Here is a 261,649-nt window from a genome sequence, read left to right on the forward strand (position 1 = left end):
TATCCGCACGGGAAAAAGAAAAGCAACGGGCGGGGAGTGGACGACTGCCGCGGGAAAGAAGAGAACGAGAGAGACAAGCGTATACACGCGAATGCAACCCAGGCGCTGGAGACTGTGAGTGGTTGAGGAGGTTAGGCTTTGACATGGGTCGAGATGGAGGGTTGGGGAATGAGTGGACGTTGAGTGGTCGGCGCGGCTGATAGGTTGACAGGGGATGAGTGGGAGGTGGTTTCCCCATGTCGACGGTAACGGGGTCCCCTGTTGAGTGGTCCTTCTGCTAGGCGCTGGGGCAATGAATTTTTTTTTTTTTTAACCATGTACTTTACTTACTGTACTGTGGTATGTATAGTACTTTCCTTATTCTTGTTTTCTTCGTAGGTACGTACCACCACCAATACTGCAGCTGTCCTTGGGTTTTTCTCTTCCTGGTGGGTATTTTGTTCCTCAACCGTCTTCTCTCCACCGTCCAGAGATGAGAGGGTACTGGCGTCAACCTTAGAAATGAAGTCCATCTTGACAGACAATTCTTTCCAAAAGATGATGTAGAAGAATGAAATGATCTTTTCTCCCGCTCTAGAACCTCTCCCGCCGACGAACCAAGATTCACTACTGCAAAACATCAGATCTCAGTCCACATTGATCATCATGATCCTCATCAAGCATCCACCACCCGCCCATCGTCTCTGTATGATCCACCATCCATACCATATTTACCCAGCAGAACACAATCTGCCTCCACCACAAGACCGCCCTCCAACCAGAAAGATGATCTGCTGGGTGCCACCCACACCATGCAGCAAAAAGCAAGACCTCTTTGCGTTGGCGCCGGCGGTTAGACACCTGGTCTGGCTCGGCTCGCTTCCCGTGGCTCGACAGAAATAGGTAATACGCAAGGCCCAACCAGCAGCGCGGCTAGACGGGAGGAAAATGCTACCATACTATCATACCTTATGGTGCCTCGAGTGCGGTACGTACTCAAGTACCTACCCACACCCAGGGAGGAACGCAAGGAAAGAGCCTTGGTGTGGGTGGGTCTAAGACAAGAGAGGGCGGGGAGAAGCGTCTGCAGCAGCCAATGAGAACCATCCTTCTCAGGGTCCCCTCCAAGCCCGGGCGGTTAACCGTGCAACTTTCAACCTGGCCTTTTCCCCACACAACCCAAAGCGATATCCATCCGTCGAACCTCTTTCTCTCTCTTTCTCTGTCTCTTTTGCCCTGCTTGAGCTGTCGCACCGACAGGGCTCACTCAGGTCCTCGTCTCTGCCGCGCCCGCCCGGGATCTCATTGGACTCTTTGCCGAGAGGGGGAGCATTGTTCCCGCTTCACGTCTTGTGATTGGCCTTTCCTCCTGCTCCTCTCCTCTCACAAAAATAAAAGAAGCGAGAATGAGGGAGGGTAGGCAATATATCGCGAGCCGGCATTCATTTGTCCGTCCGTGACCCTGTTCTGTTCTCGGCAGAAAAGGGAAAGCAAGGCAGTGATGGGGTGGAGCCCAGAAAACATTGCGAAACATTGTTTCCTTGAGAGAAACCTGCCATGCATCCAATGCAGCAGCAGGCCATCCTCTCTTATCTTGCTCTATCTCTCTGAAAAAGAAGCGAGAGAGAGAGCCACAGGATTCCCTCCCCAGGGGAATCATTGGTTCGTCTCAAGGGCGTCGTGGCACGGCACGGCATGTTCCTTTTCCACTCGGTGCCGCCTCCTCTCGTTCCAGCCAAGAGAGAGGAAATGTACATTGTATTACCACACACCATGCAGCAGAAAGTGGCAACACCACGCAGGCCGCCTTAACGGGCCAGCGTTTAGCTGAAAATGATCAATTAATTCCCCGACCGGCTCGGCCACTCTCGTCAATCCATTTCCCCCTCCCCTCCTTCTTCTACCCCCCCAGTAGGAGAGGTGAGATTGGTCAGAGGCATTGGCGGTTCCTCCGGCATTCGAGATGGTGGAGGGGAAGACAGGCGACGACGGATAACTCTCACAAAGATCTGACAGGTATGACTACCCGGCCTCGTTAGGTTGAACATGAGCACGGGCAGTTCGTGGTCCGGATAGGTTGGGTGGGACGCTGAACCGCCGGCGAACGAAGGGTCGGTACCCACAGTCTCGTTTCTTTCTTTGTTTTCCCTCTTCTTTTCTTCCTCCCCTCCCTTCAAGGTCTTCACAATGAAACGAAGCACACGCACTGCCGCCACGAAATCTCGGCACTTCTCCGGTCTTGAACGGTACAGTCTCCCTTGTCCTTCATTAAATTGGCGAGGCTCCCCCCCCCCCCCCTTCACTTATTAATGTACCATGCTACTGTCATGACAACGTAATATTAGATCCCGTCATGCAGACGCCCGAACTTAGGTTGGCCTGTCCAGCTGGACGGATAGTTGGGATGGATGGGTGGAGGGTATTCTACCATGGCATACCATTAATAGACATTCACACACCATAGAGAGCACACCACACCTAGCGCCCAAGGTTTGATAGCGAGTGACGCGTGTCCTGCTATGTTTGTGAGCAGCAGTGGGCGCCAACATCGATCGAGACATGTGGGTGAGTCACTGTCAAGTACATACCACCACCTTGTTTGCCGAGCCAGGCACATACCCGCCCCTACCTCAAAAGAAGTCCATCTGACTGGTCATGGGGAATATCTCTTTTCAGCTTGTCCAAGAACATAAGTACCGTTGAGGTGGGAAGTGGGAGGTGTCCCTGCCGTCGTGATCTTCGAGAGGGAGGGTGGCGTGTAAGGTATCGTAATGTGTGTGTGTGTGTGTGTGTGCGTAGAGGCGTGAGGAAAATAAGTGTTGGCGCCTAGGTTGGCTATCACCACATCCAATGGCTCCAACACACCATGGGAAATACGGCATCAAGTCATACTTACATATCCGCCACCCCCCTCTCCTCCCTTCTTTCCGGTAAATGATCTCCTGGATCATGTCATATGAGGAATACCGAAACAAGGCAGACGACACCCATCTCCTCTCCCCTCCAGGACTTGGAGCAGGGCATGATGAGCCCTGGGGCGAATACTAACTTGCACCTGGTACAGAACCAGGGCAATGGGCTGTGTTGATGGTGGACCTGCCCAATGGAATGTCTTCAGTCAGGTGGACGTCTTCTGGATCGTGTTGTCTTGTGCTTGTTTGTGTCAAAGAGATGGTGTGTGTGAGAGAGTGAGAGAGTGAGAGAGTGAGAGAGAACAGACCCACGCAGAGATAGGGTGTACAAGATGACCTGGCCGGGACGTCGATGATGGTGTGTGGGATACAACACAGCACAGCGCCAAACACCGTTTCCTCAAGCCCAATAAAGCAGCCCACCCACCTATCCATTTCCGTATGACATGCTTATTACCAAGTCCTCCTCGGAAAAGGACACCCCTTCCCCCCCCCCCCCTCAGCCCTCTGAATCCTCTTCCGCTTCTTCAGAGAGTCTTTCTCCCTCCCTCCTCTTCTCTGACTAAGGAAGGGGTTGGGAACACATCATGGCATGCATAAGTGACACTGCTCCCTCCCGTTCCCGGGCGTGTTCTGAGATGGATGGAGCGGGCCGCAGACGAAGGCCATGTTCTTCCTGTTCTTCCTCTATCGGGAAGATCAAAGATGATGCGGTATGCAGTGACTTGCATGAAGACTGATTTGTGGCCAACACACAAGGTAAAATAATCCCTTCCAAATGCCGCGACAACATGTCAGCAAGAGTTTAACAACCCAAGGCCGTGCGTTTGAATACTCAAGTGCACATGGCACTTCAGATAACTGGCAATTCCCTCACATGTGCCAGAAAGATGTACGAGGGCAGACAACGCTACATCAGTGCTTTCAGAAGAGGTATAAGCATAACTCCAAAGACGGGAGGCTAGGACATAATCACCATAAGGATACTCCCATCCAGCCAAAGCCCGGCCCAGCCCCGTCAGACCAGATGCCCACAAGAGACCGGGGGATCATCACAATACAAATTGTAGCTCACAACGGCAAGCTCCCTCTCGGAGAAGGACATAAATTGGCCAGATCTGATCCTTCATGCCGCATGTTGCTGGGTGATGAGAAGAAGTACGTGATGTTGGATCAAAGGCCATGAATAACGATCTCATCACAGGACTGAGTACTGAAATTCTGTAGAGCATAGTGTGGAAGAGTAAAAAGGGAGACGGATCCGAGGAGATAACCACCACTTCGGAAGGGGGAAGAAAAAAAGGATGTATATTCACCACATGCTTGCTTGCTGACCTGCCTGCTTTTTTATGGTTTAACCAACCCCCCAAAGATTTGCCTTGCGGTTTGTGCCCCTTTCCCACCCGCTCTAGAGTTGACTACCGGACCACGCTTATTGACCCCCGACCCAAAGGTTCCCTCGCCTCTTATCAAGATGGCTCTGACCAATTCACCTGATCCATAACCTGCCCTGCCGCGGGCGAGGCGTACTGGATCCTCAAACGCAGACGTAGAGGCTAGAGAGATGCATTTATATTAGTAAACAAACAAACTTATTCCCGAACGTAAAGCAAGAGAGACGAGGCATTTGTGCGTGTGACTTACCCCCTTCGCCCCCTGGATCCTCATGGCCTGCGTGGCCTCGGTCCCTGGCGCCAGGTCCGCGCTCGAGATGCTGTTGAGCTGCAGCTTCTGACTTTTTGGCACGGCGGCCTGCAGCCCGACATTTGACAGCGGGCCACCAGAGGCATTCCGGAAACGCGCCAGCGCCTGCACGATGCCCTCTGCATTGCGCTGCGTGGCAATCGTCACGACTAGACCATTGTTGTTGTAGCAAGGGAAGCCTGCCGGTGCAGCCGCGCCCGCTGCCTGTGGTGCGGGAGAGGAGGAGCCCATCTGCCCGAGGAGGTCCAGGTCAGAGGTTGGTCGTGCGGCTGCTGCTGCTGCTGCCTGTGGAGGTGGAGTGGCTTGAGCCCCGCCCGGCCCAAAGAGATCCATGATGGCGGACACGTTGGATTGTGGTGTCGGTGTTGCCGAGTTGGACGCGGGCGCGGGGGACGATGTCCCGCCCAGAATATCGGCGAGGAGATCTGCGTTGTTGGTTGAGCTTCCATTCGCAGGAGAAGGCGCTGGGCCGCTGTCACCCATGAGGTCCATGAGCAGGTCTTGTTCTGTCTGCTTGATCCGCTTGGACTCCCTTTTCGCCTTCTTGGTCCCCTGGCTCGCTGCACCGAGCACGCGATTCTCCTCCTTGATGACAGGGACCGGCATCTTCTCTAGCACACCACGGCGGATCTCGTCAAAGTGGAAGAGATTCCCGTACTCCACGGCACGCTGTTGCACCTCGACGTCCAGGCTCGTCTGGTGGTGCTGAAGGATCGCCTGAACTCTTTGGATCTGTGGACCATCGGAGAATCTTGTCGTCAACTTGATCAGCGCCGTGACAATGTACTCGGTGGTCACTTGGGTGGCATAGTTGCTGTTCAGGATGGTCTCGAACAGATCCACGACCTCGTTCTCCTTGACTTCCTTGACCAGCTCTTCCTCCTCGTACTGCCCGCCCCTGAGCAGCACGTCACCATACTCGCCGATGCACCACGCGCCTGCTTGTGTCAAGCTCTCTTGTGTGATGTCCTTCTTCAAGTTGGTGTACAGTTTCTGCACGGCATATGTCTGCAGATCAGGGCTGGTAGCGATCAGGCGGATGACCGAGGACAGGATGGGCTCCTTGATGTAGTTGCCCGCCAGCGTCAGGACTCTCAGCATCGTATCCACGTGCCACCGCTTGTTTGGAGCATACTTGTCGGCCGCGATGCCGATTTGTGTCGTCAGCGTGGGCTTGAACTCGTTGTCGGCAACTTCCAGGAAGGCGAGCAGTTCCCTAATCAGAACGCGCACGTTGCTCTCGTTGATGAGCGTAAAGCTGAGGTCCAGCGCTCTCCTCCTTATGCTGATATCGGGGTCTCGCAGACATTCGAGGATGGTGTTCCGGTGCCTCTGCACGGCATTAGGCTCGATGGCAACCACCTTGATCAGCGTGTTGAGCGCCACATATCGGATATTGTTGTCCCTGTTTGTCAAGAATTTCCCAAGAATGTTGACACCCAGCACCCGCAGGCCCGAGTCCGCCTCTATATCGAGGATGGTCCGCACCGCCTCGTACAGGATCGAGTTGCCCACGTTCTTGGACGAGTCCGTGTTGGTGGCGACTTGCGCAAGGATATCGTTGATCTGCTCGCTGACCTCGGAGTCTCCCCTCGCCAACACCCTCAGCAGATGGAGGATCTTGACCTGTAGGAACGGGTCTGTGATGCCCATGACATCATGCTCGGGGGCGTAGCCCGAAGATGCCAGCCCCTTGAGCGTCCTGACGAGTATCGGCACGAACTGCCTGAACTTCTCCACGATGCCTTCCTCGCCGCCCTCCTCCTCGTCCGCCTCGCACAGGCTGATGACCAGCGTCAGCCCGCAGAGCAGGACGCCGTGGTTCCGGTCCTGCAGCAGGGCTGTGGCCCTCTCGATGAAGTGCTCCTGGAGGTCGGGCACTTTTCGACATATCCGCATGGCGCACAAGGCGGCCTTGCGCCGGATGTAGGGATTGGCAGTCGACACTAGCTTCTCGATCTCGGAGAACAGGTCGCGGGACATCTCGATGGAGGCAATGTTGCCAAGGGTGCAGAGGGCGAGGCCCACGACGTACTGGTTGGAGTGGCCGAGATCACTGTGACGAGCGAGTTGTGGTGTTGTCAGCGGAGGGTCGAGCCAGCTGTGGAAACAGAGAGAGAGGGGGGGGGGGGAGGTAGGAAGAGGAAAAAGAAGAAGGGGGGAGGGGTTGTGTCCAACATACTTTTGCAGCGAGTTCGTGACCAGCGTCAGGACCTCCTGGTTCTCATCCAGCAGCAAGCTCGTGGCCAGGTGACCCAGGCGTTTATCGGCGAAGCGTGGAGAGGCAAGGAGCTTGAGACACTCGATCTGGCCGAAATGTGTTCTCTCGCCGAGGGTGAAGAGGTAGAGGAGTTTCGCGACATTGTTCCGTCTGTAGTCAAAAGCCATAACCGCGCCGGATCAGCCCTTCTGTCTTAGAGAAAGGAGGGGGAACAACGAAACGCACCTGACATTGTGATCGTGGCTCTCCTCCCGAAAGCTGGCTCGTATGCTCGCACTCTCCTTCTGAATCACGGCGCGCTCGTCTGCGATGGTCTTTGCGGCGCGCACGTTGCGGATGAACTGCTTGACTGAGGTGTGACCCGACATGGTCAGCTTCCAATGTTCTTCCGCCATCCTTTCAACGTCTGGCTTTTTGTGTGGTCTGCCGGTCACTCTAAGACGCAGCTCACGTCTCGTCCGTCGTGATAATAGAAGAGCTGGTAAAGTTGCTTACGGGAAGTCATTGTTGCAAGTTCAAAAAGAGAGGACGGTAGCAGCGTGGTCTAAGGGTCCCGGGGGGGGGGGGGGGGGTTGGCCTCTTCCGTGCTACCAGCTTGTCAACTAGGGCAATGCGTGCACAACGCGGAAGCCGGCTGGCTGGCTTGATTGGCCTTGGCTTTCCTCTGGTTTTGCAGCCCCCCAAAAAAGCTAAAAGGATCTCGGCGGGCAGACGCGGCGGAAAGAAGAGCAGGTCGATCTTGTCTCTCTTGTCTGGGTTGGCACCTCGATTTGTCTCTGAATTTGGAGCAGGTTGAAATGGTCCCGCGGCACGGATCAGCCTAGAAGATGCCCCAGGCCTGCATGATAGAGAGCGCCAAGTGGCATGCTGCAGAGGGGTCCACTTTTTACAGGGGAGGAAAACGCTTAGATAAGCCTCACCTCCTTTTCCTTCCTCTTCAACAGTTCCAAGTATACTTAAAGCCTGAATACTAAGTACACAGTACAAAGCGATTTTGAAGACTCATACACCTTATTTTCATAGCAATCACACATATGCATCGTTGAAGTATTCAATTTTTTCTCTCTCTCTCGTCAATTCACACTCAAGCATGAAGAATTTTGTCGACATGCTGGCATCAGCATAGACTAAACACGGTACAGTTGGCGTAGCACAGTTGAATTTCCTTATCCTCATCGGTGTCTTGTCTCTAGTATAAACAAGCATATCTGCATCGCCAATGAGGTCAATCAACGGCAGGAACCGTTACAGTAAGTGATCAGTTCCGCAGTAGAGGCATGTCCTCGTCTGTTTCTCCTGCTTCCGCTTCTTGCGCATCGTCTCTAGCCTTTCGCGCCAGCCTCACGCTCCAGAACAGTGTCGGATAGAAAAAAATGCTTCACCACTGCCGTCAGCAAAAGATGTACTCCCACTGCCAAACGCAAAAATGGGAGAAGGGAGCAACTAACAACAAGACCACGGACGAAACCAATGTAAAGACGATCTTCCTCGTCCTGCTCCCAGCTGGAGGATCTCTCCAATAGTCCCACTCCGGCGTGTAAAACACCGCATCCAGAAATACCCAGAGCCAAGTCGCAGAGGCGAGCACGCTCTTGGCAAGCTCGAGCCGCGCCGCCACCCTGGGCGCCGGGTTCGCATAGCCGCGCTGGACTACCAAGATGAACACGATGAGGGCGGTGAACATGGCGAGGCCGAGATCTTTGAGCGACAGGTATAGATCGTCCGACGAGTAGGGGTTGTAGGCTGTCGCCAGCGCGTGGGCCCCGAAGAAGACGAATGCAGGGCCGGCGAGGATGGCCTGGAAAAGCCAGGCGGCGCGCAGGGTGGGTGGGCCGAGACGGCGGAGGTCGTTGGTGTCTGCCATGATGAGTGAAGATTGGTGTTATATGCTTTTTCTTTTCTTCTTCTTTTCTTTCGAGAAGACTAGATGATTAGTGGAGACATGAAGCTTGGTTCCAACACCTGGAGCCTGATGGTATTATATATGTATACTTTATCTTTCAAACTCCAAAATTGTGAAGTGACAGCTGTCCAAAGCGGCCCATATAAGTTGGCTGCCTGCTGTGACTCCTGCGGGCGCATTTCTCATGCCTTGGCGCTGACAGTGTCACTGCATGGAACACAGAGGCTTGCTTATACAACTCGGACTCATTGATGATTTCTCTTGGGATAAATACGGCGAGACTATCGTACATATTTGCGAACCTCACAAGTCCGAAGAAGTGAAACTTGTTAAACCCCCTCAACACCACAACCAATCAGTAGACTCTATGCCTGCTAAGGCTTGTGATGCTTTCTGCTCTGATGTCCTTGGTACTTTTATGCCCCAGGTCTGTTGATTAAGTAAGTACTTATCAAGTGATAGGGAAGTTCAAAATATTGTACACATTCTTGATGTGGCCTCTTGACAAGAGGCCACGTTACGGTCTTCCCTAGGATGCCACTACTCACCTGACCCAGGCACCCAGACTTGACTCATATCATGGCGGATTCGTTATTGTCATAGATTTGCAAAACTTTCCATGTACAGGAGAAAAGTGGGTTGGTTCTTGATAATAGAAATTATCGAACACCTGTTCCATTGTATGCTGTATTACATGGGTAAGATACATCCATCATGCATGTGGGACTGATACACCATACTCATCCGTTATTATCATTATATGAATTGTTGAATCATCCATTTGGGTAGTATAGCTTTTAACTTGTGTTTACTTCTTCCTATGGTTTGTTCTCTGTCACTGTTTCTCAGAACGAGTGTCCGAGTTGATGTTGAAACTAATATTCACTGTGCATCGTCTTCAAAGCTTATGCTGATTATGACCCTTCCTTGGTTGACCAAATATAGTATTCATTTTTCTTTTTGTTGCCTATAGAAAGAATTCGCAACCCAGATGTGTATCATTGAGAATTGATCCCACAGGGTATTGACCATCTCACCATAGAAGAGTTGATTACATAGCTTCCATTCGTCCCCAGCTGGGTATGTCAATCGTTTTCCTTAGAAGCTTTCCAGGGTTATATCTACATAATTTAAGAAGCATAATATAATACACCATATTTGCAAGCCCTTCCACCCATTCACACAACCGACCAGTCACATCCTAAGCAACATCTGGCCGATGCAGAGGGTGCGCCTCGGTATTCAGCACCCACGTATCCAGATCCACCAGGTCCCACTCCGAGAACACAAGATAAAAGTACTTTAGCGTCTCAGCCAGCCAGAAGCTTTCCATTGAGTCAATATGATCTGGCCCACTCATGCCCGTGACATCCTTGACGCCCGCGGCCGCGATCCCAGACCTCGTCATACCCTCGACGGCCTCGAACATGCGCCATGCCGTGTCAGCCCACTTGTTGTCGCCAGTGAGCCTGTACATGAGGAAGACGGACTCGATGGCCTCCGGGCGCAGGATGTACCTCTTGTCTACCATCTCCACGAACCCGGGCGGCAGGCCTTTGGCCCCGAGCAACTTGTCCATCTCTGGGCCCTTTGGGTCCCAGGCCAGCTTGTCCAGGTTGTCGCCCGCAAAGTGGTCGCGCACCTGGGCGCGCCAAGCCCGCTCGTCCCAGGCGCAGTTCTCGCCCGTCTGGCTCTCTTCTACGCCACCACACGGCGCGAACCGGAAGAGTTCCGGCATCAGACCCGTGGGCAGCGAGGCATACGCCCACACGCAGCCGTCCGTCAGCTGGGCGGCGAGGTCGAGATCGGCGGGCCTGTCGAAGACCTTGGCAGCCAACCCAACCATGCCGCCCGCGAAGCAGGTGAGGTGCTGACCTTTGCTGATGTACTTCTCCTGGAGGACGCCCCAGTTGGTCCGTTTGACCTCGACGTCGCCCGAGATGACAATGGGCCTGTCGTCCGGGTTGTACACCCGCCTGAAGAGCTTCGCCTTGGCCGCCTCGATGAAGCCCTCGTACATCCTGCGCGGCTGCTCGAGAGCTCCGCCCAGTAGGAGGTACTGCTTGGGGAAGTACTCGTACAGCGAGTCGGCCATGCCACCGATCGTGAAGAAGTTGTCGCCCGTAAGGTCCGGCACGGCCTGGTCCTTCTTCATGCCGATTGTGACGGGCCACAAGCCCGGCAGCTTGGTGTTGAACTGCTCCGCCTCCAGCAGGTCTGTGATGCGCTGCACGGCGTCGTAGTACCGAGCGTCCCCCGTCAGCTGCGACAGCTTGGTAAACTCCATGGTCAGCGATCCCAGCTCCGATACGAGCACGTCCCTGGTGTGCATCTGCTCGTGCCCCGTCATGTAGTATTTCCAGTCCCAGCGCGCGATGGGCATGTGGTTCCGCGTGTCGAATGCACACAGCAGTAGCTCGGCGACCTCGACGGCCTTGCGCAATAGGCCCTCGCGCCTCTTCCCGCTCAGCTCGTACGCGCTCAGGTAACCTCCCAGATACCGGATGGTCGTCTCAAAGACGTTGATCCGGTCTGCCTTGGTCTTGGAAAAGTCCACCGTCTCCGCTGCCTGCGCCGCCTCCTCAAACTCATCATCCAGCCCCATAATCAAGAGGCTGTCGAGCGTATCCACCAGCGTCGCGGCCCAGCCGCCAAAGGGATTCTTGGGCCGTCCCGTGAGCGGTGTCACCTCATCTGACAGCCATGCGTACTTCTTATACCCGCCCCAGCTGTGCACGAAGCTCTCCTTCACCGCGGCCTGCCGCTTGAGGCGCACCTCCTTGGCGGCCTCGGACTCGGACGGCGCCGGCGCCTGGATCTTGGGTATCTTGCCTCCACTCCACTTCTTCTTAACCTGAGGCACCGGTTGCGGGTTCTCGACTGGGAAACGCCTCGGCAGACTCCACCAGTGGTCTGCGCCTATTTGTCCTCCATTTTCTGCTGGCCCGTTCTTGAATATGTCTTCAACATCTGCGGCGTCGTGGTGCCCCGTGGCCGGCCGGGGTTTGGGTGCGGTCTGCTGTATTGGGGGTTCGGAGGCGGATCCGACGTCGTCGCGGAACAGATAGTACATGAAGAGCAGCCATATGGTCACGAGAAAGATGAGAGGGCGCCATCGACGAAGAGAGCGCATCTTGGGAGAACTGGCGGCGAGAAGGGAAAAGAGCGAAAGACACACGAGGTGCTAGGCGTCGGGACTGAAGGTGGGGAGCAAAGCTTTGAAGAGCTACGGTGCTCACATCGCTCGTAACAAGGAGGAGGAAGGGAGCGGGGAAAGGAGGTCGGCTGTCAAAGTTTTGTCGACCTCAAGTGACGTGGAGGAAGAGCAAGAGACACAGGACGGACAGTGTTCGAGGAGGAAGCTCCACCTAATAATAAGCTTATGTTGACATTGGGAACGAGGAACTGGGAGACAGAAGACAGTATGAATGCAAAAGGAGAAGGGGAAGAAGGATTGGATCCAGCTTATAGCACCCAAGGGTATAAATGTCTTAACAAATGATGATGTACAACTCCTATGTACTACAACAGGGCGCTCAAAAGTTCATTCCTGGTCAGAAATAGTACTGGCAAGTAGGGTATAAAACAAACGGGCTCGGCGCGTTTAATTGAGTTCGGATTTGATAGCGGAAGACTTACGGGAGGAAACCCCCACTAAGGGAAAAGGGATGAGGACAGGACGGGGCCGAAGCAACCACCTCCCGGCGCTTTCCACCACGTTGTTTCTAATGGGTTCGTCCCTTGTGCAAAAGTAGCGTTCGTGAGCTTGGCTGATCTCGTACCCCTCACTTCCAAGGGTTTGCTTACAATAACCACGAAATCCTGGCCCCACAGCACAAGGAAAGATGGGCAGGAGGTGAGTTCAAAGACATAGAAGGATTGGGAAATAATTTTTGATTGGGGAAATAATTGTTGCCTTAAAGAGAGATGCAACAGGCGAAATAGAGGTAAGGAGTTGAAGATAAACACCAAATCCAGCCGATACTTGCGGATCTAGAATGTGACCTGAGCATAAAATGAACACGTCTCCCCCCGCACTCTCCACCACGCAGTAATGCTACCTACTATAAGAATACCACTATTTATAATATCGGCTTGTACTCGCACATACGCACACAGGTCTACCACGATCTCGCCCCGTAGGGCTGAAGATCAGAAGATGTGCCCAGAGTGTGCTTGGCTAGGGGATGCAGATGGCGACGCTAGAGAGCACTGCCACACTCGGGGACATGTACCGTTGCCTGTGCAAAACCGCCCTCCTTGCAGGTATGACGTTGGTCGTCATGTAGACAATCTTACTCTGTATGAATAGGAGATCCAGGTCTGTGTACTTTGAGTCTCGGGTCCATATTCGGTTGGCATGATGGCCGAGGTGCTTCGTGGTGGCAGACGACAAGAGCATGAGCTTCTCATGATGAACATGACAGCGCACGCCCAACAAAGCCAGCACCGTGAGGATAGATTGCTGTGGTGGACTCCGTCACTCGGTTTGGCATGTGATCATAATCTTGCATTCGGCACCAGCAAAATGTTGCTCTGCGGTCAGGTCTGGCAGCGACACCCGTCGTCGGCAATTAAATTGTGCGAGCAGATGGAACAAAGCCTACAGACCCCATTTCACACTGGACTCATTCGTCATTGGTCTCATAAAACCCTCTCCACAGCAAAGAAAGCGAGACAGCAGTGGCCTGCCTGAGGAATGGGCAGGCAGCAACCATGCAAAAGCAACGCAAGCCATATAAACATGCGCAGGAAAAAAATTATGAGTCCATTCTTTTATCATGATTTAAGGCATCGTGGTTGTGGTATAGGGCTGTGGTACTAAGTAGTACTGAACCTTTACTTCTGCATCATGAGCTGGACGAACTCGTTGTCTGGTGACACGTATCAGTTAGCAAACGAGTCTGACAGGTGGTCCCGATGTCGGATTTACGCGAAAGGTCGCAAGACATACAATCAATCCGACCATCACCGTCCTGGTCAGCCTCACGGATCATCTCATCAACCTCGTCGTCGGTCAACTTCTCGCCAATGGAAGTCATGACATGGCGCAGCTCCGCAGCGGAAATGAAGCCGTTGTTGTCACGGTCGAAGACCTAGTCTCATTGTCAGTTCCCGTCCTCGTCATTTCGTTCTCTCTATCATCCTTCTGGTTTTCTCGTTTTGTGGACGTGACGAACCTTGAAGGCCTCACGGATTTCCTCCTCAGAGTCGGTGTCCTTCATCTTGCGCGCCATCATGGTAAGGAACTCTGCAGTCACGCGTCATGTCAGTAAACAGGTTCATTGCTTTGAGAACTGGCGAAATGCTTTAGGTTCTGACGTACCAGGAAAGTCGATGGTGCCGTTGTTGTCGGCGTCGACCTCGTTAATCATGTCTTGCAGCTCAGACTCGGACGGGTTCTGGCCCAGCGATCGCATGACTGTGCCGAGCTCCTTGGTGGTGATTTGACCTGAACAGTCATCTCTTAGCATTCTTCTTTCGGTAAATCCGACTAGTATGGTGTATTGGATCGCGCAGGTATCCTGGTGCGTAGTATTGGTCGCGCTGTCGTTGGGGTGGGATACGAGGTGCAGCATGGGCGGGAGCGAGCGACCTACCATCGCCATCCTTATCCTGTAATTTGGGGCAAGCTCTGTCAGCGAACGCGTCCAGAGAATAGGACAGAGGAGACTTCGAAATGATGTACTTACAAAGAGGGAGAAGGCCTCCTTGAACTCGGAGACTTGTTCCTCAGTCAGGGAATCAGCCTATAACAGAGCGAGGTTTATGGTCAGCTTAATGCGGTCCTTGAGAGCTCTCGTAAAGGTGTTGATCGCGTGTGCCCCTCAAAGAGCCTGGGTCTGTGGCCAGGCAACGCGGGGTCGGAGAAAAAGGGGTCTGGCCCAGGCTCCTTGACAGGTTCCACGCCCAAGGAGAAGGGTTTGACGAACCATAGTTGTTGTGGATGTGGAGTGAGACTTATGAAGGGAGTGGAAATTCTGTCCCGGAGATTTCGTCGTCGTTGGCGAGAGAAACGCTGGTGGGCAGGTGAGGGTTACAGAGAGGGAAGCTTTCTGGTGGTGCAGGATTAAGATCCAGCTCTGGAGTTTGGGAAGGAAACGAGAGAGCGGGAAGAGGCCCCATCTAAAAGGGGCGGGCGACTTGGCGGGCGGGAGCCATGAGTGGGGTAGCGCCAACGGTGAAGAGGACCAGCCAGACACCCAAAAGGCCTTGATGTCACCCACTGACTGGACAGCATTTAACCACTGTAGGAACACGAGTCCCCTAGCCCGCAGGCTTCAGTAAGCCTGGCTGCTGGCTACTGGCTGGGCTTAGGCTTAGGCCCGGCTGCCTCAGACCACCACCAGCAGCTCCAGGACTTCAGGACCCAAGGATGGTCGTGTTGGGAGGTCTCCCAAGCGACGTTTTGCAAGTCCTTTCAGCTACTGTGCCTCTCCCTCTGCCCTTCCCCTCCAATCTACGTTCGTGCTGCCTTCTGACCATTGAGCTCGAGTCTGCATCCGGTCCTTTTATTTGGTCATGTATCAGTATGGTACCCTACCAAGTTATTATGGCTCTATTTCACCACCACCCCGGCTGATCATAAAGTACACGTAAACATCCTCAACATATCTCGAAGACCTGCATAGAACTTGACCATGTAGCTCTGCCTTGTACATAGTAGCTGCTGTACAATGTAGTTTGTCCGAGGTCTTCATAACTCTGTAAGATCCATCCACCTCAGAAACAACTCAAGAAAAGGCTGCGCACAGTATTGTACAAGTTACATAGACCAGGCTGCCTCAGTAAGTAGCTTTTTTTTTGTTTGGGGGGGGGGCGGCTTAGTTACCCCCCCCCCCCCCCAAAGGTATTCCCAAGCAGCGACGTCAGAGACAATGGTCCAGGTGGGATTTAGGGCCTGGCTTCTTTTTAGACCAGCCTAGCCTGACCCGGTTGGTTGGTTAGCTTGCAGCAGGCTGAACATGCTTCCATCTTCCCCTAATTGCAGGTACTCGAGGCTGTAGCTCCAATTGCCCTTCTCAGCCTTCTCAGCCACTATTCGAGCCCCGATTCGTCAGTCTAAATCCAGGACAAGAACATCAACCATCATCCCAAGCTTTCTTACATTACCACCACCACCACATCACCTCACCACCCACCCAACTAGACTACCTTGAACCTCACAAGGCCCCTGATGCGCCTGCATAACCTACCACCACAACAACAATTGGCCATGTGATGTGACATACCCAGGCGACATCCCAGCCATCATCATCGACGCAACCCTGACCAAGCATAGTCCAACCACGAGCTGCCCAGAGGCCACATCCATACTGAGAAGCACTTCTCCCTCCCCCCCTCCCCCCAGGCGTCCGCCATGTGGCGAGACAGGACCAACCTGTAAGCTTCCCTGTCGTCACTTTACTTGTCGCTGTTCAGAGAGAAGCTTCTCCCTTCTGATTCTAACCACTCCCACCCGAACCACAGCTACCTCTCCTACCGGCAGTCCTACGCCCACCATCCAACGCACCGCAACAAATATGGCGGCTCCTCCTCCGTTTCCGGCAGCACAATTGAGCGCTTTGGCGCAGCGACGGGGTCCTCGGTGCTCTTCTCCGCCGACGACGACCGGCGCGGCCTTCTCTCCGCCGGGTCCGCCGACTACCATGACGACGGCGACGCCGTGATCGAGATGGACCTGCTCCCGCCACGCTGGGCCGACATCACCGACGAGGTGACCGAGATCCTGGCCGACGTCGCCAAGAAATCCCAGAAGCTCGAGCGCCTCCACCAGCAGCACGTGCTGCCGGGCTTCGACGACGATGCCGCCAAGCGCGCCGAGGAGCGGGACATTGAGAAACTCACCCAGGACATCACCAAGGGGTTTCATGACTGCCACAGGTGCATCCAACGGATCGAGGCCATGGTGCGCGAGCAGCAGGCTGCCGGAACAATGACGAGGGCCGAGGAGGTCATGGCCAAGAACATCCGCGTCAGTCTCGCCGCCAGGGTCCAGGAGGCGAGCGCTGGGTTCAGGAAGAAGCAGAGCACTTATCTAAAGAGTGTGTTCTTCCAGCTGCTGTCTATCCCCTTCATCTTTCCGGCCCCCCCCCCCCCTCTTCCCTCCTACCTCTGCGTTCCCGTGTAGGTGAATTAATATGGGGGCCTCTACTAACAAAGAGACTTTGAAAAAGAGCTCCGCGGCCTCCAGAACCCAGCCCTTCCCTCGCCCAACCCAGAGCGCTCCTCCACCCCCCTCGGTGGCAGCTCCTACAACACAGACATCACCCTGCTCGAGTCCGAGACCGACAAGTCCTTTTCGCAGTCCACCCTGCAGTCCTCCCTCCGCCAGAAGCAGCTCCACAAGAACGACGCAGCCATCATCCAGCGCGAGCGCGAGATCGAGGAGATTGCGCAGGGCATCATCGACCTATCTGACCTATTTCGGGACCTGCAGACCATGGTCATCGACCAGGGCACCATGCTGGATCGCATCGACTACAACGTGGAGCGTATGGCCACCGACGTCAAGGAGGCCGACCGGGAGCTCAAGGTCGCGAGCGGGTACCAGAAGAAGACGACCAAGAGGAAGATTATATTCCTGCTGTTCCTGATCGTGGTGGGCATGTTCATACTGCTCTTAGTAAAGCCGAAACACGGGATCGGCGGTAGCAGCGGCGGAGGAGGAGGAGGAGGAGGAGATGCTGGAGGGGACGGTGGAGGTGGTGGCGGTGGTGGCGGTGGGAGCCCGGGCGAGGTGAACATGGAAGATGGTATTGTCATGATGAGAGCTGGCGCTCAGGGTGGAGGGTTGGGCGAGATACTGGGAGGCGAGTTGCAGGATGATACGAGAAGACGGAGGGATCGTTTAAGGCCTAGGCTAGTCAGGACAGCAGGGTGACGGGCAGTCCAAAGGCAGCAAATAGGATTGTCTTCTTACGTACAATACCATTCAACATATGAACAGATCATATGAAGATATAAAAATCACCGATCTTGCACTCTGAAAGAAATCTACTTGTATGCGCTATATATATTTGTATATTTATAGCCAAAACACAATTCAATGTAGAGCGGATATGTCATTCCCCCAGGCTATGCAAATAATTCAAACCCATTTCGACTCAACAACAATATCATATAGCAGCACTTATCTACCTTCGTTGATCCTCTCCATTTTCTTCTGCAGGCTGCCCATTTCATCTCCGAACTCCTCAAGCTCAATCCTCCTCTCCAGATCCAAAAGACTCGGCACAATCTCCCCATTTCCCCAGGCCGCATCGCAAAGGTTCTTCGCCTCCGCAAGACTTAATCGCGTTTTTCTTCTCAGCTGCGCTATTCTCGGGTTGCCCTGCGGCCACTCATAATCCCCTCTGCCTCCGCCTCTGTACAGATCCAGGAGCCTGATCGTTGCCTGTTTCTGCACCGTCGGCGCGAGCGTGAACAGCCCTCGGTCGCGTAACATGGCGAGCAGTCTGATGCCACGCGCAAAGTGGAACTTGGCTGGGTGCAGAGCGTCGTGCTCTTTCGAAAGAAACGACGACGACGATGACACCGGTACTGGCGTGGTGAGCAGCGACACCGCGGTGGCCTCTGCTTCGGCCTCGTACCGCGTGTACATGAATCCCCACCTCACGATGGAGTTCTGCAGTTTTTTATCGAAGATCTGGCGGAGGGGGTGTTTATCGTGACGTATAGGAAGGTCGCGCGGGAGTCTCTGGAAGTACGGATACGAGGAATCAGACTGCAGGAGTGCCGGGACATCGGCCACATGTGAGGTCCACATAGGCTGGTCCGATCTGGCATGGTCGGCGAAGATGCGGAGGATGTCTAGAGACAAGCGCTCGAGGTCGACGAGGCGGTGCTCGCGGCCCAGGCGGTAAAGGATGGTCTGCCAGACCTCCACGGCGGGTGGAAAGCGACTGGCTGCTAGCTGGCGGCACAGAGAGATTTGCAGGTCGATGTGCTCTCTTGATTCCCCGGGTGTGACGTGGGGTGAGAGGTTTTGTAGGATGAAGCTGGAGAGGATATGGCTGGTGATTGGTGCCAGGCCGACTTTGTGCGCTGACATCTCCTGGAGGACCTGGAGCGTCATGGGGCCGTTGCCCTGACGGACGCAAGACTCCAGCACACGATCGCTTGCGGTTGCGACTATGCCGGATAGTACGGCTGATCTTGTCCTGAGGACAAGACGGTACGTCTTCCAGTCATCTGCTCGGACACAGCTCGCTAGCAGCTCCTCTTGTGCAGACTCATCATCAAAGAGATCTGGATGGATGTCTGACTGGAGTAGTTCCAACAGCGACTCGTTGTCGCCAACTGCGGCGTACTGTCTAATAGCTCTTACATAATTTGTGCGCGGGAGACTGATCTTGAGCTGTTCCAACTGCTCAATCCGATGAAGGACGCCCTGCGCATTACCCTCCCGCAGTGCAATGGATTGTAACGACAGCGGGCCGATGCCCTTCATGCCCATAGTGTAGATGACATTGATGGCAAAATCAAGTCCTACCCAAGAGCTTGCGAACCACTTTGCTCCCAGTCTGTCGTTGTATGGCTTCTCTTGAATGCCAAATGTCTCGCCATGGACTCGATTGATCAGGTAGCTCAAATTTTGGCCGGTGATGGGTATTTCTGAAGGCGAATCTGTAGGGCGGACCGAGGTCTCGGACTCGTCAGAGACCAGTCCCGCCACCGTCTTCTCGTCTTCCCGGAGTGAGGTGTTGGGATAGTAAGCACTCATGAAGCGTAAGAAGGGTCGAGATGTCAGAGATAGGGGTGTGTCGTTGAAATTACACAGCAGTATACGCCACTGCATGGCGAGGTTTGCGTGCCCTTTGGTGTACAGATACGGAATGAGAAGGTCGTAGAGCTTGCGGTAGGCGCTGTAAGTGTACAGAAGCTTAAGTGAATTCTGGACACGACGGTCCGGATTGGTGATGAATTTTCTTATCAGGTCGACAAAGTCGGCTTCATCAGGCCCGAAAGAGGACATCAAGGTGATGTGCCATCGCAGGAGCACGCTCCTGCGTGCGTTTTCAACCATGTAGGAAATGACCGTGGTGTACAGACGCGGCCACTGGACGTGGTGTGCCTCACGCATCCACTCGGCATAGTCGACAACATCCCGCAGGAAGGCCTCGCTGGATAGAGCTGCGTCGAGAATCATGCTCCAAAATGCCTGTGCCAGCGGCCCATGCACCTGGTACAGCCTTCGTCTGTTGAAGATTGACTGCCACAACATGATCACGCCGTCGCGGCCCATCCGCCGGTGGACAAACTGAAGGAGACAGCTCCATAGTTGGATGTCCTGCTCATGTTCGGGCTGATTCACAAGTCTCATGCCCTGGCTGTCAGAGACGTTGATGTCGGATTCCTGGACGAGCCTGTCGTGGTCCACAGACAGCGACTGCCATTTTCCGTACAGTTTTGACCCTGGAGGTGGGTAGCTGGTGAATACCAAGTCCGTCTTGGCAAGCTTTCGATGCCTCGACAAGGCCTGCGAAATCCCCTGCTTGAGACCTTCGGAAAAAGAGATGTCCTCGGCATCAAGCTCACCCAACGTCACTTCCTCGGCGGCCGCCCTGGCCCGTCGTCGTGGTGGTAGTACCGAGGACGCGAGAGTGAAGGAGGAAGCATATCGTACTGTGTCGAAGTATGGCGAAATCCCACCATGATGAAGCGTCTTTCGGGGCCAGTTCCAATCAGAAAGCCTCGAAATGCCTTGTTGCGATTGTGCGATGCTAAGCAGCACTCGTCGCATAACTTTTCTCGTGATTAGACGTGTTGTTGCCACCAAAGATGGAACATTTCAACGCCAATCTTATCGCCTTCTGGTATCCATAGGTATCCTTCTCATAACCAATGAGGCTATGAAGACAAATGGATGGTTGTGAGTGGCGGATTGAATTGTAATTGTAATAGCAAAAGTCGCTCGTGTTTAATAATTTATTCAGTAGAGGCTTTCTTCAGTGGGGATTAGAGACTCCATCTGATAGTTCGAAAAAGTGGCTGACTAAGCTTGGCAGCCCATCCGCCCTATCAGGGCCCAGCAGACAACCTTTACGCAGGCAGCTCGGCTTGAGTTCCATCTTCCGCATCGAACCATCAACTCCAATCCTTCAGCAACGACGTCAACAGAACGCTCTCCCCTCAATCCCACAACAATCATATTCAAAATGGCGTATGTGTCACTCTCCCTCCCCAGGCCGATACTCCCGATCCCAAGGGAGGTTCCAACGCTCTCAATTGGCGCTCCCGACCCATCCCGATGCGGCGGCATATCATGATGATGAGGAGCCGGGACTGACTTGTGCTCACAATGTAGAGGCTTCGTCAACGCCGAGAACAAGGTGCCTCAGCACCAGCGCACCTACCAGGCTGCTTACAGAGGCCACACCCGCATCTGGCGCATTGTAAGCTCACCGAAATCCACCCCGAACCGACAACGAGAAGGATGAAGCAGAGGGCTGTGCAGACCCTTTACATGAACTGCGCCGTAGCAAGAGAGAGATATATATAGGGGCACGAAACTTCGTTGCCATTGAAAGAGCCATCGCTGATTGAAATCGTCGAATAGCACCCCAGAAGCACCGTCCTGTACGTGCCTTTCGTCATCACTATGTGGGGAACCACTGCTGGTAAGTTATCACCTGCTGCTCCTTATACTGAGGCCGAGGGGAGACAAGAACTGATAACAATCTCGAATGTAGCCACGATGTACGCGATGGGTCGCAAGGTTCTGGGCTATAACACTTGGTTTGGCAGCTCTTAAGTCTTGAGGATGTCGAGGAGATTACAAAAGGAGAGTCGGGGTGAATGCGCATGTAGAGAAGGATAGACGAGCAAAGCAATCAATGGAGGGGATCACCGCGCGAAGCGCTTTGATACTTTCATGGTTCAAAGTGCAGGTTCTAATTCATTACGCCCATTCTGACTTACTCAGTCGCTCCCCTGGTCACATCCGTATAAGCTTTCCCCCGGCCGAAATGCCAGTTGTTCAACTGTATCGCTCTTGTCTGCCAAATGGCTATTTTGTTTGTACCATGAAATATGGTTGTCTAAAGTACAAGGTGGTTCAAATCCCCGCCTTTTGTAGAGAACGGTGTGATATGACTTTTTGGATGTGTGCGAAGATGCGTAGAGGGCCTCTCCGCCGTGTTAAAAAAACAGATGCCATCAGATGAGGCTGCCAAAAGAATCCTCCTGGACACGCAAGGCATGACCAATGATGCTCTGACTAGACGAGTTCAGATACCCCAACGAGTGCTGAGACATGGGCGAGGGGGAAGACAGCGACGTAGACAACGACTAGTAGCCTGTCGCACCAGGCGCCTTCTCGTCCTTGCGGAGGCTCATCAGCAGCTCACGGAAGCGCTCCTTGCCCGAGCCTGCAGCACCACCCTTGGCGCCCTTGCCGCTGACGTCCACAATTTTGGCGATGCGCTCCCAAGAGGTGCCGCCCGAGGTGGTGTCCTCGCGCGAAGCCAGGAATGCCTCAGCATCCTTGCGGGTGGCCGCGATCGACTTCTCTTTTTTGTTGTTATAGTTCTCATAGAAATCGTCGATGTTGCGCTGTGCCTCAGCAACAGTCTCCTCCCGCTGTCGCGCGAACTGCTCTGCCCGCTTGGCATTGCCCTCGTCACGCTTCGCCCTCCATTCCTTGATCACCTCAGGTTCCTGCTCTTCCTCCACGTAGGCTGAGTATCCAGAGTTGTAGTTCACGGAAGGGCCACTGCTTGTGATGGCGCCGCCAGATGTCTGTGAAGAGGAAGAAAAGCGTTAGATACAATAACGACCCGGGAACGTAGTGTGCTCGATGGTGTCAGGAGTCGTTGCCATTTTGATTGTTGGATTTGTGGGGGGTGGGGGGGGGGGGAATCGTCATCGGTTGATTGGCACAAGCTCTGGGCGTGATCGGGTAGAGCAGGAAGTAACGCACCTCGTTGGGGCCCGAGATGTCAGGAAAGGCCGTCTCGAACTCTGTTGTCTGTCCACCGCCCAGCAGGTCATCATCGCCTGTCTCGAATGCAGCGCTGTCCTCTGCAGTCGCGAACTTGTCCGCATCGTCACCAAGGATGGCCTTCTCTCGCGCAAGGAAGTCGTCGGCAGAAGGGTCGCCCGAGGTGTTCTGGATGTCTGTCTGGGCTGCGAAGCGAGTAGAGTATCAGTAAGAGCAGAATTGTGGTGCAAATCAGGGGAACTGGGTCGCGTCGGGCTGGCATGAGCTTACCTCCCGAATCGAAGTCCTCGAGGGACGGAAAACGGTCAGCCATGTTGTTGTGATTGCTTTTGAAAGAAGAGAATTGGTGTTTCTGGACTGAGGATGCAATGTGTGTAGATATGTGACAAGTTGTGGGAGGAATCTTTGGTGAGCAAGGCAAGTCGTCGTTGAAGGCAGTCTGGTTAGATGGGGAGTTGTTAACAATCGATGTACTGTCTGTACAGTGGCTGCATGTGCCCATAGGTCAGGGTGGTCTGGGTGCTGGGTGCTTAGCTTCCCTGAGCTACTGGCCTTTCCTTTTGGAGCCTAGCTTGGTTGGACGCAGTGAACCCACTTGCAATAAAGTTGTTTGTTGACTGGTTCTCAAGACAAGAACCATTTCGAACCTTCTTCTTTCTCCTCTCTCCCTCATCACCAAAATTGATTCAGCAGTAGGAGGGACTGCATTGTTATCAACCTCAAGAATTGGGGTTTAGGCTAGAGCTCTCCTTTCTGAGGTGATATCTGTCAAGTCGTCCTGAAACTGTTGGCATTCTTAGACGGAACGGCAAACGCCCGGAGAACTCACTCCAATCTGTAACCCAGCCGCTGGCCCGTCCTCTTTGAAGCTATCACCAGATTCCCAGAACGCGTCCTGCTTCGGCGCCTTTGAACTGTCACCGGAAGCTCCATTGAAGCCCAAACTCTGGTCTGGCCAACTCTACCAGCTCACTGTCCCGAATAGGCCGCCCGCCATCCCCGACGTCGTACACCTAGACGCGGCGATCATCACTTGGATATTCCACCAGCGAGAGGGAAACTGTGACTTGAGGTCTCCTAAACATGGCTTACAACGACGATGCAGTTTTGGCTCGCTTGTCTGCCTTGAACGAGAGTCATGACAGCATTGCCACGGCCGCACAATGGATTATGTTTCACAGGTACGAGAGTTCCGATCCACAGGTCTTCAATTTCTTCCTTTCTGGTTAGCATGCTGCTGGTGGACGTCTGACTCATTCTTTTTTGCAGACGGCATGCAGATAGGACTGTGGAGATATGGTTCCAGAAGTTAAAGGAGTCGCCCAGCACTCGGCGATTGAATCTGATATATCTGAGCAACGGTACGTCTCTGAACTCGGACCTTGCCTTAGGCTTAGGTGGATGGAAATGGCGCCATCTAATATGCGATATGTTTTATAGAGGTTGTTCAGCAATCCAAAGCTCGTCACAAGAACGACTTCCCTTTGGCGTTTTCTCCTATAGTTGCGGAGGCAGTTGCCGTGGCGTACAAGGGAGCCACTCCAGATGTACAGAACAAAGTTCGCCGTGTCGTCGAGGTCTGGAGGGATCGGTCTGTCTTTGAAAGTGCGATTCAGGGCGCTATCGAGGCTCGAATCGACGGTATGTTCACACCTGAGGGCTGCCGCTCTACAATATGCCACTGACATACCATGCAGATCTGGACAAAGCTAGGGGCACGGTCAAGAGCGGAGTCGCGAGCGCTACCATTGGTGGTGGTGGCCCATCCGTGCCGTCTGAGCTGACACCACTGCTCACGCCGGCCTCGGCTGTATCCAAGCTGGCCCTATCCATCAAGGCGAAGACGAGCGCGGCCGAGCAGGAGTATGCTAAGAATACTGACCCTAATCAACCCACGCCTTCAGCGCCGGTCTATGCGGCCCGGCTCAACGGCCTGTTGAAGACTCTCGCCTCTGCTGAGGGGGCGGTCGCAGAGTGCGTCAAGGCCCGGAAGGAGCTGGTCGGAGCTCTTGAGAAACTTCTCGACACGAACAAGACGAGCTTGGACGCCGAAGAGAAGGAACTCGCCCAGCTCACCGAGAGAAAGTCTGATATCGAACAGAAGAAGCAAGATGTCGAAATGGCCATCATGCGCGGTCTAGCCGATCAGGATTCGGGTACCCAAGGCCCCAAGTCTGGCAGTCCTGTGCCGGAGCCTGACAGACCCGAGGTTGAGGCCTTGACACCTCCGCCTGTGTCTGACGAGCCCGATTTTTATGAGCCAGAACCCGCCGCTTCCGAGTTCGAGCCCGTCCCGGCACAGCCCGCCTTTCCTCAAGCACAACCTACGGGGCTCGAGGCTCTTTCTCACCTGGCATCTCAGTACTCTGCTGTTCCCGTCTCCGTGAATGGGCAGAATAAGAGGCGAAAGATCGATGGTGAAGAGATTCCCGATCTCGGCGATGAGATGGACCCCAACATCGACGAGATGATACGCCAGTGATAGGTGCAAGAAGGAAATACGGGGCAATGAGACAGCACAAAAACCTGTCAACTTTCAGGCAGGCGAAGGGCATTCCACAGGACCGATCGTGACCACGTTGGACCGATTTTCGATTATCGACAGCTTCAATAATAATAGTCTGGACTCTCTCAATACCGTTACAAAGGCTTCCCTACAATATTATTTCTTCGGGTTGGGCATGATTGCCTGTATCATTACTGCTGCTCATTATGTTTCTGTGGCTGCCCGGTAGAGGATAGCTGGTTTTTTTCGACCTGGATCTCAATAGGGATGTATGCTCTGGGACTAGAACAAGCCTACCTCGGCCAGACGCCAAGGATACCTGGACTCTTGTGATGCCCACGTACTGCGTCCACGCTACATCTGCAATGCCTTCTTTGCCTCGGTAGATGAGGGCAACCGGGTCAAAACGATAATATCTCGAGATGAAGTAATTCGTGCGAGTCGCTCAAATCAAATGCCTCCCTTCTCAGGTGTCAAGACAACTGCTTACCCCATGAAAAGATTGTATTCTCTGACGAGATTTGCCTTGGAGCAAACTCACGATCTCGAACATATACCCTCGTCCTTTTGGGACTTCCCCTGTGGCCTAGTATTGAAGATGCGATCAGCGGGAACGAGTGTCACTGTTGGTGGAGCTAGCCCCTGGGCCCTTGCACTGAGGCGCTAGCGGCTGAAAACAGACCCACCACCTTCAATGACGAACTTCGGCCTTCAAGTCTTGATGGCGGCGTCAATTCTCCGACTTCATCTTGCTGCGCTTACTTATGGACCACACGCCTTTCCTCAACAATCGGTGACCATGAGCTGCCAGATATTTATGTCTATTAACAGATAGTTATCCTATCTTCCCCTGTCTTAGCCATTTCATCATAATGGTTTCGGGGGCAGCCGCGCGCCGTGCTTACGGCGCGCTCCAGCTGCTCCCACCGCGCAGTCTCAGCTCTTCTGGCTCTACCCTAGGCGTCGCTTCGGGTAGACCTCAAATACCAGAGCTTCTAAATACTACTAGCACTTTCTCGTCGTTGAGGATCCTTTCGACTCGGCCGCTCGTTGGTGCGACACCCTCACGTCCTTTCTCTTCGTTTCGGAACGTCCCAGATCCCCATCAACCAACATCCACCGGTATTATTGCGGAAGTATTCACGAAAGCATTCCAGTCGACGACAAGAAGACGTGGGATAATACAATATGGCACAACTCGGCCGCTCTCAACGACTACGGTCTTACGGCAGGAAGCACAACGGCCGACAAAAGAGCCTGTAGTGAAGGAGGCGAACGAAGCTGCGAAGGAGCAGAACAAGGAAAACACCGAGCAAGCACCGGAGCAGAATGATGACACTCACGAGCATGGCTTTAAGCAGACCGAACGCGCCAAGCAGGCCGCACAGGTCAACATGAGTGCACGGCTATCGAAGGAGGGCAAGAGCTCCAACCAGGGCGGGTGGGCCGAGATTGTGCGTCTTGTCAAGATTGCTAGGCCTGAGGTCAAGTGGTTGAGCATATCGTTCGTCTTCTTGCTCCTCTCGTCCGCAGTCACCATGTCGATTCCCTTCTCGGTCGGGCGCATTCTGGACATTGCTACCTCCAGCAAGGATGAGACCACGTTGTTCGGCCTGACTCTGAACCAATTCTTCATGGGATTCGCAGCGTTCATGACCCTAGGCGCCTGTGCGAATTTTGGACGTGTCGTGTTGCTGCGGATCGTTGGTGAAAGGGTTGTCGCCAGACTGAGATCACAGCTGTACCGCAGGACTTACGTGCAGGATGCCGAGTTCTTTGACGCCAACAGGGTGGGCGACCTCATCTCACGCTTGAGCTCCGACACGGTCATTGTCGGCAAGAGCATCACGCAGAATATCTCTGACGGCCTCAGAGCTATTGTCAGCGGTGCGACTGGGTTTGCGGCCATGGCTTGGTTGAGCCCCAAGTTGACATCTGTGATACTGTTGATGTTCCCACCGATCGCCATTGGAGCCTTTTTCTACGGCCGCTTCATCCGTAACATCAGTCGACAGATCCAGAAGAATCTAGGCACCCTCACCAAGATCGCCGAGGAACGCCTGGGCAACATCAAGACCAGTCAGGCATTTGCCGGCGAGATACAGGAAATCAATCGTTACAATAAGCAAGTCCGGAGGATCTTCAACTTAGGACGAAAAGAGTCAATCATCGCGGCCACTTTCTTCGGATCGACCGGCTGGGCTGGGAACATGACCATCCTCGCGCTGCTCATCGTGGGTGGCAACCTGGTGCGCTCCGGAGTAATGACCATGGGCGATCTGACGAGCTTCATGATGTACACCGTCTTTGCCGGATCGAGTCTCTTTGGTGTGTCTGGATTCTACTCTGAACTCATGAAGGGAGTCGGCGCTGCGTCCCGCTTGTTTGAACTACAAGACAGACACCCTACCATCCCCGCTACTGTCGGCAAGAAGGTCATCTCCGCCCAGGGTCCAATTCGCTTCAATGGCATCAGCTTCGCCTATCCTACACGACCGGCTGTATCTATCTTTCGCAACATCGACTTCGAAATTCCATCCGGCAGCAACGTGTGCATTGTGGGCCCATCAGGCGGTGGCAAGTCGACTGTGGCCTCCCTGCTTTTGCGCTTCTATAATCCTACAACGGGCAGTATCACCATAAATGGTGTAGACATCAAGGACATGAATGTCAAGTCGCTGCGGCGCCGCATCGGCATGGTTGCGCAAGAGCCTGTACTCTTCTCAGGCACGGTCGCCGAGAACATTGCCTACGGCAGGCCAGACGCCTCCCGAACCGAGATCATCATGGCGGCCAGGAAGGCCAACTGTGGCTTCATCAGCGACTTTCCCGAGGGTCTCGAGACGCAAGTCGGTGCTCGTGGCGCTCAACTGTCGGGTGGCCAGAAGCAGCGCATTGCTATTGCTCGAGCGCTCCTGAAAGATCCGGACATTCTTATCCTGGATGAGGCGACAAGCGCCCTGGATGCCGAATCCGAGACCCTCGTGAACTCTGCGCTGGCCAAGCTGCTCGAGGGCCGCAGCACGACCATCTCGATCGCACACCGTCTGTCTACCATCAAACGGTCAGACCGCATTATCGTGCTCTCGAGCGAGGGCACTGTGGCGGAGACTGGCAGTTACACCGAGCTGAGCGCCAACCCTGAGAGCGCCTTCAGCAGGCTGATGGAATGGCAGATGAGCGGTGGTGAGATCCCTGCCGATCAGCGCCAGGCGAGAAATTCACCGCACGTCACCGAGACAGAGGAGATTGAGGACGACCTGGCGGAAGACGAGGTAGAGGACGAGGCGGAACAGGTTCATGAAAAGGTGGGGGAGAGGAAGGAGTAATATGTTGTGGCCGGTCAAAAGGACAGGGGCATAGACAGCTTGCGTGCTATCGAAACAAAAGCGACTTGGGTATCTTGTATGATACGTCTCGGTGAATACGGACTGGTCGGCCTACTTGGTATGAGGTCCAACTTGACTCTTGAAGCTTTACCGCCCGTTCAGACTGGCTTGCCTTGGGACGTTGCGCGATGTTTACACGTGATGTTCGGGTGATTACACGCCCCTTAGCGAGTCCTCTGGAGATCCTTTTTTTTCTTACATATATAAACAAAATAGTAAACAATATCGCCGCTCAAATGTTTTTATAAAGTAGAAAAGAAAAACACACAGGAAGAAAGCAAAGGAAAGAAAATTCATTAGGATCTTCTTCTCCTCTCCACTATCATGACAGCAGCTCGAATGTTCTGCATAAGTCTAGTACAAGCATGCTTTCCCATGAAAGTGTACTTCATTACCGCAACACAAGCCAACCTTGACAAAAAGGCACATCAACGCCACATTTCCGCACAACAATATGTAGTTCCACAAGCTTGCGACAGATGGTATCCTGTGTCTACTCAAAAAGGGCGCGAGTACGACCTGTGCACGTTCGCCCGTCTAAGCAATAGGGTACCTTGAATACCACTATATACATCCTCGTAATACGGGCTTAAGGCCTGCAACCATCTGCCCGAACCCCGTCGCTCCGGAAACTTCTCTTCCTCTCCCCTATTCTTAATTACCTTACTTATGCAGCAACTCCACTGTACGGCTCGAATAAAATAGCCCATTCTGTCGAAGTCCGACTATACGGCCTGGATAAAGCATGCCAACCTCAGTCACAGACATACGGTACATGCGGGCCCAGCATCGAGGACTTCCGTATGTCGCCCTAAGATGCAACTGACTCATTGAAGAACAGATAAACAAGAGGAGGAAGAAAGCGGGGCAAGAAAGAAAAACAAAAGGCTGCCTGTTTTGCAGAAAGCACGCCTGCTACAGTCCATACTTCTCATACGCCGAAGAGTCACCATTTTACCTGTAACATGCAGCTGACAGGCGGGAGCGGGATAGGACGGCATAGCGTGCATGTACTGTTGTAGTTGCAGTAGCCTATAACTACTCTATTGGCAGACACGAATACCAAAAAAAACATGCTGATCGACAACGTTACAGCGGCAAGGTTGGATGAATGAGCATCAAAGAAAGAATGGGGAAAAAAGATGAAAAAGGATGAATATGCTGGCACTTGCATTTAGAAGGGGATCATTTCGAGAATGACACGGGACAGCTGCTACGGATTTCGCCCCAATTCCGGATGTCCTGGGTTGCATATATATAATATCGTACTCTGTGAAATCGTGTATTTATAAGAAATGATTACCTCGATTGTCTTCTTTCTCTTTTTCTTATGGAGAAGAACGGTGAAAGATCATCATTATCATAGTCACCATCATTTGTTCTCGTGAAGGAATATCGAATAGTTGTTGTTCACCATGGCTATTCTGAGTGTCATGAGGCCTCATCTGGGCAGCTTATTCGTGATGGCCTTTGTCGCTGTAAGTTAATTCTCAACCTCCTTGTTGACTCACCCTGGTGGTTCAGACGAAGTTATCAGAAGCCATCTTGCAATAGACTAACACACCATTCACCCATCCTCAAAAGATCATCGGCTACCTCGCCTACTCGGTTCTATACAACATCTTCTTCCACCCACTACGATCATTCCCAGGCCCCTTGCTCATGCGCACGAGCCGTCTGCCCTATTGCTTCCACCTCCTCTCGGGACGTCTTCCCTTTAGGGTTCTCGAACTGCACAAGACATATGGTAGCGTGGTGCGCATCGCCCCTGACGAGCTCGTCTTCGCGGACGCGCGTGCCTGGCGGGACATCATGGGCCATCGCGCGGCAGGGGAACCCGAGATGGAAAAGGCCAAGATCTTTTACCGGGGGAGGGCAAACGCGCCAACGACTCTACTCAACGCCGACAGGGACGACCACGGGAAGCTGAGGAGGCTGCTGGCGCATGGGTTCAGCGAGCGGAGCATGCGGGAGCAGCAGCCCATCATCATGCGGTATGTCGACCTTTTGATCAGGCGGCTTCATGAGAACTCCCAGGGCGGGACCAACAAGCTGGACATGGTCAAGTGTGAGTAGTTTGCTATGATGCATCTCTTTCTCTCTCTCTCTCTCTCTCTCTCTCTCTGTGTGTGTGTGTGTGTGTGTGTGTGTATGTATGTGCCTGACATACTTGTGTGCCGTAGGGTACAACTACACCACGTTCGATGTCATCGGCGACCTGACCTTTGGCGAGCCCTTCGGCTGTCTTGAGAACTCCGACTACCACCCCTGGGTCTCTATGATCTTCGCAGGCATTAAGTTCGGCGCCTACGGGCTGACGTCCAGGTCCCTCCCCTGGGTCCAGCGCCTCGTGATGGCGCTCGTACCCCGCGGCCTGGCCAAGAAGCGCGAAGAACACCTCAAGCTCACCAAGGAGAAGCTTCTCAAGCGCATGAACATGGGTGCCTCACGACCCGACCTGATCGAGGGCCTACTGCGAAAGCACCAGGACGTGGGGGAGAAGGGGAAGAATGATCATCATCATGACGACAATGACGACGACGACATCGTCATGGACGTCCACAGGCTACAATTGTCGTGTAGCGGGCTGATCGTTGCCGGATCAGAGACCACGGCCACGCTACTTTCGGGCGTCACGTACCTGCTCGGTCGGAACCCGGACAAGCTGGCCAGGCTGACGGCCGAGGTGCGATCCGCGTTCCAGAGGGAGGATGAGATCGATTTTGCGTCGGCGAGCAGGCTGAATTACCTCCTGGCCTGTCTCGACGAGGGGCTGCGCATCTATTCTCCCACGCCGCTGGGCTTGCCTCGCTCGGTGCCCAAGGGGGGTTGGACCATTGCCGGGCATTATGTCGCCGAGGATGTAAGTGACTACCCAGGTTGACATGACACTGCAAGCCACACGTGGATGTCCTTTGCTAATCATGAGTTGCCTCGTCCTCATCCTCCTCTTGCAGACGATTGTGTCTCAGTACCACTATGCCCTGTACCACAATGAGGAGTTCTTCACGGCACCTGAGGAGTTCCACCCAGAGCGCTGGCTTGGGGACCCGAGGTTTGCCACTGACAATCGTGATATATTCCAGCCTTTCCACGTTGGACCGAGGAACTGTGTGGGCAGAAAGTAAGCCGTGATATTGTTTCGCTCCGCTCCCCTTCGAATTGCATTTCCGTGTAGCAAAACTGACCATCTTCTTCCCAATGCAGTCTGGCATATGTTGAGATGCGCGTCATCCTCGCCCGCACGCTGTGGAATTTCGACCTGAAGCTTGCCGAGGACAGCCAAAACTGGATCCGCGAGCAAAAGATTTATCTGCTGTGGGAGAAACAGGCTCTGAACGTGTACCTGGTGCCGAGGAAATTTGAGCAATCATAAACGGCTTTGTACTGTGGCAAACCAAGGCCATTCTTCTTCATCAATTAGTAGTGTATGTTTGGGACGAACATACCATAGCATGTTTGCGCTGGGCTGCCTTGTACTTTGTCCACTAGTGAATTTTTATTGAATAAAGGGAACTGGGTTTCTTCCTCTTCCTGTTGTTGCCCTAATAGGACTTTAGAGGGCGAACAGGTACCTGTAGGAGAGTGAAACGCCATCTGCTGCTCCACACTGAGTTGAGTGAGGACTAATTAAGGTTCTGAATACTTGCAGCAGTTGCAGCCCAGCAGTAAAGGCGATCTCGGCAGTGCTTGCCTCTGATGCTGCAGCTGAATAGTGGGGCTCAAGTTCCGGGGTCGGCATGGTGGCCCGCTAGTCAAAAAAGAAAAACAACGTGCCAACTAGACCCCTCCAGCCCCTCCAAACTCGAAAAAAAAAAAAAAAAAAAGATTAAAAAAGGAAGGAAAGAAGAATGGCAGCCTCTCCTTATAGAAACATTTCTTATGTGAACCAAGATTTTTATTGAGAAGGCTGTATGATTTTGCTGGTGGCTATGCTCTGTTATATCTGCCAAAGAGTCACATGAATCGACGTGAAGTGAGGTCACAGTGGCTCAAGACATAACGAGATTCGAAAGGATACTCGGGTGACTCTATTCAATTAGTCCCTCCTAATTTTTTCTCTTCCCACCCCTCCCCTTCTCTCTCTTTCGTTTCCCTCCTGGACCCCTTCTCCATTATCCTTGCACCGCTCGACTGGATGGTGATTTTGCTCCACCCAATTGACTCACGTCAACGTCGTCGAATTTCCAAGGTTCGCAACCAGTCCTTCATTCCTGCGAGCCATTTCCAACCCATATTCGCTCAATCGACCACCGTTCCTCAAAAAAGGACTCCAGGCGGTCCCGGGTGGTTTTTAAATCTGTATCATCGTCCTGTCGTTTCTTGAAGAGAAGGAACTATCTGTCATCAATACACAGGCACTCAATGGGAGAGGCCGTCATGATGAAGTCTGTCGTGAGGAATAATTGCCCAAATGGCTGGGTGGTTCAGAAGTTTGGTGGCACCAGCGTGGGCAAATGGCCGGAAAAGGTACGGTTGCAGTGTGTGGTCGATTTATGCTATCCTCGTGCTTGGTCCTTGTTTGCAACCCTCTCAATCTTGATAGCAAGTAAGCTGATGATCATCATTCTGTCCGCAGATAGCAGAGGACATCGTCAGGTATGTCGCCCACCGTGCTGGTGCGGTCTGCTGTTCAGCCCCAGGCGTGCTGACTGACTCATGATGGGGCAGGGCGAGTATGAGTGACAACAAGGTCGCTATCGTCTGCTCAGCACGAAGCTCGGGGAAGAAGGTCACGGGCACCACAAGTCGGTGAGTGTGTGGTCCATTACCAATCTGAACCTGGTGCTATTGATGAGCCTGGCCAAGGCCCATCGTTATGGACATCCTCGGCTGACAGATCACTCACTTGCGGCGCTAAAACTGAAGACTCCTCGAGGTCTTCAGGAGATTACGGAATATAGACGCTGCGACTGGCGAACATGCCATGCAGACTGAGTTGACGGAGCAGGCCAACAGCATCATACAAGACATCTGCAACGACCACATCGCTGCCGCAGAGTCATCTGTCCGAGATCCTGAGCTCAGGGAGTCACTAAAGCAGGATATCCAAAATGAGTGCCAGGAGCTCGTCGAGTACATTCAGGCCTCAAAACGCTTCAAGCTCGAGATCAACTCAAGATCCAAAGACCGTGTCGTCAGTTTTGGTGAGAGGTTGAGCTGCAGATTTATGGCATATGTCTTAAGAGACAGGGTGCGTGTCCCCTTCTTGCACGTGCCCCTCGAGGAAGATGAGGCGATGTAGCTAACCTCGGAATGCAGAATGTGGAGGCAGAATACGTCGACCTTGCCGATGCGCTGCACACGGACGGCGCAGTGCGCCTCGACACCTTCTTCTACCGTGATGCAGCAGCCATCTTCAAAGCCAAGGTCGCCGCCTGCGAGGACCGCGTCCCCGTCATCACTGGCTTCTTCGGTAACGTCCCTGGCAGCCTGATGGACGGCGATGTCGGGCGGGGCTACACCGACCTGTGCGCCGCGCTCGTCGCGGTGGGCCTCAGCGCGGACGAGCTGCAGATCTGGAAGGAGGTCGACGGTATTTTCACGGCTGACCCCACCAAGGTGCCCACGGCGCGGCTGTTGGCGTCCATCACGCCGTCCGAGGCCGCCGAGCTGACCTTCTACGGGTCCGAGGTCATCCACCATCTCACGATGGACCAGGTGATCAAGGCGACCCCGCCGATCCCGGTGCGCATCAAGAACGTCAAGAATCCACGCGGCGCCGGCACCATCGTCGTCCCAGACCCAGTGCTGGCGCCCGGTCACGAGCTGAAGCGCTCGAGGCCGAGCGAGATCAACCTGGCAAGAAAGACGCCCAAACGGCCCACGGCTGTCACCATCAAGGACAAGATCTCAGTCATCAACGTGCACTCCAACAAGAGGTCCATCGCGCACGGGTTCGTGGCGCGCGTGTTTATGATCCTGGACAAGTACAAGATCTCGGTCGACCTCATCTCCACGAGTGAGGTGCACGTGTCGATGGCGATTCACCTGCAGAGCTCCGAGACCGAGGGTTTCGAACTGGCCACCAAGGAGCTGGCCGAGTGCGGCGATGTTAGTGTGCTGCACGGCATGGCTATCCTGAGCCTGGTCGGCGCGGACATGAAGAACATGATCGGTGTGGCCGGCAAAATGTTCACAACGCTCGGCGGGCACAATGTCAACATTGAGATGATTTCACAGGGTACGTCTGTCCAAGTCTTTTTTCCTTGTCCTTTCTTCTTGTTTTCTTGTCTCACTCTAACAATACCCTGTGGCTATAGGAGCAAGCGAGATCAATATCTCGTGCGTCATTGACGCCCGTGATGCGACGAGGGCCATGAATGTACTTCATACGAGCCTCTTCACATTTTTAGAATGAAGCAGAGATAGATGCACCTCTCTGGGTTACCTTCTGGCATAGAGGATGATAGGTAGAAGAAAAAAAAAGGAGAGAAAGGAAAAGGAAAATGATTTGAAAAGATGATGCATAGCTATAGCATACAGTACTTAGAAGGTTGGGCATCTTTCTACTTAGATATGCAAAGAACCAAAGCTCTAGACAGACGGGCACCGGGTCATGTATACTTGCCAGACTGCTTTGCAGTTATGTTTGTCGTCTTTTTGTCTTGTTGCTGTTGTGGCGACCAACAACTTTACTTGCCTGGACGGGGACCCCCGGGTGTAAATACGGCCACGGAAGCCGCAAGTCACCCCACATCGGAGCGACCCCAGTGTAACAATACCCAGTGCACCGAAATTAATCTTCACATGCTAACCCAACCTTTACCGTATCTCAACCATCAACTTTCTGCCACCAGCGACCTTCAACACCGTTCACCAAGAACCACGGCAGCGTCACCACCGCGCACGGCCTCTACTGGCTGCGAAACCCACACCCTCCCTCAAAACGACACACGACTTCTGTTTGCAAATTCGACAACACCCCTCCGCCACCCCCTCCACCCCTTTTTCCTTTCCAGCCAACCCAGCACCAACACCCAAAAGATGGGCCGCGCCGAAGTAGGCAGCACAAAATGGGTCTCGAACCAACAAAAATCCAAAGGCCTCGGCCGCCTACGCTGGTACTGCCAAGTCTGCGAGCGCCAGATGCGCGACGAGAACGGCTTCAAGATGCACGTACAGAGCGAGTCGCACGTGCGGCAGATGCTCGTCGTGGGCGAGGACCCCAAAAAGGCCATCAACGAGTTCAGCACACAGTTCAACCGCGACTTCCTGCAGCAGCTGCGCACGTCGCACGGCACAAAGGCGGTGCACATCAACCACTTTTACCAAGAGTACATCGCCAACAAGGAGCACGTGCACATGAACGCCACGAGGTGGCCCAGCCTGACCGAGTATGCCAAGTACCTCGGGCGGGAGGGCATCTGCCGCGTCGAGGAGACGGACAAGGGCTTGCACATTGCGTGGGTCGACAATAGCCCCGAGGCGCTGAAGCGGGCTGAGGCGATCCGGAAGAAGGAGATGATGGACAAGGGGGATGAGGAGCGGGAGTTGCGGATGATTCGGGAGCAGCAGAAGCGCGCTGAGAGGGCCGCGGAGGAGAGGAGGAAGGGGAAGGGGGCGCCGGATGTGGTGGAGGAGGAGGAGGAGGGAGAAGGCGACGGGGGAGAGGAGGAGGAGAAGAAGAAGAAGAAGAAGAAGAAGAAGGGGTTCAGGCTTGAGGATGGCGAGAAGATCAAGCTGTCATTCGGCGTAAAGCCAGCTGAGAAAAAGGCCGATACACCACCAGAGTCCAAACCCGGCACGCCAGCAGCAGAAGTAGCAGCAGATGATGATGATGACACCACCAACAAAAAGGACATAGCAGAGCCAGCAAAGCCCGCAGAGCCATCGAAGCCGGGGGGGGGTTTCTCCCTGGGCGCGAAGCCTCAGCCGAAGAATGTCTTTGCCCAGGCCAAGAAGAATGCTCTGTCGGGCGGCGCCAAGAAGTCGTTCAAGATCGAGCAGCCCAAGAAGATGAGCGAAGCAGAGAGGATCATGCGGGAGGAGATGGAGAGGAAACGGGCGCGGGAACCTGCGGGAGGTGGTGGGTTGGCTGGGAGAGGAACGAACAAGAGGCCTCGTTTTGGCTAGACAAGACTTGCGATATTTGTGCAGCAATGATACCCTTTAGACGCAAGAGCCTTCTGTTTTGACTTCATGACGTTCAGCCTGGACACGTATCTCTGTAGTAAGATGTATATCTAATTTCCGTCTGTAGTAGTGGAGAAAGGCTACTTCTTGGAGGGTTTCCAGCTATAGAAGCATATATACACAATGGTTTGATCAACTCAAAGAACAGACTTGGAAACCCAGCCGTCAACTCCAGTCACATCGGCGGCACCCAGAGGCCTGGACCGTGTCTTTCTTTCTCTTCTTTTCTTTGCAACGGGGATAGCTCCTGTGCTGCGTTTCTGTATGGCTTACTGGTCTGGTATTTGGTTTGGTCAATTTTTTTTTTAAAAAAAAATTCGTGCAGTCCTCGGCTACTCATTTCAATGCTATATTGCACCCCCATCACAGCAACCGTTTTGCATGAACCATGCTGCTGTTGTCTACCCCTTGTTGGTTTTGAGTAGGCTCGCAAGTCCGACCGCTGCCTCTTCTGCCTTTTCAGGTCTGCTTTAGAATGCGCTCGAGAGCGGCACTTCATATGGCACGACGCCGCGCTTCCCTCTCTTGCGCCATTGATCTATTCATCATGAAGAGCCAGCCGCCCTGCCCTTCATTTTCAGTTGCAGCAAGACTCTTCTCTCCACAAGTGGTGGATCCCCAGATTCAATCTCCCAGCATCGTCAGGCCTTCAATAGCATCAAGTCGCCCCTTGTCCTTGTCCTTAAAAAGGTAACAGTAACGCTACCTCCACTGCGCTCTGGCAACCCTGCGTGACCTTTTTTTTTTTTAAGTTATCCACTGCCTGTGCCTCTGCACCTTGGCCAGAAATTTGCAGCTCCACGTTGATGTTTCTGATCGAAACCTGTATTTTTGAACCATCTCGGTCCACAGTATCAATGTCTGGAATGTCATTCGCCCAGTCACCATCAAGGATATGTGCAAGCTCCGCAAGACGTTCGAGTCGTGTCGTAGGCAGTGGGCGTTATGCCTCTTGAGATTCAGAAGCCCCACCTCTCAGCTCAACCATCAGATCGGAGTCGCTACGTGCCTTTAATCATCATTGCCCGCACTCCCATCACGTCTGTATCACTGTCAGCTTCATGTGCACCCCTCTTGACCTGCACCATCTAAACACCTTGTACAAGGACGGTCCCTGTACAGACAGGCAGCCAAGCATCCAAGCGCGGCTGCGTGCAGAAACCCAGAGAATAGACCTATAATGTGCGGTGTAGACTCACGGTATATACCGGATATTATACTCCTCCAGCAGGTTCGTGACGACATCAGGAGGCAAGGTGCCCATGACCTTGGTGGCGTAGGTGCCTTTGATGTACTTGTCGATGCGCTGCCACTTGGCTACCCAGGAGCGGGCGGGGTCGGCAAGAGCGATGAGGCCCTCGTAGACGGACGATGTGCATAGCTCGATGGCCTCCTCGTTGCCGGCGAGGTGCAGGTACTCTTCGCAGTTGGGACATCCGTTGCGCTTGAACTCCTGATGAGGTGGGATCAAGCGTTAGCGAAAAGAACAGCAGCAAGCGTTACATAGAATAGGGAGGAAGATCGTCTTCAGTAGGGTTTAGGAACGTGCTTGATGAAAGGAAGAGGTGGAGGACGCACTGTTTTTGGTAGGACGATGGAGCAGACCATGCAGGCACGTTTGCCTCTGCGCTGCGTCTCGGAGCTGAACTTGTCCATCGTGGAGCGAGTAAGAGTAGGGTTTGATAGATGCGATCGTAGGAATATGATGTCGTTGACGTGAATTGTTATTATTGTTATTGGCGGTGAAGCTGCCTTTTCAGTTTTGCTTGGGGAAGACTAAGCACGTCGTTGTAAGATGCTCTTTGTCGTGGGAGACAAGGCGGCTTGCTTTCCCTTGGATACTTAAAATGTTTAAGGTAGAGAGTTGAGGTTGAGGTAGAGCTGCAGGAGAGCGATCATTACAGGGAGCATGTGGAGGCTGCACCGGCAGGCACATGTAGTGCAGGGATGGCCCTGCTAGAAGACTCGACCCTGAGTCTGCAGTTATTTTCCCAGTGACTATCGATTCAGTCCTCAACGACGAGTCCCAATAACTCACTTCCTGTTGAAAAGCACCAATATGGCCGACACAATGGATATCGACACGGCTGTAGATGAGGCTATAACCAAGGCGAAGAAAACGAAATCAAAAAGTTCCACTAAGTCTCACGATATATACAGCACCACCATCAAGACCCCACCTCACGCCTATGCCCATTTGGAACTCATCACCACCGCTACGCAGGAACTGGTATTAGACGAGCTGATGCTCCGCCAGTTCCTCACATCCGCGCTGAGGCAGTTTCTAGGCCTTACTGGAATGGGCATACCCATCGACATCCTCAAAGTTGCTGGGCGAGAGTGTTGGGTGCGCATGCCTCGACAAGATTTGGGAGCCTTTTCTAGTGCCTTAACGGCGTGGACCGGATCGGGACCAGTCTCTGGCATCAGAATCTGCGCAGCAGGAGACTGGCTGGGCGCGCTCGTGGGAAGACATGACCAGCAGAAGATATGGGGGGGACCATGATTTTACTCTTTCCGACATCGCCCTCGCGCATAAATGACCATTGAAATTACCATCCTGGATCTGTTGTTGTCACCCGGCCTTGCCATGACCACCGAAACCAGCCGGACCTTTTTGGATGCCATGGTGCTTGTTTGAGAAAGCAACTGAACATCGCATCCCGCCTGCTTGTGTGGACCGAAGCTCGCCTTCCACCGTTTCCCACGCAAAATCAAAACGCCGCGGTCAGAGAGCCTATGAACCAACTCCGCGGGTATGCTTCCATAAACTGTATCTATATGCAGGAGTCACGCTGAAATGGTCCAGAGTCCTTCGAACCCTACATCACAGAAGACATGATCGAATTGTTGGCGTATGCCTAAGATCAGGTCAGCAATGGTTTTGGGGTAGAAAAGAGGAGGAGAGGGGCGTCGGAAATCTTACCATTGGTCGAATGTTAGGATGAGGAACAGCGTCAAACTTGTGGAAATCCAACTTGTACGTAGATCCGATATTGATGTAAGCACCTTTGTTCTCCGTCATGTCGCAGTACTTGGGCGCGGAGAAGACTATAGCGCGGTGTTAGCAAGTCGACCCTGCAATGACTTCAACCACACTAGCTTACCTGTGATGCACTTTCCATCGTGCTCCTCCTCGTAACCTTCCATGCGAACCTCGTGACTCCGGATGATAGCTTCCAGGCCGTTCTTCTCACAGAAGCGCTTGGTGACATCGGGACCGAACTGCATGCCGACGCCACGCTTGCTTGGGCCACGGCCGGGCTCGGTCTGAGGGTCTGTCCAGAGCATCTCCATCATCAACCCAGCCTGGCCCGGCTGCCTCTGCTTGTGTCGGTCCAGTTTGCGGATGTCGTCCAGGGTGACATTGTCGTCAGAGAACAGACCTCCATGGAGGACAAAGTACTTCTGACCTATCAGCGTTGCCAGAGGCAGTGCCGAGAAGCTTTCCGAGAAGAGCTTGAAGATACTGAATAAAACCCGAGTCAGTATAGTCAGCATGACCGCAATCTTATACAAGGCAGTGATTCTGCTTACCGCTCGTTGTACTTGGCTTTGCACTCTCCTTCAAACCCATAGACCTTGTTCATGTCGTCTGTCTCGTGGTTTCCACGATTCAGGAAGAAGTTCTTGGGCCGCAGCCATTTGTTGGCGTATAGCAATAGAGCAATCTCGGTGGACCATGAGCCTCGGTCAACGAAGTCACCATTGAAGAGATACCAGTGCTTGTCGTCCGGCTTTCCATTCAACCTGAAGAGCTCCATAAGATCGAAGTATTGGCCTGAACTCACGTGGTCAGTCTCCTTTCGGAGCCGGATGGGGGGGGAGGGGGGGGGGGTTAACGCACCGTGAGTATCGCCACAGACAGTGAGCTTGACATCCTCGGGGATCTCAACCTCCACCATTGTTGGCTCATCGTAGACAAGCTTCTTGACAGCCATGATGATCTGATAAACGTATTTCCTATGTATCTTCTTGCCGTTCTTGAACCTCTCTGTCATGTCCTCGATGAACTCCTGCGTCATCTCCTTGTCGAGCTTGACGCCGTCGTATTCCGGCTCGACAGCGATTGAATCAACATCCAGGCCTTCCGCAGCAGAGGGTGCGTCGGTGACCTCGATAGCGGCGAAGAAGTCGAGTTGGCGCACGATCTTCTGGCACTCGACGAGCTTGAGCTTCGCATCCTTGTTGCCCGGGTCGATCTTAGTGCAGGTCTTGAAATCTTGAAGAGCATCTTTCGGTCGCAAGATGGCGGCATGGGCGACAGCGCGGCGGTAGTAAGCCTATGCAGATTTCTACCGTCAGCCACAAAACTCCTCCTCTACCAACCCTACTTGGGATTGGGGAAAACACCCACCTTGACGAAGCCTGGATTCAACTCGATCGCCTTGGTGGCATCTGAAATAGCGTAGCCGAACGCTTCTGTCTTCAGGTAGGCCTAGGAACAAGTGCGACACGGTCAGTCACGCGACCAAGTATGAGCTGTGGCCGGGCCTCGGGTTTCATACCTGTGCCCGGTTTGCGAAGTATGTGGGTTCTGTGTCGTTCAATTTGATCGCCTGAGAGTAGAAATCTATGGCCGTTTGCCAGTCATGCTTCTTGAAAGCCTCGTTACCCTGGTTCTTGAGGTCAACAGCCTTGACCTTGTCCTCCTCTGAGGGAGCCATTACAACCACGTCGCGGCAGCGCTTAGCAAAGAAGGTGGAGGTGGCGAGCAAAGACAAGCTGTTGGGGATGCTTCAAAAGGAAAAAAATAACGAAAGAAAGTGAGGGAACCGGAATTGTGCAGCCTCAATGATATTGCTCCGGACTGTAACTTCCGTACGAACAGGCTGCCAAGTTAGAGACTGTAGGACCAAGTCAGATTTCCTGTTGTAAGGTTGTCCTGTCGGCGCGCATTCGAAAGGTTTCCATGCAAGGCGAAATAGCTAGTGCCGCTGTGCTACTAACCCCTCGACGATCTTATCGCTACTATCAACGTGCAGGGGTCTACCCCACGATGCGCTACTACTAATTGGGCAGTATTTGTGGCCTGTGCTGATCTGACACCTCGCCCCTTGACATCTTCTCCTTCTCCCAGGCTTCCTCTTCCAACTTTATCAAGCCAACAACAGCACAACCACAGACGCGAAATCATGACGGATACCAGCCAGACATCTTCTGCGCTTGTGCGCAAAAGAGATGCCGAGATGGCTCTCATGCCCCCGCCACCGCCCACGAAGAAGATAAAGCGACCCAAGAAAGTCATCGACGAAGAGACATACACCGATGCGCTCTCCAAGATCATAGCGCGTGATTTTTTCCCGGGCCTGCTGGAAAGCGAGACACAGCAAGAGTACCTCGACGCTCTTGAATCCAAGGACAAGTTGTGGATCAATAGCGCCGGTCGGCGGCTCAAGCAGGTTATGACTCCCGGCCGACAGCGTAGGCTCAAACGGCCGATACAGACACCGACGCAGTCTGTTGGACAGACGCCGGTGGGCTATACAGGCGATACACCCATGACCAGCATATCCACTGCACCTTCTACAACCGTAAAGCGGCCGGAGGTTGATACCAACATGAGCCTTGGGGCGTTTCAGGCAAAGTACACAAGCGAAGACAACGAGAGTTTTTACAAGCTTCTGGACAAGCAGAACCAGAAGAGGGCGGGGAAGTACGGATGGCTATGGAGAGGCAACAAGCTTCCCTCCAAGCAAGAGTTGAAACAGATGGAGGTCAAGGCGAAACTTGCTGCGAGCGGTGTGAGCCTGGTGGATGACGGATTTGAGAGGACCAGACTTGCAATCGAGGACAAGGACGACAGACCCGCCATGCCAGATACGTGGAAGGCGGCTCCAATGAATGCGCTCATGTTCGCCCCTGATGGTGTCGATGATGTTGTGGCAGAGACTGTAGCCTCGCGGGCTCAGGCAGCCTCGCGAGCACCACCAAAAATGATTGTGTATGAGAACACGAGGGTGCCTGGTCCAGCTACCGCGCATGAACCTTCACGGCCGCCGTCTCCGACTTTGTCGGCTGTCAGAGATGCGATTGCGGGACGACCTAGGCCAGGAGATCGAGATTCGACTTTTGCTGGTGGGAACGAGACGCCGCGAGTGAACGGGTATGCCTTCGTGGATGACGAAGAGGAAGAGCCAGTAGCGAGCGTGCCAGCCATCGATCTCGGTCCTGGAGATGCCACACCAAACCCATTCAAAATCCAAGATCAGAGAAAACGAGAGGGTCTCCACCACCGCATGGTCGATCGCATAGCACAGTCGAAACGAACGTCAGCGAAGATGGGTCTGGTGGGCAAGGTTGAGCAGACACCAGTCCCAAAGTTTCCAAATAGCCCACGAGTTTCTGGAGAACTGACTCCTGCTGCTCAGCGGCTTTGGAGCAAGATCGGCGGTTCTAAGAAAGCCTCGGACAAGACACCGTTTTCAGACACCGTGACGCCGAAGAACAGAGGGTCGGGACTAAAGAACATGACGAAGTGACAAAGACATCAACATCGACATTGCAGTTTCTACAAGCGATACATACGATACCCATAGAGTGATCAACAATGTCTATCAAGGAAGACATCACTACTGGAAAACGATACAACGCAGCATCTTCGTTTGTGAACTAGATGCTCAAGTCAACTGCACATAAAAGGCTGACGGACTGCTAGATTGAATGTCTTTCCACGGCCATCCAGCAATTCACATACTGACCGCCCCCCAGCATAGGTAATTCCCGCAACCACCGCATATGGCATCGGTGATCTCCCCTGTCCCTTGAGCTGGTCAAGTCTGTGCATGAGCGATGTATGTACCGTGGGCTGCGAGCCCCTTGATCCGAGTTTCGACGTCGGTTCAGTCAGTCATCACACCTTATTCGCCAATTCGTTAATTCCACGAAGAGGAAAGGACGACAGTTCATATGCACTACATTTTACATTTTACCCACAGAGAATATGGGTAAACTGAAAGACTAAACATCTGAGCTGACATTACCCTGCTGGCTGATTCAGCGGGGAAGAAGAAAGAAAGCACACATACACAATTCGAGATGGCAGATGGCATGGGTGCCGGCATATTAGACAAAGGCAGTAGACGGAAAATTATCGCAACATACTACAGCTTCTTGGGAAGACTTTGAGCTGGGATGGGGACAAAAAGATTACAATAAAAATAATAATTCCGGAACCAAGCCTGGATGATCTGTTTTGGCCCACCCAACCTTCCGTTTATATACATCCTCAGGTACAATAGGGCATCCCCGTCGAAGGATCCCTGATAGTGGTAGTCTTTGCCTGCCGTGGCCCATATTTAGGGCTGCAGGGATTATTACATCCATGATGCAAGGTCCAACAATTTCGGGGCCGCATCTTTCTCAATAGCAACTCAACACCTTTCTTTTCTTTTCTTATGACTTTGGAACACTTATGCAACCAAAAATGAGAGCTTCATACTGTCTTCAATAGCGTGAGGGAATTCACTTCAGAGGATGGGGCTTGTCGACTTCGCCATCGACCTGGCAGCAGTGCTCGGCGCATCCCGCTCAGTGGCCTCAAGGCACGTCGCCCTGAGGCGAGGTCAGCTTGATCGCTATGGGCGGACGTCGAGTGTCGCTGCCGCCTGGAGGTCGAGGCAGAAGGGCCATGAGACTGTCGAGACGGAGCCGAAGACAGCTCGTCGCGATGAAGCTGGCGCCGATTCAGCGGCCCAGAGCGCGGAGCAGGAGCCGGATACGCCCGGAAAGGCGCCCGACGATGCGGCAACCAACATCCTGAGGGAGGGGGTCCCGAGAGCATCGGCTGGCGAGTTCGAGGCTCCCACCGCAGCAAGCAGTCCGAGGGCGCAGGACAATTCGGCCACTACTCGGTTCTCAACGCCGCAAGATGCCAAGGAGCCGGCGAGCCGGCAAATTTCTACGGCATTCCCGACGCCGCAAAATCTCGATCCTGTAAGAGAGGAGACGACGCAAACGAAGGGCAGTGCTGCACAGCCTTCAGATGCCGTCAAAAAAGAGGCTGAGGAGGTTGAGAAATCCATACCGGAGGGCATAAACTTGGACCTCTTTCGGACAAGCCGTGGAAGCAGGCTGAGTCCATTGTGGAAGGGGGATAAGAAGAACCGTCTTGAGAAGCCCAAAATGACTGAAGGCTTTGACCTGAGTGCATTCCGCACTGGCCATGCGTCGAGCATTCTGGAGCAGCTGAATGGGAAAGCAATGCAGGATGGCCCGCCTCCTCCGAGAACCGCAGCAAATGATACAGAGTCCGCTGCTACGGAGGCTCAGTCGGCAGCAATGTATGAGAGTCATCGGGAGACGGAGGAAGTAGAGGTTGCCACGTATACAACTCCAGATCCTACGGCCGATGAAAACAGCGTCAGGCCCACTAGCGATGCAGAGAAGTCAGTCTCGAAAGAAGACGCCTCTGAGATGGGACAGCTCCTGGGCGCCGCAGCAGCAGCGACGCCCAACTATGAGTTGAGGGAGTCTAGAGTGCCATCATCTCGCCTTGGGCGAATATGGAACTATGGAGGTCTGGCAGCAGGCATGTTTGCTGGAGCCATCGGTGAGAGCTTCAGCAGGGTCACCGGCGGAGGAAGCGAGGGCTCCCTCATGCTCAGCCCGGCAAATATGGAGAGACTGGTCGCCAAGCTGTCCAAGATGAGAGGCGCTGCACTCAAGCTCGGTCAGATGATGAGCTTCCAGGACTCCAAGATGCTGCCGGCCCCTATCCAGGAGGTCCTGCAAAGAGTGCAGGATCGAGCAGACTACATGCCAGCCTGGCAACGGGACCGGGTCCTGGCGACCAACCTTGGTACAGAATGGCGACATCTCTTCGATGATTTCGAGGAGAAGCCTATCGCCGCTGCGTCCATTGGACAGGTCCACCGAGCCACACTGCGATCGAACGGCGCCAAGGTGGCAGTGAAAATACAGTTCCCTGGAGTCGCCGACTCCATCAACTCCGACCTGGACAACTTGGGCATACTACTGACAGCCACGAAGCTGTTGCCCAAGGGTCTTTATCTCAACAAGACAATCGACAACGCCCGGACTGAACTCGCTTGGGAATGCGACTACGAGCGAGAAGCACAATGCGCCCAGAGATACCGCGACTTGCTTGCCGCCGAGGACGACGTCTTTCTCGTCCCAAGAATCCACCCCGAGGCGTCTGGCAGACAAGTGCTGACCATGGAGTTCATGGATGGCGTGGGTGTCACCCGGATCAAATCGTTCACGCAAGAGCAGCGCGACTGGATCGGGACACAGATCCTCCGTCTCTGCCTCCGCGAGATCATCGAGTTCCACTTCATGCAGACAGACCCCAACTGGACCAATTTCCTCTTCAACTTTGAGCGGGACCGCCTCGTGCTGCTTGATTTCGGCGCCTCGCGCGAGTACCCCGAGCAATTTATAACATTATATGTGCAGCTCCTCGCCGCAGCCTCGCGTTCGGACCGCGAGACCGTCAAGGACCTCTCTGAGAAGCTGGGCTACCTGACCGGCCATGAGAGCAAGACCATGTTAAACGCACACATTGCCAGCGTGCTGACACTTGCTGAACCGTTTCTGGAGTCCGCGCCCGAGGTCTACGATTTCCGAGACCAGACCATCACGGAAAGGGTGAAGGCACAGATTCCCGTCATGATACGGGAGAGGCTCGCGCCGCCACCAGAGGAGACATACAGCTTGCATCGAAAGCTGAGCGGTGCGTTCTTGCTCTGCGCCAGGCTGGGTAGTCGGGTCAGGTGTCGAGAGATGTTCGAGAAGAGCGTGGCCAAGAGCGGCATTATGGAGCGAAAAGTGTAGTGAAGGTTATTCCTGCATATCGGAGAGCCTCGCAGGTCTCCACAAGGGATACGTCTCTTCAATGTGACATTAGATAGAAAATTTGTGTATAGAGCGCAACACATAGAAAGATCCCACTCACAGCCGTCCACTGTAAGTCGTGGGATAGAATCTGAACTGAGATCCTATTGATATCGCTAAGGATTTTGATTATGCTTGTGATCCATGTCATGTAGATGCCGTGTGCTGTCATACCTCCTCAAACCCCCTTCTTGTCAAAGGCAGCTCTTTCTTCTCCTTCGCTGCAACCTTCTTCCGCTTCTTCTCAATAGCCTTCTCCCGCTGCTTCTCGCTCATGCCTGTGAACTGGTTGACCAGCAACTGCTTCTTCTGCTCTGATTTCTTCAGGTAGAAGGGCTTGGCCTTCTTGCCCTCCTTCACCAACTCCTTCTCCCGCCGTCTGTGCTCCTCCACCACCGCCCTCTCCTTGTCCTTCCTATCCCTCGCTTTCTTTCTACTCTCCATCGACATCAGCGTGCGCTGCAATTTCTCCTTTTCGCCCGGGTTCTTGGCCTTCTTGACTGCTGTCTTTAACTGCCGCATCTCGTCGTCCCGATACTCGTCCAGGAAGGCATAAGCCTTCCGGGCCCGGTCCTCATCAGCCCTGCTGTTACTGTATGAGGACGAGCGGCTGGTGATGAGAGGATCGAAACGGGGATCCCGGGCCTCGAGTTTCTTGACGGGAATGATCTCGCGCTTGCGGCTGACCTGTCGTTTGCTGGTCATCTCCATGGGCGCGTGCTTGCTGCTTCGGGCCGGGGGCTTGTCCCTCTTTGAAGGCACATCCTTTGGTTTGCTAGAGAGGTTGTTGTCTTCACCGTCTGAGTTGTCCTTCGCTTGAGCGGCTTTCTTGTTGCGGCGCCCTGATTGAGGCAACATTGCTTGTGCTTTGGCCAAGGCCCCGAAGGACACTTTGGATGCGTCGACAGAGACGTCCTCCTCTTCCTCCTCCTCGCTGGACGGTCCATCATGGTCGTCCTAGAACACTGTTAGACAATGAAAGGACCTCAGAGTCAAATTTGATACCACTCACAGGCTCCTCAGAGTCAATTTCGCTTACTGAGCCCGATTCTGAACCAATCTGATCCTCGTCGACGTCCTCTTCACTTGGTGCACTGCTGCCCGCCTCGTCCTCGAAGTCATCCAGCTCTGGCTCAGGCTCAGCTCTAGCCCTCACTCGCCTGTCCAGTCCGAGGGACGGTAGTTTTCTCTTTCGCGAATCCATAGTTGTCCTAAAAAGGGGAAAATTAAAAATCCGAACTAAGGAGAAGGGGAGAGACAGAGAGACATACACATGCAGTGCTCACGGTCGATGCGAAGTGTGTTTTGAGTGTGAATGCTCTCAAATTTCGGACCGGGGTGAGTGCGACGGGCAAGGGTAGGCATGTCTCGCTACTTCTGTCTCAGTCTAGCGGCGGCAGTGAAAAAAGTATCGTTACTCATGACTCAGCAGGTGCATTATCGATAAGAACCCTGAAAATGCAAAATCCGCCTGCTTCAAACTTTCCAATGGTGGATCTTTCCTTTCACTTACACATAGTAAACAGCTTTCATCTTATAAGTAACTTGCTTCGAGCGCCTGATTTGGAGTTTCATTTTCGCCAACATCCACCCGGCCTGGAAAAGTTTCGAGGTATCGTTCTCATTCTCATGCCTTGTTCCAAGCGGGCTGCACCACGTTTGTCTCCTCCTTCGATCATGCCACCGAGTTCTTCCCCATTGACTGACGACTGGTCTAGGCGTCTACTTTGTATGAACGCAACACATTCATTTGGTATGGGTGGGAGACTCATAACCATTTGTTCATTTCGTTTCAACAAGGTGGCATCAATACCACGTCTACCTGTTGCAAACAGTAGATCATTCTCATCAAGTCAAACGCCGTTAGGCCTCTCTAAGGAGCCTCCGACGTGGTCACCTCGAAAGTCATCAAACCGTGACCAACGCCAAACACCCCCCCATTTGGGACAGCCGGCTTCCAAAGAACTTCTCCGACTTCGTTCTTCTTCAGATATCTACAAGGTCCACAAATTGACCGCGCCAGACACTCAGCCCAGCATGACCAGGACGAGGCCACGGAGGAGACAGTCCCAGAAGGCTGCAGGACCTGCAGGAGACTCTGCGTCCACGGGAACTCCTGGGTGCGCTCCTCCGACCTCCTCAGGTCAAGATCAGCAAAACAATGCGTTGTTTCCCACGCAACATGATGGCGATCAGCGAGCACGAGCCACCCATCAGTATCCCCCAGATTTGAACGCCAACAAGGGTCTTCATACATTCAATAGCGGAACGGGTTACCATACACCTCAGACAATGGATGGGCTGAACCCGTTCAGCATGGCTCTTGCCCAACCGAACTTGTTCAGTGGGCTGCAACCACTTCCGATGCCTAACATGGTACCCAACATGATGCCCTACATGATGATGGACCCAAGCTTTGGCATGTACCAGCAAGGCGGCTCTCCGAACGCCCCTCCACAAAACAACCCCTACCTGCCGGCAAACCTTCAAAGCTTCTACGTGGGCCATCCATCAGCACAAGCACAACACGCAAGACCATCCATTCCTCCTACGCCTCCTCAAGACAACGGAATGTCCACCCCTACCCAAAGCATAGCCAAGGAAGTGTCTATACCCTCCCGCACCAAGACCGATCGCGATCAGGACCGTATGCCTATAACTGCGCCCAGTGCAGCATCCGGCGGCGTGCCGAACCCCACAGATGCTTACATGATGCGTGCATCCTTTCTGTCTAAGAGGCGCACCCATCCGGGCCCCCTTCTCGTCGTCATCGACCTCAACGGCACGCTCCTGCATCGGCCCAACAAGAGGAATTCGTCCAATTTCAACGCGCGGCATCACGCGCGCCATTTCATCAAGTACTGCGTCGACACCTTCTGGGTCGTCATCTGGTCGTCCGCCCGGCCCGACAATGTCAAACGCATGGTGAACGGCCTCCTGTCCCCCTCAGCGTTGCAGCAAGTCATCGCGGTTTGGGGCCGCGACAAGTTCGGCCTCACAGCGCACGACTACAAGGTCCGCACCCAGTGCTACAAGCGGTTGACGTCCCTTTGGGATGACCCTATGGTACAGAGCTCGTACCCGAGCACGCGGAAAGGCTTCGAGAATGGCTGTTGGGATCAAGGGAACACGGTGCTGATCGACGACTCGGCCGAGAAGGCGCGCAGCGAGCCACACAACGCGATCACCCTCCCCGAGTTCACGGGCGACATGGCCGAGGAGGGAGACATCCTCCCCAAAGTGCACGACTATCTCAACGAGTTGTGCTACCAGGAGGATGTGAGCACGTATATGCGGGCAAACCCGTTCAAGATGGCGTAGAAGCGAGTGCAGCAGCGTGCGCCCCCCACCTCCTCCAAACACTCTTCATCTAGCCAGGTGATTCCTTATGAAGGCCCAAAGCGTGGTTGTAGATAAATTCGTTATGGTATCTGCCTTGGGGATGATGTCTATCTTCAGCAGATCATGGGCAAGTCGAACAACTCGGAAGCCAAGACGCTAGTTGAGCAATGCGGCACCAGAATTCGGGATACATCACTGAACTAGGCAAGGAACGAGGGGTTCTGCGAAGTTCTTCGCCGACATATAGGGGAAAGATTTGGGTGTCATCCTGGTGAGGAGTACAAGGCGTTGGCGGGTTGTTTTGATACCCACTGAAAGAATTGTGAGATGGCGTTATAACATACACACACTGGAAGTCACTGATTGGCATGTCACATAAAAAGGGGGACAAAAAATTTGGTATCCCTCAGGCTATTGCTTCTACTTATCTCGGCTGCAAGACAAGGAGGACCGCTGGACGAAAGCTCTAGCCCCCCGTGACGAATGAAGCAAAGAGTAGATTTATCCCGCGTTCGCAGTCACGACACGACCAACGACGTGGAACTCTTTCCTTTTCACCAAAACATGCCCTGGCATCAAGTCGTGAGAAAACGATTCGCTTATTTGAAGACCTTGCCGGAGGCGTGCTTGTACTCCTTGCCGTCCACGACGACGGGCTTGTCCCACGTCCACTGAGCCTCGACGTAGGCCTTGTGCTCAGGGTTGGTGGGGTCGAGCTTCTCGAACTCGTAGCTCTCGTAGTCGGGAGCGACATCGAACACGGGCTTGAAGTCATCACCACGGATGACGAAGGCGCCCTCGATGACGGAGGCGTTGTTCTCGCCGTACACGGAGGCACAGCCGAAGAGGTACTTGCGGGAACCCTCCAGACGGTTGTTGAAGCCACCGATCAGGTTGTTGGACATGAAAGTCAGGGTGAGCTCGTCGTTGTACTTGTAGCTGCACTTCCAGATGGAGTAGTCGGTAAAAGGAACGTTCTCCCAGAACCACTTCAGGGAGTCGGCCTCATCGTGGTTGGAGTAGTAGCGCTTCCACTCGTCAAGAGCAAAGGAAGACCTGGGCAGAGCCTCGAGAGGGTGCTTGGGCTTGGGGGCCTCAGCAGGCTCCTCCTCGGCAGCGGGCTTGGGAGCCGCCTTGGGGGTCTCCTTCTTGGGCTGCTCGGGCTTCTTAGGGGCAACGTTGGTGAGCTTGGGGGTATCAAGGAGCTCGAACTTGGGGGCCACGGCGGAGTAGATGGCCTGGTTGTAGACAGTCGAGTACCACCGAGAGACGTTGGGGTGCTCCTGACGCCACTGCTTGTCAAAGAAGAACTCGAAGCCACGGGCAATGATGCCGGTAGCGAACAGGTCGGCCAGGGTGATACGCTCGCCAACCAGGAAGGTGTTGTGCTGGAGGTGCTCCTCAACAGTGGCAAGAGCCTTCGCGGCGGACTTGGAGGCGTCGTCGACGTTCTTCTTGTTGTAGGGGTCTCGTCCGAGAAGAGGACGGTACCACTTGCCCAGGGCGGGGAGGACCTCGGTCTGTTGCATTGAGTGTCAGCTTGGTTAGGCTTGCCGGAATGACTGTCCTGCGGGGACGTACGTTGAAGTAGCTCATCCACTTCAGGATGGAGGCGTAATCCTGCTTGGTCTTGCCCAGGAGGGTGGTCTTCTCATTTTGGGACTGCAACCCAAGTCAGCAAATTTGCATTCTTGAGAAGGATAAAACCTTGATAAGGGTGGGCGGTGTGCGGTATGTCGAGTGCGCAGATGCACCAGACCGGGTGAAGACGTACAGTGACTATCTCGGAGTCAGCCAGGTCCTCTCAGCAAGCCTTGGGACAAATAGATGTGCGAGTGCCATTGCGATCAGAAGTGTACATTTTCAACAAAAAGATTGATTCAGTCAGGGATAACATGTATTCTTTTGAAAAAGAAGATACTCATCACGTTGCAGTGCAGTTGTGCGCGAGGTGGCGAAAGGAGCAGCCGGGAAAACCTACTGTAGATGGCGATAGCCATGCACTCGTACAGAGTGTAACCATCCTGGCCCTCGAAGGTAGGGACCTTGCCCAGCTTGTTGAGCTTGAGGTATTCGGGAGTGGGCTTCTCGGTGTTAACCTCAACGATCTCGAGGTCGAGATCGTTGGCCTTCGCAACGGCGCGGATGGCCGTGGAGCGGGGGTTTTGCTTTTCGAGGGCAGCGGCGGGGTCAGCTTTTCATGTCCTCCTACCAGTTGCAGGTTGGTGGAATGTCATTATCTTACCTCGTAGGTGTACAGCTTGCCGAAAGCCATCTTTTCGTTGGTTTTCTTAATGACAAGGTGAGGGTGTGTGGTGGAGGAAGGTGAGTCAAAAGAGGGAGAAGAGGTGGAAGTTTGGGTTTCGTGTGCCTGAACAAAAAAATTGTCCCACCATCACCCCGCAGCTGTCCGTTGAATTCTGCCACTGGTGGAAGCTGCTGTTAGCGCAATGCCGCTGGCGCAGCCCTTGAGAACTAACAGTGGGCCGCATGGGAGACTGATTGGTTGGCGCGGCACCAACCATTTTCTGCGAATCTTGACCTGACTTCACCTCGAGACGTCGACCAGCCGTGCAAAAGATCCGGGCCACCGGCGCAGCTACTACACGTCCGTCATGAGGAGGTAGCAGGCGGCAAATATGGCATCATTACGACCGACTTTGGCCCACCTCAGAGGTCGGTGCCAGAATTCGGCCCCGCAATGGCAACAGCTGCGACACATGATGCAAAGCCTGCAAATCCGTCCTGAGACTCGACACGCAAGGCCGCTCTCGACAACTGCCTCCCGATGCGTTGACGCGGTATCGAGGGACGACTTTGCCGCAGAGAGCCTGAATACAGACCTCGATCCAGAGAGCATGGAGAGGGTGAGGCAGATGATTATGCAAACGCGTATGGACCTCGCTGGGGAAGCGACAGAGAGCGAACAATTACAAACCCGCGACCGACCGGGGCAGTCGCAAGAGCATCGACCAAGAGGGCGGCAGCAGCAGGAGCAGCAGCGCCGCCCTGGGGCTGGTCAATACGGGAAGGGAGATGGCAAAAGAGGCGCCGGAGGTCCAGAAGCGGCAGAGTTGAACAACATCATGTCCGCAGCACACGCTCGGCCTATGCCAGTATCCCCATCCTACTTCTCACGGCAGCCCGAGTTCAACGACAGCTACCTCCAGCTGCAGAAGCTGATGCGAAGATACGCGCATCTGCCAACCGTGCCCTCAGACCAACAAGAGAAGGTGGCCTTCAGGACGCTGAGGGACTACCGGTTGTCCGTTGGTGAAGATATCAAGGCGTCTGAGTACGCAAGGTGCATGACGCTAGTCAAGAGGCTGAACAAGATTCACCCCAAGCTCCAGACGCCGACGTTGAAGGAGGCCACGGGCAAGTTTAAGCGCGACATCAACCCGCACAGCCACAAAGCGAAGGAGATCCCCATCGACCGATTTGGCAGGGCGGTAGGCGTGGGCAAGAGGAAGTCGTCAACAGCTCGCGCCTGGGTTGTCGAGGGAACTGGGGAGGTCCTCGTAAATGGCAAGTCGCTTGCCGATGCCTTTGGACGCATCCACGACCGCGAGAGCGCGGTGTGGGCGCTCAAGGCTACAGCCAGGACGGACAAGTACAACGTGTGGGCGCTCGTCGACGGTGGAGGCACCACTGGTCAGGCAGAGGCCCTGGCTATGGCTGTCGGCAGGGCGCTCATGGCCCATGAACCGGCTCTCAAGCCGGCTCTTCGACGAGGTGAGCACTCATTCTATCAAGTCTGTTCTGGTATCGCGCTAACAAGCTATAAAGCTGGTGTCATCACTCGTGACCCGAGGGGGGTAGAGAGGAAGAAACACGGTCATGTCAAGGCCAGGAAGAAGCCTGCTTGGGTCAAGCGTTAAAGCTGTGATTGTCAACGGATGCCTTTCCACCCTATCATGGCACGATCATGCATTGCAAACTCATCTCCCAACATCAGGGGCGTTGGCTTTGGCGTCAAAGCGTTCGCCAAGGACTAGCATATGCGTTGCACCGGCAGTAGGATACGCTTCGAGGGAGACAAACTTGGAGTGAGCAGCGACGGCGGGGAGCTCTCCCTCAAGATACACAATCGTACGCACCTATCTGTATCATTTCATGTACAAAATACCATGAGCATTGAACACCGAGGTGTTTACTTTACATTCTCGCCCGTTCCCTTCTTCGGTACGTTCCAAGATGATAGGCGCAGACGTGCATAAACGTTATGATACTCTAGACGGGGGTTAGGTGTCAAAACTCTTCACAATCGTCTTTGCTGTTGCAGCTTTGCTGTCGCAACGGAGCCTTTTCGAAAACTCTTAACATGGCTCGGACCTAGCTTGAGACGGACATCACGGCAGACGGCGTCATACCCATCTGATGCTCACTAGTCATGATAGATCAAGTAGGCAAGAGCTCATGTGTGGCAATAAGATGAGAACACGGGCAACAGCAACACACCACTTTGTCCCGTTCAGAGTCGCCCTACATAAAGTCCGTTATATGATGACGTGCTCCGACGTCACCCCTTTCAGTGTTGAGTCCTCTGAGGCGGGTACATGAGTAGGGCGAACGAGCAACCGTGGCTATCCAGGTAGCATCAGAAGAAGCTCGCGTGCGCAATGGTCATTGCAGAGTTACATTATGTGCGAGAATACAGTAGGGTTGGTGATCATGGAAAGACTAGCAGGGCAGTCCGCTGTAGGAGCCACGTTTCTGGAAAAGTTTAGGCACCAAATTGTTTCAAGACGTAAAGTGATGTCTCCTCTTCCCGCTATGACCATTGTTGCTGCCCAGCCCAGAATAGATATATGTCATGTGGGCATCAACTGGACAAGACTCGGAAGCATGGAACACCTGATCACCTGGTGGCTTGCAGCCGCCAGGCGCCATCCCCGACATAAGCAATCGGTTTTGGTCAGCCTCAGCCTCGCCACTAGACGTACTGTATGTAGAATACCAAACTTGCTCAAACATGTGTTTTCGACATTCATTCTGCCCAGACGAGTGCCAGTCGCGAATGTCTGCTGCGGTGCTTGTGCGGTCTATGCGTGATTAGGGGAGGGCCTAGCTCTGTTTCGAATTGGGTGCCCCGAAAGAAAAGATAGTGCTTGGTCATAATGCCTAGTGGCCTGATTCGACCGCGCGCGGACGAGCGGCCGGAGGCTACTCCATTCTCAAAACAAAGCATTGTCAACTGTCCTGAAGAGCGACACCTACTATAGTACACGCTTTCTCTTCCTCCTCTACCCCTCTTCCCATCCGTCTCTCTTCCCGTCTCTTCTTCTTCTCCCAGGTGCGCTATTTCTAGTCATGGCGTAAAGGGTTACGAGTTGTACTAGTGCAGTTCTGGTAACCCGTGTTGTGTTCCGTAACGAGGGTTTAGGCGTCGTGACAGGGCTACAATATAATTGGAATTAGATGGCCTCCCCGAATTCTTGGAACGACTTGGGCTGGTTACAGAGGGTGATTGTGTGGACCATATTATCTCCAGATATGTATCTCTGGAATCAAGCTGGCTGTCGGTGTCCGCCTCACCCAAGGAGACGTGCGACTGGTCGCCTCGTCCACGGGCTGAAGGGGGTCGTCAGCAATGCAGGGGCGCAAGGTAAGTCGCTGCTGGTAAATTGCCCGGGATGACCGGTGTTGCAGAACCCACCGTTATCCAAGCAGGCATGGGCCACTCCATCTTGGCTCGTACCATCGTACTGGGAATCGTGTATGCCGCATGTATCTCTACTGCTATAACGGTATGTTAGGAAACTTGACTTGAAAAAGAATCAATGGGTGATAGGCCCTGGGTCGCTAGTGACAGGCTTGTCCGTAGTGTTGGACAGAGCACTTTAGTGCTAATAACAGGGGAGTCACAGTGGAGCTGCATTACCCGGATTAGGCCCTCCAGAAGTTCAAGACCTTCAATTGAGCGACGCTATTGGGCCAATTTCAAATCAATTAGACCCAACTTACTCGTCCTAAGAAAAAGTTCTTCTCTGCCTCTCCCGCTCTTTCCCATTATTGTACTACTACTATCACCACCTAGTATGTACCACCACCCCTCTTCTTCCAGACTCTCTTTTTTCCCCCTTCCCATTCTTCCCTCTCCCCCCTGTCAGCCTCGTACTCTCTCAACCCACCTGCCGATCCGTCGGCTTCTTTCAAGACCAAGCAGACCAGCCGAGATACCAGGCTAGCCAGATCTGCGATTATCTCGACGCCAAGTTCCGAGACCGACTCGAGCTTGCCGCACGCTGGGACCGCAGCACTGTCACATTGCATTTGCATCTGCTGCATTTTGCATTGCGTTTGGCCTCACCGCCAATACCATCGACTGGTATAGGACGGCTGCCGTGTTGCAGTAGCCGCCCCGCCTCGTCATGCTGTCGGGAGCAATGTTCAGGTCGGCTCTTGCACATCGTGATCCGATCCATCGTGTTCAATGAGGATCAGTTCCCACACGGACAAGGCGTTTGGTCTGGGTGGTGGATCTCATCGCGTATCCACAAGGCCCAGAGGGTACCGTAGGTGGTGCGTGCTTCGGTCCACCAAGTCTACCTCGTGGCTCGAGCCTCGAGCTCCCCAGAGAGCCACTCTCACGAGCCAACCGTCGCAACATCAAGCAAGCTGAGCAATTTCAGAAAGCGACCCACCTAGTCTCACCCTCCCTCCTCCCATTCTTTCTCTTTTTCCTCTTCTTCTCCTCTGTAGTCATGGCCAAGCATTGCGCAGAACGTGACCTCCTCGCTAAGGCGATCGCGTGGAGACTGCAGGCATAGGCACCCTCCTCTCCCCCTTACTGGTCAGTCTGAGCAACCGTTGCTCCTCCCTGCAGCTACTACGTTGTATGTCATACTACATAGTATGTACTAGTAAGAGCATCGGGCGGTGGGGGAGCGGGCAATCTCGACATGTCAACACACCAACACCACCAACTTCTAGGCACACAGGCACACCACCTCTAAAATATGCGAGTCAGACTGCTGAAAGAAGGAAGATCCACGCCCCCGAGGTATTTATACGCCGCCCCCCTGCTCGGCAATCGAGAAAATCTTCCATCCGTGATAGGCCCGTTTAACTACAAAAAAAGGGGGGAGGGGATTTCCTGTCGAGGACCCCTGGCGAGCTGGTGTCAGTGCCTCCAGGCAGATTGGATCCGCTCTCCACAGACCAACAGGACCCGCCGCCTCACCAGGCTTTCAACGACATCTCTTCATGTGCAGATCTTTCTTGTGGTGCAGTTGGGCCGCATGATTCAAGGTTCCCCCGGTGCGAACTCACTTTCGCTATCGGCAGCGACTGCTTCTTAGTGCGTTAGGCTACCTGGAAGACGCTCATACCCCAGCCCGCTGCTCGTGTGCATTTCGCGCTATCGCAGGTATCGCCTGATTTTGCGTTAAGTCGCTTACACTGGAGCTCGCTCGCAGATGCTACGAACAAAATTTTCAACGGTCAGACACGGCTCAAATACCTCTTATACCGATCGAGACAAGCGGTTGGGCATCGACGGCACACACAGCAAGCTTCACCTCCATACTACGTAGCAGTAGCTCCATGTTTCCTGTTGATGCTTGCAGGCCAGGGGTTCCTCTGTGTCTCTGTGTGTGCGTGTGTCTCGCAAGGGGACGCACCAGAAGACCTAACACACATGAACACACACTTACCTTAGGATTGAAGTTGGCACTGGTGTTTCCAGTCGCGCTGCATGCTCTCAGATGGTGGCTCATCAGGCATGCATTCATGGATGACCAGGACGCACCAGCAGTGTCCAGGAAACACAACCTTCCATTTACCCCCCCCTTTTCAAGTCTCCTCCTGAGCGGTAGTTGGACATGGAACCTGCACGAGAATTCGTCCGTATTTATGCCCGGACCTGCCAACCACCCGTTGCTACCACTGACACCAAAATGCTACCCTGCATGGGAAGCAAGGTTCGAAATCTCGCTACTGACTGGTCAACGGTACGGAGATGGGTCTCGACCTGGCATTGCCTGGAAAGCTTCGAGAAGTTGTAGGACGTCAGAAGCTCCTCGCTACCCTGTCAGCTTGAAACCTGGCGCCCTACTCGTGCAGAGAGCCTGCATGTGCAAACATCAGACGTGCATAAGACCCCCAAAGTGGTTGGCGCTCGACTCGAGACAATAGAACGCACTGACTACAACATACAACATCTGGTCACCTCACGCCCACTGGGCTTAAGGTTTACCCCTGCGACATGATGCTGGTCCTTTTAGACTGGTCTGGAGGAGAAATGTGCCGCTCTCACTTTTTCGCTTGCAGGTCATATCCGATCCAGTCTCAGATCCCTGCCTACGTGCCGTCCATCTTCAGGGCCAACCAACACCAATGCAACTGACGATGAATGCTCTCAGCATACTCTAATTCACATTTTGGTCATTGTCCGTCGTCTTCTTCTTCTTCCTTCCTTCCTCTTTTTCTTTCTCCCTCAATCCTAGTCGTGAACGTCTCACCTGCTGCCTATTCTGGATGCGCCTTCTGCCAAGGCCAGTTCATGTTAATGGTGGCAGACCCCGTGGTCCCCCGCCCACCCCCGGTCATCCTTCTCAGTTTTGAGGGAACAGGACCCCAGGTGGCCAGTGTACTGTCGCTACCAGCACGCTGCAGAGAAGCTATGTAAATCTCATCAACGGAAAATAAGCCACCAGGATCGAAACATCCGATCAATGGGCTAACATCGTCCACTGCAACCTGGAGGCCATGCCTCCGGGATCCAGGTCGTAGGAGCAGCAAGAGAGGGTTGCTTTTTCCAGATTTTGATAGATTTGATTAACCAGCATGACCCAGCAGTGCGTATTCGAAGAATAGCCCGAAGATCTCACTACCCTGTCCCACCCTCGCAACCAGCTGGCGTTCGGGATGTCATGCAGCCTTGGACTGGGAAGATGTTCCTGTGGCGTGATGTGCGAATTACCGACATTGGTGCTATTTTGCCTCGTCTTCTCGATAGACTTCCGGCGTGTTCAATAGCCACCGCCAGGTCAATCTCTCTCGGCAGCCTCACTGGCGGACCACGGAATACCCGACGACGGCCATTCGAAGTACGAGACCTGAGACGTCATCCTCGCAAAGGCGACCCGGATTTGTAAATTAATAAAACTTTCAGGAGATGCGCATGAACTCTCCAGGGCTCGCGTATATGGCACATCGACGACAGGTCGATATAGACTAGCCCGCCGTTCTCGTACTGTCCAGTACGTACCCCACGGGCCCTTGAGTCGGTTCAGGTACGTCTTATTTTTCATTCGCAATCAGTGGTGACTCCATCCCTCCACTTCCATCCCATGTGGGAGTAACATACAGTACAGGACTGTGTACACCAAATGTGTACTGGTGGAAGAGGTGAGTTGGGGCGAGGAGGTGAGGTGGGTTTCTGGAGCCTACTATGTACCTTTCAGTTGTACCGTGGTACCATTTAGCTGAGACCGGAAAGCGTCAGCCACGGGCCATGTCACTAGGTACAACCCTTGCCTGCATGCAGCAAAGGGTGACTGCCCAACTAGCAAGCAGTACATATGACGAAAACGGAAGCTGCTGTATGCCTAGGCACCCCAAGTACAGATACAGGCTCGACTTCCTTCTCAGTCAGGAACCCAGACACAAACACAAGACGTGGTCACAGTCACAGACTGTCAACTTGTTCAACTTGTTCAACTTATCCTTCACCTCTCATAATTCGAAATCGAACGTGATCATCCACCTTTCCGTCGTCGAATCAATAGCACTCCAGCCAGGTCCGCTTGATTATCAGTCGTCAACTTTTCCCAAGGGCTTACGCCACAAAAACAGATACGCACCAGCTGACACAGTACCTCGAGTCTGACTCTCTGGGCATCTCCTCAAGCCTCACTGCCATCATCTACTTTGTAAAAACAAAAAAAAAAAAAAAAAAGGTTTCCCCTTCGTCAATTATCCACTTCACTCGCACCAATCAGGTTTTCGACACGACTAAAGAGGTTGTGGTCCAAACTACCAGTGTCTTGGTCAAAAATTGAGACCCCCTGACGGCCAAGCTTCGCCGAGGACTTTACATCAAGACTACGTGCGTGCCTGGGCTGGCGTCCATGTATTCAGGTTAGTTGCACCGAGAAATAGAGTATGTACGCTTCCGACCTGCACATGGATCGCCCGCCGACGAGCAGAACCAGAGACGCCCCCTTTCCTTGTACACATCCTGCAGACCTTGATTTCTCACTACATACCGACTTGCTGAACTGGCAAGGCTTATATATTCTGCTACTAATATTTCTGTGCCACTCAGCCACCGCTCTCCTCTTCTAGGACCTACCTGCCTAGCCTGGTCCTTTCATTTTTCCCCTTCTTTTTTTCTGTGGACCCCCCTCCCCCCTCCTCCATCCCGCTCAGCCGAGAAACACTACAACAAAAGTACTTTGGTACGTGCCTCTGGACAGACTACCCAACCTTGGGCTCCTCGATCTTGTGGGTACTGTGCAGTACCTGTACCTCCTGCAGCAGCTCTACCATTTGGAAGGGGGACCGCAAGCTTCAAAATACAACCCTACCTTCTGGGTTGACCATCCCTACCTCACCTCACTCCAACCCACAGGCGCCCAATCTTTCCTCTCACGCCCCCTCGTGTGACCTCAATCACCACAGCTCTTCTCGATCTTACAATTGCTTCTGTTCAGAAGAGGCGGCCGGCGGCCGGCGATCCAGGGTTCTGTCTGTGATCACCATCGCCCTGTCAATATTTGCGCCTCGTTGGGCAGCAGCTTGGGATCTGCATGATTTTAAGACGACTCGAGGTGTCTTGTATGTGCCTGATCTAGTTTGAGGCGTATACAAAAATTGGGTATTCAAAAGCTACCAGCATTGGAGAAACTCTTCGCCAGGACTGCTTGCTGTCCTTGGTTATAAAACCCGGTCCATCCGCACCTCCCTGAAGCCGGCCAGTCCCTGCCAGGGATTTCCTCTTTCGACCCCGTTCAGGGCCGCACCAGACTCGTTGCCCATCCTCTCCACTGCTGCGACAGCTCAAGCCGCACGGGGGACAAGGCACGAGCAGACACGAGTGAGGAGAAGAGAGAGGACGTCGCGGCGCATCAAGCAGGTGAATCGGACGCCATAGTCATCTGGACTTGCGACTCTCTCTGTCTGTGATACCTTAGTGCGGTGTTCACTGCCCACGAGATACTCGAAAGCCACGGCTTGTCATGCGAGGAGTTGGATGCGTGGCCCGCCGGGATACTCCTAGTTGACCAGCGCCTGCCCTTCGTCAGGTCACCTCGAGGGTTCACGCAATTCGCTCAGTGTTTTTCTGCCGGCACGACAGCTTGTGGGAGCCTCCCACGAACTTCGCGACCTCTAGTTGTGTGCCTGTCGGGACGAGGCATGATCTCTGCTCTTCTAGCGCAAACCGCGCCCATTGCTTAAAGCCATACTAAGTCTCGAAAATAAACCCCTCCAGCTCACCCGCAGTCCGTTTTCGAGTCTTTTTTCCTTTTTTCCCCTCCTCCTCCCCCCCGCCTCTACAACGCGAGACACGACTGCCATACGAACGGCACCACGGCCCCAAACCGGACGGTCCTGTACTGCCTCAAAAATTCTGTCCCGCAATCGTCGACAAACTGTACGACAGAGGCTTAGCGAGAAAGCACCTGTCCCGCATCCGGCGCGGAGGAAGCTCCTAGCAAGCGAAAAGATACACCGCAAGCTCATCCGGTGTTCAACGCCAGATCAGGAACCTTCCCTCGTCTGCACCACCTTCGAACGTTGCGCCGCGTCTCTACCCTCGTCGCGGCGCGATTCTTGATCACCGACGCATCGCAAGACATATTAGACCCCAGAAGCGTGTACCCCAGGACGACAATCGCGCATCCGAGACGCGTCGCAGACTGGCCCTTGTGTGTATTCGCCAGCTCCGTTGCCGGCGCAGCTACGGGTGGGCTCGCCAAACAAGGCGCCGGGAACCAACGCGCTCCCTTGGGGCATGGACGACAACACTCGCCGTAGGAGGCAGAATGAAACGCCTCTCCAGCACAACACCAATAGATATCACCAGACAGTGCAGAACCCGACGCAGCAGCAGGCACACCGCACTATGACTGGCTCCTCCTCCGACAGATATCGGCCTGCCCCCATCAACACTTCACCTCCAGCCGCGGGGCGGGCGGGCTTGAGCGGGAGCTCGGCTGGTTATGGCACCTACTACCAAGAACCCTCGGCCACAAACTTCCCAACAGCAACCGGGATGCAGCAGAACACGATGGGCTACCACCAGTCTGCAACTGGTTACGGACAAGATGCCCGGCAGACGCAGAGCTTTGCCGGTTCGTACAACCCGAACCTGATGTACAATGTACCTCAGGCGGGTGCACAGAGTGCCGTTTATGATACGACGGGCAGCCAATTCGACCTACGGCAGCCCGCAGCTCAGCAGATTATGCCAACGGATGTTACAAACACCTACTTCTCCGGCGAGCCAACGAACGCCACTGCTGCTTCGGCTCTGCAGCAGCAGCAGCCCTCTAGCGCACAAACGACAGCTGTATATCAATCGGGCTCAGCTGACACTAGGAATACCCTGATGAACTATCCGAGCAACATCACCGGCATGGGAACCATGGCGACCCAGGCGACGACAACCGCGCCTGACGTGAGCATGGAGGAGTCCGGAGACTACCAAGCAGGTGCTGATCTCAACCAGGCTTATTCGCAATACCAGGACGCCCTGAAGGAGATATTCTCCAACATCAAGAAAGGAGCTCTGCAGACGGCTGGTGAATCTCTCTCCAACGTGTCAGAGTGGCTCCTGTCTCATGTACACGAACTCGGTATGTCTTGCTCCTGTTGTCTGTTCTCTCTCGATGAATGAACATTTACTTGATTTCTTTCTTCTCTTGTAATTGCTTGGTTCTTTTCCCTTTTTGAAGACGATATCGACTGACCTTGCTATCGTGACCGGGTAGGACTTACTTCTGATGACCAGAGTCTGCACTCGGACAGGATCAAGCTCTGGAATGACTTTAACCATGCCTGGCTCGCCATGTTTCAAGCACAAAAAGATCTCATGGAGTCTGGCATGCAGCTGAGTAGAAATCAGAGCTTGGTTACGGATGAGAATCTTCAAAAGATGGGAGACGAACTCGTCAGACTCTGCGACAACATCGAAAGGCACGGTCTCGTTGATTACCAGTATGGTGTATGGGAGACACAAATTATTGATAGTACGCCCACCTCGCCCCTACGGAAGCTTTAGTGACATACATGCTAACATGATCTCTCCGCCGCAAAAAGTTCTTGAAGAGTGCAAAGAGCTCTACAAGTCCGAAGATACCGCCGCAGCGTCCAGCTCTAGTCGGTAAAATCAATCCTGTGCTCGCCAATCATGAGCTGCGCCAGTACATGAAGTTGCGCTCATATTACTATGCGTTGTTTGTTCGAAAGACAGAAAAGAAAGAAAAAAACACATCGCGCGAACTCAATTTTGATCGTTCTATCTTATTTTCTTTCTCGACTGAAGATGGTTCTGGGAACTGAACGCCTCGGACCGGCTCCACGAGCTCTTGCAGAACTCTTCAAGAATTGATCGTCTGTCCAAGAATTTAACGACGGGCGATCCGGTATGGGGCATTAGGGAGGTCTTAGTGGGCGGGAGGACATGCTTTTCGGAAGGCGCATGGCACTGTGGATGGTCGAAGGGTACTACGGCACAATACATATTGTGACGATGGATTTGTGCAGGGCATCAGATCCCCCGGCAACGAGGAGTTTTGGAGAACCCTCTTTTCCCCCCAAAAGGCGACATTAACAGATCCCTCTTCCTCCCACATCGCGCATAGAATGTCGAGGCCCTCACGGGCACAGTGTGGTTGCTTATTTTTTATTTTATTTCTTTGCTTTTTGCTTAGTGTACGAAAATTGTTTCTTCTCTTGTCTCTCTCTGTCTCTTTCTTCCGATTATTGTTGTAACGTCATTCTTCACGGGAGGGGGGGGGGGTAAAAAAATCACGGGGCTGGCGGGGCGGAAAAACTGAGTGAACTCGGGCGGCGGTAGTTTGATATTGTTTCCTTCTGTTTTCTTTCTTCCCTTCTACCAAGGTTGAGCTGCGCTTTCCCATGTCGATCTATTGCTGACGGCTGGAGGTGGCATTGTCTTTCACCATTGTCCATAGTTCCGATCTTGTTGTTGTTTCTCTCCTCTGCCAGGGTCATTATAGAGACTCTGGGTTGCGTTCTTTTGTTTTCTTCTTCTTCTGGCTGTCTGTTTCATATTTATGATACCAGACGGAAGCGGCTACTGGGCTGGGTCAAGAATTATGGATATGGCTTTAGAGGGCGGTTCCTATTTGGTGTTCCGCAAAATTCCCATCGTCGGTATTGTGAGAGGTGATTGGAGGGGAAGGAGAAGGACGGGCGGGAGGGATGTGTCTACGCGTGTTACGTATCCGGCCATAGACTAGGAACGCCGATCAGCATGAAGGCAAGAGCAGAACAAATTTCAAGAACGAAAGCCGCAGCGCAGACACACACACCCACACCCAGAGAGAGAGCACACGTGTTCCTTCATCGTGCGAAACCTATCTCAATTGCCCGCTCGCGATGGCGCACACTCACAGCTCGAGAAGAAGGCAGTGGGGCCCGTCACGGGTTGAATACGAGGAGGCATCGATGCCCAATCTCACGTCGGCGCGCCTGTGCGTGATGAAGGCGGCCACACAGTAACTTGGGCCAGGGATCCAGCCCCGGGTAGATAGGCTCATGAAGAAGATGGACAGATGAGGCGGGCGATGTGGCACACGTCAGCCGGGCGCCAAACCGCAGCTCTGGGAATGAGGCGGCGCCAAGCGGGGGAGGAGCAGAGATCTGCGAGGAGGCAGGTGTGCAGGGCAAATGATGTGTGTGTGTGTGTGTGTGTGTGTGTGTACACACAACAGAGAAAAATGCGGAAACGAGAGACAAGAGACAGACGAGGAGGAAGAGGATGACCTGGTTTTTTTTTTGGGGGGGGGGGGGAAAGCAAGACAAAATGTTGTGTGTGTTGGCTGAGATGTGCTTTGCCGAGATGAGACATGATCAGCTCTGATACTAAAACAATGTCCTACAATATTGACAGGGAAGAGGTCTACCGGGTCTTTGGGTCGCAAGGAAGCTGGCGGATGGGGAAGGGAGCGAGGGATGGAAGGGGGGAGGGGACAGTTTTAGAGGTAAAGAAGTAGATGGCTGATCAGTAGTCTTTGTCTTGCTCTGCACTAGGTCTATATACCCATTTGGCTCAGTATGCCACCTCACTTTCTGGCAGTGTGAATTGAAATAAAGTGGGAAGGGAAAGGTTGAAATATCTGCCGTCCCCAACTTGAAGTGCGGAAATGATTTCCATTCCAGCAAAGTCCATGTCAGGGAGGACGACTGGGATATCTTGTCGACGGTAACTATGTCGTGCGTCTGGCTCCTGCTGTTCTTGGACAGCGGGAGCTAACGCAAGTCTGATTAGATCTGTGGAAAGGGCGAGTTCCTTCCGAAGTGGACTAATAGTGGACTAACAACTGAGACGGTTGTTCTTTTCCATTCTTCTGTTTTGCCTAACAACATGTCCTGGTCTCGTGTGTCTGTCTTCCTCTTCCGTTCAGCAGGGAATGCTCACATGCCATCTGCAAGCCCCGTCCTCAAAGCCAGCAGCAGTACCCTGTCGATCAGCAGAGGATTCTGTTTGAGCCCAGGATCTGCAAGGAAAGGGGGAAAAAAGATCGGCTGGGCCGGACAAGACATCGACTTCCCAGCCATTACAACCAACCATGACCACGAGGCGCTGGGAGGACCTGGCCTGTCATCTCGTCAGCTCCCGACCCGATCCCAGCCGAGCCTCCAGCGCCGGTGGACAAAGTTTCGGCATTCAAATGATTGGATATCAAATCTTCTGCTGGGCGGCTGGACCCGCGTAAGAGAAGGGGGGAAGGGGCATGAGGGGAGCCAGTCAGAGAGAAGTGCGAAACGACCAAAGTGCAAATTCTCGCAGCATGCAAGTCGATCTCGGATGGATTCGTCCCTGCTGACCCTTTCATTTGTCCGGTATGGCGTACAGCCTCAAGGTCAAGGACCCTTGGGCTCCTGCAAAGACAAGTCCCCTTTTCGTCCTTCTTTTCCTTTTCTTTGGACGGGGTCAGGTGGGCGATGAAGAGAGATCCTATTAGCAGACAGGGGTGGGGGTTAAGTGTACATGTAGGAGTGATGAAGCGCCTGTCATTATTTCTTCAAGGTATGGTGTGGGTATGGCGCACGACACACATCGGATTTCATGCCAGATCTGACTGCACGCGTGTGGCTGACCGATCATCCGGTCAGCTTTTGAAAGTCAGGTCAGTCCAATCCGGATTTTGCCAGTGTGACCCCCCCCCCCCTCCCGGTTTAGACACCAACGCTGTCCAAGTTTTCCAAGCGGAAGAAAAACAAACCATCTTACAGACACACGAGAGCGAGGGGGAAGGAGAGGGAGCACGAGACCCACGCCATCGAATGATTCTTCCCTGGAACCAGCTGCGCATTTTCTTCTCAAGGCCCAGGGTCCTAGAGAAGCACAAATCCCCGGGCCAGAAGCGGTGTGCTTTCTGACATATCACAAAATTCTACCAGATTCGTCGACCGGTGAGGCCCAGATCGTCAAACCCCCTGTGCACCGCCCAGGACAACAAGCGAGCCCGCCCTTGCCGCTGCTGCCCAAGTGGGCTCCACTGGACCACCCTCGAACCAGCACGTCCCCCTTCCCCTCCTTCTTCCAAGAAATATTCCAACCTTTCCACAAGACCTAGATCAGATCTGTCAAGCCATTGGAAATGGAGTCAAGCCTCTCTGACAGGCCCTAGGTGGGAATTTCCGACCCGAGACCCTGGAAGCGAAGCAAGGGGGGTCTGAGGGAGTTGATACCCCCTCTGCGGAGGGCTAACGTCTCTCGGATGTACTCTTGGTCTCTTGTGGTACTGAGGGGTAACTGACGCCTCGACCAATTTCTCGGACTGCTGTTGGGGGATTTCCGATGATGACTTTCACACAAAGGACCACTGCTTGCTGTGGCCCAGGACTTGTCCAAGGCCCCTTCCTTTCTCCTCCCGATAGGGCGAGACGGTCTTTCACACCAGCTCCTCATCATCAGCACAGCCTGCCGTCAGGGTGCGACAGGTTGCTTCAGTTTACCTGCCTGACCGCCTCTCAACTCGTTGAGAAGCTGAGGTAGTGGCAAACCCACCGCCCGACCTGGGATATCCGTAGAGGCCCTTGGGTCCCAGGCAAGGCTTTCTGTGTCAACAAGGGCAGAAGAGCACACTGGATCAAACCCCTCAGACAAGCTCATCCCAACTTTACTATACCCTGCGAGAGGCCATGCAGTCAGATCATGCGGGACGGCTCGCTGGTGGAGCAGCAAAATGCCAAGGGGGTTTGGCCTAAGCAGAAGAAGCAGGCCCTACGCTACAGTGGCCGGACCCAGGAGCGCGCCCACTCCCATACTCTATTTCCTTCTTTTCAGCCCCGAAGCTCCTCGATATTGGGGCTTGATAGAAGGCCACCGAAGAAGATGTGGAAAAGAAAAGAAAATTCAATATTCGGCTCTCATCATCAAGGCCGCTAGCACGAGATCATGACCTCCAAGTTTTTCCAATATTGAGGGCTTTATTGGTATACACAGCCACCCAAGACGCACCCAGCACCAAGATGGTACAAGGTCGACACACAAACCTGCCACACCGGCCCCCCACGAGGCCCCCCCCCCCGGCTCGCTCTTGTCACGGTACTTCCAGTGGATCTGCAGGTCTTCAGCTGACCATCTTCGTTTCCTGCTCAAAGTACCGGTACGGTAGCATCTTTCTCCCTCCTTTTCACGAGCCCCTACCCCAGGCGACGCCTCGCCATGCACGATCCCGTGAGGGACATACACTGCAGCTCGCTTAGCAGTGCCCTGCATGACGCCGTTATTGATACCCGACGACCTCATCCCTTCCCTCTTGAGATGGGCCGGCCCGCGGGAAGGAAGGGGCAGGATGTGACCCAGATCTACATTCAGAGAGCCCCCTCCCGGTCCCAGCAGGCTTGCTAACCTGACCTGCCTTGGCCCTAGCCTGGCAAAATGTGGGTGTGGGTGAAGCTCGCAGAAGCGGCGCCGGACCATGATAGCCTTGGCCTCGGCGATCTCTCGTGCGTGCGAATTCAGGGCTCTCTGGAATTTGAATGGCAGACAGGGGCCCTGTCGCCTTCCGCCTCCCCTCCTGTGGTGTCTTGATTTGCAATGTTACATCTCAGCGCGCGATGACCCAGGGCAACCTGCCGTTTCCCTCACTGCTCCTGGTCACATCAGGGTCTGCTGCACGCAAGACTCTGGTGTGCATTCGGGCTTCTTCCTATTCTTGGAATATTCACGAAGATCCTTTGAGGTCAAGAGTGTACATCACGGGCCGAGTCGAATTGTTCGCAGCCTCACTTTTCTCGAGTGCGCGCTTGTCATGTAAAGAAGGAAAAAGAAGGGGGAGGGGGGGGTTGCCTCGAGGCGTCACACGGAATGAAAAGGATGTGTCGTCGTTCCGGCTCAGCCGGACGTCCCATTTTGCACGCGTCTGCGCCTCAAGCGAGGCAGGGGGCCAACTGTATGCTCCTCGTGAAAACAGGTGGTGCAGTTGATCATGTCACTGTGCGTGGTTATGAATAGTCACCTTACGGCACAATCCTCCCCGAAAGAAAAAAAGTTCAGTATTCCACATTCACATCAAGGCCCCCCCCCCCCTTCAGCAACAGACTTCACAGCCAGTGTTGTTTTTCGGCCCCTGACAAAGGTTCTTCGTGCTCCTCTCTTGAAGCGGCGCCGTATCATCGAGCTCCAACGCGAGGTCATAACTGATTTACCGTAATCTAGCAAGCTGTAAAGCGTCAAGCATCATAACGCAAGCATCATAACGCGGTAGGACGATGTGTGTTGAAGGCTCTGTCATCGCATGAACACATTATCCAGGTTCTCGTACTCTGTGGAAGAGACAAGTGTCACGAATTCTGCAGTGGAGTCGTTTGATGGTCATAGCACACAACAGAGTGGATGAAAGCAGCAGCTTGGCCTGAGCGCCCTCCAGGACCTGAGCAAGACTCGTCTGCATCTTGCTCATGACAACGCCGACTTTTGTGGAGGGGCCGCGTCAAAATGCTGTCCTAGTGTGTCTTTTGGTCATCGAATCCTGATCCTTGGGTGTCTGTTGAGAAGTCTCTCTACACCCATTGCATACTTGCAGACTTGTGAATTTGCACAATTTTTCCTTCTCCATCAAGTACTATTTCACACACAATGCTTCACCACATCCCCACCAGCGTCATCGCTTGGGGTCCAGCTCCGAAACATAATCATCAGACAGCGCACCAACGACATTTTTGTCTTCTGGATAGGACACAGATTCATGTGCTCGCACGGCTGCCAGTGCGAAGAAGGATAACAGCAAGGCTCAAGCGCACCCTGTAAGAACCCATGCCCCACGTTGTGCCTCGGGCGACAAAACCTTAGATGCAAACAGATCACCAGCTCTGGATAGAAACCAGGCCATCATCACCCAACCCCTTGCGCTAGGTATAGCAGGGCCTGTTCGGATGGGGGGCTGGGTCCTGGCATGTTCGTTACCGACTGCATCATACACACACTTTGCAGCGTCATAAAGGGTTATTCCCATGATCTTAGGGCTTCAAGTCGACCCTGAGGAGTAAATGCTGGGTGGGGCCTTTCTTGTCTCATTTGTTTTCCTTCGCTGGGCGTCTTCCTTTGAGCCTTTTTTTCTCTTTTTTTTTTTCCCCCTTTCGAAAAACACTTGGAATTCGAGGGTCATGAGGGACTTGTGCGATTGTGATGGCCTTGGGCACGGCCTCTGAAGGTCCACAGATGGGGCTCTTTCTTATTCTTCTTCTTTTTCTTGCCCCGGCACAGGGGGATGAGAGAAGTTCCATACAAAGTTTGTTGACGACGCGACACATACCAAGTTACGATACGATCATGTTTCCTACAGCACACCCTACTGCGTCACTTCGACAATATGTACGTTTTGGGGAAGGCAGAGAGAGAAAGAATGATATAGGCGGACCATTTGTCTTGTCGTCTTCGGTCACTCGTCTAATCTGCTCTCACTGGTAGGCACCGCCAAACGTGCCCTCGTGGTGTACCGAGGGGGGAGGGGACTTCTCTCACTACGGCCTACCACGTGAGAATGGCAAAATTGCTCTCAAGACATTTATATCGCTCTCTCCATCTCTCCCTATTTACCTCCCAATGTATATTTCACAAAGTCGGCGCAGTTGGTGGCGAGGACGCTGGAGCAAACCCGTCGCTCACAAGGCATTTGTGACGCCTACCTCCATACCCTGCGTGTCGCTCTTCTCAGCTGCCAGCGCCGACTGGGCTTATCGTTCTATGTTCACTGGCTCCTTGTTCACGGGTGATGGTGTCAGTATACGTGTAGTGATTAGCAGTACTAGAGACATCTCTTCCCCCCTCTTCCCCCTTTCCGTGTCACTAAGGCCGACGACGCGCGTACAATGGATGTCAACCTGCGGATGGTTGAAGGTGCCTTGATGTCTAGGAATCTCTCGTCCAGGTTTTAGTACTACTGGGTGGCATTGGCGAGGAGATTCCCTCGAGGCGTGTGTATGTGGAGACCTGCAGCAGCATATGGAGTGCTACCGCACTGATCAAGGAAGGCTACAGTGTTCGAGCTGTTTGTTTTCCCGCTTCTTGTCTGATTTCCCTCTTCATATTATCGTTGTTTGCAGTCTTTCTGGGCATCTGCAGCTCCTGTGTCCGATAGCATGCAGATGTCGTTCACACTCGTACCGGGACACGTCCTATGTATTTGTTCTCTAAGAAGGAGGATCGCATCAGGTCAGAGTCAATTACTGTTTGATAAATAGAATGTTCGTCATGACGGAGCACCGCAATAACAGCTTTGAGTCCCTGGCCAGCCTTGTTAATGGAGGAAACAAAATATGGCTTGTCACGATTACGCCGAACCAACATCCGTAGGTCGGGGAGGCCCCCCCCCCCCCGCGGGGGTAAGAAGAATACGAAGAAAGGAAGAAAAGGGCACATAATTTCATGAGCGCTGAGAAAGCGCCGCGTAGGTGTTGAAATGTCTTTTGAATGCTTCCTACACCCTATGATCCTCCCAAAACGCCTTGCCAAGAAAAAGAAAACCATGAAAATGACATCGTCATATGCAACGTTTCCCGAGAGATGCTTCGTCCCCAAAGAGTCCATGCCAGAAAAGGAGCTCGATAAGACCACTGTGAGGACAGCATCTAGTCGTCAACACGGTCTCTCAAGACCTTCTGAGGTGGTCGGACTGGCCCTGGAGCCTGCGTCCCTGGCTTGATTGGGTTGCCTACATGGCGTTGTCTGCACTGGGCTCTCGAGACCATACAAGACTGTTCGTTTGGGAAAGACTGAGGGAGCCGGTCCCAACCCTAGCACGCGCAGTCCCTCTGGACAACGTGCCATGCCAGGGAGTCGTAACAAGCTAAAAACTCGTTGTGAATATATAAGCATCATCGTCGCAACGGGCACGACACCTAGAATTGGTCTGTGATCCCAACAAGATACAATTGTTAGCACGTAGAGACCCCTTATATAAAGAGGGACAGAACCCTCCAAGCTGCGCCAAGACGTGAAATAGGAGTAGCACGTACCCAGTGTCATGCTCATGCTGATATCGGTATCCTCGACCATCTTCTTGAACTCATCGAAGGAGATCTTGCCGTCCTTGTCGAGGTCAGCCTCCATGATAGTCTTGTCGACAATCTGCTGCAGCTGCTGGTCCTTGAGGTTGGAGCCGACCATCATCTTGAGGACGATAAATAGCTCGCCATTGGAGATGAAGCCGTCGCGGTCGATGTCATAGACCTTGAAGAGGAACTCGAGCTTTTGGTCCTTGTTGCCCTTGGAGCTAAAGGCGGAAAGACCCGACACGAACTCCTGGAAGTCAACGTTGCCACCGCCATCCTCGTCGAAGATGGCGATCATGCTGCCGTTGCGAGGCTGGTCAGTTGACATGGCTCTTCCAGTAAACGTGTGTATGGAAAGGGGGGGGGGAGGCGTGTTTCCTCTTCATCACTCTCTTTTCAGAGGAACTGTGTCCTAGCATGTTGGGATTGTAACATACCGGGTGGCCAGAGGGTTGGAGCTGATCTGAGGCAGGCTGAGGAATTCCTCGCGCTCGATGGTACCGGAGTTGTCCTGTATATATAACCCGTCAATCCCATATACTCTTTTCTCAACAACTGAAAGGACAACACTCGTGTCGGCCCACATGGGGCAGAACCGGTAAGGGTACGAACCTTGTCGAGCTTCATGAACCGTTTGCGCAGACGATCGACCTCATCGCGATTGACTATACGCCCATCCTCCCTCGTCAGCAGACCATTGCGCCTCTGTCCTCTAAATCTTATTTCTCATGCTCGCCCGGTGCGCCCGCGCTTGTACGTACAGTTGGAGCCCTCGACCAAGCTGTTCATGACAGAACTAGGAGCGTTTCCCATCTTGAATATACTGGGCGCGGTAGTGTGTATCGTGTATCGTTTCTCGGAGGAGGCTTCTCTCGGGAGAGGAGAGGGTCAGCTTGGCCCAGCGAACAGCAGCGGAAGCTGTCTAGTGGTGGAGGTGGGCGGCGGTAGGCAGCACCGTCAGCAGGACCCAAGGATGGGAGGTCTGGTTCCGAGAGAGATAGAAAGATGTTGAAGATCTTTTTGCTCGTCCTTTCGACAACTGGTCGTCGATAGTCTTGAGAGAGAGAGCGGAACTGAGGTCAGGTAGGGAACGGATGTGAATGCGAACGTGCACCGCTGGTGACTGGTGTTAACTTGTTCAGGAGCGCTGTTGCGGCTCGGCTCGTTTCTTGTGCTCAAGGAGGGACAGCAACTTGTTATCACGCCTTATCAGAAGAGCTGGGGAAAGGGGGAGGGGGAGGTTATACGCTAGGCCAATAATGTGCAACGAGCAGGCCCAGGTAAGCTTGCTTATTAAGTCTGGAAGTGGAAAAAGTCCTGGTTGTACATTCCAATTCCCAGAGTACCTTTTTTCTTTCTTTCTTGATTCTGAGAAATGATAATGTGCATCAAATATATGTCTGATTACGTCTTCATGCAGGATTGTCCTGAGAGAAAAAGGCTTGAAGCCAATACCTCCCCACTACTCTCCATACTTGGAAGTGGACTTGGCATGCTGAGGATATCTGGATTCTGCCTGGCCGATGAGATTTGTACAGGATTCCAGCAGGAGTCGAAGATTAGGATAAGCCTTTAGTATAGTAGGAATGAAAGTTTGGTCATCCTGAAGAAAGTTTGGTTTGGGAAGCTTCAAGATAAGCAAAGATCAACCCCCGGATCCTTTAGCACCTGCGCAGGCCAAGATACCTTACGCAGATCCTCGAACAATCTACTACTTTGCACTGGCACTGTCCTGGGCTTTCGGGAGGGAATAATAAGTTGTACATAATGACCATTCAGCACACAGTTTCTATGATACAATGAAGACAGAAAGAAGAAGAAAATGACAATAAATGCAAGGCAACTACTTAAGCACACACAGAGAGTGGAATGAGGTGCATCCATCTCCAGCATTGCGATTCCAACTGCCACACATAGCCAGCCATTTTGGTCTGCAAGTAAAATTGACCACTGCAACCCAGGAAAGCGCTAGACTCGAAGTTGCCCGTGCCGTCGTGGTGATCAGCTTACCTAAGTCACTTGTTAGGGGATTGCCCCAGTGCCCACACACCCACTGTGCCGTATTCGAGAGACGCCGCCGTTCGCGTCCGTTATTTTACATTTCAGCGGTAGCCAACGAAAACCAGAACCCCGCCCCCCCTGTAAACAACCCCCTAAAACCAGGCCGCAAGCACCCCAAACCAGGCCGAGGGTTGCCAGGCTAGCGTGGGAGCGTCAGCAGTCGCCCGTCAGTGCCAAAACAACAGAGCGAAAAACTCTGCCAGGTGCAACCCGCGCGGGCCCTTCACTCCAGGGTAACGGACAAACAGTCGCAGCATTCGACCATCCAAAACACCACCAAGAGGTCGGAATCGCATCAAAAAAAGTCGAGAACCCGGATTCGCATGGTTGATTCCATGAGATAGGCTTTTTTTTGTGCGGTTTTCCGCCACCGTTGGGCCTTTTTTCCCGCATCTCTTCATCCCCCCCTCTCGTCTCGCGCTTGCAGCCCCCTTCTCCCAACAGAACCCCGCCCCGCCTGTTTTGCAGTGGCTCTCCACTGCAATTCACTCAACGTGTCATCATGGCCACCCGAAAGGTCCGCGTCAAGAAACTCAACCCCAAACAGCCTCTCGACGTCCTTACCGAGGATGAAATCGATGCGACCGAGTATCACTCTCTGGTGCAGGAGCTTTCGATTGCCACAGGTGTCGAACAAGGCGAGGAGAATGTACGTACCTAAGTCACGTGTATTTCACGTGATCACCCCCTGAAAGTCTGCACTTACCTCATCACTCTTACCTGCTTTATCCCTCTTTTGGACAGCCCTGTAGCCCTGCAGCCTTGTCTTACTGGCGCGGTATCATATTAACATCCCTTCGCAGGAATATCATCTGCAACAACTCCTCAGAACTACTGGATCAAAAGCAGACAATGAGATCCCGGTTCCTCCACCGCAGGAGAGCGACATCAACTATGACGAGTTGTACAGTCGCCGGTATCAGGATCCCGTTACGTACATTCGTTCTTCACAAACTGTCGAAGAATGTATCGGTTGCATGTACGATATGACCGAGGAGGATGACGAGTTTCTCAAAGTGTACAATGCAAAGCGGCCTCCCGCTCAGCAACTCTCCGAAGATGACTTCGAGGGCGTTATGGAGGTTTTTGAGGAGACGGCGTCGTTCTCCACGCCGTTCGCCGCCGTCGACAAGTCGATTGCGCCATACAGCGAAATGGTTCCCGGTCTCAACAACCTTGACGCCGCCAAGGTGATGCCCCATGCCAAGGAGCTGTATGAGTATTGGAAGCAGCGCAGACAGGCTCGCGGCAATGGTCCCCTGAACCCAACGCTGAAGTTCGAGACCCATCAAGATAGTGACGACATGGATCCCTACGTTTGCTTCAGGCGCAGAGAAGTTCGCCAGACTCGCAAGACCCGAGCTCGAGATGTGCAGAGCGCCGACAAGCTCAAGCGGCTGCGCAGAGAGCTAGAGGATGGCCGTCAACTCATCCTGCAGTCGTATGAGAGGGAGCTCAACAAGCGAGATCTGCTCCAGTACGATAGAGCGGTGTACGAGACGCGAGAGAATCTGAAGCAGCTCAAGGTTCGCCTGGGCATCAAGACTAACGAGAATGATCTGTGGCCTCTCAAGGTAAGCAGTATTGAGCAAGAAGAGAAAGCCTGGTGTATCATAGTGTCTCCCCCACTAATCATGGTGTGTCCATCCAGGAGGAGCAACAGGTCAGTAAAAGGAAGGCCCCCGAGGCGTCGTCCGCACAGAGAGCGGCGGCCGCTGGTGGTGCCGTGCGCCTCGGACAGCCACGTCCATCGAGCCAGGCTTTTGAGATGGATCTAGCACCTCTAGCGGCAGAGAAGGCGCAGCATGATGAGGAGCTCAGGAGAGACATCATACTCAAGATCCAGAACCATCACAACTGGAACAGAAACCACGTGGATCTTACCAAGGGTCCCTTGCCTCCAGTTCGGAGCCCATCACACCAGTCATCCTTTAGGACAGCACAGGCCCAGTATCTGTTGACGCCACCGACTAGCAGCGCGTCCCACGAGGACTTGGAAGAGCCAACGCCGATGGATCTCGACGAACCCACACCGTCAGCAGTCTTCCAGTTCCAGGGCGCTTTAATAGACGAAAACGATCCTCCCAAAGTTGCGTTTCGTCGCCGTTATGGACGCTTGAATCGGTTGTGGATCGACAGGCGGACCGTGGCGAAAAAGATCTCGAAAGATGACCATTACCCGCTTGGCCAGGCATCCGACCAGTGGAAGTATGATCAGGATGACAGCGAAGATGAGCAGCCCATCTATGAGGTCGATCAGTTTGATACTCGCAGTATCAGATTCCGGGCCACCATACCCTTGACGTTTGGTGACACCAGGCGGCAGCAGCAGAGGCCACAGGCACTGCTTCATGCCCAGCTCGAGGCGCAAGCTGCCGCACAGGCTGCAGCTAGTGGCAGCGGGCCGCAGCAGCAGGGTGCGGCTAGACCGGTGACAGCTACACAGTGACAGGAGAGCTAGTCATATCGGTAGCTGGAGTATCGACATGTCTTGTAGTCTGTTTTTCACAGACTTTGTATTACCTCCCCTCCCCCCCCCCCTTTTTTTTTTTATTAAAACGGAAGAGCGTTGGCGTTGGTGTGGACTTTGAACGGTATGGACTGGGACAACGGCGGATGACTGTAAAACGAAAGTGTACAAAGTAGACATCAACAACTGGACATAGATGCGGGGTTGCGTTAAGAGTGATGGGAACTCCGCAAGCAGACAAGCTGCGGAAACTTGGAATGGGCGGAGTGAGGCTTACCAGGTACCAGGTAGCAGAATGGTATACGAGACCCCCTTGTGGTGGTCTGGCTCATGATGACAATACTGTCCTCTCCTTCGTTTTCCCAAGGAGATTCGTGACTGCGGATCTTCTTCGATACGGTCTTGTTGGGTTGGAAGCCTGTGTCCTCTAGAGCGGTCAGTCTCGTGGTCTCGGAGTCCGGGGCCTCGGCGGTGGACTTACCTCGATCCCTCGTGGCGCTGTTGCTGCTGTGCTGCGCGGCGCAGTATTCTTGCACATAGAGGAGCTTGCATCATCTCAGCCCATCAGAATGGTTTTCCCTTCAAGTCTGTACCAAAGGATGTCGAGCCTCGTCGCCAGATGGCCAAGACTCTGGCCCCTCAGAGAGAGCGCTTGAGTGCATCATCTCGAAGGCCGAGACATTCAGCTTGACTCCGAAGAGCGACGCGCTGTCCACAAGGGCCTGGCGAAACAAGTCTGAAATGCAGGCACCCCCGCTTTCAGAGAAAGCGAGGACATTCCGACACAAAGATCTCAAAAAGGTTTGAGACAAGGGAAAGAAAAAAGGAAAAGGAGTTAGAGGAATATTTTGTGGATATGGACAAGAGAAAGGATTGTGGTCAGAGAGGAGGGTAGTGATGACAAGGTACAAGGGGATTGATTAATAGACAGATGACGGATGGGGGTTTTGTGGGGCTCACATCGAATTTCGAGTTGGGTGGATTAGGTCCGTGACTTATGTAAGCTGGATGGGGCTAGGCCACCAGTCCTTCACTGACTTAGCCTTGGCGACTTGGGTGAGTGAAGAGAAAAGAGTAACTGAAATACTATTGCTACACCCTGAGAATAGATTCCGTGTAGGGCCAAAAAAAAAAAAAAAAACAACCCAAAACCCGAGTATCTAATAAGAAGGATGGTATCTGCCTCAGAATGGATGAGGACAGGGAGGAGATAAGCACACCTTGCACAATCTGGAGTTCAGCTGCCTTTCTTTCTCTGACACACGGCTCAAATGTCACTGTGCTGGACCCTTGAATGAGGGCTACAGATCTACAGAGTACTTACTATGTCTTAGCAGGCATTATCGATAAGCACAGTAACCCCTCCCCCACTTCGGGTAGAGGCTCCTCAAGTCAATAGAGATTCCTGACCTCATCTACACTTCTGCACACTGCGCGCTGGCCCTATGAAGTCTATATTAACAACAATCCAACTACAATTTTTTCTTCTTCCCTTGATACCTGCCAGGGTCACATTTTCATTGTGAGACCAAATCGTCTCATCTGGCTGGGAGCTCTAGCCCTTTAGTGTTTTGTAGCAAAAAGGAAAGAAGAAGAAAAAGCAAAGGCTTTCCAGGCTCACCATCATCGCCGCCAGAAACGGCTCTCGATTCGGGCTCATCTTCCGACGTTCTCTTCTCCCCCCGTCCAGACCTAGACACCACCCGCACAGCCATCAAATATGTCAGCCTTGACCAACCATCCTCCCAAGAAACGACGGCTCCTCGCCCTAGGCTGCGAGGGCTCCGCCAACAAGCTCGGCATAGGCATAATCTCACACCCAGCCCCCGACACCTCATCCTTCACTCCCCATCCCACCACCAACAACAAAAGAGACCACCCAAGAGACAAAGCCCAGCAGGATGGCGCACAGGTCCTCTCCAACGTACGACACACCTACAACAGCCCGCCCGGCACGGGCTTTCTCCCCAAGGACACGGCGGCGCACCACCGGGCGCACTTTTGCGACGTTGCCCTCGAGGCCCTCCGCGTGGCTGGAGTGCGCAACCCGCGCGACGAGATCGACTGCATCGCCTACACCAAGGGCCCCGGGATGGGCGGCCCGCTGACGTCGGTCGCGGTGGCGGCGCGCACCCTGGCGCTTCTGTGGGGCAAGGTGGACAACGACGATGACGACGACGACGACGCTGCTAACGCCCTCGTCGGAGTCAACCACTGCGTGGGCCACATCGAGATGGGCCGGTCCATCACGGGCGCGCACAACCCAGTCGTACTGTATGTTTCTGGCGGCAACAGCCAGGTCATCGCGTACGCCGAGCAGCGGTACCGCATCTTTGGCGAGACCCTGGACATCGCCGTCGGCAACTGCCTCGACCGCTTCGCGCGCACCATCATGATCCCCAACGACCCGGCGCCCGGGTACAACATTGAGCAGCTCGCCAAGAAGGCGTCCGGGCGGGTGCTGCACGACCTGCCGTACGCGGTGAAGGGGATGGACTGCTCGTTCAGCGGGATCCTGGCGCGCGCCGACGACCTTGCCGCGCAGATGGTCGCGGGGAAGAAGGTCGTCACGGCCGACGGGGACGAGGTCGACATCACCAAGGAGGACCTCTGCTTCAGCCTGCAGGAGACAGTCTACGCGATGCTGGTGGAGATCACGGAGCGGGCCATGGCCCATGTGAGGAGCGACCAGGTGTTGATCGTCGGAGGTGTAGGCTCCAACGTGAGGTTGCAGGAGATGATGGGTGCGATGGCGAGGGACCGGGGCGGGAGTGTGTTTGCGACTGATGAGAGGTTCTGCATTGACAACGGCATCATGATTGCGCATGCTGGGCTGTTGGCCTATGAGAGTGGATTCAGGACCCCCCTGAAGGACAGCACCGTCACGCAGCGATTCCGAACGGACGAGGTTCACGTAAAGTGGAGAGATTGAGAGCCCTTTTGTGTACAGAAACAATTCTACCATGACAGACCAAAGTGGTACCCGCAAGACTTGCTGCTTCTAAGGAATCTAACCAGGCCTCTTAGGCGACATATAACCTTCCTCGAAAAAAAAAAAAAAAAAAAAAATCTCCCTCAAGATAGGGAAGAACTTGTGATAGTAGTCAAGGCGATCATCAGGATGAAAAGTCATGTATTAACTGTGGTTCATGCAAATTTCTTCCATCATGAAAACACAGATCGACATCCGAGATGGATATGAACCATTGAAACTTTCCTCCCTTTTCGTAAGCCAGAGAGGTAGTTAGACAAATCCCAGGCCTGTTCCAGTGAGCCACCATGACAATTCCGGTCTGCCTAACGTCCATTTCTTCCCAACTCCGTCCAATGAAAAAACAATGGGGCCTATCGCTCCGAATCTGGGATCTTGAGAAGGCTCAAGACTGGTTCGGGACCGGTTTATACATGATCGTGGTGACATACTGCTCGAACAGGTCAGTCTTTGTGATGAGAGTTTGGTCCTGGATGCGTGCAACGGATGGGATGGCCTACCTTGTCCCTATACCTCGTAGTCGCCGACACTGCGAGCGTGCCATTCTTGATGCTGCTTGTAGCCAAGTGGTTGAGCGTGGTGTGGTTTGGCATGTTCAGGACACTGTTATCATCCTTCATCAACGTGGCAGAGTTCAGGATCGGCTTCGCAAGGAAGCCCGGCAGGCTAGGCGGCGTGTCCAGCTTCTCGATGGCTGCAGCAGCGGCCTGTGCCACGGGAGAGTCCTCGGGCTCGTCGTAGTCGAGAAGATACTGTGGGTATATCCGCGAGAAGGCTTCGGCCGGCGGCAATTGCTTGTCCTTCCGCGCCTGCTCCACCGCAGCCGGCTCCTCCACCGCCTTCTCCTTCTCCTCCGCTGGCGTCTCCGGCTGGGGCGTGGCGGCGGCGATTGCTGCTGCTGCTGCGTCTGCCGCTGCTTGTCGGCGAGCTGCGACCACGTCTTCCGGGCTGACCTCAATGTAGTTGACCAGGTTGTTGCCAAAGTCTACCGTTGTGGGCAGGTCGGGCGAGGTCTGCATGTTGTTGTCCACCAGGAAGCGAATGTGATGCGTGCCAGGCAAGACCTGGATCGTCGTGGCGAAGACACCATCTTGTCCCTCCCTACATGAGCCTGCGTGAGCATGTCTTCCAATAAGCACTGGTGATGATATTGGGACAACGGCTGAGCCAGGCCAGGTTTTTGTGCCAAGTTGTGTTTCTGAAAAACACTGCGCGACCACAACCGCCCCCACCGGCCACCAAGGAGAAAACTTACACTGGATGGAGCCTCTGCTTTCGGTTCCAATGAAATATGGTACCAGTCACGTAGACCCTCTCGCCTCCGCGCCGCCACTCGAGCCGTGTAGCCACGGTCGGCCTGGTCTTGTCCACACGCAGCTCCTCGGCATCTTCCTCGTCTATGGTGGTGGTGCTCAGGGTCGAGGACTTTCTTCCTATGTTCCCATCACTGTCCAGATCGACGGCATCCACAGGCTCGCCGATGTCCGCAGGCGCGATGATCGGCGATCCGGGTGTATGTACCTCCTCCTCGATCGGCAGCGGCATCCTTGGGGGCCGCGATATGAAAGACATGTTGGACATGCTCCCATGGCTCTGGAGGCCGACCTCGCTCGAGTCGAAGGGTGACAGCGGCGACGTCTGGCCGGCGGGGGCGGTTGCTGGTATGGTGCCTCCTGCGGCGGTCGCGTGGGTCGAGTTGGGAACATCGACAGGCTTTGTCGGCTCGACCTCGGGCTCTGGCTCTGGCTCTGGCACGGATCCCTCCCTCGAGGGCACGGGCACGGGCACGGGGGGCGTGGGCTGCTTCTGTTCTGGCGGTCTGGGAGGTGCCGCAGCGCCGCCCAGGGCAGACTTGGTCGAGCCGACGGGCGAGGCGGCTAGAGAGGTGATGGGGAGGGCCTGGGAGTTCTTGATATCTGTGGAGCCATGGGCCTGGGCGAGGGAGGCCTGGGCCGGCGCGGCAGCCCTATGGTTATGCACGCCGATGGGGGCTCGTGTACTCGTGGTGTTGTTCTTCTGGTGCGAGGGCGAGGAGGAGGAGGACGATGACGAAGTTTGGTGTCTCGGGAACTGGTGGTGCTCGCGGCCTGAGCCCGAGCGTGAGCCCGGAGTCGAACCCCCACTCTCCTTAGTTGGTTGGTTGCCCATCTCGGTCGAGGGGGGACGAGGGAGGCGGCAGGGGGCCGGTCGAGAATAAGAAAAGACAAACGGCGATAACAGGCGGGAGCTGGATCAGGTGACGAGATTTAGCTCATGTCTCGACGGGTCAGCTGAGGCAGGTCGTGCTCTGTCCGACAGGGGGTGGGGGCCACGATCAGCGCCCAAGGCTCGAGAGGTCGTCAATTCGGCTGTGGTGGATGATGGATGAGTTGTTGGGATCTGTACTGGCAGCCCTGGTCGGCCCACAGCTGATTTGACGAGGAGCACTTGTTATTGCAGCGACCAAAAGGGACCCGTACCATGGTATGCAAGCTGCCCCTCAGCCCGACAACTCCCAAGGTACGACGGTTTGCTTGGGACCCCCACGTATGATGGAAGGTCGGCTCCAAGCAGGGCAAGGTTACTGACGGCGTCTAAAATATGGGGTTTTGACAGGTCAGTGGGGTGGTGGATGCAAGAAATGTACCAGGTAAGAAAGTATGAATTGAGTTGATCAGGCTGAGAGAGGCCATACAGATTGAAGGGGGAAGGTGGTTAAGAGACGAGATTTGGTAGCCGACGGAAGAATTAATGATTACACCCTTGGTCAGAGATTCCGATCTCCACAAGATAGCCTAGAAAATGCGGTAACTATAGTACGCGCTTGGAACTCAGATATACAAAGAGCACACCAGATCAGGGATGCACTGATTTGAAAACGCTGATACTAGGTTGGTTTCGAACTTCGAGGTGTCTCGAGGTGAATTCCTCAAAGATGGTGGGCGAAACTGTATTGGATCGAGCTGAGTTTGACTCTCGAAACGCCGTCTCTGGCCCTGAAGGAGGGGCTATAGAGACCTGGGCACCTACCTGTGAGTGGCCCAAGCTCTGTCCAAACCCCCCACCAATTGCCTGGATTATGTAAGAGGCAGGTGGAGTAGGGGTCCTCCACGGGATTCCCCTGCGACGTCATTCGACTGGGCTTCGATTGGATCGACAGGGATTGTAAGCTGTACAACTCATAAATTACATGAGCTTGCCTTCGTCTCGTTTTACAATAACAACACCACCAACACCGCCAGCAACAGATTCACGATGGCGGTGTGGCTGGACCTGGCCACTGCGTCTCTGTTCTTCGTCTTCTACAGTTTACAATGGATATTTTTCTCTACCTTCAGCGCCGCGCTCTACAGCCTGCGACTCGTGGCATGGCCATTCGGCGTCCTTTTGCATGCCCTGCTCTTTGTCTTTGCTCCTGTGATATATACCGTTCGGTGAGAGCAGCCCTATGAAGGAATCGGAGGGGGAACGCTGGCCAGATGTGCTTGCGGCGGTTGTGACTGAGTGTCTGACACATTTATACTTTCCCAAGATTTCTTCTCTCACCGATTTTTGTAATCACGCGTAACTTTCCCAGATTAGAGGTGAGATCAATCAATCATCATCACCATCATCGTCGTCGTCCAGAATTCCATTGTTTTTTCCTGCTGTGGGAACTCGCTGCTAACATCTCAACTAGCCTCTGTACATATACGTATGTTGACCTGAGGAATGAGCCCGCAAGCCTCCAACCGCCACACCTGACACTAGACCCTTTTATGCTCACTATCCATTCTCGGCCACAGTTCGGCTCTGCCGCCTTCATAGGCATCGCCGTCGGCGTTTTCTTCAGGCTCACTACCTACTCGACCTTCACACTCCTCGGGCTCGACAACGACGATGAGACCAGCAGGAAGTCGCGCTCGCGCTTCTACTCCGCGGGACCCTCGGCGCAGAGCACTCAGCTCTCCCTTTCCGAAAAGTCTCACAATTCTCAGCCCGTCACGCCCGTAAGCGAGCGGAAGGATTTCGACGCTCTCCTGGCCGGCATAAGCTCCGAGCCCGAGTCGGATCAACTGATTGCCGCTTTGCAGAGCGCAGGAGGAGGAGGAGGGTGGCGGGACAGCCCCAACACAAAGCGAAAGCGGAGATCGGCTTCGGGTCTGGGCGGCGGGGGCTCGGGTCTGGCACGGTTCAGCACGATCTTGGAGGAGGAGGATGATTCACTTTGAAGGCTCCGAGTAGTTTGATGGCCTTGGTGGTACTCTGTGTCCCTGCACCCCTCTGGAATGCAACCAGTTCCTGCCACAGAGTCCTCGTTGGTCAGAACAGAAAGAAAGAGAGGAAAAACCATCAACGCAGCCATGTCTTGTCCGATCTTGCCATCACGTCTTCTTCGCATCGGGTCTCTTAATAAGTACACACCCTATCTCCCCACCCCATAGACCCAGACCATGGCCGACACAAAAGTCGCCAGTACCGACGCAATGGCCGCGAGCCACGGCATGAGCGTGCCTACCATGGCCATGCTCGTCAGTGTAGCAAAGAGACCCCCTGCAGGCGTGAAGCCGCCATACATGAAAGACTGGAAAGCAGCCGCAGCGGATCCTTGTTCAGAAAGAAAGAAAAACAAATTAGCAGCATGTCAAGGGCAAGATGCCGCTGAGGTAGCCTAGGGGAGACCTTACCTGCAATGATCCCGACAGGGCCGAAGCCGAGGCACATGATGATTGTGCAGGTCAACGTGAATGTGACAGCCCAAGCTATAACGACGGCAAGAATATCTGATGGAAATTCTTAGCTTTACTTCGTCTTCTTTCTCTCCCTCGGCCCCGAGCTTGGAACTCTGTTTTGACGCCTCTTCTCACTTGGACGGCAAGGTTACTACTCAAGACTTACGTGGTTGGGACAGCCAGGCCGTGAAGTTGGCCCAGTACTCTGCGAGCGGCTGGCCGGCGTCGGGCACGCTGCAGCAGCTGTGGAATATGTCTGCTATGCCGCGGGCGAGCATGGGCGAGGGGTCGGCGAACAGCAGGGCGATGGACGGCATGGTCTCAGGTTGGTAAGTACTTAGAGGTAGGAAGGAAAGAAAGAAAGAAGGAAAGTGCTGGGTGATGTAAATCTGGATTTGATGATTGGAAAAGGGTGATGAGGGCTTGTTCAATGTTCAATGTTGCTAGCTGGCAGCGGTCCGTTCGTTGGGATTCTAAATAGTTAACAGATAGTCGGAACTTCTCAAGAGTTTGGACTGAGTATGGTGAAGAAGTGTTCAGTCACCCTGGACATTCCAGTTGGCTTAACTAAAGAAAGTTTTCCAGCACCTCAATTTTCCGGGGGGGTTGGAAGACTATGGCTCATTTATGAAGGCGAGAAGAAAGTCCAGCCTCTTCTGATCATTTAAAAAATGGACAACCGCCCTCGTCCGCGCTGACCGGTTCGGCAACCTGCAGCTGCGCCTCTTCGTTGTCAAAGGCTGAGACGTGGGACTCACCTGCAGCACGGCTCACATGTCGGCCAATGGGCAGAAGAACTGACCTGCCAACCGTCACAACTGTGAGGAACCAGCGGTTCCAGATTTAATGAATGCATGTTGGCCCGGGCTCTTGCTGTGCGCACCAGGCTGGTGGCGAGTCGGAAATAGCAGAATGTAGGGGTTGTTGGAATGTGGTGCGCAGTCGTCTTATGAATGAGCAGTAATCCCATGCGGATAATGTGCATTGCAGGCTGCCTTATAAATACTCATGGGAAACAGCAGAGATGACTGCTGACTGACGCAGGCCTTGACTACAAGCTTGGCTTGGTTCTCTTTGATGGTTGCAGTCCCTCTCATCAACAAAAACAGATGAGAGCCTTGAACGACATCACTGCTTGTCACGAGCAGAGCCTTATGTAAACATACTTGTCAACAATGCTGATATAATGAAGTGCAGAATGGAATATTTGTCCAGAGCCTTACAACTTAACTATGCTCTCATTGATACTTAGCCAACTTCTCCAAGCACATGTGTATTTAGACAGACCAGACCTACTTCAAGCCTTCTCGTCTACTATGATTTGACATACCCTTACTAATCATACGCAGTGCTTTGTAACAACGCTCTAATTCTGTGAGTATTAGAGCTGAAATTGGCTTTCTTTCAATAGATTTCCCCCATCAACACCAAATATGCCTGTAGTGCTGTTGCACTTGGTTAAAGATACACGCTGTCTGGTAAGCCAAGTTGAATAACTCCCTTGCCACCGTAAAATTCTCAATCATTAATTCTACTCTCTTTGTCTGGCATCCTGTGTTTAATGTTACTAGATTCGTCCTATTCTTGACATTTATTTCTACGCATTCATGTCAAAGCAATATTTGAACCAGGTATATACGTAAGCACTGAAGTAGCCCAGGTAAGATTGGATATTACACACATAATATACAAGAAGGACCAGTGTGAAAACTTAGTAATTGATAATCTCGTAGCTTTGGATGCATCAGAATAGCTTCCTGCTCTTATCCCTCTCCTCTTACCCTTCCAAGGTTCTAGCCTGCCTGCCCGTCCATCAGTATGACCAGCCGGAATAACAAGAAAACAAAGCCAAGCTGTCTCTACCGGACGAGCACAAACAGCCTAACTCCAAACGCAGACGCTGGTACTAATCCTCTTGGTGAGTGCATTCTCTTCCCCCTTTTCTAAAATCCATAAAACGCCTGTGGATGCTCTATCTGTGGTGAACTTTCCCCATTTTGCCGAATATGCCCAGGTGGAAGCCCTCTCAAGCCTGGGTTTGACACATGAGCTCTGTTCGCGAGGGCAGAACCTCATGTGCCATTGCTCGGCTCGTCATACATGGAGCCGTGGTCAGCATTACTCAAATGCTGTTCTTGAATGTATGAATCCTGAAGATGATCAGGACCGGCATCATCGTAAGAAAGGTTATGGCTGATTTCAAAGAAGCCAGGTTGACGCGACGGGATGCTCAGGTAAGGGCTTTCGTCGTAACTGTACGCAATGGGGTTGCGACGTGATTGCCATCCGGTGTCGTACCGGACCCGCTCCTGGCTGTCATGTCGGAGTTGTAAAGAAGGTGGAGGTGGCAGTGGTGGTGTCCAGTAGTAGCTATGACCGCGATGACCGTGATCCTACCTACGGTCTCTATGGTCGCGCTCTCCCCGTTCCGCCACTCGTGACCCAACTGGCGACCGACTTCGTGTTCGGCGCGAGTCTCCTCGGTCTCGACGTCGATGGTCTTGCTCGTATCTATCCGAACGTTCCGGCGCGTAACTGGGAATATACGTGTCGGTATCATTCCTTCCACCGCGAGCATAACCATCTACATCGCTCCTCCCACCACCAACACCAGTACCACCACCCACAGCTCTATTGCTGCGAGGAGGGCGGTCTCTCTCTCTGTGCCCACTCCCATAATTCTCAATGGGTGGGGGTGGCCGTGGAGGCAGTCCATGAGGTGCTCTAGACCAGGCTGGCATTCTCTCGCCAGGAAACGGCCCATTTCTTTGCGATGACTGGGGGTATCGACCGCCATTCATGCCGTTGCGTCCTCCGAATCCGTCGCCGCTGTTGAACGCAGCATCCGGACCACCGGTTCCGTGTTGAGGTCCGCGCCCCACGGTGCCACCTTTAGGAGCAGGAGGTAGCGCGGCCTTCCTGTCGTGGAACTTTCTGCGGTCGAGTTCGTGGCTTTCCTCCATGGTGGGCAGATCGCCTGGCTTAGCAGGGAGCGGAGCAGTATGAAGGTAAGGATGCTCGAGCGCATCGATCGCATTGACGCGCTTCTTCCAATCAAGACGAAGCAGCTGCTTGAGAAGAGACACAGCCCCTGCCCCATATCTAGCATCTGGGTTAGTCGCGCCCCCATCTGGTAATGGTGCATTCTGGCCGGATCACTACTCACTTGCCAAAGCGATGGTTCAGGTCGCCGGGCCGCGGTCTCGGTTTGATGCCTTCTGCGCCTGGAAGTTGCCTCCAGCCAGGCATATTCTCGTCCGTGGGAGTTCCGCACAGATCGAAGATGATCTCTAGTTGGTGGCCGTCGCTCTCACCAGCCAAGATCGGTTTGCCCCAGAGCATCTCTCCGAAAACGCAACTATTGAACCGTGGTGAGCAGTAGATCACAGTAAATTCTTAGGGTTGGAGTCACATACCCAACGCCCCACATGTCGATAGCAGTGGTATACTTCTTGAGGTGAAGAAGCAGCTCAGGAGGTCTGTACCAGCGCGTGACCACGAGACTAGTGTAGTCGCGTCTGCCGTCGCCACCTCCGCAGCCCTTCTTGGGTGGCGGCTCATCATACAGCCTCGCCAGACCAAAGTCTGCAATCTGGAGAATACCCTTGTTGCTGATGAGAAGATTGGCCGCTTTCATATCTCGGTGTAGAATCTTGTTCTCGTGGAGGTACTTGAGACCCTCGAGAAGTTGCTGCAGGTAGCACTTGATCTGTGGTTCGGTAAATCTAATGGTGGGGTTGTCGAGAAGACCCGAGAGGTCGTGGTCCATGTACGGCGTGGCCATGTAGATGATAGGCTTCTTACGCTTGTCGGCTAAAAGACACACTGTCAGTACATCACTGCCGTGCCTTCTGAGGAGGAGGACCTGAACCCACTGCTCCTTGGTGGATGCTCCACCGCCATGTCTTCCATCTTGAGGACGTTCTTATGCGACAGCAGCTTGAGGAGCTTGATCTCTCGCAGGGCCGTGATGGGGAACTGAACCATTGCACGTCAGTGGCGGCGCACCCCCAGCGCAAGAATGCGCCCATGATTGCTCTCGTAGTGGTTCTTCCTCGTCGAACTTACCCCATCTTTTTCGTTGTGCATGATGATTTTCTTCAACGCGACAACGGCACCCGTTTTCTTGGACCTGGCGCGGTGGACCTCACCAAACGTTCCCTCGCCCAGCTTTCCCAGGAGCTCGTAGTCGCCGATGCGAGAGCATCCCGAAAAACTGTTTTTGGGGCGCTGGTGCTGGACGGCGAAGGCGTACGGCGAGGCGGTCGCGCCGGCACCGAAGGATGATGCGCTCATCGTGGTGGGCGAGGCCGCTTCGGGGTCTTCGTTGCTGAGTTCAGTGTCTCGTAGCCGTGTCGTGCGCCAGCCAGTGTTGGGAGGACGGTGGTGGGGTGGCGATGGTAAGGTGAGAGTTCAGGTTGAGGCTTCAGCTTTTCGGTACCCAAAGTCTTGTGTTTGGATTTAAGAGGTCTTGGAAGCCAGGGAGGGTAAACCATGTGAGGGACAAGGCAGCGTTTGGACTATGCCTCTAATTATTTAGTTTTGAACCTTCTCTTGCCGTATTCTGTGCTTGGAAGGAAAGATTACAAGAAACGGCGACCATAAACAAGGAAAGAGAAAAAAGTGATTGTTGAAATTGGAGCGTTTAGATGGTTGGAAAGTTCCCCTCTGGTGCGCGCCGTCACTTGCTTGCTGGTAGTTTTGGAGTGGATGGCAGGGGTCAGAAGTACTTGGTACCATCCAATCCGTGGTAGGGGTCGGTGCACAGACCAACACCCCGGCATAGGCACTGCAGCGGCAGCACACACAGTGGAGCTTTTGCATCAAGAGCCTCCACTCCCGACTTCATGACATACATTCAATTCTCCCGAGGTCGACAAACAAGCCGAACCAAAGCCCCCTCCAAGACTCCCAACTCCCGAGCGCGACACCCCTCACCACCACCAGAACCGTCATCGCAATACAACATGGCTCCTCAACCTCCCAAGGGCCTTCCTTCTACCTTCAGGCCAAACGTCCCGCCTTCCTACCGCTTCCTCGCGACAGGCCTGGGCGCGACCATGTGGTTTTTCGTATGTCGTCGCCCTTGCCCATCCCCCTTCCCCCTCCAATTGGCTCGAAAGACTTGCCCTTGCTGACTCTCTCTGTGTTTTTCTCTACCACAGGTCATGTACCGCATGAAGAAGGACGGTCCGTAGCTACCTATCCCGAATGATGATCAGCGACCAGCCCGACCATAATACTGAAGCTGCCTACTGACGCATCTTGATATATAGGAGCGGTGTTATTCGGCCAGAAGCACCCTTGGGACCACTAGACGATCATCTTCGAGGAAGGGAACAAGATGAAAACATGATTTATACATATGGTCATTAGAACCTGGGCGTTACGGTTATACTGCTCGTTTTCGGAGCACACCCTTGAATGGGTCAGGCGAAGTCGCAGGATTAGAGAAATTGAGAGTACTTGTCAAAATCTGGAAACCATCTATCTAAATCTATGAGGAAAGGGGAGCCTATTGAGGACGCAGTCTTGTGTGAAATGACAATCATGAGCTAGGCTTCTGGAAAAGATAATGGCCGACCCCCCAGATGTCACCGCCCTCGAATGCGAACAGCTCAGAGCAAGCCATGTAAAAGATCTGCCACCTGTTGTACCACGTGGTGGCGTTCTCCTCACCATACGTCTCGACGAGGTGTGGCCACAGCTTCTTCTTGTTCTTGATCATCGTCGAGAGCCAATCCTTCACATCAAGTCAGCGCGCGATGTTGCATCGTATTTGTCTTCCAACGCTTGGAATGGCAGCTCACCTCGCAGGTCTTGGAATAGTGTATCCCGTTTACCCACCACTGTTTCTCAATCTTGAGGTCCTTCTGGTGGTATAGCAGCAAGTCCAGAGATGGCATCGTGCCCCCAGTGAAGAAGTGCGTGGTCATCCAGCCTTCCTCGTAGTCGTACGGGGTATCCTTGTGGCAGAAGATGTGCAGGAAGAGCTTTCCGCCCGGCTTCAGCGCCCTGGCTACTTTTGCCATGAGCTTTTCATGGTTCTTCATGTGCTCGAACATCTGGTGGGTCTGTCAACACTAGCCTGCGTGGAGATATGTAAAAACGGAGGGAGCGGCCAGAGAATCATCTTGAACCCACCTCGATGGAAACAACTCGGTCAAAGCTCTCAGGCTCGAATTCATAATCCACCACGTTCCCCGTGATGACCTTCAGATTCTTCAAGCCCTTCTCCTCCGCTCTAGCATCAATAAACTGCTTCTGCGTCTTGGAGTTTGAGAACGCAGTGACCTTGGAGTTGGGCAACATCTCAGCGAAGAAGAGGGCGCCTGAGCCCCAGCCGCATCTGTAAATTCGTATTGATAAGTTTTGCTCGTCAGAAACCTCGCCTTCTCTCTCCTACATATGATAATTACGGAGCAGAAACAGAGAGAAGAAAAGAAATGGGGAGGGTAACAGGGAAAAGAAGTGACCCACTGACCAAAAAAAAAAAAAAAAAGGGAAGAAAAAAAAAAAAGAGAATAAATAAGACACTCACCCCAGATCCAGTATATCCATCCCATCCCGCAACTCCCCACGTTCCACATAAGCACTCAACATAGCAACCTCGGCCTCACCCAAAGTTTCGCTTCCCTTAGGGTACAGACAAGCCGAGTACTTGACGCGCGGGCCCAGCGTCTGCAGGTACACACCCGTGCCGACCTCGTAGTGCTGCTGGTTAGCAGTAGCCGTCTCGACAGCGATGGGCCGTGCGCGCGAGGTCTCGATGTAGTCCATCTTGCGCTGCAGGGCCGCGGCCGCGGTGTCGGAGCGGATTTCGTCCAGGCGCTGGCGGAGTTGACGGCGAATGCCCGCGCGGATCACAGCGTGGGGGAGATAGCCGCTGTCGAGGACGGAGTCGAGGAGGGCGTCTGAATGGGGGGTTCGGTTCAGTCACCACGTATGGCTCAATTTACGTTGAGGGCCATGAATGAGTTTCGGTGGAGACGTGTGTCTTTGCCATTTGTATGTGATGGTAGACATGCAACAATATGTGCACACACAAAAGAGATACAAGAAAGAGGCATAAGAGAGACTGAGAGAGAGAGAGAGAGAGACTCACCGTAATTCATTTTGACTTGCTTGTGTGGTGTTGTATTCTCAATATTCTCATAGGAAGTCAATTGAAATGAGATGTCTTCCCTCTCTCTTGCCTATTCAAATTAATAGAGCAAGTGCCCACAGCCAATGAAGTCTCAAATTAGACACTGAAACCTTGGAGACAAAAAAGAGACAATGCAGTTATCTTTTTGTGAGACGTTCAATTGTGAGAATCGGAAAGGTCACTTCGATTAGTGGTGGTTGAAAGAGTTGAGGTTAATGATTGAGCGCACCAGCGTTCGTGGCCAGAGTCATGCGGTCATAGTGCAGTCACGGGAGGGTCTAAGCCGTGAAACACATTCAGGGTGCAACTTCCCACCAGACCATGCCTCAAACTGGGGTAGCATAAAACATGGGATGAGGCTCAACCAATTTTGCAGCTTTGAACGATGATCAAAATAGAGACGAGGGTCTTCCACATACAACTTTTGGACAGTACTACAGTTTGATTTATTCGCAAGTGCTGGGGGGAGGGGGTAAAAAAAGGAGGAAAAATAAGAAGGGGTGGTATGCTCCATGCTTATCTTCCCTACGCTGTACCATGGCAGATATACATTTTTACACATAAATATATTGAGCATGCAGGACAGAATCTACTATGCATTTCCTCAGCTGTACGACAGTTCGTCCCATCATCATCAACCTCGGCACTCCCGACAAGTTCATGTGGCAGAGGCTCGACGAACCTACATCAGCCCCTGCATCTCCTCTCTGATGACCTTGTACTGTTTTCTCTGCTTCCTCTTCCCAGTCGCCGCCTGTCTGAGCTTACCAAACACCCTCGCCAGCTTCTGGAATACATGCTGTTCGCCCGTCCACGCGGCGACCAGATACACCAGGCCCAGCATGACAAGAAACAGCTTGAAATCCCAACTGATCTTGGTCAGCTGCATTCCCTTGGCCAGCCAGCGCGCGGGCCCCATCACCATGTACAGCGTGATCACCAGTGTCACACCAATCGTTACCAGAAACGGCCAGTTCTTCCGCACGCCGACACGGAACGGTGGGCCGGCATTTAGCACCACTCCAGACAAGATATACTCGAAGCAGCTGACCAGGAACAGCGCTGTGTTCTCCGAGTTCTTGATGTTCGATTTGTCATGGTTCACCTTGGGTGGGATGAACCATGGCTGCTTCCGGACCACCACAAACGACACGGCTTGAATTAGGATGCAGATGCACATCTGGCCGATGAGAGGCGTCAAGACCTTGCGGGAGACCAGGTCCGCGGTAGGTCTCTTGCGGCAGAGCTCGGGCAACGGCCCTGCCCAGGACATGAACACCGCGATGGGAAGAATCAGCGCGAGGTCGATGAAGAGGAACTGGAAGTCCCCAAGATTGGAGGCGGAGGCGTAGAGGAAGGACACAGAACAGAACTGAATCGCCGAGTAGAGACTCATGTACTTGAAACAGCTGAAGCTGGTGACCAGAGCTGCACGGCCTTCGCGGATGACGGCAGGTACGCAAGTGATATCGAAGACCCGGCTTGTGAACGGGGCTGCTACCGAGGCTTCAGCCTCGGAAAGCGAGATACCCACATCTGCCGCCTTCAGCGCGCCGCAGTCATTGGCGCCGTCGCCGCAGAAGCCAGCACAGTAGTCGATGCTCTGGAGCTTCTCGACGAGCTCATGCTTCTCGTCAGGTGACATACGTGCGTATATCTTGCCTGCGACGAGCATCCTATGCAGCACCTCAACGGGCGCGAAGTCAACCACCCAGCGAAAAACATCACCGCTGACGGCGATAGAGTAGTTGCGTAGGTTGGATATGTTGTAGGGGAGCGATGCGTCTCCGTCCACCGGTGCTGGTAGTGGCACCAGTGTCTTCTCGTCCAACTGGTAGGCAGGGTCATCAATGCTCTCCCACTGCAGCTTTGCTTCGGGATCCCTCGAATGTCCCTCTGCGAAGCGAGGCACGAAGCAGTGCGCAGTCTTGTTAATCATGTTGCACTCCCTGGCAACGCTGATGGCTGTGAGGATGTTGTCCCCCGTCACCATCACAGCGCCGATATTGGACTGCAGAAGCTCATCTAGCACCGCCGCCGTGCTCGGTTTCAACTTGTTCTCGAAGATGATGAAACCGACAAAGTCAAGTTCTGACTCGACGTCTGCTCGCGTCATCTTTTGCGCCTTGACCCAGGTCAGCTTCTTTATATGCTTTGTGGCACACCCGATCACGCGATAGCCCTTGTGGGTATAGTAAGCCAGCTGCTCGTCGTAGTCTGACGGGAAGCTTTCCGCTCGGCAGATGTCTCGCATGCACTCGGGCGCTCCCTTAACATAGATGTCGCCGCTCGGCTGGCCAAACGTACGAACGATGACACTCATCCTCCGGAGCTGGGAGACGAACTCAAACAACTTCAGCACGCCCAGCTCGAGGGGCACCAGTTCGCCAGCCCTGTTGGTGCTGGTCAGCTCATGGGCCATCTCTGGTGGCGGCCTGGCAATTGATGGCGAGAGGCCTAGATTCTCCTCATCGTCGTCACCACCGGAGCTCTGCTGGCCTTCTTCGTATGTCCAACGAGTAAAGTCAAACATCTTGACGTCCAACGGGTCTCCCACAAGCTCATCGTCGATAGATCGTAGGGAGTGGCATGTTGCCATTGTGTATAGAGCTGCTTTCTGCACATCGTAAGACGGAGCAGAGGTCTCGTGGGCGGCAGAATCTGCCTTGGGTACCATTGTTGCTGGATCGGTGAGGACGTCGTCGAATCGATTCGCAGCGCGATTCACTACCCTTACGCCCAGAATATCCAGGCCGTCCTCGGTGAGCGTCCCAGTCTTGTCAAAGCACATGATGTCCAGCTTGCCGCCCACATTGACTCTCTGCGGGCTGATGCAGAATATTTGCTTCGCCTTCAACCGGCTCAACGCGAAGTTGGTGCCGATTGTCAGTGTAGCAGGCAAGGCGGGTGGCACGACGATGGTGATCAAGTCCAGCGCCCGAACAATTATGAGGTGCCAGGCCAACCCCAAGCGTATGAAGTTGACAAATGATGCCGTAAAGCCCACTAGGGCCACACACCCCATCACTGCTATGTAGCGAAATGAGTCCCGGTAGAATTTGAACCCCGAAGGCTTGGGAAAGAGCATGGATCGGACCAGAGCTCCCTTGGTGGTGTCGAAGCCTGTCCTGACGACCATGGCCAGTGCCACTGCCTCCTCGTCCCGGTCGTCCTGTGGTTTCCTGGCGCGGATGATCTTGGTACCACAGAACAGGAAATGCCGCGCGATCTCCGGCATGACCTGCGATGCGGACAAGTTCATGTCTCGCAGGGTGTCGTCTGTGGCCGGGACTTTCGAAACAGGCACCGATTCTCCTGTCAGCATACTTTCGTTGACGATGCAGTCTCCGCTGAGCAAAATGCTGTCGCTCGGGAACTGGGACAGATTCGGATCGGTCACTTCGTAAATGTCGCCTGGCACCAGCTCCCCTGAGCTGATGTAGCTCCAGAACCCATCTCTCAGCACCCGCACGTCACATTCGAAGCGAGAGATCTCCCTGAGGCGTTTCATCGTTGAGCGGGTCTCGACGAGAGTGGCCGCGATGCTAACCACGGACATGACGAAGATGGCAACGGCATAGTAGTAATACGAGTCCATCGACCACAGCACCAGACTTGCGATCTGGAACACGTAGAAGGGGTGGAACACCTCGTCGACGAGGAGTCGGAAGACGGACTTTTGCTCGATGTCGATGAGGTTCGACCCAAACACCAGCTCGCGGTTGCTCTTCTCCTCACTGTCCACGCCCTCTTTGACGGCCAGCACGTCAGTCCACAGGGGATCCTTCCAACCGTGGCTCACTCTGAACTTGTCCCGGAGCGGGTCGTAGTAGAACCGCACATAACGGTAGTTGATTACCCTCAGCTCGTCCAAGATCGGATCGTCGTCATACTCCAAGGTATACGCGCTCGACGAAAGTTTCTTCCCGGAGCTCCCAAAAACAGTGGAGAGCGCCCGCCCGTAGGGCTTGGAATCAACGTCCAGTATGGCCATCTCATTCCACTGGTTCTCGATGACCACCCATGACGCCTCTCTGAGCGGTGCTTTCTTTCCAGTCAGCCAGACATGCCATCTTGGCAACCACCGGAACAGCAGCCAAGCCAGCCCAAAAGATGTTGCACACATGAACGTGTACGCCGCCAGCCCGACGTTGCTGGTCCGAAAGCCAGCGATGACAATCATCAGGTCCTCATTTGGCATGTACACCTTTTGTGAGAAGCGTCCGCCGCCATACGCACTCGTCTCCGTCATGTTGCTCTCCCGCCGTATCAGCCGCGAGTGGACTGAGTGGTGAGAGTGCGCCGAGGAGCGCCTGCGCGCGAAGGAGTCGTCATCCTGTGACGGCCTGTCGCTGGAACCCGGGCTCTCCTGTGGGAGAAGCACACCCGTGACCGCCTCCTCCTCGTCGTCTTCTTCGTCGCCTATGTCTACTGCAAAGGGAATCTCGTCCAGGTCTTCGATCGAAACAATTCCCTCCTCGGCCAGCAGCGCCTCTCTGTCTAGGTCGTCAGGGTCGTCTGGGTAGAAAGCGAAGCTGGTGGTGGAGTCTGCGCGGCTCCGGCGTCGGTGGAAGGCTGATATACTCGTGGGCAGGGACTCGGCGACAGGTCCAGAATAAAGCTGGTATCATGTGTTGTCAGTTAACCAAGTGATGCGCCCGGTTCTTGCGGAGGTTCGGGGTAGTTCTTGGAGGGGCACTGGAGGGGCACTTTCTTACCTCGTCCTGTGCCATCTCCACGTCCTCAAAGATGCTCGAGCTGCTCTGGTTCAGGCTGACCCTCCTGTACAGACCAGGCGAGGGCGCAGCACTGTGGTAGCCATCGGCGGCAGCATCTTGACGGCCCTCTACCCTGCCTCTGTTCCTGCTCATGCTCCTATTGCTTGTTCTTCTTCCTCCTCGACGCCTGCGATCCAGGTCGGCGCTTTCTGGGTCGTCCATGGCTGGCTGGCTGGCTGGCTGGCTGGTTGCCTCCTATGGCCTGGACGCAAGAGAGAGGGGCTTGAATCTTTGCATTTGTCCTGCTGCTGGAGCTGGAGTGGTGTGTCGTCTGACCACGAGCAGCGAGCAACGGCAGGAGACCTTGGATCACTTAAAACTTTCAGGTCTAAGATAAAGGATGGTCGCCCGCCCGTCATAGGCGATAGGGCGATCTACAGTGGGTACGCGCTAGAGAACCACGGTGTATTGCGTACTACGTACAGCGCATGATACAGGTCATCCAGAGTGTCAGTCATGCTAGGGTGCCCGGCTAGGCCTACTACAAACTGCAGTGAGTAGGTAAGTACTGTAGTACCAGATTCGTCACCTCCGACCAACCATAGTATCTTGTATTCCACCGGCACATACAATACTACTCAGAGAATTGTACCCGTGATGTTTTCAAGGGCATGAGAACCACAATGCCAACGTCTCACCGCAATCAGTTGGTATAAGGATTCATGCAGACGAAGGTCATCCCCTTTGTCTTTTACGGGATCCAATAGCCAAGTATGAAACATAAAGAAATGGATGTATGAAGGTTTAATAAACGTGGGAGGCCGGAGCTGAGCCTCAAAGCGTTGCATATTCCTACAGCCTGATGGTGAACCTGCAAGGCTCGCACATGGTCAGCCATGGAACGTCTTGCTGGAGAGTCTCCCTTGGAGAAGGAAGATGGCCCAGTCGAGATACACACCCTCTGCCAAAAGTGCAAGGTGAGATACATGGCTGACTGCATGTCACAAGGTAATGTATAACCAAAACCTTCGAGCTGCTCCTCCAATCGAAGGAGTGCATTTTGGAAAGCCTCGATGGGGGCCAAAGCCCATTTCTTCAGTGTTCTACAAGTATAGAGAAGCGCATATATAATGCAAGCCTGGTTCTCTCCGTGCCCCTTGTGCTCGCTGACCCACGAACGAATCCAGAGCATGAATGCACTTACCGTCCACGCAAGGCTGCCATGATGAAACCAAGCGCAGCCATCACGCCGCCGCTGCTGCTGGCGATCCCATACGGGATAGCCGCCACGACGATCATACACACGCCCACCCATCAATTCGAACAAGACTTCTTCCCAGACCCGCTGTGGAACAACGTGCTCCAGTCTGCGGTTGGTTCACGACAACTGCTCAGAGGCCTACCAGACGTACCGCAGAGGGTGGGTCAACATGACGGCCTCGGACGGCGATAACAACGTGCTGGTCCATCCTCTGATGCAGTGCGTGCTGAACGCCATGGGCGAGTACAACAATCTGGAGATGGCGGCCGCCTCGGTCGCCCTGGGCCTGCTGCCCACCATCCAGCAGAGCCTGGGCAGCACCACTGTTGGTGGCCGCAGGTACACCGTCTGTGGCAAACATGCGGTCGGGCGACTTCATCGCGACAGTGGCCAAGTTTGCTGGTCGCTTAACAACCGCGGCAGCAACAGGAGCAGCAGGAGGAGGCGTGTCTGTGGTTGCTGGAGCATCCGAGGTCAGGGTCGTCCTGAACCTCCGGCGGTCCTTGTGGCCTCTGGTCAGCCTGGTCGAGTACGCCATCATCTCCTGTGCAGTAGCCAACGTGGGCCATCTAGCGTACCAGCTCAGCGTGCACGCCGTGCTCGTCTGGTCGCCGACGTCTCTTATCCCGGTGCCCCTGTGGACATTTCTCGGGGTCGTCATACATATGGCCGGCATGCTGGCTATGGTTCTACTGATCAGGCAACAGCAGAAGCACTCAGCAAGAGGGGGTGGACGACACCATCCTGAAGCAAGGGCGACATCCTTCTACAAGACCTTCGGCGTGACAGAGTTCGTGCCATGCGCTATGCAGGAGATAGGGCCAATCACTGCGGCGCTGGGTCTGCTATTTTATCTGGTGACATGGCTTCTTGAACTGGGCACGACTGGGCATGTTTTGTTCGGCACTCTGATGCTTTCTAGTCTGCTGTTCTACAGCGTGGACGATGCTGCGGTCATCATCGCGCGGTATGTTGCCAGTACTATTGCATGTAGGATCATAATACGCTTTGAGCTGTCAGGAATGAGACAGGCTGTGAACAAGGAGAAGGACAGAGACCATGAAACGAACATTTGAAAGGCCATAGCAGTGCTTCAGAATGTCAAACGTCTGAGTATTATAGCACATGCCAGAGACCTTCCTTCAGCTGAAGTGAGGGTAGTGACATACACCTCACCCCCTGCCCCTTCCATTGTAGTTGGATGCTATTGTGTGCCGGGTATATACTTCTCATATAGTAATCAGTCACGACAGCTGCGAAATCTTGACCAGAACAACGACATGAGACTCCGATTGGAATCCTGGGAGACAACTGCACACATGGTCCCTCCGCCATGATGTCGCATATCTGACTCCGCATGTCCAAATGCAATCGAAAAAACGACAGTGAATTTAAGTATATGAGATGTTTGGTTCGAGAACCCTCCTTTGAGAAAACCTCTGCAGATGGCTTACCTGATCCCAACGTATCATGAGAACTTTCGCTGTGATTGTCTCAGAAATAAGGTGAAGAGGGCGTTCTTTCCCTCCTCAATTCTACTAAGGCTCGTAACTATCATGAGCGCGTGGGCAGCTCTGGTTAGTTGGTTGTGCTGCAAGCAGCAAATCATATGTAGCCATAGAACGGACAATTCAATACGCCCTCTTTCCTGCATGTAAGTGAACGTGCTGTTTATCTAGTATGGCATGCCCCTTCTAATACAAAGTCGCATCTCGTCTCGTCTTCCACCGCCTTTGCTCATGCTGAATGTAGTTGGGTAATTAATTACTTATCAACTGCCAGTCGAAATAACGCACGCTTAGTCAAACTCCCAAAAAGAAAATCCTCATATCCATATATCGTCTTTTTGAATTTTCCTTGCTTGCTCTCTTTCCTTTTCTCTTCCTATCTCTTTCCCTCCCCCCACACTATGCCATGCAAATAAAATCCAGAGAGGATCAAACGGATGTATGGACGTATGTATGAGCGTATGAATGACGAAACGGTGAATGGTCCACGCTCCCCGTCAAGTCAAACCAGCCCAGCCGCCCCCCCAACATCCACAACATACACACATACACGTACAAGACAGGCAATCATACATGGCTTCATTTACCCATTCCGCCCTCTACCAGCACCACCAGCAGCACCAGCAGTAGCATTATCAGTTTCAGTGACTCTCGCTCCGGAGATGCTGATACCTCATCACACCATCCCTCCGCCTCCCATTCGTCACATCGCGCAAGGGACTCCCCACAAGCCTGGTCATGTCGCTGCCGTCGGCAGTCTTTTTAAACGGCGACAGCAGAAACGACCGTGGGGACTGCTGAGGGAACGTGGAGGTGGACAGCCTCAACCCAGGTCGCGCACTCTATGCGCTGGCCTCGATGGGTTCGGGCATCTCGTCTACTTCCTCGAGGGCACCGTTTTCGTACCCGTCCTGGGAACCATACTCCAGTTTCTCCTGCTGAGCGATGGCCTGGGCCGAGACGATCTCCGCAAGACGCTTGAGGCGGGGAGTTTGTAGCCCTGTCAAGAAGAATGTCAGCTACGACTGTTTCACATCGCGAAGTGATTAGGGACGAGTATTGATTCGCAGCTTTGCTTACATGAAGGCGTGTAGGTCTCGAGCGCGGTAATCACTCGGGGCTCAGCGATCTCGTATGGGCCGCTGTCGTCCATATCGACAGCCTGCAGGAGCAAGACGTCGCTCTTCTCAGTGACTCGTGATGCCACAGCCTTCATGATCTCTCCGTTGATCGGCTGCTCGTAGTCGGCAACGAGGTATTGGTTCAGAAGCTTCTGAATTTGGTTGGGGGAGAGCCTATGCGTGCCTTTATTAGTACGTCTGAGGGAAGAGAGAAATTTCATAAAGGGATAACATACATCCAGCAGATATCCTGGATGATCTCGATATCGTTGAGGGTGGCCTTCTTGAGCTGCAAAAGTTTCGTAGCTTGCTGCACGGGGTTGTTAGCACTATTCTCACACACACACATAGTCGCAAGGTAGTCGCATTTGCCGACGACTTACCATCAAGTGTTCGAGCTGCAAGGTGCCCTCGGGCATATCGTGGCTCTTGCACCACTCCTCAATACGGGTGATGTTGTAGTTGATCTGCAGACCTCGCTTCCAGGACAGGAAGTTGCGGCGCATGAGCAGGTCATTGAAGGCCGTCACACCCACCAGGCGCAGCAGCTCGGTGATGGTCTGGGTGATGATCGAGTCCTCCAGGTAGTAGGCCTTCATGGCGCGGAAGACGTTGTTCAGCAGGCTGAGCAGGTTGTCCATGCTGTAGGCTGGCTGCGAGTTCGTCTGCAGGAGCTTGCCGAGGAATCTGTTATTCTCATTCGTGACGAAGCCAGGCAGCGACTGCGACTCGATAATGGCAGGGATGATCATCTTGTTGAGCTTCTTCTTGAGCACCTTCATCCACGTGTGGTAGATGTTAAACTCCAGGCTCTCGAGGTCGTGCTTGACAATCTCCAGCAGCCGATCGTACTCGTAGTTGTCGGTCTTCTGTGCCTCGTACCAGTCCTCAGCGAGGAATACGAAAGAAAGCATCTCGTGTACGTTAGAGAGCCAGAAGGCACCTGGGTTGATAGCCTCTTCGCCGTCGTGCGCCATGACCTCCTGCTGGATGGACTGCATGACGTTGGCGAGGAAGCGCTCTGACTCCTTGACGAAGCCGTTGTTCCACATCTCGGATGTGACAAGGTTGATGAGGTAGGAGGGGAAGAGAACCTCCTTGTCGGAGGGCGGCGGGTTCGTGTTGGGAGAAGGAATCTTCAGGTTGCGGATCAGGCCCATGGTGACCTCCTCGTTCAGGCCCTCTTCGTCTGCCAGCAGGGCCTCGAGCTCCATCTCGATGCTATCAATGCCCTGCAGGGTAGAGCCGGACATGACGGCCTGGCGACCAGTGACAGCCATCGAGACAGGACGAGGGTTGTAGGCACCGCTGAAGCGGTCGACCTCCCGGATCTCGGCTCCAGCGCTGCGCCTCTTTGAAGGCTTCTTGGATGAGACAAGGTTGATAAGGCCGTTGGCCACTGGCTGGATACCGTTGCCGTTGATCTCGCCGTTGATGGGTGCCTGGCGCCTGGCCAGCTCGAGGGCGTCCTGGAGCTCGACCAACTGCTGGCGCAGGTTGTTTTTCTCGTTCTCGTGACGGGTAGACTCTGTCTTCAGGACCTCGAGCTCGGTGCTCGAAGCCCGCAGGGTTTCCCGCAGCTGCTTCTCCTCGTCCTGCATCCGCTTGACGTTGGCGGCGGACTCCTCGAAGCGTGCCTGCAGGTCCTTCATCTCCTCCTCGAGGACCTGAAGGCGTGCCGCCGAGATACCAGCCTGGTTGGCCTCGGCCTGGAGATCCTTGGTCCTGGCCTCCAGTGCGTTGTGCCGGGCCTGCCATGACTTGATCTGACCCTGGTAGTTCTCGACCTGGCTCTTGAGCTCCTTGTTCTGGGTCTTCATAGTACCGAGAGACTGGGTAAGCTCGACGACCTTGTTCTCGAGCTTGTACGAGATCTGCTTGAGATCGCGAGCCTCGGTACGCAGCGTCTTGTACTCCTTGCGTGCCACCCGACCGCGCCACAAGGACTGGATGAGGATGACCTTCCTGCGATATTGTCTCCAGGACCGGAGAGATCTTCTCGAGCGCCACACGCGCTGGATGAGCACTACCGCATTGCCAACACGCGTCTCCATGATCTCCTTTCTGCGCAGGTAACCCTTGATGGCGGCCTGCGCAAGGACGAGGTCGGCCCGGATGCGGAGGAACTTCTTCCTCTCCTTTTGGCCACGCCACACACGCTGGATGGTGGTGGCGGCCTTGGTGGTCCGCAGCTCCTGAGCTTGCCTCCTAGCTGCATAAGCTCTGGCAGCGGCCTGGACGCGAACAATGGCCTCGCGGGCGTCGAGATACCTGCGCCGATAGTATTTGGCCCTCAGGTTCTTCTGGATCATGATCGCACAGTCGTTGAGTCTGGTTGTGCGGAGGTTCTCAAGGAAGGCGAGCATGCCAGCGCGGAAGAAGATCTTGGTCAGACCGAGCTGGTACTTGTCTTGGCCTCCTCCCGTGCTCTCGCCGAGAGCCTTGGCCAAGATGGCACTGGCCATCTGTCGGATCTCCGACGTCCACTGCTTGGACGGTACCAGCATGTAGTACCGCAGTGCAAACTCCTCGTATGTCCACCTCGTAGGATAACCAGCACAGCTGATCCTGACAGTCTCCAAGACACCACAAGCTCGAAGCTGGCTCAGAACCATGGGGCCCTCAAACTTCCACGCCTCCTTGGCCTCGTTAGGCTTGATACACCTGATGTAGTGCACATCTGTGTTGTTGATGGTGCTCATCAGCTCGATCAGCGAAGACCGGAAGATGCCACCGAGGGTAGGCTTGCGATTAACAGCCACGCCAATCTTCCGACCTGCAGCAGGCTTGACAGAGCTCGAAGTCGCTGACGCAACATCCTTCTCGCGGACTGACGCGGCAGCATCAAGCACCGATACCAAGAAGCTGTTCTTGCTTGCTCTGAGGACGGCCATATGCTCATCCGGTACAGTGTCACGGTTCTTTTCTATGAAACCTTCCGACTCGTACGTCACGTCGACAGCATAATGGCACACGGTAAAGGCGGACTTGCCAAAGCGAGGCTTCTTGAAGAATTTGCTCTTGTCGCCCGTGGCAAAGTTGCTGTGCAGCTTCGTGACGAATTGATCGTCCGAGCCCATGGGGAGCCTGGACTCCTCGTCAAGCAGCGTCAGGATACCCATCTTGCCCTCGATGAGGTCAATGCAGGGTTGGTTGTCTGAGAAGTCGATGAAAGTCCAGTCGATCTTTTCCCGGAGGTACTCCTCCTGCTCCAGCTTGAACACGTGCTGGTTGAACTCTTGCTGCAGCTTCTCATTGGCGTAGTTGATACAGAACTGCTCGAACGAGTTCTTGGCGAAATGTTCAAAACCGTAAATATCGAGCACACCGATAAAAGACTTGACCTGGCTCAGCACCTCGTCGGTAGCGAGACTGCGGTTGATGATCTCGACCAGCCAGTCGAACAAGCTAGAGTAGATATATTTGGCGACGGAATCCCGGACGACAATAGCCTGGGCCTGGGAAAGGTTGGAAATAATCTTCTCACCCCTAGTGATCAGTTGCTTCTTGACAATCCACTTGGCAAATTCGGTCGCGTCGATTCCGAGGATGGCGCAAGCCCTCTCCAGAGAGGGTTCAGAAGGAGCCAGCACACTGTCGTTGCGCGAGGCACCGATCTTGACGTTGCCTAGATGCAAAAGACCAGCCAGCATCTTCAGGATCTCGGTCTGGGTCGCGTCGTTCACGCCGACCGTCGTCAGGGAATCCATGGTCGCCTTGAACTCGGCCTTGTCGTCGACGCCGTCAATGGTCGGCGCATTGCCCTGGTTGAGGTACTCGAATTGCTCCACCGGCAGAAGGCCAAGCTCGGACTTCTGTGCCTCGGGCATGCCCGCAAGCATCTGGTAGAAAATGTGGTAATTCCGCTCCTTCAGGGGTTGGAAGACCAATCTTGACCGCTCCAGCAGGTATGTCCTGATCTTTGCGCCAATGATGTTGGTCTCCGTGTCGAACATGATCTCGATATACTTTCCAAACCGGGACGAGTTGTCGTTTCGGGTCGTCTTGGCGTTACCGAATGCCTCCATGATAGGGTTGGTGGCCAGGATCTGCTCTTCTGTCTCGCTCATGGCCTCGGCGCCCTTCTTGGACTTGGCGCCGGGGTTGTCTGGTGATTCACGGGTTGCGAAATACCTCATGATGTACTTAGCACTGACGGTCTTTCCCGCACCGGATTCTCCAGACACCACAATGGTCTGGTTCTTGCTGTCCCGGATCATGTCTGCAAAGGCCTCCTCGGCAATCGCGAAGAGATGCGGTGCCTGTGTTGCCCTTTGTTTCCCAGCGTATACCTGGACCATGCCGGGGACATAGAGAGAGTCGACACGGGCGAAGGGGTTGGTAGCTATTAGCACGATGCCGGAGTATGTGTAGATCTCTTTCTGGACGTAGCGAAGCCGGATAGCTTGGAGGACTGGAGGGAGAGATTATGGGTTAGAATGATCAGGTCTGCTGCCATCAAGGGGGATGGTTTTGGTAGATGGATGCGTACCTGCCGGCTCGTTCAGATGAGAGAGGTTGGTCAAGTCATCGCTGGCCTCGAGCATGGTCGGATTCATCAAAGGAGGCAGCGATTCGTCATTACCGCTTTCGAGGGCCGCCAGCGTGAGCTTCACCTCTTTAACCTGCTCAGGGTGTCAGAAAAGGTCATTGCCAGCCTGTGGACGCCGCCTGCGTGCTCTTCCCTGCTGGGAGGGGGGGGGGGGTTGTAGATCCGTACCTCGCCATTTTCCAGCTGAAAGGTCAAAACCACCTTGTCGCCATCGACCTGTTTCTTTGTGACCTCGGAAGCAACCCAGCCCTCCGTGGCATCGGGCTGCCACGCTCTTGTGCCAACATCGTAATTCGAGGACATGTTCCACGATCTGAAAGAAGCCCTCGTCGGCTAAGGGGAACGAAGAAGGGGCGTGGTCTGTCGTTGATCGATTGGGAATATGTAGGGCCGGAAATTCGGCGGAGGAGGAAGGAGGGCAGTCTGTGAGAAGACACTACCGGTAGCAAGGTTGGCGGATGGCGTTGAGAAAAAGAGACATTCGTGATGGAAATTACCAAAAGTCTTTTGAAAGGAGATTTATGTTCAGAGGGTATCAAGGATTAGGCAAGAACCAAAAATACAGTCAACACACCACCCGTTGCGTGGTCTCTGGACCGAGAAACCAGCTTTGGGGTAGGGGATGATGGACGGAAGGTGGTGAGTTGGATCTTTGGACCCGTGCCAGCCTCCGTTTGTGTAGGTGTGTGACAAAGGAAGAGTCGACACGTGAAGTTGAAGAACAACAGGTCACTCGTTGTGGTTGAGGCAGAAGGAAGAAAAGAGGTTATGCAATGCCGTGTGCCGTGTCGTGTCGTTGTCGTGTCGTCGGTCGAGGGACGAGACGGGACGGGAAACGCTGCGGTGTGCTTGCTAGGTTAAGGTTGGGGTGTGTGCAGATAGGTGCATCAAAGCTGCGACAGGATAGTCTCCGAGCGCTAGCCTAAGACCAGGGACAAAAAAAAAAAAGTTGCTGTGCTGTCCCAGGGCCCAGGAAGGTGGTGAGGTGAGGTGAGTTGTGTTGAGGGTGTGTGCCACGCCTCGCTTCGTCTCGCTTCCCACGTTCATGCGGGCGGTCTGCAGCGTCCCTCAGCTTCTGGGGATGGATCTGTAGGCTGATAGGGGGTGGATCGTGCAGTGCGTGCTCACTGACCGCTCCACGCTTTGCCCGCTAGAGTGGGGCGTGGAGCCCCCTGCTTGGCTTTCACTTGTCCAATGCGACCCGTGGAACCCCCAGTGCCGTCAGGTTTAGTATGGAGCTTGGGCCAGCGAGGTGACTTGTTCAAGCCCCTCCCCCCATCGACACAGCTTGTCCAGTTAAGACCCTTTTCTTTTCTCTTCTGTTTTTCTGTGAAGGGGTCTCGCGTAGTTGGTAGCGAGATCGGATGAGCGACAATTGGCTTGGGTTTGAACAGGAATGGGACTTTTGATATGTCTCAGTTAAAATCAATCAACTTTTTCCCTTTAACGTTTGCTCGCGTTGCAGCAAAAGCAGGTCTGCCACATGGATGTAGGCTCGAGCTAAAACAATCTATAGTATATGCAGGGGCCGGGTAGCTCAACGCCTGATTTCAACCGCGCTAAGACACCCAAATATGGCCCCTAATGGGTGGTCCAGCAGCTACCATAGTACTGATGGTGCTGGCCTTGACGGCGGTGGTGGCTGAACAACTAACGGGACCAACGGCTACGAGGCCTCATCAGTCAGCCGTACTTAAAAAAAGGTATCTCATCGTTTCTGACATGAGTTCCTTATAACTCCATCGAAGTGCGCCATCTGTCGAGGAAGCCAGGGATCTATTACATTCCTACACAAGCTCCCGCTTCCCTCTTAACATTCACAACCTGGAGGCAACTGGCCTGATCATCCTTTGTCGAGGATGAGGTGCTACACAAGTACTTACTAAAAAGTACTCAACTCTTTTCGAGGCCCCTGACGATCTGTTCTCCCATGGAGTAGGGCTAGACCCCTTCCTCGTCCGCCGATCAAGTTCCCTAGGTTGGTGCCACGGAAAATCAAGACAACGAGAACAATCTTGTTCATCTACACACGGTCTCCTCAGAACTTCCATGTCTATTACTTCTTAACATTGGCATGGTCACCACGTCCCTGCAAGAGAATTCTCTCAATGCGCCTAGGTCTTGCATGAACACCCTCAATCTCCGAATGACGTGAGGCGCACACACCCTCAAGACATGACCGTTGCAAATGCCGTTCATCAAAGATCCACACGGGCCGGCCGGGTTCCTTTCATGTACACCACCAACTCGGGTGGCCTGTCTGTCTGCCTTTCCGTTTCTCTTGCACTACGTGGCGTTATTGTTGTTCTTGTTGTCGTCGAGACAGTCACATATTTTAATAGATATGCTGGGATGAAAGGCTCTGTGGTATAATGTGCCTAAGCGTCCTGAGGCGTGAGATCCGCGCTACGATTACCGGGGCGTAAGGGCTTAGGCTACCCGTCCACCTCCTTTGCACGTTGCAGTGCTAAACACATGGTGAGCCAGGGGAGGCGACCCGCGGGTCTGAGCCCCCACAGAACCATGGTCTCTCTAGAGGTTTTCCTACTGCCCCTTGACTCAAGAAAAGAGACATGATGGTACTCTGGACAACACCTCGAGATCTTTCGAGTTCATAACCTATCCTGTGTGACCACCCCTGTGATGTACGATAAGCGAGTGCCTGTGAGGAGAGAGAAGTCACATATCCAAGAAGAGAAAGAGGAACTGCATTTTGAGACTTTCTTCTCCTTCATATTCTTCGTTTTGTCCTTGTGAATCTGTAAAGACTCGTCTGAAGTGAGAGTGCCCAGTTTTGCTGTTGAAATGCATGCGCTTTCTTCTCCCAAAAAGCTTCCTCCTTTTTTAATCACTTCTCTGTTTGTTTTGCCCTCCAAACCTGCGCCCTTGAGATGGATGGATGGATACCTTCCCTTGATTGTTGAATTCCTGTATTGTTTGACCACCACGAAAGGTCCGTTCTCTCGACCTAACGACCCCTCTGTTTCTCCTCCTTCATATTCACCCTTAAAACAAAATACGGGTCATAATCCTGGAGCTTAGGGAGTTGAGCTCATCCGAGATGCTCTTCAGGTCGCTGATGTGTACGCCGCTGATATCTGCAATCATGTACGCGATGTCGCCCTTGCTGTCACTGGTCTGCTTGTCGATGTTGTGGCCCATCAGGATGCGGTAGATGTCCTTGAGGGCACCGGGCACGTTCTTGTGGATGTAGATGACACGCGCGCTGTTTTGCTCCTCGCGTCCCAGGCTGCGCAGAGTCACCTCGGGCAGGTTGACGCTGCCAACAGTCAGGCCCTGGTTGATGTACCGGACCAGCGCCTCAGAGACCTCGATGCCGATGGCCCGCTGCGCCTCCTCCGTGCTGCCGCCAATGTGTGGCGTCAGGATTAGGTTCTTGAGCCCGCGCAGGTCCTCGGCCCACGCGTTGAGGTCGTTGGTGAAGTAGTCACCGTTGGCGGCCGGCTCGTGCGGGTAGACATCGAGGGCGGCGCCGGCGATCTTGCCGCTGCGCATGGCGTTGACGAGGGCGGGAATGTCGACGACGGTGCCGCGGCTGGCGTTGAGCAGGTAGGCGCCGTCCTTCATGCGGTTGAGCTGGGGCGCCGAAATCATGTTCTTGGTCTCTGGCGTGGCCGGCACGTGGCAGGTGACAAAGTCGGCCTCCTCGAGCAGGTCGTCGAGCGTAGCGACCTGGCGCGCCGTGCCCAGCGCCATGAGGGTCACAACGTCGTAGTAGATGACGTCCATGCCCATGGCCTCGGCAAGCACTGACAGCTGCGAGCCGATATGGCCGTAGCCGATGATGCCGAGCGTCTTGCCGCGGATCTCCCAGCACCTGGCGCTGACCTTGTTCCAGGTGCCGTGGTGCAGCTCCATGGAGCGGTCGCCCAGCTGCCGGGCCAGCACGATGATCTCGGCGATGATGAGCTCGGCGACGCTGCGCGAGTTCGCAAAGGGCGAGTTGAACACCGCGATGCCCTTCTTGGCCGCGTATTCGAGGTCCACCTGGTTCGTGCCAATGCAGAAGCAGCCAATGACGAGCAGGTTCTTGGCTTGGGCCAGCACCTTTTCTGTCAGCTTGGTCTTTGACCGGATGCCGATGACATGCACATCACTTTGAATGGCCGAACCCTTGGTCAGCTCCCATGGTCTCTAATCATATGGGGTGGTGGTGGTCTCCTCATCATCTACTCACCGGATCTTCTCGATGAGCTCATCCTCGGGAAGAGACGTCTTCAGGGACTCGACCTGGTAGCCCTGCTCCTTGAGGATGTCCCTGCCGCTCTGGTTGACATTTTCCAAAAGCAGGATCTTGATATCCGTGGTCTCAAAAGGCTTGAGCTGCTTTGCTGTCTCCTCCTGCGCTATGGCTGAGCCCAGGCTGTGCGACAGGCTGTGGAATGTGGCGGTTGGAGAGACGCTGAGGCCAGTGGGTACCCTCGCAGGTCTCTGCGCTGCGTCCCTGATGGGCATCCCTGTTGTTGTTGGAGACATGATGATGATGACTGTGTGGAAGAGATTGTGTGTGAGTGTACGAAGAGGCTATGATGCTGAAGTTGTTTTTCTCGGTCGAGCAGCAAGTGACTCTATGATATGAGATTCACAGCAGCGTGTTCGGAGAATTTCCGTTTTCAGTGTACAGCGAAACGACGCTGAAAGATGATGGGGTCTGGACTTTTGTGGTGCAGCATGCAGCAAACAACAACCACAATTGTATTTAACAGCTGGCCAACACAAGTTGCAGTATGCTGTTGTTTCCTGTTGAGCGGAAGATATTGTATGCAGTCAGAATTCCATGACAACATTTATTCTGAGAGCTTCCATGGCAAGTTTTCGGGAAGCAGTACTGTCATCAGCCCCTGCCTTGTGGGGCCAAACTGTGACTAATAATTGGTTTGGCGTTTCTTCTTGGCTCTGGAGCGTCCAATGCAGTGGGCGGACGACTACATCCTAGTGGCATCATGCGCCTTACAAAAAGTCGTACAGGGTCAGGAGGTTAGGGACAAATTTGCCAAAACCTGGTGAAAATTCTGGCGACGATTTCGGAGTTTGGTAATTAGTATGGTAATTCACTATCATAACACAAACGACACAACACCCCTCCTTCCACACAATTCTCTACACCTCTGCAACAACATTGCTATACTCTAGGGAGGAAGTCAGTCTGCTCTAGATTGATTCGAGACCTCTCGGTTTCTTCGGACCACACGAGTCTCTTCCTTGAAGGACAGCATCAGGGAGGGCCATGTTCTCTGGACGTTTGACATTGGGCAGACAGGAAGAGCATTACTCAACAGTCAGCCCATGGAAAAAGGCTGGTTGCATGATGTGTGGGTTAAACCAGCTCTGAAGTTGCGACTGAAATGGAGGTGGAGAGGCTCATAGCTCTCTTCCGAATTATCTTCCGAGACCTGAGAAAATTGTTGTCACAAGAAAAGCGTGCCTTCCCTCTGGGCTTTCTTTTCCTCTCGTTATTCCTGGGTGGCGCTGGGTCAAAAGCATGCTCACGCTTTCGCAGTCTCACATGTATCCCATGGTTGAGCCCTAGCCTCCTAGCAGGATCTTTTGTGTCTCTCTGCCAGGTTCAAGCGCCTGTAGAGCCAAGATGAGGTCAGAGCAATAATATGAAATGCCGACCAGGAGGGCCAGCGACACCTTGCAACCAGTCAGGTAAGACACCCCGCTGTGGCACAGCTTTTTCTCGTGTGACGACCTGCTTTGTGGCAAGTGTGGATAAGATTGCTGCGAGATGCCATGGCATTCTTTGTCAATTCTGTTACTGCAACGTGCCGATCTACAACCAGGTAGCTAACGGAGACCTGCTGTGTGTAGCCATCGGAACCGGAAAGTCGTGCAAGGCCTATACTAGGCAACTTTGCCAACAACAGCGACAGTCCCATTAGGGTGTGAAGAAGACATGACGACCTACCTGAGGAGGGACTAGGCTGGGCAGCAGTGCTTGAAAGTGCAGGTTTCAGAGGCACCTGTGGGGACTGTCCTCAGCATCCCACCGTGTTGTAAGACTACAGAGGACGAAGAGTCCCTGGTAGGTGAATTGGATCCTACGTAAGTATACACTACGTAAATAAAGTAGCAGTGAAGCAAGCCTGCGGGACCTCCGCCACACAGTCGGACGGAAACATGTACCGACGACTCGTCTCATGCCAGCGAACCCGCTCGGTCGTGATGAGCCGTCCAGGTACAACACAAGGAACGCGTGCAAGGCGCTATAGTCAACAGGGGAGGTCGATGATTCGCGGGTCACTTAGTCGATGTGCTGCTGCAGCAGCAGGAGGGATACTCTTGAGATCAGCCAGTCAAGGTCAAGAGTGAAGACCTCCTTTGTTTTCCCTATTTCTTGATTTTCATTTTTCTCTCGGTAAATGCGGCTCGGCCATGGGACACGTAGAAAACATATGTGCCTAGTCACGCCCTGCAGTCGTCACAGTGCCAAAGAAACAAGTCTAGGCTCTAGATGGCATCGGCCACAATAGCAAGAGAAGAAGTTCAATGAGAGAAAGAGAAATAATATAAAATATGAAAAGGGTATCAAGCATAGGAGATAATGATGAGGACTCCTCCATTTGCGATGCAACGAGCGGTTGTGGAGATGGAGCTGGGCTTCCGTCAGGTCCGCAGGCAGGCAAAAAAAAAAAATTAAAAAAATTACTGCCAGCCTGCCAGTCTGCCAGTCAAGTCAGTCGGCAAAGTGATAGGTAGCAGAACCTTGCCGGTGCGGTCATGGCCTTTGATCCCAACAAAAGATTCGCCCCCCCGCCAAAAGCTGCGAGTGGGTGGTGCTGCGCTGGAGGGAAGGGGGGGGGGGGTACTTAGGTACATCCACTAGTACACTGCACTGTAGAGAACGGTTCCGTTGACGACCTTGAGCCGTTACCAGCCAACCAGCCAGTCAGTGGCCAGCATTGCTGCCAGTGTTGTGCCGCCAGTGAGGGCGATTGCGAAGCAAACGGGACTGGACCAAAGTGAGTAGACCCCACCCGCGCCTTCTCCAAAATTTCGAAGCGTCCCGCCCGCTACCCAATCCCCTCTCTAGAAAACCATTCATCCACAACAGCTCTTTCCAACACCGCCTTTCCCTTTCTCCCCAGGCCAAACCACATCCCACATTTATTTCCTTCCCTTCAACGCAAGCCTCTCATCAGCCAAACTATCAACCATCAAGATCACACATCATGGCTGAACCCATCCGAAACAAGCGCCCGGACTTGGCCGTGGCACCGTAAGTGACTAACACCCTGGTTTGCCCTGGACGACGCCTGCAACGCAAAAAAACATCACCCTTCTCCCCGCGATAAGGGAGGGGGCAAACATCAAGTATTTGTGCTGATGATGACATCCCAGGACCCCCCAAAACACTCCAGCCAACAATGCACCCATTTCATCGCATGCCCAGCAGCCGGGTGTTGATAGCATCAAGGAAGGTTCGTATTAGCCACTCCCTACCCCGCGCGTGTCCGTCATACTTGTTGGGAAACCCCTTTGCAATCTACGGAGAGGCTGATCGCATTCCACCACCACAGAGGACCTGGACCGTGCCGCGGCTGCCTCCATCTTTGCACAGAACCCCAAGCTCGTCCAGATGATCCAGGGCCGTCTCGGCTCCCTTGTCGGCCGCTCCTCCGGTTACATCGAGTCCCTCCCCACACAGGTCAAGAAGCGCGTCGCCGGTCTCAAGGGCATCCAGAAGGAGCACACCAAGCTCGAGGCTGAGTTCCAGGAGGAGGTCCTGCAGCTCGAGAAGAAATACTTCGCCAAGTTCACTCCTCTGTACGAGAAGCGTGCCGAGATTGTCAACGGCAAGGCCGAGCCTACCGAGCAGGAGATCGCCGCCGGCGAGGAGGAGGACGAGGAGGACGAGGAAGATGACAAGGACACCAAGCCCGACGCTGCTGAGAAGGAGAAGGCTCCCGAGTCTAACGAGAATGTCAACGGCATTCCAGAGTTCTGGCTGTCTGCCATGAAGAACCAGATCTCCCTCGCTGAGATGATCACCGACCGTGACGAGGGCGCTCTGAAGCACCTCGTCGACATTCGCATGGAGTATCTGGAAAGGCCTGGCTTCCGTCTCATCTTCGAGTTCGACGAGAACGAGTACTTCACCAACAAGACCGTCACCAAGACCTATTACTATCAGAACGAGTCCGGCTACGGCGGTGATTTCATTTACGACCACGCCGACGGTGACAAGATTAACTGGAAGGAAGGCAAGGACCTGACGGTTCGCATCGAGCAGAAGAAGCAACGCAACAAGAGTAGGTCTTTCCTCCCAGTGATGCCTGTACCTTCAATTTGTACCTCCAGCAGTGATGCGACCAATGCTGACCCCCAAGCCAGACACGAAACAAACTCGCATCGTCAAGAAGACGGTTCCCACCGAGTCTTTCTTCAACTTCTTCTCCCCACCTAAGGCGCCTACTGAGGACGACGACGATGCCGCTTCTGACATTGAGGAGCGACTCGAGCTTGACTACCAGCTGGGCGAGGATATCAAGGAGAAGCTGATTCCCCGGGCCATCGACTGGTTCACCGGAGAGGCCCTTGCTTTCGAGGAGCTGGATGAGGAGGAGTTCGATGAGGAGGACTTCGACGAGGATGATGATGAGGACGACCTGAGTGATGACCGGGATGAGGACGAGGAGTCTGACGAGGACGACGTAAGATATGGCCCAACCAACCCTTGACTACACCGTTGCCACGCACATACTAACGTCTGAATTCAGGATGATGGTTCGAAGCCGAAGCAGGAGGCTGCGGAATGCAAGCAGAGCTAAATTCCCAGGCACATGCTTGAGATCTTGGATCTTGCATCATCTTTCACTTTGGAGTTTAGCTGCTCGGCACTTCTCCGCCTGTGGGGGGGGCAAACGTCATCTGCGTGGCTTCCACCTCACGTCCACGTCCTCGGGGTTTCTGTTTGATCATTACAGAGTTGACCTATAGATCATCATAATGCGCGGATCAGGCTCTTGAGAGATTCGCAGTTCGCGTGTGGTTTATTCCAGCAGCGAAGGGGAAGGAAGGAAGAGGGGGAGGTTCTTTTTTCTAGTCTCGCGCTCCGCGTGTGTTTTAGGACAGGTTATGATCATGGGACCGTCCGCCAATGGTTTTTTTTTCGGACCTAGCCCACACTATCGACAGTCATAGGTTGATCTTATATCACCTACCCACACACCCTACTCTTTACATATCTGGCCGCACCGTGGGCAGACAAGTGTCTGCAGGGTAAAAAAAAAGGCACACTATTCATCAGAAATGAAATGAAGAATCCTGAGGCGTTAGCAATAATACGTTGCCACTTACAGGCAGTCGAGTATCCCTGCCTACGGAGCATACAATCTATCTTGTTTGACATGGCATTTCCCAGATACTACTGCTGTGACCATCGCGAAGTCCAAGATCTCCCTGGATTTGTTGAACTTGGCAAACACCACCTGTAGCAGTAGGAGAGCGGGAGACATAACCCTTACCCTAACCCTTGCTGAGATGGAAAAATTTCGTGTTTAAACCTAGCACGGGAGTAAGAAAGTATGTATATAAAAAGAGGCATAGCAAAACCGTGAATCTCCCTTGATACTCACCCAGCAAACAACTGCCGTGTCGAGATCCGCGTCCTGTCATCACTTATCTTCACACACACAGACCCACACACCGTATAAGCAGGTCAAGAATCCTGTCTTCCTGATTTCAGACATCACTATCTATCAATTCAAAACTAACACGTTCTGAGTCAATCAAACTTGTGTGGTCAACTCATCCTCATCCTCATCCTCACCATTGATTCCCATCTTCCGCCCGCCCGCGAGCCAAAAAGAAAGAAAAAGGGAAGAGAAAAATCTAAAAAAAAATAAAAAATTACCAAGCACCACCATCATGTCGTCAAGGTCCCTCCCGAACATAATAATCACTGGCACGCCCGGCACCGGCAAGACGACGCACTGCGAGGTGCTGGCGGAGAAGTGTCCTGAGCTGAAGCATCTGAGCGTGAACCAGGTGGTCAAGGAAAGGGAGTGTCATGAGGGCTGGGACGAGGAGTATCAGAGCTGGCTGGTGGATGAGGACAAGGTTAGTCTCATTGTACAGGGCTGATTCTTCCCCTGTCTTCCACACCTTTTCGTCTAGAGTGCATGGGCACGGAGACCCTTGGGCTTCTCGTCTCCGATCCTTGTGGGCCTAGGAAGGGCCCCCTTCTGCAGTCGGAGCTGAAGGGCTGACTTTCCAACGTGCATAGTTACTGGACGCCATTGAGGACGAGTGCAAGGCGGGGGGTCGCATCATCGACTGGCACGCGTGCGACCTGTTCCCCAAGAGCTGGATCGACCTTGTGGTGGTGTTAAGGGTAGACTCTGCAGCCCATTACGACCGGCTTGCGGCGAGGTACATCCCCTTCCACCAATTTTCTAAACTCTCGCCTTGCTCCTCCTTCTTCCCTCTCCCGCTATTTCCTGCCTTTTATCGTTCAAGGGCTTGTAATCGTATCCTTCTGCTGACGTTCCGGGACGTGCAGAAACTACCCCGAGGTCAAATTGCAGGAGAACATTGATTCCGAGATCATGGAGGTGCTTCTTCAGGAGGCGCGGGACTCGTATGACGAGGAAATTGTCGTCGAGCTCAAGAGCAACACGAACGAGGAGCTGGAGGAGAACGTCGAGAGGATTCAGACGTGGTTGAAGCAGTGGAAGGAGGACAATAACGCCTGAGCGAGAGGCTATATATGTATTCCCCGTCTTCGAGGGGTTAAGGAGTCTATCTCGCAGGATGCTTCACCTGAGAGATGGGAGGGAGGAAATTTGGGAAACCAGTATGAGTTACCCGCAGAGACGGGATAGGACGGCGTTTTGAAACCAAAAATAAAACTGAGATATGATACCCCTGAGCATTCGACAGTTATTTTTCCTCAAAAGTCGAAGTGGAAGCATATTTAAGGACGAGGAATACGTGTTTGATATGGATGCCTCTTTGTGAGTTTTGTCCAGGATATGCAATTAAGCATTCCATCGGTACCTTCAAACCCTGAGAAACCCTGATGCTGAAAAGGGTTCCACCCCGTAAAACATCGATATATCAAACCTCCCCAGGTCCAGCAAAGTAAGACTCACCAACCAGCCTTTATTTTATTTAAACGTATTTAAACGAACTGATTCCCACTCTCTACGTCTTCCTCCTTGCCTCCTTCCTACCCCCTCTGCATCCCGCTTCCTACCTTCCCAATTTTCTTTTTTTATCTCAGATACCTACAGCCCCCATTGAACTCACCCAAACGAGAAAGTCCATCATGGCTTCCAAACCCGCCCACACCGTCAACTTCATCAGTGGCAACAAGAACAAGCTCGCCGAGGTCAAGGCGATCCTCGAGCCCACGATCCAGGTCGACAGCCAGTCGCTGGATCTGGTCGAGGTGCAGGGGACGCTGGAGGAGGTGACTATCGCCAAGTGCCGGGCTGCGGCCAAGCAGGTGAATTTTCTCTTCTATCTTTTGCCTTGTTCCCTCCCCCCCCGGTCCCCTCACCCTTCTGTCACATACACACACATTCACATGCAGACATTGAAAGTCGAGTACAGACTCAGATATGCCATGCAAAGCAAAAATAAATTCCTGAATCATGGTTGTTTTCAAGAAAAAGAAAATCCCTGGTTGAACTGACTTGACTGACGCGCTATGCCTCTCAACCCGCTAGGTCGGAGGTCCCGTGCTGGTAGAAGACACATGCCTATGCTTTGACGCCCTCAAGGGTCTGCCTGGACCCTACATGTATGACCTCTTTTTTTGAATTCAAATCTATCTTCAATGGTCGTCATGTTCCCGACGGCTGGTGTGGGAGAAAAGAAAAGGGGGGGGAAAGGGTTGCCCGCCTGATGTGCGCGTGTTGAAAAGTACTGACCAGAGCCGCCATCATCATCATCATCAACAACAACAGCAAGTGGTTTCTTCAAGACCTAGGCCACGAAGGTCTGAATAACCTCCTTGCCGCCTACCAAGACAAGGGCGCCAAGGCCGTCTGCACATTCGGCTTCTCGCAGGGCCCAGGCCATGAGCCTATCCTGTTCCAGGGTATTACACAGGTGAGTCTTTTTCCTTTTTCCCCCTCTTGGTAGTGGCCGACGAAGAGGGGTTTCATTCAGGTTTCTCAAACGGCGAGGGCAAATCTTGTGTGATTCTGTCCTTCTTGCTATGCACATCTCGTGTTTCTCCTCCGCAAGATGACGACGAGACCATTTTTCTGAGACAAAATTCTTTTTCTTGAAAATAATAGGGCAAGATTGTCCCGGCAAGGGGACCTGCCACCTTCGGCTGGGATGCCATCTTCGAATATGAAGGCAAGACGTGAGTGGCTCCTTGGAACCAACCGAATTCATTGGAACTCTTCGCAAACGCAGGAGACACTGACTGGATGCGCAGTTACGCCGAGATGGAAAAGTCAGCAAAGAACAAGATCTCCCATCGTGGACGGGCGCTCGAGAAACTGCAGGCATGGTTCAAGCAGCAGGCTTCCTCATAAGATGAGAATGATCAACTCGGACCTCTGCATTAGTGATTGAGTCTTTCATTGGCATTGAAGCATACTCTAGACATAAACCAAGCCACCTTGATCCCGAAATCTTCACAACTCTTGCAGTCCTTCAGCCGGGCTCCCAAGGTCCTATGGCAGAAACTGCATGAGTAACGTAATACAGGACAACAACGCCTTGTCAATGCATATTTTGATGGCGCCGGGTTTTTTTTTCGCTTCATGTGCCCATGGAACACAATTGTATCAATGCTCTCTTTCTCTCTCCCTTTTTCCTTTTATCCCGAGGTCTCCGTATCGAGGACTCCATCCTTCCCCTGTGGTCATCCATGCGAGACCGCCGTTCCGTGAGTGTCTATCCGCGACCATAACCCATGCTGTAGGCTTGATGCTGTAGGAACGCAAATGGTAGGTCTTCGTTCGTCAGGAAAATCACTTAAGTCTCGTGGAGGGCGTCTGCGGGTGGTACCAGCCTGTCATGGAGTTAGCGAACACTCCTGCTGCGTTGCTCTTTGGCGAGAAGCTCTATGTATGTGGTCTCACCTCAGGCACTCAAATTCTCGATACCGTCTCAGATACTTATGTCCTCTCCGGTATGCGTGAATAGCCGAGTCCGCGTACTTATACTTGAACTTTCGGCCGATACGCTGCGTGATGACCGCTGCGTCGCGGAACATGGGGTCGAACACGAGCAGGTTCGCCTTGCCGTTCGTCTCCTTCTCGATGCCGACAATCGTCATCGAGTGGCCAGCGTGCTGGAAGTAGATGGGCGGCAGCATCGTGCACCGCACTCTGTCACCGGGGCTGTAGACTCCCTGCGCAAAGTACTGCTCCACATTAAAGAGCAAACTGGCTTCCGCCTTGCCGGCCTCCTGCTTGTTCTTGAAGCCCTGCGCCACGCACGGCACATTTAGGTATCGAAACATAGCTTGCGCCTCTGGCGTTCCGATATACTTACGAGTCCCTCTGACGCCGCCGGTCTCAACACGTCCTTGCTGGTTGATTCCACGATCCCAGGCGGCCTCAATGAACTCCTGTATGTCGAAAATGCTTGGTAATGTCCCATTGAACTGGTTGTGTGATCCTTCGAACTCGGTCCCAATGATGTAGGAGGACATCATCTGAATGTTGCGATACCCGCAGAAACCGCCCTCACGCCGCAACTTGGACACATGCTGCACGCACGGGTGGCAGAGGTAGGCGTACTCAGTCGACTCAGACTGCTGGAGCATTTGCTTCAGCACCGGTATGACATCCTGGCCGACGACTTGTCCGTCACGCTTCAGCATCTTGACGAGCCAGTCTGGCATCTTTTTCTCATGGGCGAAGCGACCCAGCTCTGCCTTGCCAAGCTGTTTCGGCTGCTTTGGCCCATCTGGAACAGTGCTGCTGGAGGGGGCGGCTGTCGTGCCACTGTCAGTCTCTGGCTTGGATTTGTTCCACTTGGGCATCGACAGGATGTTTCTCCACGCAAAGATGGCCTTTTTACGGCGGGAATGCGCAGCTACCTCTTCCGAGTCCTGAGATATGTCGCGTGCTGCTGGTGAGCGCCGCCGTTTCGCCGATCTCGTGCGGCGGACATCGTCACCACCGATAGCAGTGGTCGGATCCGTTGCTGGCGCAGCCCCAGACTCTGGGTGGGTAGTTGCACTGCCATCATCAGCCTCATCTGAGTGCAACTCAAGATGATAGTCGAGTTCATCCCTGACGACAACCTCGTTGCAGCCCTCGATGGGACACTCCACATAGGCAGTGCTAGCCGCATCTAGGTTCCCAGCAGCATGCTCAGGGTTGGAGAGGCTTTCATCTGGTACAAATGGTGACTTCCCCTCTGAGTGTTCCGTCTCTATATGCTGCACATGTGTTAGCTGGCTTTATATGATGTTGTGCATGTGCAGCTCTTGGCAGCACAAGAAGAAGCAACAGTGGTTGAAGCAAGGCGGTCACAAGATGCAAACCAGACGTACCAGCTGCATTGCGTAATCCTCATGCTCCTGCCCTTGTGGGGGTTTGAATCCGCAGAATGGACACTCCATAGCTCCCTGCCCATTCATGGTCGCCTTGTGAGTTGATGTTTTGGTGGGCAGGGTAAACTTGGTTGTGAGAGGAATCGAGGTCTCAATCCCCGGAAGGCCTGTAAATGAGGCTTGTCTGAGCCTGTGACTAGGGCCCAGTCCCAGGCTATTCTTAGCAGGGCCAGCCAAAGAAAGTTGTCCAATGGTTTACGACATCTCAAGAGAACCCCAGATTATGTGACAATTTTCCTGCGTTTGAGTATTGAGAATAATTACTGACTTGCCTGGAAAAGGAATGTTGCGTATTTTCCAAAGTAGTATTGCAAAATGACTCTGTGGTCGTGGTTTCTGCTCCAACCATCTTGGAAGAGCAGGTACAGTAGGTGCAAATCAAAGTTCCGAGAATGGAAGTAGCATCCTTGCCTCATCATGCGAAGATCGTGTAGCCGAAATCATTGCTTTAAGCGAGTCTGTACCCATCAACCCCTGAATTCTTGATCACCTAATTTTGTTTCTTCTCGTCTTACACCAATCAGGCAAAGGCCAGTCAGTTATTTATTTATTGGAGTCTCTATCATGCTTTGCAACACTCTCTCCCATAACATTGAGGTGTCCCAAATAAAGCTAGGGAACTTGCAAGACACTGCAACGTTGGAGCACATGAAAGATCTAGACAGCTGCCTCCTTCAGCTTGTCGGCAACTTTTCCAACTACATCTGCTGCAGCACCTGCAGCACCTGCTGCTGACTTCGCAGTCTCTTTGGCCTTTGGAGCCTTGTTGTCCTTGGCCTTTTGCTTCTGGGAGGTGGTGTCCTTGGGGAGTTCCTTGGTGAAGGGAATGAAATCAGGAGCACCTGGCAGGTATTTTCTCAGGGGCTCGGGGATTCTCAGACCCTATGTGCACAATCAGCGGATGATTCTCAATAAGGAATGTCTACATGGCAAGACTTACATCCTCAGTCTGATAGTTCTCCATGATGCAGCACATGGCGCGGGTAGTGGCACACAATGTGGAGTTGAGGCAGTGGACGTAGGTCTTCTTGACATCTGTCTGCTTCTTGTTGCCATATCTTATCTCGAGGTTTCGAGACTGGTAATCAGTGCAGTTGGAGCAGGAGACAAGCTCCTTGTACTCACCCCTGTTCAGGCATGGCATATCAGTAACTGCATATCACAGATTCTTGTAGGGGCTTTAGGTGTTCAGCTTACTGGAAGGGGAACCACGCCTCCAGGTCAAACTTCTTGGCAGCCTAAATGAAGCAGTTAACATCACTTGGTGCCCAGTAAGGAAGGGCTAGGGTGCTTCTATGACTTACGGCATTGTTGAGAGCCCCAGACACGATGGAAACAATCTGATACGGCAGGCCCAGGGACTGGTAGAAAGCCTCAGAGGCACCAATCATGTCATCAAACGTCTCCCAGCTCTTCTCCGGGTCAGTGAGAACAAACTGCTCCACCTTCTCGAACTGGTGGACACGGAAGATGCCCCAGGCATCCCGACCGTGTGCGCCCGCCTCTCTCCGGTAGCAGGTAGAGAAACCAGCGTACTTCAGCGGCAGGTCCGTCTTCTGCAGCCACTCGTCCGCATGGAAGGCAGAGATGGGCTGCTCGCTCGTCGCAATGAGGTACTTGTCGTTCTGAGGGGGGCCGTCCGTGACCTTGTACAGCTCGTCGTCGAACTGCTCGAGCTGCGCCGTCTTGGCCATGACGTCCCGCAGCATGAACTGCGGCGCCTGCAGCGCGGTGTAGCCCCGACCGTTCAGAAACTCCAGGCCGTAGTTGATCAGCGCCTGATTGAGAAACGTGCCCCAGTTCTTGAGGAAGTAACCTCTGTGCCCGACGACCTTGACGCCCCGCTCCGGCTCGTATCCGTCTATGCGCGTGAGGACCTCGTGGTGGGACAGACAGTCGCGCTTCTCGACAGTCACGCCCTCGGGAGCCCAGGTGCGGATCACCTCATTGTTGGCCTCATCCATGGAGATAGGCACGCTGTCGTGCACAATGTTGCCAACAGAATTGAGCTTGGCCTTATACTCGGCCTCCTTGGCGGTGGCCTGGTCTATGAGCTCCTTCTTGGACTTCTCGAGTGCGGCCTTCTCCTGGAGGAGCTCGTCGGCGTTCTCCTTGTTCTGTGTGTATCGAAAGGCCCTGGTCAGCGAGAGCAGCATAGCTTTGGGGTGGGGTGGTTGTGACCGCCGGGTGGGCTGACCTTCTTCTTCATGCCGATCGCCTTCTGCGTCTCATTGATCTTGCTGTTCAGCTGCGTTGCAGCGTACAGGGTCTTGCGGTGGTCGTCCCATTGGGCGATAATCTCGTCGACAACCTCGACGGGAGCTCCTCGGCGGCGTTGCGACTCCCTGCCAAGTTATCTGTTAGCGATCTCTCCTCTCCTCGTCCTCGCAGGTAGCACAATAGCAAGCTAGCTGCCTGATTCTCTTGGGTGAGGGAGCAGACGCACTTAATCTTCTCTGGGTTGCCACCCCGCTCGGCAATGAAATCGTTGACGTCGAGCATGCTGGGCAAACTTTTCTCGATCGATCGTAGGCAGTGGAAGGGTCCGAAATTCTGAGGGGCAGGATTCGTTCTATGTCTTAACACGAGTGCAAGAGGAGTCACAATGGCTTGCGAGCGACCTAGATAAAATATGGTGGGGCAAGGGCATTCGATTCGCGGGGTCGTCAGGGGGCTCCAGGGGTCTGGTATCTTTGAACCCTATAGCGCTGGAACTTAGTTGCGGGTACCATGATACCGTCCTAGAAAACCACCGCCTTCTCATTTTCACGACGCCTGAAGTCTGAGCGGTGTATATTCAAACAATCGCCGACGAGTCCGCCAATTTCAAGGATGCTGTGGATACGCAGTACACAGGTTGTTCAATAACAAAACTACAGCTTCTCGTTGAATTGCGGCCTCTTTTAACATGTACAAAGTTGTAAGCCATCCCCCCCTGCGAACATGTTGCGCCCCTTGATGATAGAGATCAACGTCTAATGTCTCTTGATCAAGTCCCCTTCTGGAGACCAAAGCTCCTCTTCTTTGAAGGGGAAAACAAGAAAATCTGGTCAAGAATCGTCCCCCCATCCTATTGTACATGCCCTGCCACAACAGATTGCCGAGCCGTCGAAAAGTGTTCAACATGCATGTATGGCGTTGGGCACGGCAGCCAGTATCCTTTCCCCAAGAACGTCTAAATAGTCAAACAGTGTCACCCTCCTTAACCGGTTCGCAACTCCGAATGTTGCGGATAGACCAAAAAGGTCAAGCGAAAGAGTGGTCGTCGTACGACCCTCCATCTGTCCAATACGGACCTCGTGTTCCGTCTCGTCTCAATCAATGCCTTCGCCACATATTGCATCCGCGAACGATGATCCGATCTGCCTTTTTACATGACATTGCACTTGCCACCGGCGGGAGGCTCATTAGGATTCTGCGCCTTCTCGATCTGTGCAATGAGCAGCTCAAAGGCCTTGCCGACGTTCTCGTTGTAGCGGGCACTGGCCTCGGTCCAGCCACATTGGTACTTCTCGGACAGCTGCTTGCCCTCGTCGGTGCTGACCTGGCGCTGCTCAGGACGCAGATCGGACTTGTTGCCCACGATGACGATGGGGACCCACTCGACGCCCTGGCGCAATGATTCCATGTTAGCCAATAACCTGCAAGGCGGCACCAAGGGCCAAGTGGTTCGTGGGGTTTTGAGAAGGGGTTGGGATGAATACAGCACGTACCAAGTGGTTCAACAGCTTCTCGCGGATGACCTGGACCATCTCGAAGGAGGACTTGGACGCCACACTGTAGACGAGCACATAACCGTGGATACCGATGAAGTGCTTGCTATTCATGATACTGTACTCATCCTGCCATACATACAATCGTCAGCCTCTGAGAAAGATAGCCCGCGGTAGCGCCCTATAATCATGGCACACGCCCATCAGCGCAGTAGAATAAGAGGCAGAGACTGACCTGTCCAGCTGTATCGATGATCTCCGTCGAGAACTCCTGGCCCTTATACTTAATAACTTTGCTGAAGGTGTTCTCGATGGTAGGATAGTAGCTCTCGACGAAATGGCCGTCGACGAACTGGACAGCCAGCGAAGATTTGCCTGTTCGCATATGCGTGGCATGGTCAGCAGGTGAGACGCGCCCCGACGAGATGGCCAGCGCAGTGGTTCGCAATGAACGAACCCCGCAGGCATGTGAAAGCCTCGTTGGTGCCCAACAAACGGTCGCAGAATCAGAGCAAACGGACGAAAGAAACACAGAGAAATGTACGATTGAATGGTGAAATAGAACAGCGACAAAATACATCAGAGGAGCTTACCAACTGATCGACTGCCAACAATGGCCACCTTTCTTGACTTTGAGGGTGCCATCCAGACTCCTTCGTGAACGCGGTCGCGCCACTCGTCGTACCTGACAGTTGTATACTTTAACTTGTTCTCTTTGTCACCTGGAGTACCTATCTCTCAGGTGATGCCAGAAGTTGGTTAAAGGATATCTGAGTCTTGAAAAACACCCTGCTTGGTGTTGTGGTAAGAAAGGAGCCCCGTCGTGAAGAGGAGATTGAAAGAATGAATAGATTGAAGGTGGGAGGGAGGGAATGAATCGGCGCGAGGGTTGGTGAGGTAATGGTCTTGTCGAAGTGGTAAGCTCTTAGCCAATTGATGGTGGGGCACCCCTCTGCTGCCCAAGTGTTCATGCTCCAGAACTTTTCTAGAAGGCCTGGCTACCCCCTACCCTTGTCCACAGCTTCTGGTTGGTCCCCGTGGCAAGACCTAGCTGGCTACTGTATCTCCAAGATACTGCTCGATGGGCCTGCCTACCACTGCCCACTCTCCTGGGTTCTGAGGGATCTAGATCAATTCACTTGGTGGGGTTGCAAGATCGTCCCGCGAACGGGTAACATCTGACCAGCGCAATCGTGCACACTAAAGAAGCCGTGTTCAGGCTTATGGCGCTTAGTCTCGCCTGGAGAATATGTTGGGAATTCAATGCATTGGGATATTCTATGTGTCGAGCGTCCCCCAGTATTGGGGAGACTCCCCGTTTCGCCCTTTTCCACATGTCATAAAGATCGTACTCCATCAAACTATCAAATTCGCCCGTCTCTTGACGAAACAGCCCCTCGTAATCCTTCAAATGGGTATGTCCATGTCGGTCAAAGTCCAACGATCAAAGTAGAATAAGTAGGAAAAAAGCGGGGAAAAGGAAAGGAAACCAAACAAACAAAAAAGATGAAGTCCGTGGTAGGGGTATCTCTGAGGACCATCCAACACTCTACGTAATATGCAGCTACCTCCTTGCATGCACAGTCGCACTGCAGGAATTAGGTGTGGTGTTCCAAGCGCTCCACAAGCCCTTGCAACTTGGTTGTGAAACTCGAGTACTGCGACGACTGATCGCCTCCGTCTTGCGCGATCGAACTATCCGCAGCACGGTGATAGATGATGAACTCGCGGATCGAGTCGAGTAAGGGGGTGATGTTGCCTCCTTTGTGCATCGAGCTGAATCGCTGCCGCACGGGTTCGTACAGTGACATGTATCCTAGTAGCAGCGAGAGATATCCAAATGCGACATTCAACTGGCTCTTTTCCACCGAGTCGGCCTGTAAAATTGCTAATCAGCTTGGTCCTTGTACGTCACAAAACCCTCCTGACTCGTTGACACATACCTCAGAAGTGGCCGCATAGTGGTCGAGGAAGAGCTTGATAAGCCGGTCTAGGGGAGCGCTGCCTCCATTTGAGGCGTGCAACAGAGTTTTGCTGGTAGCGCGATCATTTTCAGAGAAGTTGATCATGATACCCAGCATGAGCAGTAGTGGCTCGAGGTGAACGGTAAAAGCATCGGCGTTGTAGACATTGTTCGTCGCAGTCAGGAAGGTGTCACAAAGCGCATTGGCCAGTACTCGTACTGAACCGTTTTCGATGAACGCCGCAGGAGCATCGTGGTTATTGTTTGACGTGTTGAGTGCAAGCTTGAGGCTCAGCATACCAATCTCGCCAAAACGACCATTGCACCGACGCAAAGTAGTCGTGAGGGTGTCCGCAATGACTGGCATATGCGTGAATGTCCACCGCTCCCTCGACTCGCTCTGCATAGCCTGCATCGAGTACGCTTCGAGCAGCGTAAGCGCCAGGTGGAAGTCGATGGACTCGTCCTGATGGGGAAAACCCCACGCGTCTGGAACGGGGGCAGTCTTGAGCAAAGAGAACAGTTGATCCGTTACTTCAGTCGAGAAGAATTCGTCCCCGACCATTCCTGCGTTCTTAACCACAAGCTCCAGAGCCTTGAGGGCCAGTCTCCTGGGTGACAGCATGAATGGCGTCGTCGGCGCCCAGACGGGAAGAATGAGCAGTGATGCTTTTAGCTTCATCATCGACTGCTGACCATTCCTTGACAAGTTGCTGGCTCTGTCCTTGGCCAGCGCTTGGATATCAAGTGTAATCTGAAAGAGGCGTCGAAACAGCGAAGAGAAGCCTTGACCTTCGAGCTGGCTGACGATGTGGGTGGATGCGGTAGTCGCCACAAGGGTGGTAAGGATGGCCACCAGTGCGTAACCGGTGATGACATCTGTCTCCTTCCCAATCTGCTCGAACAGGCTCCTGTCGCCATTGTGATCACGAAACTTTCGGACAAAGCCTTTGTCCTGCATCTTCTGCGAGAGCTCGATCAAGGCGTTCCGTCGACCTGACGACGGTTTGCTGCTGGGACGCCCAATGCGTGTAAGGAGATCTTCGATCTCGTCTGCAGACCGGCTGTTGGCCCCAGCTTGCCGGAGTTCGTGAATACTTCGAACTGCACCCTTTGTGAAAGTCTCTTCTTCCTCGTCCTCGTCCATGTCGAACTGGGACGGGATGCTGGGCAGTATCGACTCTCTCAGCCATGCTGTCTCGTCCACTGGGTCCAAGCCCCCGGCCAATGAACTCTCCGCGCGAATGGTTCTGCGAGCGCTGTATGTGAATTTGGGGCCAGTTTTCTTTGCAGAGCTAGGGCGTCCATAAGTTCTGGCTCTGGATGGCTCTGGGGTGCTAGGCACAGCAGTAGGGCTTTGCAACATGGACAGACCCTGTGGCTCAGGCGTCGGAGTCCGCCGTACGACCTGCAAACTAGATTGCTTCTCCTCCTCTCCGCTGGAGCTCTCGTCAGCCTGAGCTGCCAGCTCATCGATAAGTCGCCGCTTCTTCCTGGGCGCCGTCTGGTTGAGCGAGTCGCTCATGGTGGGTCCCGATTTGGAGGCTGATGTCCTCTCCTGGCGCCCGGTCGGGAAGTTTCGCAGTGGCTGCCGTGGGGAGTCAACTGGGCGAAAGGGAATTTGCGTCTGGGTGAGCGACTTCTTGTGGCTGTGCTTGCTGGTCAGATCATTGACGCTCTTGCCAGCGCGGAAAGCGAATGGCAAGGAAGATCTGCTCTTCGCTATGGTCTCAGCCGTGGGGCTCTTCCTCGAACCTAGAGAAACTGTCCTCCTTGGAGGTTTAGGTGCTTTGATGGGTTTCGGGAGAGGAATGGTTCTCGGCGGCGGCATGCGCTCCTCTGTGGACGAGGGTGGCGAAGGTGGTGTTGAGAAGGCGCGAGAGTAAGAAGTCTCCTTCCCCACGGAAGCCCGTCTCTTCTTCGGGTTCACGACAGAGCCTGTGCCGCGCGCATTTGCTGAGCTGGACTGAGGCGTCATCTCGGAAATGGTGCGCATTTTGTTCAGCTGTGGCCTGGTCCTTTGTTTGAGTTTGTCGAGCGTGACGGCGGGAGACGCGATTTCATCCTCGTCCTCGTGGAAGTCCCAGACACTCGACTCGACTGGCGCGGTGGAAATACGACCATCTTTCCCCATTTCTTCCTTCTGCGGCCTTCTTTTGAAATGCTTATTGTACGTTGTGATCCTCCTCCTTGGGGTCGCCGCCCCGAAATCAGTTCGTGTGGTCATCGTCAACGATCAAGGTGATTTCGATACGGTGGGTGGATCGGTATTTGAGGTAAGCTGAGGGGCAAGTGAGTGGCTCTGAGCTTTAAATAAGTATCGGATTGGACACTGAGGGGGCCGTCTGTGTGGCGGATAGGCGCTTCAAGCCATCGAGAAGCGCCTTTGATGCTCGCCTGAAATAGAACGCAAAACAATGGCGGCGTGCAAGAAGCCGGCGCGTCACTAGCCAGTATTGCTTCTCTCTTGTGGGCTGAAGCCAATAGATTTTGAGTCAAAGCTGGCTTGAGATGAATGAGTGCGAGAAGTGACGGTGGACAGTAGGTGGAAGCTCGCTGGTCACGCAGGGGAGCGAGCATAGATGGGGCAGCAATCGATCAACATTGGATGTTGGAGTGGTGATCGAATCACGCACCAGATTATGCAGGCCCAAGAGGGTGGCCGGAGGCATGTCAAGTCTGGACATAAGAGCAGGGGTCCTTCCTGCTACCGTTCAGGGGGACGAAGCGCTACGGGGTACTGGGTGTAGAGGAGGACCAGCGACGGCAGGCACCTACTGCGGGAAGGTACGCAGCCACTGGGCGACCAACTTGGTGGCTTGCACTACGATATTACTAGTAGCACTTGTACTTCCGACCCCGCTGAGCGATAGGCAATGCTTATCGAACCCAGGGGCCTGGTCTGCCCTCTAAGTGCTGGCAGCTCTAGAAGCTCTCAAGCTCTCTCTCGACTGAAAATCTGCATCACAGTTTCTTTTTCAGATAGAGTCAGGACGCTCACAAATTAAATAACAGATCGTTCCCTGACGATAAGCACCCGCCTTGGAAGGCTAAGAGTCACAGACAATCTCCCAGGGTATTATTCTTACTGCGAACTCTACCACGCATAATCATTCCAATATCAGGATCCCCACCACACCTTCAGGCCCGGACCCTTCCCATCCACCCATCATCGCCCATTGACACCCAACCGAAACTTGTCACCATGTCGACACAGAAGGCGTCTGCGGCTCCAACCCAGACAGTAGGACCAGACTACCGACCAGAGTCGCAAAAGCCCAAAGCAACCGTCTCGAAAGAGCCCACCCAGAACAATGTCACCGTCCTCCCCCAGACTCCCCAGCTCATCGCCCTCCTCACGTGAGTAGAGCCCCCCCAGAACATGCTTACCATAGTCGAACGGCGGGATCTCTCACACAACCATGGAACAGGAAAATCCGTGATAAGAACACGGACCGTGGCGACTTTATCTTCCACTCTAACAGGATCATACGGCTGCTCGTGGAAGAGGGGTTGAACCACCTACCTACGACGGCCCACACCGTGGTGACGCCCACGGGCCAGCACTACGATGGACTCTCCTTCCAAGGCAAGATCTGTGGCGTTTCGATCATGCGCGCCGGCGAGTCCATGGAGCAGGGTCTGCGAGAGTGCTGTCGTTCGGTGCGCATCGGCAAGATCCTGATCCAGAGGGACGAGGAGACGTGCCAGCCGAAGCTCTTCTACTCCAAGATCCCGGAGGACATCGCCGACCGGTGGGTGCTGTTGCTGGATCCTATGTTTGCTACGGGTGGGTACTAGGCCAGGCAGAATTGTGACTCATCACCACGAGGCTCGTACTGATGACTTTTTCGGTTTTTCTAGGCGGCTCTGCGATCATGGCCGTGGATGTTCTCAAGGAGCGTGGTGTTGCTGAGGAGAGAATCTTGTTCTTGAACCTCATTTCCAGCCCAGAGGGCATTGAGAGATTCTCGTCCAAATTTCCGAAGCTGCACGTTATCACGGCATTTATCGACCAGGTAAGCTTCCCCCTGTCCTCCCCACCCTGGCTTTTCATGTCATGACACTTTATGCTGACTTGGTTTCCCCAGGGACTCGATGAGAAGAAGTTCGTGATTGGCCCATTATGTTTCGCGTCTAGATATTACTGCTAACACCGTACCAGCTACATCGTTCCCGGACTCGGCGACTTCGGCGACAGATTTTTTACCATTTAAAAGACCATCGCGTCCATCGTAAAGGATCTCAAGCCTCCCCGTCCCAAGCGGTGCAGTCTGTCCACCTACTGAGATCGACGACCGTGGCCGACGAACATAGTGTCGTTCGCCTCCCTATCAGTGCAGAGTCTAGTATTTGGCACTGGATACGCCTTCAGTGGTGGCAGTATCCACCCACCGGGCTTGAAGCACTGATAATAAGCCCAGGTATGCTTTTGTTGTTCAAAGTCAGGGCAAAAGCGTGATTGCTTATGTAGGTAGCAAGACGCACATTATGGCCAGCTTCAAGAACATGGCCCACGTCTCTCTGGCAGAACCACATGAATCCATATTGTTATCCCTTGCTTGCCAGCCGAACGCATCTCCGTCTCAGTCTTCAATGTCGTCGCCCACGATGTCGTCACCCTCGTAGCCCCCGTCGCTAAGGTCGGCGTCGTCACGGATCTTTTTGGCCTGAGAGCGCGAGGCAGACGTTTCGAGACTACCAAGCTCCGGTCCCTGGCCACTCTGTGCTGCCAACTCTGCGCACGCATAAACGTTAGCTTCTTCTCGTCGCGCCCTTTGGCGATTTTGATATGTGTGAGTATTTGTTTCGATTTGCGACTGCTTACCAGCGGCATCGACCCAGTCTGCGTAGACATCCACAGCGGCCGAGAGATCTGTTGTTGCAGGCATTACGATTAGTGACCTGACATTCCCATCGCCTGCAGTAGTCCGGAAGTAGGGAGTCGTACAGTTTATAGAGGTGGTGTAGCGCTGTCCGCAGACCTTGCACTCCAGATTCCCTTGACCGAGTTTCTTCTCGAGCTTGACGTTGACAGATTTCTCGTGGTTACAGAAGAGACAGCTGAAGACGGTGGGGAGGGGGTCACTCTGTAGATGATTCGCCGGACTATGTCAGTCTTGACCTGCATCACGATGCTGAGGGATGGACGGATGGGTGGTGCGCCGCAACCGTGCAGCGCTGGAGGTGTTGCGCATGCGCAGTATCACCAGGCCGCCTACCTTCTTTGGGCCCATGGGCTTGCGGGAACTCTTCTTGCGCTTGCCCATTATCGCAACGATTTCAGGAGGTATTTGATATGGTGAAGAGTGCAGTTGCAGTATGATAGAAGATAAAGAGCCTCTTTCTTGTGGTGGTGGGTTGTGGGTTGAGGAGGGGGAAAAGATGATGCTTCCCAGCAAACACTCGGCCACCACTGTACTAAGAAATGGTTCTGGTATGGACGCGCTAAGTGCTTTGCTTGGGGTTAAACTACCAACGGGCCAGCCCCCAGCCCTCAGAAGTTTAACCTTCTCCCTTGGCAGCTGGATAAGGGTGAATGGTCTGTGCCCGAAGGCGCTATCAGATGCTGCGTAACAGGGGATACGTCACTTTTTCCAGCTCCAGGCGGGGGAGAATTACATAGTTTTGACTTGAAAGGTTATTTTGTATTCAACCACGTATGTATTGAATCACATAATGAGACGTCTTCAGTATATAGCAGTCATGCCATGTATGGATATCTGCCTGTAGATATCTATCATGGAATGATGATGGAGAATACTTGGCTGGTTCAGGGGTCTTACAGATTGGGAGGGGGGCGGGCAGTTGGATCCTCCTCAGCCTACAGTAGTGGCCCCGTGCCCGGCAAACTTTCCGCTAGCCGCATGCAACTGCCAGTGCTTCCATCAGTCATTACCACCCAGGCACTGGGTTTGGGCACCCGTTGCAGCACAATAGGCCCTTTGTTGTTCTCATGTTCCTCCCACTCCCAAGATCCGCTTGAGCTGATTTGATAACATGCCGCCGAATCGGCCGGCGAGATGTGGCTGACCACGGGAACTGTGTGTTGTGTATAAATCTGGGCTTCCTCCACTGATGATTGATGCGCTGTCCTTCTTTTTCTTTTCCTCTCTCTTCTTCTCTTTTCTCTCCTCTCCTCTCCTCTCCTCTTTTCCCTCATCAGGACTCAACCAAGACTCCTTATAAACTTACTGCAGGATAGAGATAAAGAAGGGGAAACGCTTGTGTATTTCACACAACCGGTTGCTTCGTTGGTGTTTTCTGAGACGAAGACTACCTATCTTAGCTAACCTAGCCAACTCATCTAGACGTGCTCTCCTCGCGCCTTTTTCATCGTGAGCTTCACACAGATCTGTCGTCTGCCTCTCAAGGTCCTCCTCCTCCTCCTCCCCAGCCACCAGTAGAGTCTACCGTGTCCCTCCTCCCTGTTGCCGTGTGTGAGCTTAGTACGCCATGGCATCCAGCGAGATTCCGCCCGGCGCCAGCCTCGAGGACGTGATGAGCCAGCTCCAGGCCATCCAGCTGAAACAAGATGAGCTCCTCTCCGTCGTGGATGCCATGTCCCACGCCGACTCCCAGTCGCCCGCGCTCTCCGGTCTTCGTCCGTCCCCCGTCGCAGCGCTCCGCAAGGAGAACGACCTGGACAGTGAGGAGAGTACCGCCGCCTCGTCTGCTGCAGCTCTTGCGTCTAAACCCACGGCCACTCCTCCCTTCCGCCCGGCCGACGTAGCCGTTTCCCCTTCTGGTGCATCGTCGCCTACGCAGGCTGGCTTTACCTCCAGGATCATCTTGACGTGGGTTTTCCGAGATAACTTCCCTCCACGTGCCTAAGACAAGAGAGAGAAAGAGAGAGCCCGGGACTGACAAGATGTGCAGGACATATCCCAAGCAGATTGGCATCAAACCATTTCCTATGAAGTGGGGCGCTGCTGAGCCTCTTGAACGTGGCCCCATCGTCGTGTCTCGCTACTCGTCTACCATTCGGAGGAGAAACGGTAAGCTACCGCCTAGATATTCTCAGAAAGCAGTAGATACACAGTTTCTAACAACATCTATCCAGCCATTGGAGGTCAGTCCACCTCAGGAGCCAACCCCGTCTGGAGAGAGAGAGAGAGAAGAGAGAGACATTTGACTTACAGAAGACAAACAGCTCACGGCGGCTCCTACTCCATCTATTACGCTTTAGCCCTTGCCAGTAAGGAGCTCAAGGCCGACCACAGGTATGAAGGGCATATATGAAGAAAGAAAGAAAAGAAATTCATGTATCGAGTACTCTATGACTGAGAAACTCGAATCTTAGGCCCGACTTCACCAACACGGAGCCGACAACGACCGTTGGACCTTTTCCTCAGTGGGGTGACCCCAAGAAGATCGTGGCAATGGACCCGTGGGGCCATCTCGCCCCTTGGCTCTTCAAGGACACGATCGAGAAGGATGACAGTACGTATAGCTGTGGCGGCAGCTGCTGCTAAGCCTGGTGACTTATTCTGGCGTGTTCATGGCTGACATGTGCCGGCAGTTGATATTCGACCTACCATCGCGATCACGAAGGCGCACATGAAGGTAGAGATCCGAATCCCGTCATGATCACAAGGCGGCCCCATATGACTGTCGCTGATGATATTGCAGCTGCCTGAGCTCGAGGACAGCGTGCGCAGTGGGAGACTGTAAGTTCCGCTTTAGCTCGGGTTTCGAGGGTCAGTTCTGTGCCCCCGTTGCTGATTGATGTCTCTGGAATGCAGTATCCCTGATGGAAAGATCTGTCTAAATGACCAGGGCGAGCTTGCAGTCACCAAGTTCGCGGTCGAGCCTGTCTGGTACCTGCCCGGAGTAGCCGAGCGATTTGGCATTGGTACGTTATCTGAATGCCCCCCCACGTCAGCACAGCACTGGCTTGCCTTGCTTGTTCTTGTGCTAAGAGCCATGCAGACGAGGGGACGCTGAGGAGATCTCTCTTTGAATATACCGGTGGCAGCTACCCCGAGGTAAGACGATCCAATCTCTCACACTCAAGGCTTGTGCGAGTTGAGTGAGAAAAGCCTAACGAGACATGCAGTTGATCACCCGTGGTGATATCAAGGTGTTCCTACCACCTATCGGTACGTAATTACGATGACCACAGGTGTCTATCGCTCATTGGCATTCTCTAGAAGTGCCAAAAGAGACTAATACCTTTTATTCTAGGTGGCTTGACTGTGTACTGCTTCGGAGACCCCGCAAACATGTCGAATCCCAGCAAGAAGCTCGCCCTTCGCATCCACGACGAGGTGAGACACCCGAGTGGCCAAAAGGTTCAGAAAGCCTACAGATAAAGTAGCTGACATGACAACGCAGTGCAACGGCAGCGATGTCTTCGGCTCAGACATCTGCACGTGCAGACCCTACCGTAAGTCGAACCATCCTGTAATGCCTTTCGAAAACTAGTCCCGCACCCTTCAGAGACATAGATGGTCGTTGTGCAATGGATGCGAGATATATTGACGGCGTGTGTGTTAACTTGGTTGTTGCTAGTCATCTTCGGCATCGAGGAAGCTGTCAAGGAAGCTCAGAAGGGCGGCAGTGGCGTCGTGATCTACTTTAGAAAGGAGGGCCGCGCCCTCGGCGAGGTGACAAAGGTGAGAAGAAGACATGCTGTTTAACCGTCTTTCTATCTTGTTTTCTACCGCCTTGTGCTAATATAAGAGGGAAAAATACAGTACCGTAAGTATCACGAATTGCGCTACCGAGACTTTATTCTTTGTGAAGGCTCACATCGATCGATCGACTTTTTCGCGCGCCAAGCCCTCCCTCCCTGGATGAATGAATCAAGCCTTCGAAGCGTTCTCACTAACTTGCTACAGTTGTATACAATGCCCGAAAGCGTGGCGAAGACCGTGCCTCGGACTATTTCAAGAGGACCGAGAACGTAGCCGGCGTCAAGGACATGCGCTTCCAGGCCCTGATGCCCGATATCCTTCACTGGCTGGGCATTACTAAGATCGATCGGATGCTTAGCATGAGCAAGTACGTCGTCTATCTCTTCCCCACATCGATCGGGGTTGTGTGGAATCTCAGAGTTCGTCTATTTGGAAGCTAACGCCGCCTTTGTGTAGCATGAAGCACGACGCTATTGTCGGTCAAGGGTGAGTCCTTGTGTGGTACCCTAGCAAAGTAAAAAGATGAGAGATGGAGGAGGCGTTCTGGAAGTGGCTCTCGCGTCGCACACGGCGGACAGTTGTGTGCTGTGCTCTTGGTGGCGGTGGTCATGGGGCCCCCCAGATGATGAAGTTCCGGGTCTTGCGGTTTACTTACTGAATCTTGTTCGTTTAGAATTCCTATCCATGAGCGCGTCGAGCTGCCCGAGTCTTGGATCCCCGCGGACTCGAGGGTCGAGATCGATGCTAAGATCACGGCCGGTGAGTTTTTCTGTTCGGCGTTCTTATTAATTATTTACGCCAAGCTGCAGCAACGCAGACCCTTCTCTCCCCTCCTTTTCCCCTCACCCTCCCTTCCCACATGCATTGGGGAGGAATTTGTACCATCACGTGCTGACTGGCATGACGCAGGTTATTTCACCACCGGACACCGGATGACGGCTGAGGAGCTACAGGCTGTCCAGGGACGCCTGTGGGAGGAGTAAGCTTATTCGCCATCCTCCATTCCCCAACACTCGTCCACCTTCTTTCAAGCTTGACGCCCTTTCACTATGTCACTAGACATGTAGTGAATGTGTGTGCGCTTGTAAGAAGAAATGGATGAATGAGAAGAGGGAATGTGACATCTTCTAGCAAACAAGAGCTGACCATGGACTTTCCTGCAGTGTCGACCATTGATCGAGCAAAAGGCTAAAGGGAGGGAAAGAGGCCTCCCAGCTCTCCAGAGTAAGGACTCCGCAAGTGCATTGGCCCACCTGGGCAATAGAGGATATTTACCCCAGATTCATGAGTCTGGTCTGTTTCATGCTACTGGAGAAAGGCGGGCATGCCAGGAAGACAAGCAACGTAGAATCCATCAATAGGGTATTTTACCACCAAATGGTACTCTGGGAGCGGATCCCGTCCGTGGCCCACTACGCAGGCACGGGTTGTTTTCGCCCTCTCTCTCTCTCTGACTTGTAAGGACCGCCAGCATGTATACTCGATAGACAGTTCAAGATACAATGTACAGCGTGTAGACTGCCAAAAGAGAAAGATAATATTGGGTCTATCTGTTGTCACCAGACGGGAAGACGCATTCGAGCGGATCCCTCAAGGGCCCCTGCAGCCACGTTGCGCTCGAGCTGTGTCGCTGTCACCGGCCTGGTCGGCTTCACCGCGATACATGTCGCAGGATCGAGTAGTATGCTGTGTTTTCTGGCACGGCAACAAAAGACAAGAAAGCTCAGACCTTACCATGACGTCGTTGTCTGCTACGTGCTGAGGTGGTAGAGAGGGGAGAGGTAGTCGGCAAGCCGCGGTGGGCCGGGCCGTTGGTTGGTCGGCGCGTGTTCTGCAGGCGAGTCTGGTTTACCTAAAGTTCGTTTGCTACACGAGAATGTTCTCGAGATAGTGAAGCCTGTCATACCGGCAAGGGATGATATTCCTCTCTATTAATGGAGAACTTCTTTGGCAAAGGACTTGGCTCGATTGGACTTTGATAAGCCTATAAGCACCTAGTTGGGTGTAAACCCGGTGGAATTACTGAACTCCGGCGCCCCGGACCCAAGTTAGTAAAGTCCGGAACGTACCTTGTGGAGGCAGTCATGTTGGTGAGCATCACTTGGAGACATGGTTGTCCTGTCTCCATGCACGCCTGACGACTCTACCTGGCTTCTCTATGACACACCTCCGGAGTACGTTGATGAAACAGGCATCTGGGAGAGCCAGCAGAAGTTCGTCCATCATGGCCATCGATCCTTCGGAAAGTCCGTCGAGTGTTCAGGATCGTGCCGGTCTGTTGTGTCTGTACGACAGTCTCAAACAGCCGAGTTGTCCATGCAGGATCGCGCTACAAGCAGGATCCTGCTGAAGACAGTCGACACGTGGTAAAGGTGAATTCCAACCGTGAACCGATTGGACGCCCAGAAAGTGGATGAACAAGCAAAACCTTTTTTTTTTTTTTTTTTTGTCTCTTCTTTTTTCCCCCATTCCCATCCTCCCTGCTGGTTGTCTCGTTAGTTCACCCTCTTGCTTTCTCCATACTTTGAAGTGGATCGATCATCCGGTATTGTGGCGTGCGTGTGCATGTGCGTAGCAAGAAGCTTTTTTCACCTCCGCAGGATGCGCTCTCTTCCGGATCAACTGCTGTGAGGGGGGGGAGGGAGATATCGTGATCATTGCATTGGGTAATTCTTGACCGGCTGCAGTGTCGTGCTGACACCAGGCTCTTCATTCGACGAGCTATGGTGGACATCAGTGATCGCCCGACCAGTCAGCGAGGCCGTGGGTTGGGGACTTGCAGTGCCGAATGGCTGCCAGTTGATCAGAAAGGCTGGACCATGGGGGGCAAGAGAAGAGGAGATCCGGAAGACGGAACAGGGAGCCATACGACGGGGTGGGCCCTGTCCCTTCCCACCGTCCACCATTATGACTGGGCCGCTCGAGCAACTGATTGCTAAAAAGATGCTCTTGGTCATCGGTCATCCATGCGGCACCACACCGTAGTGCTGTCGTATCGCCTCTGGCGCGCCCGCTCCCCCCTTCCCCCCTTCTCCCCTTTTCTGTTGGAGGAATCTTTCTCCCTGCCGAGCCGCGAGAGTCTCAAGAGGATGGATGCATGGATGCAACGACTCAGTCTGGAGGATGCAGAAAACGGTAGCCCATAAGTTGCCATGTTGGACATACAGCACAAAAACCGTTACAGCTGTAATGAAAAGAAAAGAAAAAAAGCGGGACTGTTGTGTGCGTTGCTGGTTCGCTGTGACCGACGGTGGACGAGTGAGGTGCGAGAGACGACGGCACCAGGTCAGCAAAGGCGGCTCCAGCCAGCACTCAGGCGGTTTCCACACCACTGGAGGAATCCCCACCCACCAAGGAAGACAGAGACCTGTCACCCTCGCCCCACACGTTGCCCCTGGCTGCACCTGGCTGGACCTCCGACTTGGGACTCCACCATAGCCACGGTCCAGGCTGCTGCACTTTCGCTTTTACCACTGTCACGATCTTGTTTCCCCTCATCCGAGGCCCGCCCCAACCATCCAATCGAGCCACTTTGGCACAAATGGACGGTCTCTAGTCCCCCCAACGGTCGCAAGCAGCGTGTGTTCACCCACAGCCTGTGACCCCAGGAGTCGACAGGAACCTCGCCTCCTTCCTGCAGCAAAGGACAGCCGGGCGACGAGGGGTTGTTTTCTCCTCACATCTCCATAAACGTCCCTTCATCATCAGAAGAGTCAGGTCAGAGATCTGGTGTGGCACCCAGAGTCGGGTCAAAAAGGCCGTTAGTTGCTAGGGCAGCGAATCCAGAGGGCTTGTCATTGTAGTCCATTGGCAATAAGCAATCTTTTGGGGAGGGGGGAGGGTTGGGCTGGGCTGGGTTGGTGCTAGACAACGCATCTCTGCCATACGCACCAATGCCGCGGACCACTGTTGCCATGGCACGTGTAGATGGGTACAGGCACCCGCCGCGGACAGCCTGTACCCTGGGGCTTTTGATGGTACATGGCATAGCGCCCATGCGTATCGTTATTGTGGTATTGGTGGTAGTGGCCGTTGGTAGAGTCAGGTCAGGTTTCGTCTTGCACAAGGTACCAGCCATAGCATTTGCTGTGTCCATGCCCGACCCAACAGCCGGTCTCTGCCTGTGTTAGAAAGTGTGTGCCTGCCTGTGTGCCTGTGTGCCTGGAGCTAGGACGGAGCGAGACACAGTCCAGACCCCTAGCGCCCTGTCTGGCTCACCACTCACAGGCGCACTTACACACTGACCCCCAGTCCACTTCTCTCCCCCTCCTGTCCCCCTCCTTCCCCAGCCGTCTCGTCTCGCCGGCCCAAGGTTGGTGGCCGCCACCCACCCACTACTACCACCTTTTTTTTGGTGGCCCGGACATACCTCGTAAAGGTGCCAGTACCACATTTTCCCTCATCCTCCTATCATCATCCACCACTAGCAAAAGAAAACAAAAAAGTGAGGAGACGGGTGGTGTGTAGCATAGTAGGACGATAAAAAGGTGGCAAGCTTTTCCAGCCGCTGACCGTCCCTGAGGCCCGGGGCCAGCCTTGGACACATGAAGCTCTTGGTCCGGTGTGGGATCCATCTCTGACACTTTTGTTGTCACCATCAGAGACGACAGCCCTGACCGCTTTGAATGGTGAAGAAGAAACCCTGAACCGTGAAGGGGTGGGAAGGGTTCGTGTGCGGAAACTCGCAAGGCCGCCTTGCCGAGTCGAGACCGATGATGGCATTTCCATACTTGTTTCGCTCGCGCTGTGTCTGAATCAAGATGGGAGGGTGGGCTCTATTCCCTGACAGGGGTACGTAGCTCCCTGGACCACAGTACCCAGGATACATTGTGAGATGTACCGAGCTACGTACTGTGGGGCAACACGACAGGCATCTCAGCCCAAGTGGGCGAGAGAGGGTAGGAAGGAGGGCAGGGACAACGAACCTTGCATTTTCACCACCTTTTTTGCTGTACATATAATCTATGCCAAGTGCAGGTGCATGTTGTGATGGCCGCTTCCCCTGCCTGCATCTTGCATATAGCTAACTATTGCTCCTGCTTCCCAAACCCTCCTCGCATACAGATAAACCTCTCCCAAGCCGAGCCCAATCGAGTCAGCCGCCCATCATCAACCCTCTCTCTCTTATCCAACCCAGGACCAGATACATTTCTCTTCTCATCAACAAGGTTTCCGGACCTCTCTCCCTCCCCATCCTCCTCATATATCCAAGGAATCACCCCCACCCAAGGTCTTCCCAATGCTCGACAACATTCACAGCCTGTCTATCTACATCCCCGCCATATTTCAACACAGCTCATATCCTGCCTCGGCAACAGACTCAGAAGACGATATGGCTTCACCAACCTCAGACTCCCGCCGAAACTCAAGGGGAGACTCTGGACGGTCTAACAGCATCGGTCGACGACCACGGCTCCTCCGGTCAAGTAAGACCGAACCCTCCATCACAGCCACCACAGCAAGCTTGAACGCCCTCGCTACACCTCAGACCTCAAGGAAGGCTACGGACCTGCTGTCTCAGGTGGCTTTCTCGAGCTCACCACCCAGCTCGGCCTCCCCACTCTCGCGAAGCCCGGCGTCGATGTATGGAAGTATGAGCCTAGACAGCATGCCACGTGAGAGTGCTGAGCTGGACGGTTTCAGCTGCCACCTAGGTATGTGATCAATGAGGGTGTTGACCCAAGGTGAATGAATGTCTGACCACCTGCTAACAACATACACCCCATTCTTACAGACTCGGACCGCTACGTCAGCTTTCCGAGCTTCGATACCTGGGACCCAAATCGCCATGAGGAGCATGACGAGGCTGAGAGAAAGTCCCCCTGAACCTATGAGGTCATCATCTTACCAGGGTGGATGTAAGGATCTATGTTGAGGGACACACGGAGAGAGAAAGCCTCTTCGTGGCAACGAGCGACTGTTCGGAAAACACATTAATTTCGACTTCATCGACGCCATAGCAGGATGACGCCCGCTTCGTCTGCCTAGCCCGCAAACAACGGCGGCGTCAAAGACGACACATCCTAATCACGATTTGGCGCGTCACTGCGGCCTGCAAGGAGGTCGCCACTGGGCCGGCCCGGGGGGCCGAGTGCGAGGATCAAGAGACGATAGGTTGGGAGGACACACAACATGAGATCATTGCGGCGGTTGGTAATTTGGGTCACGGTCATTTTTTAATTTTTTTTGGCCTTTTTTTCTTCTTGCTTCTTGCATTCGAGCATGGCGTCTGGTCTTGAGTCGGAGCAGGGATAACACAGCGGTTCCATGCAATTTTCGTTCCTTGAACAAACCCAGGCTTGGGTACAATTTTCTTGTATATCGACGTTGGAGACCGTGAGGCAGCGAGCTATTGCCTGCAGGACGGCCGGTAACGTCGGCATGTTCGGAAAAATTGATGCTTACCAGAAAAGGGGGGGCCACCTTGGACCACCACGAAAGCAGGAGGGTACTGGGCTGCAGTACACCATAGACAAATGGCCAGAATAAGCAGGATGCTGCCCGATACAGACAAATCAGGAAACACAGTCAACTGTCCACACCTCACTCATAATAGCCCTTCTCCACCCCTACCTCCCAAGAGGTCATCACGACGCATGAGACGTCCAGATGGAGCGGATCCTCCCTTCCAAACCTTCTCCGTTGTTCCATGCCCCTTGCGCAGGCATGCCCTGACTCTTTGACGTCTTGACATTTGTGGCCGCAACCAAGCGCGGGGCTCACCGGGGTGGGTCGCACGATAGAAGCTCCCATTCGAAAAGTTGCGGGCGAATGTCCCCAAAAAGGGCTCCTCCCAAAAACCTCACCTTTCTGGGTTGGGTGACTTGTCCGCGTGAAAGACGTGGGGCCGAAGGGGAAGAGAAAGAGAGTGAGAGACTTTGTTCCCTCACCGAACCCGCTCACTACTAAAATCGACCGATCTGGATTGGAAGGGGGGGGGAGGGGTGGTGGGTGGGCGCATTTCCTGGCGCGCGCCGCTCGATCAAGATCAGGTACGCGAGGCGGTGAGGGAAGAAGGTAAAGGTTTCGCACAGGGCCGTGCAAGGCATGGTGAGGTCATTCCTGTCCGGGGGTGCCGTGTGTCCGCACGTGGAGTGCAGCGAGCACGTCCCTCTGTGAGTTTGAGTGTGTGAGGGTGAGAGAGAGCACGTGGTAGAGAAGGGGCGCAAAGGAGGTCAAGCCTGATGATGATTATGATCATGAAAGAAAGGACCCAAACAGCGCAGATCAAGCCCGGGCATCTATCTGGCCCCGGAGCGGCTTGGCTGGTTCTGGCTTTCGTGGAGAAGTAATTTCTACGTGCAGGCTGACGACGGTCATGAGGTGAGCTGCAAGGGTTCCACCGTAATTATGTGTGTGTGTGTGGTAAAGGGGAGAAGACAAGAGGTCGTCAATGGGATCGACGCCGCGGACTCCTGCATGTTGTGCTCGGGCGTGTTGTGAAGCTAGAGCGTTGAATTACTTGTTCCTGGCGCCGATCACGCTGGCAGGGTTACTCTAGGACCTTGTTGGCAGGTTGGCTTTTGGCGTGGTGTGGTGGTGCTGGTCTCTGCGGCCCGGTGCTTGACGGAGGGGAGGTTCCGACGATCCGGGTTGCTTGGGATGGACTGTCTTCCAGAACTTCCTCCATTACCGTGGTAGTACCGTCCAGCAGGCATTCGGGATCGACGATCGTTTCTTTCTCTCTGGAGATAAGTGACCGGCATGCAGGTACTTTGTTTTCAGTAGTCGGTTTCTGGTCGAGCTGTCGCACGCTCTCTTTCTCTTCGCCTTCACCGGACGAACGATGCGTTCTCAGATGTCTTATAGACAAGATCTGACTGGTTTTGACTGGTATTAAAGAACAAATACATGCTTGTGAGACATGTTGAAGCTCTCGTGCAGCTGACAGCTTCCTGACCCTACGACCATGTTTGTGCAGGCATCAGGATGGATGCATGTACGATTCATGACAGGGTTCGAAAGGGCTCGGAAGATAGCGTGGGTGAGCCGGCCGTACTAGTAAAGATACGACACTTTCATTAAATGCATTGGCAGGTTTGGTATGTATGTAGAGAGAATGATGCATTTAACTAGGTTCATGCATCTAGCGGTGAGTATCGGAATTAGGTCGCTCCATCATCCGGCCTGAGTGGAGAGGAACAAGTGAGAAGGGAAGGGAAGGGAAAAAAAAAAAGCACACAGACCATCACACTGCACGTGACGACACTAAAGCGAACGCTTGGACCAACTCCACAGGTCAGTCCCTTCCACTCTGAATTTTTACCTGGGCGAACTTGTAACCAGCTAGACCCCCCTCCGCCTCGAAATTTCCAATACCACGATCTCCATCCACCCGACCAACGACAACAATTGACCATCTTTGAGACCTCGACCTCGCAAAGATGGCTGTCGGCAAGTGAGTGAAATGCTCCAATTCCAGCACCCGAAACACGAGAATCCCCCAAAGAAGCCGAGACTTGGATGTTGTCGAAACGCGCAGGCGACAGTGTGCTGATGGTTGTGTTTGAACGATAGGAACAAGAGATTGTCCAAGGGCAAGAAGGGTCTCAAGAAGAAGACCGTCGACCCCTTCACCCGCAAGGACTGGTACTCCATCAAGGTACGAACATGCTCACAACACCGAATATATCAGATGGACTCGACGCCGTAGGGTATCCAGACTGACGAATGTGTACTATGAACAGGCTCCTTCGCCTTTCCAGATCCGAGAGTAAGAGAGATCGAGACCCCCGACCATCGCGACCACGACTACAGATTGTGCAAGGAGGAAATTCTAACAAAACTTTTTAGTGTCGGCAAGACCCTCGTCAACCGTACCACCGGTCTCAAGAACGCCAACGACTCCCTGAAGGGCCGTATCGTTGAGGTATCGCTGGCCGACCTGCAGAAGGATGAGGACCACGCTTTCCGCAAGATCAAGCTCCGCGTCGACGAGATCCAGGGCAAGAACTGCCTGACCAACTTCCACGGTCTCGACTTCACATCCGACAAGCTGCGATCGCTCGTGCGCAAGTGGCAGTCCCTGATCGAGTGCAATGTCACCGTCAAGACCACCGATGACTACCTCCTCCGCCTGTTCGCCATTGCTTTCACCAAGCGCCGCCCCAACCAGATCAAGAAGACCACCTACGCCGCCTCCTCCCAGATCCGTGCCATCCGCAAGAAGATGACCGAGATCATCACCCGCGAGGCCGGCAGCTGCACCCTGCAGCAGCTGACCAGCAAGCTCATCCCCGAGGTGATCGGACGTGAGATCGAGAAGGCTACCCAGGGAATCTACCCTCTCCAGAACGTACGTGTACAACAGGAAAAGCCCACAGCGCCACCGATTGGCTTGTGGATACGAGATTTTTTCTGTGATAGACTCTGGCTGACGCGGCATCATACAGGTTCACATCCGCAAGGTCAAGCTGCTGAAGCAGCCCAAGTTCGACCTTGGCAGCCTGCTCGCCCTCCACGGCGAGTCGACCACGGACGAGCAGGGCCAGAAGGTGGAGCGGGAGTTCAAGGAGCGTGTCCTCGAGGAGGTGTAAAGAGTCGGTGCTGGAGCGGACGAACAAAACTGATTTGGAGTGCGGCATGGACACACGGTTTTTTCCGGCAATACCTTCTCAGGGGCATGGGTTTTGCTTTCTCGTTGCATTTGGCGTGGCAAATCAGATCGGTACAGAGGTAGTTATATGGATACCTGTGCCTTTTTCACCATGAGTCCAGGCCGGAACGAATCAAAAAAAGGAAAATCGATCAAACATTCTTCAACAAGGGCCGCTTCGAGACAGTGAGATGTGTTTTTCGCTTTTATATACTCGTAGCCATATGGCTCTACCTTCCTTGGAGGCTCAGATCTTACCATTGCTCTGGACATGTTCATTCTACCTCTTGGCGTCAAGCTCATGGTGGTTGGCTACAGCGGTCGACTCGAGGGCAGTGGACACGGCGACAGGAGAAATAAGACACAGACACAGACGGATTTGCAAATGCTCTCACGGATTGTGCCCTGTATTTTGTCATTCAAAAGATTCTCTTTGCTAAGCAGGGTTTTCCAACCACGACACACCAACAGCTCTTGGTTCAGACCAGAGAGCACACATCAGCAAATCCACGGCCTGTATCATCTTCAGACAAGGTGGTGTTAACGTTCCGTCCGTTGTAAAAGATTCCCTGCTTGGCTGTCCCATAGCACACTGGGTGGTGGCTGCTTGGTTGGAGTACATTTATCCCAGACTCTGTTTGGAAGGGGGGGCGGCGGCAACCAGCCAAGCTTCTTTCTACTACAGGTGCACGCTACTGACCTCATCATCCCAGTCAGCGTTTATACAGCTCACACCATACCCACCCACCCACACCTTGCTTTCTTCGCCTGGGTACACTAACCTGCCCAGCAAGATATGAGAAAAAACATTCATTGCCTTTCACAAGTTCTCATGCAACTCTGTGTACTGCATTTGCGTCTCGACGATGGCATCCGATGATTCTTTGCCGACTTTGAAATTGTTACTCATAGGGCCTTCTGGGGCTGGCAAATCAGCGTGTAAGTTTGTCATTTTCACATGCCTTTCTCTTCTCTGTGATCTTGTTTCGAGTGCCTCAAAGTATTGGGATCAGGGCTAATGCTGTGTGACCCAGTATTGACGAGGTACTGTGAGGATGTCTTCGAGCCCGAGAATGCGACCGCAACCATCGGGATAGACTTTAAGGTATGTTGAGATGACGGATGTCGAGGAGATTTACACCCCTCACCTCTTCTCCATGAGCCTGGCCGAACAGGCAGGTCTTTTCTAGGCGGCCGTATGCTGCTCCTATCTGGCCGTTTTTCAGTCCTCGTCGGCCTGGCAAAAGAGTACGCTCTGTTGACAAGTTCCTTTCTTGTGCCAGATCAAGAAATTGTCCGTCCGTGGCAAGGCCTACAGAGTAACCCTCTTCGACACTGTAAGTCTCAAAAGAGTTTGATGCTATACACATGTGTGTGTATATACATATATGTATGCGTTCCCCTTCAGTCACAACACATCTCACATATCTTTCTCTCCTCCAACCACAGGCCGGCCAAGAGCGCTTCCGGACCCTCTCCACCTCGTACTACCGCGGCGCCCACGGCGTCCTCCTCGTCTACGACGTCTCGAGCCGCACGTCCTTCACCTCCATGGAGAGATGGTTCGACGAGGCCGAGCTAAACACGGGCCCCGGCGTCGCGCTGTATCTCGTCGGGGCTAAGACCGACAAGCCCAACCGGGCGGTGAGCGCGCTGGAGGGCCAGAACCTGGCGGAGGCGCACGGAGCGAAATTCTGCGAGGTTAGTGCTAAGACTGGGGAGGATGTGCGGCGGCCGTTTGTGGAGATTGTGGACGAGGTTGTTGCCGGTGGGGTGGAGGAGGGAGGGAAGAGGAGCGCTGGGGTGGTGAGGGTTGGTGGTGGTGGCGGTGATGCGGCTGCGGGGGCTTCGGGATGTTCGTGCTGAGGGTGTCTTTGTCTCTGTTTGGGAGGTTTCTTGGGTTTCTTTTTCATGACTTGAATGACTGAAGTTGATAGATAGAAATCATGCACGGCGTTGCAGGATTACGCGGCATGAAATAGGTCCTTATACCAGACTCCTTGATATGGCGCCATGCTTTTCTATGTGTACCGTAACTATGCCCGCCAGATGCATATACATGTATATATAGTAGGTTAATTAGCAGCCAGCCTGTGAAGGCTATATGACGATGCTTTCTCCACTCTATTGTTGCCCAAGTCTTGTTATGCGCCAACAACAACCCCCCTTCACTCGACATCATACACCACCTAGTCCTTGGGGCTCAGGAAGCGCACCACAGCTGCTCAAAAATCAGCGTCTCACTCGCAAAAACAACAATAAGAGAACAAAAATAAGCAAAGAGAAAGAAAGAAACAACTCACCCTGTCTAAAGGCCTCTGGATTCTCCGAGATCAACCAATGCCCGGCCTCAACATCCACCACCTCAAACAGCGGGAAGAACTCCCCCACTACCGGCAGGACCTCGTCCGGCACGTACTTGCTCTTGGTGCCCCTGACGAACAGCGCCGGCCTCTCGAAGCGTACCTTGCCTGGGTCCTTGTACGGGAAGTCACCCATGTGCGCCAGGGCCTTGCCCAGGATGTCGAGCGGCACGCGGAACTTCTTGGTTCCGTGGGAGGTGTAGAGGTTGCTGAGGAGGAACTGGCGAATAGGGAGGGACTGGTTGTGTATATTTTTCTCTGGTCAGATAAAGGGGATGCTTGCTCCCGTACGGGGGTCGCTCGAGAGGGAGAGGAGAGGAGAGAAAGAAAAAGAACCAAAAGACACGGCCATAAGCAAAAAGCAGCAACAAACCTCTTCAAACTCGGCCAGGATCTCGTCTGCCTGCCTCTGCGAGGTCACACCTGCGTCCTCGATCTTCTTGAGGCCCCGCACGTACTTGGCAAAGTCGGTCGAGAGGATGGCATCGACGGGCGCATTGTCGACGGCGACAATGTCCTTGACCATGCGTGGGGACCGGAGGGCCAGAGTCATAGCAGCCTTGGCGCCCCTGTTGTGATATTCAGCATACTTGTTTCCAAGTTTATGAGAAAGGAGGGATGGTGTAAGAGGGGTCCATCATCCACTTACATCGAGTGTCCTATGAGGGTCGGCTGGTCCAGTTTATGTTCCTCTATGAAGGCGCTCACATCCTCTGCCATGGCTGTGTAGTCGTGCCTGGCGTCGTGAGGAGAGTCGCCATGGTTGCGGAGGTCCTTGAGAGCATATCTGTGTGAGCCCAAATGTATGAAGAAAGGAAAAGGAAAATGAGAAAGAAAAGGCAAAACTATCCGGCATCAGTTTGGGTGCGGCTTACCAGGGCATAAATCGACCTTCCCAGATCCCGCGCAAGGGCTCTGCAGCAAGTAACGAAAATACACAATTTCAGCCTCTCATCTCATCACATTTCATCTCTGCAGCCCCAAACCATCACTTTTCATCATCACTCCCCTCCTCATCCATGCTCAAAGAACTTCCATGCAGTGGAAAGACACTCCCCCACCTTGTGCAAAACATACTTGCTAATACTCCGGTTATTCTTCTTGGACCCAAATAACCCATGGAGAAACAAGATAGGTGATGTCGTGTTGGGGTTTTCAGACACAGGTTTCGCGGGCTCGTGGAGGTCAAACTGCAGCGACACGGTCGAGATCGATGATGAGAAGAAGCGCTGCTGTGTCGTCGTCGGCGCAGGCGGTTGCCGGCAGAGGCCGCGCGCCAGGAGGACTGGCCGCGCGCCGATTCTTAGTATCATTCTTTCCTTATTTCGCAGGGAGTCTTGTGTGTTTGTATAGGGCTGAGAGGGATATTCGTGTTGCGTGTAAATTTTGAGGGACAAAAATCAAAATAAAACTTGTTGAGGTGAGAGTCTAGAATTTTGAATATGAGCGGGTGCACGGGCCACCCGCGATTCGGCGTCTTGGGTAAGAACGGGACGACGATCTTGCTAGTGAAGAAAAGGTAGGACGAGTTGAATCATAGGCCAGGGGGCAAGTTATGGTTTTGTTTTGAAGAGTTCAAAATAGTCATGATTGTCTTATTGGGTCTACGACCGGCCCTTAGGCATACGTATGTGACTAGGTGACATGCTCGCCCATTGCATCAATGGTGAGTTCCCTCCCCCAAGGCTTGTCTTGCTTCTTCTCTTGGGTTTAGCCATCGTTGTTTATTTATTTATTTTATTTTGTTTTATTTCTTTCAAGGCGTGCTGTTCTCCGCCTGCAAGAAAGCACGGTTATGCTTCATCCCTTTTCTTCCAGCCTCGATCGACCACACGGGGCTCAAACGTCTTCAAATTCTAAGCCTTCCTCGTCATCATCATCGTCTTCTCCTGCTGTGGGGGCTGGCTCCTCGACCTTGATCTTCTTCGCAGGTCGATCGTCTTCGTCGTCGGGACTATCGCGTTTCAGCAGCGAGTTGCTGTTTCCGTTGACCGTGGGCTCCTTCTTAATAGGCACGCTTGACTGACGGAGCGGCGACGGCGCGGGCTTGAGACCCTGGCTGGCTGGCACAGGCGTCCCTACCGGAGGAGTGGCAACGACATCCTCAAACTCGTCGTCGTCCTCCTCCTCCTCGTCATCAGAGTCCTCTTGCTTCTTCAGCGCCGCCGCCGCCGCCGCCGCCGCCATAGCTTCCTGCTCTCGCTTGAGATCTTCCATATAGCTACTCAGCTCCTGAGCCTCCTTGGCATCCAGCCCTTGCTTCTTGTCGTCGGCTTGCTTCTCTGGCTCCGCCTTGACCACCGCCTCTCCTGTGGGGGTTGCTGAGAAGGAGTCTCCGCTGACGGTGCTGTTGGCCATCCATGCGGGCAGGGCGTTCTGTTGGGCAATCTTCTCCTTGCGCAGCCGCTCTGCCTCTTTCTCCTCTTCTGTCGGGCCCTCTGACGTGGAAATCTTAATGTCGATCTTCTTGGGTCCTGTATCCGCCAGCCCCTTCACACTCGTCGGTTTGACAGGCTCCACGACCGTTGCCCTGGCGACCTGGTGCTGCTCATCTCTGTCCACTGGCAGGGCCGTCTCGATCGCATACTCAAAGTTGTTGTCGGGGACAGCGACGTTGTCGATGCGCAGCAGGAGGTCGGTAATGAATTTGAGCTGGTTGTTCAGCCTCGTGACCTTTTCATGACCCGCAGAAGTCCGATCGATCTCGTGGCTGAGGACGGCACCGCATCTCTCGCAGGCGAAGCCCAGCCTGCTCGCCATACTCAAGACTTCAAGCTGGGTATAATCGGCCTTGCACCGTGGACAGACATACTCCTTCCGCTCGCTAGCCGGTACGGTGGGGACCTGCATGTCCTTACCAAGCTTATAAACCCTCCACTTGATGGCGTCGATCGTCTGGCGGTAGTCGATGTAGTAGTAGGTACGGTTGCTCGGGCGGACGGCGCCCTCCTTCAGCTCTTGACGTACGTGTCTACAGCCCCCGTATTAGCGCGCGCTCGAGAACTCGCGTGAGATGCGTCCGTCTTGTCCATGATGCGCAACGTACATCTGCAGGAACCGCTCCTGCTGCAACTTGTAGCAGAGCTTGTGGAGGTCTTTCATCGCCGTGATGTTCAAGAGGTAGCCCAGATCATCATCACGCAACCTAACCCCCAGCACATCAGCATGTCGCATGACACTCTTGCGGGTCACGGGAGGACGCACGCTCCATGGATGACCAGGGCATCTACGATGAGCACATAGCGGACATCGTAGGGCGGTAGGCTGTAAAAGGCGCGAGCGCAAGAGCGCACAAGCTGTTTTGCGAGATCCATGGTAGGGTGTGTGTATGTGTGTGTTGATGGAGACGGTGGGCGGACGAAGGGTTTTCGGCGGTCGGGGCTCGTGTTTCGCTAATCGGCGATGGGTTTGGAGAAGGAAGAAAAGGCTTTCGTGAGACGGGTTCGAGGAGGCTATTTATTGACAAATTAGTATTGAATAGCAAGATTGATGAGTGAACATGTTCGGGCGGCGCAAGGCTCTAAAGTCGTAAGGAGGAGTGCGAGGGAGCACATACCCGTCAGAGTCACTGGCGCAAAGAACGTAGGCCCAGCGAAGAAAATATCGAACACGGTTAGGCCCTTTCAACGAAGACAGCGCAAGGAATCAGCGGGAGTAAGGAGAAGATGAAATAGTTGCTTCGAGGCAGCAGCGATGTGCTACCGAGACGAAGTCAGGGTTGTCGCAGTATCATGACGGTCGAGGAAGGAGACGCTCAGGGACGGAGCGCACGTGCTATAAAAACACTTCTCATTGTAGTGCCAAGCAGGGTGCTCCTATTGTTCTACGTTGCAGGAACAATGTATGGGCAGGAGAGACGGAGGTGGGAAGAGCTCGACTTTCCAGGCAGAGGAAATCCGGGGAGAGGGAGCGGGTGGGTTGCGAAAGTGAAGCCTCAAAGAATCCCTGAAGTGGCCCAGGAGCTTCTATTGGCCCCACAACCATGACTAAGCCCCGCAGCCTTTGATCCCTGTGTACTATTGTATCCTAGCAGCCTACAATACTACGGTAGATAGCACCTGTGCAGGTGTACCCTGTATTTGCATGTACCTTCGGACCCTGGATGGTTTCGGACTTGCATCACCAGGAATTACCATCGTAACTACTTCTTTATGTCAAAATTACACAAACTATTGTTTTAAGATTTGAGAAGCCCTCCCAAGGACTATTTACACTCTTCAGAAAACCAAGACCACCACCTTGGGTGATCCAGAATATTGCTGCTACATGCTCATTAGCCGGTTGCATCGTTTGCCTCCAACTGCGTCATGACAGCATTCAAGACCACAGCAAAGATGCATTCCTTCTCTTCCACCCACTTGTCTTGTGTTTGAGGGTCAAGTTTGACGACAATTAACATCTGGTGTTTATCGGAAACAATGAGATCTTCCACTTCCTTTAGGCCATCAGACCTTGGGTCACTCGTCAATCTCAGTCACCTGGTACCCAACAACACAGCGCACCAACGAACACAACACAAGGCATGGTTCTCAAGTTTCCGCCCGTCTATTTCCTGCCCACGCACATGAGTGCCGTTGAGCTGAGAGACTGGGAAGCCAAGATCCCGAATGTTTCCCACGATGCCAGTAGGGTGAATTACATCGTTGGCAAAAGTAACACCCCCCCCCCGGTCCCCCCCGGCCCCATCCTTCTCTTTATCTCTCGTGAACAATACATTTCTGGTTGGCTTCCACTCTATTGGAAGCATGCTTCCGTTCCATTTCAGCATTTCAGAGGGTCGAACCGCATACAATAAAGGCAAGACACTGACCCTGAAGCCCAGTCTCGCAGAAGCAGCGTGCGCAATTTGAGCTGCGTAAGCTGGGCCTTCCAGCGGAGGAATATACGCCCGTGAGAGACGACACGCGTTCGTTGCCCAAAGCAAAGAGGCGCAAGCTCCGTGATGTGAAGGAATACGCTCTCTGCAGTGACTCGGACGATGAAGAAAGTGTTGCGTATAATGAAGCCTCCTCATCCAAGATCGACACAGTCAGGGTGGTCCGATTTGCCTGGCTCGAAGAGTCCATGCGCAAGGACGAGCTCCTCGACTATAGAGGCTATTTGGTCTATGAGGCCGTCAAGGAGTCAGAGCAAGCTCGAGTACCAAGCCCTGAAGACCTGATGCAGCGGGCTATGGATATGGCCGCCGGATCGTCTCAGACCTTGACTGCCCAACGAAGCTCATATCGCATGCACAGGGCCGTCGCTCCTCACATCAAGACCCCGGCCCTTGTGCCGCACTCCACGGTTGAAGAACATGCGATAGCCGACTTGCCGCCAGTGCCCGAATTTCTGAAGACGAGTTTCTCATGTCAGCGGTCGACTCGCGTGCACCCGCCGAACGAGAGCTTCATCGAGAAGCTGAAGGAAGTCAGGGAATTGCGAGCCATTCAAGGAGATGACATTGGGGTCAGGGCATACTCCAGCGCCATCGCTTCCTTGTCTGCGTACCCGTACAAGATACAAAGTGCCATAGGTAAGTGTGGATGGTTTCTTCTTTTAGACAATCAGTGTTCTTGGTGCTGTGATAGCTCTCATAATGTTCTGTCCTCTGACCTGGAACAGAAATCGGACGCCTTCCAGGCTGTGGCGCTAAATTCGCCCGGCTCTTCGAGGAGTTCGAGGACATAGGCCAATTGAGGGAGCTGCAGGCGGCCGTGGCTGACCCAAAGATGTCCGTCATACGGACCTTTTACAATATCTGGGGCGTCTCGGCTGTCACGGCCGAGGAATTTTACCGAAAAGGCTGGCGAGACCTTGACGATGTGGTTGAATTTGGCTGGGACTTGATCCACCGATCACAGCAGATTGGGGTCAAGTACTACAACGAGTTCCTGCAAAAGATCCCCCGGGCCGAAACGGAAGCCATCGCCAATACAGTCCTGGAGCACGCGAACGGGATTCGTGAGGGTTTTCAAGTGACCGTCGTTGGAGGATACCGCAGGGGCAGGATGATGAGTGGGGATGTGGACCTGATGCTGAGCCATAGGGATGAAGACGCCACTTACAAGTGTATCAAGAAGCTTGTGACCAGCCTCATCGATGCAAAGCACATCAGTACGTCCCAGGCCTGACGAGGGCAAGATTTCTCCCTAATTCTCTGATCTGAACTCGATTTCGCTGACAGTTTTGCTCTAGCTCACACCCTGTCAGTGAGTGAGCACAACTCGGAGCGCGGCCAGCGCCCGACAAGTTTTAAGGGAGCAGCGGCCGGGGGCACAGGGTTTGACACGCTCGACAAGGCCCTCGTCGTCTGGCAGGAACCCCAAGTCCAGAGCGCGTCCAAGAACACCAATCCCCACCGACGGGTGGACATACTGGTCAGCCCATGGAAGACGGTCGGCTGTGCTGTGCTAGGCTGGAGTTCCGAAACCACGTTCCAGCGGGACCTGCGCCGGTACTGCAAGATGAGGGGACTCAAGTTTGATAGTAGTGGGATCAGGTCGCGTCAGCCTCCGTTCGATTGGGTTGATCTAGAGGACGGCGGGAGAGGTCCGCCCACGACGATGGAGGAGGCAGAGAGGAGGGTCTTTGAGGGTCTGGAGCTAGAATGGCGACCACCTGACGAGAGATGCACTGGATAGTACGATTGTTGGGATAATAAAAGCACGCGAGTCTGTTGCTTTGGGGAAAGAACCCTAGGCTTTGAGAACATGCGTGTGTCTCTGCAATTAATCTATGGATATTCTAGCACCATGGACCATGAATTTTACTTTTCATATTTATTTCTAACCCGAGAAACAAAGAAAGAAAAACAAAGGAACGAAAGAACTCGGCAAAGACAAGATCATCAAAGGTTCCCGCTAATCACATGTCATCCCACAATCTGGAGCAATGCTTTAGGTCCTTGGTTAACTTCACAACACCCAGATGGCGATTTACAGTTCCCAAAGATTAAGCCCCCAAGTCCAACCAAGCAGTGACATGGTGGTAGAATTGCGTCTTCACGGATCAAGTGACGCGAGAACATGGTGCACATGAACCTGGACGGCCCGAACCTCGTTGATAACAGTTATAAAAGGGCAGTAAGCTTTCTCACTGCTTCCCATTCCACTCAGCTGACTGCCCCCGATTGTTCCTCTTTTCCTTTCTTTCTTCTCTTCTCCCTTCCTTCCACCTATCTGTCCTCTTTCACCAAAGCGAGGGCAGAGACAACACCTGGCTTTAGGACCCGCTCGGATCTGGAGCAACTCGAAACCCGGGCCCTCGAAAAGCCGTCGGCCAACGGGCCCATTCCGTCGTCCGGGGTATGGCTCTACGAACACTATATCCGAGCGTGTGCCACCGCTAGCTACTGTTTCCAGTGGCTCGCGTCAGACAAAGTTGCAGTGTGGTGAGCCAGCCGAGAGCCCCTTGGAGCCCTGGAGGGTTTTTTTCTCTCTTTTTCTTTACAAGCAAGGTCCGCCACAAGAGTAGGCCGCCCATTGCGCTACGGGGTCACCTTGACCAGCCTCATTTGCCTCTCAAGGCCTCGGAGACTTACTGCAAGGAAGACCAGGGGGGTGGTTCCGCTGGTGCTGTGTCTTTTTTCCCGCCCTGCTGGGTTTTCTTTGTCATCGCAGGCAGTCCATGCGAGTCGAGGGTGCATTCGGATGAAAAGGTGGCCCGAAACCAAAACACACTCCTTTTTTTCTCACTCACTCTCTCTCTCATTTCAGCTTCGTGCCGGTTCTTCCTTGCTAGGCTTGTTATAGTGAATTGGGTTATTCGTGGAAAGGAGGGAAAAGAGGATACCCTTGACAGGCTGGGCCCCTACAATTGGAACCTTCTAGTGCGATAATGGAGAGTGCAATGGCAATGGCAGCTCTCAGACGCGCTGTAGGTCGCGGATAGAATTTAGGGTGGGGAGGGGGGGCGAGGTTCCGACACTTGGGTATTAAAACCACCTCGGTCGCCAAACGACGTCGTGGCATATTGGAAACAAGGTCACCCTCACTCACTCAGTCAAGCTCGATTTTGTCTTTTTCTTGACCTGATATTTTCTACCTTCAATTCCATTGTCCATAAAACAAGCCAATTGAAGATTTTCAGTCCTTCTCCCCTTCCAAACAAAACGGCTCAACAACAAAAATGGCCGTCACTCTTGAGATCCCTAATGAATATGGGTGAGACTTCTTCTTCCCTCTCAATGAGGCTCGCGTTGGTGGAGTCAACAAGAAGATAGAGATATAGAGAATGGGAAATGCTGACCATAAAAACACACAGCTACGTGCTCCTCACCGTCGTCTCCACGGCCTTTGTGAACTTGTGGCACGGCATGCAGACCTCCGCCGCCAGGAAGACGAGCGTATGTCTCTGCTTCTTCTTCTTCTTATCCTCCTCCCTCTCCTCATGAACTCCCATCATCTACGCAGTTCCAAGAAAAAGTCAACCTCAACTCACATATAACCATCATTCCAGGGAATCGGCTACCCCAACGCCTACGCCACCCCCGAGCAGGCAGAGAAGAACCCTGAGGCCTACCGTCTCAACTGCGCCCAGCGCGCCCACGCCAACTTCACTGAGAACCTCGTCCCCTTCCTGCCAACCCTGCTGATCGCCGGCCTGCGGTACCCCGTCCCCGCCGCCGCCGCTGGTGCCGGCTGGCTGGTGAGCAGGATTGTGTATACCAAGGGATACACGAGCAATGCCGGACCCAAGGGCAGAATGGCGTAAGTCTCTCTCTCTCTCTCCGCCCCCGCCCCCCAAACACACACTCTTTACCTCTTTCTTTCTTTTGTGCTTTTACTCTGCCTGCTTCTTGAATTACAGCAGTGTTGCTGACGGTGAAATGTCAAGGGGCTCGTTGGCTGGATACCTGTGCTACCTGCCTCTGATTGGCATGGCTGGCTACACGGCTTTCCAGATCTCTCAGGGCAACTGAGGGGATTATTGACAAGTGCTTGCCAGTAAGAGTAGAGAAAGAGTGAGAGGGAGGGGAAATGAGAAACAACATAGAGAGAGAGACACACACAGAGAGGAAGTCTGGTGCTAGAGGCTGTGCGTCTCAGCTCAGAAACTTTGTGTAACGGTACATAAGACATTTCATATATTTATATGTAAGAAAAGGGCGTAGAACAATAGAACAAGCCCACCTGTCCTAGAGAGATGATTGCTACACGAAACTCCGTGACTTGAGTCCATACGAGTGTCGTATTGGCCCAAATGGCAGTAGGTGAGAAAGGTAGAGTGGGAAACGAGAAAAATGTAGGCTTATGTTGATGCTCATATTGATTTGCCGCTGAAACTTTTTCTATATGATAACATACCATAAATTAAGGCATGATTCATCGCTCTGTGCTCATTCTGGTAAGTAAAGAGGACCTTGTCTCTGAGGTCCATGATTTCCAACTACGCATGCGTGCCACTTCATGAAATGTAACAGCAGAATTCCCGCACAAACGCCGGTGTCAAAACCAGAAAGAAAGAGAGACTAACATCTATACCCACCGTGGAATCATTAATTCAACTCAAGTCTCCGTCACCAATTTGTGACACGGGAGATCCCGTGTTTCTCCCTTTTTTAATTTTCTTCCAAACCTCCTCTCAGGCTCATTTTACCTCTTCCTCCGCTTCTTCAGCTCCATGACCTCTTCGTACTCCTCCGGCACGGCAAATAGCTCGTCGTTGGACTCGACGCCCTCGTCGGCGCGCAGGTTTTCGATGCCGTCGTTGCCGAGCAAGAAGTCGCCCAGATACTTAAGAGCCTGGAGGATCTCCTCGCCGGTGGGGATGATGTGCTCGCTGGGCAGGAGGAAGCCGTAGCTGCCCGTGTCGCGGAGCTTGATCTGGTAGCTGTAGTGGGCGCCCATCTCGTGGTAGAACCAGTCGATGGCGGACCCGCCGCTGGGCTCGATGCGCAGGCCATCGGCCGAAGAAGACAACGAGTCGGGCACGGCACCCTGGCAGGCCGGCTTGACAGCGTAGGTCTCGCCCGAGAACAGGCGGATAGACTTGGCCAGGCCCATGGCGAGTTCCTGTAGCTTCTCCAGGTTGGGCGGGTCCTCGGCGCAGCTGTAGGCGTAGGGGAACAGGATCTGCTGCGAGTACGAGTGCAGGTCGACCAGGCCGACAAAGTCGGCGTTGTTGTTCTCGGCCTCGGTCCGGGCCCAGTCGCGGAGGGCAGCGACCTCGACTGACTCCCAAGGCTCGTCGCCGCCGTAGCTCTCGGAGCAGGGGTCGTTGGTGTGGCCCGCCCTGGAGCTGCTGTCCCACTCGTAGCCGAAGGCGTGGTCGAGGTCCAGGCCCCGGCAGAACATCATGCTCGTGTGCTGCCTGGACTTGCGCCACAGCCGGTCCGCCGTCCACGTGTACTCGATGCCGTCCGGGTTGAGCTCGGGGATGAAGACGACGTCGTGCGACTGCAGGAACTTGGTGATCAGCATGTCCTTGCCGTAGGACGTGATAAACGACCAGGCCAGGTAATTGACCGTCGTGGTGGAGATCCACTCGCGCGCGTGCGAGCCGCCCATCACGACGAGGGTCTTGCGGGGCTTGGTGCGGTCCCTCGATGCGGCGTTGCTACCGCTGACGACCAGGGCGGGGATGTCGCGCCCCTCGTAGCTCTGCCCGATGGTAGTGTACCGGACAAAAGACGGGAACATGGCTTCGACCAGACGCATCCATCGCATCACCACCTTGTGTGGCTGGTAGTTTTGGAAGAAATAAATATTCTCGTCGCCGTCGCTTGGCAGAGAGCTGGTCAGGTCCAGGCTGAACTTACGCTCAGCCTTGGACGGGTCTTGAGGCGCCGGCGGGGATGGGTACGAGTCGTAGACAGCGGACGGGAGGTCCTCGACAAGAACCCAGTAGGCGGGGGCCAGGGACTCGGGGAGAAGGGTGAGCAGAGACGCGACCTTGTTCTTCTGTATCCTCAGGTCGACCATGTCATCCCAGGACCATATGTCGAGGAACAGTCGCTCTGTAGCCTCGGCGAGTGCCCGCTCCTCCTCCACCGTCGAGGTATTGAACCGCACGATGATCTCATCTTTGAACATGCGATGCAAGTTGGCCGGCCTCGGACCTGATGTGTCCTTGGCGGAGTGGCCCCCGAAAACGATCTTGACGGCGCTATCTCGAAGCCATGTTAGGTATGGGAAGACGGAGGATCCGGACCGGGAGGGATGCGGGTGGTTGTGGTGGCCGTGGCCTGCGCTTGCAGAGACGAGGATCTGGACCGGAGATGCGACGGCGATGAGAACTGCGAGTAAGAGAGGGCCATCATTTAGCAATCAGATCGGTACTACAACCACGAGCAGGAGGAGGCTGCATGGCAGGGGTGCTACTGTCTCGACTCAGGTATCAGGCAACTTACGGAGGGGAAAGAGGGTTGACGATGGCAGATGCATCTTTATCGGGGATGATTCATTCAGATGGAGACATCCGTTCACCTCTGAATTGGTCGGCGTGCCGACAGCAATAGTGGTCTTAACGCTGTATGTGCTGCGTCACTTGGTGGTGATGTGGCCGTGTCGTAAGCAAGAATGAAGTTGGGGATTGTTTAGGTTTCCCGACGTTGGTCCAGTGGCGGTGCTCATTGGCGGCGGTTAGCATAGAAACTACAGCACTAAGTAAGTATGCAGTGCCATGGCATCCAATCCTGCCATTGGAGGCCCTGAATTCAAGGGTCCCCCCCCGCCCCATGCAGCGTTTGGAGCAGCATCAGCCACATTGTCGTGGCCTTCTCAACTCTTTCTTTTACACAATTTTCAACGACTAAGTTCCGCGCAATTGAATTCGTCTCTTTCAGTGTTCTGTTCTGCTCGGGCCCTTTTGTTTTTCCTTCAAAGAAGCCACGTCAGGGCTGGCGGAGGAAAGACCCAATTATCAAGGTTTTCCAGGGCTGCTGAAGGTGAGGAGCATGCTATAATGAAGAAGACATGAATACATAGTCAAAGTACTTACATAGCAGCACATTGACTGTACACACAAGAATACAACAACAGCACATAAAGCATAGAGCGTTTGCTCGTGTCAAGCCGCCTCGTGGGAGCAAGGCGTAATTTAATCAGGTACGAAACCTTGAAATGTCACCCTCATCAAATCTACTTGACTCCTATACAGACCAAAATCAAAGTACAGTCCTTGGCATGTTAATATTATGGTACATCTGTAAAAGGGAGGCTGATATGAGGACCCGACCTGTAGTGGACACACTGGCGACCGTTCAATGGCTAGTGGTGAGGACTCAAATTTACTGGTAATGCGCAGTGCACCGTGCAGAGGCAGGGATCAACATACCCGCCCACTTTTGCTATTACGGGACCCCCTTTGCCGTTCCAAGAGTGACAGTTGCGATTCCAGGTCTTCTCCTTCTGGTATCATAGTACCATAGTAAAGGGATCCCAGGGCCAAGGACCAAGACCAGGCCCAGCTTCAGAGCTAGACTTTGCTTTCCCAATTCCTTCCCTAGCCTGGTCAAGGGTTCCTGTCAACATCGCTGAAGTTGCAGCAGTTGTGGCATCACAACAGCGCTATACTTTGGCCCTCATCCAATTCTCAACTGCTCACACCAATATCCACCCAAGCCAAGCCAGGCACAGCTTCAACTCAGCCCTGCTGCCCTGTAGTTGGCCCTTTTTTTCTTCCCTTCCCTTTTCTTTTCCTTGTCCCTTCACAATCTAATCAATCCATTCAAGCCTGTTATTTTTGTCGTCCACTGCTATTGCTCCTGCTGCTGTCACTGTAATCCTCGTAAGCTGCCTCTTCTCCAGGACGTGATCATTTCGACAAACCAAAAGGAAACACACACCCCCCCCCCTTTTTTTTTCTTTTTCTTTCTCTCTCTTGCCTCTCTACTCCTCCCTCCCTCCCTCCGACCAGGCCCTTGTCTCGACCCACGGTTGGTTGTGACCTTCAGTCTCGCTCACCCTGTCCTTTCCTCACCTTGACTCCGCGACCAAGAATTCTGTCGTGTTGTTTCCTACCGTGCCTACCTTAACTACCGCGTGGCGGCGAAGACAACAACGACCACGACGACTGGGCGGCCTCTTCAAAAGATTCTGGACATGGCTGCTGGAGGGATAGAATGATTGCTTGTTGTCTGTGTCTGTCATCAACTCCCAGACCAAGAAGGAACGAGGGGATGGTGATACTCGTCGCCGTCCACCATGCCGTTCCTTCGCAACAAGCGTGGCAACTTGGCCAGCCAGTCTGAGTTGCGCAGGTCAACAGTCCTTCCAGACGAGTTCAGTCTGGGCCCCGGAGATCCGGTCCTGCGGACAGTGACCTCCAACATCGACCTGCCCACGCTCCGCCTCTCTCCCTCCCATCTCGATGCTGACGTGGGTGCTGCTGCTGATGCAGCCGCCGCCGCCGCCCTGAACGGCTCGACTCCTTCGATACCTGCTCCTCCCGTCACACCTCCACATGACAGTCCGTCCTCCTCGTCCTCCGCCGCCGCCGACAACCACAACCATCGCCACCAACACAACAACAACAGCAACACCTTACAACCTCGCGATATCATAGACCGTCCCGACTCGCCCCCAATCCAGGACGAGAACACAAAACACAAGCGCTTCTCCATGTTGAGGTTTCGCAATGCCTCGGATTCTCAGCTGTCAGCCCGGGCCAAAAAGCAGGCTCATGCTCACGCTGACGAATCCGCGCCCCCGTTACCACGGGGTATGTGGCCATCCTGAACCCCCCGATCCCTCCCTCCCAGACGAGTCCTCGAGCGTATTGCCTCCTCCCCCCCAAAAGTTATGCTAATATGGAATGGACAGCACCGCCCGAGATCATCACCACGGCTCCGACCGTCGACTTCCACACCGTGCCCAGAAAACAATCGAGAATGTTTGCGCGCCTGACGAGACGCTCTGGCGAGGAGCTGCGCACAGAACAGGCGCCTGCTGCGCAGGTCCTCTCCAAGAAGGACAGGAGGAAGTCGTATGTACCAGGGGCATACTCCACCGGCAAGAAGTCCATCAGCATCGAGGAGCCGGACGTGCAGAGGCCCAAGTCGTCCAACGCACATCCTGGCCATATCCGCAGCGACGAGCCACCCCCTCCATTACCACTGCCCGGCAGCAGACTGTCCGAGTCGTCCAGGTCCGAGGAGAGCTCTGCGGGTCGCGCCTACACCAATACGCCAACGAGCACCTCCAACTCGTCGAGTACGAATAATTTCTTCCGTCTGCGGCGAAAGCCGAAACAGCCTGAACCGCTGTTCCCTTTCGCCCACCTGCAGAGACAGCGCAGCCACGACCAGAGCGCATCGTCGAATCCATCCCTAACACCCTCCACGCCCGCCCGCCAGAGCACTTCCTCTACGGCCTCGGCCTTTTCTACTCAACATACTCCAGTCCCCCGCACCTCAACCGCCGGAGATGGCGTGACGACACCGCCAGCCGTCTCCCCCGGCAGGGGAGTATACCAGAAGCAAAATGCTTCGCCTGCAACGGCGCTGTTCAGACCGCTCTCTCGGAACAGTGGCACCTCATCACCGACGAGGCCGCATCTGAATCTCAGGGGTAGATCGTCCACAATGAGTTCACTGGGCCGAGAATCACTCGATGACCGACTCGGGCCGCCGCAGTCACGAGCTTCCACCTCGACAACGGGTCGCAAGAGCTTTGGTGACTTGTTGGGGATCAGCAGGCTACGGGGCCCCGAATCTGCACGCCAGGGAAACGGCACGCCAGCAACGCCAGGGTCGAACACTTCCAAGGACAACTCGCTCAACATACAGCGAGAGTCAGTCGTGCTGCCCGAGAAGCGAGAGGACGAGAACCCAGGGAGGTATCTGGAGCGGCTCGAGGATATTGCCAGCCGCAGCATGATTGCTGCGGCGATCGCCAAATCTGCGGACGCGTTCCATCTCGCCGTCCTCCGCAGTTTTATGCGCAGGTTTGGGTTCTTCGGTGACCCCATGGACATGGCCATCCGGAAGCTGCTCATGTCGGCGGAGCTGCCCAAGGAGACGCAGCATATTGACCGTTTCCTGCAGGCGTTTGCAAATCGATACCACGAGTGCAATCCTGGCATCTACGCAAACCCGGAGCAGGCCTACTTCATAGCATTCTCCCTGCTCATCTTGCATACTGATGTCTTCAACAAGAACAACAAGCACAAGATGCAGAAGCACGACTACATCAAGAACACCAAGGGGGAGGGCATTGCAGACGAGGTCCTCGAGGTCTTCTATGACAACATCACCTACACACCATTTATACACGTCGAGGACGAGCTCGACATCACCGGGGATCGGGCCTCCAGCCACAAGTCTTCCAAGAAGAAATCTGTCCTCCCGATCCCTACTGCCCCGGAGGCCGCGCTGAAAAAGGCGGCCAAGGAGCCGATTGACCCGTACACCATCATCCTCGACAACAGGCTCGATATTTTGCGACCAAACTTCAAGGATGTGATGCACTTGGACGATCATTTCAACTACGTGGGGACCGCTCCGAGCCTCAATCTCAAAGAGCTGCAGAAGACCTTTTTTAGGACAGGGATCCTCCAGATCGTCTCGGCAAGATCACGTCCTGATGCCTTCATGTCGGAGAAGACGGCGACGAATCCCGCCGAGGCCCAGCCGGGCGTTGTCGATATCAAGGTCACCAAGGTCGGCCTGCTGTGGCGCAAGGATGCGAAGAAGAAGAAGACCAGGTCGCCCTGGCAGGAATGGGGCGCGATCCTCACCGGTGCCCAGCTCTACTTCTTCCGCAATACGGCCTGGGTCAAGCACCTCATGCACCAGTACGAATCACACATCAAACAAGGCCACGATGGAATTCCGATCATATTCAAGCCGCCGCTGGAAAGCTTCAAGCCCGACGCCCTGATGTCTACCGACGGAGCAGTCGCTCTGCTGGACTCAACGTATAGAAAACACAAACACGCTTTTGTCTACGTGCGGCACGGCGGCCTGGAAGAGGTTCTACTTGCCGATGATGAAGATGAAATGAACGACTGGCTGGCGAAGCTCAACTACGCGGCTGCCTTCAGGACGAACGGTGTCCGCATGCGCGGTGTGATGAACGGAACCTATGACGGACAAGGCCGCAGAGCACTGAAAAAGGATACGGAAGCAGTGCAGACACCCTCTGGGGAGGTGATGATAGCCCGCGCCAAGGTTGACCAGCAGATGGCCAACGATATCCTGTTTGCGCGTCGCGAGATGATGCTGCACAAGGTGGCCGAGGCCAACGAGAAGCTCCAGGAGGAAGAGAAGAAGCTCGACGGCCAGCTGAGGAATGCTCGCCACCTCCAGCTCCTGGCGCCCATTCAGCCCAAGACACGGGATTCGATGCTCATGGCTGCCGCCCGCATGGCGGCACAGCTGAAGTGGACCCGGGTCGAGATCTGGAGGCTCAAGTGCCACCGCGACATCATGCTGTTGGATCTTGAGGAAGAGCGACAGATGTTGGGGCTCCCAGCCGGTCCCATCTCCGAAGCTGTCAGTCCGACCAAGCCAGCGTTGGGCCGTGAGGTGTCGAAAACGTCCAAGGCCAGCAGTGGCACCGTCATGCCAAGCCCTCTTGTGCCTGTCGCGGCCAACTCGCAGCGCGGTCAGGCGGCCGAGGCCGCAGAAGCTTCCTCAGACGATGAGTCGGTTGACAACGAGACGTTCCAGACACCACCGACAAGCGCCGGGCAACCGCCTCTTCACAAGCACCAGAATTCTTGGGAGCTTCCGTCCCACAATCACGAGTCGACTAGGAAGGCTTCTGTGTCCAGTGCTAAGTCATCCCGGCAATCCATTCCCGTCACGCCACCGCGAACTGCCGCCACTTCGAGCTCCGCACCGGAGCATGCTGCCACCGATGATGCTCACCCTGAAGAGGATGCCAACGAACGGGATCTCCTGGAGAAGACGGGTCTGCTCGGCAAAGAGATCACCCTGAGCCCTGAGAATGTTGACAAGACGAGGACGCAGGACTCTGAACAGACGCCAGAGTACGGCCCGCACAGCAACTCGCTCGACAAGGACAAGAGTGATAAGAACAAGATTCGGCGTAGCTTGCAGCGCACTCTTAGAGAGGGTGCTGGCCATCTGTCACATGCTCGCAGCCGTAAAGGAAAGGAGCCTGCCGCCAGCAGTGTCACGGATGAAACCGAGGCAGAGACGCTCACGCGGGCTGCCGGACCTTTTGTCGTGCACGGCAAGAAGGCGTCGGTCATCACGTTCGGCTCCGAGCTCCAGAGCCTGTCGCCAGACGAGCGTCTCCGCGCACGGAAGTCGTCGCAGATGGAGGACACGATCATTAATGGCGACGTTCCCGAGGAGACCACGGCATCATGCGGCAGTGGAAGCGGTAACGGTGACTTCCGGGTGTTCCTGCTCTCGGGCCCCAAAAGCGCTCCCGCTGAACACCGCTCCTCTGCAGCCAGCGCGAGCACGGCGACGGCCAGGAGCTTCAGGGAGCTGCACAGGAAGTACTCCTCGGCAGCAGCGAGGCACTCAACTTCTGCTGGCAATCTCGCCCTCAGCCTTGTCGTGCCTGGCGACGAGGACAGTGACGCGGCTGTCAGCTTCTCCGACGGCAGACGCAGTCCATTGCCAGTAGAGGAGGTTGAGGAAGAGGAAGAAGAAATACCAGAGGACCCTCGTCCTGAGGCCGAGAAGTTGGACGGCGAAGAGAAAGGAGACGATCAAGCCGAGGAGCCAATCGAAAGTGCAACGATAAAGCCCGCGCGTGAGACGCTCTTCTTCACTCCCGAGCCGCCTGCATCGCCAAAGGCTGAGCCGTCCGGCGCCGAGGAGAGCAGAGTGGAGGATGTCGAGGCGCTTGAGGACACAGGCAAGGAAGGGGTGCCAAGCCCGACCGTGCCCGTGTCTGCTTGAGAGCGTCGCTTGCCATCTCTCATCCCTACTGCCTTTCAACCTTTACATATATAATCGTTTCTGACGACCCTGTCTGGTCATCACGAAGAGTCCTGACGACATGAATTCATCTCATTACTTCGCATCCCAAAAATTTACGATTTGTTTAATAATGATGGTCGGTGTCAGCCATCGACGCGACACCATCGGTGCACCGCATCCTAAGAAAAAAGCGTTGACTTGGATCCTGCCCACGACTTCTACTTCTCTTTTTTTTTTTTTTTTTATTCTTTGCTTTTACTGTTTTCTGTTTGTGACTCTGGGAACGAAAGCGTATGGATGGCTTATACCACCAACCTGCCCTGCGTAACTTTGTATTTATGTATATAGATAGGAACGGGATCGGCAACCCACGGCGAATGGGACATCAAGCAAGGTCACAGGGCAAGAGACGAGGCACGCGTGAAAAGGGAAAGGAAGAGAGAGAGAGAGAGAGAGAGAGAGAGAGAGAGAGAGAGAGACAGACACAGAGAGAGAAAGGAATCCCGACTGATACCTATCTACCTACCTTATTACCTGGCCATGCCATCAGTCTAGCGCAGCGCACACACGTGTACGTACGTTACATACCATAACATACTTCTCAGATCAACTGGCGAGGGGGCCTGTGGTATCGGGCCAACCGACATGAACAATGTTGATTTCTCTGGTTAACCATGGTCGACTTATTGCTTATATCTCTAGTAGACTGCTGTGTCCTTCTGTGGCTGTAATCTCACTGATGTCAAGGCCACCACTGTTTGGCCAACACTCCCACACCCTGCCCCCCGGCCAGGGAACAAAAATCATCTGAACGCGTCCAAGGCCTATACGATTTGAGCGTCAACAAATTCATCACCTCAGTATGCCTCAGCTGTCTCAACGAATCTACTTTGCTTCTTTTGCAGATACATCACTTATCTGCCCAATAAACTAATGTTGTTGCCCCCCCCCCCCTTTTTAAATATATACATGTATCTATATATGCCTTACTCATGACATGTTCCCATCATCTGAATCAGTCAGATTCAATAGGTCTATGGACCATTGCCCAAATCATCCCCCCCCCCCAGGTCCTCACCCAGCTTCTCCAACAGAGGAGCACCTCGGTTTGGGGGTTTGGGGCTTTGGGAAGGAGGGGACATTATTAGAGAGTCAAAGCTTTGAGTACTTACTTAGCTATGGGATTCAACTGACCTCTCTGTGGGCCTGGAGTGATCATCAGACATGATAGATGATTAGGTGGTAGGAAAATAGTGTTCCATGTAGGGGGTTTGGGGGAGGATGGGTGTCTCTGGTGGCACACATGCATTGGGGGGATGTGAGGTTATTGTTTGTGACCCTGTTTGCTTTCATGGGAGGCAAAGGAGGAGTGTAACAGATAACTGTAGGGCAAGTAACACGAGGAGAAGGGGGAGGAGAAGAGAAGGATGTCTGCGTGGTATTAGGATGCATCACAAGATTTGCACAGTCCTTTGATTTTTCATGATCTCTATCCAGCAATCATCTCTGGTGAATCGAAGGTATAAGACTGCCAATTATCTTTGTGTGTTAAGTGGGAGAGAGGGGGGATGGGGAGAGGGCCAGGGCGAGGGCAGTGGCAGATGCCCCAGCATTAATTGTGCAGCTCTCTTTTTTTTTCTCGACTTTCTCCCATCCTATCTCAGAAAGCTACCACTGTGGATTTGTTTACTGCTGTTGCTGCGCTCCCACCATCTGGTAGACAGACATCTCCAACGCGAGCCCAGGTTTTCGCACCAAACCTGTTTGCCTTTCCTTCCAAGCAGCCAACCTTTGGTCTCCCATCTATTACTCTGCCGTCGAGAACTGACATTACACTGGTTTTGCAAGGCTTCTTTAACACCCATTAGAAGAAGCCCCTCTCCTCCAAAGCAGTGACTGTGACTATCCACCTTGTCAGACAATCGTGTCGTCTGTCTTTTTCGTTTGCACCACCACCACCACCATAACAACAACAACTGGTGCCACCATCACTGGAGACTCAACCAATTCTTCTTCAAGTCAATCCTCATTGTCAGCCAAGCCTTCCCCCTCCCCCACTTCTCTTTATTCTTGTCTTGATGGGTTTTGATACTGACCAAGTGTTGTGGTTACCAAGTCCAAACTATCCAGCCCTCCTCTCGACGCGTTGTGGAACACCACAGCTCTTTCTACACCTGAAAACAACCCTCAGGTGTTTCGTCGCCTTCTCCTCAGTCTGTGGACACCTTTACAGCTGCAAAATCGACGATCTGAAGAACACATCAGAGCTGACACCATGGACGACGACGATAACAACAAAAAGGGCAATGCCTATATCATCAACCTGATTGATGGAGATGATGACATCTCTGATACCCCCAAAGTGAAATTAATCACTGCCACCTCCATGCCTGATGATCCCGCCAAAGTCTATCTGGTGGCCAAGTCTACCTCCTCCAGCGCCAGCTCTGACACCATCACGATCATTCTTGAGCTAGATAATACTCCTAGGTCCACAGCTTCGTCTGCCTCAGCCTCCTCCCACAAGAGCGACGAGAAGACAACTTCCAAGACCACAAGCTTATCTCCCATGAAGCATCCATTTCTCAGCACTGTCACTACTGCCATCAGTTTCAGTCCACCTGCTACAGGCGTTTCTACCAGTGGCCTTCCACCCTTTGGTGACCCAAGCCCTGGCAATGGCGACAGGCCAAGCTTCAGCAGCAGCAACGCTGTCACAAGTACTTCACCTGGAACTGCCAAGTCCTCCATGATGATGACAACGACCACTTCAGCCATCATAACTCCCTTCCAGTCAGGCACCCAAGATGCCACATCGTCTACCCCTCAGCCGAGCTCCCAGAACGCCCTGTCTACCTCCTCGACAACCATAGACAGCCTCCTTCCTCCTCCTATCGCCACCACAGCACCAAACATAAAGGACGATCTCTCCACACGTGACGTGGCGGGCATCATCACTGCAGCTTTAGTCTCAGGTATCCTTCTGATTCTACTGCTTGTTTATTTCATCAGGAGGGCCATGCGCAAGAAGTACGGCGGCGGCGGCAGCAACAGCAGCTACAACAATAACGACGACCCTTACCACCTTTCCCCTTCCCCGCCACCCTCGCCCTATCCTGGACGCGGGCCCGCCTCCTACCCACGCCGCAGCTGGGCCTCGACCAACCGCCTCAGCGTCCTCTCCAAGCGCCTCGTCTCCCGCTCCCGGCAGGATGCCACTGCCTCTCGCAACCACAACTACAACCACAACAACAGCGACGAAGACGACCAGAGTGGCGGCGCTGGTGCGTGCAGTGCCGCCGTCGCCGCCTGTCCCTATGAGGGCCGGTGCTCCGTCCATGATGGCGCCGGCCCTGCGTACCCGCGCACGTTTGGTCTGTGGGCCAGCCGTCGCGGTCGCGCCGTGGACAGCGACAATGCCATCGAGATGCAGGCTGGGGTGGGGCGCAGCCAGGTCCCTGTGATGAGCTTGCGTGGTCAGCAGGAGGAGAATGAGGAGGAGGAGGGTGGTGTAGTTGGCGGGGCGGTTGGGCTGGAGGGTAGCGCCTCGATCCCCGTCACAGTGTCGGCTACCATGGAGCCGCGGGCCTCGCAGCGTCGTCAGCACCGTCGCCAGCATCGCCAGCATCGCCAACATCGTCAGCACCGCCAGCACCAGCAGCAGGAGCAGTATCAGCAGCATCAATACCAGCACCAACATCAACAGTATCAGCACCATCAGGAGCAGCACTACCAGGATCAGGGCTACAATGCAGGTGCTAGGTATGATTCTCGCTGGCCAGTGGACTGGACAGCACTGCAGCACGACTTCCAATCCAACAGGCAGTGATCTGGTCATGATTGAAAGACTAGATTCTTTCTTGGGGGGCAGGGTTTTCTATCAAAGGAGCTGTGAGAGCTTTTTTGCTTGTTGTAATAAACATTGCATTATTGGTCCAGTTCTGATTTCATAATGTACAGTTTGATTGGTTCACCACAAGAATCAATCGTTGCAAGCCCTCTTTGTCCTGTTATGATCATCAACCACATTGGTAATGTTTGGCTCCAAGGGAATGCCATATGCCTTCAACCATCAAGATGAAACCCTCTCTTCTGACACCTTTCAATGGGCTCCTTGCGTTGATATCATTTGCTCCTTCATGTTCCATCTGAATGCTGGTCAGCCCTTCAAGACTTGGAATGCCGTGCGTTCTCACCTTCCCCTCAAACATTCTGTTCCAGACTAGGACAGAGCTGCCTTCCCAATTTGCGAAAATCAAAACCTTCATGTAGACCTTTGTTGAGCGGGGGGACTTTGAGAAATTATGACACCCCCCTCTCCAAAGTTTTCCCTTCACCAGCTCCGAAATCTTGCAGGAACGCCACCAATCCCCAGCATTCAATGTTGTCCAAGCATAAGAAGACAGAACCCTTTTCAAAAACAAATTTCCAGAACAAAAGCAACAACAGAAGGAAAAAAGAGAAACAAGAAACAAAAAATTCCCTCCAATTGTGTACAAGCTTCCCCCCCAACTCCATGATCAAATGGAATGATGATCAACAACTGAGAGATGCTTCTTCATTCAAGTCTGGGTTGCAATCAAGATGGAAATCTGTATAATGCCCGGGAGATGCACATCTTCTTTCTTGAGACATGGATGCTAAACAGAATAATTATCTGAACTATATACTCTCCCTTGAATCATCGAGGGTAATTGATCAATGCATGTATTGTGATCAAAGGTTCAAACGACCAGTGACAATGCGCAGTTGAAACCTCGAGAACTTGATCCCAAACCATCATAGGACAAAATGTTACATATGATTATACATGAGTGGCCCTAACATCTCTGAAAGAGTCAATTGCGAAACTGCCTCAAAATGTTTCTTCACACAAAAACATCTCTGGCCATCTTGATACGAATCATTTCCAGACTCTGGACTTTTGGCTGACCAGAATAATTACTTAGCCGTAAGGAAATCATGCTGCAGAACACAATTTCTCTATCTCCCCCCCCCTTTTTTTTCTTCTTCGGAATTACTTCTACATGCCTACGTGGTACGATCTCTATTTTTCTTGCCTTACCCTTCCAACCTATCGTAGAGTCAAGCTTCAAGTCCGTGCTGGATGAAGCTCACCCACTCCACCCCTACTATCTACAACACGAGGAAAGAGGACGGGCCTTTCCTTCCACGATGCTCCAGCCCCCTTCTTCTCTACCTAGGGAAGACAATAATTACCTCAAACAATCAACGGAGGCCGCCGCCAACGACTTCTCTCCTCCTCGTCCTTGTCACTGCCCCAATCATGCTCAACACCGGTCGAGATGCGGCGTCGAAGCAAAACACAAGCGGCGGCCGCCGAGACCTAGAAAGATACAAAAGGGACCACGTCCTGGACTGAGTGGGGACCAGCGTTTTCCCAAATGGCAGCTACCCCCCCCCCCCCCAACCGGCGGAGCTTCACGACACGAACAGAACTGGAATGTTCTTTATTCTCTTTGGGTTAAGATACGACCGACCGAGACTCACACAATGCGGCGCCTGGAGCACGTGTCGTTTAGTCTGGCCGAGGAAGACGGGGAAAGGGGGGGTCTGCTAGGACGAGAAGGAGAAAAAGAGTCAAGAGTGAAAAAAGGTGAAAGGGGAAATCTCGAAGAAGCGCCGTGACATAGTCTGTGCTATGCCCCATCTCGACCGAACTCCTGCCTTCGCAACGATGGGTAACCCTTGCACAAAGAAAGGAAGGAAAGCTCAGCTTAGCTCTCTATACCTACTCACTTGACTAGCAAGAGCGTTTACGTTGTGATTACCAAGCTCGGCATATCACAGGGTGGGTTTTCCTTAACTCCATTCTTTTCTTCTCCTCCTCGGCCTCTCCCACCGCACCCCACCTGCTGGCGCTCTTGTCTCCTCCTTTGTCGGTTTTTGTTCACATCTCGCTCTCTATCTTTTGCTTTCCCGTCTACAGTAAAACCCTCCCCCAAAGGTCTAGAACCTGTCACGTACGATTTATGCTTTAGCTCCTCCCGCTTCCCGCCGTGTCCCCCCACAAGGCTTCTGGGCCGCAGCCGTGGTGATGGCTACTAAATGGCTCCTCCCTATGTACATAAGTATATAAACACAATCCTACAGGGGGGCTATTTTTATTTATTTATTTACTTCTTGCCTTCCTGCCGAGGCACACGACCCCATCGATAATCCAATTCGGCCTTACCTTGCGAGCCACACTTCCCCTGAAAAGGAAAACAAACACCCCCCCATGATTCCTGCCATGAGCCCACACCCACCTAGATCTTAACTAACTGTCCGCGCACGTGGCTTTGTCTAGGGTGCATGCTAGTTTTATTTTTTATTTTTATTTTTATTTTTATTTTCCTTTTCTCCTTTCTACCTTCGTCCCCCGGTGCCCCGCCCCGGAGGAGAAAAGAAAATGGTTCCTCTTTTCCCTTCAAAAACCTAATCTATAGGTTCGTTATACGAAAACCAAAACGCCATGTTTGTAAGAAAGGGGAAAGTGTTGCAAAGAAATTGGACAAGTTTGTCATCTGAATTCGATCCCTCTCTTGACTTCTCTCCCCCCTCCCTTCTCTTCCCCACCAGCCCCGTCCCAGCTGAACGGGACACCCAAATTTTCTTTTCTTTTTTTCGATGGTCTAGATTTTTTTTTTGATAGATCTCATTTATTAGAGTTTTCTAAGGATAAGGATAGAGACAGCCTTTTCCGGATGATGCCATAGTACTAGTATGGAAATCAATCGGGAGGAGGTAAGATACTTGTTCCTTAGTTGGTAGTTGTATTGATTGTTGCCTACTACTATCTCAGTTCAGCCGCACCTGGACGAGAGGGGCTGTGTGTGCCTGGGCAAGCTGTGGTTTTTTTTCTCTTTCCTCTCTGCATCCGGCGGGTAATATTTGTCCCCACCCCTACCTCCCAGTACCGAGGAACAAGAATTGAAAGCAGCAGAAAAAGGAAAGGGAACAAGAAGAATGGTATGTACCATGTACTACTACTATTGTAGGTGATATTCATTACCTTGTCTTATTCTAATCGATTTGAACAGAACACGTGAGATTGCAATCTGTCATCGCGCCCCATAGTTTTAAAAACCCGGGGCAAAAAAACAAAAAAAAAGCATACAGCTGTGTTGTCGTCACTGGCCCCATCACCCAGCTCACATAGAAGTGATGTTTATACTATGGCACAGAGCCCAGACGCAGATCATCACCGTAACAAGAAAAAAGGGAGGAGACAGATCGGCAAGCAGCACCGTTGTGACGAACGTCTTTACTGTAAAGAAATCACAATACCATGGTAAAAATGTAGTGGTAATCGCTGCCCCCGGTAAGGATTTACCGATGCAGTGGGTTGAACCCCACCTGCTGTGCTGTGCAGTTTAGCTGTGCAGTGCTGTGCTGTTGCTGGGTCTTGGCGTCTGGAGTTAGGCGAGTTGATGATTATATTGCGGACGCAGATTTTTGTCTCGGAGACAGGGGGACCCGGCGGTGTTCTGCGTAAAAGGTCCAATGGGAGGACAGGCTAAGACGTCAACATACCCCCCTGCTGGACGACGAGGGGTGAGGGCCCCACCGTTTACCTCTCTCTGTCTCTTTCCCCACCCTTGCCCTGCGGCGTCCTCCCCCCCCCTGGTTCAGCAAGGTCTCTCACCCAACCACGGGTCGTTTTTGTCCTACCGGCACTCATTTATGACGGACAAGGCGTGAGAAAGAGAGAGGGGTTGTATTTCAGCAGCTGTGATTCCTCTCCACTAATCGTGATTTGGTTCCGCAGGTTTTTTTTTTTGGTTTTTTTTTTTTTTCGTCTCTGATCTTGCATGGGCTATGGGCAGGCTGTGTATCATACGTGCGTATCTCCTTCATACCCATGAACGGCTGGAAGGTGGGGAGAGTAAGGGTTTTTTTCTCGCTCTTCCTTCTCTTCTTTGAAGAACACTGTGTGGTCTCGAGGGGGGAAGGAGGGAAGGAAGGAAAGGGAGGGGAGCTGGAAAGTAGCCCAGCTTGACTTTGTTTTCTCGTGTCCGAGTTTCAATTGGGACTGGGTCCTCATGACGAAGGAGGAGAGACACAAATGATTTGGAACGAAAGATTGGTATACCTCGTTTTCTCCACTTTTTCCTTTTCTTTTCTTCTTTCCCTCTCCCTCCTTTCCTCCTCTCTCTGTGTCTCTTTTTTGAAAGAAGAAAGAAACAAAAAAAGAGCAAGGGGGGGAGGGCACAACGAGGATATACTGTCCTACGTGGCCATCTAGCCCGCCATCTAGCCCGACCCAGCCAGCTGGGTCAGAGGAAAACCGTCGACTAGCGGACGGGGAAGACTGCCGCAGCACACAGCAAAGCATGGACTATACACATGTACTCTGGTACTTCCACCACCATAGTGTCTACGCCATCATGGCCCTCTCTTTCTCTCTCTCTCTTTCTCTATCTACCTCCCCCCCCCCTCCCCTTCTCCACAGGCTGCAGCACCAACCAAGAAAGAAACCCCACCGATGGAAACCCAGCTAAGAATGTTGACAGGCGGGCTGCAAGTGGTGATTATCTCCGACCGATGGGGACCAAGAGCCGAGGGGGAGGGTGTGGCTTTTCTTTCTTGTCGCGTGGTCGCGTCTCCACTAGTATCGGATAGCGCACGATATGTTTTGGGGAGTGACCCTTTCTCATTTTTGGTGCTGAGCGAGAGGCGAAGCAGGAACCAACCCCCTTGGAAGGCGGAGGCCGGAGAGCCCTTTCTCGGGCACGCCAGATTCAACGGGAGTAGCCTCGAGGCCCTAAGACGGAGGCGCGAATCTTACTGTGGTATAATTCCGCGCTACCTTGTTGCATGACCAGCGGAATCAGGAATGGCTTACCTGTGCTAGCAGGATGCGAGCTAGTCCTTAACTGGAAGAGAGCCAACGGCGGTCCCAGGGCGCCGGAACAAAGAAAGAGAGAGAAAGAGAGAGAGAGGGAATAGACACAGAGTACGAGGGGGGGCTCGCGGGACATGTCATGATTGTATCTTTTTTTATCTTCCTTTCCCTTCCTTCCCTCCTAAGGCTTTGGTGCGAGAATTCTCAACCCCTCCTATCCCTCTTCTACCTCTTCTCTTTCTCCTCCTCCTCCTCCTCCTTCTGCTCTTTGTCCTCCTCCGCCTCTTGATCGAAGAGCGGCCCAAAGCAGAAAACGGCTCACTCTTGTCGTCACCATCGCCGCCAAGGCGGGTCAGACAACAATACGATGAGCACCCAGACATTAGACGTCAAAGAGCTGATTAGTTGTCCGTGCCCTTAAATATGGTGTGGTCAATAGTCTACCCTATGATGGGACCCCCGTGGAGCCCTCTTTCTTTTTTTTGTTTAAAAAAGAAAAGAGAGAAGGGGGGGGGGGCCCGACAAAGTGCACACAGGCTTGGTTCAGCGCGCCAGTAGTAAGTAGTGAGCTCAAAAACCTTGGCGGAGAGACAGAGAAGGGGGGGGGGGGTGGGCTAGGCCCCTGGTCCTGCTGGCGTCGACGGCGGCGGGAAAACCACGTGGAAGTAGTGCGGGGACGGGCTGTGATCCTTCGGTATTCCAGATCCGTTGGCCAGATGAGAGCTGAGGAGATCCTCCCTCACCTGGATCTCGAGGCCAAGTAGTTTTCCAAGTTCATGCACACCCACACCCACCCACCCACCCACCCACACACACACATGATAGGCGAGAAGGGTAGGCCTCCGGCAATCGAACACGATCCGATGGGCCAAAAAAAAAGTGAGAGCGAGAGAAGCGAGAGAGAGCGCTGTGCCTCATTCCGCACATCCCCCTCCCCTCCCTCCCCTTGGCCTATGAGATGTTTGCTTGTTCAGCCGAGGAGGATCGCCTACCTGGTCGAGATCGAACCCTGGTAGAGCACGAGGGAAACAAGGTTATCAAAGGGGGAAATGGGGGGGGGGGGGTGGGAAAGAAGGAGAGGAGGGTTTTGATGGTGGTGGTGTGGGTCTTTTCTGACCCGACAGTCTGGCTGCATCTGAAGTACATCGATAGGGGTAACAATAGTGTGGGTCTGAAGGTTTGGAAAGTACCATAGTACGCTCATGGCGGCCCAAACGATCCCAGATGAGGGGCGGAAAGCGACGCTGTCGGTGATCAAGATCTCGGTTCGGTGCCGAGAGAGACAGAAGGAAAGGAAGAAAAAAAAGAAAAAAAAAAGACAAGGCACGTCAATACAAGGGGGGAGCAAAAACCATACAGTAAGAATCACCACAGACACATACCCACACCCACACTCAGGGTGTGTGTTCTTTGTGGAGAAAAGAAGAAAAAAGAAGAAAGAAGACGAGAGATCTCATCACCCTCATCTTTGTATTTCTCCACAAAAATTCAATGACAAGAAATAACGACAACAAAAACAAAACAAGCAGCGCCGATCACTGTGATGTCTCACCGCTTTCTGAGATCTGAGCCAATCTGCATGCATGGCAAGGGCCCGTTGCAATGACGATGCAAGACGAGGCTGTCACCGCCCCAGAAGTGGCAGTCGTCAGAGCCACAGTGCAGTTCCTTGCCCCTTGCGGACGAGCCGGTGTGAGATGGGCAAGATCTCGCAAGGGGTCCTTGTCGCCAGCGGCAAGGCGAAGGTGTGAAAAGCGACGATATGGGCTACTGTGTGAGTACGGACCCGATACTGTGCACAGAGAGGAAGGAAGGGGAAGGGGGAGGAGAAACACTGCATTTTGAAACCCTCCAGAACCCCAGCACCACCAACAGTCAAAACAGTGTGAACAAACGGGTAAGGCTATGCACATGGCAAGATGTGTGTGAAATATATATGCACTATCCCTTATCGAGTAGTAATTCTTTTTGGTTGGTTTGTGATTATTTTCCTTTCCCGGAGCCAGACCCCCGGGGGGTCCTCCGCTAGTACGAGCTGAAAAGCTCGCCGTAGCCAGGTTTATCTGGTTGATTGGGGCTTGTCATTGGGCGCTGGGCGGAAGGTGCCACAACGGCTCTTCGAGTTCCCGGACGGGGGGGAAGGGGGCCACGCTGTAATCTTGCTTGCTGGCGATGCAACTCTGTTCCATAGGCTTCAGAGGGTCCTTATACGAAAGGTGTATGAGGGGAGACAAGGGAAAATACAAGAAAGCGAGAGAGAGAAAAAAAAAATCCCTTGGTGGAGATGGACATCCAGATTCCTTATTTTCTCTTCGTCATCGCTTCGTCATGGTGTTACCGTTGCAGTGATGCGTAGAGGGGGGGAAGGGCGCCTTGTGGTCCTTGGAAAATGCAAAGCAAGGTGCCACAACGTCCCCGAGTCGCCGACCAGAATGCAGCCACATCTGAACAAAAGGTCGCACCCGGCTCATCATATGCCGTCGATCTCCTTCAGACGAAGATCCAAATTCCCCTTCCCCACCTCCATGTCATTGAGAGCGCCGCAGGGCTGGCTGCGTGGTGGGTTCGTGAAAGCCAACTTGTTGTTCATTCCTTGGAAGTACAGCCACACCACCACCATCATCATCATTGATCTTCCTGTCATGATGTACATGTACCTTGGGATGGAAATGTCCCTTCTTGGTCAGTGCCCTTGAAAGAAGAAGGAAAAAAAAAAAAAAAAAAGAAAGAAAAAAAGAGACCGAGTGCGTGGTCCAGACTTTTCGGCTTCAGCGGGGGAGGGAGGAGCAGGAGGGGTCACATCAGCCCATAAACCAGTCCAGATCGCGCTGTTCGCTGACAAACATCAGGCCACCTGCTCGTCTACTTGCTGGACGCGATGTGGTGGTTTCAACCAGGTCAAAAGCTAAAGCTTTGGCCGGTGGGACGACCACCACGATCGTTGAGTTTGGCCGAGGACAGTGGGCGCCGCCGCCAAACCCAGAGCTCTGGATACGCTAGGCCACGAAGAGGGCCATCGGCCGCTTTTGTCTTTCGGGAAGAGCCTTGAGCTATCCTATCGCACCGGAGTTGAGTACTAAGCTTCCATAGTACTTGCCGCTGCCCCCCCTCCCCCCTCCCCCCCTCTCTCTCCAGGAACTGTATGTCTCGACGTCGCCAGCCGTTCCTTGACGTGTCTCTCCCGTGTCCCCTCATGAGGTTTTGTTCCATAGTAGTCGTAACTCCGACGCGGCCCAAGACGCACTCTTGCTGCAGCCCCCCTCCTTTCTTTCCCCATTTTCAGGTGCAGTCACACCCTGCCTCCCTCCCCTTCCCCCCTCCCCTTGACAGGCTGAAGTACTATAATATCATCACTCGGTAGGAGAGAGAGAGATATACACACAAGAGATCCACCGACCTCATCAGCTGCAAGGGAGGCGTGCAGCAACGGAGTCAGCGACTTGGGTGTATCGTGGGGAGGCGCTGCTCTTGACCTGCAAGAGGCACCCTGCGGGAATTTGTGCCTCTGCAGATTTGCCAGATTTGCGAGATTGGCGAGGATCCATCCCGATGCCTTTCGGTGTCACCCCAGGGTGTGGTAGCAGAGAAGAGATGCACAGAGAGAGTGAGTGAGAGAGCAGAGACAATAACGCACGGCCACGTGGACCCTTTGGCGGGATCAGGGAAATTTTTGCGGGTCCCATCGACGGCCAGCGCGAACGCCGGAATCCATACACTTTGGGGCTGCTGTTTTGCGACGTGGGTGCTGTCATGTTTGGCGACGTTCGACGCGCTCACCTCTGCAATGTACATAGTATACACAATAGTATGTATGCCCTTTTTCAGCCCAACTGCCCAGAAGAATGAGCAAAGCGCTGTCATACAGCCGCTGTTGTTTCGGATAGGTCATACCGTATTCGCAAGCTTTCCCTCTGGGAGGGGGAGAGAGCCAGGATGAACAGCAATGCATGAATGACTGACAGCAGGCAAGACCAAAAAAAGAAAGGAACAAAGCTGTCAATCGAGAAACCACCGGTACTCGCCTTTGTGAGCGGTCTTGAAACCAGCATACATCAATCCTCAATCAAGGTTCTTGGCCCGTGGTTCAGCAGACAGCTGTTGGAACAGGGGGGCGTCTACTCTCGGCCGACAGCCAGCTGCGCCCTCGGCCTCCCTGTAGTTTCTGACGGGCGATGCGACGGTCGACAACTTGCGATGCCCAAACAGGAATCCGCAAGCGCGACGTTCACACTTCGGTGCGCGTGAGAAAGATGAAATAAACGAGGACAACGAAGCTGAGAATTTGGACGCAACCAGAGAATCTGGCCCTCCTCCACAACCTCCATCCGCGATGCAACCCGCACACCGACCATGACAATGCCAGCGAGCAGGCCTGGCCTGGAACACACGCCTTCCCCCCACCGCCTTTCGCATGTAAGTAACACGAGCCTGTCTGTGCCTCGAGTATTATGCCTGCCGCTCGCAAGCTCCATTCCTTTCAACAAGAGAGGAGGAAAAAGGGAGGAAGAGGGCCAATCGCCCATAAATCCAACCCCGGTCGTGGGATGAAACTGACACCCTCTTGCTTTGTCCTCCACCTCCCCCTGGCCCTGCCCTTGGCTCCCTGGAGACAGAAAATGTCTGCCTATTGCAACCCAATAGCTCCACCTAGTTCCGCATCCTCCGCAGGCCGGACAACAGGGAGAGAGCATCTTTGTCGACACGCCCTCGGTGTATTTTGGTAAATTCGCGGGCTTCAGCATGGGCCTCGCCAATCTGAGAAATGCGTCTGTGATATCTTTTTGTCTTGTCAAGATTTGTAAGAAGAAGACGTGATCGTAATCGGTGACGATCTCCGTGACCAAATCCATGAAGAAGATCTGTGGAAGGAATATTGGCAGGTGGGACGTCCTCTGGTGCTCCGCATGTGGTAGATACAGCCTTACCCATCCTCCTGTCAAGGGCGGCCCAGAGCTTCGGTGCAGTCTGTGCAATCCGCGTGACCGCCCTTGTCTCACACCCTCATCTGCGCGACTGGTGATCAGATTCAAATTACCGCTGGCTGACATCTTTTGAAAACCACCGCTGCGAGGTGCTTTTTCTTCTTCTTCTCGTTTCGCTTTAGGATCGAGGAGGATTCTACATTTGTCTCTGCAATGCGAGGCTATGATGCATCATCCGATGCCCCTACCACCTCTCTCCTACCTCTCTCTCTCTCTTAGCCCTTGGCTCCTCACGGGGTGACATCGTTTAGATCCAGGGCACCAACCACCCCCCTCGTCCCTTGATCAACTTGTCAGATTGGCTTGAGGGCTGGACCATTTACTATACTCTCGCTTCCCGAGGATTTGGGTTTATGGGTCCAAGAGAATGCTGACCATAAGCTGCAGCCGCACGTGGAATTATGAAGCCGGTGCGCAGCATGAAAGGGCATGTACCGCTCGGCTCTCGCCTTGGTCGTCGAGATTACCTCAAGTGCCGTGTCGACGAGATCCGTGATAGAGTCAGTGAATGAGTGTGTGAGTCGGTTGAGTCGGTCGGTCCTCGAGGGTTGTTGGTCGGGAATGGCTCTCAAGCTTGGCAGCCAGTTCCAGTGGGATGGTACGCTAGACGAGAGGCGTTGTCAATTGGAAGATGAGGCAGTCTCAGCCGCTCATTGTGGTGAGGAAGAACTACTGTGGCCTCTTCCCGTCCTCTCCCCGGCACTGATCGTTGAGGGTTCTGCGCTCTCGCTCAAGCCATCTTGTACCATTCCCAGCCCTCTGGTTATGCCGTCTGGCTAGTCTGGCGCCATGTCTTCTGCATAGCGCATCCAGCCCGCATTTCCTCGGTCTCCCTCTCTTCACACAACGGTCGCCCTAAGATCGCCCACGAGTAAGTCGCTGACAGGTGGGCTACAGCGAACCACCTAGGAGTTCAGATGGAGACGTCGGGAGGGCAACGCGGCGGTTGCGCAATGAGGCGTCCACGCCGTCTTCTCGTAGAAGCAGCCATGGTTTTTCTTCTTCTCTTCCATTTCGAATCGCGCACGAGCCGAGCAGACCACTCGCGCCTCCTAGTCATTGATCAATGCTCTAGCAGTGCAGGGCCGCTTGTCTCAACTCAAGATGAGCCAGGCCAAGGATGTTGCTGCTGTCCGGCCTCGTATCGATCAGCTCCAGAAATAGATCGGCTTCAGTCCGAACAAGATCGCTAGGACAACAGGGACTAGATGCTCATCGATGTGATTGAAACATATCGGAAGACTTGACATCCAGACGATCGTCTATAACAGGGCGACATATAGGTATAAGACGGGCCAGTCGAACGCGGAATTGCTTCCCATCGACTCGGGCGTGCGAAACCCAGCACTTTGGGTCCCGGGTCTCGAGTCAGCAGCCACCCGGGAAGATCAGCGCGTCCGGCTCGGGGGGCAAGCCCCTGGCGTCTGGGATCTGGGATGAGGGAAGAAGCTTAAACTCATAGCCGTGAGGGCCCACTCTGAGCTGAGGAGCTGACTGACAGGATTCCAGCGTGTGTGTTGGAGCAGAAACGCATCCTGACTTAAAAGTACCCGATGGAGCGGTACAGCATGGGAAGCGGAGCTCGGCCTGCCGACGTAAAGGCTGAAGATCGTGTCGTCCCCAGTCAATATCAGATTGCGAGCTTTGCACTGAAGATCCTCAAAGACATTTTTCATGATTTCATGCTGGGGATTGTGGCGGCTCCTTACTATGTGCAGGCTTCGAACCAATGGTGAGCTCGAGAAGCGGTGAGGCTTGCCACACTAGGGCACTCATTGGCAGATGTGGTGTTGCGACGTGGGCAGAATATGATGCGCAGCGGGTTTTGCTTCATGCAAGCAGTAGAAGATATTTTCCGCTGTCGCGCTGCTGCATGATGCTCCAAGTGTGGTGAGGGAGACAATTTGACGCGATAGCCGGGACTGGTGGTCTGACCGGTGAAGCCATTTGATCCTTCGCCATGTCAAACGGCCGTAAAGGATTTTAAGACCCCACGCCCACAATATTGCCGACTGCCCAACACTTCTTGAGGTCTAGCGACTCCCGTTGCAGGCGCTGAGGCTCTCCCTCTGTCATAGCGTTGGATAACCTCCCTGGAATGGCCAGCTAGGAACTCTGTACCACACAGTTCTCAAATGGGAAGCAAACCGCAAGGGCCACCTCAATTTCCCAAATGCTTGGCTACTAAGATCACGGGTCCAGCTCACTGATCATTTTAGGCGGTAGGGGTCCTTCGCCTCAGAGGCTGCCCCCCCCTCCCCCCCTTGCAACGCCCAGACGTAGCGAGCACATGGCTTCAGGGAGGGGTCTGGACAAGGCTGCATCCTGGATCGGAGTTGGATCTGGGTACGACGGATCCTTTTGAGAGAGGCCCATGGGGAGGGCTAAGATGATCGCACATCAAATCTTAACATCTGACGGCACGCACATTGAGGCTGATGTCCGAATGAGCTGCTTGAGCAGCTGGCAATCAGTCAAAATCGCTGTGGCTCAGAAAGGATCCATCTTCATTTCCCCTGTTGCCATGTTTTTCTTTGTGCCTTTCTTTTGTTCTTCTTGGTCGCAGAACACGTGGTGGATCCTTTGAATGGCGATCTCGGACTGTCGGAGCCACGGATCAAGTAGGATCGCCATTGCGTTCGCTGAAGGTTGTGAATTACACTCCCCATAGTAGAGACGCCAGGGCTGTGAAAATACACTATGATGGTGTTAATGTTATTGTTGTTGTTGTTGTTGTTGTTATCCTCGCTGTTAACGAACGCTGGGCCGAAGCAGTGGATCTGAGCCCCACCACCAACCACACCACGCTGCCAGGAACAGGAGGGAATCGTGCTTTTTGTTCGTGCTCTTTCGAAAACCGAGTTGTGCGGGTCTGAGAGGAGGTTTCCTTCCAGTAACTGGCATAGGGGTTTCACAAGCAGATTGGTGACAGTGATAGGTTGACAGTGACAAGTGACAAGTGATAGTGACGAGGATGGCAGGCCAACACTACTTCCAGCTGAGGCGATGCCACAGCGCATCGCCTCATGTGCTTCGACAATAAACTCCAAATCCGGCTAGTCTTCGTCCGGCGGAGAAGACCATTGTGCCGTTGTATGCAATGCCGCACTGTTGTGGATGCGATACCGTGCTCATACTATGATGCCAGCAACGCGAGAAAGTGTATCTTCTCCACCCTGGATGGCAGTGACGGTGACGGTGTTTGGTTCAGGTACTACAGCTGATGCTGGAGCAGGAGGAGGAGTGACGGAGGCGGGGGGGGGGGGGGGGACGAGAAGGAGCATCATGATGATGATGATCGTCGTGGAGAGGGCGGCCGACGAGGAACCGTTCCGTCATTCCGCAGGGACCCTGCCATGGTTAATGTTCGCGTAACAACAGGCAGAAGAGATCTGGGGTCTGTGGATAAGTGTGGATGGCACTGTGATGTGATATCAGATTTTCTCAAGTTGTCGGCCGAAAGGGCAACTGGCTGGCAAGAATTGTGCACAGTACAAGAGATTGTAAGGGGGGAACGATGACATGCCCAGGGACAATCCGTAATAATGACTGATACGACAACTACCCAATCGCAAAGGCAGGAGCCATTGACCTGCCCTGTTCTTGCCTGTCCTCCCTCAACTTCTTCAGCTGCAGACTGACTCACGATCTTTCCCGATTTGTGCTTTCAAGTGGACCCGCCGTAAATGACCGCGGTAGAGGGAAGCTGCGTATTTTATTTCAGAGTCCAGATTTCCGCTAACGTCTTTGGGTAGTATTTGCAGCTCAACCCCTCCCCTTGTCTGGGCCCATCGTGGATGACAAGTACTAGGGCGAATAGCTGTCGATGTTAGTGCCCCTCGTGAGAAGTCACGAGCCAGCACCAGGGTACCTCATGATTGCGCGAAGCGAGGCCTGGAATGGATGTCCCTGTCCCTGAACTGTACATGGGTTGCGGAGGGGCTGTGTGGAGAGAGAGAAATGTACCCTAGTAAATCACTGGGTCCTGACCCCCCCTTTCCCCAGCCCTCAAAGTACCGAGTCACTCGATACTTCCATCATCCAGAGCCCACCTCGAGGCTAAAACCCGCCCAAGACTAGGAAGGTAGGCTATGAGGCCGTTGACCAGACGCAGGGGTGAGTAGCTCCCCATCGAGAACGCGGATCTATCTGAAAAGGTACTTGGCATACAAATTCCACCGTCTTTACCATTCTTACCATTCCCTCCCACCCCCAAATGCCATGTGCTCCCGTTTGATATAAAACTTATACGCCTGCATTCCCTCCGACGTGGACTCCTCCCCCTCCTACTTCTGGTGTCCACACACATTTCTTCGCTCCAGTCCAGTCTCCCCCTCTCCCCACAACGCAAGAGGCAGTTTCCAGACCAAATACAAGAAGAGTCTGTCGTCCTCGTCCTCATCCTCGTCCCCAACAAGCATTTGCATTGTCATAAGCGAGCGTCGTCACCATCCTCATTCCCATTCTTTATCAGCATCAGCATCAGCATCAATCTTCCCAGTCCACTTGCGTGGGCCCCACCAACCCCTTCGCGATTCCAGGCTGTTGTCCTACACAACGGCCAGCAGAGTCATACTTGTTTCTATTCCTCCCCTACACCCAACAACTACACATATCGCCAACATGCAGGCCAGCACCCACCAACAGCAGTCGCCCCAGGCCTCGGCCTCGATACCGACACGAAGGCGTGACAACAGCCGACAGCTGGCAGGCCGAAGCGAGTATAAGGGCCCCTGGTCTGAGGAGGAGTGCAACATCCTCTCGAGGATCGTGCGCAGCTATCTCAACGAGACGGAGCACAGCCCGCGACCGCACCGCAACGGCAACAGGTCTCAGATCCCGTGGAGCGAGCTGTGCCTCGAGTACTCGCGCCAGAACCCCTCAAAGCCTCGCACGGCCAAGCAGTGCCGTGAGAAGTGGAATGAGCATCTCAAGTGGCCCTCTGAGTGCAAGAAGAAGTTCACCCCATCCGAGTCGGCCTTCATCTGCCACTGGGCCGAGATGAACGAGAGGAAGTGGGCCGAGCTTGGTCGTATCATGAACCGGCCCGAGAACATGATCAAGAATTACTACTACCAGGAGTCCAAGAAGGTGAAGAGAAAGCTGGAGGCCGCTACCGCCGCCGCCGCCGCTGCCCGTGTCACTCCCACTCCCTCCACTCCTGTGTCGCCACGGCCCCTGTCGGCCCAGCAGCAGCAGGCCCCCCAGCACCCCTTCGACCACAGCACGACTCCGGGCACGTACTACCCCCAGGAGTCGCACTCTCGTCGTCCTAGCACCACGTCTACTGGCTACCCCCCTTCGCTGGCGTCTGACCACGAGTCTATTGTGGACTCACCACGCTCTGCCCACGACCGCCCTTACCCACATGGACAGTTCCGGCTTCCCTCCTGGCCGGCCGAGAGCAAAGATTCCTTCATGGATGAGGACACGGACTTCGGCGGACACATCCGTTCCAGGTCTACATCCTCTCAAGGCCACCTCTCCCACCTCAGCCATGTTCCCCGTGCCGAGGATCGCCGCCCACAGGCTCATCAACCCGCGCATCAGTCGTACGCAGCACAGCCCATCACTCTCCCTTCACTTAGGGAAGTCTTTGGCCCCTCCTATGGAGACATGCTCGGCCGGCGGCTGCCGTCACCACATCACTCCTTCGCCATCCTGCCCAACCGGTCTCACTGAACGGATGAGCAGTTGTTCACCTCCCCCTCTCTTTCTGTACGAACACAAAATTTGGCATGGGGGACCTGGTGGGCGGGGAGGAACAGATGTCTTTGCTTTTCGACGGAGTTTTACGGCTGGCGGAAGACCAAAATAACGGAGTATAGGACGGCCGCGCTAGGACTGATCACCTGCGCAATTGGATTCGGATGGCTCTGGGATTATTTTGGATTTTCTGGTGCTTGAAGATACCCGCCGTCGGTCCTGCCTCTCTAATGAAGAGGACTCGGCGGCCTCAGTGACTATTGGGAATTCTCCTTTTGGGTCCTTGATTGATATTTTGTTGTTTCTGTTTGCTATTGGGGTTCATCTTTTCAGTCTTTCTTCTTGCTTTTGTTGGAGAAGTCGGCGAGGTGAACGCTCTAGGCTCGCCTCGCCTTGCCATTCCTTTGCGGGATACAGTTATCATTGCTACAGTGGCGATTCCATCGCTATATTTTGCGTACAAGCTCAACGCAGCTTAATTTTCTATTGTACAGCGCACAGTTATAATAATGAAAAGAACCCCAATAAATTTTTCCGAGATTTACTGGTCCCAGATGAGCAAAAATGCCTGTGAAGAAGCTATGTGCAGCACACCTTTCCGATGCTCAATACAAGTGCCTCTTTTCTTTTTTTTTTTTCCTCCCCCGTCTTCTCTCCCAAGTGTCTCTTCTCAGCTATGAGCAAGTCCCAAGCAAGTTTAGTGGAGCATGTTCCTACGAACTAAGTACGGAGGGCGGGAGAGTCTCTCGTCATCATTTCATGGGTCTAAGATGTGGTCTGTTGGTGGGCCGCCGGGGTGGTTAGAGTTAGTGGAGGGTAGGAGGCAAAAGAAAATAAAATAAAATACGAGAGAGGCTGATGATGGATGATGGGTGACCCAGAGCGCCGGGAGCGGCACGGAAGAATTGAAGAAGACAAGGGAAAGGAAGAAATAAAAGATGAGACAATTCAGCAAATACATGAAAGAACCAAAGAAACACACACATAGAGAGAGAGACACACACACACACGCACATACAAGGAACAGGAAGAAGCAAATACCCTTTAGTTAGCCCACAAGGTTTAAACCGGGGTGGGGGAGGAGCACGTAACCAGATCTCAGATCTCGGGGGGGGGAAGCAAAAAAGCCGAGAGACAACAAGGTTCGAAGAAGTATGGAAAAATGAGAATTGGGAATGTGGTAGATAGATGGATGGGTTGGGGGGGGGGTTCAAAGAGAGGGGGGGAGGGAACTGGGAGTTCCAGGGCCACGCCGCACACTGGCTACTAGGAGAAAAAGCAATAAAAAAAAGAAGAAGACAAGATACTACTGTGCACATGTACAAGGGGGAGGAGGAAAGAGGAATAAGTGACATGGGCAGAAGTGGGGGTCGGATCAGATCCGATCTGAGCCGCGATCCTGCTTGCGTGATTGCAGGGCCTTTTCTCTTCTTCCTTTTTCCGCAACTACTAGAGTACATAATATAGTACTACGATGGATGGTTGGATGGAGGTGACCAGGGCGAAAGCTAGTGAGGTTGCATGGGGAGGAGGGCAAGGGGGAGGAGGGAAAAGTACAGAGAGAGAGAGACACGCACACAAAGAGAGAAGAGAGAGGGATGGATCATGGATGCCTGCGCGGATCATAATTGATGGGAAGGGGTTAGGCTTGGGTTGGTGTGGGCGTTGGATACCGCCGACCCAGGGGAAGGATTTCTTATATTGGTGAAACACGAGGACCCAGTGGACCGGGACAATTTGGTGGGTTTTTGGTTGGTTTTTTTTTTCATTGCTGCCCATTGCGGTTGAGGGACAGGCAGACAAGGACAACAAAGTTGGTCTTTGACCTTGTACCATGGAAAAAGGAGAGAGAGGAGAAAATGCATAGGACAAGACCCAAGTCGCGCTGGCGGCAGAAGCTGTTAGGGCGGCAAGTTCCGAGGACAAAACGAGAATGATTGACTACTACACGAATAAATAACTTCCGTATCATGTACGACCAAGAAAGAAACCGGATGATGGGACCGCCGAGAGTGTCTATCATCCATTTCTCGACCTGTCTGCTGTCTGTTATGTATGTCTCTGTGTCGCCGTCGCACAACGGCTTAGCTAGCGGTACCGTATAGGCGGGGCGGGCATGTGACTATTTCGTTTGGTGAAAGGGTGGGAGGCGGGGCGTTGGAGAATTATTGGCGGCGATGGCAATGGACATTCGAGATGGGATATACGTGTGTGTGTGTGTGTGTGTGTGTGTCTGTGTGACAAAACTGTAGGTAGAGAGGGCAGTGTGCTGTTGTGTGTGTTTTTCTTTGCTTTTTTCTTCTTCTTTCTTCTATTTTCCTTCCTCCCCCCCCCCCCTTTCAAAAAGATGGCTGAAATGCTCAATGGGGTGTGACGAGCGGAACACTGGCCGCTGTCGTACAAGCCAAGCCCAAGGGAGCATACTTCAATAATAGCACCTGCTCTGATCTCGACATCGTTTTCATTCTGCACCCAGACCTCACCTGTCGTCCAAAATTGGTGAGAGAAAGAGCACCGGGGGGGGGAGGGAAAAAAAAAGGAATCAGGGTCGTCTCCATTTCACCATCCAAGCATGCATGGCACGGCCTCTCGTGTTTTCCTTTTCTTTCTCCCTCGAACAAGTTTCAGCTCACCTTGTTCCCAGATCCCGGGGATTTACATCACCACATACCGATTAGAACGACTGGTCAGGTCTGGCGCTTTCGTCAGCCCGTTGCGAAATTCCCCTCCTTCTTCCTCCCCTCCTCCGGCCCCGCTCCGTCGCGGCCCCGTCTTATTCATGCCGCTCCTCAAGCCCAAACGCTGGGCCCAAAGGGTTTTCTCCCCTACATCCTATGTATGTCGTATACAGTACCTAGACCGGTTTATGGGTGACACGATGACCCTTGTACTATGTATGCACATTCAAGCAAGGAGGATAAGAAAACAAAAAATCCAGAGAGAAGAAAAAAAAAAGGGTGGACCCACACACAAATCCTCACGCTGACCCCCCCCCCCAGGTTCCTCACCACCAAACTCTTCCGGGTTCAATTCCTGTATGTGATTTTTCTGACCAAAGATTCATGCCCAACAAGAAAGAGGAGGGAAAGCATGAATAGTCCCCACCAGTGAAAATCCATCCTCCACCGGGCGGCGGCCCCTGTTCACATCCGAGCCAGATCCAACGCCCCTCCCCTCCTCTTTGTCTACTCCAAGGGTAGGTGGCGTCAGCTTGTACCACCTGCACTATTTGTGTGATGTCCTAAGACTCTCGGGAAAATTAAGGAATGGCAGAGAGAGGGGGAAAAGAGAGGAGGAGGCGCCGACGGCGCGCTCAAGGGTGTGCGCAGAGAACGGTCGACCGGTCTGGCGGGTGCGGCGGTTCAGTTCAGCAAGATCTCACCGACCCACATTGTCGGGATCTCTCTTACTATGGTAGAGCGAGATCTCACCCTCTTTCCATTCCCACGCTGTCCCTCCCTCCCTCCTTGACCGGTTTCCAGGCATCATGACGATGACTTGTTACGGTTAGTGCAATGCACTGCAGGCACTATGTACCATAGTATATGCTTCTTGAAAACAAAAGGAACAAAAACCCTCCAAGCAGGCCTCATCTACCTTGTCTCCTATCCATCATTAAAATAAACAAAAAATAATACATTCAATGTCAAATTTCAGACATGGGAGCAGGGATAAGTACGATACTACGATCTGTCCCCGATCGATTTCACCCCAGGAGAGGGAGAGGAAGGGAAGAGGACCACACCCTCCCACCCCCCAATCCAGCCACTCCCGCTCGCCGATTCGATCGCTGGGATCCTCTCTACCTTCCACACCCCCCTTTCTCTCCACCAAAGGCAAGGCAAGAAGAACCTCCTCCTCCTCCTCCTCCTCCTCCTCCTCCTCCTCCCTGCCCTTCGATAACCATAGTCCTGTCTACTTCCCTCGTGACAATTTTTTTTTTATCGTGAGTCTAGAACATAAGGCAACATAGCCACGCCATAATAGCATCGTAGGCCTCGATGCATTCAGACAGAAAAAGCAAACCCCCACCGGTGAAGAAGAAGAGGAAATCGGGCAGAGACCACAGCGGAACGGGGCCCACTAGCCACGATGGTGGATCCCCTCCTTCCCTAAGGTTCAGCACGTTACCAAGAGACTGGGTCATCTGGGGATGATCCCGGGGAAGGCACTTCTTAGCTCCCTCTCCCTCCGAAAGGAAAGAAAACGCGGAAAGAATGATCCCCTCAAAACAAGGAGAGGAGATCATCGCCGTTGATCAACAAACTTTGTACAATGTTCATGGACATGATCTGCTTCTGTTTATGAACACACTTACGTATACATGCACAACTCTTTGATGATCTTTCCCTCTCCTCCTCCCCCTCTCTGATGTCACTTCTGCAAAAAGAGCTGGAAGGGACGCCTGTGCGGATACCTAATGCAACTCTGCATCGTCCCCTCCCGTCGCTCGCGATCAGACTGCATTTCTCTTAGGCGCCTGCACGATGTAACCCCTGCAACCCATAGAACCCCGGTTCTCTCAAAGCCAAAAAAAAAAAACTATCACCAGCGCAACAACACATTGAAAAACCCGGGGGGGGGGGCTGGGTTGAGAAAACCAGTTGAGAAGGAAAGAGGCCATACTATGGTACATGGATGCATGGACAATCCATCTCTGTCTCTGCCACAGGTCTGGTTTGTTTGCAGGGAACAGCATGAAGTTAGGGGCCCTGTATGTCTTGTCTCTTCTGCACATCCCTCATGGTGTTATGTGAAATAACTCTCTGTGTGTCTCTCTCGTACCGACAGACATCGGAAAAGCGGACCCTTGTTTTGTTCTCTTCCTTCTTCTTCTGCTTCTTCTCCTTGCCTACATGGCAGACGAGACAATGCGCCTGCAGATAGATGGCTTAGGACCCCCTGGGAAAAGAAGACAAAAAGAAGAAAAAAAGAATGAAAGGACACAGAAGTAACGTTGTTTCGTTTCATCACATGGGGCTTGGGAATGGACGGATTTATTCCTAGTCTCAGACAGTGAGAACAGCGAAGTTTTGCTTTTTGGGCGCGGGATCTAACGATGATTATGAAGGTGGGAGGGGAACATGATAGCCAAGGAACGGACGAACTTGGAAGGAAAAGAAAGAGAAGAGAAGGGGGAAAAAGCAAAATGGAAGGACGAAAAAAAAACAAAGACAGCAGTCTTGTTCCCGATCACACCTCGCTTATCTGACGAGATTGCGGCACCGAGATCGATGACAGCGGATCGCCACGAACAAAACCAACAAGGCCCAAGAGCCAGCCCCCCCTTTCTAGATTCAGCCCACACCCCCTCTACAGTTTACCAGCCAACCAACCTACCAGGGGTCATCTGAGGCGGTTCCGTCCCGGCGAAATATTCCATCTCCAGTCAGAGCTGCGAACGGACCGAGGTCGAGCACCTTTTCCCCCTCTTTTTGTTCCTGTTCTTCGCACTCCAGGACCCTGGATGTAATGCCTAACTGGCCAGAGGGGGTCAAGGGGAAAACAAGAAAGAATATGGAGAGAGCAGAGGGGAGGGAGGAGAAATGCCACATACCCTGGAGGGAGAGAGGGGGGGAGGGTGATACTGCATCCGAGCGAGCTAGCCAAAGAGAGAAACCCCTTTTCTGCTCGTGGCGTGTCTGCCCTCTCATAAACCCAAGCGTCGCCAATAATGCCACCTTAAACGGAGTCGCTGGCCAGGCACTTTTCAAGTATTTTTAATAATACTACGCTGTTCATATACCAGTCCGTTGTTCCACGGCAGCCCAAGCCGCCGCGCCGGTCGAGACCTGTTTTCTCCCAATGATCCCCTCTATCACGCCCCCTCCCCCTGGGTACCTGTCGTCTCCGGTCGATCTCGGGGTCGCCTCTCGGACGCGGGATGAGAGAGGCATGGAGGGAGGGGGAGAGGGCGTTGGAAACGAATCATCAGCTTTTGGTCGCAGTTAGCCATGCTGTGTGTTTAAATGGGTGTTTGTTGGTTGGTTGGCCTAAAAGTGATGATGAAAGAAAAAAGCACCGAAAGAACCGGTTCTTTGGGTGCATTGGGAGAAGAAGAGGAGGAGGAGGGGGAAAGAGGGTTGTGGCTGGCTGGGCTGACCGCCACAAACCTTCCCCGTCCCCCTCCCAACCGCCAACCTCCTCTCGATCTGCCTAGTCCTGCAAGTATGTGAAGATCTGAATCACATTTCGTGGGTGGTGTGTGACTTACTTTGGTGCTTGCTGTGAAAGCCATCGTGTTCGTATGCAGGTCAAGGAATCAATGGTGGCCCAGAGTAGTTTTGTAGTTACCATGGATGCTGGGCGATGATTACGACAAGTACTTGGTATCTGAAAGAAGGAGGGACTTCTCCGAGATGTATCTCTCTGATATCGCTCATGAAGAAAGGTATCATTCATGTAGTCAAATCCGGAGGGGGGCAAGGGCCGTCATGTCTCCTGAGCTGGAGTCGCAACGTCTACACTGCTGCATCACAGCAGCAATACGTCCTCTAGTAAGATCTTGATGAATACATGAGGTGAGTACCTATAGATGCGTTGCACTTTTACGACGAGGAAGCACAAAAAGTGAGGACAGTGTGTATAGGCGATGGGTTGAACAACAACGTCTAATTCCTGGAAGACTGACTGACTGCCTGCCTGTGACGTGACACGTGCATGCCTTTTCACATGCTCATCGAGATATTTACCACCTGACAGTATCTTCCCCTATTCCAATAGGTAGTCTGTAGCAGGAAGCCCAGATCACCAGCGAACACCTCCCTAGCGGTTCACTCACTGCCCACATAGGCCCGTTGCCTTATTTTTGAATTGCTACTTGATACCAATCAATCAACCTGTAAGGTGTACTACATGATATACACGTAGGACAAGATAGAAATCAAGCCAAATCTTTCCGGCGTACCACAGGCGCGGTGGAACAGGAAGCCCCCTTCATCCGGATCCCACCTGTGTCGGCAACGGCCGATGGTATTGCATAATGTCTTTGTGTCCTGCCTTCATCAAGAATATGATCTCAGTTGAGGCTCGTCCATAATGTCTCGCCGTTATATGGCCACGAGAAGTGGGATATTAATAAATCATGATTCTTTCTCTTGCTCTATCTCTCTGTGTGTGTTTCTGCGTGCGTGTATGTAGGCACCTTTCATCCTCGCCTGTTGGCCCCCTTCCATTCCTTTGTTCCCCCCCCCCCCTTCCCAAACCGGCGATGGTAACACGATCCTTCTGGAGAACGTAACCTCCCAGAGACATAAACCTCCGAAGAACCGTTGCACAGCTAGTACGCCAACCGAGGCCGCCCCGCCCCTCTCTTGTCCTCCCACCACCTCTCCTCTCTGTCCTATTCTTCTTCTTGTGCCTTGTCGAAGAACAACCATTTTCAGAGGAGATTGAGGAGAGATAGAGAAGGGGCGCGCAGAGGCGGCGATGACTTCTCTACGGGGACAAGACTGACGCACGTCGGTGTCCAACGGTAACCCCAGATACGAGACAATAGCCGTCCTTGTACTACTTTGGATAATAAAAAAGGAGGGGGGGGGGGCGATGGAGGGGGGAAGTTCTTTTCTCTCCCTCTTCTGCTCCTCATCCGCCACCAGCCACCTCAAAAATAGACAGGATAAGAGAGTCAAAGAGAGAGAAGAGGTGAACGGGCAGCCGTTACACTCTCTTTGTTCACGACGCACAACCTCCCCGGTGCTGTGTTTCCCCAGCGGAACCCGTTTGCTGGGACTCCATTCGGAACCCTCAAAAATGTGGTGACTCTGTGCGAGTCGGGGCGCCCGGTGATACGAAGCACAAGACCGGAAAAGGAGGGAGCGGGAGGAGAGAGGTGCAGGTGTAGAGGTATGTGTGTGTATATGTAATGATGTGGCTTTTGAGATGACGGCAGACCCCTTCATTCTCTTTGCTCGACGGATGAGTTTGGTAGCAGGTACTTTGCTACGTACCCGGGCAACCTCTCCGTCCCCAGAGCGGCCCGGTCGCGAGCTCGCGTCTGCGTGCACAAGTGCCAGCTTTCGATGTCGACGCCAGACTTTGGTCCTTATGTTCTTCTTCGTATTATCCTTTCTTACCTGGTTGAGTTCCCTCCATCTGCTAAACGCCAAGCCCAGCTTTCTTCCAGCTTGGTTCCTCAGGGCGCTTGGTCAAGTAAGTAAAATGATTTTTTTTATTCTTTAATTTTGCTTTTGGCTGTCGCCACCACCCAACCCCAGAGAGCGTGACATGATGACTTGTTAAAGCGAGACACCATACAGCACGTCTCTTTCCCTCTCCTCCAATGTATGCAGCGCCTTACCACCCTCCAAGGCTCTATGGAGATATCTCGGGACCAGCCAGGCGTGCTGAAGTTCCGCAGGTTCCCGCCCCTCCCTTCCTCTTCCACGCGCGCACACATCAACGGTCTGACAAGTGGGGGTCAAATAGCTAACTATTGGCTCTGTAGAGCTGTTTGGTAGCTGGGTTAAGACCGGTCAAAATGCAGCAGTGGCCTGATCGAGAGTGCTGACCACACACACATACGACAGACACACACACACACACACACACACACCTCTCTATCTCACGAGAGAACTTCTCACGAGGCTGCATAGCCTTGATGGGGTACGCTTCCCGACAAACACCGTGAGCAAAAAGAGAACGCCCTCTCCTCGTCCATGCGTCTCTGGTGTGGTGGGTTGTCGGGCGAGTGCAAGAGATGCAAGCGGATGTGAGAAATGGGGCTTCATGAGCGTCAGCTCGCCTGATGCGTCCTATCTAGGAAGGTTGGGAGGGCGGGAAATGGGAGGTGAGGCGGCCTTCGGGACCGAGTCCAGGCTTCTTTTCTCCTTTCTTTCTTCCCGTCTTCCTTCATCTTTGTTTCGTCGGGGTGAGAAGTGCGGAATGGGGTGATGGGTGAGAACGAAGGATGAGATTTGGTATTTCTGCCCCCCCCCCCGCCTCCCCTCTCCTTCCGCTTCACCCATGTCGGCGAAATCGAAGCTCCGAGAGCGAGAAGAAGAAGAAACGGTAAAAGGAAAAGAAGGAAGAAAAAAAAGAGGCTGCAAGGTTCTGGACACATCACACGTCTCATCATCACGCCTAGACCTTTCTCTGTCCTCTGTCCTTCTCTTACCCCGGAGATTTTCCTCGGATGCTATATCCGACGGGATTACGAGCCGGTCGCAGCATGCATACAAAATGTGTAAGCGCCCTCCCCCCCCTTTTTTTGGGTGGTGTGGTGTTGAGGGGCGTCCAGCCGTGCTTTGCTGCCCAACGGTCGTCGTCACGTCCTAACATTGGCTGGCCAAAGTCCATCCTTCCATTCGGTTCAAAGCATAATAACACCTAAAAGCAAGGCAAAAAGTCGTCGTCAGCAGCAGCAGCAGCAGCAGCAGCAGCAGCAGCAGAAAAGAGTGAGGCGGGTAGAGAAAGAAAGGGGGTTGGTGTGGTGGGCGGGAACCGCGGGCTTTGCCTTGCACACGTTTGCTGACCTGAAAACAGGTTCTAGATTGTGTTGGGGGGGGTTTTTTTTTTCTTTCTTTGCTTTCTTTCTGTCTCCTGCAGTTGTCAGTTTTTCTCTCTCTTTCTCTTCGCCGTTTGCCACTGCCGGGCGATTGGAGTTGCTGGGGAAAGGGAAAAATTAACCTATCATATATTAAGTAATTACTTTGAGTACTTTTGGAGTATTGCAACAAAGACAAGTCCAGCAACTCATTAAAACTCCCCCCATTGCAACCTCATCCTATGCTGTCTCCACTATATTCTGACCGAAAAAGGAAGTCTATCGACCAAATCGTGTGAGACGATTGGCCCAACCCTGGCAAAGCAACTGTGGGGTCATTAGGAATCCGATTGCAATCAATCACAATCGGTCCTTTGCAAAGGCCCAAAGACGCAAAAAAGTATGTGTATGTGTGTGTACTTTACAGAAAACCATTCTGACGGGTCGTATTTGCACATGGGTGGTTGGGATTCAATCAGGCACCAATTGAGATCTTTTTTTATTTTTTTCTTCTCTCTTCCCCGGCCCTGCTCACGAAACAGGAGCGGGACGTTGAGAGGGCCCCAGATTGTTCTCGTCCCGGCGCGAGCTGAACAATTATGACAAGTCGCTTGTTGTGTGTGTCTGTTCTTGTCTCCAACCACCCCCACCCCGGGCTTGTTCTTTTCATTTCTCTGTTTCTCTCGCCGATCGAGGTTAGGAGAAGAACAGGTGTGGCGAGAAGGTGACGTGGAATATGGCAATATGCTCTTCCTGTTAATGCATCCCGGTTTCTGATCAACAAAGGAAATGGGAAAGGGGAAGGAGGAAATTACAAAGTGAAGAGAGAGAAAAAGCGACATATCAGAAGAACAATTGAAAAATGGAGTGGTCGTGTGGGAAACCTCGCTGTTCCATGGCCACGGGTTAATCCTCACAATAGCCCTGTCTAGCCTCTTCTCTCTGCTGAGAGCCCGCAACGAGCTGAACTTGAACCAAGAAGAGCGGGAGGACAGGATGTAACCTGCGAAAGCGCCTGATTGACTGAATTACTACTGCAAACTCACCGGTCTTTTGTCAGACTGGATTGTTTCTCCAGGCATCCTCTTTTTCTCTCCATGTCCACCACCACCGGGCGTCCCGTAGAGGAGGCAACCTGCACTGTACTGTACTGACTGCCCTTTTTGGTTAACCCTGTCCCTCCCGCTCTTCGAGGGGAAAAAAAAAACACGTACAGAATTATCCGTGCAGCCCCCCTTCCTCGAGGTACAGTACATACCAATTTGATCTTGCAGGGTCACATCCTCAAGCCAATCGCCCGTCTTTGTATGAGTTTCTAGGCTTTTGTTAGCCGTGCCCGCCATGCAAGCAGCATCCCCCACACACTCCTCCTCTGTGTTTCTCTCTCTCAGCTAGCCTCTAGGAAGAAATCCCACTTGTGGTTTTTCGAAGCAGAGGTCAAGAGCAAAAGTTTACATGGTGGTCCTCTGTATCTGCAGTCGTACCATTTTGGCCCTCCATTTCTTTTCTCTCTCCCATTCCACGAGGACGCTTTTCTGAGACGGTAGTGCTTGATGGGGGGTATCAGGGTTAGGGTTCTATTAGACATATAGGCTAGTATAGCCTGTGTCGAAAGTGCCTAGCATGAGACAGGCGCTCCCTAGCACAAGTCAGCTAGGGCAGATAGTCCAAAACACCATCTCACACTATTTATCCCAAGAGCATTGATTGGGTGGCAGCTATGTGTGCGCCTTGAGACCTTTTGCAGTGCTAAAGACAGAACTGCTATACAAGTTTTGCAACAAAGCTGGGGCCCGCTTCCCATACTGGTGACAGCGAAAAACAACGCAAAAGAGAACCCGAAACTACGGCAGGCGAGAGCAGTGAACGGGTTTGTGCGTTGGTTACTATCATGTAGATCTTGGTCCCTTGGGTGGGTTTTGATGAAACCTCATCGAAATGGATACCGTTGGATTGCGCAAAAATCAGGTGGTTGTGCAAAAATTGTTTTGAAGTATACTTGTAATCTAAAGGGAGAGAAAACTGCCTGTGAGAATCTTGTCAAGGAACAAGAAGAAATGTGCACGTGTGTCGTTTGCTACTATCCAATGAATCCCTGCCTACGACACTACCAATTCTCTTGGTTTCCATTTCTAGTATCAAATTGAGACACGATCGTTCTTACTTCCATTTTGACGCCTCGTCTCAACCAATCAAGCGGACCATGGAAAGGGGGAATTTAGCCTACCGTACTTCACGGTCCTCCAGAACTTTTTCCACTAGGACTGAAGAGTGGGCTGTTGTCGTCACCACTTTGAAAAAGAAGTTGTCCAATGCTCCTAGGCTCGAGACTCTTCCTGCCAAGTATCGGTCCGAAAATTGAGAAGAATTCCGTAACAGGTGAGGGAGCCCCAGCGGAACAGAGAATATCGCCAGCTGCATGTGAGCACCGGCAACCCACCCCCCTTTCCCCCCCCCCCCCAAAAAAAAAGAAGGGAAGAAAACCCGAGTTCGTTAGATCCTACGAGCAGATTTAGCGCGTTGTTTGCTCCCAAAACCTCCGCCATCTTGTGCGCCAAAATGCGGTCATCACCCAGAGAGGAGTGGAACCAGTCGAAGGGGCTCAGCACTCAGCGCGCAAGCACGAATGGATTTTTTTTTCTCACCGAAAAAAAATCCATAGTCTACGCTACACGTCAACAACACTGAGCAGATTTCTCCGCATCGCGTATGGTCCCATGAGCCGGTCATATATGCTGACGTAGTCAGCGCTGAATGTCACTCCCGTGAGATGGATGTACCAAGCTCTCTCTCTCTCTCTCTCTCTCTCTCTCTCTCGCTGTCTGCCTGTTAGCGACGTCTAGCTGCGGGCACCGGCGCCGACGACGATGACACAGAATTTGTCAGAGCGCTGGTGCTGGTGAGGGAGGCTTCCAGGTACTCGATACATGAGCGGACGAGGACGATGGGTCTGGAGGTAGACTGTGCTGAGACCCCCCACCCCTGTGAGCGTGCGATTTAGCGATGATGTATCTTGTAGAGAAGGAGGGGCTGAGGTGGGTTTTTGCTACTTCCCAGAGAGATCGTGCAAACTCAGAGAGTGGGGCTCATCTCTCGCGGCCATCGTGCACCAGGGGGGGTGTGTGCCTGGGGGAGGACGCGGCGAGGGAGGGCAGCGCCGCCTTCTGTGTGGTGTGGCCCATCCTCTTCCCTCCTTCCTCTGTCTCATCTGGAGGACCTTGAATTGGAGGGCAAATGTAAACCTTGTGATCTAGTCCTTAGAACCGTGATTGCCTTCTCCCTTTTTCTTCTATACAAAACTAACGTGGACATATTGGTCGGAACCTAGACGCAGACCGCATGGCCCGTGGACGACCACGACACTCACTTGGAGATATGGAAGGGAAAGAGCTATAGTTCGGAACAGAAATGTTTTTCATTTGACTATGTGTGCTCCTTCTCACCGTGTTTTACAACCCTTGATTTTATTCCTTGTGGCGAGAAGATGCGTCCTTCTGGTCACGCGACTCATCCTCCCGCCAAAATGCGGCCCTGTCACTCGACCAGAACGGACGAAACTCTTCAGACTTCAGCATGAATTTCCGTTTTCCCTGTTTCCAAGATGCCCTATTTAGTATCCAACACCATTCTGTAGCGTTTCCAACAGATTCGTTGTTCTAGCTGTCTCAAAACAATACCAATTTCTGTTTCGCCGTCATGAGAACCAGAACAAGGCCCGCGCCCAGAAGGAAAGCCGTGAGGCAGCAACAATGAAGTTGGGAACCCCTTTTCCCTTGAAATATTGACTTACTGACACCTCCTGATTTGAATCGCTACCCGGGCTCCAAGCACGACCGATGAATCGTGATTGCATATTTCACAGACGCCCCGAGGCATGGACAAGAGCCGAGGTCGTTAACTTCAAACTTTACCACAACTGGAACAGAAAAAGGCCCACCACCAAAGACAACTTGCAAGGAAATCCTTGAAGATCCAAGACGGCCCGCACCTATAGTTTGTTTTTGTTCAAAGGAAAGGGGAAGACTACTTTTCGCCGCTTGGTTCAACATGTACTACCTATGTGGGGGGAAACCCGTCCAGACCAATATTTTACCCCGCGCGAACGCGTCGTAGGAGCAAGGAGAAGATATAGAAATCTGAACTACGGTTCTCTGGATTGAGGTACTTTCCAAGGCTTCCCAAGGTCTTTAGCCCAGTGCTCACACGCTTTCTCTCTCTCTCTCTCTATAAATCTCACACACACACACGTAAGAGGGGACCAGGCTGTCTGCCACGACCTAGGGCACAAGACCGTAATCTTAGACTCTCTTTAGTAACCTTGGCTATCTGCCCCTTCGCAGATCCTGACTAGACTTCCTCAGCTGCCTTAGAACAAAATATTATGTCTGCCTAGGGAGCACTAAGTATCTCAAATCTCGCTCTAGCCATTATCAAGGCCTGACCCGATGCGTCGTACTCATTTTAAGCCTTCCTATCATAGCCTTCTGTCATAGCATTACCCTAACGACAAAAGCCATAGTGATCATTATGTGCTGAGCTTCCCTGTTCTTGTAGGCTCTCCTGCCCACCTCACCCTCAAAAACCGTCTAAACCATTACCGACAGTAGCATTTCCCCAATTTCCCCAATTTCTCGTCTTTTTTCCGTGTTTTTTTCTTTTCTTTTCTTTTTCCCTTCTTCAAAAAGACGATCGCGAGGCTTGTGATCTTGAAGAAAGAAGCGCACCGGCGCTTCCTCGCTTCTAAGGAACAACGTCTTGATCGGGAGTATCATGCAAGTTGGGTATCATGTGAAAGGAAATCAGCAGATCGTCCATCCTCGGACCTAGCTTCCATGCCCATCGCATGGACCATGAGTACCTTATCTAGGCCTCGACTTGAAGTTCTGCCTCTGCTGGTCGGTGCAGAGTCGTGATGAAGAAGGGAACCGCGTCCTGGTTTTGTTGAGCAGGAAACATGCCTTCGAATCCAGGAGGCGGCCGAATAGGCTGCTGAGCGCCAGGGGCCATGTGTTCAAAGCCTGGTGGTGGCCGAATGGCACGCCCAACATCGGGTCCAGCATCCTGAATGTGTTGAGCAGGGATGATATTCTCGAACCCTGGAGGTGGTAGAACTGGCTGCTGAGTGGGAATTACGTGCTCGAATCCAGGCGGTGGGCGGATGGGATGTTGACCAACGGGGACCAGGTGCTCGAAGCCTGGTGGCGGTCCGATAGGACGCTGTTGCACACCAGGGACCAAATGCTCGAATCCTGGTGGTGGTCGAATGGCTTGTTGTTGTTGTTGCTGTCCAGCAACCATGTGCTCGAAGCCTGGCGGCGGTCGAATGGCCTGCTGCTGCTGCTGCCGTCCAGGAACCACGTGCTCGAAGCCTGGCGGCGGCCGAACAGGGCCTTGCTCATCAGGGACAGCAACCTGGTTGCGCTGTGCAGAAGCAACGCCTTCGAACCCAGGAGGCGGACGAATATGACGCTTGGCGGCAGTACCGACGTGCTCGAATCCTGGCGGCGGACGAACAAGACCTCTCGATCTCTGGACACCAAATCGACGAGAAGGAGCGCGGTGCCCACCGCGCTGAAGACCAGGTCGCTGGAGTGCAAGTAGTCGTCGCGGGGCCACCCGCTGAGGAGATTCAGTAGCTACTTCTGGTGGCGGTGGCGGCGGAGGTTGATGGTACTGTATCGCCATCCCGACCACTTCCTCATCCATAAGAAAAGAACGGGCTCTGATGTGAGCATTTGTGACCAGTCTAGTGCGGCGATACGCGTACTTTGTGGCCTTATCCGGCAAAGGATTCTCGCCGCTCTGTGCCTTGCGGGTGGGGGTGCTCTTTGTTGAGCTGTTGCTGCTGCCAGACCCTTCAGCATTTTTGCGGCGCTCCTCCACGAGATTGCGTCCCATAGACACCAGGACAGAAGAGCGAGATCTCTGAGAGCTCTTTGAGCCGCCAGAGTCCCGGATCTCACTTGAACGTTGTAGCTCGATTCCGTTGTGTGTAAAGTTGCTCGTTTCTTGGTTTACGGCCTGGCGATCTGGGCTGGACGCTATCGCTCGAACTGTTGTTGGTTGGGCGCATTGCGGGCCGGACCGAAAGGGGTTGTTGATTGTATTATTCGACGGCGCTGCACACAGCTTGCCGCCAATCTGAGACTTGTCGTCAGCGCCGCCGATCTTGTACTGGCGATGGTTGCGCGGTGGGACGAAGGAGGCTTCGTAGCTGCTGCCATCGTCGATAGCATCCTCTGGAAGGCCACCGTTGAGCTTGACGAGCTCTTGAATGGCGCAAAACGCGTCATTGCCGTTGTTCTGAACTGGGGCAGGACGAGGCGGGGTCGTATGCGGCGTGACATGGCTCTGAGCTGCCCTCTCAGCAAGGAGACCCTGTGTGATCAACGAGGCAGATGGGCTGGATTTGGCGTTGCGACTGGACGCCGTGGTAGTCGAGGAACCAGATTTACGGGGCGAGGTGTTCTTTGAGGCTAAACCACTTCGTGTACGAGGATATTCCGGGGCAGTGACAAGCTGACGGGCCTGAATCTCCTGTTGCTCAATATCACGCTTGGTCTGAAGGCGCTGGATGCGTGTGGCCACTGAATCGCGATCGCGCAGCTGCTCACTCAGGTAGATATCCGTATTGTAATCAAGAAGCACTCTAGGCCTGGCACCTGAATTGTTACATATATGGTTAGCATATCACGTTTTCATGCATGCGAGGTGGTCTGCAGCCATCAGCTCACCAATTGTCTGTTCTGCGCCGTCATTGGCGGCAGTGACGTGTTGACGACCTTGGTCATGGTTCGAAATCTCGTCTGGCATTTACCTGGTTAGCGCAGGCCTTGGGCGTGAAAAGAAGTGTCTACAATACGGAAGACTTACCTTCGTCATTGCTCAGAAGGTTGTTGATCATAGCCTCGAATGCTTTCTCCTCGTCATTGTGAACGCAGACGCTTCCAGCTCGATCCTCGAGAACCGAGTCAGCACCCTCCTGCTGAGTGTGGGCGATGATGTGCTCCAGGCGAGAGACCTTCGCCTTCAGAGCATTCTCGCGCTTCTTCGACTCCTGGGCCTGCTTCTCACAGGTCTGTTGCACCTCGTCGAAGCTAGCCTGCAGCCTCGCCATACGGCTGATCTGAATTCTGATCTCTTCGATCATGCCAGCTACGAATCCGTTGAGGTGACGAGGGATAGGCTCCGAAATTCCATTGGTCATGATGGTGCAGCCAACGGTCTCCATCATCTGTTGGAGAGTAGGGTTGTGCCAGGTACTGTCGGCCTCCCTGTAGGCATACTCATTCTCAACATTAGAGACAGTGCGCAAGACTCCAGCTGGCTTGTCGCGAACAGCCTCGCGGTCAGAGGTGTCTCCAGACTTGGTCCACTCGCTTGTCTGCACGATGAGCTCCGGGAAGTTGGGGATGGTAGGAGCCTGAATCTTCGCAGCAGCGCTGAGACCAATGTAGCTCGAGATACGAGACAGTCGCGGCATTTTGACGGTTGACTGGTGCGTCGCGAACGGGGTGAGGGAGCGCTGCAAAGAGCGCTGCAAGGAGCGCTGCGCAGCCGTGCGTTCCTGCTTCGCGGGCGCGTCGACCTGCTGGTTAGAGGGACGTTGCTGCATAAGCTGGGCTGCTTGGAAGCGGGCGCCAAAGGCGACCCAGATGCCGTCACCCATGATGAGTTCTGAGTTGACGAAATCACGGTACTGTCCTAAGGTAAGTCGCGCGCGCGACTGCTGATGTCCCCAGTGAGAAAGCTCGAAACCTCAGTGCTCCGTGCGAACCTGAGCAGCGCAAGTGATTACTGAGTGCGAGAATGTTCTTGGGAGATTCTCGTTGGGAGACGTGGGAAGGGTCGAAATAGAAGGGTGAATAGGTCTCTGGAGGGGTGGAAAAGTGTGTGTGGTGGACAAGGAAGACAACGCGGTAAGTAGACGCGAACCAGCGCAGAATCGAACAGAAGGAGAAGAAGTTTCGTCGTCAAGTTGAGCCTTATTATGTAGTTTGCGATAGCCTCGTCAGAAGAGGCGGAAGTGATCGAGTCAAAGATGTTGTTTGTGTGCGTGTATAGTGAAGTAGAGACTGGTGGTAGTGAAAACCTTGGGGTGAAGTCTCAGATCCTACAGACGCGTTGTAAGAACAAACAGGAGAGGAGGATGAAGGGGGTGAAAGACGAAGGGGAAAAAAAGACAAGGTCGAGGTTCGTATCTGGAAGGAAAATCAAACTGACAAGACGGTTGTCCAAGGCCGAGACGTGAAGGAGGTCGGGCTCGAAAGTCGATTAAAAGTCGCTGCGCGGTCCAGCCACCACTGTTCCTAGCCAGCTGCGAACACAGATACTAATTATTGTCTAAACAGAAATAGACAACGATAGGCCTGTTTTCCCTGTCTTCTCAATCTCCCAGAGCCCAGACAATGGAATTGACAATACTCGAAATAAGGTGAAACCAGTAGAATGAAAAGGAAAACGGAGGAAGAAAACGATCAAGGAAAACGCCTGGCGCCTGTGAAAAACGTGATTGTCCACGGTGGAGGATGAAGCACGTGTGAAATGGACAGTGAAGGTGATTTCAGCGCAAGCTGAGGGAGAGGGTGAAGCGAGCACCACCTCTGGTTCTGGCGCGAACACGAAGGCGAAACTGGTAACCCCACTCGCCTCACCAGCCACCCATGATGATGCTGCCACCAGAGATGGTGAATGTGATGACGGGTAGGGTAGGAGGATTTGTTTGGGGTTTGCTGGTCGAGGCGAGGGAACACTGATGGATTCTGTGACTACCTTGTTGACTCCCTTCCAGTCGTGCCTTCCTGCCCAGCAATAGCACCTTCCCCCTTCCCACATCCAGACCATTTTGGGGCAGACGCTTGCCTTTCATTAACGTTGTTGAGCCATAGCAGTGACACTCGGTCCCTTCTCCTAGGTGATCAAGAATGACGGTCTTTGAGAAAGAAAGAAAAAATCACAGTCAACAGAGCATCCACAAACTCGTGAAGGGCAACGTCGTTCGCTGGATTGGACTTGTATTGGAAGTATACCTCGAATGACCATCGCCCCTCCGCGGGGAAAATCGACCCCAGTATGTCCTCCATAATTTCTTCCTCCTCATCACCCGTCATCATGAGATTCGATGACCAAAGAATCTCCTCGATATGGAACCTCATGCCTTGTCTCTAAGCAAGCTGCATAGTCTGAAGCTGTGAGGCACTAACCACAGCAATGGACCGACGATAATCGTCACCCGCTCTCGAGGCACCGAGCTGCATCTTCGGCACTGCCACGATGGTGAACCTGGCTATAATGGTCCTTCATTTGGTACCACGCTAACTAGAACGATGATGAGCACCCCAGTCCAAAAAATAATCAGCTGGTATGGAGAAAGTAGCCTCACCTAATTTAGACTCGCCACCCTAGGACGAGCCGGACTATCTACCTCGCCTCGTATGGTATTCTCGTCCTCCCATAACCACGCAAGTCGACTCCCGTTGCTGGATTGTAGTCATGGAACAAAGCCAAAGCTTGCAATCGAGAGGAGTCAAATCAAGACGAGGAGAAGTGACTAGATCCCGCGCGAGAGCTGCACACGCTGTAATTCCTTCCCCACATGCAGCCTGCCACACAGAAACGCAACGCTATGCTAACTATGCGAACCAAACCAAGCAACTGAATCTCGAAGAAGATTTGCTTGCTTGCTCCCGTGTTGTGCTGGCTGAGGCTCGATGGCTCTCCACGCACACACACGCGCACGCACGCGATCGAGATAACGAGCTCAGTCGAATAAATCTCCCGCCCTCTGCCGTCTGCGGCCTGGCTGCTCGGCGAACAATTCCCTGCCGACATTCTGAGAGACGTTGCTACTGTCGTCGTTGAATTTATTCGGGAACAGCTCCTTGACCGACTTCGCCGTACCCTTGATCGTCAAAATCCCTGATCCCTGGCTGCTCTGACGCGCCGTACCACGTATCGACAGTGTGCCTTTGGTGTTTTGATCTGCATTTGTAGGTGTTACCATATTGTCGCGCTTTGCTCTGACGGTCGACTTCAGAACGGTTGGGAATGGAAAGAAAGAAACAAAAGAAGACGAAGAAGGGATGCGCTCGTCGAGTAACTCGACAGCGCCGTCATAAGAAAGACATCTCATACCCTCAAGCACATCAGCTGGCACCTGGTCCATCGCTGCCCTGCTCGCGCCTGTTGTCCTGACCGGGAACAGCTCCTTCTTGTCAACAGGAAACAGGTCTCTCGTGCCCCTGCCGGCGGGGAATAGCTCTTTGGGTCCGTTGTTGTTTTTCCCGTCGCTGCCTTTGCTGTAGATGCGCTCCTTGATCGATCGGGCTTTCTCTCGGTTGTTTCGCACCGCCTCTCTGTCGCGAGCAAGGTCGGCCTCCATCGCATCTCGATCGTCTCTCGTAGGCGAAGCCGACCGACCACGCTCGTAGGCCCCGCGCTCCGAGCGCAGGGGGTCTCTCGTTCGATCGCTCGGGAAGAGCTCTTTGTCTCTGTTCCTGGAGCGGTGGCGATCATTGCCTGCGCGCGGAGACGGCGACCGCGAGCCGTACCTCCGACCTCGATCTGCCTGTCGTGGTCGTGGTGGCGGTGAGGTCCTCGCTCGCCTCGCCAGCGCACCCGCGTCATCGTCGTAAAGGTTGACATCAAATGGCTCCGGCTCGTCGTGCTCATCGTATAGACCTCTGCCGCTGCCGCCTCGCCTGTACCGTCCTCTGTCATCGCGCCGGTCATCGCGCCGGTCACGCCGATCACGGTACTGCCTGTCCCTCTTACGTCTGCCCTCATCCGTCTCTGGGTCCCACTCCGGGTGAAACAGGTAGAACCGGCTCTTCTGCGCAGCCCCGCGCTCCTTCCTGTCGCTCTCCAGCGCAAAGCGCACCTGCAGCGCGATGTCGGGCTTCTCTGGGACGGGCTTGGCGGGGAGGACCTCGCCCGGCGGGAGCTGAGTTGCGTCTGCAATCTCGACGGCGCACAGCGCCAGGAGGGCGTCTTGCGCGGCGCTGTCGGTGGAGAAGACGAGGTTTGCGGACGTGTCGTTGACCCATTCGATGCGGTCGGCGCCCTTGCCGCCGACTTGAGCGGCGATGTAGGCCTTGAGCTGGTCCTGGTCGATCAGGTCGAGGCCGCGGATGTGCACTTTGTTGAGGACAAGCTGCTGCGCTTCGCCGTCGGTTGCGCCGCCGTTCACGGGCTCTTCGATCTCGCCGTCCTCCTGGAATTGAGGGTGTTAGAGGGAGGCACATTCAATTGTGGCTGGCTTGATGGAAGGTACCTGTAGGTCATCGCCAATGAGGATGTCTGCAACTTCGGGCTCTTCCATAGGGACGTCCACCGCGTCGCCCATCTCGATGTCGAAGTCATCCATTATGTGGCGGGAGGAGCCTTGCGGCTGGGATTGGCACTAAAAAGTAGGAAGTAGAGATAGTAACAATTGGTCAAAGATATTGTCGGCTTTGGAAGTGTAATATGATCTTGAGAAAAGAAGAACTCTGGTTCTGTTAAGTACTATGCGAAGTTGGGTATGCAAGAACAAAAGATGAGAGGTGGTGGGAAGTAAGCGATCAAGGAGCCAGCCGCTAGGACGAGGCTCCAACGGTATGGAGTTCCTCAGCTTATCGATAAGGCCCTACCATATACCTTGGATCCCTGCTAGAGTGGGGTCGCTTCTTGAAATCGTTCAGGTCGTGACTGAGACTCCTCGAACAACCCAAAGTTGACTAAACAAACAAGGAAAGGAAAAGAATTGGGACAATACGAGGAATACAATGTCAGCTTCACTTCAAGGCCTCTCCTTATCTATTCCTCCTACATCTGTCAATCCTTGGGATCACCGCTCTACCCTGCAACACCAAGCACGTCCTTGGGGAGCAAACATACTTCGTAACTTCAAGACAGACAAGAAGAGGAGAGAAGTTGTCGAAATTCACCTACGGGCGGCTAATGGACGCAGAGCAAAGATTCATGACAGCTACAGTGACTCAAAGCTTTTGAAACGGCTACCCAGTCAAAGTGACGTAGTCACCACTCTTTTTCCCTAGCCGCTGACCACTATCAAATCAATTCTCGAATATCACGCGGGCCACAAGCCAATGGCCCATCAGAGCTGACATACCTTTTCAGCGGCACACTTTGTGCGCCCGTCCAAGGGGAGGGAAAGACAAACGAGGAAGAAGAAGGGGGGGGGAGGGGGATAAGCACAGTTTCTCACTAGCTTCGCCTAGAAAAAGAGGTGAGGAAAAGAGAGACACACAGAGAAAATTGTGGTCTTGGAAAATGTAGCAGCTGCCCACAGAGCCAGGAGGCTTACTGTCACAAATTTCCACCTTTCACATTTGCTGGTCGGTAGTTGATCTCATGAAGAGCAGATGCAAGTCACCATGGCAATAATCGGTTTTGGTTTTCTCATCTTCTTGATCATCTATTACTACCAGGCCTCTTTGCCGACCACATCTTTTATCCAAGAAGAAGATAAGAAAAGAGAAGGGGAAAGAAGTGCGAGGAGGTACACTATGCTGTAATATGAACACTTTGATCTTGAGACGGGAGACGTCTAAAGTCTCGGAAGAACCCAGCCAACCCCTCCCGATATGCCTGCGACTAACATAACGAATTCAGCTCTGTCTTTCTATCGACTTAAGGCGAGTCTCAGAGCTCGTGCCATCCATCTCATATTCGAGGAAATTTCCCACTCAGCGCCCCCTAGCCCACATTCTAGAAGAAAATCATCTATGACTCCTGCCGCAGTGGTCACCTCCTTGGCGCCAGCCGACCTTTCAGTGGAGCCTGGTATCTCATTTGAGTAATAGGAAATTACACTCCGTATTAACACACCGCAGGCCCCAGAAACACACGCACACACACACACACACACACACACACACACACACAATATATATATGTATGTATGTACAAACAAACGAAGCCCCGATAAGAAATGTCATGCGGTTCCTACCCTCTGCCTCCTGTCCTCGTGGATGTTAGGCACTGGGCAGGGGGTCCGCGGAACTTTTGAGGGCCGCTCAGGCCCGTCACAAGGAGCTGTCGAGGCTCCGAAACTCGATGACCTCGAGATCTCCGAGGCCGCTCGCTTCAAGTTTGGGAGCACTCCGACCAAGTCCCCCGCCGACGGCCGGTGGCTGTCGTCGACATTCTCGTCATCGTCGAAAGGGGCGTTCACGTCGAGCATCGGATCGTGCTCCCAGCTGGCCTCGAGACCTGGTAGGAAGATGGGCGAGTGCCTGAGGGCATGCCACGACAGGGTAGAATGTTGCATGGCGATGTAGAGGGAGTCGATCTTGCCGTGGGTGTCGAGCACGGCGCAGTGTGAGCGCAGGAAATCAACGTCGTACCCCGAGCCCACGAGCATTGGATCTAGAGGTCGCAGCATCGGCAGGCCCTGGAGAGATTCGGCGTCGCAGAGCTTAGCCTGCAGCGGAACCCACGGCCGGTTCTTCAGCAGCCTGCTGAAGGCTTGCGATACGGCAGAGACGAATGCGTCCGAAGATGTGCCGTTTACAGCGACCATCTGATGCAGACCCCTGGACAGACACCGTTTGTATGCGTTTGTGTGGCGTTCAAAAGGGAATGGTAGTGAGTTGCTGGGGAGGAGTGACACGTGGACGGTCCAAAGCTCCTCCGAGGCAGCCGATGTTACCGGCCTAGATTGTTGCACCGACGACGGCCGCGCAGGTGCACTGGGGGCGGACACGACAGGTGGCAACGCGCGGCGCTGAGAGGCCCCGGAGGACGCCCGCCGCTGTCGAGCTGTAACCTCAGGGGAGGCAGTGATACCTTGCATCATGGGGCCCGACATGGACTGGCGTCTGGGCCTCTGCCGCACCGATGTGTCCTCGAGCCCATCTTCGATACTCTCGACCAGCTCGAGGAAGCGTTCCTCGAGGTTGAGTTCGGCGTCATTGAGCTCGCACTGCCGGCCACGCAGCAAGTGCAGCTCATCATCCACGTTCTTCAGATGTCCTCCAACACCTCGGAAGCGGTGGTCGTGCTCGCCGGTTCGTCTCTCCAACTCCTCGATCGAGTGCCATGCTCGATTGATGTTTCCATATGTCTTCTTGATCTCCTGGCTCATCTCTTCCGTCCTCGTCTCCACAACTCCTTCGAGCTCGCTGACCCTCTGTATCACCTCATTCTCCTTGTCGCTGCCCTTCAGTAGGAGCTCTTCCAGCTGCCGTACCCGCTGCCGGAGTAGGACAAGTTCCTGCTTGTCTATCGGCGGCTCTGACGTCCTGTGGTGGAAGCAGGCGAGATGCCCACACTCGCAGGTAGCCCCGGGTCGTGACTTGTTGAGGGTGAAGTTGACACATGCACACCGATTGCCCTTGATCTCAGGCACGAGCATGATGTAGCGGCAGTTGCCCTGGGGCAAGGTGGACTCGTCAGCCTCAGGTGTCGGCCCCGTCGAGGGGGCCGGGGACGCATGCGCAGACATGCTAGGGACGAGGAGTGGTGGTGGGTGTGAGCATGGATCAATGCTGGGCTGACAAGGACCATCCAGTACGAGCCAGCCTTCCTGCCGAGATGGCCGATTAAGCTTTGTTAAATGAACAGCGAGCCTGACTGTGTTGTGGTGGCAGCTTTGGAGCAACACGAACGGCTTCAGCCTCCTGCGTGTTGCCAAGTCAAAACTGTCTATGTGGTGAAAGGCGTCCACAAGAGATATAACATGGAGGAGGAGGGGGAGGAGGACGAAGAGACGTGACAAGCAAATTTAGCCGGGTACCGGTGGTCTGGAGGTAGGGCTGCGTGCGTCCTGGGGTTGGTTTTAAGATTGGTCCAAGCAATTGCGGGTCGTCACATCTAGGGGACGAGGGAAGGGGCCTCGCGTGGTCAAGTAGACAGCAGCGAGACCTGAAGACCCCACGACATGTGAGAGGCCTCGTCACCAGACAGGGGTCGAGGGCGGGACAGCGACGTGCAGACGTGGGAGGCGGAGGGTAGCGGGTGGGTCTTTTGGAAACAGAGAGGCCAGTGGAGACAAGATGAAGAGGGAAGAGTGTTCGTTTCGAGGCGGGAGAGGAGGAAGATATCAAGCCAGGTGGAGTACCAGCTTTAAAGAGGGTCTCGCGGGGGATAAGGCAGAAGAGGCCAGCAATATTGCTCCTTCAGATAACAAGAAGACGACGGTTGCGGCCAGCCGGCAGGCGGAACCCTTTGAAAGAAAGATGGATCGAACGTAGCCTGGCTGATCCTGGTCTGGCTGGCCCAGGCGATCGCGGGTAAGAAAATGTCAATGTGCAGACGGGATGATGTGTTGGTGATAAGGTTCGATGATAGATAGAACGAGCGCAGGGGATTGGAGAAGAACAAGACGTGGTGGTAGCCTTAAAAGATCAGGCAAGGAAAGGCAAAGATTGCGACAAGACGACAGGATGAGACAATACACACAGCACAGGCCAGGCCAGGCCGTGCATGCGCCTCGGAAGCAGATCTGAGGCTATTGATAGAGGGACAAGAAACAAGGTTATAGAAGTGGGTGGTGGACGATGACCTGTGGAGTCTATCTCAAGTAAGTACTACGGGTGCTGGTACTCATGTATGGTACATACTTAAGGAAAGGAGTGTGTGACACGGAGACCACGAGATGAACAGAGAGGTAGGGCAGAGGCCAAGCCAGGATGGACTTTCTCTGTAGGGCGTAGTGAATTTCTTGTGGCAATGCTGGGCAAGCACGAGGCAAGGACCAGAAGCAGGAGTGATGGAGAATTAAAACAAATAAAAAATGGATAATGATAATAATAACAGTAAGGGAAGTAACCACCCCCGTCACCCTTCCTTTCTTTTCCCCCTGGCTTGACCCAGTGCCCACGTTGGTTGGGTCACTGTTGCTCGCCTCCATTGTCAAGCGACGGTTCAAAATACCAGATCCCGTGGACAGGACTTGAGGACCTGGTCAAGCGACTGGCCCAGAGGGTGCCGAGATAAGAGGGTCAATTGACTGGATCGGAGTAGACTCTCTAAGCACGACAGTGTGTGGTAGGGCCATACTGTTGGCTGGTATGAATTTGGGGGGGGGGGGGCGGAGGAACTTTGGGGAAACTCTTGGGGGGGGGTTGCTAAGGTCTGGGGTGTGGTGGTGCGATGGTACACTCATTACCCCCAATCTCTTAGTGAGGTACCAACGTTGACCACGCCCACGTCCACACAAGGATGTTCCCGGCTAAGACGGAACGGTACCTGAATACCCTGAATACTTATTGTTAACTCGAGGACGGAGGGATCCCAGATGCCTCCTGTCTGTCTCTCCTTCCTTCGTACCCATACTTTTCGTCCAACACCCTTCACATTGCTTCTTCGAGAGGGTGGCCAAAGCATTGGGGTCCCAAACAATAAGAAAGACATGAACAACCTTGCTATGCACCTGTCGAGCGATGATCTGATAACAACCATCCTACGCTAACCAGTCAGAACCATGGAGGACCACCTCTTGCAGTTCAGCTCGAAAAGCCTTTTCCCATCAACCAGAAAAAAATGCTCACCGCATAAAGATAAGGATCAGCAACATGTGGCATCACAAGCACAGGCTCAAAATTCCCATCGATGACGCCAAATGCACATGCCGAATCGCTATCGGAGGCGGTCTCTCTTGGGCATGCACCTCATTATGACCCTTGGTTCGTGGAGCCAGTAACGAGCGCCACACACACCCTCTCTTAGGGGTCCTGACCATGGGATTTGGGGGTCGGTGGGGACTTGGCTACGAGGGACTCGAACTCGAACTCGAGAGCGAGCCTTGGTACTGCTGCTGGCTTTCTCAGCAGCCCAAAAAGGACCTTTTTCTTTCTTTCTTTCTTTCTTGTTTTTTTTTTTTTTTTTGCTGCTTGCTATACAACACACAAATTCTCTGCGCCGCGACACGACACCCACGGATGCCACAATATGGGAGACCTGAACACGTATACGATTGCTTCTTCTTCTAGAGATTTGTCATGCCGGTCGTTGTTCTTACCTCTCTTTCTTTTTCCAGCGCCAGAAGAAAGCTCTCTCCACAAGGCTCCAATATCCGCTCCATTAATTTTTCCCTCTCCCACCTTCTTTTCTTTTTTTCTTTACCGGCTGCACGTCGCACGGGGTGCTCAGGCAGGGCAGGGGATGGGTGCTGCATGACAAAGAGTGGGAGAAGAATCCCCCATGGCGCATGGCAGTGGGGGCAGACAAGATAAGAGTTGCTCACCCAGGCATGGGGTTATTGTTGCGGCCCACTGATACCACCACCACCACCACCACCACCACCACCACTTACTCTGTCGCCCGTCTCAGGTTTCTGAGGGTTCAAGGCCTAGTTCCGGACGGGGGTGGCTTTCACCTTGTCGGTCAAGCTCCCTCCTCATCACGCCAGTTTTAGCTTGTTGATGTCAGGAACCAACGGTCAACACAGTCACAAAACGATCCTAATGCTAGGCTCCCGACAGGAAGACTGAAGAGTCGGGAGATGAGACCAAGTAAAGACCGTTTGATGGCTGCGATCCACGCCCTGGAGCAAAGCCACAGGCTGCAACCAGCAGAACGGTCGGGTACCTGCTCAAAATGCCGCGGGAACCCCCACGGACCTCGCGGGCGCCATGACGGGCCCTTGAGTCTGGAACTCTCTGCCGCCGCGGGAGTGCACTGATGTTTGTGTGCCATAGTACAACGGCATAATGACCTGCAAGCGTATGCTGCTCTTTCATTTTGCTTCTTCTTGCCGGGGCGATTCCCAACTCAGAAGCAAGGAAGGCTTTTCACGGGGGGCCAGAGCCTCATGCAAGTGGTCAACCAAACCCCCTCACCGTCACATCTTGCCATTTTATCGGTCTGCTGCAAGATGGGCTCATGGGTTGCCTGTTGAGGACAAGACGCGCACTCTGCTCCACACCCGTTCACTGCGGCCCCGTGCAGAGAGCCGAGGACGATGTTTCGATGACGCCCACTTGGAACGGCTCGACAGTATATGTCCTACGGCAATGCAACTCTTCTTCCGATCTCTTTGAACAAGCGAGCCAGGGACCCGCGTCAGCATTCCAGAATTGGATGTTCCTTTGACCTGCATCATGCGGCTCACTCCCGTCCTTCCTCGAGGGTCAAGCTCACTGGACCGGTCAAGGGCAGAAACGACCTCTTTTGGTCAGCCCGCGCGCTCTTCGGATGAGCCGCCCTGCCGATGAGACGGTAGACTTTTGGATCCAGTTTGGAAACCGCAGCCTCTCAGCCAGCCAAGAAAGATGAGCGGCTTGGGCGCAACCCCCATTATTTGTATGGATGTGGGTGTGTCTGTCTGTGACAAGGCGATAACACGGCATCAGAGACATGCATAGTATTGAGTGCCGCCAAGCTTTCGGATGTTCTGTCTCTACGGGCCGTTGATCTCAGCGAGCCGGGTTGATCGCGTCTTCTGTTTGCCTCCGTGGTCCGACACGCGCCGCCGCCATCTGATTTACTTCTGCCGTTATCTAGCTGCTGCTGCAATGGACGGGATGAGCGAGCAGTGGGCAGAAGAAAAGAGAGAAAGAGAGAAGGAGAGAGAGAGAGAGAGTTGGTTTCGCAGTGCCACACAGACACACAACCCCCACACAATGTCGTGTCTGCCCAGTGACCATCCCAACCCGGAAGATCCAAAGCAGCAGCCGTGAATAGGCATCGGCCCTACCGTACCTAGCCCTGCAGTGCGTCCCATCGACGGGCGGGCTGGTCCCCTTGCAGCGATGGCTTCCCGTCTCGTTGGGATACTTCTTGTCTCTCCCCCGTACTTGTGCTCTTGCTCCTCACGCTCGCTCTCTAAAACAGCGAGGTGGGCCGGGAACTTTTACCTAATGTCGACCCACTACCCCGTGGGTTGATGGGTAGAGTGGGTCACTGGGTGTGTGGCAAGAGTGGGTATATCGATGGCGGTCAGGGGTCCACCGGCCTAGCCATGGATTGGGTGGCCGGAACGAGCCTTCTGGTCGGTATGCCTGAGAGCCCACCTTTGACCACACCAACTCCCCCCCCCCCCACGCATCGGGACGTCACCAGAAGAGGGAAGAGATCCCCGAGTCTTGCGGCAAAGATCTTTGTTTGAGCCGCTCATCCTTGGGAAGGAGGAATGCAACTGAGCATTGTTGAGCAACATTTTTGCCACACATACACACACCATACTGTCTCTGGGCGCTCATTCGACTACAACATTCTCGTGTGGTGGTGGTCCGTCTCGTCTGTTTATCCTGTCCACGGATACAGGCACGACTGGGCATCGGCAACCGAGGCTCGGTACTTGGCAGCTGACTACGCAGACCCATATCGTACCCTGTTGTGCCTACGTGCCTTTCCATTCTGCATATTCAGTATATGCACCCAGGTTGTGAATCTTCAAATCCAAGATGGACAAGTGTTCATCATCATGACTTGGGCTGCTGGAGAGCATACTAAGTGATACACCAATGTCATTTTTTTCCCCTCTTCTTTTTCCTTTGCTGCCCAGGACACGCTACCTATGCAGGTCGATTGGCTGAGGTGCTCCAAAACTTCTGCAGTCTGGATGGGGCCTATCAGCTGTTGGCGGCTAAGCGCCCAGCCGCCCTCTAATGCTATAGCACATACACGCGCCCCGCACTCTGACCAGCCGTGATGTTTTTTTATCGAATGTTTAGCAAGGTTGGAGTCACCGCACTGTCACTGTCTTAGCTCTTGGTTCAAGTACGTGAGCATCTCAGTCGAGTATTAATTGATACTTCTTTGGAACCAAACGCCTTTTTTCTACGCCTGACAGGGAGTGAGTGTCCTGCAGCCGATGCAAACTGGAGGGAAGATGGGCTTTGATGAGAGCGTATCGGCGCTCCTCTTGACGTATGACAACTGTCTGGCCCTGCTGAAGGCCTTCAAGCGGCAGAAGAAGCAAGATGGGTCCCGCAAGACCACCAAGACTAGCGAGCGGCAGGCCCTACTGAGGCGCTCGCTGAGGACAGACCGGAGGAAGGTCGAGAGCGCGTACTCGTCACGGGTGTCCGTGGCTGGGAGCCGTTTCGAGAAAGGCGACTGTGAGAAAAGGACCCACTCCCCCTCCCAACCAGCGAACCGTGCTGGTGTCAAATGGATGGATACATGGACTAAAGCGTGGGCACTGCACAGCAAAAGCGAGGTCAGCGCTCGACAAGGTACTGAAGAGGCTCAACGCCGCCATCAAGAGCCTCATACGGCTGGCGAGCAAGGGTCCCAACCCGGCCCTGGACTACCAGTCGCTGACGTCGCTGTCCAACTCGTCGAGGTTGCAGGCGATTAAGACGTTTGATCAGCTCTCCCACCGTTTGGATAGCAAGGCGTCTCATGGCTCGGTCGTCTCGGCGAACACCAACGCCCGGTCGTCCAAGTCATCGACAAACACGACGACAAGTTCTACGACCAAATCATCAGGGACATCATCCAGGTCGTCACGAAGCAAGACGTCCTCGAACGCGAGGAGTTCCCCACCAGCCAAGACTATCAAACGGAAAAGTATCAAGGCCGCCACCAAGAAGGCCGAGGAGACCAGCAAGCCTACCACCACCACCACCACCACCACCAGCAGCAGCAGCTCTTCCTCTTCCTCTCCCACCGCCGCGGCCCCCAGGAGAAGACTGACCGAAGCACCATTGCCACCACTGCCACCGCTACCACCACTTGCACCACGCCTGGAGTCGTCCATCCAGACGCCGCTCCTGGACGCGATGGAACGCAGGGACAGCGGCGGCGGAGTTCCACTCACACGACGGCTGTCCAACATGACCAATCGCTTCTCGCTCATCTCGGCGTCCTCGGACAGCACGAGACTGGGTGAGATCCCAGACCGCAGGTGGCGGCGGGCGCTCCTCGACGACCTGAACGAAGGGTCCAATGAGTACTACAGCGCGCCGGTCGTGTATCCGCTGAAACCGTATCAGCCAACGGTAAAGGAGAAGAAGTTCTTGGGTCTGTTCAGGAGGGGCAATTAACAAGAGAGAGAGGGTGGGCTGGCAGGGTTATGGCTGTGGGTGTGGGTGAGGATGAAACGGGAAAGACTGTTCCCGGGGTTGCAGCGCATCTGTGTCTTTCTTGGTGGTGGTGGTAGGTGTTCATACTCAAGTCAGACACTTGAGGAGAAAGAAAGAAGAAGAAAAAAGAAGGGAAAAAAGCAGGCCAGCGGCATAAGAAGATGGCTAGCTTGGTTGCCAGAATGCATTTGACAACGCAAGGAAGAAAAAGGAAATCCCATGCGGGCCCCGTCTTTACCAGCTATGGTGCACGGAGAAAGAACCGTTGTCGCCCGCCCTCCTTCCTTATATGACGATTCACAACGTAGGTTGCGTGCCAGTACTTTACGTCTACTGCACACGGCCTGCAGCTGGATGATGGATCTGCTTATGAGATGGGCCGCCTTTGCAGCTGCAGCAGCAGCCGAATGTCACCACAAATTGAAACTTTTGTTGTGATACCGGGGATCTTTTCCTCAGTAACGACAGCCTGTACGCACAAGAGAGAGAGAGAGAGAGAGGGAAAAACCAACGGGACTCGCCACCTTCCGGGACGGACAGCACCGGGAATATTGGCCGCATCTGGCCAGAGGCGGCGTACAATGCAGGGCAGGCAGGGGACGGGAGAGAAGAGACACATTGATAGGCGAATCGGCCTTGCAGCTGCCTGATGTGGTTGTGTTATCGTCTACTATGTCTCGGTCTCTTGTGTGGGATGTCTCATCAACAAAAGCAAGGAGAGGGAGGGGTTCTCTTGTTTTAGTTCGCCCAGGTCGTGAGCGTGGTAATCTCCTTGAACAAGTTCTGCGGACAGACACCCTGGACAGACGTTTTGCGTGAAGAAGACACGAAAATTTGATGCCTCAGTTTTTTCTTATTCATGTTTGTGTATGCATAGTGCCTCTTGTTCTCGAGTGCCTGCAAGCTCATTAAATGGTGAGAGTGTTGTTGACTTGGGAGCCTTGGAAAGAATGTTTATTGTAAAGTGACCTTATGCTTGATACCGGACATCAGAAAATCGTCTTCTTATTTCTCTCTTAGAAGTCACAATTAGTAGATGAGCTGGCCTTGCTTGTCTGTAGTGTCAATTGAATTCATGGGACGAGAATCCACGGTGGTGCAGGATGGCCAGAGCAGGCGAGGAAATCTGTCTAGACCGTATTCAACCTCTTCATCGTAGGGCAACTGCAATAATGAACCTCTGCTGATTCTTTCTTCTTACTTGTACTTTTCAGAAAATAATTTCCAATTTTTCTTTCTTTTTGCAATCTTCCCAGTATCAACAAATGGTATATCCTGGTGGAGATTAAATTCGTCCAAACGATGCGAGTTTACTTAAGCTAGGCAACTAAGATTCCCAAGTGCTTGCTTGTGTGGTCAAGTACGTTTAGCGATGCGGCGGTATGCCTTGGCGGCAAGTTGTTTGCAGTTTAGCAAAGCTTGGTAGCCCCACCAAAACCCAACGAACGGACAACCTGGAGCTCCTTTGCTCAGAGAAGCCTCACTGTGGCAGATGCCCCTCCAAAAAAGGTTCAACCCCCTCCACATCTCCTTCCCTTCCCTTGCCTACAGCACCACCCCACGTCTGAACGTCTCGAGGATTTCCCACAGCTCTGAGAGGGGGCAAGACGGAGAGAGACGACGCAAGCAAAGAATTTTCCATGGTACCATCTCCAAGACCATGAACACACGACAGTAAAAACCATATCCCGCATCCAACATCAACATCACCAAGATTTGGCCACGCGCCTTCCTTCGAACAAACCAGGCCGACCTGTCACGACCGATTGGAACCCCCCAAGGCGGAACCCAGATTCGCCATGACCGCCAGCAGCCTGACCAGCCTCCTCGCCCGGGCCAGCATAGATGACCACGCCGAGGCCCTCGCTGCTGCCGATGCCACCCTCGCCTCCGACCCAAAGTCCCTCCCCGCGCAGCACACAAAGGTGACAGCCCTGCTCCGCCTCGAGCGCTACGACGATGCCCTGCGCGTGATCGTGGCAGGAGGCGACGCGCTCGAGAGCCGGTGCGCCCTGGCCAAGAGTTACGCCCTCTACAAGACAGGTGCCCTTGACGAGGCTTCGGAGCTGCTAGCCAAGCACAACCAACAAGATGGTGATGGAGATAAGAGATCCGGCGGTAGAGCGCTGAGGCACGTCGCCGCCCAGGTGGCTTACCGCGCCGAGAGGTTCGACGACGCCCTGCGCCTGTACGAGGGCCTGCTCCGGGACGAGAAGGAGGAGGAGCGGAGCAACGTGGGCGAGGACACCGATCTCAAGATCAACCTGCTGGCGGCGCACGCGCAGCTCGAGTGGCAGGGAAGGGGGGACCTGGTCCCCGAGAAGAGCAAGAAGCCCGGCCGGGAGGACCTCGAGGCCTTCGAGACGGCGTACAATGCTGGCTGTGGGTGTGTGGCCAGGGGGGACCTCGCCAAGGCTTCGATACTGCTCAAGAGGGCTGCCGATCTGTGTGATGCCGCCGAGGACCTGAGCGAGGACGACAAGAGGACCGAGATGCTGCCGATTCTCCTGCAGCAGGCCTACGTTCTCGCGCTGATGGGCAAGAAGGAGGAAGCCGCCGCCCTGCACAGGGGCGTGGAGGACTACGAGTACGTATATCACTCCCCAGCCAGATTTCTCTCTCTTTTATATATGGGGTGTGATTGTGTGTGCTAACAGCAACATGGAACAGCATTTCCGACGATGCCATCAGTGCCGCTGGCAAGTGGAATGCCTTGATCTCCAAATCCCTTACCAACCCTTTCATGGTCCAGAGGCTCTCCGAGCTGATACCTGAAGCCAAGACGGGCAACGGCAAGCTGTTCAGCCACCAGACCGTAGGCGTCATGCGCAATCAGGCCGCGATCGACCTGCAGTGTTATAAGCCAAGCGCTGTCAAGAAGCGCACTGCTCACCTCATCAAGGCCGACCCGACGCCCTCAACAGACCTAGAGAGGGTGTCGTGGGGTTACCTAAACGCGGCGGCCAAGGCCAAATCACAAGCAGACAAGGAGGCTCTGACAAAGGTTGTCGAGCTCCTGGAGGAGCGACCCTACGATGTCGGCCTGCTCCTGACCGTCATACAACTCTACGTCCATGCCAAGAAATACGACAGCGCCATGGACGTCCTCCACAAGTTCTTCAAGTACGTCGAGGAGGCTGGCGAGGCCGGCCACCAAGATGTCCGATACGCGCCTGGCCTGGTCTCCCTGGCCGTGGCTCTGTACCGCACGCAGAACCGCAAGAAGGATATCCGCGATGAGCTCGGCCGGGCAGCAGCGTACTGGCAGAGCATACCAGAGAAGTCCTCGTCGACAACCTTGCTGCGGGAGGCGGGCGTGGAGCTCCTCCAGTCATCGAGGCCAGCCGATCTGACCACCGCAGGCGCTGCCTTTGAGAGCCTCGTGTCACAAGATCCAGACGACCGGATCGCACAGGCCGGCTTCATAGCGTCTTATGCAACCACCGACTACGCCAAGGTCGAGCCGCACCTGTCATCCCTCAGCTCCGTCGACGAGCTCACGGCAGGCATCGACATCTCCGCCCTCCTAGACGCAGGCGTGCCCGCCTTCCCGGTGCCCCAACAACCTGCACCAACTAGGAAGAAGCGCAAGACAGAAGAAGGCGCCGAGGCGGCATCAGCACCACCCGCCGCTGCCGAGACCACGACCATGCCAAGTTCCCAGCACAAGAAGAAGAAGTCACGCCTGGCCAAGAACTACGATCCGAACGTCAAGCCGGACCCGGAGCGCTGGGTGCCGCTGCGCGACCGCAGCAACTACCGGCCCAAGAACAAGAAGGGCAAGAAGAAGGCGGCCGAGTCGACACAGGGTGGGTTCGTGGCCGGCGAGGGCGAGATGTTGAACCTGGCGGGCGGGGCAGGCCAGATCAAGGTCGAAAAGGCGCCACAGGGCGGGGGCGCCAAAAAGAAGAAGGGGAGGAAGTAAGAAGGATGCGAGTTCTTGCGTGCGTACACACGTACATCCTAGAGCTCAGCACGGGCAGTCTGTTTACAGAGGTACAGGATTGTTTTTGTTGGAATAAGAAGGTTATGGTTTGAGGGTTTTTTTCTTCAGGAAAAAAAATGGAGAGGTCAGGGGCGGGATGGGGCAGATAAAGGCATAGAGGATCAAGAGATGGCTGGCTTGGAGTACGAGTCGTTTTGTCTATGTCGTATCTGGAGGCTCTGCCGCTGGGTGAGGACTCAGGCCTGGAGACTTGTGGAGGAGTGGTCAGATCACTCATCACACCCTGCAATAGCAGCAGCAGCAGCAGCAGCAGCAGCAGCAGCAGCTCCAGCAAGAAAGTTCAAGAAGACAAACCAAAATTTCGAAAGAACTTATGTGCCGGTCTGCGTATGTGACTTGTGGGTGCTGGTGAAGTTCGGGGCTGTGTGGCGGCTGCTGTTCAATCACCTACATACAGCAATAACAGCCAGAATTCTGCTCGATTCCCCCGCGCGCCGGCCCTCTGCGGCTTCGACAGAGGTTATGTATCCCATCATCTCGGTCGTGTATGTACCAGGAAGTGATTCGCAAAGACCATGGTTTCTTTTCGAGTGGACTAGGCATAATTTAGGCATAACTTGAAAGCAAACCATGAGAATCTCGCAGGCATGACTCTGGATATTAGTTGGGACCCGTTTTGGTATGGACTATATAGGCTGCAAAAATTGTGCAGTTAATGTACATCTAGCCCGGTACAGGGCGCAAATGGTTTAGTGGTAAAATCCATCGTTGCCATCGATGGGCCCCCGGTTCGATTCCGGGTTTGCGCACACTTTTGGACTTTTTTCCTACTTTGTCTTTTCGTCTTTCTCTTCCTTCACTCTCTGTTTATTTTCATTTTGATTATATTTTCAATTGGTCACTCATGTTCATTTCTCCCTTTCTCTCTCTTTTCCCCTCTTCACTACCTTTGCTTCTGAGGAAATAAATCGTTGTCTTCAGGTGAGAGTTTCAGGACAATCCATTCTATAATGATGATGAACGACAAACATGATTTTCGTGGCAGACAGACGTTAGAACGCGCGTATCCCCCCCCCCCCCTCTCTCATTTTCCTCCTTGCAGCTGCGGAAGACTGGGTCTGGGCCCCAAACACGTACTGTCCCCTTCTCAAACATATCCATGCTTGCGAGTGGTTCATCAAGCAGGACTCACACAAAAGCACCTGTGAACGGAGCGGGCCATGAGGTGGGTTTCCCCCCCGGCGGTGGGATGATATGGAATGAAAACGTCGTTCGAGCTTGAGACGCGGGTTACGGAGAACTCGGACGACTTGGGTCTTCTACGATGAGAAGTCATCTCATCAAGCCATCGTCAAGGAAAGGTCTATGGGGCCGGTGCATTCATCAGCTTTGACAAAAGAAAGGCAAAGTTCAGAACCCTTCTGCAATTGGTTACTGGGACAGTGTGACGGACACTGCGTTCAAGCCAATTCCATCATGTTGGGAATAGACAGGGATGATGGATGATGTACACCGAGGCACTCACTGATAGTAAATACGGGGGAAAACCCTCAGTTTGTGTGTATATGAATAGCGGGTTTGCTGAGAAAGCAGAGTTTGTCCACAGCAGCGCCCACCTTGCCGCAGTTGCGAAACGAAGCAACCACGAGTCCAAAGAATAACCTGAAACCATCAACTACTCACTGGCATACATACTACAGACCAAAGAAGACTAAGAACCCAAGGGCAGGGGTGTGCGAATCATTCGTCACTATAGGGAAGAAGTTGGGATGGCCATAAGCATACCGCCATTCTCCAGCTGGTCCTGCCTCGGGCTCTGCCCGTGTAACGACTTTGACAACGAGAGAGAACTGAATTCGATAGAGGGGGCGGTGGCTACACCAAGAGAAGCCATGCCTGAACGGCTTGTGCCTGTCAGAGAATGACTTGGCAAGCCCCGATTCCGGGTCACATCTTGTTACATCTAACACAGTCCACACAGCTAAAGTTGGAGGGGGTTGGATGTGTGTCCAAGAAGAAGTATGGATCGGCTGAAATGATGGTATTAAAACAGTAAAGCTAACTGCTCAATACCAACATGTTTGACTAGTCCTTCAATCAGCATCAGAGAAAGCAAACCAGTTTGGCAGATATCATCAAAACCTACACCTCTGCTGACTATTTCCAGCCAAATGCTCCCAGTCCCTGGCCCAAAATCATCTGCAACAAGCCCAACAATGTTGAGCAGGATGTTGAGGATCAGTGCATTAAGAGGCTCTAGAGGGTTGCATGAAGAGGATCACTCTGGTCAGTCAGTCATTTTGGTCTGGCCCACGAGACCTAATCCCAGGACACTTCACCCCCCCCCCCCAAACACAGATCACAAAGCAACAAGCAAAGAATCTTGTCAATAGAATAAATTCAAATTCATCTCCTGATAATTCATCAACCAGCAGGACTACCACACGAGCCCCCTCTCAGCTCTCCAACCCAGCTTCTCTGAACTGCAGCAGATTGCCAGGTACATGAGGATGAAGAGTGGTGGTGTGAAGCCCGATATGGTGGGGGTATAGTTGTTCATATAATAAAATGTCCCGCTTTCGCCCGCTCGCCTTAAAGGAAACCCAAAGTCATCCATATCTCATAAAATGCGTACCGTATACCATCGGTAGTGACGGTCTGAGCACCGGAAGAAGAAAGAGAAAAGATGAAACAAGTGAAAAAGAAAAATCCACCAAAAGCCGTACCCAAGAGCGAAAAGGTCCAACCCGGTTTTGACTGGTCAATCATCGCGGGTCAAGACCATCTCGCATCCAAGGGTGAGCCATCAAAGGAATTAAAAAGGAGAAAAGAAAAGATGGAAGAAGATACTTCTTGGCCCAAACAAAATAAGCTCCGGTGGATAAGAAATGTATGGGGGGGGGGGGATTGTGATGTTATGACGGTCGCGAGCTGCTGCAAGGCAGTGACAACAAAAAGAACACTGTTTGAAAGAACAAGAATGACCAAATACAAAACCAACAGATGCTCTATGACACTTGCTCAGATAAACGCCCTTGTAAACTCGGCTCGGTTCCCTTGATGTTTGTTGTTGACAACTCTTGTGTTGCGTGGATGTCACCCATCTCACCCGCCTGTCCGCCCCCCTGTTTTCCAATCCGCAGAACTTGCGTTCTGAAACCTGTGATCCTCCTCTTGAATTTTGTATTGAAAAAAGTACAATCCCTTTTTTCCTACTCCTGACTCCGAAATTTGCTGGTCCTGTGATCCCCCCACCCGCCCCTCCGTGTTGGCAGGGCCATAGTGTGTGTGTGTGTGTGTGCGTGCGTGTGGTCTTTGATCAAATCTGAGAAAGGCTGAACGTGTCGACCAATCACAAATATATATCCCCCTCAATACCGTTCACCCATCTTCTCCACGCCTCCTCATATGCGTCCTCAAGATCTCTAACCCAACGCCGGGTGTTGAAGAGCGCGCAGCTCCACTTCGCCTCGAACAGAAGCTTCCTCAGGTCCCACAGCCGACCTTCAGCCTGGCCGTAGCCCTGTGGGGACATACGGTACGAGATCCCGTTGGCGAGCTTGATAGCCTTTTCCTCGTAGGTTTGATCATCCTCTGCAATGAGATCCGTGGCGGCCTGATTGCCAGCAGCATTCCTGGGCAGTGCGCCCTTCAGGATGGAGGCGGCCATCCTGGAGCACATCTTGTATTTGTACCTGGTGAGGGTGAGAAGCGGTGTGCTGGACCACAAGACATCAGCCGCTGTGGTGTGTGCGTTGCACTCGGGCGTGTCGAGGAACAAGTCGCAGACGCGGGCACGAGAGATGTGGTGCTGCTTGGGTGCCACGTCGGTGAAATAGATGCGCTTGGCAACATGCGGTGCCCACTCTTCAGCTGTCTCTCTGAGAGCGCGCTCGCCCAACTCTGGAAACTTGAGGAGCCATAGAATCGCCTTGGGTGTCTTGTCGAGGATTCGTAGCCATGTGCGGAAGGTTGTAGGGTCAATCTATACCCGCCAGCGTCAGCCCAACTCATAGCCCAGAACCGAGGACGAATTCTTGTTCAAAGTGGGGGTTTGAAGAAGAAAAAAGAAGGAGAAGAAAAGAAAGAGAGAGAGAGAGAGAGAGAGAGGAAAACGTCGACTTACCTTGTATAGTTGATTGAAATTGCCGAGGATGATGGCATCATCCGGGATATCGGGAAAGATGGACTTCCGCATCACCCACCGACGACTCTGCTCCTCTTCCCAGGTCACACCCCGCTCTATCATGTCGGCAGACTGCCTGTGATCGCAACAGAAGAAGGTGTCCCTGCAGAAGATGATGTTCTCAGAATACACCCAGTCCTCGGCCTCGCCCTCGGCGTCGTCGCGGAAGACGTCGCTCAAGGTCAGGTTGGATCTGTACGGCCGCAGCGTCTCGGGGGGGATGGCAGTGGTATCTGCGAGGAGATAATCGCACCATTCCGCCCCGAGGGTGCCCGCAAAGCCCATGAACGACATCTGAATCGGAGCCGGTCGAGCTGCAAAGATCTCGTTGCGCGCACCTCTTGTGTAGCCGTTGAGGTTGACGAGGATGTGGATGCCGTCTTTGACAATCTGCTCGACCAGTTTATCGGAGGACCAGCTGCTGACGTCCCGGAAGACAGGCGCCTCGTTTTCGATCTGCTGACGATGCACCGACTTGTCGCTCGCCGTAGTGGCATAGCAGAAGGCCTTTGCCCGGGCCTGGTTGTGGAAGCCGAAGACGGACTGCATGAGGTGAGCCAGTGGATGGTTATTGAAGTCGGAGGACACATAACCAATATTGAGGCAAGGCTTCGGCGGAGCAGGTGGCGGATAGACCGACTTTGGCAGCCAGGGTGAGCGGAGCGTGGAACACGAGATCCTGAGCGCGTTGCGCTGCGAGATTCGCCGCACGTCCTTGGCCGTCAGTGGATTGGTGAAGGTATGGAACGGTAGCACCGTCGGCGCGGACGGGATGGTGAGGCTGTTGGGAGGCCTGACGCGGGGGTAGCCTCGCGGCGATTCAACCCCGCGCACGTGCCTGTCCAGATACCACTTCCGCGTGGTGGTGCGCGTTAACCGCTCGATCAGCCGAAGCAGCTTGGATCCTTCCCACGGCTTGCCCGCCCATGCCTGCAGCTCTGACTCCAGGTCCAGCGACGGTTCCATGGTGGGCACGTCGGTCGCAGTGAGCAGGGAGACCAGCTGGGCCAGGGCGGCCGGTGTGGTGGTGCCGACCCCCCACCTCGAGGCCTCCTTGAGCTGACGAGCTACGATATCAACCACCTTCTTCATGAGACCGAAGCCGCTGCGGCTCTCCTGTGCATCCACGAGCATGCCCTTGGCGTCAACGTGCCACCTGTCGAACTTGCCACCGTTTAGGTACACGCCGCCGCGTCCTTTCCAGTCGCACACAGAGTTCAATGCCGTCGAGAGTCCACATACAGCCTCGGCAAACTCGGGGTTTGCATCTACAGCCCGCCTGTAGAACCTGATTGCTTCCTCAATACGCCCTCGGTCCTTGACAGCGTTGGCGAGATTGGTCAGGGCGATGTCGAAGGTGCCATCGCATTCCACCGCCCTCTCGTACATCTGGATGGCGAGATCCAGCTGGCCGATGTCCTTGAGCAGGCTGCCCAGGTTGGTGTGAAGATGGACGTGATGCTTATCGAGGTATAGACCGTACTGGTAATATGCGAGGGCCAGCTCCAGGCCACTCCCCTGCGTAATGCCGGGAAGCCGCTGGGAGTAGGCAAACGCAGACACCGTAGCAGGCCCAGGTGCGGCCTGCTGAACGCTTGCGAGGAGGATGCCGACGTTGTTGGCGGTGGACGGACTCTCCTGCAGAGACAGGGACAAGTAGTACAGCGCCAGAATGTCGCTGACGCTGCTGGGCTGCGCCGTTGGACCGACATTCGAGGCACCAGATGACATGGCGTCCTGGAAGATCTTGGCGAGTGACAGGAGAGCATTACTCGTCGTGGACATGGCTGTTTTCTTCTGGGCGCCGTCGGCCACGTATCGAAGCCCTGGCAGCTGCCCACCGGTCATGGAGAAGACGAGCTCGGCAGTCCGCTTCGCCGCCTCCGGCGCCAGCAACAGCGGAGCGGAGAGTGGTGTCTGTTGCTGCTGCTGCTGTTGCTGCTGTCGTTGTATAGGTTGCGATCCGTTCGGCCTAGGGGCTAAAACCAGCTGGATCCTCCTGATCAGGTTCTGAATGCAGCCGAGATCCCGACCTGCGCTGATTAACACGGCCTCTTCAAAATCCATGGACGCACGATTAATCTGTCTCAGCGTGTAGAGCATGTTGCCCTTGGCGTGAATGAGGCCCAACATCTTGCCGTTTTCACTGGCCGGTATGTTGTAGCCACTGGATCCGAAGTCCTCCTGCGATCTGGTAGACACGTGAAGCTTGCGGACAGCCTGGGCTGCCAGCGCTTCGTCTGAGTTGGGCAGCGGTGTCATCTCGCCAGCCTGAGCAGAGTCTGTACCGATACCCTTCTTGTGTCGCTTCTGACGATGCAGTTCATCGTATGGTTGGATACGCAGCTTATGCTGGACACGTTCTATGATCTCGACGGCCTCCCGATTCCGCTGCGTGGATCCCAGCAGCCCGACGAGATGTTCGACTGCCTCAAGATAGTCTGGTCGTGTGTCGATGACCCTGTTCCAATACCGTTCTGCCTCATCCAGGCGGTTGAGACAGTACAAGGTCGCGCCTATGTTGGAAAGTGCTTCCACATGACTACGGTGAAAAATGAGTGTGAGTATATGACTGGCTCATGAGCAGAGCTGAGAAGTGGGAAAGGGGGGCGTCCGGGGGGGGGGGGTCAACATACTTTTCGTCCAGCACGACAATTCTCTTAAACCATTCAAGACCGTCCTCATGACGCTCCAGGCTGTAGCACAGACAGCCACCCATCAACATGCCGTCTATCCATTGCCAGTTCGTCTGTTCACACAAGTTGCGGAGCATCTCCAGAGAGGCTTTGGCATTTTCGCGTGGATTCGACTGGAGCATCACGTTGCCGTACACGGTTGCCGTCACGGTGGGCTGATGAGGGTGAAGGTACCCTGCCACCGCGCCGGGAAAGCTCTGGGGGGACCTCTGCAGGTGAGGAGCAGGCCTCGAGACCAGGTGCTTCGGGGGTCTTGGGAAGATGATGCTCTTGAGCGACCTCGAGGCGGTCCTGCCGTGCTGAACCTTCTTGAGGCGAGTCGCGTGTGTCACGAGGTCGGAATATGCCTTGTGGGCAGACAAGAGGACGCTCTCCTTGAAGTTCTGCTGTGAGCCATCCCCTGCATTGCCACCAGCACCGGCAGCAGCAGAGGCGGCGGCGGCGGCGACGGCTGCGGCGGCAGTAGGGCTGGAGGCAAGCGATAGGTTGTTCTGCAGGCGATGGGGGGACTGCAGCGTAGAGGGAAGAGAATGTCGCGCGAAGCCGTCGTCCAGCATGTACGGCATCTGGAACGGCGAGTTTTGGCCGTAGCCCTGTCCAACCAGGGCCCCCTGAGGCAAGGGGGCCTGGACGGCGACGAAGCCACTCTCATAGGGGATGTTATGTGGCGGATAGCCGGACGAGAAGACCATGGGCTGAGGGAAGCCGACAAGAGGACCATCGGCATAGAGCGGCGTGGAGGGGTTGAACCCCAAGGGCGAGGGCACTGCTGGGCTGGCCGCACTCGGGTTCGGATACGTGCCGAAGGGCCCGCGTAATGAAGGACTCAGACTCATGGCGTGCATCTGGGCAGACGGCGATGGCATCATGGAGCCATAGCCCGGACTGTATCCCAGGCTCCCCTGTGTGCGATAGCCACCGCTGGCGGCGTCGACCGCCTGGCGAAACGCATCGTTCTCCGTACGGCCCGCACCAGGCGACTGCGAGATGGAGAACCACGACGGGCTGTTGTTGTTCATGGCGCTCAGGGACCGACCGGAGCTTGGACTGGGGAAGACGTCTCCCGACGGGGTCAGGTTCAGGTACTTTTGCGGCGGTGGTCCAGCAGCCAGCTGGGTCGGCGTCCCGTCGTAGCCATGATCGATGGTTCCGTTGGGTGTCTTCCTCCGTAGTGAATGTTCTGTATAGGCGGGGACGGTGGAGTTGTTGTTGCTCAGGTTGGTAAAGATCTGGGGCAGAGGGGCTTTGTTCAGAGGGGTCGATCGTGGGAAGAGATCGATGGTCGGGTAGGTATGGAACGATCTTGGGCCAGGTCGCGAGGGGGGCACATTTGGGTCTTGCATGTCAAACCGGCGATGGTCGGTCGGCGAGGCGGTGGCATGATGAATCTGTTGGCCCGCCCTCCCGTAGGAGACTGGCATAAACACCGGCACCACATGCGGCGGGTGGTGCTGGTGCTGGTGCTGTGTTGGGCTTGGCATCAACTCCATCGTGACAGCCTTGTGGTCCTATTAAGAGCCAGATCAGGTATATGTCGGTAGGGCGAGGCTGAAGAGGTGCAGAGCGAGCGCCCTCCCCTTAGGGAAGGCCTGATGTTCGTGACCACCACCACGTGTGTGTGTGTGTGTGTGTGTGTGTGTGTATGTGTATGTGTCCGTTTGTCTTTTTGTATCTGTCCGTCTCGCCTTCGTGCTCGTTTCTCCCGTGCCTTTTTATTTGTACTTTTCTTTCCACTATGTTTCTTTCCTCTTTCGACAGAAACGGTCACGCACGGTTGAAGTAGTTGATGATCGGAGTGGCGCCGTCTGCCATAGTCTGTTAGCGGTCGCGAGTCGATCTCTTAGCCGGGCCAAACGGTTTAGGGAACCAAAATGTTGGAGAGGTCCGAGGCGCGAACGAACGGACGGACGGCTCTGGCCGATCCTCCTGTGGAACTAGAAGAAGTTGTTGCTTTCTCTCTCCCTCTCTCTCTCTCTCTCTCTCACTCTCACTCTTTTTGGTTGTTTGTTTTCCCCCACCACCAGACCTTCACGAAGAAGGTGGGGTGGTATGTGTAGACGTGTGCGCTCTGGGGTGTAAAGAGAGGTGGTGATGGAATCTTCGGATGTGGGTCGAGAGATGCAGCAGCCGTCAGTTATGGAACGGCAGTCTCCAAAAGTTGTAAGAGTCAGTTCCCAGGTCAGGTAGTTACGGTAGTGTAGTGTAGGTGTGTGTAATTAAGTCTAGGTCGTGTTCGATATGGGGTGGAGGGGGCAAAACTAGGCCGGGCGGCTGAGCACACTATGGCTTTTTAGTCAGGGCATGGAATGGAGACCCAGTGGCCCAGCGTCAAGACAGGGAGGCCCGGCCTGAAAGTTTGTGTGGTGCCTGTGGACATGCGTGTGTGTGTGTGTGTGTGTGTGTTGTTGGGTCCCCCAACCTGCCAAGGTCGCCGCCCCCCTCTGGGCTTTGAAGATCTCTGGAGGGGTGGGCGGATGTATGCGTGTGGCACAGTGTTTGGTGGTCTTTTTTTGAAGGATTTCAAGTTTGGGAATGGGTCTTGGGGGTTTGGGTTTGGGTTTTGATCCAACTGGAATGTCCTGGTCGTAATGTTGACAGGCTACCAAATCCCCCCCCTTTGGAGAGACGGGATGAAGAGGGAAGAAGGTGGACAAGAGAGAGAGGGGGGAGGGATGGTTTAGGTAAGTAATGAGTGTGTGTGTGTGGATGGATGAATGTTGTCAATGTTGATGTCGATGGCAGATCAGTCGTTACTTGTTACTTGTTAAAAGTTCCCCCCAATTTCATGCATGCAGGCCAAAAGCTAGTTACTGCTGGCCGCTGCTGCTGTCCCCAGAAAAGGTGAGAAGGAAGGAAGCGCTGTGGATGTTATTGTAATAGGTGGGGCCTGCTGAAGTGGGCTGTAACACACAGTGAGTGGGGCTGCTGGTTGATCCCTGGAGGTCAGGTCTCTCTCTTGTGCCCAGTCAGTGCTCCTCCCATGCTAGGTGACTCTTAGGCTCCCGCTGTACATGCACACTAAGTATGTAGGTACACAGTACGTACCAAAGTACCTCTCGCCCCTCCTCTTCTACTGGTATTCTCCCTTGGCCTTGAACAGGCCCCATCCCATTCTATCCACTCACCCCATTTCTCCCTTCCTCGATCGAGGGTACAGTACTATACAGTATTGATTTTTATTATTATTACATGCTGTGGATTGGGCAGTAGTCAGCACCATATGTGGTATAATTCTCTTTCTAGTATCTTCCACCACTACCTCATTATCATCATGAACAAGAGCAGGCCCACTCATCTTTTTTCTTCCTCTTCTCATCATTTTCTCTTCCTCTCACACTCACGCCCACAGACCTGCCATGAAACCATCTCATTCTGTTCCACAGCAAGATTTACCACAATGGAAGAAGGGGTGGAAGCCATAGGAAAGAAGAGGAGGTGTGGGTGAGTGTGTGACAAGGAGGAGGAGAGGGAGGGAGGGGGGCACATGTCAAGATCGTTAATATATATATATATATAATAAAAAAAGAAGTCTTGACAGTGTGGGCCGTGGGGCCGTAGCGACAGGTGGAAACTTTTACTAGACTCTGGACTACTCTCCACACATGGCACACTATGGTACGCTGCGTTCTGAACCTCGTTCGAGTATTTAGGGTTGACGTGCTGGTCCAGATAGGCCTTTAGGTCCTTGAGAAAGCAGCTCAGAATCTCAGAAAGACAGCTGACTATGATACCCTGCAGGAGGAAGAATGAGAATATGCAGGCTTTCTTCTTTTCCCTCCCGTATAGATCATCTGCATTCTGCATCTGCATCTGCATCTGTCATCCAACAGGCGGCACATCCTACATCAGGATCCAGCAGTGGCGCTTGCGTAGCACCAACGCACATGTACAGTAAGGCTCAGGTACCTCGTGCTGGGCTGTGTGTGTGCTTGCGTCTGCGTATCTTGTAAATGTGTGTGGCTACCCTTTTCCGGCTTGACAACTGACAAGACCCAGCATGGAGTCAAGTATTGACATCCTATACGCTGGTCTTGTCTTACATACCGGGTCTAAATCTTACCACCTGCATAAAGCCATTTCCCAAGGCATCCACTCGGACGCCGGAGGAGAGAGAGACAGACAGACACACACACACACACACACACAAACACACCACACCACCCTCCAGGCATGTTGGAAATACAGAGTTGTCGTATCAGTGTGAAGAGACCACAAGATCGTAGTTGTACCTAGAGAGACAGGGCAGAAGAGAAGAGCAAGAGAAAGAGAGAGGCAGGATTCTGGCCCCTGCTCTCTCTCCTTCCCTTTTCCCTCTTGCTTTTCACACCGTCTCTCTCTCTCCCCCCCCTTCTGTTGTCTGCTTGCTGCTACCAGGTACAATATCCAGCCCATAGCTTCTTTATTCTTTTATCTTTTTCTCCCCCCCCCCCCCCATTCCTCTCGCTCTCGAAAAGCCGCTTGCAAACCTTGGCGGCGTAACCCCAACCTGCGGATCACCCGTCTGTGTACGCAGCGGGGCTGACCCAAACAATCACAACCGTTCATGGCAAAAGATCGACCTCCACTTTCAATTTCCATCAAACCTGGGGTTGTTTGATTATTATTATGTTGTCGGTATTATGTATCTTCTTTTTTGTCTTTTGGTGCGAATACCATGATAGTTAGCCCTCGTACAGTGCTTTCTCCATGGCCGATCTGTACTTTTATTTCATCAACATGGCCTTGTAATCGGTGCGGCCGGCCGTGGACACACTTCAGGAGACGAAAATCCTGGGACCACTGTTGAATACATATCATAGTCCACTGTTTTTCTTTTCGTTCCCAGTTCTTCTTCCTCCTCTCTTTGAACGAGGATCAGACGACACTGTCCATCTCGTCTACTTATCGTGACGATCAAGGGGTATGCGCAATGGCGTAAAAGTGTACAACAGGAGGGAAGAAAACAGAAAGCCAAGTCGTCCATTCATTACACCCACCATCACACGCCGCCAACCCGTCCTTTCTCGCCTCAGACACTGCTGCCCTTTCCCGGTACGACCGTAACGTATCTTTTCCCTCTCCCTGTCTTCTTCTCTCTTTTCTCTTTTCTCTTTCTCTCTCTCTCTCCTCTTGTGTGGGTGACACAGTAGAAACCTCACCGCATATCTTGGTCGCCCGCCCCAAGTCTCACCTGACCAACAAGCCCCGACACATCCACGGTGCAACCCTCCCAAACCAGCGAACCGGCTTGGCCTCCGAGAAGATGGAGGGGTCAACCGGGCAGGACTGCATGATCAGCTGTAGGTGGCCGGTCTGGCTGGGTAGCTACCACCACTACCTGCTTTCTTTCCCCCCTTGGTGCATGTAAGGGTGTCATAAAAAGAAGCTTGCCTGAATCACACATATATCGGAGCACTGGGCTGTGACAGGTTGGAGGGGAGTGGAGCTCTTCTCGCTAGAACATGCTTGTTTTGCTTTTTCCATCTTCATCTTGGTCATCTTCATCATCGTCAGTCTTGTAAAAGCCCAAGTATAATTAGTACTTTGATAGGTATGTACTATGTAGCCGCTTGATGAAATGACCAATGAGGCCATCGGGATACCTCTTCTCTCCCCCAGTTCCACTTTCAAAGAGGCCACCCAAAAAGTGACATCTCTGCCTACATAGATAGATAGATAGATAGTACGATGAATATGTATGTAGTTTCATTGCATCGCCAAGTGTTCCACCACCCCCCCCCCCCAATCCCCATCCCCCAGCCTATTCAACGTATTCCCGCCCCGCCTGGACGCAACACACCCACTCCTGAGGCCACACACGCACCTCAACAACCGCAGCACCGTGGGAATGGATTTTGACCAAACCCCATCCATCCATCTATCCCATTCATCCCACCCTCCATCCCACCCACGCTTTCACTTCACACACGCACACACCACCCTTCCCCCCCCCCCCTTTCCTTTGTAGGCCCCAATATTGCGACCAGATTGTGGGTGGGGGTTTGGATGCACACAGTGAAAAGTTTGGCCCGCCGGGAGTCCGTCTATTGGACCCATGGGATCCGAAAGGAGAGGAATAAACCCGTTGGATGCATCTTTTTATGTTTTTTTTGTTCTTTTCCCTTTTATTTCCTCTCCCTTTTTTAAGCTTACCTTCTTTTCTCCCCGTACCCACGGGCGAAACAGACATGAATGACGGTCAGGACCCCCGCCCATCACTTTACCTTCATCCCCTCCCCCCTCCCCTCCACATCCAAATCAAAAAAGTGACGTCGTAACATCTGGCAATACGCTACGCTACGCGCCGGGGGCTGGTCTGGCCTGGCCTGTCGGGCTGTTTGGCTGGGCTGGCCTGTCGGGCTGTCGGGGCGGGGCTTCAATGCAAATGAAAATCGATGGTGTGTCTCTCTGCCCTTTCCGTCTCCTGTCCAACCCCAGAAAAGAAAGGAAAAAGAGAATGAGAGAGAGACAGAGAGACACTATTGCCTTGTTGCTTGCCTACATGTCTGTTCTGCCTTGGGGCCGGGCCTTGCTTTTTTGCCCAACCCTTGGAGACATCAGGCCCCAGTCCAATCATTTCCCTCCTTCGTATTGTGAGAGTGCGTCTCGTCTCTTTCCGTGACATTACACATGCGCCATGGATATATTTTCTTTTTCCTCTTTTCTTCTGTTTCCTGTTCTTCTTTTTGCTCCTTTTGGTTTCCCGCTCTTACACATACATGCCGCCTGAAACCTTGGACCCCCTCCCCCCTTACGAAGCCTTTCCTCCAAACCCCCCCCCCGTCCGCCCCGTCCGCTCCCGTCCGTTCCCGTCCAGTCGAAGATCATGTCGGGTTTGGTCACAATCACGGCACATCTCTAGTCGCGCAGGGATTCCATGCAACAAAATGCAAGCCCCCCAGGGCGGCAGAGTTGTCATGGTATCACACACAATGAATGTCCAATTATTCTTACTATGGTTAGATGGGTAATATTGGTCATCCTAGGCAGGTTCTGTGGAGCTTCTTTCGCAGCGACCCGCTAGTATTTGAGTGACAAGATACCATCGAGGAGGTACAAGTGCACTCAAGACGCACGGGCCACAAAGTACGCGACTAGGGTGACCTTTTTTCAGTACGAAATCATAGTACTTTTTCTTCTTTTGTGCATTGCTGGCCAAAATGCTGAGAGGAAAGCTAAAAGTTCGGTTACTATTTCTGGAACCAAGCAGATCATCTGTCGTGGTAGTGGTATTGTCGCACCGTCACACCCGGTGTGTCCGGTTTGATTCTGCGTTGCTGTCATGTAAAAAAACGATATGGGGAGGGGGGGGGGGGGCGACATGTGTTGCTCCTCTCTCCTCTCCCTCTCTCTCTGTCATTCTCCTTCTTACTCTCATTGGCGGCAAAAAGAGATTAAACAGAAAAGAAAAGAAAGAATGGGGGGGAAAAGCAAGTATTCGCTGCCGTGTGCCGACGAAGCCCGGCGGGAACCTTGTAATGTAACCACATAGGCCACGACATCTCTCTCAAGACCCGGCGGGTGATCGACAGCCTACTGACAACAGAGAGCCTCGGCGATCTTTGTATGCACTGGCTGCTGATGCTTGTTTCAACACCATTATCATGTGTACAAACAAGCGCCCCAAAGAAGAAAAAGGAAAAAGGGCAAGGCCTTCCCGCCCCCCCCCCCTCCTTGCTTGTCAGTCTTGCAGGGTACTTGGTATGCCACCCAGGTCGGGTAGGGCGTCAAATGCTCTCAGCGGGCAGGGGAGGGGGGAGAAGGACTCGTCATGGTTTGTATCAGAGTAGATGCAAGCAAGCTGTGGCGGTTTCTTACTTACTGCGCCTCGCCGAGGAACCCGGACGGTTGTTGGTTTCTAATCTATTCGTTCAACGGAGAATTTTTAAAAGAAACAATAAGAAACCAGACAGACGGGACTGACATACTCTTTCTGGAGAAACACTTCTAGACTTCTCTCTCCTCTTTCTGCGATCGTCGATCGACCAGTGATTACCAATATAAGCATCTGCAAGTCCGGAGTTGGGATCCCCCCCCCATGAGTGCCGAGCTTGTCTACATTGCGTCTCACCATCACATATACCAGGTACCTCCACGAGGGAAGAGAAGGAACAGAAAGAAGGAGGGGAAAAAAAAGGAGAAGAGCAAACAGAGGAAATGCAGAATGCTACATCAGAAGTTCAACTTGATACCGCCTGTACCGCTCAGGCTCGGAGGAAGACTTATCCATCCATTCCCCGAAACCCTGTTCCCCTGCCCTGTCCATTTCATCCCTCCTTGCAGAGCTACTGTAGTACATGGGCCACTTGGCGCCGGTCAGTCCTCCCGAACCTTAATTCTGCACCTTTTCCTGTATCTTGAGAAAGGAGAGGAGGAGAGGGGGAGGTAGGGAATGTCTGTGTCTCGATTACCAAGTTGACCTGCTACATAATACCACCACAAGAAAAAAGGAATGTTTCAATAAGCTGATCGTCCCCCCTGTCCACGAGGCAAGGCGGAGATCAAAGTCCGGTGTGGTGTGGTGTCGTAAGGTGTGGCTGACGCCTCGCTTTCAAACGGGAGGTACGTACGACGCACCGGTCAGCCAGCTCGCAAGCCTGTAAGAGACAGAATGAGACCGAAATCGGGTCATCTTTTTTTCAGGTGACAAGAACACGCTTTTCTTTTCTCTGTATTGTTTTGTTATTGACCTCTCTCAACATTTTTCTAAATTCAGCGAATGACAAATCGAGAGAACTGGTACCTCTGAGAAGGGGGGGGGGGGGGAAGGGATGAGTTGCCCAACCGAGATCACCCTGGCGGGCCTCGAAACCCTACTTGCAAGGCTGCGATCCAGGCAGCAGAAGATCTGCCCAGGGAAGAGAAGAAGCTTCTGGGATGCAAACCATGCTCTCCTCCACGGCACGAACAGGACCCGAGGAGAGCTGACCGCTTACCTAGATATGCCCGACCGCCCAACACACTAACTAACCATTCGTGCGTCGAGAGGATTTGGTCTCGCCCCCTTTTCCCCTACCTTTCCCCTCAGTTGAAGGCGAATATTCCAGAAGGGCCCCTAGGTACGACATGAGTAGGACGCGTACCGCTGATATTGGAAGGACTTTCCGTCCGAACCCAGTTGGTTAGTGAGTAAAAGTGTAGACGTATAGGTTGTGTGAACAAGACGGTAAGAACATGGCACGTATGCATAGCCTTGGCAAACCAAGAACAGTATCTGCAGTTGCCTTCCTTCCCGACATACAGACAGACACATAGACAAAGCATCTGCGCTCTCTCACACACTCACAACGACCTATGACGTCCTCATTCATACCAGCCGTAGCTTTCAAGGACCTCGAAAACATTCTCGGACATGGATCGCACACAAGATTTCCCTCAAGTGGCCATGCGCTTTGTGCAGGCCTGCATTTAGAGAAGAACGAAATTCAATTCTGACCCGAAGAACACGACTACATCATGGCCATCATCAGCTAACATCAAGACATCCATTGAGAGCATCACCAACGCAGGGATCGGCACACACACACGCACACGCACGCACGCACGCACACACGTATGTACGCACACAGCAACCAGCCAGCCAACCCCGCCAATCGGTCAAACAAATCATGATACGTTTGGGCTGGAAACGGATGTCGACCTCGAAAATGGACCTCAACCTCCACAACGCCCCGAAGGACCAAAGAAAGCCGCGGTGAGTAATGGGTCTGTCACGAAAGTTCAATCTTCCTGTACACTAAAATTGAAATATACCATGGGAGAGCGTGGTGGTATTTCAGAGTGTTGGCCAGGGTTTGCATCATTTGATTTCGCATAGGTATCGTTTCGTTTCGTTCTCGTCTGCTTGGAATTATGCAATTGGGGTTTTTGGGGAGGGAGAGGCAATTAGGGGGAACAAGGCAGAGGCACTGAAGACCTTCTCACAGACCGGGAAGAGGTGGAAAAGAAAGAGCTCGGCAGGCTTGCTTGTTCAACGTTTTTTGGTTGTTGCGGTGTATCATTGCCAGCCATAGTGCTTTTTGTATGGCCACGCCTAGCTTAAAGAGCAAGCCCTGAACTCCATTTGACATGCCTGAGAATCCCAAACCACCTTGCCTCATGAGGTCGAAATTTTGTTTACTCTTCAGGAACTGTAAGGGAAACCATTGTCAGCATCATCTTTCTTCTCCCCTTTTCATTTGAACGTGGTAGTGCCCCACGCCTTGCCCCGCTACTCCACGGTGGGCTGCAAGACTGGGAGTAGAGACAGGGTCTCTATCTTGTCAGGCCGACTTACTGTCAATCTCGCCCGCCGCGATCGCGTCCTGGATCGCCTTGGGGCTCTTTCCGTCAACCTGGCAGCCGACGCTGAAGGCCGTGCCCAAAACCTCCTTGACGGTACCCTCGAGAGTCTTGGAGAAGGACTTGTACTTCATCGTCCGAGCGATCTCGATGATCTCGTCCAGAGCAACAGACTTGTTGTGCTTGATGTTCTTCTCCTTCTTGCGGTCGCGGGGAGGCTCCTTGAGGGCGCGGATCACGAGCGAGGATGCGCTAGGAACGACGGACACGGCGGCTTGACGGTTCTGGATGGTGAGCTGGACGGTGACGCGGAGACCCTTCTGTATCGTGTGCAAAAGTTTTATGTGTAAGTCCCAGTGTTTCTTCCAGTAGTGTCGCAAAGGTCGACATCGGATCTTCGGGACAGGACAAGAGGTGGAAAGGGGGAAGGGCAAGTAGTTCGTACCCAGTCACCAGTCGCCTTGGCGATATCTTCACCAACTTTCTTGGGGGAGAGACCCAGAGGACCAATCTTGGGCGCAAGCGCAGAGGAGGCACCGACCTCACCTCCGGTGGCGCGGAGGTAGCTATAGTTCCAGCAAAGTCAGCATCATCATCTCGTCGTCCGTGTTCTCAGCCCTTCTCTCGTCTCCTATCGATCGATCGCGCGGCGTGTCGTCGTCGAGGCGGGGCAGGGAGGGAAAAAGGAAGCGGTTTTGCGTACATGACCTTCACCTCATTGGGGTCGAACTTGGGAGCTGATTGTCGAGACAAATCGTCAGCATGAAGATCTTGATTGATTCTCCTCTGGAAGATCTCGTCGGCGATGGTAGTACTCACGCATGGTGACTGATTTGGCGAAGGGATTGACTTGTGGTGGGTGGTGGGAGTTGGAAGTCGTTCACAAGTCCGGGGCTCGAAGTGGAAATTTCCCTTGGACACTGACAGACCACGACCTTGGGGTTGCCGGCCTACCCAATTTTCGTGTGCGGCAGCAGCGATCACGTGTGGGCCCGCTTTTGCTACTGACAGGAAATGCTGAGTGGCTGCACGGTGCTCGGCATATCTCACTAGGCCCGATGCGCTCTGGTGCAAAAATGCTCAGGCCTGCTGTCACTATGTTGTAAATCACCTCCAAACCTTGCTGACTTGAATTGTTCATCTGTACTTAGACGACAGAGACGTTCAAGAACCATGGAATCAGTCGATTGAAAATTAGACTTGGGTACTGCCACTTGACGGAGCGCGGTATCTGTTGGACTTTTTCTTCGGCACAAAAAGCTAGATAAAGATGGGGGAGAGAACTTGAGCAGGAAATAATTCGACAGTGTATAGAAAATCGCTGGAACGTCCGTTTAATATTCTATCGCTCCAAGACTATAGGACAACAAAGTTGATAGAATTCATGAGCATTTAAGAAAAGAAGGAATCATCCGCTCTTCCTCGGACCTTTTAACCTCTACCGTGACCATACACCATAACCATAGCAGGGGAACATGTCACTTCGAGCCACAAAGCAGGAGGGACGCTCATTTTGACCAAGACTTTTTCGATTCATATTACAATCAAGGCTCCTCCTCCAAAACACCAACCCACGCCCAGTCTCTCTTGCAGTCACACACCAAGTAACCCCGGCACATATGCTAATTTGTCCCACTGACGGCAAGCCTGGAGGAGGAATATTGTTAGAACAGTTGTCTGGGATGGAACGAGAGTCGGGAGGCTGGTCTCAGAATGACTTACTTCATCAGGTGATCCATAAATGTCTGCAGAGACACGTCGTCTGTGAAGATGGTCTGCGCGCTCTGGGCGGGTGCTCCGTATGCTCCTGTTGTGTGCGTGGTAGAAGGGTTCAATTTCGACAAAAGGAAACGAGCCTGAGAACCACCTGCGTCGCACACAATGAACCGAGGGAGAGGGAAGCGGTCGGTAATGAGATCCTGTCCCCAGTGTCAGCATGGTTTACCCACAAGCAACCTCGTGGAACTGAATTGATATCAAACTTACCCTTGCATCTTCCTTGGGCTTCTCCAATAGTGCCGCGAAGTTCTCATACCCTTCTTGTTCCTGATACCCTGCCTTCCTCCATTCTGCAATGGTCTCACCGTGGAAGATGAGGATGTGGAAGAACGTGTCGAGCAGCAGGATGTGCTGCGGTTGTATAGAAGTGGAGTCAAGCAACACGGGCGAGCCTTCGTCCTGGTCGAACGTGTACGAGTCGAGGGTGGGCTGTATCATGATGAGCGAGTTGCTTACATCCTCATGGTTCAACACATGGCGGTAGAAAGCCGTCTCATCGGGAGAGTTGTTGAAGACCTGCAAGAACTGACTCCTCCGAAGATGGAACATGAACTGTGGATAGAGAGTGAAGTTCTTTTCCAAGCGGAAGGACGATGGGTCGTCTTTTCTGTAGTCGGCAAATCTCGAGCAGAGCCTGATAAGCATGCGATCGACCCAGCGCAGGACGTCTGGGCCGTCGTCCACCTCAGCCTTGAAGACGGCAATCCTGGACATCAGGACAGCAGCAGCCTCCTGGTCGAAGGACTGTGCAATCGCCGGGTCGCCAGCTGGCCCGCTCATGTTCCGCGCGACGGTGGTCACACGGAGATGGAACTGACCAGAAGAGTGCTGGTAGTACGTCAAGAACTGCATCATGCCCCGGTTGGGCTGCTGGACTTGCGCGGGACCGCCCTGGCCAGCGATCTCGAAGTATACACCGTAGCTGGCAGTGGGGTCGATGCCGCACATCTTCCAGGAGCAGGTATTGCCGATGCCGCACTCTGTCTCGCCCACAGACGTCGACTTCTTGTTGAGGGAGACGGCGTGGCCGATGAGGCCGGTGACTTTGAGCTCCTTGGTGGTCAGAACCTCCAGAACAGCGTTGAAGCCCATGGTGAGGTTGTCATCCTCATCCTTGTCAAACATCCGCACAAACGACTGCTTGAACATGGACGATGTGAAGCTGTCCGTCTGGATGATGTGTCCGCCGGTCGAGTTGGACAGTCCCTTCATCTCCAATAGACCGACCTGGTCCAGGCAACCGGCAAAGATGTCGATGATATGACCGTTGTGCGCGGTCCTCTTGGCCAGGTTGTCGTAGAACTTGAGCGCTTTCTTATAGTACTTAATGTTGTCCCGGTCGATATCGTGGTGAGACCGCATCGGCTCTCTCAGCTCAGCGCCGACGACCATGCCAGGCCCCTCCGTGGCTGGGCCACCAGCGAACAGCATGATGCGCCCGCCAGCATTCTGGAACGAGGTCTCCAGCAACCCAACAGCGACGCTGAGCGCCACACCTGTGCAGCGGAGGTTCCTGCGGTCATTGGCAACGGGCCAAGGGTCCTTCTGCAGCTGCTCCAGGGCCTTGGTGAGGTTGAACTCGCACTGGGAGACGGGCAGCAAGAACCGAGCGGCAGGACCCATAGGCATAGGTCTGCCGGGCTGAGGCTGCACGCCGGGTCGAAGGGCGGGCTGGGACAGACCCAGCATCTCCTGGACCTGCTTCGCGGAGTACTCCTTGCTCCCGCGGAAGACATAGGACTTGGCACACTCGGTGTAGCCAATCTCATGAACCTGCGCCATGGTACCGTAGGTGATCAGGCCGACCAGGGCGTTCTCAGGCAGCAGGCTCAAGCTCATGATAAGAGACTCCTTGAGCGCCGCCAGGCTGTCCTCCTCCTGGCACGTGTCGACGACATATAGGAAGATTGGGGGGCTGGGCGCAGGCCTGGCAAGCCGGTACTCGATCGTCGTGTTCGAGGGGTGAAGCTCGGGAGGGATCGCGTTGGCGGAAATATCCTTGTAGTGCGGCGGGAGGGCGTTGCGGGACAAGCAGAATGGGCAGATCCAGAGACGCGCCCGAACGTCGACCTGGCTGGTGGGCTGTCAGTTTCCTGCCCACTAGCACAGACAGCCTCAGCCGCGGGGAAAGGACAGCAATCGACTCACCAGAAGGGGTTCAGCACTGAGCGGCATGGCTGTTTGCAAGTGACTGGTTCGAACTGTAGCAGAGGGGACTCTGGCTTCTCCTTGAGTGGTGTGTACAGAGCTCCGATAGGCACCACGAGTCGTGAGGCTTCCTACAACAGAGAGAGAATCGGTCAGGCACGAGCGCGAGGCACAATCACGAAGGGGACACCACACGACGAACCATCCTAGAGCTAGGAAAAACATTCCAGCTCAGACGAACTCCATCGCGCTCTTCCACATCGCTCCATTGCTCCTTGAGAGCCTCGTAGTCCATGGGCGCCGCCATGGTGGTGTCGCAGGTCGTCTAGGTTCAGCGCGCGACCAAGGAACGCCCCAAACTCTTGGGCACTGATCACGTCGCTGGAGGGATCAGCCGAACTTGACGTTCCAAGACTCTTGTAGCTCTGAAAAGAACCCTTCAGTCCCAAGCGGTTGGCAGAGAATGATGGGAGAAGGAGGAGTGGTAGGTTGGGCAGATCAGGAGGCGGTTGGTATGAAAGGAGGGAATTGGACAAAAACGTGGCCAGGTTTCCAGCTATCAAAAGGTCGATCGGCCACTGCCCCTCGGGGAGGAAAGGACAACTTCACCGTCCGAGCTCTCTCGTCACTTGCGCTAGCGCCACTGTGGCTCTAGCTTTCCCGGTAGTAAGCTTACAACCCCAACCCTGCTGATAACCCGCGCCCCTCTTCCATTTTCTACTACACATTACGCAAGGTCTCTCTCTCTCTTCCCTGGCGACAGTGTAGTTCTCCATAAAAAATGCTTGTGCACTAATTATGGCCTGCGAGAAGTGTCACAATTTGTCGAGTGTAAATTCATGAAGTAATACTTCAGTCCAGTAATTGAGTAGCATCATTACATTTTTCACGTGCCAACGCAGGTGGCGGCGTCTGCCTATCTACACGATGGCTGAAAGACTGGATTTGTATCCGCGTCATCGAGTCGCAAGTACCAAGACCGTACTGGGTAAAACAAACCGTAGACACCGACCTGTCCTCAAAGAGCAAAGGATTCCCAAGATACCATATTTCCTCATCCCCAATACACATGGCCCTTGTCGTAATGTATGGCCTTGACAAATTGATCGTCTATGCATACTTCCGGAGCTGGAGCATACAGTCAGTCATGCCTGGTTCCGGAGAGGGAGGAGCGGGGAAAAGTAATGTCATAGAGGAAAAAGGAAAGGGAGGGAGGGGACATGATGAGAGGAGTGGCTTACATCCAACGTCAACGTCTTTGAGCTATTGACCTCCTGGTCTCTGTAAACGCCGATCAAGCTCTCGCTGTCCTGGAACAATCCCGTCTTGAGCGAGATGACGATGAACTGCATGCCAGGACCTGCATGCTCGCGGATGTACTTCTTGATCTTCTCGACGTTCGCGTTGTCCAGCGCGGCATCCACCTCGTCCAGCACGAAGAATGGACTGGGCTGGTAGCTGTGAATGGCGAACAGCAGCGCGAGCGCCGCGATCGTCTTTTCGCCACCAGAAAGGTGCTCCATATCTCGGAACCGTTTCAGCGGGGGCATCGCGTGGTACTTGATACCGGACAGGTAAGGGGTGTCTGTGTCGTCCTCGATATCAAGATAGGCGTGCCCACCGATAGGGAACGCCTCCGAGCGGGTGAGGTCTTTGTACACCGCGACGATCTGCTCCTTGATATGCTCGAAGGCCTTGTTGAAGAGCTCGAACCGCGTGGCCTTGACGGCGTTAAAGGCGTCGCGGGCTTCCCGCAGGGCGTGCCGGGAGTCCTCAAAGTCTTGTTCCGTCGCCTTGAGGCGGTTTTCGACGCTCTCTAGGCGCTCGATGGCGCGCATGTTGGGATTGAGGTCGTCGAGTTCTTCCGTTAGGAGACTGATCCGTTTTTGGAGCTTATCCTCGACGTCTTCCTCAGACTGCGATTTGTTTGTTAGCCTCTGGTCATCCAGTGGGGTGAGCCCTTGCACCTACATCCTTCAGCTCGTCGTCCAGGCGATCGAAGTCGATCTCGATACCGTAGTCCTCCATGGCCGCTTCCATGGCATCATCTTCGCCACCCTCGTCCACATCCATCGCGTCTGGATCCTGGTGTAATAGATTGTCTTGGTTAGGCAAGTCCTCGAGTGAGCCCTCTGTAAGAGGTACTTGTATCTGCTCGAGCTTGCACCGTCGGAGCAGGGCGAACTTGCTCGCGCTCTTCTTCTGGATCTCGGCCTCCAGGCCGCTGATCGCTTTCAATCTGGCCTCGATGTCCTTGCTCCGCCTATGCACCTCTTGCTTGGCCTCCGACACCTTCTCGGCCTTGGTGTTCAGCTGCTCTTTCACCTCCTCAAGGCTCTCCTTGAGAGCCTCGAGCTGATCCTTGTCCGTGCCCAGGGCTACCTCGACACTGGTCTTGTCTTTCTCGTAGCTTTCGATGTCATCCTCTAGATGCTCCAGCTGCGACTTGATCAGTTCGAGACGTCGTTTCGTCTCTGCGTGCCGTGAGTCCTCGAGCGTTAATATGCTCTTGAGCCTCTGCTTCTGCACCTCGAATTCGTTGCGCTTCCTGGACGCCTCCTGCTCCAAGCTGCCCTGCAGTGCCTCGTATGCGCGAATATCAGCGTATCCGAGTCGTTTGCAGAACTCGGCGAAGATCTTATCCTGGACAGCCGCAATCGCCCTCTCGAAATTAGCGACGGACTTGCGGGTAGCCTCCAGCTCCTCGTTCTTCTCGTCGTACTTGGGCTCCCACTCGTTGAGCTGCCTCTGCTCGTGCTGGAGCTCCTTCTTCTTGCTAGCCTCGTTCTTCTCGAATGCCTGCAGCTCGCCCTGAGCCAGCCTCTGCCGCTGCTGAAGGGTCGAGATGCTCTGCTTCAGGGTTTCGAGTCTTGTCCTGTCTGTCCTTGGCAGCTGGGAGAGGGTGGCCAGAAGCTTCTCGAGCTGCTTCTTCAGGTTCTGGACGTCGTGGTCTTGGAACTGCCGCTTGCCGCCCTTGCGCTCAGGCAGACGGCCACCAGTCATCAGACCAGCCTTGTGGATGACATAACCCTCGATTGTCACAGCCTTGACGGGAATTCGTCGTCTATAGCAGACATCTTTGGCAATCTCGAGCGAGTCGCAGACGATGGAACTGCCACAGGCATATGTCATGGCGCGTTCTAGCGACGAGTCGAAATCGATAGTTTCAATTGTCAGACGCGCTCCAGGTATGCCCTTGACGGCAGAATTCGGGACGGTAGTTTTGATATTGTCCAGTGGGATGAAGGTCATGGGCGGGAATTGTTGCGACTTGAGGTATGCGACACAGTCCAGGCCGGCCTTCTCGGTATCGACCACCACGGAGTCGAAATCACGACCAAGCGCGGTGATAACAGCCTCGTCGAACTTCTTCTGCTTGGGTTTGCAGAGGTCGCCGATCCGACCACGCACTGCCGGGTTCATTCGTTTGAGGGTCTGGACCATCTCCTTGATCCTCTTCTCCTTCCTGCTCTCCTCTTGGCCGGCCTCTGCCTCCTGGATCTTTCTGCCGATGTCGCGCACCTTCTCCTCGATCTCCGTCTTGGAGTTGTTAATCCGGATGACCTCAGAGTTCAACTGGTTGTACTCCTTCTTGCTGTCGTCAAGTTCGGTGGCGATCTGGCGCGCAAGTTCTTGCGTTGCCTCTTTCCGTTCACGAATAGACTGGAGCTCGCCATCAAGCTTATCAACCGAGGCCTGGAAGGTGTCAACCTTGCCCCTGAGACTGTTGACAGTCACCTCGTCACCCTTCAATTGCCGCACCAGGCTGTCAAGGCGTGCCTGGTCCGCAGACGACTTTGCCATGACTTGTGCCTTGAGCTTGTTGTACTCTCTGCGGTCTGCATCGGTCAACTGCTTGCCCTGCTTCTTGATGGTCTCCTGCCATTGCTTCTCAAATTCCTGCTGTGCTTTTTCCACAGTCGCGAGATCTTTCTTGGCCTTCTGGATGGCCTTGACCTGCTCGTCGCGCTCCTTGGTCACGTTCTCAGCCCGCTTCCGCAGCCTGTCGATGTTCTGCGCGCTCTGTGCCACCTTCTCGTTGAGGGGCACCAGGCTGTTCTCCTTTTCCTCGATGTCACGCTCCTTGACCCGGATGGTCTTCTCGATCCTGCTGACCTCCTTGCCCACAGTGGCCTGCTCCCTGCGGGCTGCCTCGAGCTTCTTCTCGAAGGACTCGACGTTCCTGCGAAATTCGACCAGGTTCTGCTGGTGCTCCTGGATCTTCGCGCTGGACTCGTCCATGACCTTCTGGAAGTTGTACAGCTTCCAGAGGATGTGCGTAACGATAGCCTCATCGCGCTCCTCCGTCTTCTTCTGAAAGTTCTCGGCCTCCTTCTTCTGTTCTTGATATTGCTTGATCTCCGAGTTGATGCCGCGGCGCCGGTGGAGCTGGAAATTTTGATTCTCCGCAGCCTGCTCCGCCTCGGCCTGCAGCTTGTCATACTCGGCCTTGTACTCGAGGGACCCCGAGATCTGCTCGACCAGCCTGGTGAGGTCCTGGGGTGACTGGGAGGCGATGGCCTCGACATCCCCCTGAAACACCAGGAAGTTCCTCGCCTTGATCAAAATGTTCTCGGCCTCGAGTGCCTCGTTGTACTGCTGCGCGCTGACGGGACGGTCGTTGATGTGGTACAGACTGCTTCCCTGCGCGGTGATGGTGCGCTTCCACTTCTGCTCGTCGCCCGCGTCGTCCTCGTAGACGGCCATGACCCACGCGGTCTTGGGGTCGTTGCGCAAGCCGCGGCCTCCGGACGTCAAATCGTCGTCGGTGCCATTCGTGTGGCCGTTGGTGTGACCGTTGGTTGTAGCAGGGTCGGCGACGGACCCATCATCGTTGATCCTGCTCGTCTTCATCACGCGCCCGCGGTAGACGAGCTCCTTGAGGTGCGAGGAGCGCAACTGTGCAGACTTGATCCCCAGGACGAAGGAGATCGCGTCCATACTGCGGGTGGAAGGTGTCGCGGGTCAGTAGGCGCCATCAAGTCGCATGGGCGAGAGGCAGGAGTGCTGTAGGGAGGGGGAGGGAACTTACGAATTTGATTTGCCTGATCCATTGGGCCCGATGATCGAGGTGAAGTATGAATCTCCAAAAAGCAAGGTGTGATGGCCCTTATAGGACTTGAAATCTGCGAGCGCAATCGCGTCAGCATCCGACCCATTTCGTTCGTTCTCTTTCCACCCAGCGCCTGAGACGCGTAATAGGACGTACTGAAAAGCTCGAGCCGGACGAGCTTCCCCATCTTGGATATCTGGAAGTCGTCACGACGCGTGGAGGTCGAGGTCGAGTGGACGAGTCGCCGAGAGGGAAGCTGGTCTCGCAGTTGGTGGTTTTGGATTGGCCTGGAAACGCGACGCCCAGGGTTCTATTTTCGAGGGGCGGCGCGAACGATCAGTAGGGTGTGAGGGTAGTTACTGCGGGGGTGTGGGTGTGTGTGGGCATAGACAGTTGCAGGGATCAGCGCACTTTGGCACAGGTACATACATAGTACGTACTGTGGTGCTATGGCAGTCTAAAGCACAACACCACCTCGATCGAGCTTCTCAACCTGATTAAATTCTTGTTGCTCGGCCAAACCTCCATTCTCCGAGTCCTCACGATACTCTTTCACAACGCCGCCTTCTTCTATTGGTTGCCCAAGCTGGCTCCTCGGATTTCGGATGAGAAACAGTCGCTCAAAATCAGGGAAACTGAGGGTCCTGCATGAGGTAGAACATCCCAAGAAAAAGAAGAGTCGCTCATGACATGAAGTACTCCTTGCTGCATGTATCGTGAAGAACTATCTGATTGAGCCGAGATGAATCACCAAACTATCGTCTGGGGACGAACTTGCCCACGTCAGACATAAGTGGTCGTAAAAACTCAATTCAAAAGGCCATTTTTATTTCTTCGCTAAGCTATCGCGCTATCATCGATATTATCGTGCTGTATGTACTATCAGCACGCTTGCCTACCTCGCACGAAACATTTACCGATACTGTCTACGCGTGCCCGTCTTCGAGCATCCCTTGCTCATCACCTCCTTTGAACCCTGCGCCCTCGTCTTGCGCGGCCCCTTGAAGCTCATCTTCCAGCGTCTCGGCTCGGGAGGCCGATCCTGGCGTCCTCCTTCCCATTTTGTTCGTTGTGGCTGCTCTGCCAAGGGCTCTTCTGCCGGCTGGTCGCTCGGGAACGAGGTGGTCGAGGATGAAAGTGGGTTCAGATGAGAACAAACGCCCTGTTTGCTGGCCTGCTCCTACGCGGGCTAGTCAGGACACAGCTTGAGAGGAAAGAGAGGAAGGGAAATCAGGGCTGGCGGCCAGGCTCACTTCGCGGGCTATGAGGACTGCCGGCTTCCTCGTCTTCCTCTCTGCCTTCTTCTCATCCTTTGTCTTTCCCGTCTTTACCTGTCGGTCGCTCTCAGTAGTGTCTGAGGTTTTCGTCAAGACGGATGTGGAGGGCTCGCCGTCCTAAAGCTGTTCGCGGTCGGAGGATGAGGAAAGGCACAATACGAAAGCCATGGTCGCTGCTATTGATGGTGCTGCTGCTGCTGATGAAATTGGCGAAGATAGGTGAGTTGTAGAATGACGAGACAACGCGAGTTAAAGATTATCACAATAACACGACGATATGGATGTCTTGTGAAGGCTTGAGAGTAACGGGCAGTAATTCAAGTGCTGGAGCGGAAGAAAGAGGAGCCAAGGCATACAAGTCCCATTAGTGGTCTATACCGTTGACTTGAGCATGCAAGGCAGTAGGGCCTGTCATAAATGCTCCTGCCGCCTTTCATTCAGATCGGAAGTTACTCTCCTAATGGCAACTACGCCTATATTCCAAGTCTCACAGGTGGCTAGCTCAACTTCCTCTGGTAGAAAGATTTGAACACAAGGGGGGTCACCACATTATGTCTCCATCTGTCATTGGTAACAGGAGTATGGGTCCTTTCGCCCATGTGGATGGTTTCTTTTGCTTTCTTCATTGTGTATAAATCCGCAATCTTTACTTGAAAGGGAAAGACAGGAATAGTCCGCAGGTGTAGAAACAGATGGGAATCGTAAACGCCACACACCTAAATCACCATGGATCGCCTCGAATTGGCCCGCCAAAACCATCCATACCACAGTGTCATTGCACACGTCAATCATGTAGACATTAGGAACACCTTCTCTCCGCCGTAAGATCACCCGTATGCTCCCGATCTATAACATTCATCACCATCATCGCCCTCACGAGTCTTCACCGACCTTCCTTTCCCTCGCCACATCCCTTGCACCCCCATCGGTGTCCACACCACTTGAATGGGCAGCAACAATTTGATTGACTCGCTCTTCATTGAGCAGCGGAATACTGTCAATATGGGCCAGCGGCTCGGTGGTGTACACACCAGCACCAGCTTCCTTGGCCCCTGCCACTCCTGGCTCTGCGAGTGGTGTCATCGACGGGCTCAGAGTCCCGTCAGGACTGACGTGCCACTTGGCAACCTCGGCCTTCAGGACCTCCAGCTCCCTCTGGAAGCGCTTGCCAAACACGTCAATGTAGTATGTCGCACCGTTGTACACGGACCAGACGAAGACCACCATCAGGAAAACGGCAGAGGCCCAGCGGCTGTAGAACCACAGCGGACACGGCAGCATGGTCAAGACGGCGTAGGAATATTGAATCAGCATAAATGCAGACTCCTGCAGGCTGTCCGGCAGCGAGAGCACAAGCTTGCCGATCCAGGCCTTGGAATAAGACTTGCGCAGCCAGGTGAAGGACGTCGGCCTGCCCGCCGCGATCTTCTCACGTCTGCGGACCGTGATGAGGAAGTAATACGCGAGCTGCCAGACGGCATAGGGGACTGTGCTCCAGGCGAGCATGGAGACGATGTTCGCATAAGCCGTAGGCGAGCCCGGCGGCGAGTGCTTGATGACGTAGATGGCGGGGAAGCGTTCACGCTGAAGCTCGACGTCGATTAGGTGAACCAGGCAGTGCAGGGTGGCACAGGGCATGATGTGGATGAAGAGCGATGTGACCTTGTCGAAGCTGTGGAAGACCAGCGAGTTCCTCCACATGATGATGGCGACGGCATTGTTGCCAAAGGCGAGGCAGAAGGCCGATATGAACAGCCGCTTCGAGCCGGGAAAGGCCCACAGGCTTGCCATCAGGACAAAGTTGACAAAGTAGCAGAGGTCGGCCAGGAAGTAGTGGTAACCCCTCTTGTGGTATGTGTAGAACCGGATGGGCATGAAGTAGAGGATCTGCACCGAGTACCAGAGGTGCATGTACTCGGGATAGGCCCCGATCAGGTAGCCCGTGAGGAAGATGTTCAGGACGCCGCAGATGAACGAGATCTTCTCCCGCATCGTGATGACCTTGGTGTCATTCCACTGCTTGCCCAGCTTGTCGACGCTCGTGCGCATCCGCTTCCGGTACCGGTCCAGCTGCTCCTCGGCCGAGGGCACACGCCGCCTCCATTCGTCGACCATGCGCTCCCGGGCCATCTGGCTCCGCTCCTTGAAGACCTCTCCGCCCTTGCGCACCTTTTTGGTCTGGGCCGACAGGCCCCTCTGCAGCTTCTCGAGCTGGTGCGGGAGGGCAAAATTGTCGAGGATGTCGAGCACGCTGAGCCTGTCGAGGGGAGGGAAGGCCTCCCAGTCCTCCTGGTAGGAGCTGCTGCCCGAGAACGAGTTGTTTCGGGACAGCTTAGGACTCCCAAAGCTAGGCGTTGTCGGGCCCAGGTTGGGAGTGTCCGTCACGCCGGGTTCAGGAGGCGACGAGGTCGGGGAGTGCGTCCCGTCGAGTTCGGGCATGTCGGCGCCATCGCTTTCTGCGAGAGAGGGCACGTCTGACTTGTCGCCAGGAATCAAGACAGGATCCGTGTCGGCCATCTCGTCAAGGTTTCACCTTCGAGGTGGCGTCGTGGATTCGATTTTGGGGAGGGGAGAGGGTTGAGGAGCTTGTGCCCCAGGCGGGCTGGAGGACTAGCTTGTCAGCGATCTTTATACAAAAGCTCTTCTGAGGGAACAGAAAGATATGAGTCGGCGACATGTTGGTACGGTTGACACTGGAGCTAGTGGGTAGAGGGTCACATGCGCTGCCCATGTGTATTTCCCGTGGTCGGGATTGGGCAGAATGGGTGACTTACAAGCGTCAGGCAAGGGACCACGATCAGATGGGCAGACCCGCACCACGGATAACCAGCCCTGTGGGTGCAGCTTTGTGTGGATGTGTTCAACGATCAGTCAGATCTAGAGAGGATCCAGGGCTATGAGCAGGTGTGTGTATCCCAGAAGAGAATGCCCACGGTTGCTCCCAGTCCTGATTCAAGCTCTCATAGACCAAAATAATGAAGCAGCAGTTGAATTCGAGCTGCCAGCCCACGCAAAGAATATGACTGGTGAGGCCCGATAACCAAAACGTGATAATAATTGTACGTGCCAAATACTTGATAGGATGCTGCAGCAGGCACAAGTATCTTGGTGAGGATCGTGATGAGGAAAGAGGGAGGGAAAGCAGAGAAGATATGGGAAAAGAAAAAGAAAGAAGAGTTTGGGGAGATGCAAGTCCAGATCAGATGCTTGGATCATGGACACTACAGCAACAGCATGCACAAGGCACGTCAGGCATGGCCTAGACTTAAACCATGACCCGTCTTCCCTGCTACTGAATGCTGTCATACTACGTAGTAGCCTATACTTTTTGTGGGTCGAGGCGTTCCCCAGACGCGACGTGGCTGGCTGCTGCTTTTTTTTTTGCTGCTTGATGTCAGGGAAATTAAAGAAACTCGGTAATGGCCAATAGGGCCGTTTTCGCTTCAACCAGAATGGGAAATAGAGATATATGTAGAGTAAGTAAACCACTCTCATTTTGTTTGCCGAACGCCTCTGTCCAGGAAGGTGGAGAAATGAAGGGCAATTTACATTACAACACATGCACACTGTACTATTTTGTATTCTCGAACCGCCAACGCGTGTACTGTGCCAGGAAACTTGGCACCTCTACAGGCTAGGATGTGCTGTCATTGATTAGCACATCGCTATGGCGGGGGGTCGGAACTTCCCCAGCTTATGTAACTCTGCCAACAGGCTTGATCCAGGCAGTATTGTGCTCTAATTTACACGTACATAGTCCTCAGCGCACCTGCAGCCTTTCCCAATCCGACTCAAAGGTGATGGGCGGTAATGCAGGCAGTAGAACAGCCCTCGTCCCACTACCCGGCTAGGTCAGGAGCATCTCAGCTATGCCGAGCATGATCACCAGAAAGCTATCACAGTTTCCATAACATGCTAATCGCAGACGGGCAAAAGTACACAGTTCCAGACTTCAATTCAACAAGCCAAAAGCTTGAGCTCCGTCATCTCATCAGAAACCCAAGGGACCCTCATGGACACCCCAAGAAAGCCAGTCAAATGTGGTGTCGAAGAAGTCGTCGCCCCACGAAACGTTACCATCTCCGAGAATGCTCAAGACGTCGTTGTTGACGTCGTCGTAGGCGGGAAGCCCTGCCACAAGTGTTGGCGATGCTGTTGAGCTACTGCTGGCCACCTCCCTCTGCAGCTGCTGCTCCGCATCACTGCTTCGGGTTTGACCTGTCTCGGGTGTCTCCAGCGCCGGCTCGCTTGATTGCTCTGCTTTTTCCCTATCAGTAGAGGCAGTCATGAGAGCGCGAGACGACAATAACTTGCCTCGCTCATACATGGTAGTCCGCACAAGGCGGATAATCTTTCCAGAGACGGCCTCCAGCTCTGCCAAGAGTGTGTTCTGCCCGGGCAGCCTGCCAAGAAATGCCGGTACGTGCTCCAGCGCCGCCAAGGACGCCTCGGCCTGCCTTGGTTCTGTCCTGCCCTTGACAATGACCTCTACCCACAGAGAGCTAAACGCCGGTATCAAGCCGCGGGCATACATCCAAAGGGGGCACGCATAAGGCTTCCTTCGGTGATCATGAGACAGTGTTCGCCCGAGACTTGGTAGGAGCTCGAGGACGTGCCGTGCGGACTGGAAGGAGTGCGCCCGCGAGCCTCTGTTGACGGCGGTGAGAAAATTCGATAGGGAATAGTATCTGAACTGCAATGCCTGAAGGTCATGATCTAAGGATGCAGCTTCAGTTGCAGAGAGAAGTGGCTTCTCCGCCAGCGCAGCAGCCTCGAGAACCTGGGAAAGATGGCATCAGATCATGATCGAGATGCTATAGATCGTGCCGAAGTATGTAATGATACCTACCTGTACTGCCCGCTGGTGCCATGATTCCAGCTTCTCTTTGGTCCTTTGAACCATGTCCAGCTCATGACCGTAGAAGCACTGCCAGACATCCGCCACAATGAGCGAAAATAGGTGCAGCTGATTCTTGTAATGGGCAGCAAACAATATAGGCCCGCCTCTGGAGGCACTTGGAGCTTGTGCAGGTAGGAGTTGGTCTAGGGTCGGGAGCGGCATGTCCTTTACCACCTCGCGGGAAAAGGACGGTGGTCTGAACAACATCAGAGCCAAGGCCTTATCCAGAACGTTGAGACGCCAAAACATCAAGATACGACGCTGCCGGGTCGGAGGGTCGACGCGCCAGTAGATGCCCAATGCCAAGAGCATACTGCAGGCCTTGTTGACCAACGTCCAGCAGAGTTCTGGTGTTGAGCTCTCTTCGGCGTAGCAGGCCATGACGACTAGCGCCTGAATGTTGGCAACGCTGGGCTCGAGGAGTAGCCTGACATCGTTAAATGCCAGCCAGAGATTACTTCTGATCTTAGCCTTTGTGGCTTCGTCTGGTGGATTGGTTGATGACACGACGTTCAGCGCGATGCTGTAGAACATGACGAGCCAGGCTCGGTCTCGTACTTGATGAGGCTGCGATGCTGCGAGAAGTTCCACCACATCCGCGGGTACTGAATTGAGCAGCATGTCTTCCCTCTCAAGAGTTATTTCCAGCTCTGTGTGGATTCAGGGTCAGTCTTGTAAACTCTATTTTCTTCCTTCTTCTTCTTTTGTACATAGTAACGAAGGGCGTACCGTCCACCCATGAACGAGTCTGCTTCTCATCAAAGACAAAGAAGTCAGGCTGTGCATCCTTGCAAAGCCTCCCGCACACAGAGGCGCCATGCCAGCTCGTCGTGTACTCTTCCAGCAGCAAGGCCAGCTCCTTGAGCGACGGGTGATCCCGGCCAACAAGTTTCTGCAGGCGTTCATGTCCACTGGCATTGGCATTGGCATCCGATGCGTACAAGATGAGACGCCGTGGCCCGGCAAATTGTGCGCCGAATTGTGCTGCTGCTCTGTCACCAGGTGTGCGAGACCTCTCGACGTCGTCGCCCTTGCGCTTTCTATTGCGGCGGAGGATGCCCGTCCGCGAATAGAAGCACACGATGCCTTCGACTTTGCAGCGCTGGCATCCGGAGCGCTCGCGTGAACAACCAACCTACGTGAGCGTATCATTAGTATTAAAAAAAGAAAAAAAAGTCAGTGAGGTAATGAATATTCGATTTTCAAGGGTTACAGACCTTGCGAGAGCGGCAAGTGTCGCACTGAGAGCAGCTTCGTTGTTAGTCAACGATTATCCAATTGCGTAAGTGCGGAATGGTCGCGCGCATGAACTTACAGCATATTTTTCGCGAGACTCGGACATTATCTGACTTCTTGACATGATTGACTAGAGTAGAAAATGCTGTGTATGATCCGAAAGAAGTTCTGGAAAGTATCAGAGAAATGTAAAGAGGCGACGGAAAATACGGGAGAAGAGGAAGGCTCGGGGTTTATAGATGGAACTTGTAAGCCCTTCCGGATCTGTATCTTCCGTAAACTCCGTTTCGGAGGTTGATTAAGTGCTTTAGGCGTAGCTTTTTCCAGATGACAGAAACAGAACGTTGCAGGAGAATACTGCTGGCTCACACCTCTTTTCTCTATGGGTAATCACTTATTGACGTTGTCCTCTAATTATATTGCAATTCTGTCATTTCTTCTCTCGAGATTATGTTTTTCGTAAGTCGGCGTAGACAAGACACTTATTCCGATGGTATTACTACCAAAACATTAGCTTAATCAACATTCCTGAGTCTGTCATAAATGATTTTGATGAACAATAAATCCCTGGGTATAATTACCACTCTATCTATGTATTACTTTTGCCACTGTCTAATTACTGGTTAGGCTTATGGTCGAGCCACATCTCAAACTGACGACAAAATTCAATTCCCTTACCAACCTCGATTGATACACAAGCTCGTAATCATCTATTGACTTCCCACATCCTGTAATTAATGCCTAGAGAGCTATCACTTTCTTCAAACCAAAGTTTACTCTGTTGTACAAGCAATGCACGTTCAGCTCCAGAGACAGACCAGGGTAGGTCTGATGAATAAATTTGGAGTGCCGACGAATGTGCTAGCTATGCCAGGCACAGAGATTGGTCTGTCGATGTTGTTGGAAGCTGCCCAAGTTCGTACGGCCACTCAGAGGGCGGAAAGACATCGAAGGGGGCTCGGCCATTTTGCTCATCACAAGGCGCTCTCCCACGCTGGGGATGCCGCAGACCTCGACGGTCTGGATTGTTGACTCTCCAGACAGCGCCACGTCTTACATCAGCACGCCGCCTGTGGATGTGAAACCAGCTGCGCTTGGGGTTCATAGTCAAGCGCTGTTGAAGGGAAGTCTGCAACGTAGTAGGGCTGGTCCCAAGCGTATCTTGCCGCGCTGGGAATGCGGCCAGGAGCTCTGGAGCGGAAGAGGTGAGATGTTCAGAAGCCAGAGATGCAGAGTAGATGCTGAGACCGCCAGTCCTATCAAGGAGGATGAGACGGTGCAGATAGATCTGAACAGTTCATATATCATGACGTTGCAGAAGAGTTGACCTGTCGGATTTCGTGTGAGAGGATGGGGGACACCAGAGACGAGACGGAGGGCTTTACTTGTCATCAGTTGCCACTGCATGGCCAATGAAGCTCTGGAGGCCAACAACATGCCACTTGACATGAAGCAAGAGGGCTTAGAAGCGGAATGAACCGAACGTTTCCTGTCGCATATTTCGTTATTGTAGGAAACTGAATGCTGTCTCGGGACCGAGCACGGGTCCGAGATGTGATCACCACGACAAGCGAATTGTTGGCTTTCCTCGAATACATTGTTATGCATGAAGTATTCTTGCGTTGAATCAGAGAGGATCATCATGTAATTTTTCAGAAGACTGCCTTGAATTATAGTAATTACAAGATTGGCCATTGTTTAATCGATAAGTGTCATTTTTGTGTTGTAATAATTAGAGCTACATCGTTCAGAGAAGAGCCTGCAGAGTAATTTAGATGCGTAATGAGAGGTAAATGATCCAAATACATTCACAATGATCAAGAGAAACAGGTACTCATTCTTCTTCCATTGCAAGTGATGTGGCTGTCCAACAACGCAGTGGTCTGCTTCTACAAACGTACATGTGTAATTATATACAAGCTTTTGACCCCTTCATTAATCTATAAGTTAATTTATTATCTATTCACACACCGCCTTCCCTTTTTCTATGCTGAACCTCACCTCAAGACGGCAGCTCATAGCGCACAGGACTCGCCACATGCGTCATCTCATAAGCCGAGCTGCCTCCCAAGGGCCGAAGACCCGCAGACCTCCCAGCATCAAATTCAGGAGGCTGCGTGTACATCTCATGCGGCTGCACATACATCTCGCTCGGCGCCATCACCATGCCCTGCTGCCCCGCCGTTGCTGCTGAAGGTGAAGCCCCCGCCCGCAGCGCCCCTTTATCGTCGTCGTCGCCGCCGTCCATCTCCTGGCGCTGCTGGTCCGGCGGCAGCTCCGGCGGCATCAGCCCTTCTGGTGGGCGCCGTGCTGCCCTGCCGGCGCGATGTCTTCTTCGCCAGCAGAGAAAAGCCCCTGCGATGCCTGCAATGGCGACGACCGCCACGCCGATTCCTATCCCGGCTGCTGCGCCGGCTGAGAGGCCTCCTTGGGCTACTGCTGCTGTGCCCCCGGCTGATAATGACGATGATGATGATGTTGATGTGGAGGCTGCGCCGGTGAGGCTGCTCGTGGCACTGACGCTGTCTGCCGTGCCCGTAGCCGTCGTCGTCGCCGCCGTGCCCATGGTCAGGTCACTCGCCTCGTAAACAAGCCGCACCGCCCAAGCATTGAACCCATCGCGGCTCGTAAACCCAATAGGCTGCGTCGTCCCGTTACTCGTCGCCGTGAGGGTCGTCGTCCCGTCCCCCGCGCTCCAGGTGCACCACTGGCTCGTAAACGCCGAGTCCGTGATGGTCGCCTTGCACAGCATCGACACGCCGCTGACGACGGGGCAGCACGTCACTGTCGTCGTGCCCTGGGCGGCGTTTTCGCAGGCTGTGAAGTAGCCGGCTGGGCAGTCGAGGCCCGGCGAGAAGTAGGAGGCTTGAGAGAGGGCGAAGCCCGTGGGGAGACAGGTTGAGGAGTCCTGGTGCGGCCCGCAAGAAGAAGAAAGAGTGGGTATTTAGTATATTTGACTTACTTGCTCGATGACTTGATTGTCTTCTTTCCCTTATCTTTCTGATGTGGAGGGGGCCAGGCAAGAGTGAAAGAGGATTCTGGTGGGAAAGAAGATAAAAATGAAGGAAGAAAAGCAAAGACGTACGACTTCATTGACAGCCCAAATCTCGCTCTTCTCATCCCATTGGATCCCAGAACACGCAGCCGGCGGCGTGAAAGTTGTGGTGAGAGGGAAGATGGTCTCGGTCACCACCAAGGTGCCAGACGTGAATGTGGTCGTTACCGTCATGCTGCTTCTGCTGCTTCCTGCCGCTACGTTTCCTCAATTTAGTCCCTCATCGCGAACAGAAGTGCGAGGAAGAAGAAGTTTACATAGTAAACGGTGCAGTACTATTCCCTTCTCCTCCTCCTCCTTCGGAGAGGGGAGAAGGGGGGGGGGGTTGGAAAGAAAAAGGAATAGGAAAATCTGAAGAAACGGGACGAAAGCCACATGGAGAGTGGACCGCCGAGGCTGAAGGTGGGTGTGATGGTGGGTCAAGGGCAGATTGCGACTTCAAACGGATCCTTCAGCGCATAAGGGCGGCAGGGGGTCCTCAGGTACGCGTAAAGGCTGTGAGGTGGGCGGGGGAGCTGAGAAAGTAGCAGCAGCAACGTTTTTGAGGGAGGAGAGCAGGAAGCGCGCGTAATATCGCACAAGTTGTGTCGCAGACTTCATGAGTTTCAGCCTGGGTCTGTGTTTTGGGTCGTACGCTGCCATTGAGAGTCCACAGTCCATCATATATTTGTCAGAGCCACTTGGGGAAGTATTTGGCAGAGATCAGAACAGACATCTGCCTCTGATTTCATGATCACATCTCATGCTGCTTCTATGGTATGTTTGAACGGGCTGTGTGGCGGTTGGTCCTCTCTTGTCTTCCAGCTCTCTTGAGAGCGGAATAGTCCTCTTCCCCTCTTCCTGTAGCCCTTATTCCCCAAGCGAAGCACCGACGCCGATATTCCCGTGGCCCCTCGGAAGGAACAAAGTGCAATGCGCAACAGACGAGCGGGGACATCCGGGGCCTGGTATCTTGTGGAAGAAGAGATAAATAAAAGACGAAGACGGAAAAAGGACACACCACCAGACCTGTCAATTGTGTCCATGTCCGGCCGTTCCCATAAGCCCCTTTCGATCCTCGCACTGATGAAAGCGCATCCCAAAAAGTCAATCAAACCACGCCGAAGTCCAAAGTATCCCACGCCAGCCAAGTGAATAAAAACCCTTGTCCTGCCTTCCCGTTCCCTTGCCCAGTGACATCAAGTGCTGCCCTCGAAATAAGCCCGCTGATGAGATATCGAAGTTCCATAACGCATTATCTGTTGTTGCTTTGTCCGTGCTCGCTGGCTGTCTGTCGTTTGATTTGTGTGTTCGCGTGTGTGTGAATGTGTGTGCCATCCCAAGCGAGGCAATGGACAAAAAAAGAAAAAGGAGGGAGGGGGGGGGGGGAGCATTAGGAAGAAAGATGTGAGTAATGATACAGCGACAAATGTATATGGGAATCGCTTCTAAAAGATGATAAGAGGGGAGGTAAAGAGGTGGAAATATGCCAGAATAGCAAACTGCTCTTGTGTTTTGATATTGGAAAGGCTCCCCCTGATTGCCTTGCTGCAAATCGCACAGGGCGTAGCGTGAGCAAAATCGAGCCAGCCGCCGGGATAAGGAATAAAATCACCATAAAGCGCCAGAATGGGGAGCATCAGAATTCATCGTCAGATGGATCGCCATTGAAGTGCGAGCCGTCGATGTCCTTCTGCTGTCGACAGCCATGGTGAAAATTGGCCAGTCTCCCCCGGTGCATGGTCTGCTGCATAGGGAAAATGCCACCGTCCAACAAGTCAAGGTGCCATCCACTTTGGAATTAATTCACCATAAACACATTGAATCCCTGGTGAGTTTACGGTGAACATGTTGATTTTACCGTGTATTCACCATGCACACCGAGAAATACACCAGGAATTCTCCAGAGGCTGGGTTGAAGCCGATGTGTGACGGGGCAAGAGACTCCCAAGGCAGTCCCTGCTAAGAGATGAGCTCAGCGGATGATGGGCCAGTCCGACAGGCGCCCTCCTCCATCTGTATCCTCTCTTGAGCCTGGTTTTCGGCCAAACACATTCCAGAACCGCAGCGTCTCATCACCCGCACCTGTTACAACCACGCGCCCGTCGGGGCTCATGGCAAGGTAGAGAACTCGGTATGTGTGGCCTGTCAGGCTGACGACCTGGGTCATGGATGGGTACTTCCACACAACAATTTGGTTCTGGCTGTAGCCGTGCGTCGAGACGATCTCGTTCGAGTTCTTAGACCAGGCGATATTGCAGACCTGGCTGCCCGTGTCGACCTCGTTAATGACGCTTCCCTTGAGCGTGTCGTGGAAAATGATCCTGCGGTCGGCCGTGCCACCACCTGATGCGAGGAGACCGCGCTGGTGTGGCGACCAGGCGATGGCCTTGACGGCTGCAGTGTGGTCCGAGAACTTCCACAGCGGCGTTTCGTTGAGATCCTCCCAGACCATCAGCTTGTTGTCGTTGCCGCCCGAGGCCAGCTGCCTGTCGTCCGAATTCCACTTGAGACCGCAGACCTCCTGCTTATGGCCAACCAGCTTCCGCACCCACTGGTCGGGTCTCCTGACGTCGCGGTGGTAGATCAAGCGGTCACGGGATCCCGAGGTGAGGATGTGCGAGTTCCATGCCAGAGAACCGACCCTACCAGTGTGTCCAGTCATAGTTCTCAACCGCCGCGTCCTCTCCGCATCCCAGATCTGCACCAGGCCCTTCCCCGTGCCGATGGCGATGTGCGTCCCCTTTTGGATCCAGGACACGCTTGTGACGGTGTCGTCCTCGAGCTGGCAGAGCTTGTTTACCCTGCTCGTCTGCGCGTTCCACATGTAGACGCTCGAGCCGAGCCCGACCCCCAGGACGTTGGCCGAGCCCCAGTCGACCAGATTAAGATAAAAGTCGTCTGCCAACTCAGGAGCGTCCAGCACCTTGTATGGCACCTTGCTCACCGCCCTCGGCTGCCTTCTAGGACTGAGCAGCATCTGCTGGCTGCCGAACCTAACGGGCGACAAGCTGTAGATCTCCGCTCTCGTGTCCAGATTCGGGCCGTGGCGGCCCTGTGGCGTCTTGGAGGGAGTCATGTGGCCTCCTACGCCGCTGAGATGGCGAGGCGACATGTAGGAAAACAGGTTCTTGTGTGGTGTAGACGGGGTCATGGTGGGGGGTAATGAAGGAGCGGGGTTAGCAGGCGGCGTATGAGCTCTCGTGCCGTCATTAGCATGCGCAGACCGCGAGGGCCCCGGCAGAGCGTGATCTGGAGATGCTGTTGGTGGTGTCGCCTGTGCAGCTGTGCCCTCGAAAAGCTCAGCGCGGAGCAGCGTGTTGTATGTCCGGTTTGCTTGCTCAGCTAATCCCATCACACGTCAGTTCCACGAACCAGAGACACCTGCTTCTCAGAAGTTGAACAGGACTCACTTCGTTGGAAATTCAGCTCGCCGTGAGAAGGTCGCTTAGCCCTTGCCGCGCTGGAGGGGGTGCCTGGCTGGTGAAGGCTGAAGTCGGCTTGGAGGTCCTGGCTCCTGCTTGGAATGAATCTGCCAACCATTTAGCTTCCCGTCCTGGCGCATAAGACAGAACAAGGAATAGAAAAAAATCAATGTCAAAACAAAAGATCGCGAGCGCTGCCCCACCTGTCGCCATTTATCCTCTGCCGCTTCCTATGCGGACTGGCTCCTGGCGTTGCCTCCCGTTGCGTACGACTAACTCTCCGTAGCTGATCGTCCAGCGCATCCACGTCCAACCCTGCTGTCCTCGACACGTCGTTATGGCGCGCCATCGATGTAGGGCGCCGCGAGCCGCCCTGTTCCACGTTGTGCTTAACCTCGAGGCGGGCGCGGTCAGCAGGCGGCGGCGGGGTTGCTATCCTACGTGGAGTGTGAACACCACTGTCTGCACCAGAGCAACCCCTCTTGTCCTTCCCTAAGCTATCTGGATCGAGCGTCATGATGGTCGGCGGTGGAGGGACGGGGGCGGGGCCACGAAGGCCTGTGAGTAAGGGATGGTGTCTTCACCAGGTTGAACGGCCTTGCTGGGGGTGGCGACCGTCCGATCTTCCAAGGGCGTCGTTCGTGAAATGACCGATCGGGATGGTCGGCCTGCGCACTCGTTCGTTCGACGGGTCGCTTGAGGTGGACTCTAGGAAGGCGCTCGAGCAATCCTTGTTCGTCCAAAGGAAAAAAGTTGAGGAAGGCTTCCTCCGTCACAGCGCCCTCTCGTCACTTATGTGGTCGTCGGCAACAAGGAGCGAGGTCGTCGTGGTTCTAGCGCATGCTATTGGTATCGACCAGGCGAGCGAGTGCACGGCGCAGCGCCCAGTTGGGGTATAATAGGGATAACAATATCGAAGCGAACCGTAGGGGCGGGGTGGTGTGCACAATAGGCAAATGCGAAAGTGCTATTGTCGATCGGTTATCGAAGTTTCGCGAGGGTTGTGGCACAGCGTCGTCCTGTCTGGTCACCGCCGTCGGCGTGAGGCCGTCGTTCTCTGTGGAGGAGTCGTGAATGAGAGTGCAGCAGGCACAAGGTCAGGATCAGGATGGTTTGGAATGCGTAAGTACTCTGGTAGCAGCAGCAGGGCAGGGCAAGACAGGGGAGCGCAGGGCTGGGGCTGGCACTGGCACTGCACTGGCACTGTTGCTGGTGCTGCTGGGTGCTGGTAACGGTGTAGGAGGGAACAAGCTACGCCAATTACGGGGGGAGGGGGTGTTAGGGGCTGGGGGTGACTTAGGGTGCTTTACGTACAAGGGGAGGGGGGCGCCTTCTGTTTCCAGGAGCAGCTTTCTCTGTGGGCCCATCTGCCAATCAGAAGCTAGAGCCGCGGTACACGATAGACTAGCGCGGCTCAGCTGTCTTGAGCAGATTCCAGGGAAAGCAGCACCCAGAAGGAAGACGCCTTCTCTTATCATGAAAGAGCCACGATGGCTTATCTCTGGGTCCTTTACTACCTAGTACCTCCTAGCAACTACGGTATGATGTAGTCCACGACAACAACCATTTCTCTGTGTTAATGTGCATTCTCGAGCGAGGAAGAGGTCCAACCTCCACATCATTGATCGTCCTTTACCTACAGTCTCTACTGTTGAGTTTTCTCATATATATTTTTTTCTTTTCCGGGGAGACGAAAAGCCGGGTCATCGTGGACGTGCATTCGAACCATGGGATCCCACCGGTGGCTGGGACGACTGGCACCAGCAGTAACAAGTGGACACATTTTGAGGGGGAGAGGGGAGGGGGGGGCGTGTGCTTCTGTGATGGGATCATCATCCTCTCCTCCTCTCCTCCCTTGTTCACGTCTTTTTGCCAACCTTGCTTCGTTTGTGTCGGTTGTCTGTCCCGTCCAACTCCACTGTAACTGGTCTTTCGAAACCTTTCAAGACTGCTCTCGGCCAAGAGATCAATCACGGCGCCACAAGGGCGCTTCCTGACTCTCGTCAGAAAATACACTACATCTCGCCCACCACCACGACTCCTATTGCGCATGGGTCATCAAGTCAGATGACCCTTCGTGAATCGCCAGGGAGGACGAGCCAAGTGGAGGGAGGCTGGTAGTTCATTGTTATTGTCTTGTCGCGTACAACTGTCGAATGACCGTGACGACCCCTCGTCCTCTTCCCCATTGCAAAGAGAGCTCCCAAGGGAAAAAAAAAAGGGTGGAGAATAGAGGGGCATTGTTTGTTTTCGAACCTGGACCCAGAACACGGTATTTCGATTGGAGCTAATGCAGGCCCTGACGGCTGGGCAATGACAGAGAGAGCAGTGAGCACCTGGATTGTGCCGGGGGGAGGGGCTGGAAGCACTGGCTTCCCTGCCCAGCCATGTGCGCAGCGGCTTTTCTCATAGGTCAAAACCCCCCTCATGACTGCGACCTGACGCCACATTCTGCCACACGTTGGCGCTCGACAACTCTTGCGCGCCGTTTCGCGTCGCACTTGCTGTGCTCAAAGCACTGCTAGTGCCGAGACGCCCTTTGGGGAATGAGTGGATCCCAGGCCCTCCCTGCATCCCTACTTCACCACAAGTTACTCATGACCTCGAGGACTACCACATCTGACAGGCGCGAAGACTCTGATGCGATCGATTACTACATACACGTCTTCTCACTGTATATCAGCTGTCAGTTCTCTGGCTATCATGAACTTTTTGTTTCGATGGCTCCACACCATCTCTAGCTTATATCTTTCACAGCTGCAGTGCAGAGTATCTGTTTTGACCCGGATACCAACACGATGTTGTCCAACCGAACCGATCTGATCTTGTGCGTCAACCCTGTCAGGCTCGTCTCCCCGTGGGCACTCGACTCCCTTGCGGCGCCTTGACAGCACAGAGCGCCTTGGAATACCGCAACATGGGCCCACACGTCACGTTTGCGCTTTGGAGATACTCAAGCTGCAACAACCAGAAACGGGACAGAAAAATGGTCGGAATACGTCACTGTGTAGTCTCATCTCTTCCAAGGAGTTCAGCCTCTTGCTGAAAATATGAAAGGTTGATCCCGGATTTTTCTTTAAGTTGAATTTCATACTTGGGCCTCCTTCCTTGCCTCTCTGTCTCGTTTCTCGTCTTTCCCTATTTCTGCTTCCCCTTCTTTTCCCTTGTGCCGAACACCCGAGGACAAGTCTCGGAAGCAGACGCTCTTGGTGCTGTTGTGGCGTGCAACGGTCAACTAAAAGCGGCCGCTCCGCCATGCTGACCATTTAGGAAGAGGAAGAGGAAGAAGAACACTAAGAAGAACAAGAAGCAAGGTTTTACTAAGTCCTTACGAATGGAGAAATATGAAGATTCCCTGGAGGCGAACATTAGTCGTGGTCAGGATTGTTAGCACGCGCTCGGATGTGCTCTCGTCACTCCAATCTCATCCCAGCATGCATCATCCCTTGCTGTGCAGCGTGTACCACCCTGAGCAAAGTTGCTCCACGGTGGCTACAGCGTAGCACCGTTTCGCAAGAGATATTTGGTCTCGTCTGACGGCTGGAGTCGACAGCTGTGGGGCCAAAGTTTATTTTATCTTCCTTGGAGATCAGAATGGCACCTCTCATCTTTTGATCGACGGGCCTCTGCTGTTTGCCCCATGGAATCGACTTGCACGACATGCGATACCCGATGCTCCTGGGTTTGAGCTGGCGCAAAGAGGGTCAGTTTAGTGTGTGTATGTGTGTGCTCACTGTCTCATTACCAACAGCGTAGCCGCTGTGACCCTCAGCGTGCAGAGATGTAGCCTAGCTGGGGTTGAGACTCAATGTCTCTGATTAGATTGACATCGGCTTGTGAGAGCAATGCAGGCGCGGGAGGGACGTTTGGCTTACTCGTCTAGCCAACAGACCAGTTATTAAATATCCTGCGGAGCAATGTTTCAAGCTCTGTGATTCCTGTCTGCACATCTCCCTCTCTTCCTCCCCTTGCCTCTCGCCATCTTTTCCCTTAGGCGGCAACATCACATTGTCCGCATCACGTGGTCGCCGTCCAAGGACATGGCAGACATCAAGGACACCGTGATTCCCAAAGCTAACAATAAAACCCGGCGCCGCGCTTCTATTGCACGCGCTCTTCACGTACCGGCTAGCATAGCTCGACATTTGAGACACAGTGAATCAGCACCGGAACGCAGTCAGAGTCCCACGTCCAGTGCCTCGCTGGGTCGACGAAGAGAGGAGGGCAAAGCCAGGCAGCCAGACGCTGCTCTTGTTGGCCCAAGCCCGCCATCCGTCACTTTGACTAGATGCGAGGTGGACAACAGTGGGGAAGAAGATGATGATGCTAGGGGCGCCGAGATTCCCGATATTCCTCTTCGCAGGTCCAACACGAGGATATTGGGCGCGGACTTGGGCGTGTCCTCGCTCATTGCGCTGGAGCGCATACTCGCTCATGGAGACCAGCAAGGGTCTCAACCCATTCAACCACCTCCTCCTCTCCAGTTCGATCCCCCAAGGCTGAGGTCTGAGAAGAGGTATGACGGCCACCAGTTCGAGGGCAACGTCCTGTATCCCGTCTCTGAACGCTCATGGGAATCTAGTCTTCCCGATGTCCCTGATGCCTCTTCGCCAGAGCCCAAACCCATGCGCGAATCGAGCTCGACTCCCAATCTCTTACGACGGGAGATTAAGCCAGACTTCGCGCCGAGAAGGGAGGAGGAGGACGAGGAGGAGCTGCCCTTGACATCAGGACCGGCCGTGGAAACGCCGGGGTTCTCTGCTAACCTACCTCTGCTCTCCTCCCTCCACCAGAGGGCAGTGAGCCTCACAACTTCAGCCACGTCCGTGACAGCGACATCTATACAGACGGACCGCTCATGGGCGCTCCCTCCTCTGCAGGCCAGGCGTCTCGACGACCCCGACACCGAGGACCGTGCTGACCACCAGGACGACGTGGA

At 53.7% G+C, this 261,649-nt stretch overlaps 67 protein-coding genes and 1 non-coding gene across 68 annotated transcripts in view; 35 read left to right on the top strand and 33 right to left on the bottom strand.

Moving 5' to 3' along the window:
* Positions 1-4,360: 4,360 nt before the first annotated feature.
* Positions 4,361-7,184, bottom strand: M406DRAFT_52243 (uncharacterized protein; the record flags this gene model as incomplete). The annotated part of the gene is made up of 4 exons (XM_040924472.1): positions 4,361-4,447; positions 4,536-6,651; positions 6,778-6,966; positions 7,042-7,184. The coding sequence occupies 4 exons, from the start codon at positions 7,182-7,184 to the stop codon at positions 4,361-4,363; spliced, it is 2,535 nt and encodes an 844-aa protein (XP_040771161.1).
* An 890-nt stretch (positions 7,185-8,074) lies between these two features.
* Positions 8,075-8,680, bottom strand: M406DRAFT_334859 (uncharacterized protein; the record flags this gene model as incomplete). Its single annotated transcript, XM_040920979.1, has 2 exons — positions 8,075-8,162; positions 8,265-8,680. The coding sequence occupies 2 exons, from the start codon at positions 8,678-8,680 to the stop codon at positions 8,075-8,077; spliced, it is 504 nt and encodes a 167-aa protein (XP_040771162.1).
* A 1,090-nt stretch (positions 8,681-9,770) lies between these two features.
* Positions 9,771-11,852, bottom strand: M406DRAFT_109285 (family 47 glycoside hydrolase; the record flags this gene model as incomplete). Its single annotated transcript, XM_040915346.1, has 2 exons — positions 9,771-9,840; positions 9,973-11,852. 2 exons carry the CDS (start codon positions 11,850-11,852, stop codon positions 9,771-9,773), a joined length of 1,950 nt encoding a protein of 649 aa, XP_040771163.1.
* Positions 11,853-13,267: 1,415 nt separating this feature from the next.
* On the bottom strand, positions 13,268-14,697 carry M406DRAFT_58417 (uncharacterized protein). The gene is made up of 7 exons (XM_040924605.1): positions 14,653-14,697; positions 14,413-14,469; positions 14,320-14,335; positions 14,046-14,171; positions 13,900-13,970; positions 13,674-13,815; positions 13,268-13,593 (listed from the first exon to the last, which is right to left on the bottom strand). The coding sequence occupies exons 1-7, from the start codon at positions 14,653-14,655 to the stop codon at positions 13,559-13,561; spliced, it is 450 nt and encodes a 149-aa protein (XP_040771413.1). The 5' UTR covers positions 14,656-14,697; the 3' UTR covers positions 13,268-13,558.
* A 1,167-nt stretch (positions 14,698-15,864) lies between these two features.
* Positions 15,865-18,390, top strand: M406DRAFT_348499 (t-SNARE). The gene is made up of 4 exons (XM_040922395.1): positions 15,865-16,102; positions 16,190-16,764; positions 16,885-17,345; positions 17,892-18,390. Exons 1-4 carry the CDS (start codon positions 16,080-16,082, stop codon positions 18,012-18,014), a joined length of 1,182 nt encoding a protein of 393 aa, XP_040771164.1. The 5' UTR covers positions 15,865-16,079; the 3' UTR covers positions 18,015-18,390.
* Positions 18,391-20,816: 2,426 nt separating this feature from the next.
* Positions 20,817-21,641, top strand: M406DRAFT_324707 (uncharacterized protein). The gene is made up of 4 exons (XM_040919906.1): positions 20,817-20,885; positions 21,030-21,117; positions 21,282-21,342; positions 21,415-21,641. The coding sequence occupies exons 1-4, from the start codon at positions 20,881-20,883 to the stop codon at positions 21,474-21,476; spliced, it is 216 nt and encodes a 71-aa protein (XP_040771165.1). The 5' UTR covers positions 20,817-20,880; the 3' UTR covers positions 21,477-21,641.
* Positions 21,642-21,699: 58 nt separating this feature from the next.
* M406DRAFT_85703 (uncharacterized protein) lies at positions 21,700-23,058 on the bottom strand. Its single transcript, XM_040926067.1, has 3 exons — positions 22,935-23,058; positions 22,644-22,849; positions 21,700-22,462 (listed from the first exon to the last, which is right to left on the bottom strand). The coding sequence occupies exons 1-3, from the start codon at positions 22,975-22,977 to the stop codon at positions 22,013-22,015; spliced, it is 699 nt and encodes a 232-aa protein (XP_040771166.1). The 5' UTR covers positions 22,978-23,058; the 3' UTR covers positions 21,700-22,012.
* Positions 23,059-23,747: 689 nt separating this feature from the next.
* Positions 23,748-25,605, top strand: M406DRAFT_296859 (DUF618-domain-containing protein; the record flags this gene model as incomplete). The annotated part of the gene is made up of 4 exons (XM_040919279.1): positions 23,748-23,845; positions 23,934-24,025; positions 24,105-24,305; positions 24,362-25,605. The coding sequence occupies 4 exons, from the start codon at positions 23,748-23,750 to the stop codon at positions 25,144-25,146; spliced, it is 1,176 nt and encodes a 391-aa protein (XP_040771167.1). The 3' UTR covers positions 25,147-25,605.
* Positions 25,606-26,042: 437 nt separating this feature from the next.
* Positions 26,043-29,404, top strand: M406DRAFT_343335 (uncharacterized protein; the record flags this gene model as incomplete). Its single annotated transcript, XM_040921858.1, has 3 exons — positions 26,043-26,429; positions 26,472-28,478; positions 29,396-29,404. The coding sequence occupies 3 exons, from the start codon at positions 26,043-26,045 to the stop codon at positions 29,402-29,404; spliced, it is 2,403 nt and encodes an 800-aa protein (XP_040771168.1).
* Positions 29,405-30,146: 742 nt separating this feature from the next.
* Positions 30,147-31,935, top strand: M406DRAFT_296864 (cytochrome P450; the record flags this gene model as incomplete). Its single annotated transcript, XM_040919280.1, has 4 exons — positions 30,147-30,627; positions 30,743-31,422; positions 31,517-31,683; positions 31,767-31,935. Exons 1-4 carry the CDS (start codon positions 30,222-30,224, stop codon positions 31,933-31,935), a joined length of 1,422 nt encoding a protein of 473 aa, XP_040771169.1. The 5' UTR covers positions 30,147-30,221.
* A 1,007-nt stretch (positions 31,936-32,942) lies between these two features.
* Positions 32,943-34,920, top strand: M406DRAFT_343337 (aspartate kinase; the record flags this gene model as incomplete). Its single annotated transcript, XM_040921859.1, has 6 exons — positions 32,943-33,029; positions 33,139-33,158; positions 33,231-33,311; positions 33,429-33,753; positions 33,822-34,743; positions 34,823-34,920. The coding sequence occupies 6 exons, from the start codon at positions 32,943-32,945 to the stop codon at positions 34,918-34,920; spliced, it is 1,533 nt and encodes a 510-aa protein (XP_040771170.1).
* Positions 34,921-35,546: 626 nt separating this feature from the next.
* On the top strand, positions 35,547-36,635 carry M406DRAFT_269132 (uncharacterized protein; the record flags this gene model as incomplete). The annotated part of the gene is made up of 2 exons (XM_040917988.1): positions 35,547-36,134; positions 36,201-36,635. The coding sequence occupies 2 exons, from the start codon at positions 35,547-35,549 to the stop codon at positions 36,633-36,635; spliced, it is 1,023 nt and encodes a 340-aa protein (XP_040771171.1).
* A 346-nt stretch (positions 36,636-36,981) lies between these two features.
* M406DRAFT_358535 (uncharacterized protein) lies at positions 36,982-38,445 on the bottom strand. Its single transcript, XM_040923926.1, has 3 exons — positions 38,274-38,445; positions 37,895-38,148; positions 36,982-37,737 (listed from the first exon to the last, which is right to left on the bottom strand). Exons 1-3 carry the CDS (start codon positions 38,349-38,351, stop codon positions 37,707-37,709), a joined length of 363 nt encoding a protein of 120 aa, XP_040771172.1. The 5' UTR covers positions 38,352-38,445; the 3' UTR covers positions 36,982-37,706.
* Positions 38,446-38,642: 197 nt separating this feature from the next.
* Positions 38,643-39,201, top strand: M406DRAFT_343340 (uncharacterized protein; the record flags this gene model as incomplete). Its single annotated transcript, XM_040921860.1, has 2 exons — positions 38,643-38,689; positions 38,829-39,201. The coding sequence occupies 2 exons, from the start codon at positions 38,643-38,645 to the stop codon at positions 39,199-39,201; spliced, it is 420 nt and encodes a 139-aa protein (XP_040771173.1).
* Positions 39,202-39,517: 316 nt separating this feature from the next.
* M406DRAFT_269447 (protein phosphatase 5) lies at positions 39,518-41,362 on the bottom strand (the record flags this gene model as incomplete). The annotated part of the gene is made up of 8 exons (XM_040918010.1): positions 39,518-39,556; positions 39,622-39,746; positions 39,803-40,164; positions 40,233-40,476; positions 40,543-40,978; positions 41,030-41,093; positions 41,114-41,121; positions 41,204-41,362. The coding sequence occupies 8 exons, from the start codon at positions 41,360-41,362 to the stop codon at positions 39,518-39,520; spliced, it is 1,437 nt and encodes a 478-aa protein (XP_040771174.1).
* Positions 41,363-41,808: 446 nt separating this feature from the next.
* On the top strand, positions 41,809-43,867 carry M406DRAFT_283256 (uncharacterized protein). The gene has a single exon (XM_040918507.1). It carries the CDS (start codon positions 41,831-41,833, stop codon positions 43,175-43,177), a length of 1,347 nt encoding a protein of 448 aa, XP_040771175.1. The 5' UTR covers positions 41,809-41,830; the 3' UTR covers positions 43,178-43,867.
* A 1,996-nt stretch (positions 43,868-45,863) lies between these two features.
* M406DRAFT_358537 (uncharacterized protein) lies at positions 45,864-46,660 on the top strand. Its single transcript, XM_040923927.1, has one exon. It carries the CDS (start codon positions 45,873-45,875, stop codon positions 46,488-46,490), a length of 618 nt encoding a protein of 205 aa, XP_040771176.1. The 5' UTR covers positions 45,864-45,872; the 3' UTR covers positions 46,491-46,660.
* A 37-nt stretch (positions 46,661-46,697) lies between these two features.
* M406DRAFT_65492 (uncharacterized protein) lies at positions 46,698-47,754 on the bottom strand (the record flags this gene model as incomplete). The annotated part of the gene is made up of 3 exons (XM_040924933.1): positions 46,698-46,715; positions 46,779-47,507; positions 47,563-47,754. 3 exons carry the CDS (start codon positions 47,752-47,754, stop codon positions 46,698-46,700), a joined length of 939 nt encoding a protein of 312 aa, XP_040771177.1.
* Positions 47,755-49,199: 1,445 nt separating this feature from the next.
* M406DRAFT_269604 (HAD-like protein) lies at positions 49,200-49,871 on the top strand (the record flags this gene model as incomplete). Its single annotated transcript, XM_040918018.1, has 1 exon — positions 49,200-49,871. The coding sequence occupies one exon, from the start codon at positions 49,200-49,202 to the stop codon at positions 49,869-49,871; it is 672 nt and encodes a 223-aa protein (XP_040771178.1).
* Positions 49,872-50,274: 403 nt separating this feature from the next.
* On the bottom strand, positions 50,275-52,224 carry M406DRAFT_358538 (putative translation elongation factor eEF-1, gamma chain). The gene is made up of 5 exons (XM_040923928.1): positions 52,138-52,224; positions 51,874-52,060; positions 51,826-51,830; positions 51,474-51,554; positions 50,275-51,412 (listed from the first exon to the last, which is right to left on the bottom strand). The coding sequence occupies exons 1-5, from the start codon at positions 52,165-52,167 to the stop codon at positions 50,492-50,494; spliced, it is 1,224 nt and encodes a 407-aa protein (XP_040771179.1). The 5' UTR covers positions 52,168-52,224; the 3' UTR covers positions 50,275-50,491.
* Positions 52,225-52,481: 257 nt separating this feature from the next.
* Positions 52,482-53,773, top strand: M406DRAFT_296885 (uncharacterized protein; the record flags this gene model as incomplete). Its single annotated transcript, XM_040919281.1, has 2 exons — positions 52,482-53,627; positions 53,682-53,773. Exons 1-2 carry the CDS (start codon positions 52,532-52,534, stop codon positions 53,771-53,773), a joined length of 1,188 nt encoding a protein of 395 aa, XP_040771180.1. The 5' UTR covers positions 52,482-52,531.
* Positions 53,774-61,854: 8,081 nt separating this feature from the next.
* Positions 61,855-64,023, top strand: M406DRAFT_296888 (uncharacterized protein; the record flags this gene model as incomplete). The annotated part of the gene is made up of 3 exons (XM_040919282.1): positions 61,855-62,698; positions 62,834-63,091; positions 63,162-64,023. The coding sequence occupies 3 exons, from the start codon at positions 61,855-61,857 to the stop codon at positions 63,227-63,229; spliced, it is 1,170 nt and encodes a 389-aa protein (XP_040771181.1). The 3' UTR covers positions 63,230-64,023.
* Positions 64,024-70,996: 6,973 nt separating this feature from the next.
* CNB-1 (cell wall organization and biogenesis) lies at positions 70,997-72,699 on the bottom strand. Its single transcript, XM_040926066.1, has 5 exons — positions 72,356-72,699; positions 72,207-72,259; positions 72,032-72,105; positions 71,559-71,893; positions 70,997-71,452 (listed from the first exon to the last, which is right to left on the bottom strand). Exons 1-5 carry the CDS (start codon positions 72,405-72,407, stop codon positions 71,442-71,444), a joined length of 525 nt encoding a protein of 174 aa, XP_040771182.1. The 5' UTR covers positions 72,408-72,699; the 3' UTR covers positions 70,997-71,441.
* A 1,238-nt stretch (positions 72,700-73,937) lies between these two features.
* M406DRAFT_348512 (uncharacterized protein) lies at positions 73,938-76,104 on the top strand (the record flags this gene model as incomplete). Its single annotated transcript, XM_040922396.1, has 4 exons — positions 73,938-74,304; positions 74,459-75,229; positions 75,319-75,964; positions 76,046-76,104. Exons 1-4 carry the CDS (start codon positions 74,158-74,160, stop codon positions 76,102-76,104), a joined length of 1,623 nt encoding a protein of 540 aa, XP_040771183.1. The 5' UTR covers positions 73,938-74,157.
* Positions 76,105-77,575: 1,471 nt separating this feature from the next.
* M406DRAFT_104665 (uncharacterized protein) lies at positions 77,576-78,275 on the top strand (the record flags this gene model as incomplete). The annotated part of the gene is made up of 1 exon (XM_040915110.1): positions 77,576-78,275. A coding segment is annotated over exon 1 (429 nt), but the record flags the coding sequence as incomplete, so codon positions are not given.
* A 73-nt stretch (positions 78,276-78,348) lies between these two features.
* Positions 78,349-79,979, top strand: M406DRAFT_324719 (uncharacterized protein). Its single transcript, XM_040919907.1, has 2 exons — positions 78,349-79,547; positions 79,618-79,979. Exon 1 carries the CDS (start codon positions 78,359-78,361, stop codon positions 79,055-79,057), a length of 699 nt encoding a protein of 232 aa, XP_040771185.1. The 5' UTR covers positions 78,349-78,358; the 3' UTR covers positions 79,058-79,547; positions 79,618-79,979.
* A 2,372-nt stretch (positions 79,980-82,351) lies between these two features.
* On the top strand, positions 82,352-83,307 carry M406DRAFT_334883 (uncharacterized protein; the record flags this gene model as incomplete). The annotated part of the gene is made up of 4 exons (XM_040920980.1): positions 82,352-82,530; positions 82,629-82,680; positions 82,776-82,790; positions 82,882-83,307. 4 exons carry the CDS (start codon positions 82,352-82,354, stop codon positions 83,305-83,307), a joined length of 672 nt encoding a protein of 223 aa, XP_040771186.1.
* Positions 83,273-84,748, bottom strand: M406DRAFT_358542 (uncharacterized protein). Its single transcript, XM_040923929.1, has 3 exons — positions 83,975-84,748; positions 83,764-83,859; positions 83,273-83,683 (listed from the first exon to the last, which is right to left on the bottom strand). Exons 1-3 carry the CDS (start codon positions 84,123-84,125, stop codon positions 83,502-83,504), a joined length of 429 nt encoding a protein of 142 aa, XP_040771187.1. The 5' UTR covers positions 84,126-84,748; the 3' UTR covers positions 83,273-83,501.
* A 1,453-nt stretch (positions 84,749-86,201) lies between these two features.
* M406DRAFT_15045 (uncharacterized protein) lies at positions 86,202-88,068 on the bottom strand (the record flags this gene model as incomplete). The annotated part of the gene is made up of 6 exons (XM_040915397.1): positions 86,202-86,343; positions 86,539-86,910; positions 86,975-87,166; positions 87,225-87,621; positions 87,684-87,786; positions 87,877-88,068. Coding segments are annotated over 6 exons (1,398 nt in total), but the record flags the coding sequence as incomplete, so codon positions are not given.
* Positions 88,069-88,697: 629 nt separating this feature from the next.
* On the bottom strand, positions 88,698-90,604 carry M406DRAFT_324723 (uncharacterized protein). The gene is made up of 6 exons (XM_040919908.1): positions 90,350-90,604; positions 89,953-90,157; positions 89,619-89,873; positions 89,085-89,551; positions 88,974-88,998; positions 88,698-88,880 (listed from the first exon to the last, which is right to left on the bottom strand). The coding sequence occupies exons 1-4, from the start codon at positions 90,586-90,588 to the stop codon at positions 89,357-89,359; spliced, it is 894 nt and encodes a 297-aa protein (XP_040771189.1). The 5' UTR covers positions 90,589-90,604; the 3' UTR covers positions 88,698-88,880; positions 88,974-88,998; positions 89,085-89,356.
* A 1,033-nt stretch (positions 90,605-91,637) lies between these two features.
* On the bottom strand, positions 91,638-96,191 carry M406DRAFT_343355 (uncharacterized protein; the record flags this gene model as incomplete). Its single annotated transcript, XM_040921861.1, has 3 exons — positions 91,638-95,576; positions 95,674-95,737; positions 96,157-96,191. The coding sequence occupies 3 exons, from the start codon at positions 96,189-96,191 to the stop codon at positions 91,638-91,640; spliced, it is 4,038 nt and encodes a 1,345-aa protein (XP_040771190.1).
* Positions 96,192-97,103: 912 nt separating this feature from the next.
* M406DRAFT_334888 (uncharacterized protein) lies at positions 97,104-98,010 on the top strand (the record flags this gene model as incomplete). Its single annotated transcript, XM_040920981.1, has 3 exons — positions 97,104-97,284; positions 97,358-97,901; positions 97,962-98,010. The coding sequence occupies 3 exons, from the start codon at positions 97,104-97,106 to the stop codon at positions 98,008-98,010; spliced, it is 774 nt and encodes a 257-aa protein (XP_040771191.1).
* Positions 98,011-98,688: 678 nt separating this feature from the next.
* Positions 98,689-104,418, bottom strand: M406DRAFT_85656 (uncharacterized protein; the record flags this gene model as incomplete). The annotated part of the gene is made up of 6 exons (XM_040926065.1): positions 98,689-99,442; positions 99,523-99,737; positions 99,800-99,873; positions 99,947-103,977; positions 104,056-104,188; positions 104,284-104,418. The coding sequence occupies 6 exons, from the start codon at positions 104,416-104,418 to the stop codon at positions 99,285-99,287; spliced, it is 4,746 nt and encodes a 1,581-aa protein (XP_040771192.1). The 3' UTR covers positions 98,689-99,284.
* A 2,703-nt stretch (positions 104,419-107,121) lies between these two features.
* On the bottom strand, positions 107,122-108,612 carry M406DRAFT_269272 (uncharacterized protein; the record flags this gene model as incomplete). Its single annotated transcript, XM_040917996.1, has 2 exons — positions 107,122-108,232; positions 108,314-108,612. The coding sequence occupies 2 exons, from the start codon at positions 108,610-108,612 to the stop codon at positions 107,122-107,124; spliced, it is 1,410 nt and encodes a 469-aa protein (XP_040771193.1).
* A 2,679-nt stretch (positions 108,613-111,291) lies between these two features.
* On the top strand, positions 111,292-112,119 carry M406DRAFT_324727 (uncharacterized protein; the record flags this gene model as incomplete). The annotated part of the gene is made up of 3 exons (XM_040919909.1): positions 111,292-111,358; positions 111,481-111,560; positions 111,660-112,119. Coding segments are annotated over exons 1-3 (524 nt in total), but the record flags the coding sequence as incomplete, so codon positions are not given.
* Positions 112,120-114,009: 1,890 nt separating this feature from the next.
* Positions 114,010-115,013, top strand: M406DRAFT_353807 (P-loop containing nucleoside triphosphate hydrolase protein; the record flags this gene model as incomplete). The annotated part of the gene is made up of 3 exons (XM_040922789.1): positions 114,010-114,201; positions 114,368-114,513; positions 114,644-115,013. The coding sequence occupies 3 exons, from the start codon at positions 114,010-114,012 to the stop codon at positions 114,834-114,836; spliced, it is 531 nt and encodes a 176-aa protein (XP_040771195.1). The 3' UTR covers positions 114,837-115,013.
* A 398-nt stretch (positions 115,014-115,411) lies between these two features.
* M406DRAFT_296929 (putative inosine triphosphate pyrophosphatase) lies at positions 115,412-116,785 on the top strand (the record flags this gene model as incomplete). Its single annotated transcript, XM_040919283.1, has 5 exons — positions 115,412-115,591; positions 115,815-115,888; positions 116,055-116,199; positions 116,391-116,461; positions 116,537-116,785. The coding sequence occupies 5 exons, from the start codon at positions 115,412-115,414 to the stop codon at positions 116,634-116,636; spliced, it is 570 nt and encodes a 189-aa protein (XP_040771196.1). The 3' UTR covers positions 116,637-116,785.
* Positions 116,786-117,184: 399 nt separating this feature from the next.
* M406DRAFT_269280 (DUF1671-domain-containing protein) lies at positions 117,185-118,681 on the bottom strand (the record flags this gene model as incomplete). The annotated part of the gene is made up of 3 exons (XM_040917997.1): positions 117,185-117,729; positions 117,793-118,498; positions 118,613-118,681. The coding sequence occupies 3 exons, from the start codon at positions 118,679-118,681 to the stop codon at positions 117,185-117,187; spliced, it is 1,320 nt and encodes a 439-aa protein (XP_040771197.1).
* Positions 118,682-119,284: 603 nt separating this feature from the next.
* Positions 119,285-123,030, bottom strand: M406DRAFT_348524 (seryl-tRNA synthetase; the record flags this gene model as incomplete). Its single annotated transcript, XM_040922397.1, has 11 exons — positions 119,285-119,303; positions 119,409-119,554; positions 119,613-119,799; positions 119,870-119,910; positions 119,977-120,789; positions 120,870-121,017; positions 121,119-121,175; positions 122,047-122,282; positions 122,386-122,514; positions 122,621-122,737; positions 122,983-123,030. The coding sequence occupies 11 exons, from the start codon at positions 123,028-123,030 to the stop codon at positions 119,285-119,287; spliced, it is 1,941 nt and encodes a 646-aa protein (XP_040771198.1).
* A 604-nt stretch (positions 123,031-123,634) lies between these two features.
* M406DRAFT_283313 (uncharacterized protein) lies at positions 123,635-125,885 on the bottom strand. The gene is made up of 2 exons (XM_040918508.1): positions 124,329-125,885; positions 123,635-124,262 (listed from the first exon to the last, which is right to left on the bottom strand). The coding sequence occupies exons 1-2, from the start codon at positions 125,871-125,873 to the stop codon at positions 123,984-123,986; spliced, it is 1,824 nt and encodes a 607-aa protein (XP_040771199.1). The 5' UTR covers positions 125,874-125,885; the 3' UTR covers positions 123,635-123,983.
* A 1,433-nt stretch (positions 125,886-127,318) lies between these two features.
* On the top strand, positions 127,319-129,708 carry M406DRAFT_358551 (uncharacterized protein). Its single transcript, XM_040923930.1, has 8 exons — positions 127,319-127,708; positions 127,780-128,138; positions 128,213-128,367; positions 128,440-128,456; positions 128,514-129,086; positions 129,177-129,224; positions 129,300-129,440; positions 129,573-129,708. Exons 1-5 carry the CDS (start codon positions 127,554-127,556, stop codon positions 128,563-128,565), a joined length of 738 nt encoding a protein of 245 aa, XP_040771200.1. The 5' UTR covers positions 127,319-127,553; the 3' UTR covers positions 128,566-129,086; positions 129,177-129,224; positions 129,300-129,440; positions 129,573-129,708.
* A 1,201-nt stretch (positions 129,709-130,909) lies between these two features.
* M406DRAFT_296947 (putative GTP cyclohydrolase II) lies at positions 130,910-134,510 on the top strand (the record flags this gene model as incomplete). The annotated part of the gene is made up of 19 exons (XM_040919284.1): positions 130,910-131,145; positions 131,228-131,346; positions 131,412-131,420; positions 131,502-131,571; positions 131,652-131,791; positions 131,871-131,914; positions 131,981-132,018; positions 132,094-132,203; positions 132,281-132,336; positions 132,408-132,450; positions 132,536-132,618; positions 132,686-132,737; positions 132,863-132,966; positions 133,048-133,051; positions 133,192-133,354; positions 133,444-133,473; positions 133,661-133,746; positions 133,897-133,966; positions 134,151-134,510. The coding sequence occupies 19 exons, from the start codon at positions 130,910-130,912 to the stop codon at positions 134,161-134,163; spliced, it is 1,470 nt and encodes a 489-aa protein (XP_040771201.1). The 3' UTR covers positions 134,164-134,510.
* Positions 134,511-138,026: 3,516 nt separating this feature from the next.
* On the top strand, positions 138,027-139,515 carry M406DRAFT_104650 (uncharacterized protein). Its single transcript, XM_040915109.1, has 2 exons — positions 138,027-138,641; positions 138,722-139,515. Exons 1-2 carry the CDS (start codon positions 138,227-138,229, stop codon positions 138,811-138,813), a joined length of 507 nt encoding a protein of 168 aa, XP_040771202.1. The 5' UTR covers positions 138,027-138,226; the 3' UTR covers positions 138,814-139,515.
* Positions 139,516-141,278: 1,763 nt separating this feature from the next.
* On the top strand, positions 141,279-142,951 carry M406DRAFT_358554 (40S ribosomal protein S3). The gene is made up of 5 exons (XM_040923931.1): positions 141,279-141,385; positions 141,505-141,589; positions 141,675-141,700; positions 141,781-142,282; positions 142,380-142,951. Exons 1-5 carry the CDS (start codon positions 141,372-141,374, stop codon positions 142,521-142,523), a joined length of 771 nt encoding a protein of 256 aa, XP_040771203.1. The 5' UTR covers positions 141,279-141,371; the 3' UTR covers positions 142,524-142,951.
* A 497-nt stretch (positions 142,952-143,448) lies between these two features.
* Positions 143,449-144,346, top strand: M406DRAFT_242900 (uncharacterized protein; the record flags this gene model as incomplete). The annotated part of the gene is made up of 4 exons (XM_040916191.1): positions 143,449-143,521; positions 143,617-143,687; positions 143,866-143,919; positions 144,032-144,346. Coding segments are annotated over 4 exons (513 nt in total), but the record flags the coding sequence as incomplete, so codon positions are not given.
* Positions 144,347-144,771: 425 nt separating this feature from the next.
* M406DRAFT_269530 (alpha/beta-hydrolase) lies at positions 144,772-146,258 on the bottom strand (the record flags this gene model as incomplete). Its single annotated transcript, XM_040918013.1, has 5 exons — positions 144,772-144,803; positions 144,886-145,183; positions 145,319-145,514; positions 145,595-145,719; positions 146,007-146,258. The coding sequence occupies 5 exons, from the start codon at positions 146,256-146,258 to the stop codon at positions 144,772-144,774; spliced, it is 903 nt and encodes a 300-aa protein (XP_040771205.1).
* A 526-nt stretch (positions 146,259-146,784) lies between these two features.
* On the bottom strand, positions 146,785-148,259 carry M406DRAFT_269221 (uncharacterized protein; the record flags this gene model as incomplete). The annotated part of the gene is made up of 4 exons (XM_040917992.1): positions 146,785-146,899; positions 147,056-147,916; positions 147,992-148,090; positions 148,150-148,259. 4 exons carry the CDS (start codon positions 148,257-148,259, stop codon positions 146,785-146,787), a joined length of 1,185 nt encoding a protein of 394 aa, XP_040771206.1.
* Positions 148,260-149,467: 1,208 nt separating this feature from the next.
* On the top strand, positions 149,468-151,568 carry M406DRAFT_348529 (Nucleotidyltransferase; the record flags this gene model as incomplete). Its single annotated transcript, XM_040922398.1, has 4 exons — positions 149,468-149,597; positions 149,768-150,460; positions 150,550-151,041; positions 151,123-151,568. 4 exons carry the CDS (start codon positions 149,468-149,470, stop codon positions 151,566-151,568), a joined length of 1,761 nt encoding a protein of 586 aa, XP_040771207.1.
* Positions 151,569-152,389: 821 nt separating this feature from the next.
* Positions 152,390-154,069, top strand: M406DRAFT_358559 (uncharacterized protein). Its single transcript, XM_040923932.1, has 4 exons — positions 152,390-153,089; positions 153,190-153,271; positions 153,385-153,635; positions 153,763-154,069. The coding sequence occupies exons 1-4, from the start codon at positions 153,055-153,057 to the stop codon at positions 153,845-153,847; spliced, it is 453 nt and encodes a 150-aa protein (XP_040771208.1). The 5' UTR covers positions 152,390-153,054; the 3' UTR covers positions 153,848-154,069.
* Positions 154,070-154,200: 131 nt separating this feature from the next.
* On the bottom strand, positions 154,201-156,434 carry M406DRAFT_348531 (Zn-dependent exopeptidase). The gene is made up of 2 exons (XM_040922399.1): positions 156,278-156,434; positions 154,201-156,112 (listed from the first exon to the last, which is right to left on the bottom strand). Exons 1-2 carry the CDS (start codon positions 156,309-156,311, stop codon positions 154,521-154,523), a joined length of 1,626 nt encoding a protein of 541 aa, XP_040771209.1. The 5' UTR covers positions 156,312-156,434; the 3' UTR covers positions 154,201-154,520.
* Positions 156,435-158,072: 1,638 nt separating this feature from the next.
* On the top strand, positions 158,073-162,751 carry M406DRAFT_343373 (uncharacterized protein; the record flags this gene model as incomplete). Its single annotated transcript, XM_040921862.1, has 4 exons — positions 158,073-158,337; positions 158,434-158,589; positions 158,691-162,676; positions 162,713-162,751. 4 exons carry the CDS (start codon positions 158,073-158,075, stop codon positions 162,749-162,751), a joined length of 4,446 nt encoding a protein of 1,481 aa, XP_040771210.1.
* Positions 162,752-163,023: 272 nt separating this feature from the next.
* M406DRAFT_58374 (uncharacterized protein) lies at positions 163,024-163,378 on the top strand (the record flags this gene model as incomplete). Its single annotated transcript, XM_040924604.1, has 1 exon — positions 163,024-163,378. A coding segment is annotated over exon 1 (173 nt), but the record flags the coding sequence as incomplete, so codon positions are not given.
* A 17,847-nt stretch (positions 163,379-181,225) lies between these two features.
* M406DRAFT_75605 (uncharacterized protein) lies at positions 181,226-182,284 on the top strand (the record flags this gene model as incomplete). Its single annotated transcript, XM_040925886.1, has 1 exon — positions 181,226-182,284. One exon carries the CDS (start codon positions 181,226-181,228, stop codon positions 182,282-182,284), a length of 1,059 nt encoding a protein of 352 aa, XP_040771212.1.
* A 14,367-nt stretch (positions 182,285-196,651) lies between these two features.
* Positions 196,652-199,461, bottom strand: M406DRAFT_334912 (uncharacterized protein; the record flags this gene model as incomplete). The annotated part of the gene is made up of 5 exons (XM_040920982.1): positions 196,652-196,880; positions 196,926-197,378; positions 197,560-198,398; positions 198,527-198,609; positions 198,666-199,461. 5 exons carry the CDS (start codon positions 199,459-199,461, stop codon positions 196,652-196,654), a joined length of 2,400 nt encoding a protein of 799 aa, XP_040771213.1.
* A 2,091-nt stretch (positions 199,462-201,552) lies between these two features.
* Positions 201,553-203,282, bottom strand: M406DRAFT_100213 (uncharacterized protein; the record flags this gene model as incomplete). Its single annotated transcript, XM_040914904.1, has 4 exons — positions 203,065-203,282; positions 202,019-203,004; positions 201,856-201,982; positions 201,553-201,822 (listed from the first exon to the last, which is right to left on the bottom strand). The coding sequence occupies exons 1-4, from the start codon at positions 203,155-203,157 to the stop codon at positions 201,553-201,555; spliced, it is 1,476 nt and encodes a 491-aa protein (XP_040771214.1). The 5' UTR covers positions 203,158-203,282.
* A 905-nt stretch (positions 203,283-204,187) lies between these two features.
* Positions 204,188-207,427, bottom strand: M406DRAFT_95762 (uncharacterized protein). The gene is made up of 2 exons (XM_040926309.1): positions 205,633-207,427; positions 204,188-205,548 (listed from the first exon to the last, which is right to left on the bottom strand). Exons 1-2 carry the CDS (start codon positions 206,239-206,241, stop codon positions 204,730-204,732), a joined length of 1,428 nt encoding a protein of 475 aa, XP_040771215.1. The 5' UTR covers positions 206,242-207,427; the 3' UTR covers positions 204,188-204,729.
* A 4,145-nt stretch (positions 207,428-211,572) lies between these two features.
* On the top strand, positions 211,573-212,113 carry M406DRAFT_243343 (uncharacterized protein; the record flags this gene model as incomplete). Its single annotated transcript, XM_040916208.1, has 2 exons — positions 211,573-211,801; positions 211,893-212,113. Coding segments are annotated over 2 exons (450 nt in total), but the record flags the coding sequence as incomplete, so codon positions are not given.
* Positions 212,114-214,569: 2,456 nt separating this feature from the next.
* M406DRAFT_269583 (uncharacterized protein) lies at positions 214,570-216,695 on the top strand (the record flags this gene model as incomplete). The annotated part of the gene is made up of 2 exons (XM_040918015.1): positions 214,570-215,357; positions 215,441-216,695. The coding sequence occupies 2 exons, from the start codon at positions 214,570-214,572 to the stop codon at positions 216,693-216,695; spliced, it is 2,043 nt and encodes a 680-aa protein (XP_040771217.1).
* A 759-nt stretch (positions 216,696-217,454) lies between these two features.
* M406DRAFT_t116 lies at positions 217,455-217,525 on the top strand. The gene has a single exon. It is a non-coding gene; the product is annotated as a tRNA-Gly (tRNA).
* Positions 217,526-219,098: 1,573 nt separating this feature from the next.
* M406DRAFT_358561 (uncharacterized protein) lies at positions 219,099-220,112 on the bottom strand. Its single transcript, XM_040923933.1, has one exon. It carries the CDS (start codon positions 219,331-219,333, stop codon positions 219,154-219,156), a length of 180 nt encoding a protein of 59 aa, XP_040771218.1. The 5' UTR covers positions 219,334-220,112; the 3' UTR covers positions 219,099-219,153.
* M406DRAFT_348535 (family 41 glycosyltransferase) lies at positions 220,069-225,410 on the bottom strand (the record flags this gene model as incomplete). Its single annotated transcript, XM_040922400.1, has 4 exons — positions 220,069-220,701; positions 220,843-223,444; positions 223,539-224,778; positions 225,371-225,410. The coding sequence occupies 4 exons, from the start codon at positions 225,408-225,410 to the stop codon at positions 220,069-220,071; spliced, it is 4,515 nt and encodes a 1,504-aa protein (XP_040771414.1).
* A 1,258-nt stretch (positions 225,411-226,668) lies between these two features.
* Positions 226,669-227,770, bottom strand: M406DRAFT_334918 (uncharacterized protein; the record flags this gene model as incomplete). The annotated part of the gene is made up of 6 exons (XM_040920983.1): positions 226,669-226,689; positions 226,724-226,757; positions 226,940-226,949; positions 227,210-227,408; positions 227,483-227,580; positions 227,659-227,770. The coding sequence occupies 6 exons, from the start codon at positions 227,768-227,770 to the stop codon at positions 226,669-226,671; spliced, it is 474 nt and encodes a 157-aa protein (XP_040771219.1).
* A 5,585-nt stretch (positions 227,771-233,355) lies between these two features.
* Positions 233,356-234,713, bottom strand: M406DRAFT_283349 (uncharacterized protein). The gene is made up of 5 exons (XM_040918510.1): positions 234,678-234,713; positions 234,562-234,595; positions 234,304-234,424; positions 233,854-234,178; positions 233,356-233,707 (listed from the first exon to the last, which is right to left on the bottom strand). Exons 1-5 carry the CDS (start codon positions 234,679-234,681, stop codon positions 233,694-233,696), a joined length of 498 nt encoding a protein of 165 aa, XP_040771220.1. The 5' UTR covers positions 234,682-234,713; the 3' UTR covers positions 233,356-233,693.
* Positions 234,714-235,367: 654 nt separating this feature from the next.
* On the bottom strand, positions 235,368-238,285 carry M406DRAFT_296975 (uncharacterized protein). Its single transcript, XM_040919285.1, has 5 exons — positions 237,988-238,285; positions 237,786-237,916; positions 235,845-237,711; positions 235,581-235,777; positions 235,368-235,505 (listed from the first exon to the last, which is right to left on the bottom strand). Exons 1-5 carry the CDS (start codon positions 238,090-238,092, stop codon positions 235,481-235,483), a joined length of 2,325 nt encoding a protein of 774 aa, XP_040771221.1. The 5' UTR covers positions 238,093-238,285; the 3' UTR covers positions 235,368-235,480.
* A 6,703-nt stretch (positions 238,286-244,988) lies between these two features.
* On the bottom strand, positions 244,989-246,632 carry M406DRAFT_269654 (uncharacterized protein; the record flags this gene model as incomplete). Its single annotated transcript, XM_040918019.1, has 1 exon — positions 244,989-246,632. The coding sequence occupies one exon, from the start codon at positions 246,630-246,632 to the stop codon at positions 244,989-244,991; it is 1,644 nt and encodes a 547-aa protein (XP_040771222.1).
* Positions 246,633-248,106: 1,474 nt separating this feature from the next.
* On the bottom strand, positions 248,107-250,375 carry M406DRAFT_334922 (uncharacterized protein; the record flags this gene model as incomplete). Its single annotated transcript, XM_040920984.1, has 5 exons — positions 248,107-248,895; positions 248,965-249,665; positions 249,745-250,150; positions 250,233-250,256; positions 250,331-250,375. 5 exons carry the CDS (start codon positions 250,373-250,375, stop codon positions 248,107-248,109), a joined length of 1,965 nt encoding a protein of 654 aa, XP_040771223.1.
* A 4,885-nt stretch (positions 250,376-255,260) lies between these two features.
* M406DRAFT_269229 (WD40 repeat-like protein) lies at positions 255,261-257,227 on the bottom strand (the record flags this gene model as incomplete). Its single annotated transcript, XM_040917993.1, has 3 exons — positions 255,261-256,630; positions 256,699-256,817; positions 256,914-257,227. The coding sequence occupies 3 exons, from the start codon at positions 257,225-257,227 to the stop codon at positions 255,261-255,263; spliced, it is 1,803 nt and encodes a 600-aa protein (XP_040771224.1).
* A 4,408-nt stretch (positions 257,228-261,635) lies between these two features.
* The window catches only part of M406DRAFT_12285 (uncharacterized protein), a gene marked incomplete at both ends in the record, with an annotated part of 1,879 nt that continues 1,865 nt past the window's right edge, over positions 261,636-261,649 (top strand). The window contains one exon of the mRNA XM_040915375.1: positions 261,636-261,649. This exon is cut by the window's right edge and continues 259 nt beyond it. Coding sequence (XP_040771225.1) covers positions 261,636-261,649 — 14 coding nt within the window.

Source organism: Cryphonectria parasitica (assembly GCF_011745365.1).
Source record: "Cryphonectria parasitica EP155 unplaced genomic scaffold M406scaffold_10, whole genome shotgun sequence".
Taxonomy (NCBI): domain Eukaryota; kingdom Fungi; phylum Ascomycota; class Sordariomycetes; order Diaporthales; family Cryphonectriaceae; genus Cryphonectria; species Cryphonectria parasitica.

What these genes read in the sequence shown, in the direction of transcription:
- M406DRAFT_358551 (XM_040923930.1), top strand. Translation starts at nt 127,554, where the DNA reads ATGTCGACACAGAAGGCGTCTGCGGCTCCAACCCAGACAGTAGGACCA. An exon ending in CAGCTCATCGCCCTCCTCAC is followed by an intron (nt 127,709 to 127,779) that starts GTGAGTAGAGCC and finishes ACCATGGAACAG; the next exon opens with GAAAATCCGTGATAAGAACA. An exon ending in GGATCCTATGTTTGCTACGG is followed by an intron (nt 128,139 to 128,212) that starts GTGGGTACTAGG and finishes CGGTTTTTCTAG; the next exon opens with GCGGCTCTGCGATCATGGCC.
- M406DRAFT_58417 (XM_040924605.1), bottom strand. An exon ending in CGGCACCATCGACTTTCCTG is followed by an intron (nt 13,971 to 14,045) that starts GTACGTCAGAAC and finishes GCGTGACTGCAG; the next exon opens with AGTTCCTTACCATGATGGCG. An exon ending in AAATCCGTGAGGCCTTCAAG is followed by an intron (nt 13,816 to 13,899) that starts GTTCGTCACGTC and finishes CAATGAGACTAG; the next exon opens with GTCTTCGACCGTGACAACAA.
- M406DRAFT_324719 (XM_040919907.1), top strand. Translation starts at nt 78,359, where the DNA reads ATGGGCCGGTCCATCACGGGCGCGCACAACCCAGTCGTACTGTATGTT.
- M406DRAFT_324707 (XM_040919906.1), top strand. An exon ending in ACACCCGCATCTGGCGCATT is followed by an intron (nt 21,118 to 21,281) that starts GTAAGCTCACCG and finishes ATCGTCGAATAG; the next exon opens with CACCCCAGAAGCACCGTCCT. An exon ending in TATGTGGGGAACCACTGCTG is followed by an intron (nt 21,343 to 21,414) that starts GTAAGTTATCAC and finishes TCTCGAATGTAG; the next exon opens with CCACGATGTACGCGATGGGT.
- M406DRAFT_104650 (XM_040915109.1), top strand. Translation starts at nt 138,227, where the DNA reads ATGCTCGACAACATTCACAGCCTGTCTATCTACATCCCCGCCATATTT. An exon ending in CGGTTTCAGCTGCCACCTAG is followed by an intron (nt 138,642 to 138,721) that starts GTATGTGATCAA and finishes CCATTCTTACAG; the next exon opens with ACTCGGACCGCTACGTCAGC.
- M406DRAFT_283256 (XM_040918507.1), top strand. Translation starts at nt 41,831, where the DNA reads ATGACGGATACCAGCCAGACATCTTCTGCGCTTGTGCGCAAAAGAGAT.
- M406DRAFT_358559 (XM_040923932.1), top strand. Translation starts at nt 153,055, where the DNA reads ATGGCCGTCACTCTTGAGATCCCTAATGAATATGG. An exon ending in CCGCCGCCAGGAAGACGAGC is followed by an intron (nt 153,272 to 153,384) that starts GTATGTCTCTGC and finishes CCATCATTCCAG; the next exon opens with GGAATCGGCTACCCCAACGC. An exon ending in GGACCCAAGGGCAGAATGGC is followed by an intron (nt 153,636 to 153,762) that starts GTAAGTCTCTCT and finishes TGAAATGTCAAG; the next exon opens with GGGCTCGTTGGCTGGATACC.
- M406DRAFT_85703 (XM_040926067.1), bottom strand. Translation starts at nt 22,977, where the DNA reads ATGGCTGACCGTTTTCCGTCCCTCGAGGACTTCGATTCGGGAG. An exon ending in CGAGGACTTCGATTCGGGAG is followed by an intron (nt 22,850 to 22,934) that starts GTAAGCTCATGC and finishes CTCGCTTCGCAG; the next exon opens with CCCAGACAGACATCCAGAAC. An exon ending in ACATCTCGGGCCCCAACGAG is followed by an intron (nt 22,463 to 22,643) that starts GTGCGTTACTTC and finishes TCCTCTTCACAG; the next exon opens with ACATCTGGCGGCGCCATCAC.
- M406DRAFT_296975 (XM_040919285.1), bottom strand. Translation starts at nt 238,092, where the DNA reads ATGGCGGCGCCCATGGACTACGAGGCTCTCAAGGAGCAATGGAGCGAT. An exon ending in TTTTTCCTAGCTCTAGGATG is followed by an intron (nt 237,917 to 237,987) that starts GTTCGTCGTGTG and finishes TCTCTGTTGTAG; the next exon opens with GAAGCCTCACGACTCGTGGT. An exon ending in AGCCCAAGGAAGATGCAAGG is followed by an intron (nt 235,778 to 235,844) that starts GTAAGTTTGATA and finishes CACTGGGGACAG; the next exon opens with GATCTCATTACCGACCGCTT.
- M406DRAFT_358535 (XM_040923926.1), bottom strand. Translation starts at nt 38,351, where the DNA reads ATGGACAAGTTCAGCTCCGAGACGCAGCGCAGAGGCAAACGTGCCTGC. An exon ending in CCATCGTCCTACCAAAAACA is followed by an intron (nt 38,149 to 38,273) that starts GTGCGTCCTCCA and finishes CCACCTCATCAG; the next exon opens with GAGTTCAAGCGCAACGGATG. An exon ending in TATAATATCCGGTATATACC is followed by an intron (nt 37,738 to 37,894) that starts GTGAGTCTACAC and finishes ACAGTGATACAG; the next exon opens with ACGTGATGGGAGTGCGGGCA.
- M406DRAFT_358542 (XM_040923929.1), bottom strand. Translation starts at nt 84,125, where the DNA reads ATGCCGTCCATCGCCCTGCTGTTCGCCGACCCCTCGCCCATGCTCGCC. An exon ending in GGCCTGGCTGTCCCAACCAC is followed by an intron (nt 83,860 to 83,974) that starts GTAAGTCTTGAG and finishes AATTTCCATCAG; the next exon opens with ATATTCTTGCCGTCGTTATA. An exon ending in CCCTGTCGGGATCATTGCAG is followed by an intron (nt 83,684 to 83,763) that starts GTAAGGTCTCCC and finishes TTTCTGAACAAG; the next exon opens with GATCCGCTGCGGCTGCTTTC.
- M406DRAFT_358554 (XM_040923931.1), top strand. An exon ending in TCGCCTTTCCAGATCCGAGA is followed by an intron (nt 141,701 to 141,780) that starts GTAAGAGAGATC and finishes AAAACTTTTTAG; the next exon opens with TGTCGGCAAGACCCTCGTCA. An exon ending in GAATCTACCCTCTCCAGAAC is followed by an intron (nt 142,283 to 142,379) that starts GTACGTGTACAA and finishes GGCATCATACAG; the next exon opens with GTTCACATCCGCAAGGTCAA.
- M406DRAFT_358537 (XM_040923927.1), top strand. Translation starts at nt 45,873, where the DNA reads ATGGAGTTCATGGATGGCGTGGGTGTCACCCGGATCAAATCGTTCACG.
- M406DRAFT_348499 (XM_040922395.1), top strand. Translation starts at nt 16,080, where the DNA reads ATGTGGCGAGACAGGACCAACCT. An exon ending in TGGCGAGACAGGACCAACCT is followed by an intron (nt 16,103 to 16,189) that starts GTAAGCTTCCCT and finishes CCCGAACCACAG; the next exon opens with CTACCTCTCCTACCGGCAGT. An exon ending in GCATGTTCATACTGCTCTTA is followed by an intron (nt 17,346 to 17,891) that starts GTAAAGCCGAAA and finishes TTTCTTCTGCAG; the next exon opens with GCTGCCCATTTCATCTCCGA.
- M406DRAFT_358538 (XM_040923928.1), bottom strand. Translation starts at nt 52,167, where the DNA reads ATGGCTTTCGGCAAGCTGTACACCTACGAG. An exon ending in GCAAGCTGTACACCTACGAG is followed by an intron (nt 52,061 to 52,137) that starts GTAAGATAATGA and finishes GCCCTCGAAAAG; the next exon opens with CAAAACCCCCGCTCCACGGC. An exon ending in AGTGGATGAGCTACTTCAAC is followed by an intron (nt 51,413 to 51,473) that starts GTACGTCCCCGC and finishes TCAATGCAACAG; the next exon opens with ACCGAGGTCCTCCCCGCCCT.
- CNB-1 (XM_040926066.1), bottom strand. Translation starts at nt 72,407, where the DNA reads ATGGGAAACGCTCCTAGTTCTGTCATGAACAGCTTGGTCGAGGGCTCC. An exon ending in CTTGGTCGAGGGCTCCAACT is followed by an intron (nt 72,260 to 72,355) that starts GTACGTACAAGC and finishes ATGGGCGTATAG; the next exon opens with TCAATCGCGATGAGGTCGAT. An exon ending in TCCAACCCTCTGGCCACCCG is followed by an intron (nt 71,894 to 72,031) that starts GTATGTTACAAT and finishes TCGCAACGGCAG; the next exon opens with CATGATCGCCATCTTCGACG.
- M406DRAFT_348531 (XM_040922399.1), bottom strand. Translation starts at nt 156,311, where the DNA reads ATGCATCTGCCATCGTCAACCCTCTTTCCCCTCC. An exon ending in GTCAACCCTCTTTCCCCTCC is followed by an intron (nt 156,113 to 156,277) that starts GTAAGTTGCCTG and finishes CTGCAAGCGCAG; the next exon opens with GCCACGGCCACCACAACCAC.
- M406DRAFT_358561 (XM_040923933.1), bottom strand. Translation starts at nt 219,333, where the DNA reads ATGGATGACTTTGGGTTTCCTTTAAGGCGAGCGGGCGAAAGCGGGACA.
- M406DRAFT_324723 (XM_040919908.1), bottom strand. Translation starts at nt 90,588, where the DNA reads ATGGACTACATCGAGACCTCGCGCGCACGGCCCATCGCTGTCGAGACG. An exon ending in ATGGATATACTGGATCTGGG is followed by an intron (nt 90,158 to 90,349) that starts GTGAGTGTCTTA and finishes ACGAATTTACAG; the next exon opens with ATGCGGCTGGGGCTCAGGCG. An exon ending in ACTATTCCAAGACCTGCGAG is followed by an intron (nt 89,552 to 89,618) that starts GTGAGCTGCCAT and finishes CTTGATGTGAAG; the next exon opens with GATTGGCTCTCGACGATGAT.
- M406DRAFT_283313 (XM_040918508.1), bottom strand. Translation starts at nt 125,873, where the DNA reads ATGAGCGACTCGCTCAACCAGACGGCGCCCAGGAAGAAGCGGCGACTT. An exon ending in ACTATGCGGCCACTTCTGAG is followed by an intron (nt 124,263 to 124,328) that starts GTATGTGTCAAC and finishes GCAATTTTACAG; the next exon opens with GCCGACTCGGTGGAAAAGAG.
- M406DRAFT_283349 (XM_040918510.1), bottom strand. An exon ending in CCCAATGAGGTGAAGGTCAT is followed by an intron (nt 234,425 to 234,561) that starts GTACGCAAAACC and finishes CTGGAACTATAG; the next exon opens with CTACCTCCGCGCCACCGGAG. An exon ending in CCAAGGCGACTGGTGACTGG is followed by an intron (nt 234,179 to 234,303) that starts GTACGAACTACT and finishes CACACGATACAG; the next exon opens with AAGGGTCTCCGCGTCACCGT.
- M406DRAFT_95762 (XM_040926309.1), bottom strand. Translation starts at nt 206,241, where the DNA reads ATGTCTGCGCATGCGTCCCCGGCCCCCTCGACGGGGCCGACACCTGAG. An exon ending in ATGGGCTCGAGGACACATCG is followed by an intron (nt 205,549 to 205,632) that starts GTGCGGCAGAGG and finishes ACAGCTCGACAG; the next exon opens with CGGCGGGCGTCCTCCGGGGC.